The sequence below is a fragment of the Mustela nigripes genome, chromosome 6 (genome assembly GCF_022355385.1).
Source record: "Mustela nigripes isolate SB6536 chromosome 6, MUSNIG.SB6536, whole genome shotgun sequence".
NCBI lineage: Eukaryota > Metazoa > Chordata > Mammalia > Carnivora > Mustelidae > Mustela > Mustela nigripes.
This window is the reverse complement of record NC_081562.1, coordinates 19,078,701-19,341,889: the sequence shown is the minus strand read 5'-3', so window position 1 is coordinate 19,341,889 and position 263,189 is coordinate 19,078,701. Positions and strand designations below refer to the sequence as shown.

Below are 263,189 nucleotides of genomic sequence, written 5' to 3'. Positions count from 1 at the left end.
TCTCTCTCTCTCTCTTCAAATAAATAAATAAAACCTTTAAAAAAAAATCTCAAGAAAATAAACATTTGTTGAATGCAAACAAGAACAGAATATGGTGATTTAAATATTAATATAGAATTCAGAGCAAAGGAGTCTGAAGCCCAGAGAGACTGGGTGACCTGTACAGGTTCACAGAGTGAATATGCAGCTAAGTCCAAATATGAACTTAGTTCTTTCAAGTCCTTGCCTGATGTGCTTTCTATACTTGATGCAGTAGACTGACTGCAAAAGGAACCTATTCTAGCTGCAGACTAATTTTGAAAGCTTCAGAACTGGCATTCCAACCCTAACTGCAATAGAGTTCAGAGATGCCTAGAGAGATTTTAAAGCCAAATACAGCAACTTCTGCTTACTTCTAATTTTCACTACCTCTGTAGCATTTGGCGCTTTTGACTGCACCCCTCCTTGAATTCTCTCCTGCTCTGGCTCCCGTGCCTCAAGCTCATTTCTTTCATCTCTGGTCTATCCGTGGAAGCTCCCTATTCAGAGTTGTTCTTCCTTTTACATTTCATTTCTGAGCACTTTTTCTTTCTGTTTTATACCAGTGGCTCTTAGTCAAGGATATGTATCAGAATTTCTTGTATAACCTATTTAGAACTTGGAAGTAGGGGCACCTGGCTGGCTTAGATGGTAGAACATGTGACTCTTGATCTCAGGGTTATGAATTGGAGCCCATGTTGGGTGTAGAGACTCCTTAAAAATAAAATCACAAAAACCCCCCAAATTTAAAAAAAAAACTTGGAAGCATAGTAGCCATAATTTGAAAAATTCCTTCAGATGACTTTGATGGAGTGTGGGTCCTAGTTAACTATCATCTTTCAGCTGCAGTGTGGTAGTGTCTCCCACACAATCTCCTTGCCCATCATTTTTTTGGTTCATCTTCCACATAAAGATCAGAATGATCTCCCTAAACCATGAGTGGGCACACATTATTTCTGTTCTCCAAAAACAACAGTAAGTCCAGAATGTTTACCAAAAAAACTTCACACTTCTCAGTGTGGTAATCAATACCCTTCACTACTGAGCAACAAAATAAATTCACCTTTTATACACTACTTCCCTAACTCAGCATAACTCTCAGATACCTGATCTACCAGTTGTCTTTCTAGAACTCTGGGCTTTTGGATGGGCTTCTTTTCTCAGTCTGGAACACCTTTCTTTCCTTTCTTCATATGTAGAAATTCTTTGTGTATCTCAAAGCCCAGTTCAATTTTCATGTTCCCCTGGATGAATTTTTGGGTTGCTCTTTACCCTAGGGCTGTCACATAGAGATGTGCAGATTGTATACAATGCAGTTCTAAGAAGAGCCATTCACAATGGCCACAATGTGAATTGCACTTCCTAGAGTTGTGTAGTGCACAACTTATAACAACACATGATTATTTGCACTCCTTCAACATAGTTTTTTATTTTGTTCTCTTAAAAAAACACGTCTAAAATACCTGCTATATGCTAGACACTGAATAAAGACCACAAAGATGTGTTATGAGGTCTTGGTCCTGAGAGGCTTAAAGTTAGGGCAGACAGGCATAAAATCAAATATATACTAAAAACAGTTTCATCTCTATTTAATTCTTAATATAGTCTTCTCAATTTTAGTTGGTTGAGAGCTCAATTTTAGTGCAAAATTCTTAGGGGCAGAAGTCATGTCTTATTTATCACAGCCCACAATTAGCACTTGACTGTGCACTATATAGGTCTCAGATAATGGTTATTAGATTACATCAGATGTACCAATTGTAAAAGAGCAACCATTTATTTGCCCTATACAGGGAACACTGCTAACCCTATAAGACTGGATGGGAAGTGTGCATTTAGGACGGGACAGAAACTACTGTGTGTTTCCCTATAACCTATTTCCTCTTCTTATTAGGCACTCAGCTAGACTGCTTTTCCTAGCCTTCCTTGCAGTTAGGTGTGGCCATAAGGCTGAATTCTGGCCGATGGAATGTGAATAGGAAATGATATATATTGAGACCTGGCCTATAAGAACTTTCTGCTTACTCTTCCACACTCTTTTTTCAGCCTGAAGCTTAGTAGAGGAGATTCTGAAGATCTAGAGCAGGTGGCACTACAAGAAGGAAGGAGCTTGGACCCTTGAGATATTTGGGGGATCACTGGCTGACCATTATTGTATGAATGAGAAATAAGCCTTTATTGTATAAAGCTCAAAGTTTGGGATCGCTTGTTACAGTAAGTTAGGTAAGTTAAACTTACCTAATACAAGAGCGAAGTTTAATGTCACATTCTTAGATTACTCATGACTACTTATTTTTCAAAAGAGTGTCCAGGAATGAAGGTTCCCAAACTGCATTTATCACCCCCATTTAAGTATGAACTCTTTCAACCCCATGATCAGAAATAATGGCTTTGTTCAATCTCTGACTTTTGTAATCTTCAAAACATATGCAAGTACAAATAATATCAAAGAACTTCTCTTAAAATATACTTCCATAAGCCCAGAGAAAACTCATTGGTGTAAGAATTTGAAAGGGTCTAGAGATCCCTACCCCTTGCTAACACAGTGCTTGTGCTCAGTGCTCTGCTGCATGCTGCTATCTACTCAGGCTGCCATGGGATTGGAATCCTCACATTCAGGCCCACTGAGTGCTGGGAAAGAAATAGAGGGGAGTAAGTTTGACTTCCCTGGTCCTTTCAAGCCAGTTTGGCACTTGTCATAACTGCATGATTTGTAATCATGTGATAACCTTAGCACTTCCTATTTTAATCCTAAATAAATAAATAACTCACTCGCTCACTCTGAGAAACGAGGCCACAAAATTGAAGAGGGTCCAATATGCCTTTTTTTTCCCTTTTGTTTACTCGACATACATTTTCTAACACCTATTATGTTCACAATGCTCTGTGTGTGATTGGGGGTGGGGAAATGGTTCAAATACACACAATAAAGAGGTCTGCTCCCAGGGACATTTTTAAGCTGTTGGTATTTGACAAGGCAAGCAGCTATGTGAAAGATAAGATAAAGTGGAAACAGCAATGACTTTGATGAGACAGACCCAGTTTCAAATTCTGGCTCCATCATTGACTGTGATTTGAACTTTGCACCACTTATGCATTTAAATTCAGTTCCTCATCTATAATTTTTGAGTATTGTTTAAAGAACTAGAGAATTCCCTAGCAGGATGCAGGGCAAATAGTAGGTCATATATCTTTTTATATAGGTAGACAAGGCATATATACATGTTTAACCAGTTAAATATTTAAGAAATAGAAAATAATTGGCACAAACAAGAAAAATTGGATGAGTGTGGAAGGAGGAAATCACATTGAGATAAAATGAACAAAATAAGTTATTAGTTTTTTTGTGTGTGTTTTTTTTTAAGATTTTATTTATTTATTTGACAGAGAGAAATCACAAGTAGATGGAGAGGCAGGCAGAGAGAGAGAGGGAAGCAGGCTCCCTGCTGAGCAGAGAGCCTGATGTGGGGCTCGATCCCAGGACCCCGAGATCATGACCTGAGCTGAAGGCAGCGGCTTAACCCACTGAGCCACCCAGGCGCCCCGAGTTATTAGTTTTTCTTAATCAAATCTTTCTTTTAGGACACTTCTCAGTTATAATCTAATGTGGATGATAGATTTAAATGTAAAATTCTCATGCAGGAATTGCCGAAAAAGGTATAAATGGAGAGAAGAATTTTTTTATTTGAGAAGAAAAGTTCCTGTATTGGATAAAAAAATTCATAACATGTACTGTTGACTCATACATACACCTGTGTGTGTGTGCATGCATGTGTGTGTTTATGTGTGTGTGTAATAGGCATGCTACATACATGAGGGATAAGCCATAAAATTTTTTCACACACAAAACAGACAATCATATCAAAAAATGGGCAGAAGATATGGACAGACACTTCTCCAATAAAGACATACAAATGGTTATCAGACACCTGAAAAAATGTTCATCATCACTAGCCATCAGGGAGATTCAAATTAAAACTACATTGAGATATCACTTTACACCAGTTAGAATGGCCAAAATTAGCAAGACAGGAAACAACATGTGTTGGAGAGGACGTGGAGAAAGGGAAACCCTCTTACACTGTTGGTGGGAATGCAAGTTGGTGCAGCCTCTTTGGAGAACAGTGTGGAGATTCCTCAAGAAATTAAAAATAGAACTTCCCTATGACCCTGCCATTGCACTCCTGGGTATTTACCTCAAAGATACAGATAGAATTATAGATGAGTATAGAAGGGCCATCTGTACCCCAATGTTTACAGCAGCAATGGCCACAGTTGCCAAACTGTGGAAAGAACCAAGATGCCCTTCAACGGACGAATGGATAAGGAAGAGGTGGTCCATATAAACTATGGAGTATTATGCCTCCATCAGAAAGGACGAATACCCAGCTTTTGTAGCAACATGGACGGGACTGGAAGAGATTATGCTGAGTGAAAGAAGTCAAGCAGAGAGAGTCAATTATCATATGGTTTCACTTATTTGTGAAGCATAACAAATAGCATGGAGGATATGGGGAGTTAGAGAGGAGAAGGGAGTTGGGGGAAATTGGAAGGGGAGGTGAACCATGAGAGACTATGGACTCTGAAAAACAATCTGAGGGTTTTGAAGGGGCGAGGGGTGGGAGGTCGGGGTACCAGGTGGTGGGTATTATAGAGGGCACGGTTTGCATGGAGCACTGGGTGTGGTGCAAAAACAATGAATACTGTTATGCTGAAAATAAAAAATAAATTAAAACAAAACAAAACAAAAACCTAAAACAAAAACAATTTTTTTTTCATATGTTCAGGAACAAAGAGTTATGACATAATTTGCAAAATTACAGAAAGCCAATGTTACAAGAGGGCTTTTCAATCCTAACAATTCAAATTACAATAGAAGTAATAGACTCAAAGAGATAAAATGACTTATCTAAGATCACACAAGTAGGAAACTATTAAGTTAGGACTTGAATCTTAATCTCCTAGATTTTTGGCACAATGACCTTACCACTAATTCCTTTCTAGTCAAGGCCAAAAAAGTAATTTCATAATGCCACTGGACAGAGCTTCTTGGCGGTCTTAGTTCAGGAAGTGAAGATTGCCCAGTAAAGACTTCCTAGTACTATGCACAGAGGTCAGGCTTGAATGAAACCTCTATTAAGGATTCCACAAAATAGTTAAAAATACTTAAAATAGCCCTCATTTATTGAACACAGTGTGCCAAATGCTTTATATATATATAATTTATTTATTCATTCACTTGAATTTTTGTTCATATCTATTATATGTCCGGCATCTATACCTTGTGCTAGGATACAGTAGTGAAAAGACATTCATGGTTATTGACCTCATAGAACCTCTAGCTTTCCCCATAACAGAAATTCCATCAGATTTGTTTGTTTGTTGCATCCATTTTACAGGTGAGGGAACAGGCCTAGTGAATAACAATGATGGCATCTATATATTGACCACTACCCCACACCACACACATTTCTAAGCACTATCTTGAGTAAATCTGCTCAATAGTTCTATGAAATAAAAAAATGGGGCACAAGCAGCTAAAGTGACTGGTCAAGGCCACATAGTTAGTAAGCAATAGATCAAGGACCGGAATCAAGTCTATCTGATAACAGTGTCCATAATTTCAGCCTCCACATTATACTGACCATTGGATTCCTGCTCTTAATTTTTTTTTTTTCTAAAAGGTAATGCATATGATGTCAAAACTCTGCTAGTGAGGGTAGTATCCAGGAAGCATAAATTATTTTGTCTACAGACAAATTCTGTGTTCCTTGGCAGATGTATACAGATAATAATATTTGCTCAAGCGGTTATCATATGTGAGAGTACTGTGCCTGTACACATGATTCCAGTAAAAGCAATAGCATAAGGCTGGTCCTTAGTAGAGTAGGCAAATGGTAAGCAGTAGAAATAAAAAAGTAAGTCTAGAAAAAACCTAGAAATTATTAAGAAGCAGGAGCTTCTGGTAACAACATTGCTGGATCTACAGTTAGACAAAACTATGTATTTTTCTGAGGCTAGGCTTGCTTGATTTAAATATAGAGACATCAAGTATCTACATAAACTTTCACACTCCTATTAGAAAGAGGGCAATTTCTGCAGAATTAAATGCTAGCCATAAAGTTTATTGTGTAATAATAATTTATCCATCTCTTTAAGCCATCCTGTTGCAACGTATAGACATACACCTTGAGACAAACCGTAGACTAGGACAATTTTCAGTTTCATATAAATTCTATTAAAGAAGAATAAAACAGTGAAATTGCTTTCTCCATTCTCTTCCACCATATGGATCTCTTTGAGGTTTAATAATCTTATAAATAAAGGAGCTTCAAGATGAAATACAAAACAGTGAACAACAATTTAAAAACATTTTGAAGAAGCACGTATTATACCTCAGTGTTGCCAGGCTTTCAACATAAGTTAAGATAGAAAACAGAAAGAGAATTCTCATTTGTTTTATCAAGAAAGTATAAATATTGGCTCTGTAGTAAGCCAACCTTTTGCAGCTGTACACCAGCTCTCAATTATTAAAAAGATTCTTAAATTCCCAGGGAAATAAAAATCAATTTCAGCCATATAAGTCTGTATATAAATCTATTGTGCTTTATTCCAAATATTTTCTCATCAAGGAGTTTGGAACAACATTTTTTTGAAAGAGAAAGTCTCTAGTTCACCCATTACACCATTACAAATATTTGAATGACTTCCAGTAACTTTGCTTAGAAAATCTCAATGTTTGTGAAACGTGCCAATGACAGCTCAGCAGCAATGTCAATACATTTCGTTATTTGGCAAGACTACTATGCATAACAATAGATCAGAATTCTGATCGTCATTTTCATATATTATATTTCACTTTTGTCACAGCACACAGGATGGCTTTTCTTGCCCTCTTGGCAAGATACTCATTTCTGATTATATTAAAAATCTGTTTTATCTGTTAAAGCTTAGAATGAGCTAAGTGATTACTGTTTTAATCCCAAATCAATATGTGTAGTCAGGTCTTGAAAGAATTCCAATCACTGTAGCCCTTGTTCATATTTTAGATGGATAATGCTATTGGGTTTTTTTTTCTTGGGGCTCATTTTATACATTTTATTGGTAGGAATTATAGTCACTGGCATAGTGACTATTGTTCACATAGCTCAAATAATTGATGTGATAATTTTCTGGGTTTTGTAATAATAATCTGCACTAGCACAAATGAAATATACAAATTTGCTAAAGTTTGGAGAAATAGAGTAGAATGGAGCTTCTCAAGCTTTAGCATATTTTAGAATCTCCTGGAGAGCTGGTTAATAACAGATTTCCTAGGTCCTACAATCAGTGAATCTAATTCAGTAAGTCTGGATGGGTTTGAGATTTTGATTTCTAACAACTTCTGATGTGATGCTGATGTTGTCTTTTCAAGACCGTCTTTTGGGGAGCAGTGGAATAGAATGGAATGGCCCATAGTGAAGGTAAAAATCTTGCTTTGTCCTTTACAGATTTGTTGATTTGGAGTAATTTACTTAACGTATTTTTAAGTCTTAGTTTCTTCATCTGCTCAATGGTGGGTTTATAAGGATTAGATAAGTCTATATGGCACTTGACATAGTGTTGGACCTGCTATGTGCTCAATAAATGATAGCCATGGTTATTAGCAATGATCCAGTCTCCTTTTCTGGGATTCATCTGGGTGAATTTGCAGTGTTTCTGCTTCATATCCTAGTGTATTTGGCAAATTATTCATTGAGTATGTGCAGATTAGGAGTTATCTGATCAGTGAGTTAGCAACTGTTCAGAACTTGAATTGCTCAGGTGGCCCCTAAAACACTTAAAAATTTTGCCCCTTGGCCTTCCAACTACCTATCATACTGAAACGTTTCTTCTCAGTCTTTTGGATTATTTTTCATTTATTACTTTATAGTCCACAGATCCACAGTTATGTCTTCTTATGAATGATATTTTTAAGAACAACATCACTTTATTTTCAAAATCAAATTCAAGTCTTTGGAGACTAATATCCTTTCTCTCCATGTTTTGCTATTAAGAGGCTTGGTGTTCTGCCAAGACAACATATTAATAAATTTAAGCTTGAGATTTTCATTGTCATGTGAACGTTGAAATTGGCTTTCAATTACACAAAGCAGCCAATTCAACAGGATACATGTATTGGACTTATAACAAACATGTCTGGGAAAAAATTACTTTAAAATCCCTGATTGTGTGGTTGCTTTTAATTTGTTAAAAAGTCATGATCCGCCAGTCATAAAAGAATCTCAGCCAGTTCAGGCTAAGTTAATTTTGAGAAATACATGACAGCTAATGTTAATAAATGTATTTGTCTTGCATTCAATCATTTACTCAGCTGTTAATTTAGCAGTAAGTCCCATTTCTGTGGTGGGTGATGTTCTAGAAGCTAGGGAACACACTAACCCCAGCAGAGTTGACAGTCTAGTGAGAAAGGTCAAAGCACAGTTATTAGAACCTCATTTATTTTTATTTTTATTTTTTGCTTTTCTTTCTTCTTAAAAAATTAACATGTAATGTATTATTTGTTTCAGGGGTACAGGTCTGTAAATCATCAGTCTTACACAATTCACAGCACCTACCATAGTAGAGCCTCATTTTTTTAAAAAATTTTTTATTTTATATAAACATATTTTTATCCCCAGGGGTACAGGTCTGTGAATCACCAGGTTTACACACTTCACAGCACTCACCAAAGCACATACCCTCCCCAATGTCCATAATCCCACCCCCTTCTCCCAAACCCCCTCCCCCCAGCAACCCTCATTTTGTTTTGTGAGATTAAGAGTCACTTATGGTTTGTCTCCCTCCCAATCCCATCTTGTTTCATTTATTCTTCTCCTACCCACTTAAGCCCCCATGTTGCATCACCACTTCCTCATATCAGGGAGATCATATGATAGTTGTCTTTCTCTGCTTGACTTATTTTGCTAAGCATGATACGCAGTAGAGCCTCATTTTAAGAGGCTGATAAATCTCTGGTCTTGATCAGATAACAAACTGTAGAAAGTAAGCTCATTGTTTGTGTTCATCCTCAATTACTTGTAGAATTTGTTAACCATCACCCAAGGCTTTAGACACATCCACAGCTCTAGATGATGTCTTCTAGAAGTAAGTTTCTCTAGAGCTTCTAACCAAAGCGGAACATACATTTCTGTAATTTCATTTGTAAAATGAACTTAGAGAAAGAAAATCAAGGCTGTTTTATAGTTTGCAAGTAGCTGTTACATAAACTCTCTAGCAAAATGACGCAATTGAATAGAGTACCAATCTATACATCAAACTTTTTTTTTTTTTTTTTTGGCTTTTCAAAGAGGGATTTACATTCATATGACCTATTTCAGACTGAATGTTTATGTCCTCACCTTCAGCTCTCTACTCTCGCTGCATTTATATGTTTAAGGGCTAACCCCCAATGTGATGGTACTTGGAGATGGGGCCTTTGGGAGGTAATTAGGGTTAGAGGATGGCATGACAGTGGGGCCTTCACAAGGGGATTAATGTCACATAAGAAGAGACACCAGAAAGCTTGCTTTTTCCACTCCCCTGTGTGAGGACACAGTAAAAAAGGTGGTTGTCTGCAAGCCAGGAGGAACAAGGTACTCACCAGACACCAAGGTACTCAAGCCATTACCTTGATCTTGGACTTCCCAGCTCTCAGAACTGTGACAATAAATGTCTTTCATTTAAGCCACCCAGTCTATGGTATTTTGTTATGGCAGCCCAAGACAGGACTTTAGAAAGACAGGGATTTATGCAAAACTGTGGAAATACCTCAAATTTATCTCCATTTCCCCAAGCAGGGCCCTCAGTTCATCTGCCAGGCCAACTCTTTACCATTGTCTACACGGAGTTTGCTCTTTCTTGACTAGAATTGTCACTCTTTTTGGCCCATTTTGTTTACCAAAATGCCTTTCCTAAATCTTCGACTTCTGGCTCAGAAGCTCAAAAAATCTTTCCTGATTTGCCCTACTCCTTTATCAGAAATCCTTCATTCCAATGTTTGTTTCACTATACACTTATTTACATCTCACTCTATTGTGTCCTGATGTTGTTCAAGGAGGTAGGTCTTACCTCCTAAACTAGACTCTGAGCACTAAGACAAGACTAGGGTCTAGAATTTTCAAATCTTTTATGTCCTCCATTGGCCCTTTTAGAGTTTGTGCAAATAGAATGGGAATGAAACTTACTGAATGAAAATTGAACTAAATGCTGAGAGCCAACACATGTTCTGAGGCAAAAGAATCAAGAAATGCAAGGAAGTACAATAAAACCCTGGCTCCAGAGCCTGGAAGAGAGTCGTTCTGGATAACTGAATTTAATAGAGGGATGAGGATTCATTATTTTATACACCAGGAGTTTTAATTATCTTGGATGGAAACATTTCCAACATATTAATCTTCCCTGCCTTCTAAAATAGTGCTCTATAAACATAATCCAGCTTGATGACTTGTCATTAAAAGTAGTAGTATGCTATAACACTGAGAAGTCCTCAGGCGCTTCAGAGGTATGTAGAACTGTTTGTCCCTAGTTTAAACGGCTGCAGATTGCTGTTTTTCTTTTTAATTGTTGTTTTGATTTTTAGCTTTTCTGGGTCCTCCCTTGCTGTTGGACTGTCCATTTCACTGAAGCCCATGTGACTGACTGTACCATTTCTCTTTCCTGCTCTTAATTTGCTGCTTCTCATCTGACATGAGTTTGGAAATCATGTGTCCAAGCTCACTGTGGTTGTTGTCATGATTTTTATTGTTGGAGATGTGTGTAACTAAGAGCAAAGGGCTCTGTGTGAGGGCTTGCTGGGATCTCTATAGCTAAAGTGACAAGAGACAGACTTCTAGCTATTGTGAACTCCTAGTTCAGCGGCTCTGAAGCCTCTTAAATTTACTTTTTATTCTTACTTTTCTAGCCTAGAAATATGTTTTTCAGATATGTATTCAAGTAATCACTGAGTGCTTTTTTTTTTTCAAGACACCTGGTAGGTGTCCTAGGATGGCCCCCTAAAATAAAAACTGTGTCTTGATCACTATTTTCTGAATTGCAGTAGCACCTAGTAGGCACTCAACACATATTTGTTGAATCAATGAAGTGAACTTTATAATCTGAGCAGAGATAAGCTATTCATATAAATATACAAAAAAACAAGCTTACAATGTAAACTGCAGTAAGAGTCATAACAGATAAACAAATAGAGTATGTACATGGACCAAAAGATTTCCTGCTGGAAAATCCAGAGGGACTTCATGGAAGAGGTAGTAGTTTTGACTAGGCCTTGAAGGATGGGGTCATATATTGATCAGCAAGAAGTTAGAAAAGTAAGAAGACAAGAGCAGTACAGACAAAGCCAAGATGCTAGAATGGGAAGGCTGTATATGGGATATGATTAGCAAATTTTGGGTGAAGTACATGTAGGGGAGTAGAAGGAAATCACATTATAATGCTATATTGGGGTAAGAGGAAGGCTAAGAGGCTAAGGAATTTGGATTTTGTTTATTAGGTGACAGGGAGAAACTCGGGGGTTTTGAGCTGGGAGATGATATCCTTAGAGCTGGGCTTTAGAAGTCTTTGTAAGAGTTGGAATTTAGGAGTTGAAGGGAAACAGGGCTGGAGGTGATTTCAAGGTTATAGGTGGGAGGAACATGGGTCTGAACTGGGAATAGCAGAAAAGGAATGATTGGCAAGGAGGCTACAGATGCACAATAAGACGACTTGGCAATTTATATTGTCTGGAGTGACAGAGAAGGATATGCTGGGTACAACTCTAAGTGATGTCCTTTCCAGAACTCAACGTGTCCAGAAGAGCAGGTTTAAATAAATGGTGTGGTTTTGACCTGGGACATGCTGAGGCATGACACTGAGTTGTTGTAGAATTGTGAATTGCTATAAAAAAGCATGAATGGAAAAACTGCCCTGAAGAGCACTAAAGGGCTAACAAATACTTAGAAAATGAGTCCTTAGGTGTACTTAGCCCCCCAAAAGGAGTTAAGAGATTCATGTCTTATTTTAAGTCCCTTATTGACAAGACCATATTAAAAATAGTTCACTTCTGGGCGCCTGGGTGGCTCAGTGGGTTAAGCCGCTGCCTTCGGCTCAGGTCATGATCTCAGGGTCCTGGGATCGAGTCCCGCATTGGGCTCTCTGCTCAGCAGGGAGCCTGCTTCCCTCTCTCTCTCTGCCTGCCTCTCCATCTACTTGTGATTTCTCTCTGTCAAATAAATAAATAAAATCTTTAAAAAAAAAATAAAAAAATAAAAAATAAAAAAAAATAGTTCACTTTCACTTTCAAACAGCTTTCAAATGCACCGTAAAACAACAACAACTTCTATTTCTTTTTTCTGAGAGATTACTCTTAAAAAAAAAAAAAGATTTATTTATTTTAGATAGAGAACATGGTATGGGGGGACAAAGGGGGAGAGAGAGTGAATCTCAAGCAGAGTCCCTGCTGAGTGCAGAGCCCAGTGTGGGTTTGAACTAATAACCCTGAGATGCTGACCTGAGCCAAAACCAAGAGTTGGATGCTTAACCGACTGAGCCACCCAGGTGTGCCGAGAGATTACTCTTTTTTTTTTTTTTTTAAGATTTTATTTATTTATTTGACAGACAGATCACAAGAAGGCAGAGAGGCTGGCATAGAGAGAGGGGGAAGCAGGCTCCCCACTGAGCAGAGAGCCCAATGGGGGGTTCGATCCCAGGACTCTGAGATCATGACCCGAGCTGAAGGCAAAGACAACCCACTGAGCCACTCATGTGCCCCGAGAGAGATTATTCTTGATTAGACTAAGACATTAATGCTCTATGATGTTTGAATATTATTGGAGTTGCTCATGGATTAGTAGTAGCTTTTCTCTGAAACAAGACAGGTAGCAAAAAACCAAACTGAGAAAGCTTCCCCCAAACAGAAAATGGATTTTGACTTCTATTAGAAACAAAGATGCTTTCAAATTAGCAGACAGCTCTCCAATGGAGTAAGCAGGGAAGCTAAGACACTAACTTGGGTTTTCTAGAATGAATGAGTAGAATTTTACATATAAGCAAGAGGAAAAAGTGCAGTCCGGGCAAAGGAAACTGTATATAACCTTGGTGAGAAAGAAAGATAAGGCATGGTCAAGGGATGGCAAGAAGTCATTTGGCGGGAGCACATGTGGAGAGAGTATGGGGGAGAGGCCATACAATTAAGGAACTAGATGAAGGTATAGCTTGAGAGATGGATTAGGGCAGGATGGATGGGTGTCATAGGCAACGCTAAAGAGTTTGCAATCTATTAGCAGTGGGAGCCTTCTCAGAGGTCTACTAGGGAAACCAGACAATCAGATATGTTTAAGCAAACTCTCTGGTGGATCTGTGGAGAATGACTTGATAATCGGGGGACAGAGGCAGAGATGAGAATGCCAGTGAGGTGATGCTGAAAGCAGATAAGGACCTGAGCAAATGAGCCTTTAACTAAGCCAGTAGTCGGCCTGTAACAGGCACTGAATGTGTGCTAGTTGGTAGGTAGTTCGAGTAGGCAATAGCCTTTAGTCTATCATAACTGGGTGAGTCTCCTCTTAGATTCAAATCAGCTTCAGCCGTAGATTGCTAGGCCAGAGGCTCTGAAGTGTGAAGGGCTTGAAAAGATTAATACTACAGCTAAAATCCAAGATTCATTTTGGTTTGGCGCACAATTTTAATACAGAAGACACAGAGAAGCAGAATACCACCAGCTTCTGGTGGACTTACTTCTGTAGGATGCAGAGCAACCTGAGGTATAATCATTCTGGACAGGAACATGTCAAGTCTTTAGGGGGTCAATGTAGTTTCTAAAAAGACCAAGGGGAAAAAACTGCAAGAGATCTCCATTGAAGAGACCCTATTTCTTTTTTAAATATAGTGAGTATTTACTATTCTATAGGGTTGCTCTGTCCAACATGGTAAGCAACTAGCCATGTGTGGCTATTGACTATTTGAACTCTAAATGGTCCAGGGGCACCCAGGTGGCTCAGTTGGTTAAATGGCTGACTCTTTTTTTTTTTTAATTTTAGAGAGAGAGAGTGCAGGGGGTAGGGCAAAGGCATGGGGAGAGAGAGAAAGAGAGAAAATCTCAAGCATGTTCCCTGGTAAGTGTAGACCCTGATGCAGGGCCCAATCCCATGAGATCATGACCTGAGCTGAAATCAAAAGTTGGACTTAAAACTTAAAAAAGAAAAAAAAAAGTAAATAGTTCAAATTCAGATTTGCTGTGAGTAGAAAATACACACCAGATTTTGAAAGACTTAGTATGAGAAAAATAATGTAAAATATCTCATTAATAATTTTGTATGGGTTTTATGTTGAAATAATACTTTATTTAGATTTATTGCATTAAATGAAATATATTAGTAAATTCATTTCTTAAATTGTGACTACTAGAAAATTTAAGATAATTTATATAGCTTATGTTATTGTTCTGTTGGACAGAATTACTATAGACAGTTCAATGTTATTTATTGCTGCAAAAATAAAATAGTTCCTCTCTGATTTTTCGGACCTTTTCCCTTGTAGGGAAGTTGTCTAAACATATGCACTAGAAAGAAATTCAAAGTGTAATAAGCAGATTAATGCATCCTAACTTGTAGTCCAGAACTGTTTATCTGCCTTCCAGTGTTTCTATGGAGATTAGTGCAACGGCAAGCTTGTTTTAATGGCTATGGTTTTCTGTATAATTTGCATATTGTAAAAATTATTTAGACAAAAACTTTGAAACAATTTGTTATTTTGGGCCATTAAAAGGCAAGATGAAGGGAAGAGGGGGAAAGGCCTCATAGTAAAAATTTTCCAGCTACGGTAAATTGAACTCTGATGTGTTTAAATAGACTCAACCTTTCTAAAGAAGAGGTTATTGCAAAATACTCTTCTTCCACAAAGAACTTGGAACCAATATCTCTATTAGAACGTCAAATAACAACTGCAAATTCCCCAAACCAGAATATTTGATCACTTTGCTTTCACATTGGTGAATAGCAAGTAACTTCAGAACAGGCATTCTTGGCTTCCAGTGCCCACTGCCCAACTCCCCCAACAGCTCCTGCCTTTTTTTTTCTTGTGGGCTAATAGAAATTGTAATTTTAATCATAATGTTGACCTTTAGCTTCATTTGCTCTAATTTTGCAGATCCTTTCTGCTTCACACGAACAGCCCCTCTGGTTCTACAAATCTGGTGTGTGTTAGCATTTAAGAGAATGTGAAATAAGTCTCAAGGATTCGCCACCAAATAGAATTGATCATACAAGGAAAACAAACCTAACTAAGCATCTGAGACATCATGGAAAATATTTTAAAATATTTTGAAAGGCTTTTTGCATTCAGGAAGTTTTATTTAAAATAAAAGTAGCCTCTTTAAAGAAAACAAAACCTTATTCACTGTTTTTGAAGAGTGAGGAAAAAAAATTCAAAAGTTAAATGCTGACTTTGAAATCTGAAAGAATTACAACCTGAAGTGCGTCTGCCACAGGGAGGGTCTGCTGTGCTTCAAAGAATTTGGGAGCAGTTTAACTATGTATATAGACAGTCTGAGAGTACTTGGTAGACAGGAATTTTTGGACAGAACAGGCAGTTCTTAAATACCTGTCACCAGCGTTATATAGCAGACCAAGATGGAACTGATTCTCACGTCAAGTCTTTAATACAACACAAATGACTTCATCTGTGCAATTAGTGAACAAGCTGTTCCCACTTGCCTAATAGCTCCAGGAGGAGAAACTTATTTTGACTTTGATTTGTCCCATTTTTCCTGTGTACTGAGTGTTGCAACCTTATGTCGACTAAAATCTCTTGGCCTGATAATTACAGCCAACATTGAAAAACTTCAAATTATTAGTACAAGCAAGATGAAGGAAAAAGAAATTAAACTAGCCCTCGCATCCCCAAGTTACATCCCCTTCTGCACCTCAGAAGTTCTATGGTCAAAATGTTCCAGCTCTTCACAAAATGAAACTAAATTTCTAGTTAATAAATTAACTTTACAGAATTTTGCTTTGCTAGTACTATCATTGTTTTATTAGCTTGTTTGGACAGTGTGTTACATAAAGTTTAAAATAGTTAAATTCTTTGTCATAAAGGAAAGAAACTCTTATAAATCCCTTTCTTTCCCATTCAGTTTCAACTGTCTCAAGGGAGAAGATATGAGACCAATGTATATGAGAAATACACTGTGACTTGAATACCTCAGTTGGAAGAAAATTTTCAGATATTAATAATTGTGCCCCAGAAAAATCAGAAAATGGACTTTGCGTCTTAACTTCGACTCACCAGTGAACCTAAATAAGCAGACACATTGTTCTTTCTCATCAAAATCAGAAAGAAATATCCAAAACACTTTACAAACACATCATTCTTCCAGGTCTAATCTACCTTGCTAATGATAAACTCTAGGAGTTTGGGGACTGTCAGCAAAGTGGTGCCAACTTCTTCTGATCCAGAACAAGGGCAGCAAGTTGGGAAATGCCCCCATTAAAAGCAGCAATAAGAAGTCACTTATGTTGTGGCTTGTCAAGTGGCATTCTTACTCTACAATACACTGAATTTTAATTTGGGGAAAATTATTTTCACTTAAAAAGATGCTTCCATTTAATTTCACATTGACTTACAAAAATAAAATGGGAAAAAAATGTTTTTCCTCTTAGTGCTGGAATAATATATGTAGTTCCACTCTTGTCACATCATTCTACTTTTCAAAAGATCAAACGTGCTAATAGGGATGAAAGCAGCCCAGCTATATGGATAATGAAGGAAGCCCAAGTGCCTACTATGTGATAATACAGTTATTACTTTGAACTAAATTTACTTTATTCGTCTAAAAGACGATCTGATTTAGGAGGTGATTTCACTCCAGACATTTTTTTTAGCACTTAGCCTGGTCACTTGAAATGGACAGAATCAACATGCCAATACTAGCCATTTCTGGGCATTTTCTATTCTTCAGGTCATAAACTATAGAGTTAGACCAGGGCTAGGCTAAATTATTTTGGCAGATGAGGCATATGAAGCATGTCCTCTAAGGAAAATTTAGGTCACAGGATTGGATCACCAGTTGATGGTTACACAACTATGAGATTTTCTGCTCAAGAGATTATCAGCAGATTAAGTTAACCAGAGGTAACTACAGCCCTGTAGGCCTTCTCCTAGGGTCCTTTTTTCCTTTTCCTAAACATTTTAGGAACAATATGGACATATGTTAACCACACCAAGGAGGATATAGTAGAGGACAGTCAATATTTTAGAGGAGAGAGTTAATAATGTTCTTGGTATTTTATAGAAATAGTTAAAATTTAAATTTTGGAAAGAAGTTCATTGAGAACAATGTTGGGAGGAAACACGACCTCATTTACTAAAAAAAAAATATTAAGTGTCTACTATGTGCCAGGTTCTATTCTTGCTGAATTTTAAGGAGCTGACATTCTAATTAGATTTAACTGTCTAAAGACAGGCAATGAATTTCCACCTATACTCAGGATGGAATATTGAAGACCACATTTATACTCCCCCCTTAAACAACAACAAAAAAAACCTTGTCAAAATCTATGAAACTTGTTTTGAGACATTGTAAAACAAGTAGTATAGGACATAGATCTCTGAAAAAGGCAGCTTAGAGGGAGCAGTGGGGGTCTAAGATAAGCCTGACAAATGCTTCAGCTGGTGCCTGGTGAGCTTCTAGGCCACTGCACAGAGAAGGTTGGACTCAGCAGAGTTTGCTGATCTCCTTGAGTTTGCTGAACAGAGTTCAGAGTACAGAAGTGCTAGGGCAGGTACACTTTACGGGACAGAGGATACAAGACAGAAGAAAGCTGCAATGACGGAGAGCTCCAGATATCTGTTGAAGATCCCCTTGAATCTTTAGCTGAATATTTGCTGCATGAATTTGAAGAAACTTCCAAGTCTGGAGAAGAAATCACTGGAAAGAAGTTAGTGTAGCAAACTTCAGGGAACACACAAGACTGGTAACAGTTTATGTTCCCACTAGCCAGAGTAGAAAGACTTCCTAACATTTAAGGAACTGAGTAGTCCTCAGAAGAGTATTGCCTCAATGGAAGGGTCAAGTTAGTCCTAGGCTTAGAGGCTATTCTGTACCCACAAAACAGCTTGAGAGAAAGTTTTGGAAATGCCGACATGTTTCCAAGTAAGTTTACTGCATCCTATTGCAAAGTCCAAAAATATTTAAGGATTAAAAACATATTCAGTATCCCCAAAATGTTAAACTTACAATGTCTGACATTACATTAAAGATTACCAGGCATGCAAAGAAACAGGAAGATGAGATCTAAAATAAGGGAAAAAATCAATAGAAAGAGACTCAGAAATGACATAGATGATGGAATTAGATAAAAGCACTAAAATATATATTATAAATACATCCCATATGTTCAAGGAGTTAGAAGAAAGCATGAGAATGACAAGGAGAGAAATGGAAGATTTCCAAAAAGACCCAAGCCAAATTTCCACAGTTTAAAAGTGAACTAGATGAGGCTGAAATTAATGGCAGATTAGACATAGGTAAAAGAAAATATCAGTGAATTTGAAGACTGCAATGGAAACTAACCAAAATGAAACAGAAAGATTGAAAAAAAATGAATAGACCATCAGTGAGCTACATGTAGGACAATATCCAGCAGCCTAACATATGTGTATTTGGAGTTTCAGGAGGTGAGGAGAGGCAAGTGGAGACAGAAAAAATATTTAAAGAAATACACTTGATAAATTTCAAGCATGGCTTGAAAAAGATCCAGGGGCTCATTTTAGCTTATTACTACAAAGCACTGACTCTGTAGTCCCTTCACATAGAATGCCCTCCTGCTGCTTCTCTACCTTTCCACCTAACACACATGTTAAGATCAGATCCCACAGCCTCCAAAAAACATTCCCAGTCTCAACCAAGTAATTTTATCCTTTTCTGAATACCTATCCCTTTTTGACCATCAGTTGTCTGACAATTAATCATGAAATGACTGAGGGGAGTTCTTGTATGGCTGTTTCTTTTCTTGGTTTTTTAGCTTTATTCAACTATTTACATGTTTATGTCTTTCTTCCAACCAACCTCTGGATTCCGTCTCTTCACTCATCAGAGCATATTTTCTCTATCAACTCTCCTCTTTTCCTATTCAGACATTTACCATCTTTAAAAAACCAAAAAGTTTAACAACTAACTACCCTCCCCACAATCGTTCTACCCTACTTGATTCTTAGCTGTTCTTTAATCTTTTCTTACCAGACCTCTGAAAAGATTCTTCTATTTTTCTCACATCCCAATTATAACCTGAACCCATTGATATATGGCTTCACCCTCATCATCCCTGAAATTGTTCTCCTAAAGGTCTACAGTTACCTATTTGCTACAAAATCAAAAGAATTCTTTTAGTTCTGATCTTAATTTTTTCAACAAAATACTTGCTAAGTACATATTGTGTACCCAGAGCTGGGAATTTGATGGTAAGAAGTACAAATGCCCTCCCAAAGCTCAGATATGACAGGAAAGTCAAACAATTAAGTAACAAGGTATAGTGAATGCTACCTGGCATTTGTTGATGATGGTTCCTCCCTCTCACTTGAAACATTCTTTGATATTGGCTTCTGTGGCACCCTCTTTTCTGGATCATCCTATAATTCTGACCATGTCTTTGTAGACTTTGTACTGGACTGCTCTTTCTCTGCCTGTCCCATGTTTTTTCTCTGGTTCCTTCCTTGGCCTTCTTCCCAATCTATATCTTGTTTCCTTCATGATCTCTTCCATGTCCATGATTTCATCTCCCTACTATAGACTGATACTTTTATTTTTTTTTTAATTTTAAAAGATTTTATTTATTTGACAGAAAGAAACAGTGAGGGAGGGAACACAAGCTGAGTGAATAGGGAGAGGAGAAGCAGGCTTCCTGCTGAATGGGGAGCCCCATGTGGGGCTTGATCCCCGGACCCTGAGATCATGACCTGAGCCAAAGGCAGAAACTTAATAACTGAGCCACCCAGGTGCTCCTAGGCTGATACTTTTAAATCTACATTTTCAGCCAAGATTTTTCTCCAAAGTTCCAGACTTTCTCTACCTATTTAATTGCTTCACTTGGATGTCCACAAGTACTCCAAAGTAAATAGTCTAAATGTAATTATTTACCCTAAGCCTGTTCTCTGCACTCCTTAATTTAGTAAGAGGTATACCTAGTCATCATTCATAGATTTAAACCTTGGCATCATCTTTGATTTCTCTCTCCTTTGAACCTCACACCGAACTGGTTGTCAAATCTTATTGATTTGTTTCTAGGCATTTCTCAAAGGGTTTTCTCTCTATCCCCATAGCCAGTGCCTTAATTCAGTGTTACTTCTATTTTGGATCCAGTAGTTATACCTCCTTGCTTCTGGTCTTGGTTTCTTTGAATCAAATCCAGGCAGCAAAAAAGTGAATTTTCTGAAGGAGAATGCAATTATGTCACTTCAATGTTTAATACATTTTGATAGTGCTCCATAGACTTTCAGGTAAAAGTCAAGTTCTACACCCTGGGCCCCAATGCCTCAACTTGCCAGCCTCATCTTTCACCTCATACTGAAATACTCAGTTCTCTGGATGCCCTATAGCATCTCATACATGCTAGTATTACACATGTTGCTCTTTCTGCTGGATCTTGCCAACTTCTACTAATGTCTGTTCATGGCCCCTCTCTAAGATTCAGTTCTGACACTGCTACATTTTTACAGCTTCTCTGACATTATCCTCCTCCAATCTAAGATTAGATGTCCTTTCTCAGTATATCCATAAAATATTTCACATATATTCTTTGTGGAGTATTCATTTGGATTTTTTAAAAGATTTTATTTATTTGAAAGAGATAGAGAAAGCAAGCAAGAGAAAGATCATGAGCATGGGGGAGGTGCAGTGGGGGAGGGAGAAACAGACTCCACTAAGCAAGAAGCCTGATGTGGGACTTGATCCAAGGACTCTGGAATTATGACTTGAGCAGAAGGCAGATGCTTAACTGACTGAGCCATCCAGGCACCCCTTCATCTGGATACTCTTTTAAAAAGTATCTGTTTATGTCTTTCTCATCATTATATTATAAATTCCTCCTTGCCCTCTCTACTATCTATCCTTCTTACTTGCTTAATTTTTTTTTATTAAGCACATTATCTGGTAGACAATATATCTTCTTTGTCCTTCTCCCACAAAGTGAATGTAGGCTACATAAAGGTGGGTACCTTTATCTATTTCATTCACTGTAATATCCTTCATACCTAGAACAATACATAGCACATAGTAACAACTCAGTAGTTATTTGTTATACAAACAAATAAATCTTTGTTCTGAGCATTTAGAGCAGTATCCAGAACATGGTATTGGTTGTTACACTCTACTGCAACCTTATTTGCTCATCTGGCCCAGGTCTCATAAGAACAATATTTCATAGTTAGGTTCATGTGTTCTTGCATGATTTTGAAAGTTTTTAAAATTATTATAAAATATGTATAACAAAATTAAATATTTAATAATTTTTAAAGTGTGTAGTTTAGTGGCATTAGGTACAGTCACACTGTTGTGCAATCATCACCATTATCCATCTCTACAACTTTTTCATCTTCCTCAGTTAAAACTCTGTACATATTAAATAATAACTCCTTATTCTTCCCTACCACTTCCCATAACCAGTGGATATGGGAACTGCCATTCTACTTTCTGACTCTTTAAATTTGACTACTCTAGTTACCTCATACAAGTGGAACCATACCATATTTGTCCTTTCGTATCTGGCTTATTTCATTTATCATAATATCTTTAAGGTTCATCCATATTGTAGTAGTATCCTAATTTGCTTCCTTTTTAAGGTTGAATAACATTCAATTGTATATATATGCTACATTTTGTTTATCCATTCATCCATGGGTGGGCATTTGAGTTGGTTCCACCTTTGGGCTATTGTGAATAATGCTGTTGAATCTCTGCTTTCGCTTCATTTGGGTATATTCCCAGAAGTGGAACTGTTTGTTCATATGGTAAATTCTATGCTTATTTGTTTCCAAACTGCAGCTGTACAATTTTACATTCCCAACAGGGATGTACAAGAATTCCAATTTCTCCATCTCTTCACTACACTTTTATTTTCTCTTGTTCTATTAGGTTTTATAACAGCCATCTTAATGGGTATGAATCATATATTACTATGGTTTTGCTTTCTTTTCCTTAAAGATTAGTGATGTTGGGCATATTTTTATGTGCCTATTGGCCATTTGTGTATCTTCTCTGGAGAAATACCTATTCAAGTCCTATGTCCACTTTTTATTGGGTTGCTGTTTGTTTTGTTGAGTTTTAGGACTAGCAGTTTGACTGTATATCTATATTTGAAGTTCAGTTTGGCAGTATAAAATATTTAGTTCACATTTTCTTTCTTTGGGTATCTTAAATATGTTATTCCATTGTCTTTCACCATAAACTATTACTATCAAAAATTTGTTGACATTCTAATGTTATTTCATTTAGAAGTAATTTGGTCTTTTTTATTTTTTATCTAGAAAGGGATTTTATTATTGTCCATTATGTTTGGTAAAATATATCTTGATGTTAGCCCTGCCCCTACATTCTCCTGTGAACCTACTACCACCAACATGCCCTTGGTGGAGTCCATCCAAAATGGTGCCACATATGTGGCAGTGTACACCACTCCAAAGTGTTTATTGACCTATGGAAGGGGGAAGATAACCACACACACTAGTCTGACTGCAGCTCCAGGGATGGGGGCAGACATCTGGTGTGACTGCAGGCCTCACCCACCAATGAAACCTTCTCAGGAGACAACACATGGACAGGGCTCTACAGTTATGTGCTGCCACAGCTCCGGTAAATGGCTGGTTTGACTCAACTTAAGCTCAAGGTGGCGCCCGACTGGCATACCAGTAACACAGGTACCAAACAGGCAAAGAGAGCCATTGCAGATGACTGGGCTGAAGGCAAACATGGCTAAGCCACAACAGTAGGGTGCACATAACACTCATAAGAGATACCCCTGAAGCACCACGTTCTGGTGAACATGGGTCATTGCACTGCAGGGCACTATGGGGCTTCTTCTTCATAAGGGCACTACTTTTAAGAGCAAGAGACACAGCCACTTTTTCTAATACAGACAAACAGACATAGAGAGTTAGAAAAAAAAAATGAGGAGACAGAGGAATATGTCCCAAATGAAAGAACAGGACAAAATCGTGGCAAAAGAGTTAAATGAAATGGAGGCAAGTATATGTCTGGTAGAGACTTTAAAGTAATAGTAATAAAGATACTCACTTAACTGGAGAAAAAAGTGGAGCACCTCAGTGAGACTCTCAACAAAGAGAGAGAAAACATTAAAAAGAACCAACCAGAAATGAAAAACCTGATAACAACTTAAAAATACACTAGAGGGAATAAACAGTAGACTAAAGGAAGCAGAAGAACAGATCAGTGGCCTGGAGGACAGAATAATGGAAATCAACCAAGCTGAACAGGAGAGAGAAAAATGCACTAAAAAATGAAATGATTAAGGAGCTCAGTGACACCATCAAGCATAGTAACATTTGCATTACAGGGATCCAAGATAGAGAAGAGAGAGAAAAGAGGGGAGAAAATTTATTTGAAGAAATAGTAGCTCGAAACTTCTTGTATCTGAGGAAGGAAACAGAAATCCAAATCTGTGAGGCACAGAGAGCTCCCAAGAAAATCAAACACCAAGTTTGTATTTAAAAGGGCAAAAGGGGGGCACCTGGGTGGCTCAGTGGGTTAAAGCCTCTGCCTTTGGCTCGGGTCATGATCCCAGGGTCCTGGGATCGAGCCCCACGTCGGGCTCTCAACTCAGCAGGGAGCCACTTCCTCCTCTTTCTCTCTGCCTGCCTCTCTGCCTACTTGTGATCTCTGTCTGTCAAATAAATAAATAAAATCTTTAAAAAAAAATAAAAGGGCAAAAGGTAATGATGAAAAGAATTTTATTTTATTTATTTTTTTTTTAAGATTTTATTTATTTATTTGAGAGAGAGAGACAGTGAGAGAGAGCATGAGCGAGGAGAAGGTCAGAGGGAGAAGCAGACTCCCCATGGAGCTGGGAGCCCGATGCGGGACTCGATCCTGAGACTCCAGGATCATGACCTGAGCTGAAGGCAGTCGTCCAACCAACTGAGCCACCCAGGCGTCCCATGAAAAGAATTTTAAAGAGAGCAAGTGAAAAGACAACAGTTACACACAAGGAAAACCCCAAAAGATTATCAGCTGATTTTTCAGCAGAAACTTAGTAGGCCAGAAGAAAGTGGCATGATATAATTAAAATTCTGAAAAAAAAAAAAAAAAAAAACAAAACTCTGCAGCCCAGAATACTCTATCCAGCAGGGATATTATTCAGAATAAGAGATATTAAAGAGTTTCCCACACAAGCAAAATTAAAGGAACTCATGATCACTAAACCAGCCTTAAAAGAAATGTTAAAGGAGACTCTTTGAGTGGAAAAGAAAGATCATAAGCAGGAGTAAGAAAAGTAGGAAGCACAAAAGCAATAAAATTAGTGTATCTATAATAATAAGTCAAGGGATTCACACAATAAAAGGATGTGAAATATGAACCATATATATAAAATGTGAGGGATGGGGAGAGAGGAATAAAACATTAGTGTTTTAAGAATGTGTTCAAACGTCAGTGGCCGTCAACTTAATAAAGATTGCTTGATGTATGTTATATATAAACCACAAATCAAAAACTGGTAATAAATATGCAAAAAGTAAAGAGAAAGGTATCCAAGTCTATTCCTAAAGAAAGCCAGCAAACAATGTGAGAGGAATGAGAAAGAAACAAAGAACTACAGAAACAACAATAAAACAAGTAACATAATGGCAATAAGTACATACCTACTAACAATTACTTTGAATGTAAATGGAACAAATGCTCCAATTAAAGGACATAGGATGGTGAAATATATTAAAAAGCAAGACCGATTTATATGCTGCCCACAAGAGACTCATTTCAGACCAAACATACATGCAGACTGAAAGTAAAGGGGTAGAAAAACATTTATCATACAAATGGAAATGAAAAACATGCCAGGGTAATAATTCTTACATCAGACAAAATAGACTTTAAAACAAAGACTGTAATAAGAGACAAAGAAGGACACTACATAATCATAAAGAGAACAACCCCACAGAAGATATATTTAATAATAGTCGGGGACTTTACCACCCCATTTATATCAATGTATAGATCATCCAAACAGAAAATCAACAAGAAAACAATAGCTTTGAATGACACACTGGACCAGAATGATCTAGCAGATATATTCTGAACATTCTATCCTGAGACAGCCGAATACATTCTTTTCACACGCACATGAATATTCTCCAGAATATCTCACATTTTAGGCCACAAAACAAGACTCAACAAATTAAAAAAGACTGAAGTCATACCATGAACTTTTCCAAATGCAATGGTATGAAACTAGAAATCAACCCCAAGAAAAAATCTGGAAAGAACATGAATACATGGAGGTTAAATAACATGCTAATAAACAACATATGGGTCAACTAAGATATCAAGGAGGAAATAAAAAAAGATATATGGAGATAAATAAAAATGAAAACACGGTAATCCAAAATCATTGGGTTGCAGCAAAAGCTGTTCTAAGAGGGAAGTTTATAGGAATAAGGCCTACTTCACGAAGCAAGAAAAATCTCAAATGAACCACCTAACCTTACACCTAAAGGAACTAGAAAAAGAACAAACAAAATAAAAAACCAGTTGAAGGAAGGAAATAATAAAAATTAGAGTAGGAATAAACAAAACCGGAAAAACAACAACAACAACAACAACAAAACAGATCAAGAAACCAGGAACTGGATCTTTGAAAAGATCAACAAAATTGATAAATCTTTAGCCATACTCATTTGAGAGAACTCAAAATCAGAAATGAAAGAGGAGAAATAACAACTGACACCATAGAAATACAAAGGGTTATAAGAGAATATTATAAAAAATCATATGCCAGCAAATTAAACAAACTAGGTGAAATGGATAAATTCCTAGAAACATGTAACCTCCCAAAACTGAATCAGGAAGAACTAGAAGGTGTCTTCACAGGTGAATTCTACCAAACATTTAAAGAAGAGTTAATACCTTTCTTCTCATACTATTTCAAAAAATAGAGGAGAAAGGAAAGCTTCCAAATTCATTCTAGGAGGTTGGCAGTATTCTGATACCAAAGTACTACAAAAAAGAACTACAGACAAATATCTCTAATGAACACAGATTCAAGAATTCTCAACAAAATATTAGCAAACAGAATCCAACAACAGATTAAAAAAACTACTCACATGATCAAATGCAATTTATTCCTGGTATGCGAGGGTGGGTCACTATTCACAAATCAATCAACATGATACACCACATCAACAAGAAAAAGGACAAAACCCATATGATCATTTCAATAGAAACAGAAAAAGGATCTGACAAGGTACAACAACCATTCATGATAAACCTCAACAATACCTTCAACAAAGTAGGTTTAGAGGAAATATACCTCAATGTAATAAAGGCCATGTATAACAAATCCACAGCTAACATCATAATCAATGGTGAAATTGAGAGCTTTCCCCATAAGGTCAGGAACAGGACAAGGATATCCACTATCAGCACTTTTATTTAATATAATACTGGAATTCCTAGCCACAGGAATCAGACAACAAAAAGAAATATAAGGCATCCAAATTAGTAAGGAAGAAGTAAAACTTTCATTAGTCGCAGATGACATGACACTCTACATAGAAAACCCTAAAAATTCCACCAAAAATTACTAGAACTGATAAATGAATTCAGTAAGGTCACAGGATACAAAATCAATATACAGAAATATGTTTCTTTCTACATACTAATAATGAAGTAGCAGAAAGAGAAATTATGAAAACAGTCTTATTTACAATTACACCAAAAATAATAAAATGCCTAGGAATAAATTAACCAAGGAAGTGAAAGACTGGTACTCTAAAAACTATAAAACACTGATAAAAGAAACTGAAGATGATGCATACAAAAGGAAAGATAGTCCATGCTCATGGATTGGGAGAACAAATACTATTAAAATGTCCATATTACCCAAAGTAATGTAAAGATTTAAAGGGATCCCTATTAAAATATGCACAGCATATTTCACAGAATTGGAACAAATAATCCTGAAATTTGTATGGGAACCATAAAAGAACCTAAATAGTCAAGGCAATCTTGAAAAAGAAGAAAAAAACTAGAGGCTTCACAGTCCCAGATTTCGAGATATACTACAAAGTAATAATGACAAAAACAGTACAGTACTGGCACAAAAGTAGACATAGACATCAATAGAACAGATGAGAGAGTCCAGAAATAAACCCCTGATTATGTGGCCAATTAATCTTTGACAAATGAGGCAAGTATGTGTAATGGGGAAAAAGCTTTTTAACACATAGTGTTGGTAAAATAGGACAGCTACATGCAAAAGAATGTGACTGGACCATTTTCTTATACTATATAGAAAAATAAACTAAAAATGGACTAAAGACCTCTATGTGAGAACTGAAACCATAAAAATTTTTGAAGAAAGAAGGCAGTAATTTCTCTAACAGTGTTGCAGCAACATTTTTCTAGATATGTCTCCCAAGGGAATCAAAGCTAAAATAAACTACTGGGAGTATATGAATATTAAAATTTTCTGCACAGCAAAGGACACAACAAAACTAAAGATGATCTACTGAAGGGAGAAGATATTTGCAAATGGCACATCTGAAAAAGGGTTAGTGTCCAACATATGTAAAGAACTTATATAACTCAACATCAAAAAGCAGATAATCTAATAAAAAATGGGCAGAAGACTTGAATAGACATTTCTCCAAAGAAGATGTACGGATGGCCAACAGATACATGAAAAGATGCTTAACATCACTCAATCATCAGGGAAATGCAAATCAAAATGAGATATCATGTCATACCTGTCAGAATGGCTAGAATAAAAAACACAAGAAACAAGTGTTGGGAAGGATGTGGGAAAAAAGGAACACTCTTGCACTCTTGTTGGGAATGCAAACTGGTGCAGCCACTGTGGAAAACAGTATGAAGGTTGCTCAAAACATAAAAAATAGGATTACCATATTATCAAGTAATTCCATTACTGGGTACTCACCCAAATAATATGAAAACCCTAATTCAAAGAAATATGCACCCCTGTGTTTATCACAGCATTATTTATAATAGCCAAATTATGGAAGCAGTCCAAGTTTTGATTGATAGATAAATGGATAAAGAAAATGGAATATAGGTATTACATTATATATATTTATACACATTATATATATACACATATATGAATATATTTTAAAATATATATTTATATATAAATATATTTATATTGACATATAATATAAAGTATTATATATCTGATATATAAAATTTTAATATACATTTTATATATTTATACATATACATATATATTCCATTATATATATAGATTATATATAATCCATTAAAAATAAAATCTTAAAAAAGAAAAAAAAAACAAGAAGTATCATCATGTGTACAAGGACACTCCAAGACTGAGAAAGATAGCTGTTTTATCTAATATATAGTAATAAGCACAGAGTCAAGCAAAATTAGAAAACAGAGAAATATGCTTCAAATGAAACAACAACACAAAGCTGAAAAAATACCTTAGTAATATGGAGATAAGTGTGGTGCCTGGGTGGCTTGGTTGGTTAAGTGTTTGCCTTTGGCTCAGGTCATGACCCAGGATTCTGGGATTGAGCCCTGCATCAGGCTCCCTGCTCAGAAGACAGTCTGCTTCTCCCTCTCCCTCTGCAGCTCCCTCCTGCTTGTGCTCTGTGTGTCTCTCCCTTTCTGTTTCTCTCTTTATCAAATAAATAAATAAAATTTAAAAAAATAATATGGAAATAAGTAACCTATCTGATAAAGAATTCAAAATGATGGTTGCAATGATGCTCACCAATCTTGGAAGTAGGATGTGTCAACATAGCAAGAACTTCAATAAAGAGACAGAAAATATAAGAAAGTACCAAATATTGGTCACCGAGCTGAATAATGCAATAAACTGAAAAATACACTAGAGGGATTTAACAGCGGATTAGATGAAGTATAACAGATCAGTGAGCTGAAAGGAAAAGCAACAGAACTTACCAACACAGAGCAACAAAAAGAAAAAAGAATTAAAAAATTAAGATAACTTAAAGGACCCGACAATATCAAGCAGAATAACTTTTGCATTATAGGTGTCCCAAGGAAGAAAAGAGAGATAAAAGTGCAAAAAACTTATTTGAAAAAATAATGGCTAAAAGATTATCTAACTTAGGCAACGAAGTTAGTTATCCAGGAGCAGGAAGCCCCAGAGAGTTCAAAAATGAATGAATCTAAAGAAAGCCACACCAATACACATTATAATTAGGATGGAACCAAGTAATAACAAGAAAATACATAAAAGTAAAATTCTCATTGGAAAATTAAATATATAGGAAGAGGAGGATTAATCATTTATAAAGACACTAAGAAAGTTAAAGTACAAAAGTAATTTGTTGAAAACTATAATAATTAGTTAAGGGAATATATAATATAAAACATAAAAATGACATCAGAAATATAAAACATGGGAGTGTATAAAAATGTAGTTTTGGAATGTGTTTAAATGTATGTTGCTATGAACTTAAAATAGACTACTATATGTGGGATGATATATATGAACCTCATTGTAACCACAAAGAAAAAAACTTGTAGTAAATACAGTAAGTACACAAAAAAACATGAGAAAGGAATCTAAATATAGCACTAAAGAAAGTCATTAAATGACACATTAGACTAGATAGACTAATACAGAACACTTCTTCCAAAACAGCAGAATACACGCTCATATACACATGGAATAGTTCCCAAGATAGATCACATGTTCGGCCACAAAACAAGTCTCAGTAAATTCAAGAAGAGTGAAATAATATCAGGTATTTTTTCTAACCACAATGGTATGATACTAGAAATCAATTACAAGAAGAAAGTTAAAAATACATGGAAATTAAATAATACACTACTGAACAACTACTGGATCATGGTAGAAAACAAAGGAGAAATTAAAAATACTTAGACACAAGTGAAAACATAAATGTGACATGTCAAAATCTATGGGATGTAGCAAAAGCAATTCTAAGAGGGAAGTTCATATGAATATAGACCTACCTCAAGAAAGAAAAAACATGCCCATTTAATTTTACACCTAAAGGAACTAGAAAAAGAAGTACAAAGCCCAAAGGGGGGAAATTTAAAAAAGAGAGTGAGAAAAAAAATGAAATAGAAACTAAAAATAAAATAGAAAAGATCCCCCAAACTAAGAGCTGGTTCTTTGAAAAGATAAAACTGATAAACCTTTAGCTAGACTCACCAAGAAAAAAAGAGGATTCAAATAAATTAAAAATGGAAGTTACAATTGATACCAAAGACATGAATCATGAGCATACAATTATCAACCAAGAAACTGAAAAGATATTCTGCACTCATGGAAGAATTAATATTGTTAAATATCTGACCTAAAGCTATCTATAGATTCAATACAATCCCTATGAAAATTCTAGCGAAAATTTTGTATAGCAATGGAACAAGTAATTCTAAAATTTATATGAAACAACAAAGGATCTCTAATAGCCAAAACAATATTGAGAAAGAACAAAGCTGGGGGTATCATACTGCCTGATTTCAAACTATACTACAAAGCCATACTAATAAAAATAGTATAGTATTTGCATAAAAACAGACACATAGATTAATGGAACAGAATAGAGAGCACAGAAATAAACCCCTGCATATATAGTCAATTAGGTTATGACAAAGGATTCAAGGATACACAATGGGAAAAGGATAGACTCTGCAGTAAATGGTTCTGGGAAAACTGGACAGCTACATGCCAAAGAATGAAACTGGACTGCTATATTACACCATACACAAAAATTAACTTAGAATGGATTAAAAATTTGAATGTAAGACCCCAAACCATGAAATACCTAGAAGAGAACATTAGGCAGTAAATTCCTTGATATTGGTCTTAGTGATATTTCTTGGATCTGACTCCAAAGGCAATCAAACAAAAGCAAAAATAAACAAGTGGGACTGCATCAAACTAAAAAGTTCTGCGCAGCAAAGGAAAACATCAACACAGTGAAAAGACAATGTACTGAGTGGCAGAAAATATTTCAAATCATATATCCAATAAGGGGTTAATATACAAAATATATAAAGAATTAGTAACACAATAGCAAAATCAAAACAAACAAACAAACAAACAAAAACAAAACAAAACAAAACAAAAAAAAACCCAAAATCAAAAAACACCTGATTAAAAAATGAGCAGAGGATCTGAATAGGTATTTTTCCAAAGAAGACATACAGATGGCTAACAGGCATGTGAAAAGGTACTCAATATCACTAAGCATTAGGTAAATGCAAATGAAAAATACAACAAGATATCATCTTATACCTGTCAGCATAGCTTTTATCAAGAAGACAAGAAATAACAAACGTTGGCTAGGATGTAGAGAGAAGAGTAAAAAGTGTTTCCTAATTCACTGCTGGGAATATGAATTGGTACAGCCACTATGGAAAACAGTATGGAGGTTCCTTAAAAAATTAAAAAATAGAACTACATATGATCCAGCAATTCCACTACTGGGTATCTATCCAAAGAGAATGAAAACAGTAATTCAAAAAGATATATGTACCCCTATATTCACTGTAGCATTTACAATAATCAAGATATCGAAGCAACCTCTGTCCAGTGACAGATGAGTAGATAAAAAGGTTGTGGTATATTATTCAGCCATAAAAAAATGAAATCTTGGGGCACCTGGGAGGCTCAGTCAGTTAAGCACCTGCCTTCGGCTCAGGTCATGATCCCGAGGTCCTGGGATGGAGCCCTGCATTGGACTACCTGCTCAGGGGGAAGTCTGCTTCTCCCTCTGCCCCTCCCCCTGACAATGCTCACTCTCTCGCTAATAAATAAATGAGATCTTTTTAAAAAAATGTTAAAAAAATGGAATCTTTGCATCTGCAGCAACATGGATGGACCTTTAGGGGATTATGTTAAATGGATTAGTCAGACAAAGACAAATGCTCCATGAATTCCCTCATCTGTGGAATTTAAGACAATAAAAAAAACCCAAACCCAGAATCATTGATACAGAACAGATTGGTGGTTGGCAGAGTGTAGAGGGGGCAAAGTGGGTGAAGGGTATTAAAAATTGCAAACTTTCAATTATAAAATAAATACATCCTGGGGACATAATGTACAGCATATGGAATATAGTCAGTAATACCATATTAACTTTCTAAGGTGATAGGTGATAAATAGACTTTATTATAGTGACAATTTTACAATGTTAACAAATATTAACACTACTTGTACACCTGAAACTAATATAATATGGCATACCAATTTTACCTCAATAAATTTAAAAGTATTTCAGCCATTCTTGGGCACCTGGGTGGTTCAATGGGTTAAGCCTCTGCCTTTGGCTCAGGTCATGATCTCAGGGTCCTGGGATCGAGTCCCGCATCAGGCTCTCTGCTCAGCAGGGAGCCTGCTTTCCCCTCGCTCTCTGCCTACTTGTGATCTCTCTCTCTCTGTCAAATCAATAAATAAAATCTTTTTAAAAAATTTTAAAAAATAAATTTTTTTCAGCCATTCTAATAGGTAGTGTGAGATATAATAAAACAGTGTTTTGCGGTGGGTTTAATTTTCATTTTCCTAAAGACTAATGTTGTGCATCTTTGTTGTTAATAGATTTGTATTTTATTTTTTTTAATTGTTAGCTAACATATAGTACATTATTAATTTTGGGGTAGAATTTAGTGATTCATCAGTTGCATATAATATCCAGCAGTCATTACATCAAGTGCCTTCCTTAATGCCCACCACCCATTACCCTATTCCCTCACCCACCTCCCCTTCAGCAACCCACAGTTTGTTTCCTATAGTTCAGAGTCTCTCAAGGTTTGTCTTCCTGTTTTTAACCTTTTTAAATTTCTCCTTCCCTCCCCCTATTTCACTAGTTTGTTTCTTAAATTCCACATATGAGTGAAATCATATGGTGTGTGTCCTTTTGACTGACTTGTTTCACTTAGCATAATACACTCTAGTTCCATCCATGTTGTTGCAAGTGCCAAGATTTCGTTCTTTTTGATGGCTAATATTTCATTGTGTGTGTATATATATATATATATATATATATAAAATGGAATGTTCCTTATTTTATTTGTTTCTTTGAGAGAGAGCAGGAAACACAGTCAGGGAGAGGGGTAGAGGGAGAAACTGGCTCCCACTGAGCAGGGAACTGATGCAGGGTTCAATTCCAGGACCCCAAGATCATAACCTGAGCTGAAGGCAGGTGCTTAATAGACTGAACCAACCAGTCACTCCACCACTTCTTTATACATTCATCTGTCAATGGACATCTGAGCTTTTTCCGTAGGTTGGCTATTGTGGACATTGCTGCTATAAATAATTGGTGTGCATATGTCCCTTTGAATCACTATTTTTTGTATCCTTTGGATAAATATCCACTAGAGCAATTGCTGTATCATAAGGTAGTTGTATTTCTAACATTTTGAGGAGCCTCCACATTGTTTTCCAGAATGGCTTTACCAGTTTGCATCCCCCCAACAATTTATGTGCATCTTTTCATATGTTTGTTATCTGTTACCTTTCTCAGTCAAGTATATATCAAATCTTTTGTCCATCTTTTTAGTTGGATTTTTTACTAATGAATTTTGGGAGTTCTTTATATATTTTAGAAACAAGTCTTTTTTTTTTTTGTGAAGTGTAGAAACAAGTCTTTTATCAGATGTACAATTTGTATACGTTTTCTCCCAGTTTATAGTGTGATTTTTTAATTCTCTTAAGGATATCTTTCAAAGAGAAGTTTTTAATTTTGCTGTTCCAATTTATTAGTTTGGTTTCTATGAATCATGCTTTTGGTACTTCATCTAAGAACTCTTTGCCTGAAGTCATAAAGATTTTCTCCTATGTTATTTTTCTTTTTCTAGAGAGTTTATAGTCATGGAGCTTGTTTGCTCTTCCTAGTATGAAGAGCCTTTATTATTTGCAGCAGGAAGTGGAAGAGTTCACCACAGCTCTAGCTCCAGAGACTGGACAAAGACCCACTCTGTCATTGCCCTGTTGGGCTTTACATTTAAAGTCTCTTTCTTTCTTACTTTTTTTTTTTTTTTTAGTAGTTTTGGAAGAAGAGTTCAGTAATTCTTCAGTTGCATATAATACCCACTGCTCATTTCATCAAGTGCCCTCCCTAATGCCCATCACACAATTACCCCATCCCTTCATCCATCTTTCCTCCAGTAACCCTGTTTGTTTCCTATGGTTACAAGTCTTTTATGGTTTGTCTCCCTCTCTGATTTCATCTGATTTTTTCCTTTCCTCTCTTCCCTTGTGATCCTTTGTCCTGTTTCTTAACTCCACCTAGAGCTACCCTATGACCCAGCAATTACACTACTAGATATTTACCCAAAGGATACAAATGTAGTGATTTGAAGGGTTACCTGCATCCCAATGTTTATAGCAGCAAAGTCCACAACAGCCAAAATATGGAAAGAGCCCATATGTCCTTCAACATAATAATGGATAAAGAAGATGTGGTATATATACACAGTGGAATATTACTTAGCCATTAAAAAATGAAATCTTACATTTGCAATCACATGGGTAGAACTAGAGGGTATTATGCTAAGTGAAATAAGTCAACCAGAGAAAGAAAATTACCATATTATTTCATTTTATTTTTGTATAAGGTTTTGAATGGATTAAAGTTCTTAAAAAAATATGGATATCCAGGGGCCCTTAGGTGGCTCAGTGGGTTGAAGCCTCTGCCTTCAGCTCAGGTCATGATCCCAAGGTCCTGGGATCGAGCCCCATGTCAGGCTCTCTGCTCACCGGGGAGCTTGCTTCCTCCTCTCTCTCTGCCTGCCTATCTTCCTACTTGTGATCTCTATCAGTCAAATAAATAAATAAAAATCTTTTTAAAAAAATATGGATATCCAGGGGCACCTGGGTGGCTCAGTGAGTTAAGCCTCTGCCTTCAGTTCAGGTCATGATCTCAGGGTCCTGGGATTGAGCCCCGCATCAGGCTCCCTGCTCCCAGACCCGCTGAGCGGAGAGCCCACTTCTCCCTCTCTTTGCCTGTCTCTCTGCCTACTTGTGATCTCTCTATCAAATAAATAAAACCTTTAAAAAATATGGATATCCAGGGGTGCCTGGGTGGCTCAGTCATTAAGCATCTGCCTTCGGCTCATGTCATGATCTCAGGGTCCTGGTCTCGAGCCCTGCATCAGGCCCCCTGCAGGGGGCCTGCTTCTCCCTTTCCCACTTACCCTGCTTGTGTTTCTTCTCTTGCGGTGTCCCTGTCAAATAAATAAATAAAATCTTTTAAAAAATATGGATATCCAATTGTTCCATTCTGCCCTTTCGTCACTAAATTGCCTTTGCATCTTCTTTAGAAATTAGTACCATATATGTGTTGGTCTAATTCTGGACTCTGTTCTGTTCCATTGATATACTTTCTGTCTTTACACCAATACCAGACTTTCTCAATTACTGTGGGTTATAATAACTCTTGAAATCAAGTGGTCTTAGTCTTCCAACTTAGTTCTTTTACTGTTCAGGTATTCTAGGTTCTTTGCATTTCCATGTGAATTTTAAAATCATTTGGTTAATTTCTATTTTAAAAAAGTCTTCGGGGATCTTTATTGGATTGCATTTAATCTATAGCCCAATTTGGTAATTTTTAAATAAGATTTTTAATAAGATAGAGTCTTCCAACACATAGATACAGTAAATCATACTCCATTTATCTAGGCCTTCCTTAGTTTCTCTCAGCACTGTTCTATAGTTTTTGGTTTTGTTAGACTTGGTTTTTGTTAGATTTATCCCCAAGAATTTCATAGTTTTTGATGCTATGTAAATGGCAATTTTAACTGTTCATTGTTAGTATATAAAATACAACTGATTATTATATATTGATTTTGTATCCTTCAACCTTGTAAACTCGTTAGCTCTAGCTTTTTTAATAGATTCCAATTGATTTTTATATAGTTAATAATGCTGTCTTCAGGTAAAGATAGTTTTTCCTTATAATCTGTATGACTTTTATTTCTTTTCTTGCCTTATTTTATTGGCTATAATCTCCAGTAAGATGTTGAATAGAACTGATAATAGTGGACATTGTTTGGTAGGAGAAAAGTATTCAGATTTTTACCATTAGTTATGATTTTAGCTGTAGGTTTTTAGGCTTTTGTTTTTAATGAGATAGAGGAAGTTCATTTCTATTTTTAGTTCATTGAGAATGGATATTGTTTTTTGTCAAATGCATTTTCTGTGCCTACTGAGATGTTCACGTTTTTTCTTTTAGTTAATATGGTAACTTAGATTGATTTTTGAGTTAATCTAACCTTGGATTCCTGGGATAAACTCCACCTGGATATGAATTATTTAAAAATGGATGTTCTAGGGATGTTTCCATAATTTGGCTATTGTAGATAATGCTGTTATAAATTTCAGGATGTATACAGCCCTTCAAATTACTATTTTTGTATTCTTTGGGTAAATACCTAGTAGTGCAATTGCTGGATCGTGGGGTAGTTCTATTTTTTTTTTTTACTATGAATTTGATTTTCTTTATTACCTCCTTATTAATTTCAACATTCCCAGGATTCAAAATACAATTACCCAACTTTAAGGAATAGGTGTACTCTACTAGTGAGGTTGAGGTTCCTAACAGTGTAACTAGATTGAATAGAATTTTTAACAATTTGAGGAAACTACATACTGTTTTTCATACTGGCTGCACCAGTTTGCATTCCCACCAACAGTGCAAGAGGGTTCCCCTTTCTCCACAACCTCATTAACACTTATTTTCTTGTGTTGTTGATTTTAGCCATTCTGATACATATGAGGTGATATCTCATTGTAGTTCTGATTTGCATTTCTTTGATGGTGAGTGATGCTGAGAATCTTTTCATGTGTTTGTTGACCATCTATATGTCTTCTTTGGAAAATTCTATTCATGTCTTCTATTTTTCAACTGATTATTCATTTTTGGGTGTTGATTTTCTAAGTTCTTTATGTATTTTGGATTCTAACCCTTCATTGGATGTATCATTTGCAAATATCCTCTCCCATTTAATAGGTTTCCTTTCAGTTTTGTAGATTTTTTCTTCTGTGGTGTAGAAGCCTTTTATTTTGATGAAGTCTCAGTAGTTTTTTTGCTTTTATTTCCTTTGCTGCAGGAGTCATATCTAGTAAGAAGCTGCTACTGCTGATGTCAAAGAAGTTACTGTGTTTTCCTTTAGGATTTTTATGGTTTCAGCTCTCATATTTATGCTCTTAATCCATTTTGAATTTACTTTTGGGTATGCTGTAAGACAGTGGTCTAGTTTTCCCAGTATCATTTGCTGAAGAGACTGTCTTTCTCACTGGATATTCTTTCCTGTTTTGTTGAAGATTAATTAACCATATGGTTGTGGGCTCATTTCTGAGTTTTCTATTTTGTTCTATTAATCTATGTGTCAAATATTTTTGTTCCAGTATCATACTGTCTTGATCACTACAGCTCTGTAATATGAAGTCCAAAATTGTTTGTTTCAGCTTTGCTTTTCTTTTTCAAGGTTGCTTTGGCCATTTCAGATCCTTTGTTGTTCCACACAAATTTTAAGACCTTTTTTCCTAGCTCTGTGAAAAATGCTGTTGGAATTTTCATAGGGATTGCATTAAATGTGTAGATTGCTTTGGGTACTATAGGCATTTTAATATATTTGTTCTTCCAATCCATGATGAATGGAGAAAGAAGATGTGTGTGTGTGTGTGTGTGTGTGTAGTATATGTATGTATATATGTATTGTGTATAAATATATGTGTCTGTATATACATACACACATAATGGATTACTGCTCAGCCATAAACATGAATAAAATCTGCTATTTGCAATGACATTGATAGAGTTAAGAGAGTAGTATGCTGTGCAAAATAAGTCAGTTGGAGAAAGACAAATACTACAGGATTTCACTTGTGTGTGGAATTTAAGAAACAAAACAAATGGGCAAAGGGGAAAAAAGAGAGTGAGGCAAACCAAGAAACAAGACTTTTAATTACAAAGAACAAACTGATGGGTTCCCAAAATGGAGGTGGGTGGGAGATGGGTTAAATAGGTGATAGGGATTAAGGAGTCCACTTTTTGTGATGAGCACCGGGTGTTTTACAGAAGTACTGAATTACTATATTGTACACCTGAAACTAATATAACAGTATATTATACTGAACTATATGTTCGTTAACTGGAATTTAAAAAAAAAACTTCAAAAAACCATTATTTCATTCTCATCTCTAAGGAAGAAAAATAAGAAGTGTTTTTAGGATAGCTTACATTTACAGAATAATTGAGCAAATAGTACAGAAGTTTGATATATATATTCCACTCCCCTCATTCCAGTTTCCCCCATTATTAACAAATCGCATTAGTGTGATGCATTTGTTATAATTAATGAACTTTTTTTTTTTTTTACAATTAAGGAACTAATACTGATACATTATTATTAACTAGTCCATAGTTCACATTAAGGTTCACTCTGTGTTGTACAGTTCTATGGGTTTTGACAAATGAATAATGGTAAGTATCCATCATATTACACTTTCATATAGAATAGTTTAATTACCTTTAGAATACCCTGTGCTTTTTTTAATTTTTTTTTTTTTTACTCTCTGTGTAGCTTTGGCTTTTCTAAAATGTCATGTATTTGGAATCATACAATATGCAGACTTTTCATTTACCAATATACTTTCAAGTTCCTCTGAATCTTTTCATGACTTGATAACACATTTCCTCTCATTACTGAGTAATATTCCATTGTAAGGATATATTAGAAATTATTTATTCATTCACATACTGAAAGACATCTTGGTTGTTTCTAGTTTAGAGAATTATGAATAATACTAACATTCATGGATAGGTTTTTGTGTGGATATAAGTTTCCAACCCAAATGGATAAATACCTAGGTGTGTGGGTAGTATATGGTAAAATGATATTTAGCTTTAAGAAATTGCCAAACTGTTTTTCGAAGTGGTCCAACAATTTTCATTTCCATAAGCTTTATAGAGGAGTTTTAGTGTTGCTTTGCAGGCTTTCCAGCATCTAGTATTTTGGATTTTAGTCATTCTACTAGGTAAATGGCATAATCTCATTGTTTTAATTTTATTTCCCTAATGATACATGATCAGCTTGTCATATTTCTAGTGAATATGTGTGTATTCATCTGTGTATCTTCTATAGTATTAAATTAAATTTGCTAAGAAAATGTTAAGAACATCTATCTCTGTTTTTGTAATGAATATCAGTCTATAGTTTTATTATAGTGTCTGTTTGATTTTGGCCTCAGATTAATATTGGTCTGATAGAATGACTCAGAAAGTAGTTCCCCCTTGTTAATTTTCTGGAATAGTTTGTGTATAATTGACATTATTTCTTCCTTATGCATGGTAGGATTTTGGTATTATTTCTTCCTTAAATATTAGGTAGGATTCACCAATGAAGTCACGTGGGTGTCCAGTTTTCTTTATGGGAATGTTTTTAGCTGTATATTCAACTTCTTTAGTAGATGTAAGGCTGTTCAGATTATTTTTTTAGGAGTGATTTTTGATGGTTTGTTTCTTTTATGGAATTATGTCATAAGTTTTTTATCCTTGAGGCTTTTTGACTTTGCTATCTATGTATTCTGTGTTTATACTGGCCATTTAAAAACTATACTGCCAGCTTCTTAGAATTTTCTAAGGTTTGACTTGGAAAACTAGAATTACAGTAAAGCAAAGCATAAACCAGGATGGTTAAGATATCCCCATGAAAATGTAGAAGTAATTCTACTTGATTGCCACATGGCCACATATTATAATACAAGTGAAAAAATGGAGATTGATGTTAGAATATACTTAAATATAAAAAAATTTCACAACTCCACTTTGCAGATTACAATGTAAACTTTTAATAAGATTACTAAAAATTTAAGTATTTTGCTTTTATACAGATAACCAAAAGCATTAATATTTAAGATAAGGATATTACTGATACAGTATTTTTATTTATATAACTAAACTTCTTTTCTTTCTTATATTTCCTGGGAGAATCCTTCAACCCCTCTGCATTTCAGTTCATTCATTTGTAAAAATGAGGCAATTAGACTAGACATTTGCTAAGGTTTCTTCTAGATTTAAAAATATTATTCCAATACTTAGAATTTACTAAAAAAAAATTTGTAAAGTTAACTACGAAGTGCTTAATTCTTAAGTATTTTAATCTACTCATATCAATTTGAACATAAGTATACACTGATGACTAATAAATGATTTGTAGATATTATAAAATGATTTTTTCTCAAGTTTATTTACTTGTAAGCTGCCAATCTAAAGTAATACTATCTTGGGAAGAGAGAAAATGGAGTCACAAAATCTTTACACCTCATGTTCCAAAGGAAGATAAGTGTCTCTTGTTTAAGATTTCTATTGAGAATCCAAATCAGAGTGGCACTCACTTTAGTGTCAGTGCTTTTGTTATTCATCTTCCTAAGGAGAAAGGTAAAAGCAAAAGTTTTTGAAAAGATACTTTGGCACCATTGCAAGAGCAATGTTACAAAGTAACAATGTTACAAATTAACATAGTCCTGTACAAAATTGTGAGAATTTAAGTTTTTCATGGATCCTGGAAATTAAGCTTGTTTTTGTGAAGAACTTGATCAGAACAAAACAGTTTCACTGAATGTTATGTTGTCTGGGCACTCTTTAAGAGCACACGGACATAATTTATTCTCTAACAGGAGCCATGCTCTGGTTCAGATATAAAACCTTCACAGAAAAACTCTACAGGGTATGTGTAAAAGGAAACATTTAAAAATTGTATTGTAATTACAACAGACTATAAAAATACAGATTTAGTCATTGTTTATCCTTTGCTCATTCTTGGAAGATTTAAAAAAAACTAAAATTTGTAATGAAAATTTCTGGAAATCTTGTGTGGCTTACCATCCAATTTTCTTTATATCCAAGACAAAAATTATAGATTTTAAATAAAGGTAAGTTCAGGTCAACATGTTCCTTTGAAGCAGCTCTGTCTGTAGTGGAAGCTTCTGGTAGTGCCCTACAATGCACCCCCCTCCCCGTCCCACCTAGGATGTTAGCCACAGCTGTAGTGGATTTCCATATTCAATCTCAGACTCACCTTTTGGTGATAGCAACTCACCTCCAATGAATGTCCCATTTCTCCACTTTCTGACAAAGTGTCCTTTCCAGGGCCATGGAGCCACCAAGGTACATAGGCAATTATATCCCAGAAATGTAGAGGAGTAAAGCCCTCAATCAATGGGTCCAGGGTTAGTGGACAGATGATCTGGCCTCTAGTCAGTCCTTCTGGTGGACAATTCTGGGAAAAACCTGTTCATTTTTGTTTTGTTTGTACTTTATTTTTTATTTGTTTTATAAGATAAAAACTATTTTGTTTAATATAAAAGAATACATGTTGATTGTAGAAAGTGTTTGAGAATAGATTTCCTAAAACATCCTTCTCAGAAAAAAAAAAAAAATTCATCAAAGATATAGAAGATCTGAACTAATTTTTTATGCACCTGTTCATTTCTAAGGAGATGGTAGTCTTGGAATCAATTCCCAAGCACTCACAGTAGAAATCTTTGTAATATATCCTTGTATCATATTTTCTTCCCTGTGTCATTTTTCCTGATCTCTCATTCCTGCCTCCTGGGATTAATTCACAAATAAACTTCTTGTGCCTGAGTGTGTGTCTTGAGATCTGTTTTTAGGAGGAATACAACATAGGACTTTGGTATGATAGTGGAAAGGAGATCCTTAGGATAGGTTTCCAGAACTTGGTCCCCTCTCCTATTGTAAGAATAAACAGGATGATGGAAATCTCTGGTGTACATTACAACTCATAAGAATCTCACCTATGATGGAATGGGACAAGAAGCCATGAGTTATCCACTAGCTCTGTCACTAGAATGGTTTGGGGGCAAAGAATTGTGGAATTGACTAGTATTTGTTAATTGTCTGGGGAACCTAGAAAAAAAGAAGTAAAAGACTCAAATCTACCAACTGTCTTCTAAGGCACACTGAAAGCCAAAAGGCCACTTCTGCAGTCTTTAAAGAGACCTTTTATCTCCTTAGCTGTAGGAGAGCTGTGGTGAAACTCAGGCCCAGAGTTTAAGGATGGCAGACCTGCAAAGGAGAATGATATGTGCAGCCTCTTCAAGTCTGCTTTGTTAAAGTCACAGTCCTGATACTGAAGGAGAGGGACGGACTTGAGATGAAAAAATCTGGGTGGATGTGCTTGAGCAGCTTGAACATCATGCCAGCCAAAGCAGTCTTTTCTCCTTTACTTGAGGAGAGCAGCCTTGCCTTACCTGGAGGCCATTCAGTGTTCACTTGAAATGGATGCCTTCCATGTACAATAACCCCCTACCACCTCGGGATTTAATTAACTTCCCCATTGCCTTGAGAATAATGTCAAGTTTCAGCTGAGAGAGAAAACACAGTCCTTGATCTGGGAAGAAAGAGCCTATTTACTGAAAGAATTTTAGGAACTGGCTAACAAGCACTGGAAGAAATCTGGAGAACATGTGTGGGAAGAGATCCTGAACGTGTCGCACCGGAGTGAGCAGAATATAAGGCTGGATAGAGGAGAGTTTATTGACATGAGAGCACTCTCTCATGACTCCAGAGCAACACCCTGGCAATGGAGCTGGTGCTAATAGGCTGTTGGGATAACTTCATGAAATTTGGTCAGGATGGTCTACAGTAAGTGAAATGGAGATGCTGAAATTGCCCGTAAAGTACTGAGGAACAGCTCAGTGGCTGAGGGGTGGGAATGTTAGAATGGATTTATTTCTTGTGTTGAGAGAGACAACCCACTACTTTCCCAGAAGGAGCTAGAGAATTCTCTTTACTAAGGAAATAAAGAATATCACTAATGAAGCTGGCACCAACATCTCTGAGAAAAGTCAGGGTAGCTACATTCTGTAGACCAGAATTCACAGGAGGGGATATGATGCCACAGAATTGGACACTTTAGTATTAACTGAGATGGTAGGATTCCATAATGGCAGGAAGCAGGTGGTGATATTCAACCATCAGTGGCAAAGTAGCAACAGGCCGAAGCGGCAATCTAGATTCCCTGGTAAGCAGGGATCTGTGTTGGTGACTAATATACCATGGTGTACCTCATGCTCAAGGTAGAAGGTAGTAGACTAGAGTGTAGCTTTAATTGTAAAATCCCAAAAAAAGCATGGACGGGTGAGAAGGCTGATGTCAGCTGCTACAAAGGAGAAGTGTTTTCCTTTAATTATTATCTCATTATGTCCATCCATCGAAAAGGAGGCCAAAGCCCTTTAAAAATGCCACCTTGGGGCACGTGGGCAATTGGTTGGGTAGCTGACTCTTATTTCGGCTCAGGTCACAATCTTGGGGTTGTGGGATCAAGCCCCATGTCAGGCTCTGTACTCTGTGTAGAGTCTTTGCTTCTCCGTCTCCCTCTGCTCCTTGCTGCCTGCCCCCTCCCCAGTCTCTCTCATAAGTAAGTAAATAAAATAAAAAAAAAAAAAAAAGAAAAATGCTGACTTTTCCACTACAAGTACATATAAAAAGAAATTTCCTTACTCTTTCTCTAAAGAACCACAAGTTATTTGTCAAAGTAACTGTACAATGGATAAAGGGGAATACTTAAATCTTTTAAATGTTGGATAGAGGACCAAATTGACTTGATATCAAGTATCTGTCACCATCTTCCCTCAGTTAGAGTGACGTTATGGACACCAGGTAACAAATAAAGTCTGGGCTCCAGTCCATCTTATAGTACTTTCAGTTGGATGAGGTAGGTCCCTGTGGCTATTTCCCTGGTTTCTGAGTACATACTTGGGATATTCTTAACAGCTTCATATCAATTCCCTGACCTATGAAATAAAATCCATTATGGTAGGGAGGATCAAGTAGAAATCCCTAAAACTATACCAGCCACCCAGCCAAGATAGTAAACCAGAAAAAATATTGCATTCTGAGTGGAAGAGCAGAGATTAGTACCATCTTCAAACACTTAAAGGATGCAAGGATGATGCCTTATGCATTCACATGTATCACCCTGCTGAATCACAAGGACCACAGTAGAAGACAAAGGACTATCATAAACTTAACCAAGTGATCATGCTGATCATGACTCCTATGCCACATATGATACCTCTCCTGGAACTTATGAACACAGCCTCTGGCATGGTATATGACTGTTAACCTGGAAAACTTTTTTTCAATCATTAAGAACATTGAAAGTGTTTATATATACGTAGGAAGGATATCAATGTATTCTCACCTACTGCCATAGGGTTATGTAAATTCTCCTACTCTCTCACTAGGTAGTCTGCAGGAATTTTGTTCATCTGATATTCCACAAAACCTCATGCTGGTAACTTGTATTGGTAAATTAGGCTAAAGATTTAGTGAAGAGGAAATGGAAAGGACCCTTGGTGCCCTATAAGATAGAAGATACAAGACACAGGCTAGAAGATAGAAGATTCAGATCCTTGCAGATTTTAGGGGTCCAATGGTCCAAAGGATGCTGGGATATCCCCTCCAGGGTAAAGGACAAATTACTCAGCCATCAGAAAGGATGGATACCTACCATTTGCACTGACATGGATGGGACTGGAGGGTACTATGCTAAGAGAAGTAAGTCAAGCAGAGAAAGACCAATTATCATATGGTTTCACTCATAGGTGGAACATAAGGAATAGCGCAGAGGACCATAAGGGAAGGGAAGGAAAACTGAATTGGAAGAAATCAGAGAGGGAGACAAACCATGAGAGACTCTAGACTCCAGGAAACTGAGGGTTAAAGAAGGGAGGAGGGAGTGGGGACGGGGGTAACTGGATGATAGGTATTAAGGAGGGCATGGGCTGTGATGAGCACTGGGTGTTATACACAACTAATGAATCACTGAACACTACATTAAAAACTAATGATGTACTATATGTTGACTAACTGAACATAGACCAAAAAAAAAAAAAAGGACAAGTTACTGAACTTGCACCCTCTACCATTAATTAATAAAGAGGTATAGCATGTTGGTGGCTTTGGCTTTTGAAAGTCGAATACTGCTCTCACCCATCTGTGGGGAGACTTGGAAGGCTGCTAGTTTCAAATAGAGTCCAGAGCAGAGAGGGCTGTGCTCCAGGTTCAGGCTGTGACATAAGCTGCCCTGCTGCTCAGCTGATTACATGACAGATTATCCATTGATACTACAGATACCTGAGGTAGGACACTGTGTAGCACCTCTGGCAAGTTTTAATAGCACAGATCTTAAGTTCAGAGCAAAGTCATGCCTTCTCATTATTTGAAAAGCAACTCCTGGCATGCCTGTGGTATTCATCAGAAATTAAAAATCTGATGTCAAGTGATTAACTGGAGCTGCCAATCATGCAATCAGTACTATCAGATTCACCAAATCGTAAGGTCAGATAGTAGATAGTCACAGTAGTAATCTATTGTTCGATGGAAATGATGCATTTGGAACCAAGCCTGAGTTAGTCCAGAGGGCATGTGTAAATTGCATGGACAGGTAGCCTAGAGTCCCCCTACCATTTACCTCTCTTGCACAAATGCATCTCCTTTAACCTATTGCTAAGATCTCATGGGAAATTCCCTATGATCAGATGTATCAGTTATTTATTGCTAGAGTAATGCCATAAAATAATAAAAAAATCTTTATGAGAATCAACAATTAACATTTATCATTCATACATCTAAGGGCAGCTGGGAATAGGCTAGACATATGCTCTAGTCTTGGCTGGGATTGCTCACATTTTAAGCTTGGCTGCAGGGTGACTGGAACAACTTAGCTCTGCTCCACATATCTTTCACTTTTCATCAGACTATCCCAGTCATATTCTTATGTCAGTGGCAGAGGTACAAGAGAAAGCAAGACCAAGCATCCAAGTATTTTTCAAGCCTCTGCTTGGATCATATTTGCGGACATTCTATTGGTCCAAAGCAAAACCACATGGCTAAGTTCAGAGTCAAAAGGTGAGGCAGAATGCTCCACCCAGAGTAGGAAGGCAATAAAAAATTATATGGGAAAAGGCATGGAGAGAGGGAGAGGTGAGGAACTGAAGCACTTTTAAAAAATATTAACATGCCAGGTGACAGAGAAGGAAAAAGTAGGCCTTGTTCATGGAGGGACCAGCTTGCTCTGTGGGTGTGAGCCAACAATGGCTGGCTTCTACACTATTGTCTCTCTCAGAGGAAGTGATAGAGATCAGTAGTGAGGGAAAAATCTTCCTGACGGACAGAGCTTCAAACAGTACACTTGGTCATCTGTGCTGACAAAGACGTGGCTTCAGTTAAGAATAAAAAACTGTTTTTGATTATGGAAAAATGTGCAGATTTTTGCATCATGGAATGTCAGTAAGAGAACTTTCACATGAGAAAGTAGAGATCAGGCACACAGGATGATTCCAATAGATTTCAGTCCATCTTTTCCGTAACCACTCCAGGCTTGCACAACAAACCTATGAATAGAGTATTCATGGTGACAGAATTGGAGGCTAGGCATGGGATGGGCCCAACAGCTCGGGTTTTTTCTCATTTAGGATGATCTAGTTACTACTACTATTGAAAAGTGATCTGTCACAAGCAAAGACCAATCATTTGGTACTATCCCTTTTCTGAAATCAACTAGCTACTTGGTAACAAGTTGTGTGCATTAATTTCCTTCCACCCCAGAGGAGGAAGTAATTCAGTCCATAGTAATCAATTTGTACTCTTAATATAGGCTTGCCCTTCTTTCCAGCAGTACCTCTGCCATCATATCTAAGATAGCAATCTTAGAATCTAGAATGCCTATTACCAACACAGTATCCTGCATTACGTTGCATTAGACCAAGGATCTATTTTATAGCAAATGAACATGAACGATTAGATCAATGAACCTACACATAGAGTATTATCCAGAAGCAGTTAATCTAGGATAACTATGGCCAGATTAGGCATCAGCTCAGGTATAACATCCTGTAGGATTAAGGTACTATTTTCCAGGACATGATACATGCAGTATACCAATGAACAGTATATGATGCCATGTCCCCAAAGGCAAGGTGCAGGAACCAAGAGGATAGAAATAGGATTGGCTTTTCTTACCACCATTCCCAGTGAGCTACTTGTAAAATGTGTTTCCCATTCCTACTACCTTAAGCTTTGTTGGATTGGAGGTCCTGTATCCTGACAGGGTAAAGAGAAGCAGCTGGCACACTTCCACCAGGAGGCACTGTAAGGATTCCACAAAACTGAAGCTACAGCTGCCACCTGGTCCTGTTGGGCTGCTCATGTCTATGGGACAACAGGCAAGAAAGGGGAATTAATATGTTGGTTAACAAGAAAAGCTAGGAATGTGACTACAAAATGAAACAGTGAGGCTATGCTGGAACTCGGGTGATTCACTGGGGGCATGTCTTGGTGCTTCCAAGGCTGGTGAGAACAGCAAACAAACAACTATGATAATCATAGACTTAAAAAGGGCAAAGTAATCAAGACCCTAGATCCCTGAAGGGATGAAGATCTGGTTCACTCTAGCAGTCAACCCAACTATACCAGTTGAATTTCTGGCAGAGAGCAAAGAAAACCTCAAATGGGGGGTGGAGGAGGGAGATAATGAATATATTTTGGCCTTGGGTTCAGTAATAACAGGAACTATAGCTTGTCTAATCTTTCTCGGTAGTCTTTTTATAGAATGTGGCTGAGCACCACCTTGAAGACTCGATGATGGAGTGGATTTAACATGGGACTCAAGCAGTTCTGCACAGGCAAGAACTACTGAGCAACACCTCTTTGGCCCAACATCACATCCTCTTACCACTTCTGCTATCAGCCACAACTGCACTTCACAGTTCTGAGCTCAGACTTGTTCCTTTTTTTGCTAGTGAAATTCCACCACAAGTGTGAGCCATACATCTTTCTCTTTTCTGTTCCAAGTCCTTTTTTTTTTTTTTTAAATATTTTATTTGTTTATTTGACAGCTAGAGAGAGAGCACAAGTAAGCAGAGTGACAGGGAGATGGGGAGAGAGAGAAGCAGGCTCTCTGTTGAGAGCCTGATGCGGGGCTCGATCCCAGGACCCTGGAATCATGACCCGAGCCGAAGGAAGCCGCTTAACCAACTGAGCCACCCGGGCGCCCCTCCAAGTCCTTTTTTTAATGTTGGGAAAGCCCACCTTCCCACACAAAAGTACAGCCCTGAAGTGTGGGGTTAGTCAATGCTCCTGGAGGCAGCTTTCAACTAATGGGGGATGGAAACTGGTTAATAATTATCCTATCTATATTAGGTGGGCATTTATGGGAGGCATTTTGAAAGCTCCTCAGGTCTTAGAGCCCAAAATGGCAACTTTAATCATACACTTTTGTAAAGGTATTCTTCCTCTTGCTCTTTCTGTTCTCTTACTTCTGCATCCTGTAATTACTTCACAAATGACATACTTAAACCCAAGGCCCTTTCTTAGGGTCTGCTTTCAGGTGGGCTAAACCATTAATCAAATGCATATGTATCTTTTCATGTAAGTACTTTAGAAATTTTCTGCACTGTGTAGTAGAGGTGAGGTGAGGAGAGCATTTTTAATTTTTTTTTTCCTGTTTAGGCAATAAAAGAGTTGATCACATGATGCTTACTCACTCTGAAACACATTGAAACTACCTTTAATTCAATTTCTACCTGATAATATTCTAAGAATATCTGACACTTTAATAGTATAGGAACTAACGGACAAGTGAAGAAAAGCTCTACATGCTAATAAATATGACCAATAAATTCCAAATTCATACTTTCTATGACATATAAGGTTCAAGTTGTCACAGAAAATTTAAATCTGGTATTAGTCTCTGTCAAAAACTTCCTTAGCCATTCTTACAATACAAACGCACATAATACTTTTCATGTTAAAACAGTCACAGAAGTTGAATAACTTAGTCAAATTCACCTTTTTTGTAGTCAATTTTTAAAATTTTAATGTATTTTATTTTTATTTTATTTTTTTTAATTGCAACTTTTATTTTATTTTATTTTTATTCTACATTTTTTTTAAATTTTTTATTTTTTATAAACACATATTTTTATCCCCAGGGGTACAGGTCTGTGAATCACCAGGTTTACACATTTCACAGCAACACCGAATCTATTTTTGATTGGCAACTCACACTGGGTTCATTTTCAATGCTCACCGCATCCCCGAAATAGCCCATCTTAGCATTCCTAGCACTAATAGGACTTTATTTAAGTTATTCTATTTTTTAGTCACAGCCCTGTGTTTTGGTAACAAGACATAATGCCAGGTTATAAATTCTTTCTTTATTTATTTAAACATAGAGGAAGTTTGGTGGTGGATATATGGTCATTTGATGTTTTTATGACTAAAAGTTCAAGGTCAGGTTCTCTTTCTTATAGAATTTAAATGTATACCTACACATGTATATGTAACTGTTATCAAAATTAAGCTTAGTCACTAAAAGAAGATTCACTGTCTGAACTTTCTTCTGTAATTTTTTCACCTTCACCATCAGGCACTGGAACATCTGGCCTTCTGAAAGAGAAGGGAACAATTTTTGAAGGTTTTACCAGTTGAAAAATGAGTTTGCTACCTGTAAATTTGGTTCATTGCTGCTAGAATATTGCTGCTAATAAATCTGCCAAGTCTGTGTCCTTAACCGAGAGAGTCCCCTGCTCTCCACAGCATGCTTCTCTTTGGCTTCTCCAGCACTGTTTTCTCTTGCCAGTCCTTACAAAACATGCTACTTCAGCACTTTCTGCTTCTCATTTCCAGGGAGACCCAATTACAGATAGAAATGCGATGTGGAGAGGCAGGCATGCCCAGTGCTACATCTCTGTGGCCTCTAAGAGTACAGGAGGTACAGACAAAGGAAAGCTAGAAATGGGAAGAAAAGAAAATCTTCATGTTCCAGGAAAGCTGCAGAAAGGAATTTAAAAATGGAAGAGAGTGAAAAGAATGGCTATTAAGAAACACAAACAATATGGAAATTTTGCAGGGTAGAAGAGAGCCTGGTAAAAGAAGTTTCTTAGTGTTTGTTGAATATTTTCACTTATACTTTATCTTCATCGAATGAATATAAAAAGTATGAGTTGGCAAAAATGTCTCAAAGGTTCCCTAGGCACAACAAGGGGATATGAGAATGATTAAACTCCAACTTTGCAGGGATAGATTATAATAAATCAAATGAAATTTTAATGGTGTTATCAAAATAGTCAACTAGATAGGCTCTATAGTGTTTGTTAGTAAATCATCTAATCAATATGGTAATACTATCATTAAGCAAGTAAAGTATACTTCTGGGGAAATTAAGAGGGAAAGGAAAAATGATATAGCTGTTCTATCTTAATAACTGAAAACTACCAGACTCTGATTTTTACTCAAGAATTAGGAAGGGGAGGTGAACCATGAGAGACTATGGACTCTGAAAAACAATCTGAGGGTTTTAAAGGGGCGGGGGGTGGGAGGTTGGGGGAACCAGGTGGTGGGTATTATAGAGGGCACGGACTGCATGGAGCACTGGGTGTGGTGCAAAAACAATGAATACCGTTACGCTGAAAAGAAATTTTTAAAAAAATGTAATTAAAAAAAAAAAGAATTAGGACACCAACCAATAAAACTCTTCTTTGCCACAAATATAATTACTATTACTCAAAATAAAAAATGTACAATCTACCATATTTATATTAGTTATTAAAAATTATGGCTGATTTTTGGCTTATGTTTTTTAATATTATACCTGTCAAGCTACAAAACAGAAATGCTGGCATTCCTCCCAGCAATGGATCAAACATAAACCCATTCGCTTTGCTGTACAATTTGAGATTATGACTTAGAGGGAGTCACATGTACTCAATACAGTAAACTTTAAAGCTGGAAACAGCATGTCTAAGTTTTGACTGATATTCCATCTGCCTAAAATACTAACACAAGACCACAGTCTTCAATGCTTTCCATAGAAACAAGAAATCTAGGAGTAGTGGGCATGAATACCAGACATATTTTCCAAATAAATTTCTCTTTGCTATACAGGTGATTTCTGTGTTTACTTTGCTAAAAAGGAAAAAAATTACCAGAGGTAACTATTTAAGTACTACATCAAATTATATCTATGGCAGCTCAAACAAATAAAACAATGTATATAATGTCTCCAAAATAAATGATACTTAAGGCCAAAAGCAGCTTAAGCCTAGGAGGAGCTGAAATAATACACTTAATTTATGTGTGTAGCCATTTTTTAATACATGTGATCATCACAGCTAAAGAGTATAGTGGTTAAGAACACAGATTCTGTAGTCAGACTGCTTGGATTCAATCCCAGTCTTGTTACATATTTGCGCAGCTTTGGGGAAGCTAGGTGACCACTCTGGATCCAACTAATTGACTGGATTGTTATAATGATTAAAGTGAATTATTATATATAAAGTGTATCAAATAATATTTGGCACATAGTAATATATTAAATAAATGCTATCTTGTATCATCATCATCATCACCATCATGATTATCATCATCACATACCCACCATTTTGCCAGGAACTGTGTTACATGCTGGAGATACAAAAATGAATGAAAAATCTTCCTGCCCTGAAGAAGCTGATATTTTAGGGGGATATTTCAGAGGGAGACAGAAAAGCAAATTACTATTATATAGTGTGATATACATGAATACAGATGTAGCAACTATGCTTATGTGAAAAGAAAAAAGTAACTCGCTTTATGAGGTTTGGTCAAAAAAGATTCCAGAGAAGTGGAGATATTTGTGAAGGGTATTAGGATATGAGTAGGAGTTCCCCAGAAACAGAAAAGATGGGAATAAGTGGGGATGAGAGGGTTCTGAATAAAGAAAAAAAAAGAGAATTCATGTTGCATTTGGGAACTTTAAGTCATTTGGGAGCCACAATATAAGGTAATTTTTTGTTAAAATTCGGTGACATTAGACCATTTGGCAGGAGCAATAGGTATGAGAATTTCCTTCCTTTTTAAGGATGAATAATATTCCTTTGTATGCACATACTACATTTTGTTTATCCATTCACCTCTGGGTGGGCATTTGGGTTGCTTCCACCTCTGGCCTACTATGAATAATGCTACTTGAACCGGGTATACAAGTACATGCTTGAGTCCCTGCTTTCATTTCTTTTGGGTATATACCCAGAAGTGGAATTGCTCTACCATATAATAATTCTATGCTTAATTTCTTGAGGAACTGCAATACTGTTTTCCATAGTAGCTGTATTATTTTACATTCCCACCAACAGGGCACGAGGGCTCCATTTTCTTTGTATCTTTGCCAATACTTGTTATTGTTTGTCTTCATTCATTTAAAAATAAATTTTAGGCTACTTTGATTTGGAATTGCTAGAAAGACAAAAGAAAAAGCACATACTTGTCCTCTTTGGATATAGAAAAGAGAAAAATTTCAAGATATCAGAATCAAAGAGGTAATGTATATGAAAATATTTTATAAGTTAAAAAGCTTTATAGAAAAGTTCATAATAAAGCTTAAAACAATACCATCATTTCCAGACTGGATAATCATATACAGGGGGACAAAATTTTGGCTTTTTATGTTATGATCAGAATGCTCTTGCTTGATCCTGTATATATGGACCTGTTTTTCATGCAAAGAAGTTTTTTAAAAAGATTTTTTTTTCCATTTATTTGAGAGAGAGAGTGCGAGCAAGAGAGCATGAGAAATGGGTGGGGTCAGAGGGAGAGGTAGAAGCAGACTCCCTGTTGATCAGGGAGCCCCAACATGGGGCTCAATCCCAGGAACCTGCAATCATGACCTGAGATAGAGTTGTTTAAGCAACTGAGCCACCCAGATGACCTCATGCAAAAAAGTTTTAAAGATATGTCTGAAAAAGTTGCTATCTTAAAGTCCTGGGCTAAAGTTTAGTTTCTCAAAATTCAATGGATTCATTATTAAAATGTGAATATGAGGACTTTGTAACAGTTTCTCAGTGTCCTAAATATATGAGTATCACTAAAAAAGAGTTAATCAGCAAAATGTAGAAACACATATAAAGTCAGAGTACAAGGTGCTTGGGTGGCTCAGTCATTAAGGGTTTGCTTTCAGCTCAGGTCATGATCCCAGGGTCCTGGGATGAAGCCCCACATCAGGCTCGCTGCTCAGCAAGAAGCCTACTTCTCCCCAACCCTCTCCCCCTGCTTGTGTCCCTCTCTTGCTGTGTCTCTGTCAAATAAATAAAATCTTTAAAAAATAAATTTAAAAAGTCAGAGTACATTCACAATGTATTATGTACATTTTTTAAAAATCTCAATCTTTAGTGGTTACACAATAAAAACCACTATTTTGGTATCTACATTTTAATAATCATACTTATATAATTTGTGGCACCAAGATTATCCACAAAAGTCTTGTTGAGCAGGGAGCCTGATGCGAGGCTAGATCCCAGAACCCGGGATCATGACCTGAGCCTAAGGCAGCGGCTTAACCAAATGAGCCACACAGGTGCTCCATAGAAAAGTCTTAATAAAAGCAAAATTTTTAAAACCTTAACTTTAAACTCATTTCTTAGTCTAAGTATCTTTTAAAATAAGTATTTCAACTCACTTATTAAAGTTACTAAGGCTGACTTTAACAAAAAATGAGCCAAAATTCAGAAAGGAAAGGAGAAGGAAGAACTAAATATATACCAATCATTACACAGATGCTGTGTGCTTGTTCTTTTTGATACTCACCTTTCTCCCATTTATGTAAATCAAATAAGGATGTCAACCACAATTCCTGCTGCCCCCATTCTTTCCCTGTACCCTTCCTTGTTTCAGTCACATAATCTGGGATTGGCCAGTCAGTAAGCATTTCTTCCCCTGGGAAGAGAGACTGATTCAAGGGAGGGCACATGACCCAATCAGGGCTAATCAGAATGATTCCCTAGAAATGAGCTATGATATTCCACACTTGATGTTATTCAATTAGCAAATCTAACAATATTAAAGCCTTCATAAGTGCTAATTCCTTGGCTTCAAGGAGCAAGATCAATTACATGGGAGAGAGGTGAATTATTATGCCAAGGAGTAAAGTTGGAATGAGGTGCTAGGAAAGTGAGAACACCAACCAGCCAGACAACAAGCACAGATGACAATAAACTCCTAGATCCTGTCCTACTTAGACTTCTTAGCTATGTGAATCAGTAACTTCCCTTTCTGAGCTAGTTTGAGTTGGTTTCTGTGATTCTGAACATGAAAAGAGTCCTAAGCTACAAATATCATTGGTTTGTTTTCATTAAAGAGATATTTGTATTTGTGTTTAAAACCGCAGTCACTTTAGAAAAGGACATAAAAAACATATATAAACATACTTTGGAAAAACATTTATTTATGTAGTTTAAAAGTATTTTTCATTTTCTTTAATTTAATGGTTTTAACATTAAATTTAAGGCACATTAAGTGACAAAAGCATTGTTAGTAAAAATATTGCTGAGTACATTATGGGGAGAGAGTACAGTAGTTATCATCACTTGAAAAGTTACACTTTTCAATATTGACTACAGCGCACATAAATTTATAATGTCACACGATCCTGTTGTCAATTGTCAGAACACTGATCCTGTTCTGTCATAGCTCTAAGCAAGGGCAACACGTGGTCTTACAAGAAAGAGCAAAACACTAAATTCCTGAGCCAAGACTGTACTGACTATAAAAAAAAAAGACTTCTGGGGTGGTTATAAAAATGACAATTTAGACTTTGATACTATAGTAACTAGTAAGACTTATTTCAGCATTACATTTATTCAAACTAACGCACTTTGGTCTTTTCCCTTCTGAATGCCCATCAACACAGGTATATCCTGTCCTTTGTTGTGTTACACAGCAAACAATGTCATACCTAATACTATATATTAGAAGGAAAGAAAGAAAGAAAGAAAGAAAGATTGATTGATCTCTCAGAAAATACTGGTTTTTGCTATTTATCTTGGGGTCCTTTACTTCCCAGCTGCTCCCTTATCTTTTGCTCACTAGTCATTGGAAGACCACAATGCTTTTTAATACCATCTCTTTAATATTTCTATTATTTCTCTCTCTTGTGATCAAAGTCTCCAGCTCTGGACCAATAATTTGATATATATTTTTTCTGTCCTGTGCTTAGCCAGTCTGCCAGCCCGTGGTTGAGAAGTGGCAAGTCCCATTCAATGGGACTCCACCTCAGTAAAAATTTAAAAATGGAAGCAGAAAAACTATCTTTGGAATCGTTCAGTTAGTAAATTGAAGTCTATCTTATCCCCAACCAGCCAAAGCCCAAACTTTAATCCATTATGCTGTTGAATAGCAGGAGGTAGACAAAGATGACTGGCAGATAAGGAATTCCTTTAGAGGGTGGGACATCCCTTCAATATAATTAACAGAAAGTTTTCTTGGTTTCTAGTATCCTTTTGGTTACCACTAATAAACCCCATCTTATGAAAATGATAAGTAGGCTGAGGTGGTTACTTTTATTTCTGGCAACCATAACTGTGATCATTCCATAGTCTGCGAGGAAGGTATGAATGTCTTTTGAATAAATATCCTCAGAACAAATGCCAACTGAGCTGGTTCAGTTCAAAGTCTGCACAATAGCTTGACTCAATTACATGCTTTCATCAGCCAAATCAATATACTACACCCACTTAAATCAATGGATACATCATCCAAACAGAAAATTTATAAGGAACCATTAGCCTTAAATGACACATTAGGCCAGATGGACTTAATTGATATAAAGAACACTCCATCCAAAAGCAGCAGAATATCCATGCTTCTCAAGTGTACATGAATAGTTCACATAGCAGGGCATAAAAATAATCTCAATAAATTCAAGAAGACTGAAATCTTATCAAGCATCATCTCCACTCACAATAGTATGAAAGTAGAATCACTTACAAAAATTACTGGAAAAACTATAAAAATGTAGAGATTAACAACATGCTACTGAACAACCCAGACACAAAAGAAAACAGAAATATGACACACCAAAATCTATAGGATGTAGCAAAAGCAATTCGAAGAGGGATGATCATAGCAATACAGGCCTACCACAAGAAAAAAACGTAACAAAAATCTCAAATAAACCATCTACCTTCTCACCTAAAAGAACTAAAAAAAAAAAAGCAGAAGTGAAACTCAAAGTCAGTAGAAGGAAGGAAATATTAAAGATCAGAATGGAACTAAAACTGGAACTAACTGACAATAGAAAAGATCAATGAAATTAAGAGCTGGTTCTCTGAAAAGATAAGTAATTTACAAGACTTGAGCTAGACTACCAAAGAGACTGGGCTCTAACAGAATCAGAAAGGGAAGACGAAAAGTTTCAACTGACATCACAAAAATAGAAAGGATCATAAGACACTACTATGAAAAATTACCAAAAAATTGGACAACCTAGAAGAAATGAATAAATTCCCAGAAATATGCAATCTTCCAAGACTGAAGAAATAGAAAATCTAAATAAACCAATTACTAGAAAGAAGACTGAATCAGTAATCAAAACTTCCCAACAAATTCCAGGACTAGACAGCTTTACTCATGGTTACTTCTACCAAACATCCAAAGATTTAACACCTATCCTTCTCAAACTCTTTAAAAAAAAAGAAAGAAAGAAAGAAAGAAACTCTTAAAAAAAAAAATCTGAAGAATGCTTCCAAACTTATTTTAGGAGGCTGGCATTACCCTAATATCAAAAGCAAACAAGGACACCACACACACATGCAGACATACATACATTACAGGCTAACATGCCCTGATGAAAACAGATGCAAAGATCGTCAACAAAATATTAATACACTGAATTCAATAATACATCAAAAGGATCATGATCAGGGATCATGATGACCAGGGATGCAAGAATGGTTTAAGATCCACAAATAAATCAACGTGATAGGCCACACTAACAAAATGAAGGACAAAAATCATACAATCATCTCAATAAATGCATAAAAAGCATGTGGCAAAAATTAACAACCACTTATGATAAAAACTATGAACAAAGTAGGTACAGATGGAACACATGTCACCATAATAAGGGCGATATATAACAAATCCACAGCTAACTTCAGTCAATACTGAAAACCTGAAAGCTCTTCCTCTAAAATTAGGAACAAGACAAGGATACCCACTATCCTCACTTTTATTCAACATAGTATTGAAAGTCTAGCCACAACAATTAGGCCAGAAAAAAAAAATAGAAGGTATCAAACTGTAAAGAAACTGATGAGCACTAGGTGTTATATGTCAGGAGCCAGTACAGGAGGCCTACTATAAGAGCTGTAAGGGACTCAATATGATTGGCTGTTCATTTAGGTCCACTCAAGCGGGAGGTGCATGAGCACTGCATTCTGATTGGTTAACACTGCCTGCATAAAAACCCAAGCGCCCGGGGTTAGAGGAGAAGGAAGAAAAAAGTGATTAATAAAAAAGGTTCGCCACTACGTGAGTCTCCGAGTCGTTCTTGCTGGCGAGAGCGACAGTTATACTTAACTAATGAATCACTGAACACTACATCAAAAACTAATTATGTACTATAGAGTGGCTACCTGAACATAGTAATAAAAAAAAGGTCACTATTTGCAGATAATATGATACTATACATAGAAAACTCAAACAATAGCACCAAAAAAACCTGTTAGAACTAATAAATGAATTCAGTAAAGTAGTAGGATACAAAATCAACATATGGCAATTTGTGGTGTTTCTGTAATCTAATAATAAATTATCAGAAAGAGAAACTAGGAAAACAATCCTATTCAAAACTTTATCAAAAAGAATAAAATATCTAGAAATAACTTTAAAGAAGTGAAACTTTTAAGGAGGTGAAAGACCTGTATACTGAAAACTGTAAGATACTGATAAAAAAAAATTGAAGAAGACACAAATAAATGGAAAGATATCCCATGCTCATGGATTGGAAGAACTAATATTATTAAAATGTCCATACTACCCAAAGCATTCTACAGATTCAATCCAATCCCTAACAAAATTCCAATGGCCTTTGAGAAAAAATAATTCTAAAATTTGTATGGAACCAAACCCTAACAGCTAAAGCAATCTTGAGAAAGAACAAAACTAAAGATATCATGCTCCAATTTCAAACCATAGCACAAAGCTATAATAATAAAAACAGTATCACAGAGATTGAAGGGAGAGAACTGACAGCCCAGAACTAAACCCACACACATATATGGACAATCAATTTATGAGAGAGGAATGAAGACTATACAAAGGAGAAAAGATAGTCTCTTCAATAAATATGAAAAAACTGGAAAACCACATGCAAAAGAATGAAACTAGGCCACTAGGTTTTACCACAAAAAATTAACTCAAAGTGGCTTGAAGACTTGAATGTAAAACCTGAAACCATAAAATTCTCTGAAGGAAACATGCAATAAGTTACTTGATATTGGTCTTAGTGATATTTTTATGGATCTGACTCCAAAAATAAGGAAAACAAAAGTAAAAATAAATAAATGGGATTACATCAAACTAAAAATCTCCTGCACAGCAAAAGAAATTATCATCAAAATGAAAAGGCAACCAACTGAATGGGAGAAGATTTTTGCAAATCATATATCCGACAAGGGATTAATACCTAAAATTCATAAAACCCAACAGCAAAATAACAAATAACCTGATTAAAAAATGGGTAAAGGATCTGAATAGACAGTTTCACAAAAAAGACATACCAATTGGTATACCACCAATTGGCCCTATTCATGGACCAATAGGTACATGAAAAGATCTTCAACATCACTAATTATCAGAGAAATGCAAATCAAAACCACAATGAGTTACCACCTCCCACTGGATAGAATGAGTATTACTGAAAGAAAAGAAATAACAAGTGTTAGTTAGGATGTGGAGCAAAGGTAACCCTGATATACTCTTGGTGGGAATACAACTTGGTATAGCCACTGTGGAAAACAGTATGAAGATTCCTTAAAAAAATGGCCACGGTCGCCAAATTGTGGAAAGAACCAAGATGTCCTTCAACAGACAAATGGATAAGGAAGATGTGGTCCATATACACTATGGAGTACTATGCCTCCATCAGAAAGGACGAATACCCAACTTTTGTAGCAACATGGACGGGACTGGAAGAGATTATGCTGAGTGAAATAAGTCATAGGCCAGCTATGGGGAAGAGATTCCTTAGGTACAGAGGAAGGTCTATCAGAACAATGTCAGACCTGTCCACAGAAACCTGGCAAGCCAGAAAGGGCTGGCAAGACATATTCAGGACACTAAATGAGAAGAACATGCAGCCAAGAATACTTTATCCAGCAAGGCTGACATTCAAAATGGATGGTAAGATAAAGAGCTTCCAAGACTGGCAAGGTTTAAAAGAGTATGTGACCACCAAGCCGGCATTACAAGAAATATTAAGGGAGGGTTCTGTTAAAGAAGAAAGAACCCAAGAGTGACACAGAACAGAAATTTACAGAGCCCATCTATAGAAACAAGTACTTTACAGGCAACATGATGTCAAAACGTATCTTTCAATAATTACTCTTAATGTGAACAGCCTAAATGCTCCCATAAAATGGCACAGGGTTGCAGAATGGATAAAACGAAAGGACTCGTCCATATGCCATCTACAAGAGACCCATTTGGAACTCTAAAGATACATCCAGACTGAAAGTGAAAGGATGAGAAGCATCTCTCATGCCAATGGACCTCAAAAGAAAGCTGGGGTAGTGAGTCTCATATCAGATAAATTAGATTTTAAACTAAAGACTGTAGTTAGAGATAAATAAGGACACTACATCATTCGTAAAGGGTCTATCCAACAAGAAGATCTAACAACTGTAAATACTTATGCCCCCAAAACGGGAGCAGTTAACTACATAAGACAACTGTTAATCAAGATAAAGAGTCATATTGATATGAATACATTAATAGTAGGGGATCTTAACATGCCACTCTCAGTATTAGATTACCCAAACAGAAAATCAGAAGCAAGAGCACTGAATGACACATTGGACCAGATGGACCTCATAGATATACATACAGAACATTCCACCCTAAAACGACAGAATACTCATTCTTCTCGAGCACACATGGAACTTTTTCCAGAATAGACTACACACTTGGTCACAAATCGGGGCTCAACCAATACCGAAAGATTGAGATGATTCCCTGCATATTCTCAGACCACAATGTTTTTTTTTTTTAATTAATTAATTTATTTTCAGAAAAACAGTATTCATTATTTTTTCACCACACCCAGTGCTCCATGCAATCGGTGCCCTCTATAATACCCACCACCTGGTACCCCAACCTCCCACCCCCCGCCACTTCAAACCCTCAGATTGTTTTTCAGAGTCCATAGTCTCTCGTGATTCACCTCCCCTTCCAATTTACCCCAACTCCCTTCTCTCTAACACCCCTTGTCCTCCATGGTATTTGTTATGCTCCACAAATAAGTGAAACCATATGATAATTGACTCTCTCTGCTTGACTTTATTTCACTCAGCATAATCTCTTCCAGTCCCGTCCATGTTGCTACAAAAATTGGGTATTCATCCTTTCTGATGGAGGCATAATACTCCATAGTGTATATGGACCACATCTTCCTTATCTATTCATCCACTGAAGGGCATCTTGCTTCTTTCCATAGTTTGGCGACTGTGGCCATTGCTGCTATAAACATTGGGGTACAGAGGGCCCTTCTTTTCACGACATCTGTATCTTTGGGGTAAATACCCAGGAGTGTAATGGCAGGGTCATAGGGAAGTTCTATTTTTAATTTCTTGAGGAATCTCCACACTGTTCTCCAAAGAGGCTGCACCAACTTGCATTCCCACCAACAGTGGAAGAGGGTTCCCCTTTCTCCACATCCTCTCCAACACATGTTGTTTCCTGTTTTGTTAATTTTGGCCATTCTAACTGGTGTAAGGTGATATCTCAATGTGGTTTTAATTTGAATCTCCCTAAGGGCTAATGATGATGAACATTTTTTCATGTGTCTGATAGCCATTTGTATGTCTTGATTGGAGAAGTGTCTGTTCATATCTTCTTCCCATTTTTTGATATGTTTGCCTGTTTCGCGTGTGTTGAGTTTGAGGAGTTCATTATAGATCCTGGATATCAACCTTTTGTCTGTACTGTCATTTGCAAATATCTTCTCCCATTCCGTGGGTTGCCTCTTTGGTTTTTTGACTGTTTCCTTTGCTGTGCAGAAGCTTTTGATCTTGATGAAGTTCCAAAAGTTTATTTTCGCTTTTGTTTCCTTTGCCCCTTGGAGACATATCTTGAAAGAAGTTGCTGTGGCTGATATCGAAGAGATTACTGCCTATGTTCTCCTCTAGGATTCCTGTCTCACGTTGAGGTCTTTTATCCATTTTGAGTTTATCTTTGTGTGCGGTGTAAGAGAATGGTGAAATAAAAGGTATCCAAATTGGTAATGAAGAAGTCAAACTCTCTCTCTTCACAGATGACATGATTCTTTATATGGAAAACCCAAAAGACTCCACCCCCAAACTACTAGAACTCATACAGCAATTCAGCAACGTGGCAGGACACAAAGTCAATGTGTAGAAATCAGTGGCTTTCTTATACACTAACTATGAAAATACAGAAAGGGAAATTAGAGAATAGATTCCATTTACTACAGCACCAAGAACCATAAGATATTGGGAATAAACCTAACCAAAGAGGTAAAGGATCTGTACTTGAGGAACTACAGAACACTCATGAAAGAAATTGAAGAAGCCCCCAAAAGATGGAAGACCATTCCATGCTCTTGGATCGGAAGAATAAACATTGTTAAAATGTCTATACCGCCTAGAGCAATCTATACTTTTAATGCCATTCCGATCAAAATTCCACTGGTATTCTTCAAAGAGCTGGAGCAAATAATCCTAAAATTTGTATGGAATCAGAAGAGACCCCGAATCGCTAAGGAATTGTTGAAAAACAAAAATAAAGCTGGGGGCATCACGTTACCTGATTTCAAGCTTTATTACAAAGCTGTGATCACCAAGACAGCATGGTACTGGCATAAAAACAGACACATAGACCAGTGGAACAGAGTAGAGAGCCCAGATATGGATCCTCAACTCTATGGTCAATTAATCTTTGACAAAACAGGAAAAAATATACAGTGGAAAAAAGACAGTCTCTTCAATAAATGGTGCTGGGAAAACTGGACAGCTATATGTAGAAGACTGAAAGACCACAATGTTTTGAAACTGGAACTCAACCTCAAGAAAAAGTATGCAAGGAATTCAAACACTTGGAAGCTAAAGACCACCCTGCTTAAGAATGTTTGGATCCACCAAGAAATCAAAGAAGAACTTAAACAATTCATGGAAACCAATGAGAGTGAAGACACATCAGTACCAAAACTATGGGATACGCAAAGATGGTCCTAAGGGGAAAATAAATAGCCATCCAAGCCTCCCTCAAAAAAATAGAAAAATCCGGAATACACCAGGTTTCTTTACACACTGGAGAATCAACAACAAATTAAGCCAACCCTACAAACAGGAAGGGAAATAATCAATATTAGAGCAGAGATCTATGAAATAGAAACTAGAGATAGAGTAAAACACATCAATGAAACTAGAAGCTAGTTTTTTGAAAGACTCAATAACATTGACAAACCACTGGCCAAACTAATCCAAAAGAAAAGAGAGAACGCAAATTAATAAAATGAATAAAAAGGGAGAAATCATGACTAACACCAAGGAAATAGAAACAATCAACAGAAATTATTACCAACAGTTATATGCCAATAAGGTAAGCAACCTAGACGAAATGGATGTACTCCTATAAACTTCCAAAACTGAATCAGGAAGAAATTGACAACCTGAGTAGACCAATACCTAGTAACGAGACTGAAGAAATGATCAAAACCTCTTAAAAAACAAAAGCTGACGACCTGACAGATTCCCTGGAGAATTTTACCCAACATTCAAAGAAGAAATAATACCTATTATCCTGAAGCTGTTTCAAAAAGTAGAAACAGAAGGAAAACTGCCAGACTCGTTTTATGAAGCCAGCATTATCCAGATTCCCAAACCAGGCAAAGACCCCACCAAAAAGGAGAACTTCAGATCAATATCCCTGATGAATATGGATGTTAAGATTCTCTACAAGATCCTAGCTAACAGGATCCAACAGTACATTAAAAAGATTGTCCACCATGACCAGGTGGGGTTCATCCGTGGGATGCAAGGGTGGTTCAACATTCGCAAATCAATCAGTGTGATAGAACAAATCAATAAGAGAAGAGAGAAGAGCCACATGGTCCTCTCAATTGATGCAGAAAAAGCATTTGACAAGATACAGCATCCGTTCCTGACTAAAACGCTTCAAAGTATAGGGATAGAGGGAACATTCCTCAACTTCATAAAATTTACCATGAAAAACCCACAGCGATTATCATCCTCAATGGGAAAAAGCTGACAGCCTTCCCTTTGACATCAGGAACACGACAAGGATGTCCACTCTCACCACTGTTGTTCTAGAAGTCCTAGCAACATAATCAGACAACAAAAAGAAATAAAAGGTATTCAAATTGGCAATGAAGAAGTCAAACTTTCTCTTTTGGCAGATGACATGATACTCTATATGGAAAACCCAAAAGACTCCACCCCCAAAGTACTAAAACTCATACAGTACTTCAGTAATGTGGCAGGATATTAAATCAATGTACAGAAATCAGTTGTTTTCTTATACACTAACAATGAAAATACAAAAAGGGAAATTAGAGGATCAATTCCATTTATTATAGCACTAAGAGCCATAAGATACCTGGGAATAAACCTAACCAAAGAGGTAAAGGATCTGTACTTGAGGAACTACAGAACATTCATGAAAGAAACTGAAGAAGACATAAAAGATGCAAGAGCATTCCATGTTCATGGATTGGAAAGATAAACATTGTTAAAATGTCTATACTGCCTAGAGCAATCTATACTTTCAATGCCATCCTGATCAAAATTCCACCAGTATTTTTCAACGAGCTGGAACAAACATTCCTAAAATTTGTGTGGAACCCAAATTGTTAAGGAAATGTTGAAAAAGAAAAACAAAACTGGGGACATCACATTGCCTGATTCCAAGCTTTACTACAAAGCTGTGATCACCAAGACAGCATGATACTGGCACAAAAACAGACACATAGACCAGTGGAACAGAGTAGAGAGCCCAGATATGGATCCTCAACTCTATGGTCAAATAATCTTTGACAAAGCAGGGAAAAATATACAGTGGAAAAAAGACAGTCTCTTTAATAAATGGTGCTGGGGAAATTGGACAGCTATGTATAGAAGAATGAAACTTGATCATTCTCTTACACTATACACAAAGATAAACTCGAAATGTATAAAAGACCTCAACGTGAGGCAGTAATCTATCAAAATCATAGAGGAGAACATAGGCAGTAACCTCTTCGACATTGGCCACAGCAATTTCTTTCAAGACATGTCCCCAAAGGCAAAGAAAACAAAAGGTAAAATGAACTTTTAGGACTTCATCAAGATCAAAAGTTTCTGCACAGCGAAGGAAACAGTCAACAAAACAAAGAGGTAACCCACAGAATGGGAGAAGATATTCGCAAATGACACTAAAGACAAAGGACTGATATCCAAGATCTATAAAAAACTCCTTAAACTGAACACAAAACAGATAATCACGTCAAAAAATGGGCAGAAGACATGAACACTTTTCCAGAAGAAGACATACAAATGGCTAACAGACACAAGAAAAAATGTTTATCATCATTAGCCATCATGGAGAATCAAATCAAAACCACACTGAGATACCACCTTACAGTAGTAAGAATGTCCAAAACCAACAAGACAGCAAACAACACGTGTTGGAGAGGACATGTGCAGAAAGGGGAACCCTCTTACACTGTTGGGGAGAATGCAAGTTGATGCAGCCAATTTGGAACACAGTATGGAGATTTCTTAAGAGTTTTCCTTAAAAATAGAGTTAACCTATCACCCTGCAATTGTACTACTGGGTATTTACCCCAAAGATACAGATGTAGTGAAAAGAAGGGCCATCTGTATCCCAATGTTCATAGCAGCAATGTTGCTGCTTTCCAAACTGTGGAAAGAGCCGATGCCCTTCAACAGACAAATGGATAAAGATGATGTGGTCCATATATACAGTGGAGTATTATGCCTCCATCAGAAAGGATGAATACCCAACTTTTGTGTCAACATGGATAGAACTGGAGGAGATTATGCTGAGTGAAATAAGTCAAGCAGAGAGAGTCAAGTATAATGTGGTTTCACTTACTTGTGGATCATAAGGAATAACACAGAGGATACTGGGAGAGGGAGAGAAGAAGAAGTGAGTTGGGGGAAATCGGAGGGGGAGACAAACTATGAGAGACTGTGGACTCTGAGAAACGAACTGAGGGTTTGGGAGGGTAAAGGGGTGGGGGATTCGTTGAGCCTGGTGGTGGGTATGATGGAGGACATGTACTGCATGGAGCACTGGGTGAGGTGCATAAACAATGAATTTTGGAACACACAAAGAAATTAAATTAAAAAAAAAAAAACTAAGATATTCTAAAGCAGTATGGTGAGCAATTAATAGCTCAGGCTGACTAGAATATAGAATGAATAAAAGAGAATCTACTAGCCTATATATCCTAGAATAGTAAAAGTAGTAATTACTAGGTAATAATAGTAACTATAGTTCTGGGACATAAAAGTATACAACAACAAAAAAACAAAACAGGGTAAGGGAGAAACTTTTTTTCCTGTTAAAAAAATTAGGCATTGATTAAAAGAATTTACCTGTCCTATAGTTCTGGATATAAAACTAGAACAGATTAATCTTAAAGATTTCCATTTTTTTTCCCCTTAAACTCTTTAAAGTATGATGATGACAAAGATACTCTTTCTACATGTCTTTATTTCATTGGCATTGGAAACTAATTTTTACAAGCTAAACAGGAATAATTCTTGGTTATATAAGTACTACTGTTATTTTCAAAAACTTGGGACTTTTAAAAAGAATTAAATAATCATTTAGTAACAAATTTTATTTGGTAACTATCAGGTCTTTTCTTCAGTTTCATAGACTTTCTAAAATTCAATGATAGTCATTTTTCTAGGAAAATAGCCAGGTATAAACTGTATTAGTTTAAAATTTTGTCTCTTAGCTTCCAAGGTTTTAAACACACAAGTCAATCAAAGAATGTATTTGTGACTAGTCTTTATTTTTATATTAATTTTAGTTTTGCTTTTTGCTCCATGCAGACAGATCTAGACTATTTCCGCTAACAGTTGTACAAGTCTGTCTTACTGCCTAAGGCTAATAAAATAAGAGTGTACTTTATACTTTAAAGGAAAAACAAAACAATGCTTACTGAAAGTTCTTGGCTAAAATTCTAAATAAAAGTATACCCTTCCCTCAGATGGCACATCTTCTCTTTCATCATCTCAGCCTTTTCTTCCAAAGTGAGGTTCCTTAGTTTTATGTAAACATGATTCCCCAAATCCACAATTCCTCTTTAAAGAGGCGGCTGATTTCACTTGTCGTATCTAGCTAAATGCTGAAACTGGTTTTCTAGTAGTCGTGGTGATAGATAATAGTGAGTCACCCCCACTCCAACCCTTGTGACCGATGGCATGTACTTATGAGGTAATAGGTCAGAATTCAGGCTCCAGGCTGTGGTTGAGGAGCAGTTTTTCTGTAAGACAACGTTAACTGTTACTGGAATTCTACCCCAAAACTTGGCACCACCTTGCAACTGAATGTTTCTTAACATTTACAGACAATGATGGGTCCTCAAACTTGTTAAATGAAATATATTGAGGAAGTACTGGGGGTACTGGGGGTTCTCCCCCTTGGTAGTCATCCATGGACATCCCCCCATGGTGACCTAAATGAAGTCTTGATGTATATGAAATTAGTCAGGCCAATAAGAGCAGGGGAAGGGAGTTCCAAGGAGAGAAAAAAATTCAAAGACGTAGTCTGCTACAGCTGCAGGAGACAGTAATGTATGGAAGAGTGCAAGAAATGAAAAAGAGTCTGGATCCTGATGATAGACACATCTATATGCAATTCTAAAATGTTAGAATATGTGTCAAAGTAACGGAGAGTCACAGAAAGTTCTGAAACAAGAATGAAGTAGGAATAGATCTACCAAAACTTTAGTGACAGACAGACTGAAAGAGAGTAAGGAAACCAATTAGGAGCTATTATAATAATTTAGGTAAGAAATGATGAGGGCTTGAACTAAATAGCAATGGGCATGGAGTCCTGCGGTCAGCTGTGACATATATGAAAAATGAAAAAAATCATAGTGACTGACAAGTAAGGGACAGGGAAGCAGATACAATCAAGGATGATTTTCAAGTTTGTGGTGTGGGTAGCTGACTTAAGTAAAAGATTATGAAGTAGGTTTAGTCTAGGCAGAGGATGAAATGAAGCCAGTAGGGGGTAAAGAGATTGGATATCCAACATATGCTGATGCTTACTGGACTGTTAGTTTTCCATTACATTTTCTCTAGAGAGAAAAATCATCATTTTAAAGGTCATTTTAGCTCTCTGTGATTATAGAAGGTCTACTGTGTATTTCCAGAAGCAAAAAAGAGGTCATGGTCAGTGTTAAATATATTTATGACATATATTCCAATGAATACCAAAATGGATTGGACCCATATGTTCAATTCACATTAAAATATATGTCACGATCCATCTGTTTTTAAAGTGTGTGTGTCAGAAACAATTTCCAGAACAAACGCCAAATATCCTGGAGATGCTTGAGTTCAAATTACCAATATGTGTCCCTGTACTTAAACTGTTTGCTACCTGGATATATACTAAATGTAGATACATGTTTGAAATCTGTCCTTACAGACTTTTAAAAAATTCTTAAATATTGTTTTTAAAAGATAAAATATAAGAAAAAGATCATTTTATGGTGTTTCACCTCCAAAATGCACACATTTTCTTGAAGGGCTGAGAGCCAAGAAAAATTTCAAAGTATATTGCTAGTATAGTACAAATGTCTGGATAACATAACTAAATATATCAGGATGAACTAAAGCCCCAAACTGGACTCTTTACATGTATCTAGATACTTGAAAAACAGACTAGCTCTGAATAATCCATTAAGATATATTTTATCCAGAATGAGCTATGTATCCAAGTTTGCTTAGATGGAATAAATTATTGTCAAATTTCTGAGCCACGATTTGTCAGCATTTCTCAAAAAATAATTTTTTATAAAATTCACACAAACAGATATCTAGTTTCATAATAATTATTAATGTGGACCTAGAGTGGCTTTATCCTTTTTATTTCTCAATCTGGTTCAACTTAGATTATGGTAGAATAAGTTTCTGTATTACACTAAGGTCTTAAAAAATGAATGAATGAAAGAAAGAAAGAGAATGAAACAAAAGGAATGAAAGAAAGAAAGAGAATGAAACAAAAGGAATGAAAGAAAGAAAGGAAATGAAGAAAAAAAAGAAAGAACAAGAGGAAGGGAGGGAGGGAAAGAGAACAGAAAAGAATAGAATAAAAAAGAAAAGAAAAAGGTGGCATGAAAGAAAACAAAAACTTCTTGTGGAAACTACTGTGTGCAGCTAAACTGTCATCAAATTCCATGTCTTCTAGATGTATAGATTCAGCAACAATCTATTAAAAATGCTTCTACAATGTGCAATGGCTGGTTTTAGGAACATAGGATGGATTTTTCATTTTTGTAATATTAGCAGAGACAATATTTATGAAAGTGCTTTCCTCAACCATAAAACACTGTATGGTAGAAAAAAATAGAGCTTGGAGTATTTTTATTATAACTGATAAATTTAACATCTTGGCATAATATTAGAAGAATTACTTACTCAAGAAGATCTGGGTCTAGTCCTTCTGATATCATTTTGTTTCTTATTGCCATCACTGGAACACCCTAAGCAAAGGACATAAGATAATCAATTATTAAAAATGCCTTCTTCATAAAAATAGATAAATAGAACAATGAAGGAGAATTGAGAGCCCAGTTATAACCCCAAACACAGATAGCAAACTAATGTTTGACAAGGGAGGCAAGGATGGAGAAAATAAAGTCTCTTCAATTAATGATGCTGGGAAATTGGATAGTCACATGTAAAAGGAGGAAACCTGATCCCTAACTTACACTGCTTACAAAAATTAACTCAAAATGGATTAGAGGCATAAATGTAAAACCTGAAACCATGAAACTCCTAGAAGAAAACATAGGAAAAAAGCTCTTTGATATGGGATTTGATAATAATCTTATGAAAATTACACCTAAGGCACAAGTAACAAAATATAAAACAAGTGAGACTATATCAAACTAAAAAGCTTCTGTTCAGCAAAAGAAACCACTGACAAAGTGAAAACAAATACGGAATGGGAAAAAATATTGACAAACTCAGGCAACTCGATAGCAAAAAACTTAAATTATGCAATTTAAAAATGGGCAAAGGACCTATAGATATATGAATGGCCAGTAGTTACATAAAAAGATGCTCAACAGCCCTAGTTAATAGAGAAATGCAAATTACAATGAGATATCACCTCATGCCTATTAAAATGGCCATCATTAAAAAGATAGAGCTAACAGATGCTGGCATGGATGTGAGCAAGGGAACCTTGTGCACTGTTGGTGGGATTGTAAACTGGTAAAGCCACTATGGAAAACAGTATGAGGATTGCTCAAAAAATTAAAACAGAACTACCATATGATCTAGCAATTCCAGTGCTGGTTAATATATTCAAAAGAAATGAATATACTAACTCAAGAAGATATCTGTAGGTCCATTTTTGTAGCAGCATTGTTTGTAATAGTCAAAACACGGAAACAACCTAAGTGTCCATTAATGGATGAATGGAGGAAGAAGTTGTGGTATATATACACACAATGGAATATTATTCAGCCATAAAAAAGAGACAATCTTACTATTTATGACAACATGGACAGACCTTGACGGCATTATGCTAAACACATAAAGACAAATACTTTATGATTTCATTCTACATGGGTTCCAAAAACAAAATAAAACCACCAAACTCATAGAAAAAGAGACCAGATTTGTGGTAAACAGAGGCAGGGATGGGGGTGCATGGGGGTAAGGAGAGAGAACTGTATAGAAGGTGGTCAAAAGGAGAAACTTCCATTTAAAAGATAAACAAGTAATAGGGATGTAATGTACAACATAATGACTACAGCTAACACTGCTATATGATATACAGGAAACTTGTTTAGAGAGTAGATCCTAAGAATTCTCATCACAAGGGGAATTTTTTCTTTTCTTCTCACTATATCTTTATGAGATGATGGATGTTAATGAAACCAATTGTAATCATTTTACGATATAGGTAAATCAAATCATCATGCTGTATGCCTTAAACTTATACAGTGATATATTTCAATTATTTCTCAATAAAACAAAAAAATTAAATGAATAGAAGCTAAAATAAAAAGCCTCCTTAATAGCCTCTCCACATACCTGCTAAAACAAGACCTTTTAGATGGCTCATATTTAAAATAGCTCTTCTGATGTGGTATATATATATACAATGGAATACTATGCAGCCATCAAAAGAAATGAAATCTTGCCATTTGCGATGATGTGGATGGAACTAGAGGGTATTATGCTTAGCGAAATAAGTCAATCGGAGAAAGACAACTATCATATGATTCCCCTGATATGAGGAAGTCGAGAAGCAACATGGAAGGGTCAGGGATAGGAAAAGAATAAATGAAACAAGATGGGATCAGGAGGGAGACAAACCTTAAGAGACTCTTAATCTCACAAAACAAACTGAGGGTTGCTGGAGGGAGTGGGATAGGGAGAGGGAGGATGGGTTATGGACATTGGGGAGGGTATGTGCTATGGTGAGCGCTGTGATGTGGGTAAACCTGGCGATTCACAGACCTGTACCCTTGGGGCTAATAATACATTATATGTTAATTTAAAAAAAAAGTAAAAAAAAATAGCTCTTCTTTTGCTTTTATATTAGTATGTATGGAGTGCTTAAATAATCTAATAAGGTACACGTTTTAACTGACTTAATGGAATCAGTGCTATCTAATATCATACAAGGCCAAATTAAATCATTTAGTCATTTGAGCCTATCCATTACTAATTCTGCTGTAAACAAGTCAGATATCACATTCTCACTTTTCTTATACCTCCAAAAAAAAAAAAGTTGATAACTCAAAACTATTAAAACCTTGGCTGGGATGTACAATAAATACTTAACAAGATGAGTAAATGTCTCTCCAAATAAAGATTTCAGAGCTTTCCATTTTCAAGCATAGCTATGTTAATGTTCTTTTCATAACAAATGGTCCAATTCCATTTGGACACAAAGGTCAAATAAAATTCAAGAATTCTCCTGGGATTGTATTATACATCTTGTCTACCCCAATATAAACACTAAGTAATGACAATGCTAGTAGTTTACAAGTCACAAAAACATTGAGAACATGTGAATCTCAAAATTCAGGATAAGAACATCAAAACAATAAGAAAAGGACATGTCAGAAATAAATACATATTTACTTGAAAAGATGACTGATTTGATGATAACCAGTTACTGAAAGCTCACTTGTAAAGCTCTACGGGAAGAAGATGCAATCAAGTCTGCCAATTCCTGCTCTTCATATCATTCCAAAAGATGAGGAAACCACTAATATGTGTTAAATTTGAAAACCTGCAATACATCACTTTCAAAAGTGGAATTACTGTACTTTAAAAGTCTATATACATGGTTGGGACCATCTCTGTCATATCTCTTCATCCAATGTGGCAGAAGGGATAAGCTGAGCCTGAGCCCACATGGGAAAAAGCTCAATCACTGCTCCACTGGTGCTGCATACTCTTCCCCTCAGGTCTTCAATGTCATTAGCCACTGTGTGATATTCAATTTAGAAAGATGGACACTTACAGGCATCCTAAATGTTAGATGTGCTGTCTCTCTCTCTCCCTCAAAATAAAAAAGACTCAAAGTAATGTACACTTAAATGCATCCTAAATGTTAGATGAAAATAAATAGCACCACTGTAAAATTCTCTTCAAAGCCATACTCTTGAAAACAATACTGTTTCATGGTGTAAACTTCAAGAAACTCTAAAAAGTGAAATATGGTAGGTTTGGAAGACAAAAAAGGTGGAAGATAAAAACTTTTGTCAGCGTATGAAGTTTAAGGATAAAAAAAAAGGTTGCTACTTGCTTAGGGGCATCCAATATGAACAGACACTTATATTTGGAACCAAAAAGCATGAACTTAAAACTTGTACCACTTTAAAATATATTTCCTGGAACTAAGACTTGAGAAAAAGATTTTCCTCTTAAGTACAAAATGTACTTAATGATTACTTCATAATAAAATGCATTTAATTTTAATGGTAGAAGAGAAAGCTGACACTTGAAAGATAAGGTTGGGAATTTTACTTGATAATTAAAACTTAGCCATTACTTAACTATTTAGTATAACAAGGAAAGTTAGGACTGTAGAACATTTCATAAAACACTGAAGTGCAAGAAGAGATGTGAAAAAGAGCAGAGTTTTATGTTCTACATCTTTAAAAAGACCTCTCAGTTTCTGTTAACTATGGTCTAATGGTATAAGGTCTTTCTACAAACTCAACTACGTGATTTATTTATTATACTTTAGCATAATCCACAGGATATCATTGGAAAGGTCATACTAATAAGTTACAAAGCCGAGAAAACAGAAGGGAGGAGAAATGAAGTTGAAAAAAACATTTCCTAAAATATAGCAAAGAAAGTGTGTATGAGGTGGGAGTGAAGGGAAGCAGTGGGTAGGGAATGGGGAAAGGGAATTTGGTAGAATTAAACTCCCTATTTTAACACGAGTTTCATGGCTTGGTTATAAGAATACAAGAAACCTAAATATGCAAGCTCCATATTTTACTCTTAGTTTCTTGAAGCTATTTACAACACAAGAATACAGATATTACCAAAATTTGGTTATTTTTAAGTCATTTCTGTATATAGATACAGATAAAAGAAAATACAAATAACTTATCTTCCCTGAACAGAGACTTTAATATTATCACCACCCTAATACAAATCTCATAAAGCTTGATATAAAAATAATTTGGCCTGTGTTCCAAAGGATAGATTCCAAAGGGATTTGCTGCTATGATTCCAGTGATGTTGCTTAGAAAATTTGTTGTTTTGATATATTCTTCCTTAGGGGTTAAGGAACAGAGTCGGATTTGTTAAACATCAAAAAGAAGTGTCCAGTTTCCGATTTCCAAGAGAAAAAGCTACTGGTGGTCTAAGTTGGACATGAGAGAACTCAAAACTGAAGTCTACTGAACTGTGGGATTATTCTTGGCAAGTGATAATGGTAGTTTGTCCAACATAAGTAATGAAGAAGAAAGAAGGCAGCCATAAGTTTGATGTTCCAAAAAATCACGTCTGTATTTGCGTCACTGGAGAAAGTGTGTAAAGAAGCCACACTAATGAAATTATGATGGCAACACTAACAGTTACTAGTTTCTTGTATCACAAAAACTGAAGGCTGCCAGTATTTACATTTATTATGTTAATGGAGGACAAGCTACTGAATTCTTTTACTGAATTCTTTCCTGAAGTTTTAGATTAGAAAGGGGGGGAAAAAAACCCCATACTCAATCTAATAGAGATAAAGGACTTTTCTAAAGTAACAAAAAACACTCCTCATACTTTAGTTTCTCCTCTCAGTTTATACCTTGAATCACAACAACTGAGTTATGAAAGATGCAAAATATTGTTTTTTTCCTCTTACTTAGGGCAACAATTGAAAAAAAAATATATTGAGTTGACAGGTGAAGAGTACCTTTTTTATTTGCAAAGAGAGGGAATGAATAGGAGGTGAGGAGATGCCATAGGTTGGAAAAAAGGCAACCAGTCCTCTAATCAGGTTGTTTACCTGAATTTTAACTTAGTGAAACGGACTAAACCATTTCTTTGCTTTCTGATTGTCAACAGTGCTATCCTAAAAATATCTATACTGCCTTTTATGAAATATATTAAATAGAGTGCTATGATTAGAATAAAATCTTCAGGGGAAATATTCTATATAATAGATACTGAATGTTTACAGAGCAAATCCTACTACAAGAGCAAACATATGCTTAACGATCTCCTTCTGGAACTTTTCCATGATGGGGTACAAAATTAATTTAAGTAAGTCTCTTAATCACTGTAAAATGAATATGGATATCTAAAAAAAAGGGAAGCTTTATTCCTAATGACTTATATAGATTTAGAAAACGCTAGACTCTGATATTAACTCCAATACTGTTGCCATGAAGGGTCACTGATTTGAAGTTAAATATGCAGGGGAAAAAAAAAGAGGTTCACATATCTTGACTACTGCTATGTGGTACACATGGAGCAAACAGTAAATTCTTCCTTTTTCAATGATTATCTTAAGACATAAGTTTTACAGTCTTTCACTGAGTGCCCATCAGATATCTTTAAAGATGAAGGAACAAATCACTGTAAAATGGACAAAATGACACTGGTCATGACTAGGGACACCTCAGGAAACTGGAAAAGTACATGCATAAAAATAAATACATTAGCCAATACTCCATATTCCTTTTAGGAATGGGAACTAAAGTTAACTTAAATGTCAATCAATAAAAACCTTTAAAGAAATTATTTCAAAAGGTGAAGGATCTATTGTTACGAGTCAGTTCAAACTAGAGCCACATCAATTTCCCCATGTGATTGATCTTTCCCCTGGATATTCTTGCAACATGATAAATCTTAGGTGTAATGGTCATGGTGCATTGTGTGTATTCTCTACATTTTGTAGCTATTCAAGTATTTGTTGATTTAAGAGTAATTTGGTGCTGTGGAGGGTCCATTTATTTCCCTTCATTATAATGTACAAATAATACCTAAAATTTAAAGACTTGCTTTGATAGGCTAATTAATGCTACACCACCATTATGAATACTTCAGCTAAATTACAGCTTTGCTATACCACATTTTCACTCAAAGGATATTTGCTCTTTGAAATATGTATTCATTAAAATTTCCCAAATTTAACTATATTTCTACTTTCCAGGAATAAAAACTTAAAAACAATTTCTATTACAAATTATTTTGGAACTCACTACCAAAATTAAAAGTGTAATAAGTTCAGAGGGCTTTCTGTTGTTTTTGAAAATGTATTACTATATGTATCTATTCAAGGAGAATTAAAGAAGTATCTCCAAATATGGCAATAAAAGCTATAAAGAATAAAATTCTTAGTAATTATAAAGATGATTCTACTGATTGAAACCACAAAAGTTACTTTTGAGCTAATTTTCCAATAGTGATAATGTGTTTGAACTGGTGTCATGAGTCTTATTCAATGCCCTTAGCAATCCATAGGTACCCACTGAAAGATAGATACCTCCCCCCAAAAAAAGATAGATACCAGTATTAGCCATTCCACATGGCTACAGAACTACAAAGAATGGCTCTGAATCTGACAGCCGTGTGTCATCTGCACATGACCTAACCAACTAACTGAATAAAAGTCATTTGTAAACTTGGGCTAGGAAACCAAGAAGAAAAGTTGGGATGGTCTCTTATATTATGAAAAACTATGGTAAGATGTACATAAATCTGGAGATATTTTTTAAAATTGCAGTATTAAGGTGTAAATATATTCAAGTAGGGAAATAATTTTCATTGATATTTCTCAATAAAATTTAGTATTTTGAAATCTACTTCCTTTTAAAACATAGTTAGCTTTTACTTCTAAACTGTAAAACAATTCTTAGCAAAAAATTAACTTATAAATGAAATATTGTGTCTTACATCACTACGATCCATTCAAGAGAAAATATCTTCCACACCAGGACTGTCTACCCCATTGAGAATGTTTATGCTCTCAAATCCTTGTCAAATATGGTGCTAATGTTGATGGTCTCTGAAACTACTAAGATTCTTCTTTCTCTGCCACTTGAGATAAGTCCACTTCCTTACTACAGTTCATTTGCTTCTCTGGTCTTTTACTTTTTTTCCCATAGGTAAACCATAATCTTAGACAAATTTATAGTTAAGGTGAGAATCACAATATTTCTGAAAAGAGTAAATCTGAGTAAATAACTACTTAATTTATTCCACTATTATTTCCTCCTCACAACTTTGGAAAACTTTTTTGTGAGGTCCCTTATTTCTTGCAGAGTGGTTAGTAGCAAAGAAGATAAAAGGGCACTGAGAAATCAGAGTTGGGTGACTAAAAAATTATAGATGGGGGGGTGCCTGGGTGGCTCAGTCATTAAGCATCTGCCTTTGGCTCAGGGGAGGAACCCAGGGTCCTGGGATCGAGCCCGGGCATCAGCTGGAAGTCTGTTTCTCCCTCTCTCACTCACCCTGCTTGTGTTCCCTCTCTTGCTGTGTCTCTGTCTGTCAAATAAATAAAATTTTTGAAACATTTTAAAAAAGAGTAAAAGAAGTATACCACACATTTCAGCAGGTATAAAAATTATCATTGTTAGTATGTATCTCCAAAAGCTTCCTTAAGAAACTTAATAGTAAAGTACTATTCTTTTTGTCACAACTTTTACTAAAGAGTTACAGAGTTGTTTAAATGAATTAGAATGAAAGATATGAAGTCTAAAGTTAAAAATATTATTCTGCTAAATGCTCCTGTTTTTGTTGGTTCCCATTTTATATATCATTTAAGGGAGATTCCTATGAAATTTAAAACTACCTTAAGCTTATCCTCCAAACGTTCCCTCCTCTGTGTTTGCTTAACTCCTTTTCTTTCTTTTGTGGGGAGAGGCATACAGAAGTATGGTATTACAGTGAATTTAAGGCAGATGAAGTAAATTTTATTGGTACTCCAGAAAATAAACTGAAATAAAGAAGTAAATATTTTGGCTTAAAAGGATTGTTTCAGAGAGGCCATCCTATGTAAATTATTTTAGTTATGAAACCAAAGATAAGAAAATATGACATGGCGAGTAAATTTCTAAAGAAATATATTCTTCTCATATATACTTTTATACTTAGGAAAAACTGATTTGAAAAATTTATCATCCAAAATTATTACCTTATCAGTTATTTTTAAAAGGTTATTTGTATTCTCAAGTATCTTATATTCCATTTACTCCTTTTAAATTATTTTTAATTTTTAATTATCTGATATATTACTAAAAAAAAAAAATTCAAGTCTACAGCACCCAGATATCCTTCTATATAACTCTGAGACCGACTTCTGTGTATACCAGCTTGTTGGTATGTGACTATTCTTTAGATATGATTGAGGATTCTAAATGGTACTATAATTCACAGTTCAAAATGTATTTTTCCAGAGACTATAAATACCATAAATAGAAATAGGTATGGTTAAACAACTTGTTTCTGGAAACAAACTATCCAAATCAACATCTTCTTAGCAAATGACTGACACAAAAGAAAACTAGACTGTGGACTCTGAGAAATGAACTCAGGGTTACAGAAGGGAGAGGAGTGGGGGATGGCGTAACCACGTGATGGGTATTAAGGAAGTCATGTGTGGGAATGAACACTGGTGTTATATACAAGTAATGAATCATTGAACACTACCACAAAAATTTATGATATACTCTATGCTGGTTAACTGAACATAATAAAAAAATAAGTAAAATTAAAAAGAACACTACAATGAAAAATATGTGGTATCAGCAATAAAATATTCTAAGCTATATATTTATGGCAAAGTGGCATTAGCAAAGAATATATGGGGAATAGATAAAGTAGGTGCATAGAATATTACCAAATGGATACTGACAACCACCTAACTTAGCAGCACTTGCCTACTACATTTTTTTTCCTTTGGTACTCTAAGGAAAATGAGAAATCAAGAAAACAAATATTTCAGGGAAAGCAAGAAATTTAAAACCTGAACTTAGCAATATTATTGTTTACTGTTCCCTAACAAACATATATAAGTAAAAGAGCAAATAAACAAAAGGGCAAATACATCGTTTAAAATTAATATAGGGTCTCTGAACCCCCTAACTTTCCAGGCAACTTGGGGAAGGTTCAAAAGGGAGCCAAAATATTAAAAAATCCTAAGTGATTTTGAAATCTTTGAAAAAAAAAATTGGGTATTTTAACATAAATCTACAATTTTCTTGGGATAGTGAAACACTTTCCAGTAAAATTGGCATGATAATTTTTCAGACATGGTTTCCTTAGAGGCTAAGTTCACTGACTTTAGCAGAGAATAAGTAATTTTTTCCCCCCTTGGGCGACAAATACAACAAAGTTACCTATTTCTAGGTTTTCCATATACTCAGGCTATGGAAAAGCACAGATAATACAATTGGTGGCTAACTGACATAGTTTTCTGCCTTTGGAGAAATCTCTACCCAATTCTTTTTGCATTTGATGTAAGAATGAATATAGTTGAAGGAGGATAACTATGGTCTCTTGAGTTCCATTTACCTCAATTCAAAGTTATTATTCTGCTAAGCTTTGCTTTTTTCCCTTTTAGTTATAGTTAGTTTAGTCTGGCTGACCATTTAGTTGATGGGAAAGACAGAATATTTGCCTTTTGAACTGGCGAAGTTGGCTAAATAATGCAATTAATTAAATGGGCAAAAGTTCACTTGTATCTTTTCTTTATCCATCTTTATTCACATTCACATGTCTAGGAAATCGATCATTATACATGCAGCTTTTATCTTCAATGCACAATGTGGAGTTAAAACACCACCGAAAGTTTTCCATGGCACCCTGACCATTATGTATTAAAAAAAAATACTGACCTTGATACTGAACAGTAAACTTTAGGTATTATAAAGCAAACAAACCACATGTTAATATTATAATGCGGAGTCAAAAAACAATGAAAAAAGAAATATCATGTAGTTAAAATAAATCTGTACCAGTGTCTTCCATAACTACATATGAACCAGCAGCTCCTGCTTTTGACTACACTGTTGATCAATGATGAGGAACCTACCCTGGAACTCTCCAGACATGGGAAGTCACACTAGGGTCATAGCCCAAACAAGGTTTTAAAGTCCTTAACTACTTTTACAAAAACTATACCTAATCTAAAGAATACTCTACTTGTACTCTTGATTATTTTTCAGGTCTAAGGTGCGTAACTTCCTGAAGAACATCTTTAATAATCAGTCGGAGATTCTTCATCCTTAGGTAATGGAAGTCACATTTCCACAAGCCAACATCCACTGCTGGCAACAGATGCATCAGAACCACCAAATCCAAGGAGATTATTCAATTCACATTTTAAGCCCGCCAAAGAAAATAGAGCTTTAAAAAAGTCCAAGTGTCCAAAGAGACTGTTTTGGCAAATACAGTTTCAAAAAATACAAGTCATTAGCTTAATGTAGAAGTCGACTTTCCCAATGCAGAGTTTATTACTGGCAAAGGATTCACCAAGGTCTGCCAGTAAAAAGGGGAGAACTATTGGAAAAGTGATCTATGTACACAATTCCAGTTAAGTTATAAAAGCAGTATATAATTTAGGAAAGGCTTGTGCTGCACTATTATGACAACAAATGTTAAATCAGAATCAATTGTCTGCCACATTTGGAACACAACACTACTACTGAAAAATCTTGTGTAAAACTTGCTTAAAAAGGAAAAAAGTATCAGAAAATGCCAGCAGGTGTTCCAGGGTTGTTCATTATAATGAGATACAAATTTGGGGATCAATTAATATAGATCATAAACCTAGAAGGAACTTAAGATCTCATTTTATATATGAGGGAACTGAAGCCTTGAGAGGTAACATGACCCGACCATGGTCACACAGGACTATAGGACAAAGTTAAGAAACTATACCATGTTGAGTCCATTTGATGCTTACATTGACCTACTTGAAAAAGGACATGTTGGAGAGGAGAAGGGAGTTGGGGGAAATCGGAGGGTGAGACGAACCATGGGAGACTGTGGACTCTGAGAAACAATCTGAGGGTTTTGGAAGGGATGGGAATGGGAGGTTGGGTGAGCCTGGTGGTGGGTAGTATGGAGGGCACATATTGCATGGAGCACTGGGTGTGGTGCATAAACAATGAATTCTGGAACACTGAAAAAAAATTTAAAATAAATAAATTATTTTTTATTAAAAAAAAAGAAACTATACCATGTTGCATCCTAGAAATAGACTAAAGATCTAGGTGTACTCCTAGGTATTCAAATTATGTCATAGATAATAACTAGTTTTTGGAAATGTAATTTAGTCTTATATCTCAGAGAGCACAGTAATGTAGGAGTGACAGAAAAAGATAATGGAGACCAAAAAGCAAGGTACTGTTTATTTCTCTGTGAACTGGTTACTTGTGACACTTGAAAGATTCTGCTGGCTTCTGTTCAAAGAAGTTTATAATAATTAAGCAGTTTTTTTTTTTTTATAGTTGTTCTTTGAAATATATTTATTTTTTTTTAATTTTTTATTTTTTATAAACATATATTTTTATCCCCAGTTTTAATTGCCTAGTTTTAGTTTTTATTTTGAAAATTTTATTTAAATTTTGTTAGTTAACATACAGTGCAATATTGGTTTCTGGAGTAGAATTCAGTGATCCATCACTTAGTACAACACCCAGTGCTCATCACAACCAGTGCCTTCCTTAAATACCAATCCCCCACCTTGCCCATCCCTTCCCCCCAACCCTTAGTTTATTCTCTATCATTAAAAGTCACTTATGGCTTGTTTCCCTCTCTCCTTTTTTTCTTTTCCCTCCTCCCAAATGCTCATCTGTTTTCTTTCTTTAATTCCACAGGAATTTGAGAAACAAACAGAGGATCATAGGCAAAGGGAGGGGAAAATGAAACAAGATGAAACCAGAGAGAGAAACAAACCATAAGAGACTCTTAATCTCAGGAAACAAACTGAGGGTTGCTTGAGGGGAGGGCTTTCAGAGGGATGAGGTGGCTTGGTGGTAAACACTGGGGAGGGTATGTGCTATGGTAAGTGCTATGAATTGTGTTAAGACTGATGAATCAGACCCGTACCCCTGAAACAAATAATACATTGTATGCTAATAATAAATAAATAAATAAAAATAAATAAATTCCACATATGAGTAAGATCATATGGTATTTGTTTTTCCCTGGCTGATTTATTTTACTTGGCATAATATACTCTAGCTCTATTGACATCATTGCAAATGAATTGCTTAGTTTTTAAAACAGATTTGCAGGTATGTGGCAAGTGAAGCAAGGCAAATACCAAGGCAGCACATTCTAGGAGATAGCTAGGACTCAGGGAAAGGAAGTTTGCATGGCAGCTTAGAAAGAAAGCCAAAAAAAGACTAGCTTATCCTGACTTCTAGGAAGCCTGAAAATTTAAAAAAAATTTTGTAGGGGCACATGGGTCGCTTGGTTGGTTAAGAGTCTGCCTTCACTCAAATCCTGATCTCAGGGTCCTAGAATCCAGCCCTGCATTAAGCCCCATGTAAGGGCTCTCTGCTCAGTTGGCAGTCTGCTTCTCCTCCTCGCTCTCCCTCTGTGCACTCTCTTGCTCTCACTCATCTCAAATAAATAAATAAAATCTTTAAAAAAAAAACAACTGTATTTGTAATTTGTAGGACTTTTTATGTTTCTCTATCTGAAGTGAGTGATCGCTACATGGATAGCCAGCAAGTTTAAGCTTTTACACTAGTGAAGATGGGTTTCAGAAATACTCGTCTACTCCCTTAGACAGAACGAAATGGTTCTAGACAATAATTCAGGAAAGAAGCAAAAGAATGGATTACAAGAGAATTGAGGGCCTATTAAGTATTAAGACAGTGAGTGGAAGACTCTTACACTTTGGAAAAGATAAGAAACAATGTAAGTGGAATTATAGGTATAAGACTCTGCTTATGGAGAAGCAACTCATATCTTTAAATGCCAAAAATATAAAGGCAATTAAAAATGAAAGAAATCCTATTATTGTCCTTAAGAGGAAGGAGAACTTATGGCATTGTTAATTTCCTTTTGAGGGTATAGAAATGGTTATTTGGGGTATTTTAGGAGATTTTTATACTGTTAGAATATAGTGGTTTTTTTCAGGAAGACAGGTATTTTTGAGACCACTCTACCTTTTCTTTTGTTAATACAAATAATTCCCTACATTCCAGATTGTAGGCTTCATCTCTTATAACATGTAGCAATGTGTACGATAGATGACAAACTACTCATGATCATACCCATAAATGAAGGACAACCTTGGTCTTTCTCTACATTAGTAACTAAAACTAATTTTTTTAGATGGGGGAAGGGTAGCAGAAGAGGGAAAGAGAGAATCTTAAAAAGGTTCCACGCCCAGTGAGGAGCCTGACATGGAGCTGATTTCACAATCCTGAGAACAGGACATGAGCCAAAATCAAGAGTGAGATAATTAACTGACTAAATTTTTAGTAGTGGGCAAACAAGAGAAATCTTAGCCATCCTCGAAGGTTGAGAAAAACTGGGCATTTTAATAAAAATCTACAATTTCATTGGGAAAGTGAAGCTCTCTAATATAGATAAGGCAATTTCTAATGAAGCTCTGAAGCTACTCTCTCGAATTAGCTGGGGGTAGGCTCCTTTATATAGTGCATGGTCAAACATGATTCTCTTTCTAATCCCTCTGAATCCTGGAAGTATTCAGTCACACTCAAGGAAGTAAACTACCTCAGCAGAATGAACTGATTAGAAGATTAAACAGAAAATAGGAAGGCAATTTACTATCCTGAAGTGTGAGATACAATGCCATCCAGATTCTTCCTGCATCATTGACAGAAACTGAATGAATCAATGATACAGATTAAATTGGGCCTTGGGGCGCCTGGGTGGCTCAGTGGGTTAAAGCCTCTGCCTTCGGCTCAGGTCATGATTCCAGGGTCCTGGGATGGAGCCCCGCATGGGGCTTTCTTCTCGGCAGGGAGCCTGCTTCCTTCTCTCTCTCTGCCTGCTTCTCTGCCTACTTGTGATCTCTGTCTGTCAAATAAATAAATAAAATCTTCATAAATAAATAAATAAATAAATAAATAAATAAAAATGGGCCTTAAATGACTCTTACTGCTGTGAGGCATTTTCTAGAGCAGGGTGGTATTATCATCTGTTTTTCCAGTTAAAATTATAGTTTCGTAGATATGGATATAGGAAACACAACTAGCTATGCATATGCAGCTGAAGAACCATGTTGGGTAATGACTTATGATACTAAAATGATTATACTCCCAGAAAAACGTTAAATAGTTCAGAAGAACCAAAAGATTATGTTTAACAAGACCCACACAGTTATGATCAAGGGGCTTTAAACTCAAATCGAAGAATAAAAATAATCTTCAGTTAAAACTGCAGGACTATGAGTAACAATGATATTATAGAAAAAAAAAAAGTGGAAGAATGAGCAGGTAATTATTAAGAGGAGAAATACAAACAAATAGAAAACAAATCCAACAACCTAAAACAAGGCGTGTGTTTATAGTGTGCAAACCTGCAATATCAAAATAAGTAAATCTCAGGGACTGTTAATACTTAGTGGAAAGGAATTCATCAGTGGGAGCTGGCATTTGAAAGGAATGTCTTACAATATTTTACAACAGAAGGTGGAAGATACCTATAAATGAATTTATACAAACACACACACACACACACACACACACACACACACACACACGGAGATTCTTGAACATGGAGATTCTTGAACATGAACATAAACAAAGGAACCCCTCCAACTCCCCGGCCAAGTGAGGCTAAAAGAAGTCAACAGTTGTATTTTCAAATGGAGTTTAGTCACCTGACCAGATGGATGATTTAGATCAGGCTTTCATAAAACATGCTGCAAACAAGTAGAAGGATAGTATCAGCCATGATGGGGACATTAGCTATTCACATGTACTGGCGGCTTAATTTTGCTCAAATTAGAGCATCTGATAAATTCTTGTCATGTGGCTAAAAAATTCATCCTCTACAGATAAACGATGTAATGAAGGGAACTGACAACAATTTCACACATAAATTTAAACAAAAACAAAACTAAATGATGTCAAACATGCAACTACATTTGTGGTTGGATATTCTGACAGGGACTCATGATATTCTTAGGAAGCAGAAAAAATAGTGGATATGACTTAATGACCATATCTAAAGAACAATGACTGGCAGATTTATATCAACCTTGAGGGAGACCTCTAGTTGGTCTATTCTTGATCTGGTCCCACAAAACTTAAAATCAGTGACTTGAAGAAACAGTAATATATGTATATGTTTCCAGGTGACACAAAGCTGGGAAGGAAAGTTAATATGCAGGACAAAATAGTACATACATCAAGTATTGACTGAGCACCTTTTATGGGTAAGATGTCAAAGTGAATGCAACGATGAGTCAAGATAAAATACTTCCTCTCAGGGGTGCTTGGGTGGCTCAGTGGGTTAAAGCCTCTGCCTTCACTCGGGTCATGATCCCAGGGTTCTGGGATGGAGCCTCGCATTGGGCTCTCTGCTCAGCAGGGAGCCTGCCTCCCTCCCTCTCTCTCTCTCTGCCTCTGCCTACTTATAATCTCTGTCTGTCAAATAAATAAATAAAATCTTAAAAAAAAATACTTCCTCTCAGGTTCCTTTTCAACAGGGGCAATAAAAATATGTATAATGATCAAAAAACAAGAATATGATAAGTTCCATAAAAAAACCTTAAGTGGTTGCACAAATCACTGAAGGGAGATAATACTCCTAGAGAGGTGGAAAACTATGGAACTAATATTGAGAAGGGTTTGTGGTTTTGTCTGAAGAATGAAATGCAGGATTGGGAGCAGAAGGAAACAAAAGTTGGGTAAGAAGATTCTGGGATTCAGGTTGGCACAATAAACTGAAAACAATAAAATTAAATTAAACTTGGATGAACTTGCAGTTTTAGGATGGCAGTATAAAGATTTGCTCCCCTTTTTCTTCTTGAAAATTACCCTCAAACAATTAGGTAAAAAGAAATAAAACACAAACACTAATTTTAATGAGTAAGAGGAATATATGAAGCATTACACATGGAAATTAAAAGCAGATAAAAGAGTGATTGATGACTTAGCATAGCAAAGAAAGGCCAAGTCCATGTGTCAGAAGAGGGGATACCACAAGTAGCACTTCCAGAACCTTGGAACTATTTAGGAATTAGAAACACACATACCAAGGGCAAAAGAAAGGCAAAGGACTGAAAATTGGGCTAAAAACAGGAAAAGTCTGAGGCAGAAGAAATTGAACTCCTACTAATACTCAGTGACATCAAGCAAAAGGATAGACAGAATCTAAGTGCCAAGCAATGCCATAGAATGACAGTTAAAAACAAAAAACAAGAGCTATTATTTCTTAATATTTTAAAATAAAAAATATTTTAATGTTATATATAGTATAAAATATTTTTAAGAGCAATACATATGCCCAGTTTCCAGTCCTAACTTTAGAGATTCTTATTTAGTATAGTGAGAATCAGAAACATGTTTTGATAATGTTTCTTAGTCTGAAACATTATCTTTATCAAGATAAAATGGCATAGATGAAAATGTAGGTATTTTCATTTATAGGTAAATACTATTTGCCAGGTATTGTTCTAGGAATAGTACAGTACACAAAAATTTCTCTACCCTCACAGAGTCTTTATTTTAGTAACTGAAAAGACACAAAGTATGTAAAATAGATTGTATTTTCTATCTTATTGGCCAGTTACATGAAGAAAAAACAGCAGGGAAGGGGAAAAAGGAATGTGGTCAGAGAGAAGGTAATATTTGAGTAAAAATCTGAAAAAAGTAGGGGAACCAACCATCAAGATAAGATACCTGGGAAAAAGTGTTTCAGGCAGAATAGCTGAGGTAAAGGGCTGAGACAAGAGATTGTCTATATGCTTATTCAAGGAACATCAAACCAGCCAGGAGAGCTGGAGGAGAGTGAATGAAGATAAGAGATCAAGGGTTACGAGGGATCTAAATTATAAAGGATTTGAAGTGGCGGGGGTGTGGGAGGTTGGGGTACCAGGTGGTGGGTATTATAGAGGGCACGGATTGCATGGAGCACTGGGTGTGGTGAAAAAATAATACTGTTTTTCTGAAAATAAATAAATTGAAAAAATTAAAAAAAAACTTAAAAAAATAAAAAATAAAAAATAAAAAAATAAATTGTGTAAGATCTCATAGGCTTGTGAAGAACTTTGGCTTTTATTCCTAGTGAGATGGTAAGCCATAGGATTAGAAAAGTGAGTCATTTACACACACACACACACACACACAAGATATACTTATGAATCTGAAAAACAATGGAATTTGTCTAGGTAATTAATAACAAAAACAAAAATGTTCAGTCATGTCTGGGAACCTTACCTGGCTAAATAAATCTAGACATTTCCTAATACAGTACCTTAAAGTGAGTGTATAATAAATATTTGTGGAATAAATGGACAGTAAATTTATACTAAAAAGGAAAATAAGAGTTTTTGAAGTTCTTAGAAAGTCAGAAGCACTGTATTAAGAATACAGATATCAATTATCCTAAGATGTAGTCTTTTACCAAAGATTCTAGGCATTCTTGTAGATATCATCAAGTAGATATTTCTATTTCCTATTTTACATATGTTCAGCAAGCAAAGACTAAATAAAAAGTCTTCCAGAGTCATTTTGAAACTTTTCCTCTTCTGTTTGAAAGAGTAAGACAGTTTTTAACAGTCCATATTTTAAGCTTAGCAGGGCCTCACTGGGTTCTAGATTTACAAATTTAGTTATCATAGTTCATGCACAAACTAACCCTACTTTATTCTTACAAAAAGAACATTTATATATTTTCATCTCAAAGTCTGGTTTATTTTTTTCCAAAGCCTAGAACCCAGGGTTTTGGCTGTCAATGAAGAATTAAGCAAGTGACAAATTCATTTCTTCTGACAGCTAGGGAAAGTGAATGTACTTTCTTCTTCCCAATGTCACTTCTGTTGCTTCTAAATGAACCAATCCATTCTTTCTGCCAGACACTATTTGTTTTTAAATTATTGGGTGATAAATAATGTCATGGACAGCAAAACAAAACCGCCTCTTCTTTAATATTAGTACTTCTTTTGCTTGACAGAATTCGAAAAATATATAGTTTTTTTAATTAACCAAAAAATGACGAAGGGCTAGCTCCTTCAGCCTCTGCAATAGGACGTTCTACTGAAATGAAATTAACTTTTGCTGTTACAGGCAATTGTAGATATTTTTGGTATCAGAACATGTAACGATATCTCAGGAAAAAAAATGAATTCTGAAGTCATATAATACTAAAAGATCTACCTTAAATGGCTAAGAGACTTAAATTCTCTTCTATGAGTAAACCACTGAAAGATGAAATTCAGAATAAACATACACAAAACCCATTATTTGTACTAGCATATGTGAATTAAGTTAAAGTCATATGATTTAAGAAACAGTCCACTTTCATTCCTCTGATATGTCTAAGATTTGCTGATAATTTTATGTAAAGAAAAAAAATTTACATAAATTTATATTAAATTACGTTAATTTGAAGTGTGAGCTCAATTTTAACTAGAAGGATCTGACCTCTGTTTACTTTTTATCAGGGTATTAATTAAACATAGGAAAGAAGTAAAAGAGTAGAAAACTTGGTCACTCAGTTTAGCAGTTTTCTCAGATAGGAAAAATAACAATGAAACCTCTAGGGTTAAGAATTTCAAATGAGGCTGCTAGACAGAGAAGACAGACCAAATCAGCTTACCACTTGAACCATTTTGAGATATCTGGCATATCTTGGATCCTTGGCTACAGTTAAGATATTTTCTGGTGTTACTTCACTTTCCTGTGGTCCAGAGTCTTGTAAACTGTTCTGCTGTAGAGAGTATTGGGTGTAAATCTTTAGAAAATTCATAGAAGGGGTCCATTATGTTACTTAAAAAGGGGTGTATCTTTTTATAATTCTAAAGCAATCAATATCAGAAAAAAATCTTATTTCTAAATTTAAATACCAATAATTTAATTATGGGATATATGTTTCCAAATATTTACAAATACTTAAATATGATTTCAGAGGAAGTTCCATTTAACTTCAACTAATATTATTCCTTAAAAAATGCAAATATATTCATGGCATTAAAAAATACTAGAATTCTACTTTAGTTGTCCCCAGAGTGCCAATATAAAACATGAACTATAGATGGACATATTATTTTAATAAAACTTTTAATAAAGCTAATGAAACTATTTGATTTGCCAATGGTTCAACTCTAGCAGATAGCAAATTGATTTTCTAGGTAACTCCCATCTATACAATTGAATTCCTCATTTATTATATAATTTTACTCCAAGTGTATATGGCTATTCTATCATCTTAGAAAGCACTGCGTGGAGAATCTGTGGAAGAGAAGCCCATTTTTCCAAACAAATTTATCTAGTTTTGTATCTTTCAGCTACTGATGGAACTATGAATGTTAATCCACTTAAAATAAAGAATACTGGGGAATGGTCTTTTTAGATAAAAATGCTTTTATCATATAGGCAGTTATCACTTTGCATAGTACTGTGTTAAATGAATAAATGTTTCTCCCATTATATAACACTAAGTATACAAAACTGAGCGTGTGTGTGTATGTGTGTGTATATATGTATTTATACACATATATATAAAATTCATCTTAAAAATACATGAATACAAAAAATCCAAAACATTTAATTAAATAAAAAATTCAAACAAGACCCAAGTATGTTTTTTAAAAAAAATTATGGACAATAAACTCATACAATAGTACAATGGAACAAATGAGAATTAATTACACATAGGATCAACGAATTTCAAAACTCAGCCTTAACTTTGCCTAATAACCAAGATCTCAACAAGGTTTAATTATGTCAGCCCTTACACCTTTGCTATTTGAATGACCCGTTAAATCCTCTATCATATCTCTCAACTGTCCTTCATTTTATTCTCAATCTCAATCTGCACAATTGGATGTTCTATTGTGAGTAATGATATGATCTGAACCATGAAATTAAAGTTGCAGAAAAATCAGTATGCAGAAAAATCAGTATGCAGAATCCAAGACTTGGGTCTTTGACTCATATAGATTAGAGATTGAAATGAATGAGTGATTAAAAAAGTCCATGATTATACTTTATCAGATGAGTGAGTTTGTAATGCCCATGGAAATTCTGTGTTAAGTAGTACTTAAGTCCATCTCAAAATATTAAAAATAAAACATAAAAAATAACAATAACAATGGAGAAGAAATAAGAAGTTGATTTGAATATTAATATGCTGAACAGGTATTTTATCAAGCTACTCAACATGCAACTTGACCACAATTTTTTAAACCCAGGAAGCCAACAGATCTTCATAAATTGTCAAAATGAATTAATATATATTTTTAACAAAATATACCAGATTGTTCTGAATTTTAGAAAATTTAGTTGTGATTACTCGTAATTAATTTTTTGAGACAATAAGTAGGACCAACACAATCACATAAGTTTTAAAATACATATTATAGATGGCATTCATAATAACACCTGAAAAAATTAATATTCAAAATTAAGACAGATACCACCACTTAAACATATGATGGCTAATATCCACCAAAGAATAACTGCAAGATAGAGTGAAAACATTTTCTTAATATTTTTATACATGCCTGTTTTAGAAAAAGCATGGTCCATATTTAATTAAAAGGACCTTGTGAGGTTAAACTTCTCTAAAACACCTGGATTTTTTTCTTGTATATTATATATATTTCAGTGGCCATGATAATACAATTTGCTATATTAATTAAATGGACGTTAAATTTTCTAATATCTAATTGTTAAGTAAATGGTCATCTATTTTATTCCCCCAAAACATATAACTAAATTTATGGCTCCTCCCATGGGCCTTGTAACATGTGTGTTCAATATATTTAATGAATTCAACATAGGTGCTGGAGACAGTGTAGCACCGCAGGTGAGAGCAGGACTCTTGGCACTGGATTGCCTGGGTTAAAATTCCAGCTCTTACACTTGTTCTTTTGACCTTCGGTAACCTCTATGTATATCATTTCATACATCAGTGAAGTAGCAGTGATAATATCGTATTTACTTCATAGGGCTGTTGTGATAATTAAATGAGTTAATTTCTGAAAAGCACTTAGAAGAATTGCTTTAGAGGTAAACAGTTAAGCACCCTCTGAATGTTAGTCATTATCATCACAGCCAACATAATCATAACCTAGAAAATATCCTGTGAAAGAATCTCCAGGTACAAACGCAGAATCTCATATAGCTAAGAAGTCAATTTGTTCAGTATAACTAGATAGACCAATATCTTAGTGATTATTTTATTTTGAATTTTAATACTCACTGAGATACACTAGAGACTATCTATTCTGCAACAATAAGAATTTTTATTTGTTGAAATAAAAAGTAATATAATATTTAAATGATTGCTCGGCATAAATGAACATTAAGACACAAGATCCAAATATAAAGTGTGGCCCTTACCAGCATGCTGATTTGAACAAATCAACTCCAAAACCACACTTTTTAGATACTTGGTATTTCTAGATCAGTATCTCTCAGATTTCAAGAGCCTATGAGTCACCCAATGATCTTAGGAGAATATAGATTGTGATTCAGTAGGTCTGGGATGGAGCCTGAGGTTCTTTGTTTCTGACAAGGCCCCCAGGTGATGCCCACGCTACTGGTACGTGGAGTAATCTTTGAGTAACAAGGGGTTAGATGACACTTGGAATTATTGTTAATTGTATTGTGTATGATAAAAGCATTGTGGTTACACAGGAAAATGCCTGAACTTTTCAGAGATGCTCAAGGAATTACAAAGCGGTGAAATGCTATGATGCCTGAGATCCACTTTAGCAGGTGATAAAAAAAAACAGATGAAGCAAATGTAAGAAAATTTTTACCCGAGAATCGGGGTAATGGACATTTAGTTATTAACTGTAATATTCTACTTTTGTGTGTGTTTGAAGGTCTTTATAATAAGACATTTTAAAAGTATCCTTATAAAAATGTAGGAAAAATGTCCATAGTGAACTTGAAGAGCACTGTTATGTTCAAGATTTCTCTTAGTCCTATTTTATAGTTTCTCTTTTACAGGCAAAGAAAATATTAACTTCAGGGAGTTCTTCAAAATAACCATAAAACAGTTAACTTTTTTCAAACTTCCTTTTCTATTTCAAGGTTTTAAAATGTTACTATTCAAAGTTTTACATCTTTATTTAATTTCCTTCAAACCTGCTGCTAGGTTTGTCTGGTTTAACCAAGAAGACCTACTCATGCTTCCTGGAACTTAAATACTTACTTGTGATTTCTCTGAAGCGGTTTCAGAATGTGATTCTTTTGTGACACCAGTGACACTTACAGGTGATACTTCAAATGTCACATCATCTAGGCCTGGGATAGATGACAACTGAGAAAAGAAAATTCATGTTGGCATTAGAAGATAATATTAGCTGCTTAGTTTATATTTATATTATTTTATAATATAAAACATATAAATATTTAGAATATTTATTCTTCTTATGAGTAAATATTTTATTATATTTATATATTTATATCATTTTATATTATATTATTTATATTAGATACTTAGTTAATATTAGTTGTAAGTTTCTAAGTGTGTGAGTTTTTGATAGCTACCTAAAGTTTTTAAGCCTATAGAAATAGGGTATATAAAATCTCATCTTTGGTGTCTGAAATTCCCCATGCCATAAACTACTTAAAAGTGAAAGGTATTCACAAATAAAATATTTTCAAATAATTTCTCATAAATCTGACTTCACTCATAACTATTCTTTCCCTAGGAATTATTTTAAAAAATATAAGGAATCCTAGTGTAAGAAATAAAAGCATGGACTTTGGAGTCAGATTGTCTAAGGTTAAGTCACAAGCTATGTGGCTATCTGTAAATCTCTTTAATATCAATTTTCTCCCCTGGAAAGTGGGGATAAGAAAACTTAACTCACAAAGTTGTAAAAAAAAATTTTATTAAACATATTTTGTAGAAAAAAAGTCCTTTGCAGCACATTTTAAGTTTGAATTATCTGGGAACTGACATAACTTCTGTCATCACATTTTAATGTCTGACATAGCTGATTATTTTTTTCTTTCTTTAAACATTTACCACTAAATGTTACTAAAATATGTTATTTTTTCATAGACAAAAGATGGGCATGCTCTCAAGTGGTTATGTATTTCAGGTTGGATTTGCTGGATCCAAGCAAACACTCTTTTCTGATTTCATTCTGATATCAGTGATAGACATTTGTCAGATGTTTGGCTAACTTTAGGAATTAATTTTATGGCTATGGAAATAATTAAGGCTAATTTGTCCATACAATATCTTAACTTGTGACTATGGACTCTTAACTCAAGAATTCCCCAAACAGTAAAAATAAGGCACATACTCATAATGAAGAATTATGAAGAAAAAAAAAAAACCCAATGGTAATAAGATCTGAAGCAGCAATATTCATTGAGAACTGCTGACTGATGACAGTACTTAGCACAGTGCCCCAGGCCCAAATAGTTTCAAGTAGGTATGGCTGCTAGGAGATTATGTTCAACATGGTCAAGGCCAGGTACCCTAAGTCTCCAAGCTACAGAAATGTTTTGAGAGAAATGTAGTGGCTGAAGTCCACAAGATATAGAAAGCAAAGACTAGACATTCTGATCCTTATGCTAAAGCTTTAGCCCTTTTACTTTCCCATAAATATTCAAAATGTATTTTTAGATTAATTTTTTGTAAAAGGACAAAGTCACAAAAATATACTATTATATAATTATACTAATTATTATCTTATAACCAGGGAAAACACTGAAACGTAAGCTTTAAAATCAAAACTCTTTTTTATTTTTGCTAGTTATATTATGTAATTTCTGACATCAAAATTGGTACTCTTCATTAGCATTCAATATATTTGCAAATAGAAAATAGCTGATATTTTCTCCAAATTTTGCTCTGGAGCAAAATTTGAAGTTTTATGTAATTTTTACTGTGTTATCAAATGATTACTATAATTGTGAATTTTCCATCAAATGAAGTGAACTACAGAACATCCCGATTTGTTAACATGTTACTTACAGGCTTTTGACTAGAATAATGAAAGAAATTTCAATTCATGTGTACATTTAAAAAAACTCAGTTAATGGTTCATAATGAGTATTATTTTCTTTGTAATTATAATGAATTAAAAACAAACAAAAAAATACTACACCACCTCATGGATGCAGAAGCTAAACTGAATTCATTCCCAAATGCAATTAAAGTTTAAGTATGACTGAGAAAGTGGTATATGTGGAGCAAAGTTTATACTCCTATAAGTTATTCAGAAATACAAACCTTTGCATCCAAAATATTGAGAGTTGTTTCAATTTGCTGGATACGAAGAGAAAGGTCTGCCAGTTTCTGGAAAAGAAAGATTTGAATATAAGAATAAAGTCTGAAATGAACTCTTAACAGGATAACAAAGGGCAGATTTGAAAATTTAAAAAAAACAAACTATGGTTTAAGTATTAGTCATTTTCTAATATAGTATTCTCTTATTTACATGAGTAGGAATGGGAGCTCAAGGATTCTGTTACCTTCATTAACATGTTTTATGGCTACTTTATAAAAACTATATTCATAGATAAGCAAAAATTACCTTATCAGCCTTAACAAAGTCATTATGACAGCCATAATCAGTCACCGGGACCAGAATGTAAACTTCTTCCAGAATAGAGATTTTTGTTCACTGTTATATACCCCATGCCCAGAACAGTACCTAAAACTTAGTCTAATCATTGTTTGTTGATGAATGAAGGAACTCTTCATATAAAACAAGAATAAAAATTAGCTCAACACAGCCTGGAACAAGACCCGTCTTTTTAAGTTATTTAAACAAGTTTTGCAATTAGTAAACATAATTAGTCCCAAATTTAAATTTTTTAAGTTTGAAAATTAAAGATGATGAAATTAGAAGATGAGTCAGTTCAGGTTGGAAAGAAATAAAACAAAGAGAAAAAAATCAGAGTACTAAAAAGCAAAAGGAATCAACCTACCATCAAAATCCAAGATAAAACAGAACCAAAAGCTTACCATGCTCTAGTTATTCTGTACAATTAAATTACCCTTACGTGTGTGTACTATTTACAGCCACACAAATAAAAATAACATCATAAAATATGATCCATAAGAGCATTTACTTAAAACTTTCTAATCCTAAACGTTATTATACTCTGTAATACAGTCCAAGGGCAGTTGGCACATTTACCAGTTGGCAGATGTGTGGCACTCTGACTGCTTTCTGGGGTATTATCAAGATCCTGACTAACTCCTAAGCAGAATTTTAACACCCTCAAGAAATGGTCATTTGACGGCGCCTGGGTGGCTCAGTTGGTTAAGCAACTGCCTTGGGCTCAGGTTATGGTCCCAGAGTCCCAGGATTGAGTCCCACATCTGGCTCCCAGCCCCATGGGGAGTCTGCTTCTCCCTCTGACCTTCTCCCCTCTCATGCTCTCTCTCAGCGAAATAAATAAAATCTTAAAAAAAAAAAAAATGGTCATTTGGCCACATGTAGAGGGGAAAAATACTGAAGGCAGCCACAGTGGAATTAGAGCTTTTAAGATGAGCACCCTGGTATCTACAAAGCTATAATTAAGAAATAAAACAGTAGAACCTAGTTTTTAAAAAAAATTATTTATTTATTTATTTTAGAGAGATAGAGAGAGAGAGCACAAGTGGGAGGGGCAGGGAAGAAGGAGAGAGAATCTCAGGCACAATCTGTGCCCAGTGCAGAGCCCAACTTGGGTCTGGATCTCATGACCCTGAGATCACGACCGGAGCCAAAACCAAAAGTCAGAGGTTCAACCGAATGTGCCACCTAGGCCCCCTAACATCTAGGCTTAAATGGCACTTAAGGCTAAGTTTAACTTTGAGCTCTAGCATTTGCTCACATAAGGCTTTAATGTAAACATAAATACAGGTTTATATATCATTATATGAATGAATTCCTCTCCAAATTTTAAGTGTTTTCTTGGAAATCATGGAAATTAAATTTTTGCAAATTTCATCAGTTTTTTAATTCATTAGAAAAGCTTAATAATTGCAGAAATCCTACAATAAGTTAATTTGTAAAGTGAGATAATTTTTAGTTTATCTAAAACTACCTGTATTGGTTGGATTAAAATAAACAGAAAAATATGAGTTAAAATTAATTTTTGTTTAGATATATTTATATAAATGTACTTTTATTTATTTATTTAGAGAGTATGTGTCCTTGAAGGGGGTGAAAGGGGAGTGACAAAGGGAGAGGGAGAGAGAACCTTAAGCAGGCTCCACACACAGCAAGGAGCCCAAAGCACGACCCTGAGATCATGACCCAAGCCAAAATCAAGAATCAGATGCTTAAATGACTGAGCCACACAGGTGATCCTATATAAATAAGTGTACTTTTAAGCAATAATCACCATTATTATAAACATCTGAGCATTTACCTTACTATGCTACACTGCGTATGCCAACATATCATTTGAAATCTCACATCAAATGTCTAAAGAAGGAACTGTTATCATGCCAATTTTAAAGAGAGAAAACTGAGTTGTTATACAAGTAAAATAATCTGAACTCAAACATTCCAACTCCAGATACTATTTTTGAAAGAATTTTAAACTGTTTGAAAGAATTATACCTTGTTAAAACATGATGCCATAGACTCTGGGTGATGACAATGTGTCAATATAGATTGTAACAAATGTACCACATTGGTGGGGGATGTCGATAGGGAAAGCTATGCTCTGTGAACTCAGGGATGCAAGAAGTATATCGGGAACTCAACACTTTCTGCTTAGTTTTGCTGTGAACCTCAAACTATTCTTTTTAATTTTAATTTTTTTTAGCTTTTTATTGTGTTATGTTAATCACCATAAAATACATCATTAGTTTTTGATGCAGTGTTCCAATATTCATTGTTTATGTACAATGTGCAGTGCAAACTTTCCCAAAAAAGTTTATTAACTAAAAACAAACAAACAAACAAACAAAAACCCAAACCCCAAAATCAAAAACAAAACAAAAAAACCTCAAAACATAATTTAAAAAACCAAGATGGAAAATTCCCAGGCAGTGCATAAATAGAATTTTTGTTAATAAAAGCTAAGAAGTCATCAACCCAGTTCTCCCAAAGACTAATATGCTACTGTGTAAAAAAAAAAGGAATCAAATTATTCTGATATAATTTCCTAAAATAGATGCTGTTTACCTGGAAGTATTTAAAAAACTTTTCAGGGTTCTAACCCTGAAAAACTAAATTGTCCTTAAATGGATACTCAAATACTCACACAGGATAGGTTAAGGATTTTAATACAAGACTTAATAAACAAGCAAATAATGATGAAAATATTTATTTGGAAAACTACTTGTTGATAAGGAAGACTAAAGAGGCTTGGAAAAAAAAGGTTATACTTTTTAGAGCAGTAATTCCTAGTTTTTTTGGAAACAGATTTTTTTAGTATATCACCCTTTTGCTTTGACACTCACTTTACCATTCTCACCTATGATTATCAAAACCTAACCAAAATAAAATGACTTCTCTAAATAAAACAAGATTACATGAAAGATTTATTCATGCAAGATATTAACAATGATCTAAAGATCAATATATTTTAATTTGTAATTTATTTCAGTATCTTTGATATCTCATCTAATAATAACTGTAAGTGAAATATAAGGAAGTTACTAATTTAACATAAAAAAATCTATGATTTCTGCTGGCAAGAGTCTCTCCTGTAATTTTTGTTGACTAAATACCTTTAAAAGATTTTAATTAATTAATTAATTAATTAATAGCATGTGAGTGGGGGCAGGGATAGAGGGAACGGGAAAGGGAAAGAGAATCTCAAGCAGACTCCATGCTGTGTGTGTAGCCCAACATGGGGCTGGATCCCACCACTTCGGAGATCATGACCTGAGTGTAAACCAAAAATTTTTTAAAATTTTTAATTAAAAAAAATTTTTTTTTCTTTTCAGCGTAACAGTATTCATTATTTTTGCACCACACCCAGTGCTCCATGCAGTAAGTGCCCTCCCTAATACTTAAAAAATGATTAAAAACTCTATATTCTGGGGTTACAAGTCAGAGTCAAAATAACACATGTGATTGCCCTGTTTACAGAATACCTTTCACTTCAAAATTCATTATAAGGTTAAATTTCTGCTCAGTTTTATCTGCGATATGCATAGAACTTGCATTGCACTCCTCATTCCATTCCGTTTTAAATTTGCATAGCCAACGTAATACCATAAGATTTTTCGGATTAGGGCCAGGATAGAAATGCTAACTGGGGATTTGTGAAGGAAGAACTTTGTAACTTGGGTCTGATTCAACTACTTTCCTTTCTCTGTCTTCCAACCTTTCTTACCGTGGTTCCAGTCATCAGAAGAGTTGCAAAGTACCCTGGTATTTTTTTAAAAAGTTAAATTCTTCACTTTTCTTTTTATTAGAGAACTCTAAAACTAGTATTAGTGCTGAAGAAAGAGCCCTAACCATTTGCTTCAAATTTACTTCCAGGTTGAGTTTAGCTGTGACTGAAGTTGTTATAATTTGGGTTTGGTTCAAACCAGATTATGGGAAAAACAAAAAACAAAACAAAACAAAGAAACCCCAGGTTTTTTCTTTTCCCCCAATTCACTTCCAGTTAAAAAAAAAAAAGCAACTGAGTTTACTTTTTTGTTGAGGGAGACATAGTCATTTTGGCTTCTGTTTAAGGCTTTAACTAAACAAGCACCAATGAGTCTAATAGGTGCTAAACAAACAACAACCCATTTTGAAAAATCACATTAATCTTAATTCAAAGAGAATAAAAACAGCACTTGATGTTTGAATACATATATTATATCCTTGGGATTTATCATATCAAAAAAGACACCAAATGGACATGACATACCAAAGAAGAGAATACAAATCTAAAAAAAATAAATTTTGAAATAGCCCATTACAGTCTCTTATTTGAAAATGATGTAAACATGCCTCTCACCCAGATCAGAAGGTGCAATATAAGAGAAGAGTGAAATCTTTCTGGTTTTTCCTGTTATTAGGTGTGAGTGTGTGAGTGTGGGAAAGTAAGAATAGTGACTACAACTATAAATACTATACACACAAATATATGTTGATTGAATAAGGACTAAGCAAATAATTTAAATGTTTTTACATTTTAACTTCTGTATTTCTAAAACATAGAAAACTGGACCTCTCTCAAAGGGCTGGTCTGTGATGACTGAATACATGTAGAACACTTAGAACAAAGCCTAGCACAGAGTAAGCACACAATAAATACTATTGTCATCACACCAAGCAAAGTCTACAATTGACATAAATATCCAAACTGCTAAAATATGAATTGTAATTAATGAGTTAGGGTCAACCCTAGACTACCATTCATTAAGGATAAAAAGGCAATAAGTTACCTTTAAACTTCATGGTTTTTTTTTTTTTTTTTTTTTTTTTTTTTTTAAAGATTCATTTGTTTATTTGACAGAGAGAGATTACAAGTAGGCAGAGAGGCAGGCAGAGAGAGAGAGAGGAGGAAGCAGGCTCCCTGCTGAGCAGAGAGCCCGATGCGGGACTCGATCCCAGGACCCTGAGATCATGACCTGAGCCGAAGGCAGCGGCTTAACCCACTGAGCCACCCAGGCGCCCATAAACTTCATGGGTTTTTGATCAAGAAACTTCTCTCTAGGATTCAGGAAGAGCTAGGGAATAGTGATACATTCAAAACAGTTGAGGGAAAGTTGAGAGAGAAACAGAAGGGCGGTTAAAGAGTGAATCTTGTGGCTTGGATAATGCATAAGCAGTCATTTAAAAAGAAAGGATTATTGTTATATTTGATCTAGTCTCCAGTAAACAGCACTCACTTCCCAGACAGCGAAAATTATTAAGTACCACAAAGGTGAGGGGCTACCCCTGCCTCAGGACAGCTTACCGGAGTTGCTTTCATAGGTGTGTTTGCTGGTTACTGTTTATTTATTTATTTATTTTTAACCTAGTGATAAGGAGTATGCAGGTGGAGCATTTGCTCTTTTCTGCTAACAGTCCTTGAACTGACTCTCTCCACCCTACCTACCCTGGTATAAAAACTTAAGGACTAAATCCGGTAATCCTTGTTTTACCGCTCTTTAGTCAGTCAATTCTATATCATATTTAGAGAGGCGTTCGTATGAGATAAAACCCATGGAAGCAAGCACCTAACTCTGGGCCTGTTAGATGAAATATAATGAACTGAGTCCCTTACTTTATCAATTATCGTATCACTTTCTTTTCTTTCAGTGAGAAGGCAGAACAGATTTGGACTACAGACAGCGAATTGGACAAAAATAACAGATGTTATACAATAAAAATAGTTTCCCTGTCTCCATACAATTTTTGTTAATAACAATACACCTAACAAAAACTACTTGCTGAAGCTATACCTTTTAATTAAAACAGAATGAATTAAATAGTTTTTATTCATTCACCTGTGAATGATCTTGTTTTATTCCTTTTCCTCCTTTCTTATACCCAATTTCAACTCATGATTCTATTTCTTCCCTATTCTCTTTCTTGTCTTTTTAAGAAAAAACAAAACAAAACAGGGGTTCCTGAATCTGGTACCCAATCCTTAAGTAGTCATTTGCTGAAAGTATTTTTATTATTTTCATAATGATATTTGATACTAAAGTTATTTTTCCAGGCTACTTCCCAAACCACCTTTTGGATCAAGGAATGTTAAATAATTTTTTTTTAAAGATGTTCTTTCTTTCTCTTCCTTCCTTTCTCCCAATTTCCCTTTCTCCCTCCTCTCCCTTTATTTTTCTTCCTTTCTTTCTTAGAGAGGAAGAGAGAGATAGAGCGAGCAGGGGGAGGGGCAAAGGGAGAAGGAGACTCCCCACTGAGCAGGGAGCCCAATGTGGGGGTCGATCCCCAGGATCATGATCTGAGCCAAAGGCAGACACTTAACTGACCGAACCACCTAGGCGCCCCAATAATTTTAATATAAACTGAAAACAATGTGTACTTAGAAATGTAAGACTTTGGGGTAAAAGAAACAAAATTTCAAAGTAAAGAAATGGTTTTGACTGTGAAATCTTGGAATTCCTTTTATTCTCTTCAGTCACATAAGCCTTAGTGAACTGTCTCACAAAGGCCTCGAAAAACTAATTCAGCAGAGGGGGAATGCAAGATTGATGATACAGAATCAGAGAGGATATAAGGTATGTTAACACAATAACTGGGTGACAAGAGGTGACTGTCCATGAATATACAGACTGTAATTTTTGTTTTACTCGTTTGCCACTTTTAAAAGTGCAAGATGATTTCTAGGCTACTCATTAAGCCAGTATCCAGACCTACCTCCTCACAAACTGTAGAAAAGCGGTTGAGGAACTGTACAGTGTGCACCACAAACTGGTTTAGAAATGCCACCGTTCTTTTCTGTTGAATAGCTGGCACCTGTGTTATGTAAAAACAAACACGATTTTCACAGGACAAAGTACACCGTGCAAACCCCTTGACATCAATTTTATATATGTACATCCACCTATCTATTTATCTATGTATCCCTATGTTATAGGAGTTACTGGAAGTACTATTAATAGTCACTAACTTATTTTTCTTAACTGTGGGGGCGGGGTGTCCGATGAGGACAGAAGTTGCGAAGTTTGAGAAAGGGCGTTGGATTCAAAGTGGGAACTTTAGCAGGTAAAGGCAACACACATAAACACACAAAAAAACTTGGGGACTAAATAAGAGTGGGGTTAGAGGTCGCAACCTGCCTTTGCCGCCATCGTGTAAAACGTGCGTAGAGCGACTCTGAACACGGGAAGCAAAGGCTTGTGAAAGGCACACCACCCCCTTAGACGGATCAAGAGGGAACCCTCTTTAAGGCGAACTGTGGGACTCTACCCTCCCGAGAGCGGGACCAGAGAGGCCCGGGGCCAGGGACAGACTTGGATATGGAGAGATGGGGTGTCCCTGGGGACCGCGCGTCCCTTCCTCAACCTCCTCCCAGGTTGCCTAATATCAACTCGGTTTTTTACAAACCTTGGTCAGGTCTATGCCTGACCCCATGAGAGGAAGCCCATCCTCATCCATCTCCTCAGCGGGCGGGGGACCCAAGGCTCACGTACAAACCCCTCCCAGACGGGGCCCGCCCAACCCGGTAATAATGTTCAAACACCTCCCCCTAGTCCCCGCCTCCGACGCCCTTCCCACCGGAAGGAAACGCCTCCGCTCGCCAATCACTCGGGTGCTCCCGTAGAACCCGCCTCTTTACACGGCATTCTGGGATTGGTAGTTCAAATCTGGATTGTGACGTCAGACGCAGAGGCGCGGGGCGGTGCAAGGCTCCGGTTTTAGCAGTAAAGTCGTAAAAAGGGGGCAAAACAACAAAAAAGAAAACACTGAGTCTGGTTGATGTTATCCCTGCTTACCCCACTCTGTTATATAAATAGCTAAGTAATTCGTTAAAAAAAAAGTACACATTTTGAAAACCTAAGTGCTGGATACTCTCCTAGGTCCTGTGGGGAATACAAAGATTGAATTTGCTGCACTGGGAGAGGTTTATGCCCTGAAGGAGGGGACAAAACTTGTTTCCTAAGGACTTAACATGAAGTAAAACATCAGATGCTACAAGTGAGGCAAACGCCGATGGAAATGACACCCACTTAGATCATCAAAAAGTTACAACAGACACCTGACAGAATTTTGCATCAGGGATTTGAAGATCTTGGCTCAGATTTTGATTGTGCAGCCTTACACCTACAGGACCTAGGACAGCCACCAAACCAAAATTTGGAACCCCTTCTATGTACATACTAAGATGCTTAGTACAAGAGATGGAGAATTAGTCTCTGCCTTCAGAAAGCTTACAGTTTAGGGTAGATATATAGGGTCTAGAAGTGCCGCATCTTGGCGGAGGCGTTAATCTGAGAAAGTTGCGCATTTGCACACACGTGGGTGTGTATGCCCACGTACACGCAAATATACCACATATAAAAGGTGCTCCTAAATCCTCTGAGAAATACAGAGAAGGTAGCTTTTTAGCAGGAACTTGAGTGGAGATAATGCACACAGTTTAGCGTGGACTCTTCTACTAAGGCACAGAGGCAGGGGGTGTATGGTATGTAGGGGAAATGGAAAGCAGCTTGATTCTGTTGAAGAAAAAAAAATCCCAGAAATGACGAATGGCAGGAAAGGGGTCAGAAAGACAGAACAGCTCATTAAGGGCTTTTTAATGCCAGATTTGATACTATAGTCCATGTTTCTCTAAAGTGGGATCCATGAACCACTTATGTGGTTACATGTGATACATGTAACCATGTATCAATTATTTGGGAGTAGGCAGTACTTCTTAAAATGCACATTTCAAGGATTAACCTTAAACAAGGACCTCTGAGGGTGAGCCTAGAAATCTGCATTTTACACCCCTCCACCCCCATTTTTCTAAACTGAAAGGTTAGAAAATTTGTTCTGTAGGTGATGGGAACCATTAAAAATCCTGACAAGGAGAGTGATAGGATTCACTCTTTCATGACTTTCCTTTTATCTCTCTGGCCATTCATCTTTCCTTTGTTGGTCCCTTCTCATTCTCCCAAACCTCTGGAGAGTCTCACATTTATATATGTAAGCCAGACTTCATATTGGAAGCCAGTGTAGTTGAAGCAGAGTGAGCAAAGTAGGGGAATTCAAGGGAATGAAAGTTATGTGGGACACAGATCATGGAAAGCTTTGTAGGCTATTGTAAGGACTTTGGCTTTCTGGGTAAGATGGGAAGTCATGGAAAGATTTCAAGTAGAAGCATGATGGGAGCAACTAAAGAGCTTTAACGAGGGAAGTGTCACGATCTGAATTGTAGTTGAGGACAGTCATTCTGTTTGGCGTAAGGTAATATGACATGAGGGTGGCAGGCAAGCCCGGAAAAGTTACATAGCTGTAACAGTCACCTTTTACTCCACTCCCCTTCACATTTAAACATCCCTCTAGTTGTATGTCTTCTAGCTCCCTACAGCTTTTGAGTCTATCTGTAATTTTCCATCTTTGTGGCCACATCTCAAGTTCTAACATTGTCCAATGTTACTGCAATAGCCTCTTCCTGCCTCCATCTTGGGTCTCTCCAGCCTACACATTGTATCCATATAGTGACTATTTACAAAGACAAATCTGATTGTTACCCAGGATATACTTTTGTTTCTCTTTTGCCTCAGTTTAATGTGCTCACAAGGCCCTCTGTATGGCTCTTACTCACCTCTTTAACCTCACCTCTCACTGTTTTCTCCATTTAACACCCCCCAAATGTCTTTACATTCTTGAAACCAGGAATTGCTGTGGGGCTTAAACATATTGTGTCCTTTGCCTGGAACAATCTCCTTTGTTCTCCAACCACTGCTGCCTGCCTAACTCCTACTTATTCTTATGTTCCTTTATCCTTGGTTTTCCAAGTTTGAAGACGGTGTGCTTGGATGTAATTTTCTTTTCAACCTTCTTGAAGTTTGCCAAACTTCTCAGATCTCTGGTTTGATGTTTTCAATAAACTTTTGAAAGATTTCTTGGCCATTAATTTTTTCAAAAAAATGTTTTTTGGATCACTTTTTTTTTCTGGGACTCCAAGATACATGTATGTTAGATCACTTGATACTGTCTACAGTTCACTGATGCTCTGCTCATTTTTTTCTCCCTATGTTTCAGATCAGATAATTCTTATCAACCTATCTTAAACTCACTGATACTTTGTTTTCTAGTGTTCAGTTTATTATGAAACTACTCATCCAATGAATTTTGATTTTAGATTTTTTCAGTTTTAAGATGTCTGTTTTTAGGAGTTTCTGTTTTTCTCCTAAAATTCCCTGCACCCTTCTTTCCCTGTGTGTTTATATGTATGTGTTTACACATTTCCCTGTGTGTGTGTATGTGTATATATAATATTATATAATATATTATATAAAAAATATATATTTCCCTGTATATGTATATATATGCATATACATACATAGTATACAAATATATATACACACACATAGATATACTATGTAAATATATATATTTTTTCTTTTTTTAAGAGAGAGAGAGAGGAGAGAGGGTCAGAGGGAGAATTTTATCTGGTCACTTATTATTACCACATATGTGAGAGGCTTTCTCTCATCTTTCTACATCCTAACTAGTAGCAGAAATCTTATCATCTTATCTATAGAGCAGCTTTCCCTGTTCCACCAACACTGGACCAATTGTCCCTCTGAATAATATACTTCCATAGTATCCTCTGCACTACTTTATCGTAGCACATTTTATACACTTGTCTGAATGCCCTGCTAGACTATTAATTCAGGGCAGAGATTCTGACTGACTTAAAGCCTTAAGTAAGTATCTGTCGAATGACATTTGGGCCCAATGACCCTTGTGCTTCCATATCTTTCTTGATCTTCCATGAATCATTGATTTAGGCAGCACCCATGATTCTGGGTGAACTCAGTCACGCAGCTATGCTTGAGCAGAATCCCCAATTGGCCGCTTAACTTTTCTCTTCAGAGCCAGGAGAGGTTCCCTGTGGGAGGAAAAAATTAAAAAAACCAGACAGTCGCTTCATGGTTATGTATGTTATCTATAAGTACCAGGCATGCATAGATACAGTATAGAATTAAAGAAACATGAACAACTTCTCAGTTGCCCAGTTGACAAATTTTTTTTTCAAAGTGGTTTGGTTTCTTAAAACACACACACACACACACACACACGAAATGATAGCTGTGATTTCTAGTTAACAGAAAGAAGAGTAGCAGTTTCTCTCTGCCTCTGGGATCCTTGATGATTACTGTTCATCAGTCATCCATAGCTCCTGAAAGCAGTGCCACTCATGGTTTAAAAACTGAATTTCCAGGACGACTAAAAACAATTTATAGCTAGAAGTCTTGGCCAACTGCCAGAAATCCTCTGAAGTATGTAGTCCTTCCTCCAGGCTTTGACTGGAAATGATTACCAGATTTCATTTACTGTAGTCAATTTTGAAGGCAAAACAATAGATTGTAATGAATACTGATTTCAAAGGGCAGAGACCGTATATATTACCCACATATATCCACTCAATAAAAAATCTTAAGAATGTTTCAACAGTTAACTTTGTTTTCATAGCAGATAACTAGAAAATAACTTATTTAACTTTATTAGGGATAAGTTCTTAGGTAGGCAAACAATGAGAATTGGGTTCTTCTTTTTCTTTTTTTTTTTTTTTTTGTTTTAAAGATTTTTTTTAAAATTTATTTAAGACAGAGAGTGATAGTGAGAGAGGGAACACAAGCACGGAGGAGTTGGAGAGGGAAAAGCAGGCTCCTGATGAGCTAGGAGCCCGATATGGGGCTGAGGGCTGGATCCCAGGACGCTGCAATCATGAATTGAGCCCAACGCAGATGCCTAATGGCTGAGTCACCCAGAGGCCCCCTCCCATTTTTCTTTGTATTTCTTCCTGCTCTGCTTCAGGATAAACAGAGAGATGTGGTGTTTCTTCATAGGAGTGGGAAAAGAAAATTGAATGTCCCCTATTTACCTCCTCTGCCTTGTTCCTGATGAGTGATACAAATTGTCTATTGGAACTTGGCTAAGTGAAGGAATTCTAGCCTACAGATTTCATTTGTGTTAAGAATTCAATGTCTTGGCTACTTCTAATAATTTGGCCTTTTCAAACTTTCAGACTCAGAAAATTGGGCTGTAGGCTTATATCCGATATGCAGGACCCTGGATTCTTGTCTGGAAAGCTGACTACCTCGAGCTCTAATGATAGTTAGAGGGTTCCCAGTAAAACAGCACATAGCCTAGTGATGATCCTGCTTTCTCTGAGGGGATTTGGGGGGGAGGGAGAAGCTCTCACTGTTGCATTTGTACCTACCAGTTTTAATTTATGGAGGTGACTAAGTGATGACAGAGAGAAATGCTATTGAGAGTTTCTAACATTTCCCAAGAGAAGGGGGGCACACCATGCCACATAGGGTCTCAGGAAAAACACCAGGTTTTGGTAAGGAGGCAGACAGAGGCAGGAGGTGGGGGAAGGTGTAGGCCAGAGTCTTTATTGGGGTGTCTGTGGGTAAAGCAAGGTAGGGCAGGGGAAATAGTTTGAAGACTGGCTAGTGTGAATGATTGTGGTGAGATTTGAGACACAGGAGCTGTCCCTAGCTTTGTGTACCTAGCCCTGAGTTGATATAGGACAGGGGAAATATTGGCTTGGTGTATGACAGTTAGATAAAGAGGTAGTTGGGGTTTCACTATTTTTAGGAATTAGCTAGTCATGGAAAGACAGTTTCTCAGGATCTATAAAGCCACAAATGTTAGAGCTTTAAGAATACAGAAAATAAAAAAATATATAGTTAATACAATTGGCCTTGTGATGAATGGATGCTAAGAAGACAAATACAGAATCTAAGAAAACAGAGTACACACCTTTCAGTATGTGGATTTTAGGTAATAGTTTCAGCAAGGCACCTCGCTCCTGAGTCTAGAGTCTCATTCTATATCTAAAGTGATCAGAGGGGAAGGAGAAGCTGCCTGGCTATGCAAGCTACGGGGAGGGTTTTGGAAGGGATGTGTCTAATTACTACTCATCCACACTATCAACCAAACCTATTGTTTTAGTAACCCCTGAAGCACTGTACCCCCTCTTCAGAGGAATTGAAACCCCCCAAAATTCGAAGTGTCTTAACTTCCCTGCCTTAGAAGATGACACTTCTCTTCTTTCAATTATTCATTACTCATTGATACATACCACATGCTATCATTATCTTATTGAGATCATGTGACATTGCCAACCTCTAATTTCTTTGAGACCTGAGGCTTTTTCCATTTCTTTATGTTGGCTTACTTAATCTAAGAGCCATGCACATGTTAGTTAACATCTGCTTATTTTTAAGTTAAGAATTTATTATATAAGTGAAATATTTATCATGGAAAACTTAAAGAAAAAAGCATAGGAGGGAAAAATGTCACCCACAGTCACTCTTCTTAGAAGTTACAATTTTGTATTACCAAGGTCTTTTATCTTGAATTTACTAAGTCAGATTTTTTCCCTCCTTGGTGGGGGTATAAATGAATAAGCCTCAGTCATGAGTCTTTGCTTAGCTTTGTACACCTTTTATAGCCCTCTGTCCTCTTCATAGAATAACCCTCTCCATTTATTTAAAAAAAAAAAAAAAAAAGCAGCTGATGATGGCACTATCAGCTGCTTCTAATTAACCTCCCCTGGCGGTTTCAGTAAATGACTCAGCACCTGGACTTCTTAAAGCAGTCAGGTTATTTTGAATCACAACCACATAAAATCACTTAACACTACTCTGGAAGTTCAACATCAACATTTCTTCTTGTAGTCTTATTTCTAGAGTCCAAAATGATCATGTTAGAACTTCTGCTATTATCCTTTAAAAATGACTGGGCCAGAGGTATGAGCCAGTCAGTCTAGGAAAGTGGTTCACAATATTTTCCAGTATGAGAAGCCCTTTTTTAATAGAAAAAAATTTTGAGGAACTCCAGACTATTGTGGCTGGTTATTTAATATCCATTGAGTGAATAGATACACACTGTTGAGTATTTAAAATAGAAATATTAATTGGAAATGAGTGAACTATACTGGGAAATCTATCTTAAAATCCCAAATTTTCTTTCAAAATAGCACTTTACTCCCTTTTATTTTCTAGACTATGTTCTCTTAGTTTTTCTACAATACATCCTACCTTAGAAAGTCTTGCCTCTTTTATATCACATACGTAGGAATTGTTATTCTGGCTTTTATTTGAATTCCAGGGCTAAACCTGCGGGGTCACATAATAGACATCAAGATGACAAGCACACCTTGATATATCTGGGACCTTCTTAATCCTCTTCAAGATTCCTAAATGAGATCTTCAAAAGCCACTCTTGCTAAATTGGAGAAGGGTTCACTGGCAGGCTCATTCCTCCCACTACCTGTTAATATTCTGGGGGAGAAAGAGGCTGTTGGCAAAACACCTGAAATGAACATATGCTAAATGTGTGGGCAAGTTTGATTTTGGGGGCTGTTTATATTATCTCAAGAACTCAGGAGGTCATGGCTTCAAAGGTAAAAGAGGATTCTGATAGTGGTAACATGAATATAATATTGAGAAACCCTTGCAATAATTCCATACTCTTCCATTTGCCATCAATACGTTGGGAAGCAACGACCCAGGACTTTGTAAAGATTATATACTCTTATGAACATATCATAGTTATTGTGGCAGGTGCGTGGAATAATGGGGAACATGCTATGTTAAAAACATTGATAGAATCTAGAAATACTCCATGGACTTGGGGTCTAATGTATTTTTGGGTAAGTCCAGGATGGAGTGAGACTTCTAAGCAGCTATACATATGACCAGGTCCTATACTTGCCCAAAATAAAGTGCCAGGGAAACCTTACCAGGGAAACCTTACTTGAGTTCTATACATCTACAGATTTCTCCTAGGTACAGGCAATTGGGAGAGATATGACACATTAGCTGTTCACAATAGATTGTGGCACCATTGTCCAACTCCTATGAGAATCAGCGCTACATAACATTTGGCAAACAAAATATTTTAAATTCCAGAGTCTAAACCTTAATGAAAAAAAAAAACACCCACATTTTTCTGTGGTCTGAAAACCAAATGAGCTATTATACAATAATTACTATAAAGTATACCTGAGTTTTTTTTTAATCTGTAATGAACACCTGGATTTCATTAGTACCAGTGGAAGAAAGAATTAGCAATTAACCAAAGAAACATTAAATAAGAAAAGATGGCAGAGGTTCTTTAAAAGATAGCTTCTATTGGTCTGGTTTAAACAAATGTTCATAACAAAATAATTTCTTACAGTTATAGTTTAAATGAAAATGAACCAAAATGAACTAATTTGTTTAGACAGACTCCACCTTCTTTATCACCATGGTGTAATTTATGACTAGTTGCCTCTGGATTAGTGGTGACTTGTCTGGGGCTTATTTCCTTTATACACTGTCTCAAAAATAGAGATTTCCTAAACCAGCATTAGAAAGCTCTTGAGATGGTTGCAGAGATTAACTGTAATTTTGGCCAGAGTCTAATCTTGTCTGGATTTGGCTCAGTAATAGGACAACAGCTGTGTTTATAAGAAAGATCAAAGTTTTGTGTTTAACCACCATTAGAAGAAAAGATACCAGCAGCATTTATTGTCTTTTACTATAAAGAAAGGAAACAGGCGTTCAACTCAATCTAGCACTAAAAATGCAGTTGGTAGAAATGCTTATTTCATACATCTTTAAATCTATTGGATTACTTGAAGTTTCGCAAAGATTGAGAAACCTGGTGGCCTCTCCTTTTACTCACCATTGTTCATATGGATTTTATAAGCTTACATAAGTGCTACAAGTCCCAAGGTAAGAGTATTCTGTTAAAAATTAGTTGAGAAGGCAAATAGCAATATAACAAACACATAAGTTAAACAGAAACAAGCCGATTCAAAGAAATTTCCAGGCATATGTAACTTGATCCTACATGGAGGCAACAATTGTTTTTACTAAGGTAGTTCAAAGAACAGCTGAAAAGGTCAGAAAGGAGATTCGGTGCTTTTGATTTCCCATGAAGTCTGTATCCATGCATGCAAAAGAAATTGGTTATGTTGAATCTGAATAATGGATATGTCATCAAATGTGTATTTGTTTTTCCTTTTGTGAAATGAGATCTTCAAAGCTGATATCTTAATTATTTTGTTGTTACTGTGCTTAGTTAACAAATGGTTGCTATAAATTAAAGTCATGTTAATAACAACAAAACTTTTACCTATGTTTTAAAAGGCATATTTCTTTAAATGTATAATTAGAAACGAATGTTAGCTGTTTTGAAATTCTTTCCCAATGCCTGTTAAAATAAATGTTTTTGAATCAGCAAGGTGTTAGATTAAAGAAACAGAGTGTTCTCTCCTGTCCCTGTTACTGAGCACACCGACAGCTTGATAAAGATCTATTGGAACAGAATGTTGCTTCTGAGGACTTGACTATGCTCTCATGAGGAATATGTGGAAATGGACCATCATAATGGTGATTTTACTTTGCACATTTTATTTGACTCAAAACTGAGGCTATTACTGGTATCATATAAAGTTGAGTTGAGTTTAACTTTTTGAGCTACAGAAAAACATGGGGAATAATCTGGAGCAAATACTTGTTCGCTCCTCAGAAATCAGTCTTGGGCACAGTACTTTCTCATAACTTTCCCAATCAGCATTTCTGGGATAATGTCAGATTTTGGACAATTACAAAAAAACAGACACAAATGTGCAAACCAGATTTCAATTTCTTCTTCACTGACATGAGATTTAAAACAGCAACAGAAACATTTCTAGGTCAGTGTCAATATGTAGTCACAAATTACCAAAGAAACAAATTGGAGTGCATGGGTGTGTGATTCTGTGTTTTGGCATGGGAGAGACATTGAAATATTCACAGTGTACAAGCCAAATCATAAAAATAAAATGGGACTTATGATCCCATCATTTTGAAAGAGTAGGATTTAGTTCTGACATCTTGCAGATTTGTGATATCCTGACTTTTGCTTCAACAATCCTAAATAATACGAGTTTTAGAACATAACTTTTTTTTCCTTTCCACAATGTTTGTAAGTGAAGCAATCCTCAGATAAACTTATTTTCAACAGAAGAAAAACCCTCTTAGCCATATACAAACACAGAAAAACTAAAACTAACTGGGATACATACATGTACACATACACAAAAACAGAACTCATGTTATTTATCAGGGATTAGAAGTTATGACCAATAAAAACTCCTCATTAAACAGTGCCTCCTGTGTTAGTCTAATTTAGTTTACTAAGAACAAAGTTTTTTTTTGTTTTTTTTTTTTAAAGATTTTATTTATTTATTTGACAGACAGAGATCACAAGTAGGCAGAGAGGCAGGCAGAGAGGAGGAAGCAGGCTCCCCGCTGAGCAGAAAGCCTGATGTGGGGCTTGATCCCAGGACCCTGGGATCATGACCTGAGCCAAAGGCAGAGGCATCAACCCACTGAGCCACCCAGGCGCCCCACTAAGAACAAAGTTTTTTAAGGAAAAAGAGTATCATTACACCATGTAAAGTAATTGAACACAGTAAAGTTTAACAAATGCTTACTCAGGATAACCTGAACACTGCTCCTGAAGCTAAGGGGTAAAAATATTCTTCTCATTTCTGAGACTTTAGTGTCATCATAGTCACCATATTAATTTACAAGTGAAACAACCATTTTGTCTTCTTAAGGATAACACTTCCTGCCTCTCGTTGGCATGAATCCATAAATTTGGTACTTATACAAGCACCATGGGTTATCTTTTCCCAGAACAGTGGTTTTACTGGGTTAATTTCTTCAGATAACTTATATTTGGATAAGTCCTCATTCCAAAGAACCCATTTCCTAAACACCCATACCTTTTCACTCTCCAACCTTAATCACAACCCACCCAATTCCCAAGTCAACTTTCCTAAGTATAAGACAATTTTCAAATACACTGGCTCAATCTGTCATCCCAATATGCATTCCTTATTTTTGGGACACATCCTGAAATGATAGATCTTTACAAATTCTTTTTTCTATCCTGATGCTTTTACAGTTTTCTGTCCCATCACCATCACAGAGATTGTTAAAAGGAAGTATGTCCAAATTACCTGCCCTTTGCCTTTTTGAGTTCCAATCTGCTTATGAAGGGGTAAAGGAAACTATTTCTTGTATTTGGTAATAATATTTTATTGTATCAAATAAACTGACTTGGAAATTGCTTATGCTATTCAATCTTTTCATCTGTACTTTAATCATGTTTAACAGTTTATACCAAATATCTACATGATTACAAAATTTCATTGCACTAAAAAAAATTACCTGCAACATTTCTCTTAAAGCTCATTTTCTTGATTCTATAAGATACATATTATTAGACATCTTATGAATAAAACACTTGATTAAAAAACATTCATTGGCATTCTTAATTAAAAATAACTTAAATTCCTCAAAATTAGGAAATGTACACCCCTGAAATAAATTAATAATACCTACAAATCCCTGAACTGTGAGGCAGATGTTTTAGGTGTTTTTATTCACATTAATTTAAGCCTCAAGATAACTCCATGAGACAGTGATTCCTATGGAAATGCAGTTGCAGAGGGCATTAATCCACAAGGACACAGAGTTTGTAGGAAATCATTTCCCTCTATACTTGACTGACAAACAGAACCATAATCTTTTACTCTTCTGAACACATCATGATGCGTCACCAAAACACTATATGGCTACCCTGCATAATGATAACTTCAATGGTCTTGAGAGGGAATACAGTACTATTGCCACTAGGTGCCATCTCAAAAATATTTCAGTTTCTTGGTAAAAATGGTGAAGATTCATAAAAGGCAGAGGCTGTCGAGATTAAATTATAATTCATTTTCAAGGTAAGCTTTATCCCATACACCATAAAGAACTTCTAAAAATATTGAGATGTCGACTCAAAAGAAATTGGCAGGGGCACCTGGGTGGTTCAGCTGGTTAAGAATCTGCCTTTGGATTGGGTCATGATCCTAGGGTTCTGGGATCGAGCTCTGTGTCAGGCTCTTTGCTCAGCAGGGAGTCTGCTTCTCCCCCTCCCTCTGCTGCTCTGCCTACTTGTGCCCTCTCTGTCAAATAAATACAAAAAATAAAAAGATTTAAAAATAAAGCAAAAACAAAAGAAATTGGCGTCTAGTAAACAGGGTTGAGTAAATCAGTCACATTTCTAAGAAACTGAAAATCAATTTTTTTTTATGTTTTTATTTATTTGTCAGAGAGAGCATGAGCAGGGGGAGTGGCAGGCAGGAGAAGCAGGCTCCCTGCTGAGCATGGAGTCCTGTGTTGGACTCAATCTCAGGACCCTAGAATCATGACCTGAGCAGAAGGCAGATCCTTAACTGACTGAGCCACCCAGGCATCCCTAAAAAATCATTCTTTATATTAAATTGAATAATAATCATTTATAATTACTGAGGAAGTTGTATGACACTTACACATACAGAATGCTAACAAAAATGGATACAACCACACATATACACTGAACCACTTCCAGAATAACACTGAAAGGAAAGACTTTTTCTTACTTTTGTAAATGTTTGTGTCTCTGAGAATTAGGAAAACAGCCTATATTTGAAGTATAGAGGAGGATATACTTTGGATAATCCTGTGATAAAATCACAAATATGTATGTTTCCCTAGTTATCTCTTTTCTACAGCTGCTGAGTTAATTATAGTCTCAAAAGATGATTTACAAAAACGTGTATGTGTTATATATGTATATATATACACACACATAAAGAAAAGAGTAGGCAAATGACTTTTCAAACCATTAATATTTTATTTAACAGAAACAACAATTGGGACACTTCTAGAGTTTACAGTGTATTTGATACAAAAATAAGAAATTCTCCAAAATATGTATTAAAAATACAAAGTTTATGGATCTAAGGTACACAGAAAATTTGTTTTACATTTCAGTCACCCAAAACAACAGCTTGTGGTCTCCTCCAATTGCACACAGTGGGAGAGTTCTATGCCAGGAAAGGCCAGATCCGACAGCTACAGAACCAATGAGGACAGGCTACAAAATATGTGAAGAATTTAAGAAACTTATTAAATCACCAAAGTTGATAAAGTAAAAACTACCCTTCAAAAATAAGAAATGCATTGATAAACTGTCTTTGGTTAACATAAAGGAAATAGAATTAAAAATATGCTCCCTCATATTTGTTTGTAGCTGGCTAGAATGAAAGATACAAATAATCTAAGAATAACTGATTTAGCTTAGACTTAAACATTTTTGCAGCCTAAACCAATTAGGTGAATAAATTATTATATTTAAATGAAGAAAGAAATACGAAAAAATAAAATGCTTCTCACATGAACAATGGGAAGAAGGTCTGTTACCACTGGTGATTTAAACACCAAAAATGCTTTCTCTTTCCAATTTAAGCAGATAAGACATTCACAAATGTCTTCAGTTACACATTACAAATTTGGGGGCTATGAGTAAAAAAAGTAGAAAACATGAATTTAAAAACACATATGCCACAAACCAACTCCAAATTACCTGAGGGTGTCCTAAATGATGAATTTGAAACTGGCTTGCAATTTTGCCAGGATAACCAGTGGTTGCAAACAAGTTCTCATTAATTGTGGACCACCTAAGAAAAGACAAAAACACCCATAGTACCCTAGAGATAACTATGAACTTTTCTAAAACTATTTTTTTTTAAAGATTTTATTTATTTATTTGACAGACAGAGATCACAAGTAAGCAGAGAGGCAGGCAGAGAGAGAGGAAGGGAAGCAGACTCCCTGCTGAGCAGAGAGCCCAATGTGGGGCCTGATCCCAGGATCCTGGGACCATGACCTGAGCTGAAGGCAGAGGCTTTAACCCACTGAGCCCCCAGGCACCCCTCTAAAACCATTTCTTTTTGCACAAAACCAATACTTTTATAAGTCTAAATTGTTAATACAATTTTATAATTCGACTGGAAATTTCTGCGAAGTTGGCTATAAATATTTTCTCATTTTGTGAATATTAAATGTTTACCATGTGCCACTTGGTTAAGTTCCAAAGTTACACAAAGTTAGCAGTTCCTTTCTTAAAACCAAAGGAGACAATGTGGTGGGGATATAAACAAGGCATCAGACAAATATAAAGTATTTCACAGTGCAATACATTAAAAAAATTAATATCCTTATTGACATTTGCTAGAAAAATTAGTTATAAATTCATGTATTTAAACACCTAGAATATTTAAATATCTGATTACTTAAGTTTCAAGATATCCTAGACATTGAAATATAGTAAGTTAATGAATCAAAAAGTGTTAGTATAGCTCCAGCAACATGCCTAGCAGTATAAGTGGAGTGGGGAAGATACATGAAAAAAGAGAGGATTTGTTGACACACACACACATAGGCTAAAGTCTAATTAATATTTTTATTTGGGCAGACATTACTAGTTGCTGTCCAATAGCCTTTCTGCCCTTCTTCCATGCTAAATGAACTCCAAACTACATTCCAACAGTGTGGCTGACCAGAAGGGGATGACATGTACTGATAGCAATCCCTAATAAAAGAGGAGTGCTCCTTCTTTTCCTCTTTGGACAAGCTTATATGCAGCTATGACGCCTGGAACTCTGGTAGTCATCTTGTGACTATGAAGCAACAAGCCGGAAGCTGCCACTGGGGACACAGAGGGAAAGGGCTGAACTCCTGTTGGCACTGATGAGCTACTGAGCCAGTCCTGAGACTGGCTCCTTCAGAAGCATTCATGTCTCTGTGATGTGCTCACATTTTTAAAATAGGAGTGTATCTTACAATCTATGGCACCTTACATTTTGATGAATATATATATTTTTAATGTGTACAAAAAATGATGTTGTGCCCAAGTCCTATAATTTTATTGGGGGTACTTTAGATTTGATGAAATACAGCATATAAGAAATACACTACTTGTTTTAGTCTTGGTTAGTAAGTTTTCATGTTAGTTAAAGTTAAAAGCACCCTAGTCACTACATTATACAATGAAATACTAGGCAAAGGTCAATGAGAAAGAACAAGGTAGACATGTATATTAATTTTAATAGGAAAAAAGTCACAGATACACAATACAGTGTGTTCTCACTAAAAGCACAACAATGACATTTATATGCATAAACGTGGGCCCACCTACATTTTACATCTTTATTAAAACAAAATATAAGGAAGTATATACTCCAGATTGTTGGTGTTTGTTGAATGGTAATGTGTTTTGTATTTTATAAAATTCTTCAAAGAAAATATTGGAAAGCGAATCACTCCCTTACCCAGACCAAAAGACAAAAGCAAAAGACTTAGTTAGGAAAGCAAAACAACCATTTATAAAACAATCAGAAAACAAACGCCAAAATATTCCCAACTCCTCAGTGCAAAGGAGAGAATTGGGAAAGTATGGTGACATAGCATGTGACAAAGTAACCAAATTAAAAAAATTAAATATAACTTGAACACAAATGTTACATTACCTGAATAAGCAGGCTTGATCCATGTGGACAGGTCTCTTATCTTGAGGATAACTGAAGGGTAACATAATGTATTTTATGAATTTATGTTCTGGTCTCAAATAGAGGAATTAAGGTTAAATTAAGGTTTTAATAGCATTTTCTCTTTAAAGGACACAAGGCCCAATTTACTTAAACTGTCACAAAATTCTAAATAAGCCCTGGATGAGCACAGATGAAATATAGAGATAGAGACATAGAGACAGACACGATTTAGAACTGTTACAGAACACCATCATTCAAGTCAATGTTTTTCTTCTTTTTTTTAATGTAAATAAACATTGCTCAACGATTTTTTTCTTTGTGTTGTTCTTCCTGGGCTACTCTCAAAGTAAATCTGCAAATCATGGGCATCTATCTCTCTTACGTAAAAACCCACAGCTCTGGTCCTTTTGCAAGATAGACTTGTTTCTGCTCTATAGTGAGGCTCAGGTATACAAGAATGGCTCCATGGATCAGTCAACAATAGTGACTGACTTTTGGGGTATGCAACAGACAGCTGTTAAAATTAAGGAAGTACCTGGATCGAGTAATATCCCAAATTAACCAATCATTTCCTGCAACAGCTCCAACTTTGAAGGTATTTTTTAAGCACCAATGGGCTGACATTAATGGCATCTGTTCTGATTCAAGAGATAAAATAGCCTGTTGAGTCAAAAGATCATAAAACCGGATTGTTCCATTCTTCTCTGCAACCATCAGCTGTAAGACAGGACAGAAAAAATTCACCTAATTCACTAGCCAAATCTGAGGCAGAAATCCAACATTACATATAATATGTAAACATCTGCATATATTACAAACGGAACATCAAGTGTAAATGAAGTAAGAGAGGCCTATGTAAAAATCTCTGTCAAATATTAAAAAACTCGGAGAAAACTGGTGAAAGAAAGACCCAGGAAAGTTGAGTACAATTTTAAATGATGATGTATGGTTACTAGGAAAAAATAAGTCCAAAGAATCATTCTGGGGAAAGTTATAGCTTTAAGTTATGTTGTCTAGAAAGGACAGCTAAGTGTGTATTTCTCAACAGAGCTATATTATGTGTTACACACCCTTATGTGATGTGAGATTGTTTCCAGAATGGAAGGAAGCATGACGTTAGGAACACAGACGTTAGGGAGCAACGCTGCTTCCTTCATTTAAAAGCTAAATGGTCAAATTACAAGTATTCAATTGGCAGCTTTCTCCTTTCTAAAATGTGTATGTGAGGATAAGAATAGCTACAGCATTGTTGTGGTGATTAAATGAGTATTATAGGGGGATGCCTGGGTGAGCATGTGACTCTTGATCTCGGGGTTGTGAGTTCAAGCCCCACAAGTTAGGTGTAGAGATCATCACTTAAAAAAAATAAAATCTTAAAAAAGTAATACATGTAAAGCACCCAGTACTATGCTTGTCACAAAGTAGCCACTCACTCAATAAACAGTACTCTTCAATATTTCCTTTATTTTAAAATACTAATGATTTAAGATGTTGAATAATGAATTTGTCTGCTTCCTTCCTTCCCTGATCCCTCTCTTCTTCCTTCCCTTCCTATCTAAGAAATATTTTTTTTAAAAAGATTTTATTTATTTACTTGACAGATCACAAGTAGGCAGAGAGGCAGGCAGAGAGAGACAGGAGGAAGGAGGCTCCCTGCTGAGTTTAGAGCCCGATGCAGGGCTCGATCCCAGGACCCTGGGGTCATGACCTGAGCTGAAGGCAGAGGCTTATTAACCCACTGAGCCACCCAGGCGCCCCTCTAAGAAATATTTTATCAATGCAAAAATAATTATAAGATAATTTCCATTTTATAAAATATTAACGTGAAAAAATTTATTTCTTAGACTCAAAGAAGCAAGGCATTAGGATACCTATTTGTGGGAGTTAAGGTAAAGAAATTGCTATGAATAGATATGTAGCTGTTGCGCAAATAAAATGGCTTAAAGACTCCTTACATTTTCTGTAAAGTTCTCACTTTTACAGAATGTTCTTGTAATTCTGATTATATTACAGTGCAAACATTCCTGAAGGTGTGAAGTACCAGTGGTGGCCTGGAAACAATGAGAGACTTACTGTCAATAATCCTGGTTTCTACTAATCTTTTGAGTGACCTAGAGTTTGCTTTTTTCCTATCTGTGAAATGCGGGATAATTATACCAGACTCAAGATTATTCCATACAGCTATAATGTGATATTGTACATTAACAGTATTTTCCTAAACCCATAAAACACCATTAAAGTATTACTACTACTTCTAGTAACACAGATCATGTCTGGCTTGGGACTACAGGCAGTCATTCTATTATTCACCATCTAAGAGACCTTTACTGAGCATCTACCTCCACCTTCCCCACTGCCCACACATAGAGTTGAGTCTTACTATTCATGGTAGGTAGAGCCTATTAAGTTGCTGTGAATGAGGAATTGGTGAATACTGAACACTGATCCTGGGGAAAATAAAGTGTTTGGTTCTTGTGAGCCTCTGAGCATAACATTTTTTGTAACTGTCCAATGCATAATCTGGTCTTATGTATGTTTAAAGATAACATTTCATATATACTGATTCATTAACATAGCGAGAACTCAGAGCCGTGGTGCCCAGGTGGTACAGTCAGTTAAGTGCCTGAACTCTTGGTTTTGGCTCAGGTTTGATCTCAGGTTACTGAGATCAAGCACCGCATCAGGCTCTGCACTCAGTGTGGACTACACTTGAGTTCCTCTTTTTCTGCCTATGACCCTCCCTGCCCTCTCCAAAATACAATGAACAAATCTTAAATAAAACAAAACAAAACCCCAAACCCAAACCTCACAGTCAACAGCACTATAGCTTATGCTTGAATAAAGCATATCTAACACCATATTATTTTCTCCATAAAGCACATCACTACCTTCTGGCACTTAGGAACCCTAGACTGCACTTTAGCACTTATGCTTTATGCTTGGGGGACCATTTTACATGGTGAAATCACTAACAAAAAGCACAAAAACGTGCTCAAAAATAGACCACAAATAGGACACTTCTTTAGAGTATGAGAGCTAAAACAAGAAGGCAGAGTGCTGGCCTCATTCAGCCTTAGCTGAAAATGTGCACATTAGTCGACTCAAATTTCTTATTGCTCTGAGCATGTCTGCAACTGTGAAATGCCATGAGTACTGATTTTGGGGTTATAAATAAATTTCAGTGAGTAGATGAACTTGCAGATACAGAATCTGTGAATAATGAAGATGAATTATATATAATACATAGTATTTATGCAAAATACTATGCTAATTTCAACAGAAATCAAAAGTAAAAGATGATCTTTGATATAAAGAAATTTCCCATCTAGAGAAGAGAATTAGGGAAAAAAAACTGACCATAGAATATAAATAGAATATGGGTAGTTTTTCCATTATGAGATTCTTAATAGAAAAGGTAGAATTTAAAACTATTCTCTAATAGGCAGAATGTTAAAATAATACTAATTCTACTGCCAAGAACATCAGGTCAGTGACATATACAACAAAAACAAATGCAACACTGAGCTTTATATGCCCTGCCTTACTGAATCCTCATAACCACTGTATGAAAAAATTACTGTCATTAATCCTATTTTTCAGAAGAGGAGACTGAGGCACAGAGTGACAAAGGTAACTTGTTGAAGTCTCACTGCTAGCCTGTGGCAGAGCCTGCAACTGCACTCATCAATAAAAGTGGAGCTAGTAACAGTACCTATTTCATAGTTTGGTTATGAGTTAATATATGTAAAGCACTTAGAATAGTCTTAGCACAGAACAGGCTCAAAAAAATTTATTATTATAGGTTGAAATCAGATTGAAAACTCAGTTCTTAGTTATCTTTTTTCAACTGTGCTCAACTGTAATGATAGATTTTTTTTTTTTTTTTTGGTTGAAAGCATAGAGTAAAAAAGTTAAATAAGTTTGAGAACTGCTAGAGCTAAAAAGTTCACAGGGGAACTTTTCCTTTAGGACTTCTCAGAACTATAAACAGAGTATGCACTGAATTTTCAGAGGGAATATTTCTTTTGTAGTACAGAACACTAGTACTTGAATCAGAGTAAGCTCAAATCTTTGTGTGGCCTTGGACAAACGACTTATTAACTTTCTGGTGTTTCAGTTTTCTTATCTATAAAATGGACAGAAAAATGTTACCAACCTCAGAGTGTTTTGAGAGAATTACATTAGAACACATGTAAAATACTCAGCATAGTTCCTGGCACTCAGACAGCATTCAACAAGTGTTGGTTATTATACCCCATTTGATTTAGCAGCAATCCACTCCCTTAGAGTCAGAGACTCAGATCTGATTCCGTAACATCCTCAACTCTTGGTTCTATTATTACTACCTGGTAAAATCCTAGTTCCAACTGTGGTCAATTAGATTTAAGATCTTAATTTCTTGGGATGCCAGTGTTATCAGTTGGTTATGCGGCTGCCATTGGCTGAGGTCATGATCCCAGGGTCCTGGGATTGAGTCCCACATCAGGCTCGCAACTCAGGTGGGAGCCTGCTTCTTCTTCTGCCTGTTCTCCCTGCTCACTCGCTCTATCTTTCTCTCTCTGACAAATAAGTAAATAAAATCCTTAAAAAAAGAAATAAATTCTTGAGATCTTTTGACTTTGTATCTTTTATTAACTATCAAATGCTAGTATTTGCTTTTTGCTTTCCAGATTATGTGTGTAGTTCACACCTCATATGATTTTCATTAGAATTCTATGAGACAGATAGTCATGGACCCATCTCTCTCTTCTCTAGCTACCTTGTTTTTATCCAGGCTAAGCAAAATAGAACAAAATGGGCTTGACTGGATACATCAGATTACAGAGAGCCACCAGATCGGTTAGTAGTAATAAGTGTTAATAATGACAAGAAACTCAAATTGATCAAGTGCTTATTATATGCTAGGTTTTCTGTAAGGACTTTTTAAGAGTTCACTCACTTAGTCTTCATGAGTTTTCATTTTACAAGAAGAAGAGGTAAAGGCAGTGATTGAGAGAGCTTTTGCAACTTGCCTGAAAACACATAGCTTGTAAGTGGTGGAACTGGGATATGACTCCAGGCAATTATCTCAAGAGGCCATACTTTTTTTTTTTTTAAATATGTTTACTTATTTATTTGAGAGAGACACAGCGAGAGAGAGAACACAAGTAGGGGAAGTGGGAGAGGGAAAAGCAGGCTTCCCACTGAGCCTGATGTGGGGCTCGATTCCAGGACCCCAGAATCATGACCTGAGCCGAAGGCAGATGCTTAATGACTGAGCCACCGAGGCACCCCAAGAGACCATACTCTTAATCACTTCTGTGTTGCCTTTCTGTATTTTAGGTTTTTGAGTATAGGGGAGACATGATGAAACCAGTATTTTAATGTTCAAAACTTTTGAAATAGCGGTAAGCCCTGGCAGGAGTTACTTGTGGGAACAGAAAGGTGAAGAATGCACCTTAATGACAAAGAAAGTGGTCTAGTAATATGTTCCTAAGGAAGGAAAAGTTAAAAACCTGGAAAAGTTTGCATACATGGGGTGAAGACATTAAAAGCGATTTCAGGATTTTGAGTGTATGTGACCTACAGCACGGACTTCTAAACATTCTGAAGTCACGGAAACAATAAAAGAAAGGAGGTGGGGTGGGATGGAGTTTTAATGATAGAAGAAAAACAGAAATTAACTTAAAGCATATGGAGGAAAGCAATCTGAATCACAAGCATTAAGATTCAAGTTTCGGTAAAGAAGTTGTAAGAAAAGTTCTGGTTTCTCATTTAGGTCACAGATTTTAAAAAGCAGCCCATTTGGATGTCAAATACATAAAGACAGAAAGCAGGTTAATGGTTGCTGGTGGTGGTGGGCAGAGCTTGGTATAGGTTTTCTTTCAGAGTTCATGAAAATATTCTAAAATTAAATACTAGTACTGTTTGCACTCTGTAAATATACTATAAAATAGTGAACTGTAGACTTTAAAAGGGTGGATTTATAGCATATTGCCTATATCTCAATAAAGTTATTAGAAAAAGAAACAACAAAAAAAGTAGCTTACCTGGGGTATCTGCGTGGTTCAGTCAGTTAAGCATCCAACTCTAGATTTTAGCTCAGGTCATGATTTCAGGGTTGGGAGACAGCCCCATGTCAGGCTCCATGCCCAGCATGGATTTTCTCTCTCTGGGGCACCTGGGTGGCTCAGTCAGTTAAGTGTCTGCCTTTGGCTCAGGTCATGATCCTGGAGTCCCAGGATCAAGCCCCAGATGGGTCTCCCTGCTCAGCAGGGAGTCTGCTTTTCTGTCTGCCCCTCACCCCTGCTTGTGTTCTCTCTTAAATAAAATCTTAAAAAAAAAAAAAAAAAAAGATTCTCTCTCTCCCCGTCTCCCACTGCCCTTCCTGCTCTCTCTAGGGAGAAAAAAAAGGTAGTCTATTGTATTTATATACGGTGATATTAACATTTGGTTAGAATCCTTGTTATAGTTCATGTAGACTCACCACTACAGGAGGGAAATCTTGCCTAAAATAAAATATAGGACCTGGCTTCTAAAACATTACTTATACATGGAACAATCCCTACATATGTAATATGAATAAATTGGAAAATTTTACTCATGCACATATACAGAGTGTCCAGTTCTACTGAAGAAAGATCCAACCTGCCTGAAACAAATTTTCATGGTATCCTAAGGTTCAGAAAACATACTTACATAGTCTGGAACATCTCAGCTCAGGATTACCTCCTCTGTGAAGGCTATCAGCAGATCTGATTAATTCTTTCTTATGTAATTGATCTACTTACTAGATTTTTTTATTCCAACAGTTAAAACACTTAAAATCTGTGTTGCTGTATTTATAGGTTTTTCTTTATTATAAGTCCATCATTGTGCAACATAAGGGCAGGGGCTTTATTCATTCTTTTACCCTCTCTCACACGTAAAGGGCACAGTGTTGGTAAAAACTACATCTTCCAACAATTCACAAATACATGGTAAAAGAAGTGTTGGCAAAGGAGAAAGAAAAAGGGAAGATACCTGCAGAGATGCTCAAGAGGACTAGAATAATGAATCTTTAAAGATCAAGTGAGCAGGGTTTCAAGATAGAAGTGACAGAAATGGGTTTTCTATAAAATGAGGGTGATCATAGCTGCTATCTCATAAGGTTGCCATGAGGATTAAGTGAGCTAATATAAAAAGTTGACAATGGGCCAAGTATATTTAGTATTATACAAGCGTTTCCTATAATTAAATCAAGCTTATCTTTTTGTACAACTATGAGAATGGAAAAGAGTCAATGGAGAAGCACAAAGACATTAGAAAGCTATAAAAGCAAGATGCCTAGGGAACTGGCATGAGATCTATACAGCTAAAGAATTAACTTTAACAAGATGAACATGGTAACTTATTTTAAAAAAATTTTTTTTAAATTTTAATTTATTTCTTAAATTTCTTTTCAGTGTTCCAGAATTCATTGTTTATGCACCACACCTACTGATACATGTAATACGTGCCCTCCACAATACCCACCACCATGGAACACGGTAACTGCTTAGCTTCTAGGGAAAGATCAAATAGAGTGATGCCAGAGCAGATACTGGCAAATGAGAGAACTTTTGTTCAATGAGTCCTATCCTCTCAATGAAGTAAGAATTAAGGTCAATTGATAATAACTTCTAGTGTACTTTTAGAATTTTAGAAAGCTCTACTCTGAATAGGAGTTGAATACCACTGCAGCCAGCTCAAATTTGTCAGTGATGCTTTCTGTTTACATATTATAGCTTCAAGCATGGATTTTAACTTTTTTTTTAATGAATATTGCTACTAGATAGATTGGGCATCTGTTTTTAGATTGCAATCTTCAAAAGGGCAGGAAAAATGTACTCCGAAAAATGTCATTTATGGATGATGGTTGTAAAATAAAAACTTAATTATACAGAGATTTTAAGTTACAGAATTCTACACTAGTCTGATGCATTTATGACAATTAGAGTCTCTGAGGTAGAAAAAGTAATTGATTTTTCTCCTCTATATATGCATGTATTACACCTGTATATGTCTTCTCAGCTTAATAAAAGAAAACCAAGTTATAAATACCAACCTTAAAACTTTCCTCAGGATGCCAGCACACACTCATTCCAGGGGAATGAAGAACAAAATGAGCTGTCTGCATTCCTTCCAAGTTCCAAATCCTAATAAAAGAATAGAATATAATGTTAAATATTTTTGCTATATCACTACTAAAATAAAAATGACACTCCCATCAATTAATTCAAAGCTATTAACTAGAGATTATACTATATAGATATTTATAGCTAAAGTATATGTTTTAAAAAAAACTGAAAGCAGTGTGAAGAAGTTTTAACATATTCAGTCATGGAAAAACAATCACATACATTTTCTAATTTAACACTGTAACACAGTAACCAAATTAAACTATTCATATAATCTTTATTTTGTGGGCAGAATCTTGAAGTTTCCAGTTCACTAAATAGGTTGCCTTCCTACTTCATTAGTCATTTCAGTAACGGTTTCTGCCAGGGGTGCTTAACACATCCTACCCCCAATACTCCCATTTTCCAAAATAATGTATAAAGAAGCTAGTATGAGGTGATGTGACATGGATTTAGGGAGATAATTTCCATACTTGTTTAATTCCTTCTGCTTTTGGCTTTCCATGCCAGGAGCTGCTTCTTATCTTATACCTTCTCTGATCTGGCTTACTTCCCCAATTCTGCTTATTAAAGGTGCCTTGATTGAAAGCCACCAGAGTAAAGGTTGGTTGAAGGAACAGATACCTGGTTCTTCCTACTCCTCCTCACACTTACAAATCCATAGTAACAAGGACCAAGCTACTCGCTGACATGGCTTTCTATCTCAATTTCTTTCCCAACCTCATAGCAGAGATCAAGACTTAGAAATCTCAATAATGGCACTTTACTGTGAAAAGTGCTACTCCCCATCCAGACTGCTAGTTGTCCAGCTCATCCTTCACACTCAGCCAGTTATATCTCACAGATGTAGGTACAGAGTGTGGAAGAGTTAGCATGGCAGGAGGCAGAAGTTCTGAGTGGTTGGCAAAGTACCCACAGAATTCTGGTCTTTAAGAATTTAAATTAAGAATTAAAACAGCTCATCAAAATGCCTTAGACCTTTTCTTCTAGGGTTTATAGTTTATATCCCATTAGGGATCACAAAATAATTTCAACAAACTTAAGGAGTATACATTTGAAGTTTAGGGAAAGATTTACTTCAAAAACAATAGCATATGTATTGAACATTGCTGTTATTCTGTGCCAAAGCATATTATTTGAAATATTTTTTCTCTCTTATAGAAATTATAGGATCTTCAATTATGAAATATTATAGTTACATATAAACAAACACAAATGTTTTTCAAAATGATTATCTATTTGATTAAATAATTTAGAAGCATACTTTTTCTTTTGCCAAATCAACACTTTTCATCTATATTTACTATACAAGGGAAACAATTATAATTTAATTGAAGAGGGAATCACATTTACCAATAGTTTGTGCAATTGTGTTTCACTTCCCACAATGAATAAGATTATTAATTATGGCAACTGAATATTTCTTTCTTCTCTATTGCCTCTTGCATAATAAAGTGCTGGGCTAGCATATATTTTACCACTATTGAAATAGTAGGAATGTCTTGCAAATTCAGTGAGTCTCACGAGGGAATGGTCTAAAGGCTCCATTCTTTCGAACCTTTTCATCATTTTTTTCCTTTCAAATGAAGAAAACCAAAGAGGTAGAAATTATGAATAAGGACATTCTACAAAAATAGGCCAATTAAGTAAGTGTATTTTAATTTGGTCCAATGAACCAAATTTTAGTCTAATTTTTAAATAGTATTTTATCCTAACAGAACCTGATGCTTAAAAACAAAACAAAACAAAAAACCTGACTTAAAAATGAGGGTGATCCAGATTACTTTATAGGACTAGGATAAAGTGATTTATGGTTTATATTTATGTGCTTATTAAATAATTCTCAGTGGTTGCATAATCTAAGTACTAAGTGTGCAAAATACAACAAATTGGGCTGAAATGAGTTATAACTAAATAAGCTACAGATGGTATACTTTAAGTTGTTAAGTCTTATTTCCCTTTTTGATTGATTCCATAATTAAGTTCTTCTCAAATCCCTTTGTAGAGCTCAACTCATTTTTCTGTCATTACTTCATGGCTCATCTAGTTAATATTAGTTCCATCAGATAAAATCACATTCTTTTATTTTTTGATACATTTTTTTTGCAGTTCACCATACATAATAAAAAACACATAAATGTTAAGCACACAGCTCAGAGAATATAGCACTCAATTAAGAAACAGTATTTCCAGAACTCCAGAAAGTCACCCTGGGCTTCCTTCTGATCTTCTTTACTCTCTCACAAAAAGCACCTAATATCCTGACTTCTCACAAAATTGTGTACCTTTGCCTGGTTTGAACATCATAAAATGGAATCATGTAGTACGTATTTTCTTGGTCTGGCACCTATCACTTATCATTAGATTTTGTGAGATTTACTAACATTGTCACATGTTGTTATATTCTGTTCACTTGTTGCTGTAGATAGTATTCCATTAATTAAACACACTGTAATGTATTTACCTACTGTACTGTTGACACTTAGGCTGTTTCCAGTTTTGGTCATTGTTAATAATGCTGCTGTAAATCTTCTTGTATGTTTCTTAGTTAATACACTCACATCCCCCCACCCCCAACACACAAACACACACACCCCTGCTGAGTATATATACCTACGCATGGAATTGATGGATTATAGCTTACAAATATGTTGAACTCCAGCAGGTATTGTCAAATAGCTTTCCAGACTGGCCATACCTTATTTTTAACTCTCATACTTCTTTTAATTACCAACGGAAGAAACCTACACTTTCTCTGACAAATTTACGATAAAAACAATCTTAAAACAATCATTTGGCAAAATGTGCAACTTTTCAGTTGGTCTTACTTGTAAGGTAGATTTTTTAAATCTTCCCCTTTTTCTTGCATATTATGTTATTTTCACTTATCCATGTATAGATTAATTTGCACAAATTTTAAGATGTAGTGAATACAATATGTAGTCAAAGCTCTTAACTCACTTCCTTCTGACAGACTCTTCCTTTTTCCCTCTATAGAATTGACAGGAACAAGGCTATTTTCTAATAGGTTCACATGTACATTTGTTGTAGACTTACAGAGGGAAGATGGTTTTTTTTTTTTTTAACTTAGTAAACCACCGTATGGGGTATAAACCCATGCCTATTTATTAGTACAATTACACAACTAGTATTATGTAAGCTGATAGAATATGAATGCGAAAGCTATTTCAATGAAACTAAGTTGATGGCAACTAACTAAAGGTAAATTTCTAACTTAAAAATGCTCTTAAATTAGGAAGGTATGTCAGTTACAAAAGATTAAGCAATCAAAGTAAAAAGTCTAGATGTTTTCACTATAGTCACTACCATGGGTGTGATTCATGCAAAAAAAATGTCCAGTGCTAATCATCAGACCCATAAATTATGGAAAAATAGATGTCTTAGCTTAAAATTTAAAAATTGGCAATAAGCAATTGATAAATTTTCATCCATATCTTGTGTATTAAAATAAGGTAGGTAGACAATCTCTTAAAATGATTTCCTGAGTTAATTCATATTTTTTGAGACTAGATTAGCTTAATTAAATTTTAATTCCGATGTAGTTAATATACAGTCATATATTAGTTTCAGGTGTACAATATAGTGATTTAACAGTTCCATATATTACTCAGTGCTCAGCAAGATAAGTGTACTCTCAATCCCCTTTACCTATTTCATATATCCCCTGATACATCTCACCTCTAGTAACTATCAATTGGTTTTCTGTAGTTAAGAGTCTGATTCTTGATTTGTCTCTCTCTCATTTTTTACCCCCTTGATTTGTTTCTTAAATTCCATGAGTGACATCATATGGTATTCATCTTTCTGACTTACTTCGCTTAGCACTATATTCTCTAGCTCCAAGTACTATATATATATTATACATATACACATATACAAACACACACCACACCTTCTTTTTCCTTTCATCTATTGATGGACTCTTGGCCTGCTTCCATAGTTTGGCTATTATAAATAATGTTTCAGTAAACAAGGGGGTGCATGTATCTTTTCACATTAGTGTTTTTGCATTCTTTGGGTAAATACCTAGTAGTGGGATTCCTGGGTTGTAGGACAGTTCTATTTCTAATTTTTTGAGGAACCTCCATATTGTCTTCTACAGTGGCTGCAGCAGTTTGCAGTCCACTCACAGTGCCTGAGGGTTCCTTTTCCCCCCCGCATCCTTGCCAACACTTGTTTCTTGAGTTTTTGATTTTAGCCATTCTTAAAGGTGTGAGGTGTTATCTCACTATGGTTTTGATTTACATTTCCCTGATGAGTGATGCTGAGCATCTTATCTTGTGTCTGTGGGCCACCCGTAGGTCTTCTCTCAAGAAATGTCTCTTCATGTCTTCTGCCCATTTTTAATTTTTTTTTTTTTTGGTGTTGAGTTGTATAAGTTCTTTATATATTTTGGATACTAATCCTTTATCAGATGTGTCATTTGCAAATATCTTCTCCCATTCAGTAGGTTGTATTTTAGTTTTGTGATTGAGTGTACTGACTTTTATTATTTAACAAACTGTAGGTCTAGACCATATCAGATGAGAGTTTCTAATGTAACAGAAAACAAATTAATAAATTTGAAAATTCATATCAATATTTTCAAATTTATTGCTAATAAATTTGTTTATAATGAGTAAAGCTACTTAAAGTTAGTTACAACCACAGCAGCATACTTTTCAACGAAGAAGTACGTCACAAAAAAAGAAAAGCTGTTAGGATTCATAACCTTCTTAATAGATGTTACTCAAGCACATGGAAAGGTAATAGACTATAAATGTTTAAAAACACATTATTAAATTAAACTATCTTGACCAAAAATCAGAAGCTATTTGAAATACACTGTATACCTATTTAAAAGTTTACAAGGGAGATTTTAAAGAAAAAGCTTTTAAGGTAAAATTAGTTTATTGACATATTAAGAAGTCAATAATATAGATTAAATCAAAGAGCACTGTAATACAAATAGCATCCCTCTTCAAGTAAAATAATGACAACTCTGACCCAATTTGACTATAATTATAACAAACACCTCCAGCCCTCCCAACTCCATGGTCCTACGTTGAACTCTTATTAGATTTAAGCTGTAAAATTTACAGAGGGAGAATCCAGATCTAACATTGTGAATTAAATATACTTTTGGTAGTTAGTTTATTGTTAAAATTATTGCCTCCTTTCAGGCTGAGTGCTTTTCAGCAGGACATTAAGTATCCCTACCATATGGTATTTAAATGTAATTGTCCAATTTAATCAATAAAAAGGTCCCATAAATTGGGTGTTGGCATATCGGAGATATCCTAGGTATTCTCAAGGGTCTTTTAAATTGACAATTAATAGAGGGAGATATTTCCTCTGAGAATTTGAAAGGAAATTTCTTGGGTAATACTCTGTTCTTTTTATTTGTTCTCCATTTTTTATTGGCATCTCATTGTTAAGAAGTTTACTGTAGAAGGAAATTTCTGCTACCAAATGTTTCTGACAGTACAGACAAAAGGAATGGGTGACATTAAATGACACATCTGTAACCATTTGTCCTTCTCTAACCAGTAAAGCCAAAAAAATACTAACTGTAATCTTTCTAAAAGACTTGACTGGATCACATGAGTTGTTACTGATTAATTAAATATGAGAGCAAGAAAAAAAAAAGGAGGATCTACTTTACAGTGTTTCTGGGAGCAAGGAAGGGACTTCCAATATTCTTAGACAACAAACCCCTTTATCATTGAATTTTGTGATAACAAAATGAAGATTTTTCCTTCCCATTTCCAAGTAATTGACCACTAAGTTATTCATCACCATACGGATAATTCAAAAAAAGGGAAAACAGTATATTTCCTTAGTAAGTGAATGTAGAATTAGGAAGAAGCGAAACCAAATTACAAAGCAATTTAGTGTTAAAATCTCTGGTTTTAGGTGCAAAAGGAATTCAGAGGTAGGAAACCATATTATTGAAGGCACAAATCTAGGGATTAGATGGGCAAATCTGACAGTGGGTATGATAGGTTAGTGTGGTGAATAAATAAACTTTGTCAGCTGGGCAAAAGCCTTTGACAAAATGCCATGATAATATAAAATAAGAATTTTGTACAGGGTACTTTCAGTATGTATCAGTATTTCAAATATATTGAGAAAAAAATATTGAGAAATAAGATAAGACTGATTTTGGTTTTTCTTCTTAAATGCTAGAGACTACTAAGCAAGTTGTAAGAAAAATTATTAAGGATGAAAATGAGAGATAAATGCATTTGCTTATTATTTGATCCTTCAAAAACAAAAAAATGAGTCAAAAATAGAGTTAATAATCAAAGTCTGTGTGTATTTTAGAGGGGAGACAAAGGTGGCCTGTTTCAAATACAACACTAACAAACCAACTATAGCATACATAAAATAATCTACTATTGTAAATCTTCATAAAACCTTAGAGGTGTTAAAAAAAATCTTACAAGCTCACATGTTATTCTTTCATTTCGTTTTCTTGAAATTATAAACAAATTCGGCAGAAACTACAAGTTTATCATCACAGAGGTGAGAAACTAGCTGAGGCTGCCCCAGTGGAGAATTAAATCTTAACTTATATAGACAGATTTTTGAAGGACAGGAATTGTGAGAAATTTTGCCACATTTAAAAATAAACCTCAAATTTAAACTCTCAATGGCAAAGAAATACCATACGGCAGTTTTCAAACAGATCATATACAATTATTTCATTTTCAAGGAATTCAGAGTAAAAGGACCTTTCCTTTAACTAACATAAACATCACTAATACTATCCAGGAAATATTAGCATTTCATTATTTCCAAGAAAGATTTCGATATACTTTAGAACCTAAAATTTGACTATTCTGTTGTAAATGAGGGAAAGTAGTCCTCATTAGTGACATAAATGGACTTTCAAAACAAACCTGAAAAACGTTTATGGATCTGATTCTCATTTATACAATTCACTTACTGCAACCACACGAGGGCCACATAAAACAAGCTTACATTACTGCAATCATTGATACAGTAATACATTTTATGAAATACTGGTTTTGTATTTCATCTATAATGGGACATGAGAGAGAACAAAGAGTTGAATATTAGAGTGGTGTCACCATTACACAATCATATAAAAGATCAGAAAAGTCTTGCATCACTTCATAACTTTATTGTAATCTTGCATTAACATACTGCATTGAATTAAAAAAGGTCTGCAAATGTAAACAACAGATTTTAGTATAACTTTCGGTTAGTTCTTATAAAGACATAGAATCTTTATGTTCCATTCATTAGAGGTAAATTATTACCAAACCCAACACAAACTTTATTTATTCCATTCTTAAAGCTCTTGTGAAAACTGTGCAATAATTGATCTTGATTCAAAATGCTACAAAAATTATAGGGAATTTTAGAAGACAAGCAGAGAACTTTATTTCTGCATTTAATCATAATATTACAATAAAGAATATAAATTCTCCTGATTTCACTTTGTACCTGTAATTATTTAGGCACAATTTATTTGCTCCTGAATAGGGATTAACCTCCCAAGGAATGCTTCATTGAAGGTTCTCAGTTCCCTTCTTTCTGTTTCCTGCAAGGACTATTTCTATTTATTTATTTACAAGTTTTAATTAGTTAATTAATTAATTAAATTTATTGACAGAGAGAGGGAGGGAACACAAGCTGGGAGAGTGGGAGAGGGAGAAGCAGGCTTCCTGCTGAGCAGAGAGACCCATGTGGGGTTCGATCCCAGGACCCTGGGATAATCTGAGCTGAAGGCAGACACTTAATGATTGAGCCACCCAGGTGGCCCGCAAAGACCATTTTTAAATAGATCAAGGACTGTTTTTAAATAGATCATGCGGGCGCCTGGGTGGCTCAGTGGTTAAGCTGCTGCCTTCGGCTCAGGTCATGATCTCAGGGTCCTGGGATCGAGTCCCGCGTCGGGCTCTCTGCTCAGCAGGGAGCCTGCTTCCTCCTCTCTCTCTCTCTGCCTGCCTCTCTGCCTACTTGTGATTTCTCTCTGTCAAATAAATAAATAAATCTTTAAATAGATCATGCATTTAGTGATCCCATTTAGGGTGGGAAATGGGGTAGGAAACCAACTTAGTTATGGATTTTGAGGACTCTCAAATGTACATGAACAATGATAATCTAGGGTACACAGAAGACATGTGATAAACATTCTTTTTCCTCTTGTACAATTTTTCAAAAAACAGTACAATTGGCTTAGTGAATATCTTAGGTAATTTGGTATTCCCTTATCCAGTGATTTGGTTGTATTCCTAAAAAAAAAAAATCTTATTTTTTGTATGCTACCCCTCTTCCATTCTTTTTAAAAATGATGACAGCTAGAACATGACAGCTACTAATATCCCATGTTTTATAGACAAAATGAATAGCACATTACATGTTTCTATTATTTTAGTCTTAAGCTAAGAATTCCTGGTTTCTAGAAGCCAATTTTCCTTCACCATAAATTTTATCTAATATTTAAAAAGACTATTGAGGGGGTGGAGGAGGAAAGGGATTTACTTCTGACATCCTTTGTAGTTACAGTGAGTACTGGGTCTTCTATTTCTTTTGTATCCCCCAAAGTACTAAATGTTGGCTATACTAAACGTGTTTAATAAATGCTTGTTGATCTGACTTGTTCTTACAGAACGGTACTGTTTTTAATATACAAGAACATCTGTTATTTGGCACTGACTGGGAATAAGATGTTCTGTATTAGTGAGTTTTTAAAATAATAAGCTTAACCCATTAAGTACTTAACTATCATTTTTATCTTCTTTTGGAAGTATGGAATAATTAATTTTCTAAATGAATATGTACTTATTTACTTCTCAAATATTATATTAATTTTAGCCTTCTTTTGATAATGCTGGGTCATAATTATGAACACCAATATTGTCATTTCTCTGTGCATGGCATATATACATACATATATATACATACCCATGTATTGGAATATGGTGGACAGGATGAAGGACCACAAAGGAAATGGTATCAAACATGAGGCTGAATGGCTAGCAATGCCATGATTTAGCTGGGTATTTTTCTTAAACACATCTGTCAGATGCTCTGTTTGGTAATGAGAAGATGCTGTGATAGGTACAGAGTGGCATTGATTCCTTCACCCAGTCACTGAGTACCTGCCACAAAGGCATCCTTCTAGATGCTGTGATGACTTTAAGGCAGTAAAACAAGGCTGACACTGAAAAATACCTTATTAGTGCAAAGGCCAGAGCAGTTTCCTCTAGAATAATTTTCCTTATCCTCTATAAAAATCTGTTTGTCTTTACTCTTTGTCTATAAACTGGGCTAACGAAGTATAAAGAAGAATATGACATCTTCATTTCAAGAACTGGTACTAGAATGTTTTAGCAAAGGTATCTTTCAAAAATTATAAATTCTTCACAAGAGATAACAATTCTGCAGGCATGACTCTAACTACAATTCTATCCATTTTATTAAATCCCTACATAATAATTGATTTTGATCAGAACACAGACATAATCTGAACATTTGTCTTTTCAATAATATAAAAAGACTAAAACTTCAAGAGTGTTAAAGTAGAAACAGCATAACGTAGTTAAGCTAGATTGCCTGGAATTCCCCTCTATATAAAAGGGATAACAAGAAAACCTACCACATAAGGTTTCTGAGGATTAAATGGATTGATTCATTAAATGAGAATGAAACTTAGAAATACCTCAAAAAGGTGGGGGTATTTCAAGATAAAAGACAGAGTTTTTGCAAATTTTTTTAGTATCCCATCCCATGGCAAAACAGTTATTCTGATACCATCCATATAAAAACTGACTGATTTGCAAGACAATATCCTTCCTTAGTTTTTCAACTTGACATTCTATAACTTGTCTTGTGTTATTTCTACTTTGAAATATTATTTCCCTCTTTCACTTTTTTTTTTTTTTTTTATTACTAATGACGTGAGTTTTATTCTAATAACTGAAGCTTTACTCAGGGCTATGACACTGCAGCACTCCAGATGGCACTATTTACATTGTACTTTATGCAAACCATATCCCTGGAACTGTGCATTGGCAGCCTTGTCTCTGCCTTATGCTTCCCTGTCATTTTATTTTTCTCATATTCAACTTTATTCATTGTAAAGAGGGACAAAGACTTTCTCAGTTGTCTTCCTACATAGTCCTAATTATATACACACTGCAACAGGTACTCTATAATAATGTTTTCTTTTTATAGAAATGTATAATACAATTAAGGCACTAAATATTTTTGATGATTTTTATACTTTGATAGCTTATATTTTCATGAGTTTCATTTAAGACTGTATAGCTGGCACTGTAAAATATTTATTTTAAAAGAGGGATATTGGGGCTAATAACGAACTGCTAACTTAAATGAGAACTCGATTTTCTTACAAACTTGCATAATCACAGAATACTAAAACTACACGGAAGCTTAGATAAAATTTATCATCTTCTATAATAATATTTCAGAGTATGAGTAGCACCTCAGTTCACAGTTTGAATTAATGAAGTTATAGCAAAGAATATAGAGAAGAAAAAGCTAAAATATTTTTAGATGTGAATACCATCTTCTTAGGATACACCTGAAAATCATCACTCAGGCAGGTGAATGCAGGTACTAGGGCCAGACTGCCTGATATGCCTGTTCCTCAACTTAACAGCAGATATGTCCCTTGCCACAAATTACTTAGCCTCTTAGTATCCCCATTATATAAAATGAGCATAAAATAGTACCTATCTCCAAAAAAAATAGTACCTATCTCAGAGTTGTTGTAAAAATTAATTAAATTTACATAGGTAAGGTAATTAGAGTGGTGGTTAACATACAGTAAAGCACAATAAAATACTTAGTAATACTTGGCTATTAATATTGTAATTCGTTTATACAAAATAAAATAGCTTTGTCAGTCTTGGAGAAGCCTGAAATGGTTCCAAAATGATTATTTACAGGCTTAAAAATGTCAGTGATTTCCCCTCCCTTTCCTCTACTCTTTCCCCTACTGTCCCATAGAAAGAAAGAAAAAAAATAAGTCAGTGAAGACCAAGTACCTAGCACAGTGCCTGGCATACAGTAGATGTTTATTTGCTGACTGAATGAACTAGTCTATAGATTAATTTATTCTCAATACATTTATTTGTTCGTTATAACAAGAAATAAGCGACAACTTTTTATTCCCTAGACTGACATACTAGTATAAGTAAGAACTACCTTTAGTGTCTGATTTAGAATTTGGCAATTTAAATAAACTGTATAATTCTTATGAACCTGTTCAGGAGATAGATTGTTTTGAAATGATGTCCCTAAGACCATAAATCTAGCTAATTATAATACTCCGTCTCTCTGAAACGACAAAGTTAAACATTAGAAAATACATATATTTTAAATGTACATATTTTAAAACACATTTATTTTAAAAATTATTTTAACTTGGCACTGAGTCAGAGAAATATTTCTTCTGCTCTTTATAGTACAAAATGTTAAGAATCTGTATTGTAGTCCTGCTCCTATTATATAATCTCTTTTGTTATATACGTGATAATGTAATATTCCTTTGTACAGACTATAGTGTTTTATATAATAAAACTTAGTATTTAAAAATTTTTGACATTTTATTCACTTATTTTATTTTACTCCCCATTTTAACCATTTTCAGGGCATAATTTAGGGCCACTTAGTACATTCCCAATGTTATGGAACCATCACCACTCTCCAGTTCCAGAACATTTTGATTATCACAAAAGGGAACAAACATTGTACCCATTGAGCAGTTTCTATTCCCTTCCACCCCCACTGTTCCTGGAAACCACTAATCTGTTTTTTGTCTCTATGGATTTCTTTATTCTGTAGATTTTATATAAATGGAATCAGAGAATATTTTATGTCTACTTTCTCTGACCTAGCATAAAGTTTCATCAATGTTGTAGCATGCATCTGTACTTCATTCCCTTTTATAGCTGAATAAAGTTTCAAAATATGGATATACCACATTTTGTTTATCTAGCCATTTGTTCTTGGACATTTGGATTGTTTCTACCTTTTGGCTATCGTGATGAGTGCTGCTAGGAATATTCCTTTGCACATTTGTTTGAAGACCTGTTTTAATTCTTTTGAACATTTACCTTGGAACAGAATTGCTGAGTCATGTTTAACTGTTTGAGGAAATGACTAAAATGTTTCCACAATGTCTATACCATTTTACATTCCCACCAGCAGAGAATGAGGGTTCTAATTTCTTCAGTTTTCCCAACACTTGTTACTTTCTATTTGTGTTTGTTCTTTTCTATCCTTGTGAGTGTGAAGCAATATTTCATTGTGTGTTTTTTTTTTTAAAAGATTTTATTTATTTGAGAGAGAGAGAGAGAGATCAAGAGAGCGCACATGAGAAGTAGACTCTCTGTGGAGCTCGAAGCCTGATGTGGGACTTAATCCCAGGACTCTGGGATCATGACCTGAGCCAAAGGCAAGTTGCTTAACCAACTGAGGCACCCAGGCACCCCTATCTCATTGTGCTTTTGATTTGTATCTCCTTAATGTCTAATGACACTCAGCATCTTTTCATGTGCTTGTTGGTTAGCTTATATCTTTTTTGGAGATTTGTCTATTCAAGACATTTGTCTGTTTTGTCTTTATTTTACTGAAGCATAATTAGCATATAGAGTTGTTTTAATTTTAGGTGTACAATATAATGACCCAACAATTCTATCTGGGTTGTCTTCTGTTTGTCTTTTTAATGTTCAATTGTAAGAGTTCTTCATATATTTTGGATGAGACCCTTATAGTTAGGATTTGCAAATATCTTCTCCCATTCTGTGAGTTGTCTTTTTGCTCTTTAACAGTGTCCTCTGATGCCCAAAGTTTTAAATATTATTTTTTAAAAGATTTTTGATTTATTTATTTGACAGAGAGAGATTACAAAGTAGGCAGAGAGGCAGGCAGAGAGAGAGAGGAGGAAGCAAGCTCCCCACCGAGCAGAGAGCCCGATGCAGGACTCGATCCCAGGACCCCGAGATCATGACCGGAACCGAAGGCAGCGGCTCAACCCACCGAGCCACCCAGGCGCCCCCCAAAGTTTTAAATTTTGATGAAGTCCAATTTATATCTAGTTTGTTGTTGTTATATTCACCTTTGGTGTCATTTCTAAGAAATCACTGCCAGATCCAAGGTCATAAAGATTTGCCCCATGTTATCTTCTAAGAGCTTTCTAATTTTAAATAGATATTGTTGAGGATTTTTTTCACCGATATTTGTAAGGGATGTTGGTTTGCAGATCTCTTGTGATGCCTTTGGTATCAAGATAATGCTGGCATCATAGAATGACTTAGAAAATGTCCCCTATTTTATTATCCAGAAGTATTTGAGAGCCTGGTATTGGTTCTTCTTTAAATGTTTGGTAGAATTCACAAATAAGGCATCTTGTTCTGGGCTTGCTTTGTTGGGAAGTTTTTGATTATTGACTTAATCTCTTTGTTATAGATCTATTCAGATATTCTCACTTTTTCTTGAATTTTGTGTTTCTGGGAATTTGCCATTTCATCTAGGTGAACTTGCTGGTGTGTAACTGTTCATAATACTCTCCTAAAATCTTTTTTATTTCTGTAAGGTTGGTAGTAATGTCCCACTTTTTCTGTTTTTACTAATTGGAGTATTCTGCCTAGCCAAAGGTTTGCTAGTTCTGTTATATCTTTTCCAAGGACCAACTTTTGGTGTCATCAGTTCTCCATTATTCTCTATTTTGTTTATCTCTGCTATAATCTTTATTTCCCTTCTTCTGCTACCTTTGGGTTTCCTTTTTTCTTTTTCTAGCTCCTTTGAGGTGTAAACTAAAGTTACTGATTCAAGTTCTTTCTTCTCTTTTTCCTTCTTTTTCAATGTAGGTATTTACAGACACAATTTCCCTCCTATACATCTTATCAATTTTGCTGTTTATTGACTTTTAGTCATCTCAGAGTACTTTTTTTTTTAAAATATGTCTTTTTTTTTTTTTTTTTTGGTTTTCAAAGACTTTATTTATTTATTTAATAGAAAGAGAAAAATCACAAGTAGGCAGTGAGGCAGGCAGAGAGAGAGGGGGAAGCAGGCTTCCTGCTGAGCAGAGAGCCTGATGTGGGGCTTGATCCCAGGACCCTGAGATCACGATCTGAGTCAAAGGCACAGGCTTACCCCTCTGAGCCACCCCGGTGCCCCCTCAGAGTACTAATTTCCCTTATGATTTCTTCTTCTTTGACTATTTATAGGTTGATATTTAATTTCCACATATTTGTAGATTTTTCAATTTTTCTCTGTTACTGACTTCTAGTTTATTCCACTGCAGTCAAAGAAGGCACTCTGCATGATTTTAATCTGTTAAAATTTATTTAATTTATTTTTAGGCTTAACATACAGTTTATTCTGGAGAATGTTTCATGTGCACTTGAGAAGAATGTACATTCTGCTGATGTTCAAAGTGTTTTGTATACATTTGTTAGGTGTAGTTATTTATAATGTTATTCAAATCCTCTAGTTCCTTATTGACCTTCAGTCTAGTTACTCTACTGAGCATGTATTTTTTTAAGCATGGTATTACCTCCCAAGATGAAACAGGCTCTGCTTATAATTGGACAAGGATTTTATTTATCCAAATGAACAAGTGAAACATGCAGATCCAAACTAATCGGTAGGATTTCTTTAGTATAGTGATAGGAATGATTCCTAGATATAAATAGCTATTTCCATTGCTCAAACTGTAGTTGCCATTTGGATGGTGTCTTTATTAGCAACTTGGCAATTCTATACTTTGATAAATAAAGAGAGTTGTACTGAAATATTTTTCTCTTGTAATCCTATCAGGAGTCCTTCTTTCCTTTGTTACTATGAGAGTGTATGATACCTACTACTCTTCCTTAAACTTCTTGATTTATGCTATTTCTTTTAAAAGTCTTATTTATACTGCTTTTGGCCCAAAAGGTTTGACTTTAATGGCCAATCAGAACTGTCCTTTATTTCTGATTGGTGAACTAAGCTGATGAATTCTAAATTTACCTCCCCAGCTACTGCTAAAATGATGTTATCAACCCCTATATCTCAGTGGCTTACAAAAATAAGCATAAATTTCTTGCTCATGAGTCTGTGGGAAGCTCTGTTTCAAAATGCCAGATAGGTCCATATTCGTTCCATGTGTTTCTCATTGCGGACAATGAGAAACCAGTAGCTATCTAGACATGCTCATCTTATAGAAGACAGAGGACAGTAAGTTAAGACAAACCAGGTAAATCATTTAAATATCTGCTTGCATCACAGCTGCTAACATTGTATCAGCCTAAGCAAGTCACATAGCTAAGCCCAATAGTGTGGGAAAATCTCCTCCATTCTTGTGAAAGGGGGAGGGAGAGTAAGTATTTGCTGAACAATAACATCATCAACCACAGTCTAGCAAAATAAGGCAATTAGGGGCAACACAGTACGTTTTTAAAAAAAGTTATGTTTATTTAAAGGACTTACTTTGAAGTTAAGTCTTTCTCCTTTTTAGAGTAATATTGTTCTTACTTTCATAAAATGATGGCAATAATAGAAAGCAGTAGACCTTTTAAAATTCTTATTACTTGACAAAATAAAAAACTGGCAACCTTCTGTCAGTCCCAAAATTTTAGGACAATTTTACTACGCTACAAAAACCCAAAACTCTACTACAAGAAAAAAAGTAATCATAGACCACTGAATGTAATCCCAGGTCTCTGGCTAATATTCCCTATTCAGAGGCTATCCTTTGGCTTTCAAAGGCACTCATTTTCACCCTTCTCAGGTTTCATTATTCCAAATGCTTGTGATTAGGAAAGTTCAGGAGTTAGAGAATGAAAATGTCATTATTTATATCTAGTGATCTAATCTAACTTTTTACTCTAAAAATGGTCCCATTTACTCTTCAGGTCTCTAAATAAACTTGGTTTTGTAACACTTGAGGCCCTAAAATCTTAATGGCATGTAAATCTTTCATGTCCTTGACATGAAAATTTTAATAGGCAGTACATAAAGAATAATGGCCTATGACTCTATAACTTTAAAAAGATGAGCTATTATGATTAAAATTTAAAAAGTAGCCAGTGGCTTTACTTCCAGTGTGAAAGGACACATATTTAACGGTTTTATATATATATATATATACACACACACACACACACACACACACACACACACACACACAAAGTATTTATGAATACTAATGATTTTGTCATAGTCTTACCAAACATTAAAATTATATAAAATAGCAGAGCTGTGTTTTTTTCTCCCCCCTCATAGTACTGCTAAAGCAAGTGAAGCAATTGGCATGCTTATAGAATTCCATTTCACTCCTAACTCCTCAGCTTATTTCCACCTCCTACTCTTGCTGTCATCTTGTTGTTTTACTTGGGATATTCTCTAGCTTTAAGCAATATTAAAAAATGTCATAGCTATCTCATCCATTCCAAACTAGGGGTGGAGTTGAATAGGATATTGAAATGCATTATATCTGCAGAAAGCCTTATATAGAAACTTCCAAATTAGTCAAAACAGGAAATTTCCTGTGAGTCTTACTTTAGCAAATGAGATTTGCAATTCATTTATAAACATTATCTTATCAGACAGGATCTGTGAAATAACTTCATAATATGGCAGTTGCCTTTTATTATCTTACTGCTCTTACCCAATATTAGAGAATTTGACACAATACATATTTAAATTTCATAAATATACAAATCTACAATAAGAGGCAGAGAGGGAAGTTTTCACTAACTGGAATTCACCAGTTTTGAAACTCATGTTTGTGCCATGCTTACAATTTAAATAAAGTATGCATCTTTTACAACATCTTACAGAGTATATACAGGAGCTAAATTTTCTGTAATTTTTATAATGTAATTCTCATTAAAATAGGATAAAAATTGAAAAGTGTGGTTTAAACCTAAGTAACATACCTGCAGGTATGATCATCACTCACACTTGCAATTTCTTGGCCTTCTTTGGGATCAAACACCAAACCATTAATGAAATCTGAATGGCCCTCTAAAACCTGACATCAGGGGAAAAGGTAGTAAGAATACAGAAAAAAAAAATCTACAAAATTTCTACCTAATATTTTTACTTCACTGCCTTAAAAGCTTTCACTGCATGCTTCCCTTTTCTATAAATATTTCTTAAGCAATCTGCTATTTTTAAGGCATGATTTATACACCCACTTTTTCTGGAAGGTTTATCTTGGAAAGAAGCTGATCATTCAACACACGCTATTAGCTTGATCTTTCTTTTCTAGTATGCATTTCTTATAAAAACACACACACACTTTTTTACTGTACCTGTCCTCATCTTACCTCCTCTCTTACTTGTTACATAAATCTTAAATAAAAATTAAAGCTAGAAGAAATTTCTAGGGGCACTGCACTGAGATAGAATCCCAAGTCATACCTACTGTTCTGCATACTAACAACTTGATAAACATAGTATGGGTTTCACTTTATGGGGTCTTTATTTACTTTCCTCTATGTAACTGCCAGCACTGGAGACAAGTTAGTATTAGAAGCCCATAACCACAACAACCCAGAAATTCATTTTTGTTTTGTGGTGAGAACATTAAAGATCTACTCTCTTAGCAACTTCAAGTATACAACCCATACTATTAACTATACATATTATGCTGCACATTTGGTTTGCAGAATTTATTTACCTTATAACTGGAAGTTTGGTACTCTTTGACCAACATCTCCCCATCTCCCCCAGCAACAACCATTTTACTCTCTGTTCCTATGAGTTTGGCTTTTTAAAAATCCACCTATAAGTGAGATCATACAGTATTTGTCTTTCTCTTATTTTACAGGGTTATTCATTATACTAATAGAAAACACATATATAGAACTTAATATGTACAAAACGTTCTGTTTTGTATGAATTAGCTCAGTCAATCAATGCTCATAACCTTCTGAGACAGATGCTATTATTATGCTCATTTTATAGATAAGGAACTGAGCACAAAGAAATTAGGAACTTGACCAGTCATACTGTTATTTACATGATAGAATTAGGCAATCTGGATCCTGTGTCTGTGCTCTTAAGCGCTTTATAATCCCACCTTACCCTACATGCTGCACTCGAAGTTCTCTCGAAGTTTGACTCTCAACTCTATGTGTGTTCATGTCTATTGTACTCTTACTATACCCAAATGTGAATTTCTAAATCCGCCTCATTTGCTGTGCCTACCTAATATTTTAATAAATATCAGATTTATAATCTGTAGTCCTTACTATAGCCAAAAATAGAGTAAATGAGATCCTGAATTATATACTTTAAAGATGAAAATTAAACATTTTATTATTTTTAAAGATTTTATTTATTTATTTGACAAAAAGAAAGGGAACACAAGCAAGGGGAGAGGGAGAGGGAGAAGCAGGCTTCCCACTGAGCAGAGAGCCCAACGTGGGTCTTGATCCCAGGACCCTGGGATCATGACCTGAGCCGAAGGTAGGCACTTAACGATTGTGCCACCCAGGCAACCCTCAAACATTTCAAACTGAGATAAATCCAAGTAAAAAGGCATAAATAATGTTTTAAGGGGCGCCTGTGTGGCTCAGCGGGTTAAGCCTCTGCCTTTGGCTCAGGTCATGATCTCAGGGTTGTAGGATGGAGCCCTGCATCAGGCTCTCTGCTCAGCAGGGAGCCTGCTTCCCCCTCTCTCCACCTGCCTCTCTGCCTACTTGTGATCTCTGTCTGTCAAATAAATAAAATATTGAAAAAAAAATGTTTTAAAATAAAGAGTTATGAATTATACTTGTCAACATACCTTATACTCATTTTTATCTTGAAGATCTGAAGTAAATAATCTTATTTTCATATCAGCAGCTGAAGTACAAAATCTGGAAGTGAAAAAACAAAAACCAATTCAAATCAATGACTAGAGCTACAAGCAGAAACAACAATGAATCTCACATACATAATGCTAAGTGAACAAAGCAGGATAAAAAAAGGATATTATTATTCCATTTGTATGAATGTTCATAAGTAGGAAAAAATAAACTATATTGTTTTAGGGATGGATACATAGCCGATAAAACTATTTAAAAAAGAAAGAAAATAACTGTCACAATAAACATGAGCTTAATTATCTTTAAGGGTAAGGGAGAAGGATGATTTGGGAGGGGCACAATGGGGACCCTGGGTGCTAGGAATATTCTGTTTCTTGACCTGGGTGATCATTACAGATGTTTGTTTACAACAGTTTGTTTTACAATACAATAGTAAAACAAAACTTTTACAATAAACTGTGTATGTACCTTTTTGCACTTTTGGCATTATGCTCCATTTCATAACACAAATAAAAGGTAAGAATAACTAAAAAGCAAAGCTTATCTACCCAATTCTTCTCCTTTGAATTTCTCCCATTATTATTTTGGATATTCATATTTTCACATCCAGAGGCAACTCTAGAACAGACTTGCTACAACAACATTACTAATGTGAGCTCTCCTAATACTTAGGTCATAAGAAATCATTTTAAAATCTCTCTTCAAAATATCATTTCTAAAATAGAAAAAGATTACTTTAGAAGGTTTCTAAAAGAAATATCCCAAGCAAAAGGTTTATAAAGTATTAGTAGATGATAAGGCCAAGTTCAGTAAAAACATCAGAGAAGAAAGGACTTACAGGGGTCAAAGATTATTTACAAAAAAAAAAAAAAAATTAATGAAAGAATCTTATTAAAAGAAAAAAACAAACAGACACACATACACAACTTTATGGCAAACTTTATGTTGTTCCACTTTTCTCCAAACTTTGCTGCTCGAGTTTAAGTAAGTATATTTACACCATCCTTTAATTAAACCATAAAGCGTCAGCGAATAAAAGTAAGGTGAAGCATTACTTTCCAGCAAGTGTGAAGAAAAGCAAGCAGGGATGAACAGAGAGAGAGAGAGAGCAGAACTGAAGGCAACTAAATGCTAAAGATAAAACACTAGGAATGGGTTCTTTCTAGCTGTAAGTTAAGCTAACAATAAGACAGATCCCAAGTTATACCTCACTCATCTTTTTTTTTTTTAAGATTTTATTTATTTGAGAGAGAGAGAATGAGAGGGAACATGAGAAGTGGTGGGTCAGAGGGAGAAGCAGACTCCCTGCTGAGCAGGGAGCCTGATGCAGACTCGATCCTGGGACTCCAGGATCATGACCTGATCTGAAGGTAGTCGCTTAACCAACGAAGCCACCCAGGCGCCCCATGAGTCATCTTAATACATATTATTAATACATATTAATACATTTTATATGTGTGTGTGTGTATATATGTATATATGTGTGTGTGTGTATGTGTGTGTATAATATATATGTATGTATATATATACACACATTTATATATGTACTAATAGTACATATATAAATGTACAAAAGTACATTTGTATAAATGTATAAAAATGTATATACAAATGTATAAATGTACATTTATACATATATAAATTTATACATATATGTATACATTTATACATATATACATTCATATATAATATCATGGGGCACCTGGGTGGCTCAGTGGGTTAAAGCCTCTGCTTTCAGCTCAGGTCATGATCCCAGGGTCTTGGGATCAAGCCCCACATCGGGCTCTCTGCTTGGCAGGGAGCCTGCTTCCTCCTCTCTCCCTGCCTGCCTCTCTGCCTGCTTGTGGTCTCTATCTGTCAAATAAATAAATAAAATCTTTAAAAAAAATATCATGTATTTCTTATTTTACTTTATTATTTATTTTATTTTATGTATATATGTATGTAAAGTAAAATAAGAAATACATTATAGATATAGAAGTAAAGTAAAACAAGAAATACAAATATAGTTTAATCACAATTGTGTGAAGTTATTTATGAAAAAATAGGATACTGGGTGTAGAAATGGCCTTTAAAAATATTTTGTATATTCCAAATTTGATACAGTAAATGTGTAATGTTTTATAATAAAATATTTGATTTATTTAAAAACAAAACTGTGCAGTTGGCTTGCTCTAAAAATATTGTCTTTAAAATTGATGGCTGGTTAATATTCTGAATTTATCATAAATATTTGCAGAAAAAATCTGAAGCTGCTTATCAGACAACATCAACAAAAAAGATGAAACAATAACAGCATATGTCATTTTATGATGTTACAGGCATCAAGCAGAACCATGGAGGAAGATAGTTTGTCTAGCTTTCAAGATCTGCTAAAAAATGCAGAAGCTAACTGACTCGTTTAACTCCAGATTTTGAGAACACTTTCTTTTAATATAAAAGGAAATGAACAGCAAACTGGCTATTAACAATGATATATGTATATTAACAAGTGCTGTTGTGTGGATTATTTAAAATTCGGTTAGCTAAAATCTGTACAGCTTCTAAAAGAAAACAGAACATCTTCACAATCTTGTTGTAGGCAAATATTCTTTAGATAGGAAATAGAATGTATATGAAAAGGTGCTCAAAATCATGAGTCATCAGGGAAATGAAATTGTGGTTCCAAAAATAATGGCTAAAATAAAGACTGACAACAATAAATGCTGAAGAGCTGGTAGAGCAAGTTGAACCTCTCTAGATTAACTGGTGGGGATATAAAACAGTAGAACCACTATGGAAACTGGTACTTTCTTAAAATGTTAAAAAAACATTCAACCACCCTCTGATTTAGCAGTTCTACTCCCAAGAATAAGGAAACCATGTATCTACTAAGAGCTATATATTCAGGGGTGCTGACAGCAACTTAACAGTTGAAAACTGGAAACTGTCTGGTGTCTACTTAGAGGAGAATGGATAAACAAACAGTGGTATTTATACCATGTAATGGAATACTTTTCAAAAATAAAAAGAATCAAAGAATCACTGGTAGTTGTAACATGAATAAATCTCAAAAACAACAAATGAGGCACAAAAGTATATTCTGCATGATTCCACTTATATGAAGTTCTAGAATAGGCAAAATTCACTTCTGAAAATTAGATTAATGGTTGCTTTGGTAGAAGATGGGGTACAAGGATTGACTGGGAAGGAGTACTAAGAAACTTCTGAAGTGATGGAAATGCTATGTATTATCAGGATATGGGTTATATAAGTGTATGCATGGCAACACTGATTAAATGGTACCCTTAGAAGTTGAGAATTTCACTGTATGTGAATTATCCCTCAATTAAAAAAAATTAGGTTAGTTCAGTAAGAGCTAACTAATGGTTGCTATATTGTTTACTAAAAGAAGGCATATCTTTTAGATTTGGAATCTGTGGAAGCAAGGTTAGTGTTTCGTAACAAACATTAAACAATCTGACACATTGCCTTTGTGAAGAAGGCCTCAGCAGGTACTGTCAAGATTTTTCTCAAAAAGGAATTGTTCTTTTCAATGCTTTCATAAAAACTGAAGCCCAAGGATTAGAATTATAGTTTTATATACTGTTAAACAAGAAAATGTGACACTGGCCTCTGTAGCAGTAAGGTTCATTAATGTCTCAATCAAATCTACTTATTTTAACAGTTATACTTTCAATAAGTGGTAAACTCAGAGAAGAATCTGTGAAGACTTCAAATGATTCAGATGAAACTCAGTAAAGAGCTTTGTAGTCAGGCCCCAACACATATTCAAGGCATCACTACCATGTTGCATATTTAAATCACAAATTCCGATAGTAAGACTAAATTAAGAAATAATGGCCAATGTTAAAAGATCTAATATCTGAAATTGGGAAAAATGGAAATGGAGGAAAAAAAGTCCTAATCATCAAAGGCTTCAGATCACTTAAAACAAAGGACATTAATAAATACTGCACTTAATAGTTTTAAACTTACTTGATTACTGGAGGCAATGAATCAAGTCTAGTTTCTGGGCTCCACGCTATGCCATCGACCCTGACTCCATGCTGAAATGTTCGTAGTGTTTTATATTGAATTCCTTCAACGTCTGCTTCTTCCTCCTAAGCATATACAGTAAATGTTTTAAGTTATGAAAACAAACACTATAACATTCTGATTTTACCATAATGAAGAATTTATCAGGAGGCCTTATATATGCTTTTGAGAAGTTCAAAAACAGATTAGATATAGAGATTTAACTGGTTAGCTGAGCAAGTGACAACAAAAATAGCTCAAACTGTCTAAGTCTTGTGGAAAACACTGTAGGACAACTAAAAACAAACAGTAAATATATTATTTTTTTTACACAGCATTATATAAAGCACTATACATATGTAAGATGTTACAAATTGTTCATCTAATATTGTTATGGACTATGAATAGGGAATATGTTAATACAATCTGGTTAATTTAATCTTTTGGATACAAGATTCTGGTTTAGATATTTAAAGTCAGCTTATTTACCTGCTTTGGTACTACCAAAGTAATTTCAGTTTATTTCATGGGAAGATGAGGAAAAAATGAATTTTGAAGTATTTAGGTCTGGAAATAGGGATAATCACCTGAAAAACCTTCCCATTGTAAAAATAATGTAACGCAGCTATCTTAAGTACTGCTGTCCACATCCAAAAACTAACAGGTTCAGTTTGCAGGAAAAAAAGATAAAGTTTAGTGCCTGCACAAGGAAGGATGATTGGAGACTTCTGCAAAGATCCAGGTCCTTTAAAGGGGAAGTAGGAAAAAAAACTCCAAACCAAAAGTGCCATGCAAAATATCTACCATGGGTGAAGGCTAAAAGAGAAAAGCCACTTATGAGAAATCTCTACCATTAGCTGGCTGTAATATGAGTCTGTAGCTTGAATTCACATTAGTTATGTGCTCCAGAAAATGACAATTGATTTCAAAATGGTCATATGTTGGTAGTGGCCCAGAGCACCTGACAGACAAAGGCAAATTCTCTTTGGATGAACTACCTCTACCCAGGTCTCAAAAAGTTACCACAGATATAGTTCAATCAAATATGATCTTATACAAATGCACTCAAACATGTGAAAACAAAGAACCACAAACACAAGTATGAGTAAGCAACAAGAGATTACCAAGAATGATAAGGCAGCTTTTAAAAAGAAACAAATAAAACATTTAGATGAAAATATCATAAGGAAAAAAAAATGCTTACAGCAACTGGAATACAGACTTGAAAAAATTACTCAGAATGCAGAAAAGAGAAGGCAAAAAAAAAAGTTAAAAGGGATTCAGTGAGAAGTTCCACTATATATCTCATTTGGGTTGTAGAGGAGTAAATAAGGGGAATGAGCGAAGAGGCAATATTTGAAGATGAAGAGATAATAACAAAGGATCCTCCATACTTGATGACAGGCACCAATACATATATATAGATAGAACAATATGTCCCAGACAGCTTAAATAAAATCCGCAGGCAGATACAACATAGTGCAACTTCAGAATGCACACACAAACTCTCATGATATAAATTTGTGTGTATGTGTACACACAGACTGAGGGAGGGAGCGGAGGGGGGAGGGAGGTAAAAGAAAGCAGGACGAGGATGGGGCTTTTAGAACAGCAACCAGAAAGAAAAGACAGGTTTCCCATATAAGAGATTTCCTATAAAAGAATTAGAACCATAGACTTCTTGGCACATAGTTTTTTTAAACAACAAATTCATGAAGATAGTGGAACAAGATCTTCAAAACAATGACAGAAAAAAGTTTAGGGCTATACACACAACCATACTGTTTTTCAAGAATGAAGTTGTATTAAATATATTTTCAGAGAAACGAAAACCAAGGCTTAAGCATCAGCAAACCCTCACTAAAAGATCTCCTAGAGCAGAGGATGGCAAACTATGGCTGGGCCAAATTTGGTCTATGCGTTGGCTTTGTACAGCCCATGAACTGAGAATTTATATATATATATATATTTTTTTTTCTTTTTTTTAAAGATTTATTTGAGAGAGAGAGAGAGAGAGCGCGAGCGTGCACAAGAGAGGATAGAAGCAGGTTCCCTGCTGACCAGGGAGCCCAGTACAGGGCTTGATCCCAGGACTCTGGGAACGTGACCTGAGTTGAAGGCAGGCGCTTAACTGACAGAGCCACCCAGGTACCCCCTCATTTTTGTATTTTTAAGGAGTTGTAGAAAACAAAGAACAATTTGCAACAGGTACTGTTTAGTGGCTGGAAAAACCTAAAATATTCACTATCTGGCCCTTTACACAAAGAACTTAGTAATAAACTTTTTCTTGTAGTAAAGGGTGTACTTTTATTACATCCTTTACTACAAAATGACCCCAGAAGGCCTGAGATTTAAGGAACAGTGAGTAAAAATCAAAGGCAAACAGATGGGTTAATCTAAACAAATATTAGCCCTATAACACATAATTTGTGGCTTAAAATGAAAAGAAATACAACTGAGGACTAAAATATGACAGTAATGTAAGTCTGGAGGAGGAGATAGTTCAAGAGTCAAAGATCCTTATTTTGTTCATGAAGAAGTTAAAGATTAAAAAAAAAAGATTTTATTTATTTGTCAGAGAGAGAGAGAGAGAGACAGCACAGCAGGGAGAGCAACAGGCAGGGAGAGGGGGAAAGCAGGTTTATTGAGCAGGGAGCTGGATGCAGGGCTTGATCCCGGGACACTGGGATCATGATCTGAGCAGAACTTAGATGTTTAAGGACTGAGCCACCCAGGTGCCCAAATATATTAATTCCGACTTTGTCTAATTAAGTATGCATGGTAAAGTGTCTTTGGTAACCATTAAAAGAGGAGAAACAGCATGCAAAACCTCCAAATTATCAGGGAGGAGAACAATGAAAGGAGGAGGTAACAAAACACAAACAGAAGACAACAGAATATGCATTCTGGCAATGTTTTCAAGAGTAAAAAAATTAACAATAAACCACACAGCCAATAGAAGAATAGACAGGTTAATCATGCTATATGTGCTAAATATACCATACAACAATGGAAGCAAATGAATTGTGACATAGAGTATTCTAACAAATACAATGTTAATAGCAACACATGGTAGAAGAAAATAATACAGAATAATTTCATTGATAAAATTTGAAACATGAAAGCCAATATACTCCTTTGTAAGACCTACATATATGGTAACTCTATAAAGTAAAAACAAAGTAAAACAACACAAAATCTCGGGCATGATTACCACTTGAAGGTGAGAAGGAAAGGCAGTAAGGGAAGAACACCTGGAGGGCTTCAGAAGAATTACTAATGTTCTATTTCTTTAGCTGGGTAGTAGGCATCCAGGAATCTATTTTATTGTTCTTTATACCTTATATAGATAACATATATTTTAAAATACTTTTTATAGGCTTGAAAATATTAAGTTTAAAAACTGTTTTGTTATTTAAATCAATACCCCAACTGGATCTAGAGACTGCAGCAAAATTTTTCATGACAAATTTTTCCAAGGACTCCTCTGTATTAAGTGATACAATTATCTTTTCTAAGTTTATAGAATTATAAAATAACACCAGGGGAAAAATCTAGAGCAGGCAAAACTTACTTAAGCGATACATATGTCTACATAGATAGGATATTATCTGAAGGTCTGTTCTAAGAATTTCATTCATCCTGAATCTAAATGCAAGGTTTAAGTGAATCCTATTGAATGTGTTGATTTTTCCAGGATAAAATGTCCTTGGGATCCTAACAAAGCCGTTTGTTTCACAAATACATTCCACATGGTTTTCTCTACATAATTCTAATGCCCCTTGAAAAATAACTTTAAATTTCAGACGAACTTGAGTTTAACAGCATAAGTTTTTCCATAAATGAAAATAGGAAATAGAAATGCACTTATCAAAAAAAGAAAAACACTGTCAAATTTTGTGACTTCATAATCTGTGTGTATAACTGTATGGCTAACAGCCAGATATGCCAAGGCAGCAACCACTAAGCAATTTTAAAATCAGGTTAAGAGCCTAATCATAGCTGACTTCATAGTTTGGGTTACATCTATTTTTCCACACTGGACTAATCAATCTTCTAAAAATGAAGTTTTTACCATCAAAACACAGATTACTGTGCTACTGTAACAACAGTGTTGACAATTAGGTCCTATAATTTGTTACCCAAAGTATATATAGAGTTATTGGATGGCCACGGAGATAAATAAATCCCAGGGATTGTATAGCTTGAGCTTTATGTTATTACCAGTGAAACCTTTTTTCCTGGCAGCAATGTCTGCCGCTGAGCCAACTAAAAGGTCAGGGTGTGTGTGTGGTATAGGCAGAGACAAATGCTATTTTGGGTTTAGTCTGGGGTGTAGGCAGTATTGTATAGGCAGGAAATTAAGATCCTTTGGAAAACTTGCTGCAATACAAATCCTTATAGAAGGCTCTGGTGTGCTTGAGGTTGGGGCAAAGCCAGGTTGATGAAAGGGCTCTTGTAAGGGTTTGTAATTGGCAGGCCCTCCCACCATACCCAGTTAAGGCCAAATACAGACTTTTAGTCAGATGAGACTGTAAAGTTTACCTAGTCCACTTCTTTCACCTCACACTTGAATTTATGTAACATCTGGAGAGTCTGCATAACCTTTCTCTGAACATTCTCAGTGACAGGGAACTAGCTACTTCTTGGGGGAGCTTATTCAACTCAAGTTAGACCTTGAATTAGAATTGAAGTTCTAATTCTAAGAGCTCTCTTTAACATTAAAACCAAATCTGTTTTCCTGTAAATTCTACTAATTGCTCCAAATTCTGCTTCCTGGAACCATATAGATGAAATCTACTTCAGTGAAGACAAGTATTTGGCCACAGCTGATCTTAGGTGAACACATTTAAAGAAGATTCAGTGTCAGTCTTAAAGCACTATAAGCCACAACTTCACCAGACAGAACTGATGAATAACACAAAATATATTTACCATTCTGAGTCTAATCCCTCTTTCACATGGCAGTTTTAAACATTTTAATACCATTCTGAAATGTCTTCAAATACGTGATCTCATTTGCATCATAACATACATTGCTGAGAAATGAAGTAAAGATTAAAGGATATAGAGCTATGCTGTCCAATATGGTAGCCACTAGCCACATGGGGTTATTAAGCACTTGAAATACAGCTAGTTCAAACCGTGCATACTTTATAGAGTACAAAATCCACACCAGATTTAAGACTTAGTTTAAAAAGTATATAAAATATCTCATTAATTTTTTATGTTGGTTACACATGAAATATTTTGGATATGCTGGGTAAAATAATACATTAAAATTAATTTCATCTGACTTTTACTTCTTATAATGTGGTCACTACAACACTTAAATTTATATTTGTGGCTCACACTGTATTTCTACTGGACAGCACCGAATTAACTCCTTTTGGCAGTTTAATCATTGCACTGTTTCATAGTGAACATCCAGATGACTAAAAACTGTTAAGTCACAATTGTCCCTTTTAGCTTCAGCAGTCTATCATTTTAAGACTTTATTAAATTTTAGCTTGTTCAACTTGGCACATTAACCCAATCTATTAAATACTTAAACTCTAAGCACAGTGTCTGGCATACAACAGGTACTCAATAAATACTTGTTAAGTGGAATTTATCATTCAAAGCATTAGGTATTCTTCTCAGCTTCACGTTCTACATAAATTCAATGTGCTTGTTTAAATCAAATGTTCTCGAAATTCAAGTCCCTAATTCATTATTGGTGATCCTTTGAATAGACTTTGAAACTTTCATGTTCCCTCTACCCTTTGCACATAGGACTTCTTATAACAGTTTTCTTACTGCATGGTTTTACACTTAAACATCTTGAGGTCAGGATCCTTGCTTTTTTAACATAGGTATTACCAGTTCTATTTTGCACTTAATATTTGACAAATACATGACACCAATTAATAGTACAACATTCAGCTCAAATTTCCAACATATTCAAAAGAACACCATAAGATTCTGAAAAATGCTTTGTTGAAATTTAAATCTACCGTATTGACAGTGTTTTCCTAGGAGTCTTAGAAAGAGGATTGCCTTTCCAACAGGCATGTGGAAAACTTTCAATTCAATTTACCTTTACTTAGTTTTCTCAGACAAGAAGCATGAAATTGGATGCTATGGAACTTGAAGTTTCTAACATGATAGAATAGAAACAATGCTTAATAGTGTTTAATTAGATAACAAAATAACTTTAAAGGGAAACAATAATATATTATGAATCCTCAAGGGCAAATTATTGGGACTCGAATCTCTTCCAGAACTGTTAGAATTATGGCTTCAATCTATCTGAATAGCAGCATCAAAGGAAAAGGGGTTTATTAAATGGGGTCTACAGCTTGTTTTTTCATTTACTAGTCATATAAATCCCCGAACTTCTTTGACGTACAACGGGAACTCTGGACAGGGACAGTTGCTTAATTTTATTGCCAGTACTTGGCACAGAAACTTGCCAAGTTGATAAAATTCAATTCTTTCTTTAGGTAGTTTGGCTGTAAGACCTAGATTGCCAATCTGACAGGTCTGAGGATCAACAAGGACAATGCGCGAGACAGGACAGAGCAATACAAATGTTTTTTGCTAGTTCTTTCTTCTCCATCGTCTTTTTCTCTCTCTGCCACTCATCACCTTTTTTCCCCCCGATTTTTTTTCTCCCTTCTTGACTTTCTCATTTCTTAGCTGAACATAAATTAGAGATAAAACATATCTTTTCAGTATTTTTTTAAATACAATTCTGTATTCAGTTCTTAATTTTAAAAGTAATGAAAACTTAGTTTCACCCGTAGGGAGCTCCTTTATTCTTTTGTGGGTTAGTAGCCTGCACCAGAAAAATGGTTTTACCATCAGTCTTTTTCAAGAGTGTATTATATTATTTCTCCTAATCATGTGGACTTTTTATGATCCTAACTAAGTAGTCCAGCTAAAGTCAGGCCATGGGTCACTTAGCCTGAAAGCTAGCAATTTCTACCCCAATCCTAAGAGACAATGTGGGAAAATGTAAGAGCTCTTGTATTCTACTCAGACACCAAAAAAATGAAGCCTTTAATTCATACTTTTTCCTTAGCATAAATATGCATGCAGTCTAATTTTATATAACTTTACTTAATGCACTGTAAAGTGCTAAACTGCATTTATGATGTCAAAACAGTATACTGAAATAAAATACTGCCTCCTGAGTAAAAAATAATGTTTACAATAGTACTACTTTAGTGGTAAAGTTACTTCAAATCTTTGAAAACTGATCAATGCCAAATTACCTCACCGATTAATCTTAATTTGAGAAATATTGTTTTAGGAATAATATTCTGGTAAACAAATTATTAGCCAAAATTTCTAAGGGCTGAACTCACATTGTTTAGATTCTTTCACATGTGGAACTGGCTTTTCTGTAAGAAAACATCGTATGTGCTCACCACAATGCAATCTTGCTTTGGTGATTAAATATGGGCTGGTGCTGGGGGGCAACACTGACCAGATTAGTGACAGTTAAATTTTATATATATATATGTTAATTGTGCCAGATGCCTTCTAGGAACGTTACATGACATACTAACTACATTTTCACAAAACCCTATTAAGTATTATTTTCCTCATTTTTATAGAAGAGAGGTTAAGTACCTGCTCAGCATCATATAGTTATTTATTTTTTTTTTTTTAAAGATTTTATTTATTTATTTGACAGAGAGAAATCACAAGTAGATGGAGAGGCAGGCAGAGAGAGGGAGGGAAGCAGGCTCTCCGCTGAGCAGAGAGCCCGATGCGGGACTCGATCCCAGGACTCTGAGATCATGACCTGAGCCGAAGGCAGCGGCTTAACCCACTGAGCCACCCAGGCGCCCTCAGCATCATATAGTTATTAAGAGGTAAAGACAGGCAGAAGTAAAAACCCAAGCATTTTGGCTCCAGAGTTCATTGTCTTAATGACTATGCCAAATTTCCTGTTCAATTAACAGGGTCCCATACTGTGTCTATTCTGGATGTATGCTTTAGATGTACAAAAACCATGAGAGCATACTAATACAGAAGCTGAATATCACAACAGCTGTAAAATCTCCTGGAGGATCATTCTTTAGGCTTGTTTCCTATGTCAAAGTGGAATGTAGAAAAACTGGGTTAAGTAATTACTTAGGTCTCATTTGAGACCTAGTTTTCTCTGTACATACCAAATGTTCAGTTAGCCACAACCTTCAATTACCAGAATATTCCATTTCCAAACACGAGGCAAAAAGAGAAGCCTCATAGTCTTTTTTTTTTTTTTTCCCCACTACCTATTTAATGTATGCACAAATCTCAGGCATATATTACTGGAAATATCTTCCTCTGTAGTTCTTCATGTCATTTTTTCTCTTACAATCAAGTTCAATATGCTTTCCAAGTTTACCCAGTTTGCCAAAGTTTGTTTTTTTAACCAGTGAAATAGCTTCAATGTCATTCACTGAATTTTGTACACTAACCTGAAATGTACATATGCCAACCACCACATAATTACCGCCACCATATGCAATTAGGTTTCCTGGATCCCCACTGTCAAAGGGATTAAATTCTACCACATGCACATAATCTTCACAATCCACAGTGTAGGCAGCATTTCTTGTGGCATCTTGCTTCATCTTGTATGTCAATACTTGAGCAGTTGTAAAAATAAAATAGCCTTCTATTGGATAAGGTCACGAAACTGTGGATTACAGCACAGACATAGTTAGAAACCATCAAAGTGTCAGTCACTTTCAGCAAATGAATCAAAATAAGGACATGGTATTTCAGATGCCACAGACAGCTACAAAAAAAACCAAACCATACCAAACCAGGTACTTCTTTAAATACTTTATGAATAATACCTGCAGAATAAATCATCATATCCTGTTTAGATTAACAAAAAGATAGTGAGTACTTGAAGATGGAATCAGTTTAGTAGTGAATATATTCATAAAAAATTTAATGATAGTTAACATTTACAGAGCACTGCTTGCAGGTGCCATGCTAAGGATTTTACTGACATTATGACACCTAATACTTGCAAACCTAAGAGGAGGGAAATGGTTCCCATTTTACAGAAGAAGAAATCGAGGCTTTAATAGGTTAGCTGCCAAGCTCATAGAGGAGACAGCATTTGAAATACTTTACTAGGTGTTGGACGCAAGTGCTAGAGAAGAAAAGCAGGCCTCCACCGTGAAGATCACAATATCCGGTAAGAGTTACGATTCTGTGTGAAAAGCACAGTAAGACCTGGAGAAAGAGTGCCAAAACGTGTGATATAAAAATGATATTCGTAAAATCAGGCACAAAACTTCCACCAACCTGTTATGGCCTGATGTGCACTCTGGAAGTAGCATTCCCAGAGGAGACTTAGGGATCTAAAGAGGTCTTCCACCACCCTTCCCTCCCCCCCCCCCCTTTAATTGGATGCAGTTGTCCTGAGAATAGTTGGACTCAGTAACGAAATCATCAAGTATTTACGGAGAATCAGAGGAATCCCACCTCAGGGAGCCTATAAACTAGTAACCATACGACTGGGAATCCAGGACCGGACATTTGTTAAGGGTGACCAGCAGGTGGATGCCCATAGAGGCACAGCGATGTGGGAAGTGGGAAAGATTCGAGGTCAGGAAACTCGGTCCCTTGATCGCTTGTTAAGTTGTGCCCAGTCTCACTACATTTTCAGGGTTTCACTGTACGGCGAGCTGGACTTGCCCTCTAAAACTGAAGAGCGGAACAGGGAGGAAACCACTGAAGTACCCGCAAAAAGCTCCAACGTCTCTCCCAGACAGGCAAGTCCCGTGAGCCCCGCTACCACCTCTCGAAGCCCGAGGTCAGAGGGAAGAGAGGTGGGACACGACCCGGGAGAGAAGGAACTCGCAAGAATAGGATGGGAGCACTGGGCGGCCAGTTGTAAACCCGCGCGAACCCTCAGGTTCAGGAGCGATACGCACCAGGTTGTCGAAAACTGGCCAGAGGAAATCTGGTTTCCTCCCCAGCCTGCAGCGGCGCGCGCCGACTCTGCTTCCGGGTCAGAGGGCGGAAGCGGCGATTGGTTCCCGAGCCTTCCCGCGAGATTTAAAATAGAACTCGCGACGGACTCTTAACAGCTTTGAGACTACAGCCCGGCAGGACAATTTTTCAGTCCAGTCTGAGCCTACCAGGTCTATCCCGAGTCAGGTGAGTCTCATGGCTTCCTTGCCCGCCTGTCACACTTTAATTTGTGATTCAGACCGAGAGATTTTTCGGTGACCTCTAAATGGCTGTTAATAGTGGCTTTGCTCTGGAACCCGGTTCGGTTTGGGGATGTTGAAGAATTCACAATATCTAGTGAATAAACCTAGAAGGTCCTGTGGGATCATCTGCAGACTGGACGCCTGGGGGCTCGAAGAGGTCTACTTAGGTTGATTAGGTTGTCAGGAGACCGGGGTTCTAGTTCCAAGACGTGTTCAGACTCCAGTTCCATTACTTCGCCCTCTCTCTTTTATATTCTCCCAAAGAAAATTTAGGATCCGCACTCCGACGGCGATAGCACCAAAGACTGCCCTCGCCTTTTTTAAATTAAATGAATGGCACTAGGTGGATTTTCACTTGTATCTCATAGTTTTATGAGGTAAGATAGCTTAACTGTTTTATATTTGAGGACATTTATGTTCATCAGAGACTTTAAAGGAGATACATCTTATAAATTGGGGAACCAGGACGTGGGCCCTGAATGTCTGACTCAGAAATTCTTTTACCATTTCACATTGTCTCTCCAGTGATCATTTCCTGCCTCACAGTTTTTGCTCCGGTGCAATTTGGAATCCAGTCTGTTTGTTTTTTAAACAAGTGTTTATTATCCCTGCCACCTTCTGCTGTTTTCCTGTAGTGTAGCCTGACATTCAGAGTGCTTGCATATTCCTTATCTCATTGATTTCTCATAACTGGCTGGAAGGTATTATTCCTGTTTTCTGTATGATTATACCTTCATCAAGGCAGCCAGTTATAATGCTTATTGCCTAGGCTTATATAGCCTGCTAGCTGCTGAAAGAGCTGAGACTAGACCAGATTTGGCAAACTAGGGCACTACTTGCTTTTGTACAGCTAGTTCCTGAGGTAAGAATAGATTTTACATTTTGAATAGTTGAAACAAAAACAAAAGAATAATATTTTGTGACATGTGAAAATCATATAAAGTTAATTTCAGTTACTAAAGTTTTGTTGAAGCACAGCTATGCTCCTGTGTTTATGTATTGTCTGTGGCTATTTTCACACAGCAAGGTCAAGTTGAATAGTTTTTTTTTTTTTTTTTTTTTTTAGATCTATTTATTTATTTATTTGACAGAGAGTGATCACAAGTAGGCAGAGAGGCAGGCAGAGAGAGAGAGAGGAGGAAGCAGGCTCCCCGCCGAGCAGAGAGCCCGATGCGGGACTCGATCCCAGGACCCTGAGATCATGACCTGAGCCGAAGGCAGCGGCTTAACCCACTGAGCCACCCAGGCACCCCAAGTTGAATAGTTTTGACAGAGACTGTATGCCTTGCATTTCTTAAATATTTACTATTTGGCCCTTTCCAACAAGTGTGCTGACCCTTGGAAGAGACTGTTGGGCTTTTTTTTTTTTTTTTTTTTTAAGCTTTCATTTATTTTTATGAGAGAGAGAGAATGAGAAGTGGGGAGGGGGAGAGGGAGAGAGAGACAGAGAAGCAGACTTCCTGCTAAGCAGGAAGTCCAGTGATGCAGGGCTTGGTCCCAGAACCCTGAGATTATGACTTTAGCCACCCAGGCACCCTGAGACTTTTGTCTTTTATATGTGTCAGACACTGTGCTAAAAGCTTGTATTTATTTCATTTATTTTTCACAAAATCCTGTGAGATAAGAACAATTGTTATTTTCATTTTCAGTACAAGGAAGCTGAGGCAGGGCAAGTGACATAACTTGGTATAGATCTCACAGCTAGTAAGTGGTACAGCCAGGATTCAGAACAGTGTAATTCTTGACTAGTTTTCATTTTTAGCAATCTGAACTCATATTTTAATTTTTAAAAAGTTTATTTATTTATAGAGAAAAAGAGTGGGTGCTCATGCAAGCATGGAAGAGGGGCAGAGGAGAAGGAGAGAGAGAATATCAAGCCAGATTATTTGCTTTGGAGTGCTGGATGGGGCTGGATCTCAGGCCCCTGAGATCATGACCTGAGCTGAAATCAAGAGTGGGTCGTTTAACTGACCAAGCCACTCATGTTCTCCAGAACTCTTAATACTTGTAAATAGTACACTGAATAATTTAGTACTAAAGATTTATTTCAGGCAAACTGATCATATCACTGAAGTATTACTTCTTCACTTCTTTTGCTTTTAAGAAAGGATGGTGAAATTTGATGAGAAATATAAGCTTTAGCTATTTACTAGTATTTGTATATATGTAGATATTTACAGTTTTTTACTTGCTGATACAACTATGAATTACTGCTTTGTTAAATGTTTTATGCCCATTTTCCTGATTGTATAAACCTGAAATACAGAATAAATATTTGGGATTCTATTTATACCACATGAAAAAGAAAAAAGATAACAGAAGGAGGTAATAAATGGAATGTGTACAGTAAAATATACCCCAAATAAGACAATGGTATATGAATATCTTGGAGACTAGCATACTTAAGAGAAAAAAAAAGGAAAAAAAAACACCAAAAATCTTTTAGCAACCGTGTCTGTAAACTCAGAGAAAAGAATTGTTTTCTTATATAGACTTGAGTATGTAAAACATTAGAACTACATCTTATTATTTTGAAAGACTTTCATCTGTCAGGAGAAATTATGTAATATGGTGATTTAAGAGCTTATGGAGTTAAGCATCTTGGGTTTAAGTCTGTTTTGCCATTTGCTAGCTGAGTGACATGGGGTATCAGATTCTTCAGATGTAAAATGAGGATAATAATGGACCTTCCTCATAAGACTCTGTTCAGAGATTGAATGAGGTATTAAATATTAAACTTTTATTTGGTTATTTATTTATAAAATCACCAAATAAATTATTACTTATTTCAGGGGTATAGGTCTGTGATTCATCAGTCTTACACAATTCACAGCACTCACATTCCATTTATTACCTCCCCAAAGTCCATCATCCAGCCACCCCAACCTTCTTCCTCCTTCCCTTCCAGCAACTCTCAGTTTGATTCCTGCAATGATGAGTCTCTTATGGTTTGTCTCCCTCTCTGGTTTCATCTTGTTTCATTTTTTCCCTTCCCTTTCCCTATGATCCTCTATCATGTTTCTCAAATTCCTCGTATCACTGAGATCATATGATAACTGTCTTTTTTTGATTGACTTATTTTGCTTAGCAAAATACCCTCTAGTCCCATCCACATGACTACAAATGGCAAGATTTCAGTTTTTTGATGGCTGCATAATATTCCATTGTATCTCGATATACTAAATATTCTTTATCCATTCATCTGTTGATGCACAGTTAGGATTTTCCATAGTTTAGCTATTGTGGACATTGTGGCTATAAACATTCGGGTGCTCATGCCCCTTCAGATCACTGCATTTGTATCCTTAGGATAAATACCCAGTAGTGTAATTGCTGAGTCATAGGGTAGCTCTGTTTTCAGCTTTTTGAGGAACCTCCATACTGTTTTCCAGAGTGGCTGCACCAGCTTGCATTCCCACCAACAATGTAGGGGGGTTCCCTTTTCTCTGTGTCCTCACCAACACCTGTTATTTCCTGACTTGTTAATTTTAGCCATTCTGACTGGTGTGAGGTGGTATCTTATTTAGGTTTTGATTTGCATTTCCCTGATGCCAAAGCGATGTTGAAGACGTTTTAATGTTCTAAATATTAAGCTTTAGAGAAATTTCTGGCACCAAAGAAACTCCTAAATATTAGATATCATACTGGTTATCTATTGCTGTGTAACAAACCACCTGAAAACTTAGTGGAGTTATTATTTTGCTTGATCTTTTAAAAATAATTTTTAACTTTTAAATTTTTAAAATAATTTTTAAATTAACATACAATATATTGTTTGTAAAGGGGTACAACTCTGTGATTCAACAGTCTTACACAATCAGTGCTCTCCATAGCACATACCCTCCCCAGTGTCCATCAACCAGCTACCCCTTCCCTCCTACCTCTCTCCACTCCAGCAACTTCTGTTTGTTTGCTGAGATTAAGAGTTTCTTATGGTTTGTCTCCCTCTCTGGTTTCATCCTGCTTCACTTTTTCCTCTCTTCTCTCATGATCCTCTGCCTTGTTTCTCAAATTCCACATATCAGTGAAATCATATGATAATTGTCTTTCTCTGATTGACTTATTTCACTTAGCATAATACCCTCTACTTTCATCCACATCATTGAAAATGGCAAGATTTCATTTTTTGATGGTTGCATAATATTCCACTGTATCTAGATATTCCACATCTTCTTTATCCATTCATTGCAGATGGACATCTGGGCTTTTCCCGTAGTTTGGCTATTGTGGACATTGCTGCTATAAACATTCAAGTGCACATGCCCTTCAGATCACTACATTTGACTCTTTTAGGGAAATACCTAGTAGTGCAATTGCTGGGTCTCAGGGTAGCTTTTCTTTTAACTTCTTGAGGAACCTTCATACTGTTTTCCAGAGTAGCTGCACCAGCTTGCATTCCCACCAACAGTGTAGGAGGGTTCCCCTTTCTCTGCATCCTCGCCAACATCTGTCATTTACTAGCTTGTTAATTTTAGCCATTCTGACTGGTGTGAGGTGGTATCTCACTGAGGTTTTGATTTGTATTTCCCTGCTGCTAAGTAATGTGGAGCACTTTTTCATGTGTCTTTTGGCCATTTGGATGTCTTTGCCAAAACGTCTGTTCATGTCTTCTGCCCATTTTTTTTTCTTTTTGTATTTCCTTCCACTATTTTAACATGAGGATAGTGTTAAAAGCATAATGGTAATAAACTAACACAACGAAAAGAGAATGTGGTGCATAAACAATGAATTTTGGATTACTGAAAAAATAAAAAATAAAAAAAAGACCAAAAATGTGTGTAGGCATTATTCAAGAGAGAGTTAAAATTCTTTTTATTTTATTTTATTTTCAGTGTTCCAAGATTCATTGTTTATGCACTATATCCTGTGCTCCATGCAATGCGTGCCTTCCTTAATACCCAGCACCAGGCTCTCCCCACTCCCCCACCCTCCCTCCCCTCCAAAACCCTCAGTCTGTTTCTCAGGGTCCACACTCTCTCATGGTTCATCTCCCCCTCCGATTTCCCCGAACTCACTTCTCCTCTCCTTCACCCAATGTCCTCCATGTTATTCCTTATGCTCCACAAGTAAGTGAAACTACATGATAATTGGCTCTCTCTGCTTGACATTTTTCACTCAGCATATTCTGCCCATTTCTTGGTTGGATTATTTGTTCTTTGGGTGTTGAGTTTGGTAAGTTCTTTATAGATTTTGGATACTAGTTCTTTATCTGATAAGACATTTGCCAATATCTTCTCCTGTTCTGTTGTTTGTGTTTTGGTTTTGTCGACTATTTCCTTTGCTGTGCAGAAGCTTTTCACTTTGATGAAGTCCCAATAGTTCATTTAAAAATTTTTTTAAATTATTTTTTTAAAATTTCTTTTCAGTGTTCCAGAATTCATTTTTTATGCACCACACCCAGTGCTCCATGCAATATGTGCCCTCCATAATACCCACCACCAGGCTTACCGAACCCTTCATCGCCTCCCCGCCAAAATCCTGTTTGTTTCTTAGAATCTGCAGTCTCTCATGGTTTGTCTCTGGCTCTGATTTCCCCCACTTTCCCCCACTCTGATTTCCCTCACTTCTCCTCTGCATCTCCTAATAGTTCATTTTTGGCCTTGCTTCCTTGGCCTTTGGCGATGTTTCTATGAAGAAATTAGCGTGACTGAGGTCACAGAGGTTGCTGCCTATGTTCTCCTCAATGATTTTGATGGATTCCTGTCTCACATTGAGGTCTTTCATCCATTTGAGTCTATTTTTGTGTGTGATATAGGAAAATGGTACACTTTCATTCTTCTGCATTTGGCTGTCCTATTTTCCCATTACCATTTGTTGAAGAGACTCCTTTTTCCATTGGACATTCTTTCCTGCTTTGTTTAAGATTAGTTGACCACAAAGTTGAGGATCCATTTCTGGGTTCTCCCTTCTGTTCCACTGATCTATGTTTCTGTTTTTGTGCCACTGTCTTGATGACTATAGCTTTGTAATAGAGCTTGAAGTCCAGAATTGTGATGCCACCAGCTTTGCTTTTCTTTTTCAACATTCCCCTGGCTATTTGGGGTCTTTCCTGGTTCCGTACAAATTTTAAGATTATTTGTTTCAGCTCTGTAGATGTCTTCAGTCTATGTTGTAAAATGTGGATGGTATTTTGTTAGGGATTGTATTGGATGTATAGATATCTCTAGGTAGCATAGACATTTTCACAATATTATTCTTCCAGTCCACGAGCATGGAATATTTTTCCTTTTTTTTGTGTCTTCCTCAATTTCTTATGGGAGTGTTCTATATTTTTCTGAGTACAGATCCTTTGCCTCTTTGGTTAGGTTTATTCCTAGGTATCTTATGGCTTTTAGTGCAATTTTTTAAAAGATTTTATTTATTTATCTGACAGAGAGAGACACAGTGAGAGAGGGAACACAAGCAGGGGGGTGGGAGAAGGAGAAGCAGGCTTCCCACTGAGCAAGGAACCCCACATGGAGCTCAATCCTAGGACCCCAGGACCACAACCCAAGCCTTAGGTAGACACCCAATAACAGAGCACCCCAGGTGACTCTTTAAGTTGGTATTGGTTGTCAGCTGGAGTGACTTGGTTCTCTTTTATATGGCCTTTCCAGTAAGTGAAGTTGGACTTTTTCATATGGTAGTCTAGAGTAACAAGAGACTAAGAACTAAAGCTGCAAAGCCATATATCAGGAGGCCTGCCACCAAAACCACCTCCAGGTTGGATGTTAAGAAGACTTAAAGGACTCAGCCTATAGTTGTGCCCAATACCTATAATTTATTACAGCAAAAAGATGCTAAATAAAATCAGGAAAGAGAGAAGCTATATGGGGAGAAGGTGCATGGGGCGAAGTCCTGGGGTGATCAGACATAAGCTTCCTAAAGTCCTCTTTTAGTGAAGTCACACAAGACATGCTTAAATCCTCCAACAACAAATTGTGACAACCCATATAACATGTTGTCTGTCAGGGAAGATCTTTAGAGACTCAATGTCCAGGGTATGGACGTAGATGTCTTCAGTCTATGTTGTAAAATCCAGACTCAGAAGAAAAGCATAAACTGTATTATTTATATAGTTTAGGCACAGTGAGCCACTCATAATGGAAACCCTCCTGAATTCTAAGTTCCCAGGTGCAGCCAAGAGCCAGCCTTGTAAGCAGTTCTTTGAAAAATAGACATTAGGCCTGCTGCATTAACTCTTCTGCATGGGCCTTTTGAGCTCTGGGCTTGGAGCCTCCATGATGTCATTCTTCCATATTCAGTTGGTCAAATCAAGTTACTAGACTGATCCATAATTAAAGGGTGGAAAAATAGACTTATTTCTTTTAGGATAACATAGGGATGGGAGGAAACTGATTTTTTTTTTTTTTTTTTTTTGGGCAATATACCACACATTTTACCATCTAAAAACAAATGTTTTGAAAATACAGCTTTAATTAACTATGTCTGTGTCTATAATTATAAGTTTACAGAATTTGCATATCTGTTTTATATGGATTTTCAGATTGGAGGTTGGGTTTTGTTATTTCAAAAGATTTGGCTTAAGAAAACTATGACTGGGCAGAAATTGTATTGTTCTGTTTTCCTAAATTTAATGAAAGGCAATCTTAGTAAATATGAAAGGACCTCTAGTTCACTACTTATTTTTCTCTAACTCTGCTTTCTTACACACGTTAAATATTAGTTTCCAATTAAAATAAAGCTTTTTAACATTGCATTCTGTCCTGCTTTCAGAGGATGGTTGAGCTTAATCAGAAGTCTGTCTTGGATATGATTAAAGAGTTCAGGAGGAATTGGCACACTCTTTGTACCTCTGAGAGAACTACTGTATGTGGTGCAGACTCCATGCTCCTGGCATTGCAGCTTTCCATAGCAGAGAACAACAAACAGGTTAGTAGACTATATTTAGGTTTACTTTTTTTTTTTTAAGTGAATGTTGGTAGCTGCTTATTTTAATTATATTAATTTCTTTGTAGTATATGCCCTCCTATGAGAATATCAATACACTATTTTCAAAAATGCATCTGCATGTCTGTGTCAAAATATTACAGTTGGATTTGAAATAGCTTGCTTCAAAATTAAGGCTATTCATATGGATAGTATAATGTAGGATGTGTACATTCCATGTTTAATGTGAAGTCTTAAGATAAACATGCAACTGTTATTATGGTTAAAAATATTTTTATTTATGATTTCTCTTCTTTAAAAAGTTCTAGAAGGCACACATAAATAGTGTTCGTTTTAATATAGTCAAAGAATTTTATGACTAATTTCAGAATTTATGGTATAGATTGATTATTCCTAAGCCAGACTAAGAATCAGAATCACTTGGGAGGGTTTTTTTAAACAATACTAGCTTCTGTGATTCAGTCTTGGAAATTCTGATTCTCCTCATCTGCACTGAGGCTCTGGAAATTGTCTCTTTAAAATCTTTTCTTAATCTGATCCTTACATGGTTGGCTTATACAAAACTTGTTTTTGGAATGAGCTGTACATAAAGGCCTTAAGGTGTTCAGATGAGGGAAGGATGAATATAGGCTGAGTGGTAAGAAAATGACTTAAACATACTGGATTTCGGGTAGCTTACTTAAATGAGGAGAAGTCTTTGGATGGGAACGTTTTAAGGAAGGGATGAAGGAAAGGAAAAATCAGTTAAGAAGCATCCAGGAGGTTTGAAGTCTTGACGGTTTGAAGATAATGAGATTCTCTTGACCAGAGAAGGTATTTGAAGTGTGGAATAGTTTCAGTAGGTCTATTGGGCTAGATAGTGAAATGACATTCTGATGAATTATTTTAATCCTATATGTCAGTAGTTCCCATATTTTTAGATTTCATATACCAATAAAATTTTCAGAAAAAATTAGACATTGACAGATTTAAACATTTCTCACATTGGCAAATGAGGCCACTGAGAAAAAAGTAGTTACTAGAACCATAATTTTGAAAAAGAAAGAGAATTTTAATGCCTAAAAATTAGGAATTATATAATCTTAAAATAAGAGATAGTCTTTACTACATATGGCAGTTAGCAATTTTGCATGTTTAAAACAGTATATATTAAAATAAATTTTGAACATAGATCTTGATAAAATTCTATCTTACATAGTCATTCTTTTAACAAATATTTGAATTTTTACTATGTCTAGACATTATTCTAAACATTCTGAGGGAAATCTCTGCTTTTATGGCACTATTCTAGTGAGGAGAGACAGATAATACTCTAATAAATAAGATATTTAGTATTTTAGGTCATAAATATGACAGAAAAATTAAGAGATATAGTGAAGGATTGTATAGAGCTTGGGGTGGAAGTGGACTTTTATCTTAAAATAGGGTGGTCAAAAGCCTCAGCTACAAGTTGCCATTTAAGCAAATTTGAAAGAGGCAAAGAAGGAACTAGTCATGGGAGTTTTTGTGGGAAGGGATTATGAGCAGAGGGTACAGCTGATGCAAGGGCCCTGAGGTGGGAGTATGTCTGGCATGTTTAAGGAACAGCAAAGAGGCCCATATAGCTGTTTATATATATGTTAAATGTTAATTTCTTCCTTTTTTCTCTCCCTTCTGGAGATATTTTTTCTCTTCTTTTCTTTTTCTTTTTCTTCTCTTCTCTTATTCTTTTCTTTTCTTTTTTCTTTTGTTCCAGGCATTTCTCTCCTTTGTTCCAGGCATTGTCATAAGTTTTGGGGTTAAAATGGTAAGCAAAACTGGACATGGCTCCTGCCTGGCTTATTGCTTGGTGAGGGAGGTAGATATTTAGTAGAGAAAAACACAAATGAATGCAAAATTATAGCCGTGAGAAGAGGTATATAATGCCATGGGACCATGGAGTTGACTTGGTTGGAGAAATCAAGCTGAACTGTAAAGGGAGGAGAGGAGTTAAGTAGGCAAAGAGTTGGAGGCAAGATGATGAGGGTGAAAGAACAGCATATGCAGTGGCCCTGGGCAGGAAACTGCCAGGAGATTTGAGAAAATGCCAAAGAACCAGTGTGGCTGAAGGGTGGTGGTGGTGGTTACATGTCCCACTTGTTTGTTTCTTGTTTTTAATCACAGTCATTATTAAAAACCAATTTTATATAGGTATGTTGAAGGAAAAAAAATGTAAATCACACTTTTTGGACTTTGTGTTTAAAAAAAAGTTAAACTTCCAGAAAAGTCACAAGAATAGTACACTGAATTCCTTCATGCCCTTCACTTAATTCACCAATTTATATTTTGCCACCTTTACATTATTTCTTTAATATTTTTATATGTCTACATAATATAAATCCATAAATATACCCAGGTATGTATTGTACACATGCATACATATTATTCATATTACTCTGTATGAACAATTTGATTGTAAGTAGTGGACATCTTGAGTCTATCCTTAGACACTCTTGGTATTGTACGTTCTGTGGGTTTTGACAAAAATATAAGTTATGTATGCACCTTTATAGTATTTACAGAATTGTTTCACTGCCCTCAAAATCCTCTCTGCTCCACCTATTTATTCATCCCTCTCACCAACCTCTGCCAACTACTGATTTTTTAACTGTTTTGCCTTTTTTTCAGAATGTCATGTAGTTGGAATTGTAAAGTATATAGCCTTTTCAGGTTGGCTCCTTTCACTTTCTTCCAGATGCATTTATGGTTCCTCCATGTCTGTCTTTTCAGCAGTGAGTAATAGTCCTCTCTATGGATGTATCAGTTTATCCATTTACCTTTTACATTTCTTCCAAACAATATTCAATAAGATATTCAATATTTAATGCTTACTAGTTTAATAATTATTGGATTTTCTGTTATCATCTTTATTTTAAGATTTTATTTTTGTGTAATTTCTATACCCAATATGTACTTACAACCCAGAGATTGAGAATCACATGCTCTGTTGACTGGGCCAGTCTTGCACCCCTGTTATCATCTATCCTCTTTATTTCCAATAGCTCTTCTTGTTCTCTCTTTTTGAAATACCATAGTCTTCTTGCTTCAAGTGTATATTTCTCTGTTGAGACTATTAATGATATTTTTTGAGGTTTTCTTCTTGCATAATCTTTATCCAAGTTTCTTGTTTTATTAGTCTTATTATTCTTCCAACAGAGACTTTTTTCATGATGATCCTTGACCATGCACTTATATTTAAGTGGATCACTAAAATGCTAATGGAAACTCTGTTTGGAGGGTTAGGGGTTGTTAGTCTGATCCGACTGGGCTATTTGGCTGGGAAATATCTGATGCCCACCTTTAAGATATCCCTTTTAGGGGAACCCTCCTACACTGTTGGTGGGAATGCAAGCTGGTGCAGCCACTCTGGAAAACAGCATGGAGGTTCCTCAAAATGTTGAAAATAGAACTGCCCTATGACCCAGCAATTGCACTACTGGGTATTTACCCTAAAGATACAAACGTAGTGATCCAAAGGGGCATGTGCACCCGAATGTTTATAGCAGCAATGTCCACAATAGCCAAACTATGGAAAGAACCTAGATGTCCATCAACAGATGAATGGATCAAGAAGATGTGGAATATATATACACAATGGAATACTATGCAGCCATCAAAAGAAATGAAATCTTGCCATTTGCGACAACATGGATGGAACTAGAGCGTATCATGCTTAGCGAAATAAGTCAAGCAGAGAAAGACAACTATCATATGATCTCCCTGATATGAGGAAGTGGTGATGCAACATGGGGGCTTAAGTGGGTAGGAGAAGAATAAATGAAACAAGATGGGATTGGGAGGGAGACAAACCATAAGTGACTCTTAATCTCACAAAACAAATTGAGGGTTGCTGGGGGGAGGGGGTTTGGGAGAAGGGGTTGGGATTATGGACATTGGGGAGGATGCTTTGGTGAGTGCTGTGAAGTGTGTAAACCTGGTGATTCACAGACCTGTACCCCTGGGGATAAAAATATATGTTTATAAAAAATAAAAAATTAAAAAAAAAAAAGATATCCCTTTTAGAACAGTTTCTTCAGAAAAGAGTCTTTACACAAATGGTGTAAATTTGAGCTGCCAATGTGTTGGGTGCTTGAAAGAAGTTTCAGTATTTAGAATATAAAAAGTCATATATATATATATATATTTTTTGGGGGTGGGGGTGGGGGGACTCTTGTTTTCACGTGTACTCTTCGGTCCAGAGACTCTGTTTTACCCTCTCCAGGGCATAAATCCCAGTTTTCTTCTAAAGTAGTTGACTGTTTGCCCCTTTCTCAACAGAAATTAATTATTAGGCAACAGTCTAAATGAATATACACTAACAGTGAGCAGAAGAAAGAGAAATTAAGGAGTTTATCCCATTTACAGTTACACCAAAAGCCATAAGAGGCTTTTATGGTCCATAAAAGCCTATAAGCCTAACCATAAAACTAACCAAAGAGGCAAAGGATCTGTATCAGAAAACTATAGAACACTCCCGTAAGAAATTGAGAAAGACACAAAAAAAATGGAAAAATGTTCTATGCTCATGAATTGGAAGGACAAATATTGTGAAAATGCCTATGCTATGTAGAGCAATCTATACATCCAGTACAATCCCTAACAAAATACCATCGACATTTTTCACAGAGCTGAAACAAATAATCCTAAAATTTGTATGGAACAAGGAAAGACCCCAAATAGCCAGAGAAATGTTGAAAAAGAAAAGCAAAGCTGGTGGCATCACAATTCTGGACTTCAGGCTCTATTACAAAGCTATAGTTATCAAGACAGTGGCACAAAAACAGAAACATAGATCAGTGGAACAGAAGGGAGAACCCAGAAATGGATCCTCAACTTTGTGGTCAACTAATCTTAAAGAAAGCAGGAAAGAATGTCCAATGGAAAAAGGAGTCTCTTCAGCAAATGGTAATGGGAAAAGAGGACAGCCAAATGCAGAAGAATGGAAGTGTACCATTTTCCTATATCACACACAAAAATAGACTCAAATGGATGAAAGACCTCAATGTGAGACAGGAATCCATCAAAATCATTGAGGAGAACATAGGCAGCAACCTCTGTGACCTCAGTCACAGTAACTTCTTCATAGACATATCGCCAAAGGCAAGGGAAGCAAGAGCACAGATGAACTATTGGGACTTCATCAAGGTGAAAAGCTGCAGAGCAAAAGAAATAGTTGACAAAACCAAAACACAAGCAACAGAACTGGAGAAAATATTGGCAAATGTCTTATCAGATAAAGGACTAGTATCCAAAATCTATAAAGAACTTACCAAACTCAACACCCAAAGAACAAATAATCCAACCGAGAAATGGGCAGAATATGCTGAGTGAAATAAGTCAAGCAGAGAGAGCCAATTATCATGTACTTTCACTTACTTGTGGCACATATAAGGAATAACATGGAGGGCATTGGGTGAAAGAGAGGAGAAGTGAGTTCAGGGAAATCAGAGAGGGAGATGAACCATGAGAGAGTGTGGACCCTGAGAAACAGACTGAGGGTTTTGGAGGGGAGGGAGGGTGGGGGGTTGGAGAGAGCCTGGTGCTGGGTATTAAAGAGGGCATGAATTGCATGGCGCACTGGGTATAGTGCATAAACAATGAATCTTGGAATGCTGAAAAAAAAAATAAAATGAATTTTAACTCTCTTGAATAATGCCTACACACATTTTTGGTTTTTTATTTTTATTTATTTTTTTCAGTGATCCAAAATTCATTGTTTATGCACCACATTCTCTTTTCGTTGTTTTTGTTGGTTTCTTATCATTATGCTTTTAACACTATCCTCACATTAAAATAGTGGAAGGAAATAGAAAAAGAAAAACAAAAAAGAAATGGGCAGAGGACATGAACAGATGTCTTGGCAAAGAAGATATCCAAATGGCCAACAGACACATGAAAAAGTGCTCCACATCACTTGGCATCAGGGAAATACAAATCAAAACCTCAGTGAGATACCACCTTACACCAGTCAGAATGGCTAAAATTAACAAGCTAGTAAATGACAGATGTTGGTGAGGATGCAGAGAAAGGGGAACCCTCCTACACTGTTGGTGGGAATGCAAGCTGGTGTAGCCACTCTGGAAAACAGTATGAAGGTTCCTCAAGAAGTTAAAAATAGACCTACCCAGCGTGACTGGGTGGCCTAGTGGTTAAGCCTCTGCCTTTGGCTCAGGTCATGATCCCAGGGTCCTGGGATTGAGCCCCGCATTGGGCTCTTTGCTTAGCAGGGGGCCTGTTCTCCCTCCCCCTCTGCCTGCTTCTCTGCCTACATTTGATTTCTCTTTCTTTCTGTCAAATAAATAAAATCTTAAAAAAAAAAAATAGAGCTATTCTGCGACCCAGCAATTGCACTACTGAGTATTTCCTGAAGGATTTAATGTAGTGATCCAAAGGGGCACGTGCTCCTGAATGTTTATAGCAGCAACGTCCACAAAAGCCAAACTATTGCAAAAGCCCAGATGTCTATCTGCAATGAATGGATATAGAAGATTGGTATATCTAGGCACAATGGAATATTATGCAGCCATCAAAAAATGAAATCTTGCCATTTTCAATGACGTGGATGGAAGTAGAGGGTATTATGCTAATGGAAATAAGTCAATCAGAGAAAGACGATTATATGATCTCTCAAGTGCGATTTAAGAAATGAAACATGATTGTAGGGGAAGGGAGGGAAAAATAAAACAGGACAAAATCAGAGAGGGAGACAGACCATAAGAAACTTTTAATCATAGGAAACAAACCTGAGGGTTGCTGGAGGGGAGGGTGACAAAGGGCTGGGATAACTGGTGATGGGCTGTAAGGACAACACGTGATGTAATGAGCACTGAGTGTTACATAAGACTGATGAATCACTGACCTCTTCCTCTGAAACTAATAATCACTATATGGTAATTGAATTTAAATTAAAAAAAAGAATAAAAATAAAACCTAAATGAAGATTATCCAGAGAGGTAATCATAGTACCAGGGCTACTTCAGAAATCTCTTCACTGGCAAATATCTTCATCATCATCTTTTTGCTGGACAGATTTTTTTCTAGTGGACATATCAAGACTGTTGACCTTTGAACCTTTGGTTTTGGCAAGGTAGGCAGGGTGGGGGTTTTGATCCGACTTTCCATCTTTCTTATGCTTAGCTTTGTTTCCTAACCTTTGTGCTCAGGGTTCATAAAAACCAGCTTCTTTAGTGCCGGGGAATAGTAGTTACCTGGAAAATACAGGTCTCACCGTTTGCTTATTGGCACTTGCTCATTGTTTTTGACCTTTTGTAATTTCCTTTTTCTTATGAACAATTCAGTCATGTTTAAAAAAAGTTTTCTATTTTCTCTTGTAGTTTTAGGTATTTCATGCCAGGAGGGATTTCTCTGCATATCCAACCAGGCAGATAGTCTTGTTAATATGTCTGTTTTAAAATTCTAACAGATGGTATACATCCTTTCTGTATCTTGTTTTTATTATCCATCATTGTTTTCAAGACCTCTTTCGGTACTGATAGAAAAGTTGATCTAATTTATTCATTTTAACAATCATCCTTTATATGACTGGTATACTTTACTCATTGATAGACCTTTGGGTCATTTGAATTTTTTTGGTATTATAAACAGTTCTTCATTGAAATGAGATGTCTGTGCATGAACAAGAGTTTCTCTAGGCTCTATACACAAGGGGTTATATGACAGATATATCTTTAATTTGACTTGATGTTACCAAATTTGTCTTCAACTTGGTTATTAGAATTTACATTATATCAACAGTATAGGAGAATATATTCCTGTAGTATACAATTTTCTTATATTTCTCCATATTAGATGTTATCTAAGAACAAGAAAAGAGAAAAGAGGGTATTTCATTTTAATTTTTCTATTAGAGCATTTAAACATCTTTTAAGATGATTATTTGACTCTTTAGGTATCCTCTCTATTGTTTGCTCATTCATATCCTTTACTTACTTTACTGTTGAGTTCTTTTTATCTCTTTTTTACTCTTTAAAAGAATTCTACATGTACTTTGTAACACTCTTTGTCGGTAACTTCTGATGTGTTCCATTTTACTTACCTTCTCTGGATATACTTCCTTTAGATTGTTTTATCAGAATTTATATGCCAATCTTAGTCTCAATCTTATATACCATTGTTCACTCAGTCAGTGAAGCTAGACACCCAAAGGTCATTGTACAGCTTCTTTATTTTGCTCCCCATTGCAATCCATATTCAAGTCTTTCTAATTTTACTGCCTGAGCATTAAAAAGAAAAACAACCAAAAAAAAAAAAACCCAAAAAACTCTCCTTTAGTAACCCGAAGGAATGGTACCCCAAGATAATAGGTTCTGCGGATATTATATCAATGGAATAGACTATCTAAAGGTTAAGCTTTGGCGATCATTCACTTGAAAATGAGAAGAGAGAGAAATTGAGGCAATTATTAAGAATCATTATTATACAGTAATTGAGAGCTATTGTTTTGGAATTAAGCAGACTGTATTCGTATCACCTACTGTTTGTTTATGAATAATTTTTGAAGCATAAATATATCAAAAAGGTAAGTGAAATATACCCTGAAGAAAATTTAGTTTTCATGTAAAAATTTTAATATGTTGAAATACTCAATTCAAGATATTTTTTCTTTTGGGTTTGTCTGTGTAGCACACACTTAGGATCTCTTTTTTTTTTTTTTTTTTTTTTTTTTTTAAAGATTTTTTTTTTTTTTTTGACAGACAGAGATCACAAGTAGACAGAGAAGCAGGCAGAGAGAGAGGAAGGGAAGCAGGCCCCCTGCTGAGCAGAGAGCCCGACGTGGGACTCGATCCCAGGACCTTGAGATCATGACCTGAGCCGAAGGCAGCGGCTTAACCCACTGAGCCACCCAGGCGCCCCCACACTTAGGATCTCTTTCTACTTGTTAATTTTCTACTTGCTAATTCACTGTGAAAGTTCAGACTCTGGGTGGGAGAAAAGAGGAGAGGTGAATTGCAACTGAGCTTATCACAGTTTGTGTATGTGTGTGCACATGTGCAGTAGGGATGCTGGGCTGCAGTTCTGATTGACTCTCAGTCTCCATGTGGAGTTAGCTCAGGCATCCCCAGCTGTGTGCAGACTTCCATGTAAAAATCCATAGATTTTTTGAGGACTACATGGCAAATATATATGACTTTTATTATTAAGCTGCAGATAGCACTTTAGCTTTTCCTTTCCTTAGAATTGACTTTGTAGTTTGACTCTGTCTGGCAATTACATCATAAATGCTATTTTTCATGAACTTAAATAGCCTTAAAACGTTACAAATGTTCCATTGGATGAAACAAAGATATTAATTTTATAACTTCATGGAAAGCCACAGCCTGTGGTTGACTGTCAGATTTGAAAATGACCTAACTTTGACATAATGAATAAGACGAAACAGTTTTTACAATTATATTACATTTATCTAATACCTGCCTAACAAACAGTTATTTTACTTTGAATGAGAAAAGGGAATGAATGACATTTTTTGATCACCTGCCATTCATCAGGTGTTATTTAATCTGTTTAATCTCATTTTATAACCAAGGAAAAGTATTCACAGGATTTTCAGTATTTTACTCATGGTCACATAGCCAATTAATACTCTTAAGCAGACCTCCTATCTTTTCTGTTTTGATAACAATAAAAATTCCAGTTAGTTAAAAATATGAAGTTTATTTAAGTTTTTGAATAATTATAAAAATACCTTCAGCAAAATATACAAAGTACAAGTGCTCTGAAAAAATGTAACTTCATTTTTTTCCTCATTTTATTCTTATGAAATACAATCCTTCTTATGTCCATCAGAGAATTAAAGCATTGACCATCTTGAACTTCCTTCAGATATTAGCCAGCTGGCATGTTTTCCTAGCAAAACATTTTCTGATTTGACCACAAGCTCTCTGAATCAGTTGTTACTGGTTTGAATAATAGAATATGCTGTCATGGTGGGCACCTGATCATGAAAACTGATATCTGGAGTACATTTTTATTTGGATTTAAAATGTTTTTACAATCCCAGTATAAACACTGTTAATCTAGTCAAAACCTTTTCTCACAAGATCAAGAGCTTGCCTGGTTTTACTTTAACTAGTTATAGTCAACCGAATAAGACTGAATTGTACATTTATGTTAGGCAAAATTTTAATTTATTTTTCATAAGAAAGATGTCATATCAAAACAGTTTTAGGAATTTTTTGAGATAAGACAACTTAGTTTTGAAACTCTAAATAGCTGGATTTGTTTAACTTAAATACCATTTGGAAATTTTATTGTGTAATTTTGTGGGATTGGGAAGTAAAGTGTACAGTTTTTGATGCGATGCTGCGAAGTTAAAAATCTGTCTTACATTTGGGTTATGGATTCAAGATTTGAGAGTTACTGGGTTTTTTTTTTGGTTTTTCATTGAATTAATTTCATGAAATATTATTAATTTTTATAATTTTGATATAATAGGTCCCTCCAAGGACAGTAAGGATAATTTTCTTTGTCTCCATGAGGATGAGTAAAAAGTTAATAATTTTTAAGGCAGTTTGGACATAATTGCCTTAAATTTAGATAGTAACTAGAAAATGTAGCTGATTTTTGTAAAAGAAATGTAAATTTAAAAGAGTCAGTTAAGTAGAAAGTTTATTTTTCAGCTCTTTTTTTTTTTTTCAAGATTTTATTTATTTATTTGAGAGAGTGAGATAGCACAAGCAAAGGGAGTGGCAGAGGGAGAAGGAGAAGCAGGCTCCCTGCTGAACAGGGAGCCAGACATGGGGTTCCATCCCAAGACTCTAGGATCTGAGCCAAAGGCAGACGCTTAACTGACTGAGTCACCCAGGCACCCCTACTTGACTCTTTTTGGTTCTTTTTATTATTCTTCATTGGCTAAAGATGATGTTACAATTTTAGTTCCAGTGAATTATAGTTCTATTTAAATATCCACCCATCTTTCAGTGCAAATGATGGAAAGATCTTGGTGTTATCAGAAACTACTAACATATTAAGGGAACTTAATTGTGGAAAAAAGCAACATAATACATTTCACAAAATTACATATGAATACTTAAAGATATTTGTTACTCATGCTGTATTGGAAAGGAGTAGTTAGAATTTTTTACTGAATTAGGGCTGGCTTTTTTTTTTTTTTTTAGGAGGGCACTATTATTAATATCTGGAAGCAGAATGCAATCAATTAAAAAAAACCTTCAGCATGTCTACTGACTAATACATCATGTTGATATTGAAGAAGAGAAAAAAGAACAATTTTACCTCAATAGGAACATCCAGCAGCTTATAGAAAGAAACTGTGGCTTTTTAACACTTGTTTATAGTTTGGTGTGTCCATGAGCAGGGAAGAATCAAAATTCTTCTCCGACCCAAGGTTTTAGCACTGCTATTTTGCTTTTTCTGGAACAGTAATGAAATAAAATGTGATTTTTAAAATTAGTTTTTATGATCATGTCTTAAGACTAACAGTTGGAAGTGTGGTATGTAGTAATTCACTATGGCATTGAAAATTTTGATTAAGAGATTAAAAATGCATTAGAAGAGCTAAAAGGAGCTAAATATTAACAGAATCAAATTTTTCCCCAATTAATAGTACTTAAGAACAGATCACTGCCCACCCATACCCTGAATTTGAGAAGAAATTTAATGAAGAAAGACTAGATATTTGCTAATTTTGTCATGCCCAAACTTGCCATAGTTGTTTGTATTTTACAAAACCAACAAAATCCTTTTCTATGTGGTTTAAAAATTATTCCATAGCTGAACTTGGATGTTATTTTCAAATCCACAAGAATTCAATGTACACTTTTCTATAACAAAACTCAATTTGTATTTCCCGTCTCAATTACAGATTAATGAATATTCTGGTACCTAAATTTATCTTTTCATTTTTGGCATTGTCTCTTTTCAGCATAGTGGAGAATTTACAGTTTCCCTCAGCGATGTCTTATTGACCTGGAAATACTTTCTACATGAGAAGTTGAACCTACCATTTGAAAATACAAAAGTGATTGACCATTATGAGGACATTAGGAGGACTTACGATGATTTCTTAAAGAATAGTAATATGGTAGATCTGATTGATGTTTATAAAAAATGTAGTGCTTTGATTTCTAGTTGTGAAAATAATGCCAACATATCCCCTGTAAGTATTTTTTAAAATAATTCTGTCTTAAATGAAAATTTGGCTAGATTTATTTTTATTTTAAACTATGGTATCAACATTTATAGTAACTTGATAGTGCTTTTGCTTTTCAGATCATGTTAGAAATGGAAAATTTAGCTACCTGAAAGTTAGTTATTACTGGAAAGAAATATTTCAGTGGTAAATTTTGTTGAAATTATGTTATTTGGTTGAAATATAAGAACAGCTTCTTACCAGATCAAAAAATTTTAACAAAGAGATCAGTCCCAAATGTGTGATTTCTTTTTTTTTTTTTTTAAGATTTTATTTATTTATTTGGCAGAGAGAGATCACAAGCAGGCGAGAGGCAGGCAAAGGGAGAGGAAGGGAAGCAGGCTCCCTGTTGAGCAGAGAGCCCGATGTGGGACTCGACCCCATGACCCTGAGATCATGACCTGAGCCGAAGGCAGCGGCTTAACCCACTGAGCCACCCAGGCGCCCTATGATTTCTTTTTGAATTCATGCCAAGGATTGCTTTTATATTTTACTTTCTTGTTTTGATGTATACATGTTCATTTGGCATATGTTGTATAAATGATTGCTATGACTCTTTCTATGGATTAGTAGTACTAATTATTGAGATGGGGTATCATTTTGTGATGATACTATGATACAGTAAACATGGGGTAATATACTGTTCCTGGTTTTTTTTGCATACACACATTCATTGCTTTATTTTTTTATTGAATATAAATTTTAAAACTTATGGTATGCCATCCTTTCTAGTTTGGTTTTATCTACATTAGAATTAATAAACTTTTAGAATATATTTGGATGTATCTATTTTAAAGTGTTGAAGTATATTTATCTTAACATTACTGAGTACCAATAAAGTAGTAATTAAATAGTAGTAATAACTAAATAATTATAGATATAATTAGAAGAAAATGTTTATTATATTTTCTAAGATATTAGAATATTTTATAAATATTTCTGTCTGAAACTTGGGAATCATGTTTTGGCTCCTTGTAATAGAAACCTCTAACAGTGGTTTACGAAAATGGAAGTTTTATTTCATTGTTTTATAAAAGGAGTCTTAAGGTAAGCATATGGGACTGATGTGATGGCTCTGTGGTTATCAGATACCTAGGATTTTTCTGTCATTCTGCTTATTCATCTTAGTTCTTGACCTCTATCCTCAAGATCATTTGTGGTCCAGGTTAGCTGTTGGAACTCCAGATTCCATATCAGCGTTCCTTGCATCAGGAAGTAGTAAGGGAACCCAGCACTCTTCTTTCATTTTAAAGAGGCATAGCTCTTTTGCTTCCATGTCCTTGCACAAAGCTTAGTCACATGGCCACACCAAGATGTTAGGGAAGATGGAGAATATAGTCCTTTTTTTTTCTGGGTAACATGCCAGAATAAAAACAAAATCTCTGTTACTGATGAAGAAGGGGAGAGTGGATATTGGCAGGCAGTTTGCGGTCTTGGCCTACTGGGCTATAATAGAACCCTTTCCCCTGTTGTAACTTCTTCTTCTTTTTTTTTTTTTTTTTTTTTTTTTTTAAGATTTTATTTATTTATTTGAGAGAGAGAGCTAGAGAGAGCATGAGAGCATGAGTTGGGGCAGAGGGACAGAAGGAGAGAGAGAGAAGCAGGCTCCTTGCTGAGCATATAGCCTAACACAGGGCTCAACAAGGGCTTGACTTGGGGTTCAGTCTCAGGACCCCAGGATCATGATCTGAACCAAAGGCAGATGCTTAACTGACTGAGCCACCCAGGTGCCCCCTGTCGTAACTTTCTGAGACCCACACTATGGTAAAGATACTTGTGAGGGAAGATTGTTTTTCTTCATTCCTTCCTACCTTTGTTTTATTTGCTTGTAGAGATGACTTTTGACTATTTTTCATATAGTTAATTTAGAGAGGCTAACCAAACATAAGTATTGGATTGTAGGAACAACAAAGAGAATTTTTTGATAAGCCAGTAAGAGTATAATCTGCCTGATGTTTTTGGGCACATTGTTTTCACCTTATCCTTTGTTGCTGTCTAAGTTTTCTGTAAGATTTTTTTTTTATTTGAAAGATTTTATATGTTTATTTGAGAGAGAGTAAGAGGGCGAGAGAGAGAGAGCATTGGGGGGGGGGGTCAGAGGGAGAAGAAGACTCCCTGCTAAGCAGGGAGCCTAATGCAGGGCTCGATCCTGGGACTCCAGGATCGTGACCTGAGCTGAAAGGCAGTCGCTTTTCAGCTTTTTGAGCCACCCAGGCCCCCCCGTCTAATAAATCTTCTAATAAGCCTCTTCATTTAAGTGTATCAACTGTAGTATGAGATACACAGGTTTACCTTGGAGGGAGTTCTGTGCCTCCAAACATCAGCATGTTCTGCAGAATTTCAGGAGGGGAGTGGAAGCTGCTGAGATGATAGCATGTGAAGTTGAAATTTTTCTGCACTTAAAATGGAAGATTTGATCTCTGACAACTTATTTGCTCTAGGGAAATTTCCAATGAAGAAAAACTGAGCAGAAAAACAGATACTTAGATTGATTTCCTCAAAAATACGTTAAAATAATTCTAATTTATGCTGAAAGTGTCTTTTAAAAAGATTTATTAGAGAGAGAGAGTGGGGAGGGGCAGAGGGAGAGACTCTTCAAGCAGACCCCCTACTGAGCGCTGAGTCCAATGGGGGTTTGATAACAACCCATGAAACCATAACCTGAGCTGATACCAAGAGTGGGATCCTTAGCTGATTAAACCACTCAAGTGCTCCTAAAAGTGTCTTTAAAGATACATATGCTTATGTATCTTTGTTTCTTATTTATAGTAGCTTAAATAAGGCAGAAGTGTATTTCACACATTATAATTCCTCTCCTGGGGAACATGCATGCAGGGCCTGTGGACATCTGGGAGCATATAAGACCTCGATTTCTAAATGGAGTCCAAGTTGAGACAATTGGTACAGAATTTGCTTTCTCATGAACTGAACAATAATCTGAGGGATACTGGAGATCTGGGCTGAGGAGAAGAAATGGTAGATTTCAAGAAGAACTTAGCAGCCCTCAGAAATCTGGGAACCTTCTGGGGAAGGTCAAAAATTCCATCTGAGTGTGCCAGGATTCTTTGACTTAGGAAGCCAAGAAGTAGCTGAATGGATGGGTATACTGTTGGTGATCCTTGAGAGACCACAAAAAGACTTTCTCTTGGTTTAAGGAGGTGACTGGCATCCTGTTTATTTTTCCACTGATGCTTTGTAAACAGTAGAGACATTTTCAACTTTTATTACTTGTAAAATTGTCCTCACTTCAGGTACCTCAACAGTCAGGGCCTTAGCCTATGAAGAAAAGCAACAGCCACTTAATGAGTCCCAGCACTTGCAGAAAGATGAGTTAACTCAGAGCACATGTGACCAACAGAATAGCGCTCTTAATGGTGAATCCATAAAAGTAGTTAAGTACTCAGGAAATTCAAGGATACACCTAAACATTAAGACTTTCTAGATTTAAAAAAGAGGAAAAGAAGTCTTCCCAGTGCAACAGATGGATTCAGGCACAAATCAGAGTTCTGAATGTCAAATACAAAAAATGTTTAAAGCAGAGGGGCAGCTGGGTGGCTCAGTTAGGCGTCTGCCTTCAGCTCAGGTCATGATCCTGGGGTTCTGGGATTGAGTACCACGTTGGGTTCTCTGCTCAGCAGGGAGCTTGCTTTTCCCTCTCCCTGCTGCTCCTGATCTCTCTCACTCTGTCTCTTTCTCTCTCAAATAAAATCTTTTAAAAAAACAATCTTTAAAAATATATATTTAAGGCACAGAGAGAAAAATATGAAGATGAAGTAATTATGAAGGAAAAGTTAAGAAACTTGGAGGTTGGATCTGGAGGATTTAACATAACAAATGATAGGAATTCCAGAGGAGAAAAAGGATGAGATGCAGAAGAGGTCATGATTAAATAAAATATTCTAACCACATTTGTTATAATAAAATTTCCCCGAGTCTGTTAAGTGTTTATGAAGTTCCAGACTGTATTGAAGAGAAAAGACACATACCTAAGCATATCCTGGTAAAGTTTCCAAACTCTTAAGGATAAAGATAAATATTATAAGTTTCCTGGTGGAAAGAACAAGTTATTTAAAAAGAACAACAATGAAATAGCATGTCCTGAAAGAAGAGGACAGTGACCTAAGAATCTCATCCTCAACAAGATATCACTTACCAGCTAAGTTAAAGGAAGGATTTGTGAGGGTTGCAAAAATTTGAAGAATGTCATCTTCATAATTCAAGTGAAGAATTTGCCCATTTGAAGACTGTAATAATTAAACAGATGAATTGGAGAGCAGGTACCTATCCAAGAAAAGATGGTAGTGAGCAATGAAACTTGGGAGTATATGTGTGTCTAGTTAATGATAAGAGTGGACTGGGAACATGTGTACTATGGAAGCCTATACTTAATGGCAGGCTTATACTAAAGGAAATTCTGATATTAGTTTAAAATTAAAATGACTAAATATTGTATTTTTGGGGGGGGGTAAGTAGCCAGCATTATTACTTTTATTTTATTTTTATTTTAGATTTATTTATTTATTTATTTGACAGAGATCACAAGTAGGCAGAGAGGCAGACAGAGAGAGGAGGAGGCAGGCTCCTTGATGAGCAGAGAGCCTGATGAGGGGATCCCAGGACCCTGGGATCATGACCTGAGCTGAAGGCAGAGGCTTTAACCCACTGAGCCACCCAGGCACCCCTATCACTTTTAAATAATGATAGAGAAATGGGTTATTATATATAGCTTGGTGTGAAATATTTTTAATAGTTGTCATAGCACCTTATTAGTAACCTCCTTTGTTTTCTACAGAGTCAGCTACGCGATTTTCTTTCTGGGAGACAGTATGTAGTAACTGATGAAACTGATCTTTATGTACCAACATCACCAATGAGTAAACACAACCAGGATAATGAAAAGGTACTGAAAAATTGTGAGCAGGACTGATCCTCTTCAAATCACCATGAATTTGTACATTACAGTTATTATTTTTTCTCATTTTTAAAAGTTTTTAATTTGTTTAAATAAAACTATATTTGCAAAGAGTAATGCATTAGAGACTGCTGAGATCCTAGCAGTCAGTGCCTTCCAGGTTTTGGGACAACATAACAGGCACTATGCAAAAATAAGTATCACTCATCAGTCTTTGAAAAGTAGTTAGAAGGTCTAAGTTGCCAGAGTTATTTGAATCTTTGTATTTGACAAATTTGCTTATGGTTTTAAATGAATGATTCTTGGGAGGTTATGTACAATTGAAAATTCTGTTCTGTCACCTTTGAAGTAGATAACTGATGCATCACAAATTGTGATAATAAGTTTGTTGTGCAAACAAACCACAGAAAACAAACCACAGGTTTGGTCTAATATAATTTACCTTAAGTAAAATGCTATGCTAGGTACCTAATTAAATATAGTAACCCCTTAAAAACTGTGGGGGTTATGTTTATGGAATTTTCTATGGTAAATAAAATCACTATTGACAAGATAAAAATTTGAGTATTGGAAAACAGTAAAACTGCATTCAACATATCAAAATCTATCTTCTTTATTCAGTTTGACAATCACCTTCATTTTTAAGGAAATATTGCTAAGGCAGATTCTCCCATAAGTCCCATGCCACAAAGATCACATTTTAAGAAATATATTTGTCACTGCCCTCATAAATACCCGTGCACCTACTTCCTAGACTTACTAACATGCTTGAACATCTGCATTTAATATTTTTTGTGCCGTATTTGAAAGTTAAGTTTCTGACATCATGGTATTTAATCCCTAAAGTTCTTTAGCATATCATTTCCCGAAGATAGAAGCAGTAACATAATACCATTATTATATATAAGAAAACTTAATTTTCCCTAATATCACTTACTGTCTTCCCTATTCAGATTTCTCCATTTGTCCTCCAAATGGTTTTATCTCTCTTTAGATTTTTAATCTAGGAGAATTCCCCTCAGTCTTTTTCTCTTCTTATTTATGTATTTAAGTACTCCTGGAATTATTTATCTTGTTCTTCTATTTCCAGTAAACTAGAAGTTTTATGCAATAGCTTGCTTAGATTCAAGTTTAGTACTTCATAACTGAAGGTATCGTATTAAGAGACACAAACTCAAGTTGTCCCAAATTACCAGATCTCTCTAGGATAAAGATGTAGTTTTCCCTTTGCTGTCAACAGAAATCTGTGGGGTGACACTGTATAAATATACTGTTTTGCAGCAACTTTTCACCCAGTGGTTTTACACATATGTTCATGACCCTTGTCTGAATCAGTTATTTCTTTAGTGTTTGCAAAATGGTGAGTTTCTAACTCTGTCATGTCTTTACATTAATTAGCTGCCATTTCTCAGTAAAGCAGAGCTTGATAAGATAAAGCTATGTAGGGAAGTAGTTCCCTAGGAATGGCAGAGTCATGACTTAATACTTTCTCTCTCTCTCTTTTTTAAAAGATTTTATTTATTTAATTGACAGAGATCTCAAGTAAGTGGAGAGGCAGGCAGAGAGAGAGAGAGAGGAGAAAACAGGCTCCCTGCTGAGCAGAGAGCCCGACATGGGGCTGAATCCCAGGACCCTGGGATCATGACCTGAGCAGAAGGCAGAGGCTTTAAGCCACTGAGCCACCCAGGTGCCCCAGTTCTTTCTCTTTCATTACCAGTTTAGGAGCTGGGATAATAGTTATTTATAAGATAGGATGCAAATTACATCTTATTCTGTTTATCTTTGTCCTTATGCATGTATTTATTGCTGTGGACTCATGAATTTTTATTCGGTTTTAAAATTAATTACAGTCCTTAACCTTTGATGCTAAAATGGAGGGATTCTGTTCAAGCTTCTGTGTCTTTTTTACATGCCCTATTAGACTTCTAAGCACTTCCCTTTTTTCTGGTATAATAAAATATCCCAGGTCCATCTTAGAATGTTTTCTGCCCAGATGTGATTCCCTTTAGTCGTTTGTAACTATTTTCTCTTAGTTGAAGTTAATTTTTCACTTCCATTATTTTTTTCTCTGGGGCCAAATATTGATAAAATGTTTACAAAATGCCTGGTCTTTTCTCATTGGTACTTAAGAGATGCATTCATATATCAAGAGAGTATATCACTTACAAATCTCTTCTCTCTGATTTATATTACAGGCTCTATAGGGAGGAAGCATTAATTGTTATTGTGTCCTTACGAGAAATGAATGAATTTGTATGTGTAAAATATCTAGCTGTTTATAATTTTGGCTTACAGTTATAAAATGTTGTCATAAATGGATATCCATGAAAAAAGAGTATAGCATATAGAAACTAATGGGTCTTCATTGCAAGCATATAGTTTTCTCATTTAAAAAAATATTCTCATTGTGTTAATACTCAACTTTTATCTCTTGCCTCTTTGGATTGTTTTCTAAGAGTATTCTACCTACTAGTTAGCTGATAGATTTTATGAGGACTATTAAAGTAGCAGTCATTTTCTCAACTATTTTTTTGTTACTTGCAGACTTCTGATTTTTCTTTTTGCAAAGTATTTTTGGAAGGCAATATATTTCTATTAAAATTCCAAAGTGACTTTTTGGACTGAAGTCTTGCATAGATATATTTTGATCACAAAATGTACCTTACTAATGCCACACCAGAGTCATCAAGTAGATGAATGGCATGAGTTTGAGAAACAATATTTTTGTTTCCTTATTTTATTTTTCCTAAGGTACTAAACTGCTTTAGAAATTCTGAAGTAAAGATGGGAAAAATGGAATAAAAGCCCTAAAAGAAAATCATCAGTTAAATAAAAATTTCTACTGCTATATTAGTTTTAGTTCTACTCTTTTTTTTTTTTTGCTTGTTTGGTCATCTTATGTTAAGAATTTTTGTGTTTGGCAAAGAAAGTAAAAAAATAGCTGTATAAATTATTAATCTCAATCTAAAAAAACTGACATCTTCAAATTGAGATTGAATATCTACGTTTCAGTAATAATTAATGGACAGGAAAAGAAACTTGGAAATGCCAGAAAGTTTAAATAAAATTGTTCAACTTCTAAACAAACATTGCAAATACTTTGTGGTATGGACCGAATTAGTTTATTAAATAAATAAACAGAACATTATCTTTATTTTTGGTATCTTGGTAAAAGCTTCAATCTTGCGGATTTTTTCAATTAGGCCCTTGCTTCTGGATATCATAACTGTATTTATGTGGAATGCTTTTCCAGAGAGCCTCTTTAAAACACACTTGCAAATATAAGAGCAGGGAAACCATAACTGCCATAACTGCCATGTTATATGACCATAATGATGGGGATAGATTTCCAATTGCAGCCATGAGTTAAAAGAAACACTCTTAACTGTGGGGACTCCAAGATGTTTTTCCCTGATGTTTGTCTAGCATCATAGATCAGAAGGGCAGAATTTGCTAGCCTTAAAGAGCAAGTTGTAGATGGGGTTTAAGCCCTCGTTGATACCTAGTAAGGATCAGATATATACATTTTGGTAAATTCTCATTATTTTTGGACAGCAAAAGCACAGTAAAATAGGGATTCAATGAAATTAAATGTAGAAAGAATAAAAAAATTTCTGATTACAATGTGAATGTCGTTTTTTTCCTTCTTTTTGATTTTTCATGAAATGTGTTACTCTTTCGAAACATGAAGGGTTAAGATAAAGGGGAGGTTCATATGTTTTAGGCTATTGTACTGTGAAGTTAAAATGGAAACTTCTGTATTATAGATTCACTTGAAGTATTATGATTTACACTGAAAGTAAAGATAAAAAGATAGTTGAAATCTAAGCGGAAAATTATATAATGCCTTAAGTTATAAAATTTTAGGGTGGATCTTAAAGGTGATTTTGATTTAGCTGTAACTTGAAGTAATTTTCTTTTTAAGGCAGTGTAATACAAATATGTGAGTGCTTAATAGATCCCAAATAGATTTTTATCAATAGTTTTCATTCTGAAATTTCTAAAAGAGCCAAATATGTGTATTAAGTTTTTTACATTTATCATTGAACAAAAATTAATTGAGAACCTATTAACAAAAATGAATTGATTAGATACTATAATGCCAGTCATTCTTTTAGGCCCTAAGGGCACACCATTTGCTTTACTGAAACTCATGAAGTAGTAGAAAGATTAAGAAAATACACAGCATCAGAAACCATTAAGATCTATGCAGGGAATTATAAGTGCCTGATAGGCTTAGGTGTAAGAGGGTAATAAGAAAGGGAGTACATGAATTACTCTCTGCAAATTGCCTCTCTGCAAAGGTAACATTTGTCTCATATTTTTAATATTTAAGAAAAAAACTTTAGAGGGTTAATATTTAAGTTTTTTTTTTTAATCAATTTTGCTTAAAATTTCAAGTCCATATTTAAGGTAACCTTTTCCTGTACAATAAAGTTTTTTTTTAAATAGACCCTGACTGCCTCCTGTGTTTCAAGAATTGTTTTTCTTAAGAAATTTAAATAATCCAAAAGCATGTTACCTTTATTTTTAAAAATTTTTTTTAAAGATTTTATTTATTTATTTGACAGAGGGAAAGAGACAGCCAGAGAAGGAACACAAGCAGAGGGGGAGTGGGAGAGGGAGAAACAGGATCCCTGTGGAGCAAGGAGCCTGATGCTGGGCTGGATTCCCTGAGGATCATGACCTGAGCCGAAGGTGGATGCTAAACTGAGCTACCCACGTGCCCCAACTTGAAACTTTATTAACAATTGTCTCAGAGACTTCCTAATAATTTATAATTTTTATTGCTACCTTTTAAAACTCTCTTTTATGCTTTCTAAGTTAAAATGTAGTTAAGCAATATGAAAATATTTTAATTTTAATTAGGAAAATATTTTCTTAGAATTATAAATGATAAATTATGGGGTCTTTGGCTAAGTTGTCAGTCACTGAAGGACTTACTGAATTTCAAGTTTTGAGAATGAATTGAGTTTAGAATTTGTGGAGTCCATTTTTTTTTCATTAAATTATTTCTAAATTTATTTATTTTTTTACTACTATGTTCAATTAGCCAGCATATAATACATTATTAGTTTTTGATATAGTATTTATTTTTCTAAGGAAATAGGCAAGGAGAGTATTTCAAGTAAATAGCATGGGATCAACACTTAAGAATTAGTTACAACAAGATTTCAGATCAAGAAAATGGGGTGGAAGTAGTTGAGAAGGTGATGAGAATTCCATTAAAATAATGTAATTTTGATGAAATCCAGTTTATCAATTTTATCCTATTATAGATTGTGCTTTTGATTATAGATTGTCACGTGTAATAACTGCCTAATTCCAAGTCATAAGGATTTTTTCTTACGTTTTCTTCTTAAAGTTTTACAGTTTTACATATTGTACATTTAGACCTATAATCTGCTTTGAGTTAAGTTTTATAAAAAGTGTGAGGTTGGGGCACCTGGGTGTCTCAGTCAGTTAAGTGTCTGACTTCAGCTCGGGTCATGATGTCAGGGTTCTGGGATTTATTCCCACACTGGGCTCCCCACTTAGTGGGCTTGTCTCTCTGTCTCTCCCCCTGCTCATGCTTTCTCTCTCTCTCAAATAAGTAAAATCTTAAAAAAAAAAAAAAAAAAACAAAGAAAAGAAAAAAGTGTGAAGTTTCTGTGTTTTTCATTTTTTTTTTAATTTTTAATTTTTTATAAACATATATTTTTATCCCCAGGGGTACAGGTCTGTGAATTACCAGGTTTACACACTTCACAGCACTCACCAAAGCACATACCCTCCCCAATGTCCATAATCCCACCCCGTTCTCCCAAACCCCCTCCCCCCTTCATTTGTTTCACATATGGCTGACCAGTTGTTCCCACACTAACTATTTATTGAAAACAATGTCCTTTCTTCATTGTTGCTTTTGTACCTTTGTCAAAAATCAAATGGCTGTATCTGTTAGATCTATTTGTGGACTCTGTTCTACTTCATTGATAGGAGTGTCCCTTCATAAATGCTGTATTATTTTGACTATACTGTAATATTTAAGATCATTTTCAGCCTATTTAATACGTTGTTGCAGTGTCTTCTGGCTTTTTGATGATTTGTTATTATCATTATTCTTTAGTATGTTATGTGTCATTTTGTTCTCGTTACTCTCAAGTTTTTCCTCTCGTCTTTGGCTGTCAGAGTTTAATTATAGAACAGGACTGATATTCTTTGTATTTTTCCTACTTGAGTAGCTTCTTAGATCTATAAAGTAATGTTTTCCACCAAATTTGGGATATTTTTGGCCATAATTTCATGAAATACTTTTTTCTGCTTATTTCACTCTTCTGCAGTTTTGCTGTCAGCTATGGATTATGGCTCTTTATGCAGGGATTCTAAATACATGTCACACAGAGCTCTTTGGTTTTATTTTTCTTTCCTTTTTTCTTTCCTTCTTTTGTTTTTCTGGTTTGATAATTTCTATTTATATATTTGTAAGTTCACTTATACTTTCTTCCACTTTCTCCAAGTTGTTTTTGAGCCCATTTAGCAAATTTTGTTTTGGTCTTTGTACTTTTCATTTCTGGAATTTACTTTCTTTATAATGTCCACTTTTCTGTTGTCATTTCCCCTGTTAATTTATTGAATATTTTTTGGTTTGAGTTCTTTGTATATATTTATAGCAGCAACCTCAGAGTTTTGTCTGCTAAATCTAGTATCTAGGTCCATTTGGTGTTAATTTTTATTGACTGCTTTTTATCCTGAGTGGGGGTAACACTTTTTTTTTTGAACTGTCTTATAATTTTCAGACAAAAACATTATAGATATTATTTTATAGTGATTCTGGATTTTGTCATGTTCTTCTGAAGACAATTGAGTTTTTATTCCAGTAGGCAGTTTTCTTGCCTGGATTTTAACTTCATATTTTGTCTCCTTGGTTTGAAGCTTTTTGGATATCTATTCTTATTGTTTTCCTTTGCTGGTTTTCTTTTTTTTAAGGTTGACTTTTGTAGGTCTTTCTTCTGCCTGCAAAACGTGGCAGTAAACCAAGGATTTGGGAAAGTATGGAGCTCATTCTTTCCATGGATTCTTTTTTCCTGGGATTTTCCTGTGTTTTCCAGTTGTTCTGACTAATTTTGGCTCTCTACTCTTAACACTTCAAACCTGTCCAGCTTCAGCTTTCTGTGACTTAAGCTACACACAGTTGAGGAATGTACTCAGTTTAGCAAACCTTCCAACTCATAGCTCTAGTTCCTTGTAACTCAGTCTTTCTTGAATGTATTTCTTTCTTATTTCTGCCTGTGTTTTTGATGGACCTGTGGAGTCTCCCCCATGCTTGTGTAGTTTTGCTGTCAGCTATGGATTATGGCTCTTTATGCTCTCAATTATGTCCAAGATTTTCCCCTTTAAATTTATAGCTGCTTTCCAGCCCTGGATTCAGAGGGCACCATTATAGTCACTTATATCTGCCACAGCTATAGTCATGAAATTTGAGTCAGTAAACCACAAACTTAATTCATTTTTTTTTTTTTTTAAAGTAGGCTCCATGCCCAGCATGGAGCCCAGAGTGGGGTTTGAACTCATGACCCTGAGATCATGACCTAAGCTGCGATCAAAAGTTGGATGTCAGTTGACTCAACCACCCAGACACCCCTAATTCATTCCCTTCTTATTGCAGTTCTGCTAAAATTAAATATTCCTCCAGCTCCTATCTACCTTCTAGATACTTCCCATTGTCTTTAAATAGTATTTAAGATTTTTTTTATTTACTATTTTATGTTTGTTTTCTGTGAGGTTCATATGATCACTCACTTCTCCACAGGAAGTTTAGGACCTTGAATACCCACAAACTTGCTATTCTTAACCCTTCTTGTTGCAGTTCTTTTAAAATAAAATTATCCTCTATGTTGGGTCTGCTTTGTGTATGCTTTCCAGTATAGTTATGTTTTTGAAATTTTACTAATATTTAATTGTTACCTGTGGGAGTTCACAGTATCACTTCCTCAATACTAGAATTTGCAAGAACCTATATAGCTATAAGTAGGTAATTTTAAGAATAAGATCATTGAATGCCTTGGTTTGTAAAATGCCCTTGACCATAAAAGACAAGTATAGAATATATGAAAGAACCATGTCAATGACATCAACTACTTGTTATTTTCTTTTTTTTCCTTTGTTGTTGTTGTTATTTTCTTAACACTTGCTTGAATTTCTTCATTGTAATACTTACTTGGTTATTTGGTATTGTCAAAGTCAGCATCTAATAATTACCCCCAAATTTAACCATTTAAATTCAGCCCTTGTGTCCAGCCCTGTGTACGTATAGGACCAAATAGTGCCAGTCAGCCTATTCCCTCAGCTTTAAGAGACTTCATTTCTCTTGTTATTTAGTGACAAATGTGTACAAGGGCATGAGATTCAGCTTTATTGGAAATTCAGACTTTGGACTTTATCCTTTATATAATTTTTAAGAGGTATTTTTCAACAATTATGATCATTGTTATTTGCTCATACTTACTTAGTAGTGGCACATTTGTTTCATGAGCAGGGATATGTTAATTGTCCAACTCAATCTTTTGTTGTATGGTAGTCTTCTCTTTTCCCATAGAGTTGAGTGAGATATTATTATTGAGTAATCATAAGTATTTTTACTGTGTATGAAGAAAAGATTATTGATTTAGAACAACTTCAATAAAGAAAATAATGTTTTTTTGTACAGGTGCAGTTACTAGCAAGAAAAATTATCTACTCATATTTAAGCCTGCTTGTGAATTCAAAGAATGACCTGGCTCTGGCTCATGTTCTCAATATTCCTGATAGAGGACTTGGAAGAGAAGCCTTCACTGATTTGAAACATGCCGCTCAAGAGAAAAAGATGTCTATCTTTTTGGTATGGACATGTTACATTTTCAATATATTTTAAAGACTTATGAACAGTAGATATATGTACCTTAATATAGAATTCTTTTAGCTATGATAAAACAACTTTTAAACTCTGAATATATGCTCTTCTCTTGTATTTGAAAACCTATGGTATTGTTATTTATTACCATATTCTTCAAATTTGATTAGAGAAAATTTTTCTAAAGCAATGTTTTCCGACATGTGTTCTATAGAGTGGTATCTCTGTTAAATTCTCCTTGGATAAATATTTCCAAAGGCAAAAGTCCCTGTTAAGTGCTCTTTGAATAAGATGTTTCCAAGGGCAAACAGTTTGGAAATAGTACCTTTATTGGAAATATTACCTTTATTGTAGATATGTAACGCATATATGTATATCAAAAGCTCTGAGAAGTCTTACCATTAAGAAATCTGCTTAAGTCAACCTTGTTACTTAATGTGTCGTTTCCTACATTATTTAACCTTGGAACTTTCTAACAAATTACTGAAATTTCATAGAATTTAGGATACTCTTTAAAATATTTCATCTTTGTTGGAGATACTCTTTAAGTATAGCATCCTGTATATATTTTTGTCATCGTAAGGCAAGTCCTTTCGAACTACACATGATCAAATGATCCTAAAATGTGAAAGCTAGATAGGGCTTTGTTCTTATTTAGTCTAAATGTTGAGCTTATAAATAAAAAAGATAAAGCTTGGAAGAGTTGAATTAATTGCCTATCCTTGAATAAATCAACACCGTTGACCCTGAAAAACCCTTTGTTTCATATTAAAAATTCCAGTTTAATCTACATGAGAATATAGATTGTAGCATACAATCTAGTATATGTAGTATACTACATAGTAAAATGTTACATAGTAAAATGTAGTATACATACACTAATATTTTATAATTAGTGATACGCTCTTATGAATGTATTCTTTTTTCTTAAAGATTTTATTTGTTTATTTATTTGTCAGAGAGAAAGAGAGAGAGAGAGCACACAAGCAGGCAGAAAGGCAGGCAGAGGCAGAGAGAGAAGCAGGCTCCCTGCGGAGCAGAGATCCTGATGTAGGACTCGATCCCAGGACCCTGGGATCATGACCTGAGCCGAAGGTAGTGGCTTAACCCACTGAGCCACCCAGGTATCCCTATGAATGTATTCTTATGCCCTTAGTTTGTCACCTTACTTGGCTTCTCAGTTTCCACTCACATTGCCATCACCTTTTTTGGCCTGAATTTTGCCTGGCATCTGTTTGTTTAATTATATGCTTCTGAATTAAAGTGACATGAATCATAAAAAGTACTTACTTTACCTGTATACCAAGAAATAATATAAATGTACCCAGTTTCATAAAGTTTTATTTTTAATGTACTAAATCCTTAAACATAACTGAATCATTTATTTTAATTCATAGGTGGCCACATCATTTATTAGAACACTGGAGCTTGGAGGGAAGGGATATGCACCACCACCATCTGATCCTTTAAGGGCACATGTAAAAGGACTGTCTAATTTTATTAACTTCATTGACAATTTAGATGAGATTCTTGGAGAAGTACCAAATCCAAGGTAATGACTTTTCATAAATTGCAAATGTGTGTTATTAATCTGTCTTTAAAATTTTACAGGATCAGATGCAGATTTGACTATATGAGCTATTGAAATGCCTAACATCAACAGTAAGGAAAAGAAACAATATCTAGATGAATAAATTATAATCTCATGACTTTTTTCCCTATTTCTGCCTATCTTTGATTCTAAAATTTTTGCCAAAGTCAAATGGCTTGTTCACGTGAAATTTGACTAGAGAAGAGGGCTATTTGTCTTTATCTGGAAGAAATAGATTTTGGAGGACTGGACGTGACTGAACAGATAATTTCTTTAAAATTTGTAGTTAGTACTAAAGGAAACTTATACCAAGAATGAGGAAATTGACAAAGATATGATAAAATCTATATTCTACTTCTGGCTAATTTTTTTCCCATTTTCTTGAGTGTAAATCTCTGGTTTATCTGAAATTTGTTTTTATATGATATTAGAAGTAAGAGATTCTTTCTTATCTGATAAACTCCCATTTATAATATACACATATTGGATGATGAGTAATTTTGTGATTAGTTTTGGGGGTGCAGAAATGAGCTGTATATGTTAACAATCATGGTAGATCATTGCCATTCGGTGGGTATGCTAAAGCGTACGAATGGGTTGGTATTTATTGAACACTTTTTAATGTGTCAGGCTTTTTATGGGGATTATCATTTGATCATTACAACAACCTTACATTATAGGTACTATATAAATACCCAATTTATAGAGGAAGAAAGTGAAGTTCTGAGACTTAAGTGATTTACCTCAGTCACATTGCTATTTAAGTAGCACAGCTGGGATCTGAACTCAGTTCTCAACCTGGAACCCATTCTCTTAATTACTGTATCTTATTTCTTGAAACTTCTTTTCATTTTAAGATTCAAAGAAGAATTTGTTTCTCAGGATTTTATTCTGAATTGTATCCTCTGTCTTTATGGATGTCTATTACAAGAAAGTGAATTTGGAAGATGGTTTTGAATATACTTTATAGCCAATATCAGTGGCATCTTCTGAACTTTCAAATAATGTATTGGCTGCCTATTTCTTCTAAGATAGTGGATAATTTTTAAAAACATTTTATTTTTAGCAAAGCAAATATAAGTATATTTGGTTAAAGTCAAATAGTAAAAAAGTCCTCCACAGATGGTCTTTAAATTTTTTTTGTGTGTTTGTTTTTATATTTACGTCATTTAAATGAAATTTTAATGCAACTATTTGTTGATTTTTTTTTCCATTTGAGATATTATTAAATTCCTACCCTGGAAGATGGTGATTTGCTACTAACTCACCAACCTCCCAGCCACCCCTGGTCTGTCTTCCCCATCCTGTCATATTCACAGAACTTATCTTCTTTTATCCTTCTAATATAGTTATACCACAATTTCAGTTTAAGTTATATTTTAGAATTTATATTATTATGACTCTGTAAATACTGCCTATACCTAAGCTATGTGATATGCTGTAATTATACTTCCTTTCTTGTACAAATTTTTTGTGTTTTTCCTAGACTTAATAATTATCTATTTTTCTCTTTTGCTTTACTTCCTGTATATTCATCATCGATTCTCTTTTGAGCTTTCCAACAAAACCATATATATTCTTCTTATTAGATCATCTGACAGTTCTGGTTTTTGCCCTTGAAGGCATTCCCTCTAGAGAGCCCTCTATCTTCTTTGCTGAGTGTGCACTTTTGCTTATTCAGCCTGTTTCATAGTGGTAATGGTGAAGCTTCATTACCTGTGAATTTTCTTTGCCTCTGCATTATTTTTTGGATCTTGTCACTTTATTTTTAGCTGATAAATCCCTTATTTTACTCATATAGCTTTCTGAGAATAATAGGAGACAAATACCTTTATTGTATTCTCACATTTGGTTGTATGTGATCTTATGCCATGTTTTATTTATTTAAGATTGTTGTGTTTATTTCTAAGATTATTTTTATCTGCTTCCTGGAGGTTCTTTATCTAAGTTGAATGTTTTTGTTTGTTTTGCTCTCTTTCATGTTGGAGGTATTTCTAAAATGCGTGGTGATTCTGAATAGTCCTTTTATCATATTTAAGAATGAAACCATAGAAAGCTGATTAGTAGCTCTATATAATGGATTTCATTATAGTATGGTAGCCATTGGCTCTTTTGTTGGGGATTCTGCAATGTCAGTAAAAATAGGTCTTTTCTTTGGGACTTACCCCCAAAGTTCCCAGAGTGGCATCCTTCAGTCCCTTTTGGAAAGCTGTAAGTCTAGCTAATAATATGCTGGAATTTGAGGTAGGGTAAGGGGTTCATGTTGAGTCTCCCACTTCAGTATGTAGACTTTTACTTAATCACTCTATTTTTAGTCCCTGCTGCCTCAAGGTCCAGAGCTGATCTGGTAGCTTCTTCAGAGTAGTCTTGCTTTCCATGCTTAGGGGAGAGAAGTGCACTGGCCTGACTGCTCAGAATAGGAGAGGCGATTTTAGGTGTCTAAGTGCTTCTGATGTAAACTGTCAACCAGCTTGCTTGTTTGCAGCTCCTTCTTTATTGTAGCCTTCAGTATTGAATTCGATTTCTGAGAATTTCTGGGGTTGCTTCTTATTGGTGTCTCTTTCAGCAGTTACTTGTGTTTTAGCTTTCTTTGTTCTGAAAGTAGTCAGCTACCACATGTAGCTGCTTTTCATTTTTCCATGCTTTCATTATATGTCTCTGCTGTCATCTGTTATTGTCTCCTCTAACATTCTCTTTCTTTTTTAAAAAGATTTTATTTATTTATTTGCCAGAGAGAGAGAGAGAGAGGGAGAGACATAGAGAGAGGGAATACAACTAGGGGGAGTGGAAGAGGGAGAATCAGGCTTCCCGATGAGCAGAGAGCCTGATGCGGGGCTCAATTCCAGGACCTTGGGATCATGACCTAAGCCAAAGGCAGACACTTAGTGATTGAGCCACCCAGGTGCCCCAACATTCTCTTTCTTTGCGGATTTTAAAACACTTGTCTTTTTGTCATTTTTAGTGCAATTTTAGGAGGGAGAAGATAAAAATGTGTATATTCAATCCAATGTAGTTTGTTATAATTACATTCCTGAGGAATTTCTTTTTTTTTTTTTTTAAGACTTTATTTATTTATTTGACAGAGAGATCACAAGTAGGCAGAGAGGCAGGCAGAGAGAGAGAGAGAGGAAGCAGGCTCCCCACGGAGCAGAGAGCCTGATGCGGGACTCGATCCCAGGACCCTGAGATCATGACCTGAGCCGAAGGCAGTGGCTTAACCCACTGAGCCACCCAGGCGCCCCTCCTGAGGAATTTCTGGTTGGGATAAATTATCTATAGGAAAGAAGTACATTTTAGGGGCATCTAAGATGAGAGAATAGACTTAAATTCTTTAACTTATCAGTGAGTTATTTTGGATATCCTCTCTTGTCACAGTGAGTAATTACTCTATGTTCTAGGGAAAACACTAAAGAAGTAGATGTCTAAATAGTGGGTATGTTCATGTGGATGTCTATTTAAATAGTCCACCTGAGCAATTTTTCTTTCCTTTTTTTCTCCTTATTTCATCTTTATTGTGATTTTTGTATCTTTTAAGTGTATATTTCTCCCCAGGCTGTAAAGTCTATGAGGGTTCTTTTGATTTTCTGCACTAATATTCCCTAGTCCTGGCACAGTTTCTGGCACAGAGTAGACACTCAATTATTTATTTACTTGTCTGTTTTTAACTGACTCACAGTAATTCACTTTTCCACTCTATTGAAGCTATTCTACCAAAGAACACTTGTGATCTAGTTGGTGTAGAATTTTTGGTCTCTGTCGTGCCCTTAAATTTGATCATTTTCTTTCTTAGAACTCGTTTTCCCTGTGCTTCTGAGATTTCAGTCTATTTTCCACCTATGTCTGAGACTGCATATATGCAAATTCGAAACCTATATTTCAGTGAGATTCAAACCTCTTTCCTGAGTATCAAAAATATATCTTCAACTATATGTTGTGATCTCAAAGGCAACAAAAACTTAACATATTCCAAACCAAATCGTCTTCCTGCAAACCTGCTTCTTCTCCTAAAGAGCCCAACTTGATGAAGCCTCTCTTCCTCTAGCTACATAACAGGAAATCTGAAACATATCCTAATCTCCCATTTCTCCTTTAACTGTCCCTTCAGTAACCAAGATCCATGAATTCTATTTTTTTTTTAAGATTTTATTTATTTATTTGAGAGAAAGACAGAGAGAGCATGAGAGAGGAGAAGACCAGAGGGAGAAGCCTACTCCCCGTGGAGCTGGGAGCCCAATGTGGGACTTGATTCAGGTACTCCAGGATCATGACCTGAGCTGAAGGCAGTTGCTTAACCAACTGAGCCACCCAGGCACCCCCATAAATTCTTCTTAACATTTTGATACTCTTTCTTCTCATCTCTAGTCTTATAGCTCCTATCTTGATTCCATTTTTTAATGGAAAGTCTGTTTTCAGACTTTTATCCTTTCTTGCTTAAACTTCTTCACTTCTATCGGAGTTATTCTTTCTGCCTCCAATCTTGAGTTGCCCCATCCTATTGTCCTTACTGCTGCCAGAGGTCTTTCCAAAACAACAAATGTTACTTCTGTGAATGAAATCCTTCAATGACTTCATATTAGGTATAGGCAAAGACCCCAGAAGCCTCAGTATGATATAGAAATCCTATGTGCTCTAATTCCTGCCTGTATCTTGCTCTGGCCTCTATCTCTCAACCTCAAAACTTAGAGATAAAAATGTGTTTAACTCTTATAACTGATTATAATAGGGTGGAGGTGGTAGGGAATCACAATAATCTTCGAATCAAAAAGAAGATGGAGAATAGATAGGGAAGAAATGAAAGAACAGATTCTCACACTTCCCTCCCCATTGCCAAGTTTTCATCAAGCCATTTTAGCAGTAATTTGGTTGTATTTCTACATTCTGCCAGTAGGTGCCACCATAAAATGCATACTATATTTTCCTGAAAAATATCTTAACTTAAGGGTTTCAGGTTACATAAATTAGTTAGTTCTCTCTTGTTCAAATGTTTAAAATTGTGTATTTCAAGTTTATGACAACTTTTTAATATACACTTGAATTGTATTCATTGGACTAAATATTATACCTTTATAGAATGTTAAATCTACTTGAAATTATCCAATCCAAAATCATATTGTTACATTTTTCTCATTTAAAAATATTGTAGGGGAGCCTGGGTGGCTCAGTAGGTTAAGCATCTGCCTTCGGCTTGGGTCATGATCCCAGTGTCCTGGGATCCAAACCTACATCGGACTCCCTATTCAACAGGGAAGTCTACTTCTCCCTCTTCCTCTGTGTGTGCGCTCTCTCTTTCCTTTTCAAATAAATAAATAAATCTTTTAAAAAATATCCTAGAAACATTTTTTATATATCTCATGGAGGACTTAATCATACTTAATTTTTATTTTAATTTTTTAATTTTTTTATAAACATATATAATATTATTAGCCCCAGGGATACAGGTCTGTGAATCGCCAGGTTTACACACTTCACAGCACTCACCATAGCACATACCCTCCCCAATATCCACAACCCCACCACCCTCCCCCGACCCCCCCCTTCCCAGCAACGTTCAGTTTGTTTTGTGAGATTAAGAGTCTCTTATGGTTTGTCTCCCTCCCAATCCCATCTTGTTTCATTTATTCTTTTCCTACTCCCAAACCCCCCATGTTGCATCTCCACTTCCTCATATCAGGGAGATCATATGATCATTGTCTTTCTCTGATTGACTTATTTCGCTAAGCATAATACCCTCTAGTTCCATCCACGTTGTCGCAAATGGCAAGATTTCATTTCTTTTGATGGCTGCATAGTATTCCATTGTATATATATACCACATCTTCTTTATCCATTCATCTGTTGATGGACATATAGGTTCTTTCCACAGTTTGGCTATTGTGGACATTGCTGCTATAAACATTCAGGTGCACGTGCCCCTTCGGATCACTATGTTTGTATCTTTAGGGTAAATACCCAATAGTGCAATTGCTGGGTCATAGGGAGCTGTATTTTCATGGAAGTTTGAGGAACCTCCATGCTGTTTTCCAGAGTGGTTGCACCAGCTTGCATTCCTACCAACAGTGTTGGAGGGTTCCCCTTTCTCCACATCCTCGCCAGCATCTGTCATTTCTTGACTTGTTAATTTGAGCCATTCTGACTGGTGTGAGGTGATAGCTCATTGTGGTTTTGATTGGTTTTTCCCTGATGCCAAGTGATGTGGAGCATTTTTTCATGTGTCTGTTGGCCATCTGGATGTCTTCTTTGCAGAAATGTCTGTACATGTCCTCTGCCCATTTCTTGATTGGATTATTTATTCTTTTGAGTGTTGAGTTTGCTAATCTCTTTATAGATTTTGGATACTAGCCCTTTATCTGTTATCGTTGGTAAATGTCTTCTCCCATTCTGTCAGTTGTCTTTTGGTTTTGTTAACTGTTTCCTTTGCTGTGCAAAAGACTTTGATCTTGATGAAATCCAAATAGTTCATTTTTGCCCTTGCTTCCCTTGCCTTTGGTGATGTTCCTGGGAAGAAGTTGCTGCGGCTGAGGTCAAAGAGGTTGCTGCCTGTGTTCTCAAGGATTTAGATGGATTCATTTCTCACATTGAGGTCCTTCATCCATTTTGAGTCTATTTTTGTGTGTGGTGTAAGGAAATGGTCTATTTTCATTTTTCTGCATGTGGCTGTCCAGTTTTCCCAACACCATTTGTTGAAGAGGCTGTCTTTTTTCCATTGGACATTCTTTCCTGCTTTGTTGAAGATTAGTTGACCATAGAGGTGAGGGTCTATTTCTGGGCTCTTTGTTCTGTTCCATTGATCTATTTGTCTGTTTTTGTGCCAGTATCATACTGTCTTGATGATGACAGCTTTGTAATAGAGCTTGAAGTCCAGAATTGTGATGCCACCAACTTTGGCTTTCTTTTTCAATATTCCTTTGGCTATTCAATGTCTTTTCTGGTTCTATAAATTTTAGGATTATTTGTTCCATTTCTTTGAAAAAAATGGATGGGATTTTGATATGGATTGCATTAAATGTGTAGATTGCTTTACGTAGCATAGACATTTTCATGGTATTTGTTCTTCCAATCCAGGAGCATGGAACATTTTTCCATTTTTTTTGTGTCTTCCTCAATTTCTTTCATGAGTACTTTATAGTTTTCTGAGTATAGATTCTTTGCCTCTTTGGTTAGGTTTATTCCTACGTATCTTATGGTTTTGGAGCAATTATAAATGGGATTGACTCCTTAATTTCTCTTTCTTCTGTCTTCTTTTGGCGTAAAGAAATGCTATTGATTTCTTTGCATTGATTTTATACCCTGACACTTTATTGAATTCCTGTACAAGTTCTAGCAGTGTTCCTGACCTTAGTGGAAAAGCTTTCAGTTTTTCTCCATTGAGAATATTTGTGGTGGGTTTTTCATAGATGGCTTTGATAATATTGAGGTATGTGCACTTACACTTTGAAGAATTTTGATCAGGAAGGGATGCTGTACTTTGTCAAATGCTTTTTCAGCATCTATTGAGACTATCATATGGTTCTTGTTCATACTTAATTTTTCAAGATATGTTTTAGCAAATAGTTATCTAATTCTTGAAGATGGTAGGGGAAAGCCAATCCATATAGTAAAGATACTCAATAATTACACAGAAGTATTACCAATCATTTGTATTATTGCTTATTGCTCTCTTTCAGTCACTACACTTTAATACAAACTTGGAGATTTTTAAAAAATATTTTAATTATTTATCTGACAGAAAGAAAGAGAGAGAGTACAAGCAGGGGGAGCTGCAGAGGGAGAGGGAGAAGCAGACTCCCCACGGAGTGCAAGCCTGATGGCGGGCTTGAACCAAGGACCCTGGGATCATGATCTGAGCCAAGGGCAGATGCTTAACCAACTGAGCCACCCAGGTGCCCCTAGACTTGGGATTTAATTATGTTTTTCCTCAGTAGCTTTATTTCTCTCTTTCTTCCCCAGGGCTCTAATGTGATACATTTGGTAGTCCAGAGCTGCTGCTTACCTCTTTTTCACCTAAAGTCTTCCATTAATGTTGATCCAGAGTACTCATAATTTATCTTCTGAGATGCTTCCTGAATAACCCCCTTTTTCCTTACCCACCCACTCAAAATTCTTCTATACCTTCAGTATCTCACTTACTCATGTGATCAGTTGTAACCTCTTAAAAATATTTTATTTATCTTATCCCAGTGCCTAGCACAAATGTCCTAGTGTCATTTGAGTTAAAACTTAATAGATTCCAGGTTCTAGAAGCAAGAGTCTGGATTATGCCACCATGTTGCTGAGCAGATATTTGAAGAGCTAATATTTGACTTTAGTAGTGAATGTATAGCAATACACTAGTGATAGTACTGGTGTTTGAAGTTTTTTCCCAAGGGTCAAAATGTTGAGTTTGGCAAATATCTGAAACACAAATCTTACATATTTTTTCCTAATATAATTCATTCAGGGAATCATATCATCTTTAATATTTAGTATATTTGTACTTATAGAAGGAAAGAGAAAAGGAGTCAGAGGTGACTTTTACTTAATATCATTGAAAGCATTTTTTTGTTCTTGCAATTGGCATTATAACACTTTCATGTTTTATTATCCTTTTGAGTCTTTTCCAAAACTCTTCCATTAGATTACTTTGCAGATAAAGTTCATAGTATTGTGTTTTCATTTTGGCTTCATTTCATCCAATTACTTTCTGTGCTTTTGATTGAAAATCAAGGGAAAAAAACAGAAAAAGAAAATGCATATATATATATATATATATATATATATATATATATATATATGAATTCCCTTGAAAATTTTTTCCCTTGAAAATTAAGGGAAAAAAACATAGAAAAGGAAAATGTCTGTCTGTATATATGTGTGTATATATAGTGTGTGAACTCTAAAGAATTCATATATATATATACACACATATATATGAATTCTTTAGAGTTAAAGAATTCATATATATATAAACACACACACATATATATGAATTCTTTAGTTTACTCAGACTTCTGATTACCAATATATGGCAGATTAGTTCCCCTGGTTGACCCTTACACTGAAAATAGTTAATAATACTGGATAGCATAGTTTTAAAATACTTCTTAAATGCATTGATGAGTAGGCATATATAATGAAAATATAGGCCAAAAACTAGGAGAGGGAAGAAAGCCAGAGAGGGAAGGCAAGAAGGGAAGTGAGCTTTTATTTTGAGAGTATTTGGTGATTTGGAAGGTCAGTTCTTAAAGAGTCACTAAGTCTGAGAGTGCAAAGAGAAAGCCCAGGGACTAAGTTGAGAAGTCTATTGAATATACCCACTCTATAGGGCTGCCCACTCTATGTCAAATGAGCCAAGAATAAGGGCTTTAGCCTGATAAAGGGTTTCTATATTTGGTGTTAAAGTATTTTATCATTCTATTTAAGATTGAGAATAAGGTAAGAGTTTTTGATCTTATCATTTCTTTTCAGCGTGATATCAGGTGTAATAAGGCAAGAAAAAAACAGGAGATACAACAATTGGAAGAAATAAAGTTCTGTTTGATGATAATATGATTGTATATGTAGAAACTCCCAGAATATAAAGGCAAATTATTAATATTAATAGAAGTGTTTAACAGTGTTGTTGGACACAAGGTCAAAAAACAACAAGCAATCGTATTTCTATGCCATCACCAAATAGAAATTAAAAAAAAAAAAAGAGCTTCAAGAATATAAAATACATATAGGTGCCTGGGTGGCTCAATGGGTTAAGCTGCTGCCTTAGGGTCAGGTCATGATCTCAGGGTCCTGGGATCGAGTTCCGCATTAGGCTCTCTGCTCAGCAGGGAGCCAGGCTTCCTCCTCTCTCTCTCTCTGCCTGACTCTCTGCCTACTTGTGATCTCTCTCTGTCAAATAAATAAATAAAATCTTAAAAAAAAAAGAATATAAAATACATAAAATAAATCTCATAAAAGTCATAGGAATTCCTTCCTCTCAGAAAGTTCAGACTCAAGGTGAAATTCTCTACTTGCTCTCTCCCATCCAGATCAAAGTGCTACCAGAGATTTTTTTCTTCAGGAAAATCCATTCATTCTGCTTGCCTCTCACTTAACAGCTCCCAACTTTCCACTCTAGTTCTTGTTTTTTCCTTTTTTGGGGAGAGATTAGAGATTTCCTCCTATTGCTGCCAAACCTGGTGAGATATTCCCCCAGAGTATTTATTTAGTCTGCCATAGTGTAAGTGGAAAGGGCCTAGGTACTTTTGTATTGCAAATAATAATATAGTAATTGTAAACTATGTATCTTTGTCTTACTGTTAAAAACTTTAGATTGTTGGGTGTGATAGTGGTCATTTATTTAACAAATGTAGCAATCATTTCTTCTGTGTGCTAGGTATAAACTGGTAGTATAAAGATTGGTAAATAGATTGTTACTTTCTTAAGGAGCTTTTTCTTCTCTTTCTTTCTTTTTCTTTCATTTCTTTTTAATCTTTTTAATTTGTTTTAGTGCAAAAAGGTGATTTTATTATAGCATGGGGACAGGAACCCTGGGCAGAAAGAACTGCCCTGGGTTGTGAGGAGTGAATGATTATACATTTGTTAATTAGTGGTGGTTAGGGATAGTGCAAATCTCTAAGGAATTTGAAAGCAAGCCTTTCAGGACTTTAAGGGGACTAACTGCTGGTAAGATAAGGTTACTTTTAGTCTTTAATAAAACATAAATGTTAAGGTACTAAGGTGCCTGTGAGTACCTTGAGGGAAGGTCACACTCTGCATGTTTTAGGTATCAGAGGCCTGCTAACAATAAGGAGATTTAATTTAAGCTACATTTCTCTTGCCTCTGTTTACCTCATCATTCCCCCCTCTCCCCCCGAACAACGTTGACCCTTAAATCTTTAAAGTTGTTGAAGGCTGAAGGTCTCATCTTCTGTAGCTTCTTCCTGCTGAATAGAGGCTTAGAGATGTCCCTACCTATGGTTCAAGGTTGGTCAGCTGAGAATTTAATAGGAGTTAGGAAAGGCTAAGGCAGCTGTTCTTAGACTTGATAACATACGGGAGTCTCCTGAAGTTTCATTTCTTTTTTGTTTTCCCTTCCTTCCCCCCCCCCTTTTTAATTAAATGTTTTTCCAGCTTATGTAGTTGTCAGAATCACCTGCAGTATTTTTAAAACAGTACAACTGTTCAGACCCTTCTCTACAGTTTGTGATTCAGTAGGGTGGAATCAGAGTTGATATTTTAAACAAATGCTGAATATGATTCTGATAATCAGGCAAATTTGGGAAACACTGGTCTAGTCATACATTGGAACAGCTATTTGAATGTGAACAGTCATATTTCCAATGTTTGTTAGAAAACCTGTCTTCTTCCTGAAAACATAGAACCTGGCAATAGGGCAGTGCAGATAGAAACTTTACTTCATAATTTCCTTTGTGTTAGTATATAAGTCACAGAAAAGGTAAATAGCATACTCAACATAAAAGGAGGGAGAGGCGGGGGGAGGGGACTGTTATTTTGTGCTCAGGCAGTCTGACTTTATGGCTAGGCCATACCACCTTCTCATTCAGCACTGCACAGCCTTTCCAGGGATACCTCTAGGGATGGAGATCTCCTGATTTTAAAAAAGAGCCCTCTTCTATTGTTGGACACCTCTAATTTCTTCCTTGCAATAGATCAAACTCCTTCTTCCTATATATTTCTCACATTTTTTTAGGTCAGCCTTCTAGAGCAGGAACTGCAACCTAAATTCATTCAGGTTCAGGTTTAGTATAAAGAAATAATTGATTTCAGGTTTTTTAAAACCTGAGTCTGTTGGACATAGTTGGTCTAGTCTTTGATTTGCTTTAGATCAGTATTAACTACCTTAATTTCCCCTTCCATATAATAACAGTTCTCATATTAGAAGGCAATGTCATGTTTCAGGTCAGTCCTCACCACCTCCTTCCCAGCCTAGAACACTGTGTTCTTGGACAAGCTATTTAACCTTTTTGAGACTCAATTTTCTCATCTGTGATTTAAGGATATTAATACTTATTGAAATGATTTTAAGATTAAAGTAATGTGGGATTCTAGGTATTCGGTGAGAGATAGGGTTTCTGTTTCCTTGTATCTATCTAAAGGTACGTATTTTAAGTATATTATGTGTGTATAACTATACCCGAAACTTACTATATATCATCTATAACTAAAATTCATTTCCCATATTTCAAATCAGGGAAGAAGTAACTTTGTTGAAATGACTTGCTTTAAGAAAAACTTTTTAATTTTGTTGCTCATGGTTCTTATCCTTTTCTTAAATGTGTTAGTTTGATTTGTAAGATCAAAGTCATATTTTTTTGAAGTGTTGATTAACTTTGAGAAGTTTATTTTCAAGCTTATAAGCATATTGTCATTTCTAATATTATTATAAAGGTGATCTTATTTCTATTTTCAGCATTGCAGGGGGTCGGATACTCTCAGTGATAAAGATGCAGCTGATTAAAGGCCAAAACAGCAGGGATCCTTTTTGTAAAGCAGTAGAGGAAGTCACTCAGGATTTGGATTTGAGGATTAAAAATATTATCAATTCTCAACAAGGAGATGTAGTTGTTAGTACCACTGACATTAGTCCTGCACGGGTAATGAGCTTTTTATTTTTCATTATCCTTCTATACAAAACATTATCGCTTCTACTTGTTATAAAAATGTTTTACTATTGCTACTTAAGTCAGAAGAATGTTTTTCCTGTGTTATGAGATATTGAAAATTTAAGTTTCTCAATAGGATTTTATGGGATTATGTTCAACTTGAAATAAATCATAACATCTTTGGGCCAAATTGTCTCTATTTGTTAAAGCAGCATGTTGGATAATCTTCAGTATCCCTTGTAGCACTAGAAGTTTATAATTTTTGATGGATATTAAAATGTCTTATAATATTTTTTAATAATTATTCTTATGAAACCATTATTTTGCCATTTATTCAAATATAAAATAAAAGCCAGGTTTCCCTGGTTCTGGCCCCAGCCCTAGGTACTCTGTAGATTAACAGAAATCGTTTCTAATCAGTTTATTTTTATTTAATAGAATTTTTTCATCTTTATGATCTGCTGTTTTCTACCTCTATTACCAGTCTACAGCAAACATCGGGATTTTTTATTATACTTAGAAATCTTTTAACCATATACTCCCAGAATGTTTACCTCTTGTCGTTTTTTGGTGCAAACTTGTACAGTATAATAACTATAGTATAATAGGAGAAATTGGCTACCATCTTTTCAGCTCTAAAAAGGAATTTGGGTGTATGTGTGACAATCCATTTGTTACAGTTTAATTCAAGGAACAAAAGCCCCTTTTCCTTAGTGTGATTGTGATAATCAGTGTATGGAGAAAGACTTTTGCTTATGTTTTATTATTCATCTATTATTATTATACATCTATTTTATTTATTATTAACTGATTATTTATCTATTTTCATAGTCATGGGGAGCCATTTTTAGTTATTTTTCTGTAACAGTGCATGTTTTCAGATTAATTGGAAGGTAGGACGTAGGGGAGATTCTGGGTTGTTTAACCCACTGAGCCACCCAGGCGCCCCGAGATTCTGGGTTGTTGCCCCATGTGTTTTATGTGTGTTAATGCTTCCTGTGACTAGCTTGGCTCAAATGACAACCAGGTTATTACTATAAGTCTAAATCAGAAACTGTCATAGCTCAGGTAATTAAGAGCACCAGTCTCTGCCGTTTTCTGTCACAAGAAATAAAGATACAAACAACCTGGTTCTTAATTTTACATTTTCAACCAAATCAGAAATCTTTGAAAAATACTATCTAATAATTTTCAGTAAGTTAATATTAAACAATATGGACTGTTTCTTTGGTGCTGATGAAAAAATATATATTAAGCACATAGTCATTACAATTGTGATAAGCACATATAATGTGATAACAATCATTATTGTGATAAGCAGTTTGTTAAAATTCCAGTGTAGCTCTACAGTAGAGTTTGGTCAAGCCCAGTAGAGAAAGGAGGCCAAGACCACATTGATAAAAGCTGAGGAAAATGGTACAGCTACAACAGATGTTCCAGAAAGGGCAACTTTGATACTTAGGCACAATTTCTAACATATTGAATGGGTACACTATCATTCTACCATTACCCCTTTTTTTACTAGTGATTTAACTGAAGCACAGTGAGGTTAAGGAACTTTCTCAGAATTATAAACTATGTAACTACAGGTAAGTTGCTATCAAACCCAGCCAGAAATATTTTCAGTTTGTGCTTACATGTGTCTGCATATAATATTATATTAGCATCTAATTTCCCATATTCTGTCTGTCCATTAAGTTTTTGTAGCTCTGCTCTTTTAACCAGCTTTTTCTTTATCTACACTGCTACTATTTTAGTTCACTGTGACTACCTTCTTCTTTTCCAACCTGGGCTACTACAATCTCTTAATTTGTGGTCTTGTCTCCAGACTTATTAACATTCTTATCCTGGAATATATTTTATGCATTGCCGTCATTTTTTTATAATCTAAATAGGATCATTTATGTCCTTGATTAATAAAGGAAAAGATTTTAACTCCTTTAACAGATTGATTTACAGTTTTTTTGCCAGATTTATAGAGCTTTCCCAGATTCATCTCATATAACTCCCTCTTGGTTACTCTGTTCTTCAGCCATATCATGTTAACCTGGTCCTTAAAAGTGCCATGTTCCCTTCCACCCCTTTGTGTCTCCTCCTCCATGAAGCCATCCTTGATTCCAGAGTCAATTGATCAGTACCTTTGTATGCTCCTATTGTACCATGTATACATTCTGTTAGAAATAGCACTTAGTACTTCGCAATGCAGTTGTTGGTTACTTACTTATTTTATCAAGGAGACTATGGTTTACTTGAGGCAGTGGTTTTTTTTTTTTTTTTTTTTTTTTTTTTGTAGTCTTAGCTTCAACCACTTTGTTTAGGATTTTGTATGTACTTATCAATGGATTACTGAATAAATGAATATCAACTCATTTTTAATTAAGATTTTATTTATTTATTAGAGAGAGAGAGGGAGAGAAGAGAGCATGAGCTGGGAGAGAAGCAGCTGGAGAGGAAGAGGCAGGCTTCCTGCAGAACAGGGAGCCTGATGTGGGGCTCAATCCCAGGACCCTGGGATCATGACCCAAGCCAAAGGCAGAAGCCTAACCAACTGAGCCATCCAGGTGCCCCACATTTGAATAAATCTTTACAACCATCTGTGAGGCTGGTATTCACATCAACAGAACCCCATCTCACTTTGGTATAAGAAAGAAAAAGATAACACAGGGAAGCTAGGTCATGAAGCTAGCTAGGGACGCATAACTAGATAGTTACTAAATTTTCTGACTTAAAGCTATATGTTATTTTAACCAGAACCAATAACCAATATCTTCCTGTGATGATACTATTTTCTCTCTCTCTCTTTTTTTTCTTTTCTTTTTTTTTGTTCTTTGGGAAGGTGATAAGATTGGTTTTAGTATGACTTGAGGAAGAAATATTACATGCCTTAAAGCCATTTCCCATGGCTGATTTTTTATAACTTAACAGAAGGAGAACAGTGGCACAAGAAATAGAAAAGAATAGCTGATTGCCCCAACTTTGGTGATTGTTACATTTACTTAATAGTATTTTTTTGTTCTAGCCAAAATCTTATGCCATAAACCATGGGACTGCATATTGTGGCAGAGACACTGTGAAAACTTTACTAGTTCTTTTGGATGAAGAAGCAGCCAGTATGCCTACCAAAAACAAAGCAGAGCTTTTATATGATGATGAAAACACAATTCATTATAATGGAGTTTCTATTCTTACACTTTTTAGGTAAGTAATGTGGAAGTGATATGTATGTAAATGTTAACTCTAGTCTACAAAGGGAATAAAAAAACACCATCTCATTGATTAAGAAGAAACTTGGAGACTATGGAAAAGTGTGAAGAAAGAAAACAAAAGCTTAAAGGGAGATTGAACATTTGGATATGAGGAAGTTTTTATAAAAACAGTATTTTGTGAGAATATGACAGGTATTTTTGTTTTTATTTTTTTGCATTTGTTTTTACTTGGGAATATTTATTTCACTTATATTACCTCAGCCCTCATGACAGCATCTTTCAGTAATAGCCCCATGTAATAAGTTAAAAATTGGACACTTGAAAGACAGAGACAGAGATTAAGTAATTTGCCTAAGAGAGTACAGTTAGCAAGTAGCAAAAGTTTCTTGCTCCAAAAATTAAGGTCCATCCTCCACGTATTGTGCTTCTCTTCATGAGAACAGGAGAGAGTGTGTACACCAGACTTACACTGAAATTGACATCTCTTAATTCTTCCTCTTACGGAGAAAAATACTTACCAAAGTAGTTTTGGTGTTCTGTGCAAGATACTGATACACTCAAAAAAAAGATATTGATACACTCCAGTTTTTATAAGAGCTAGATCAAACATTGAAAAGGTTTGTGGTATTTATATTCATGAACATTCGTTTATAGAAACATGTAAAATTTTAAAACAAAAACTTAAATTTTATTTAGTACATTGTGGAGAAACTTTACAAAGTCATCCTACTTATTTGCTCTCTTCTATTTTTCTCTTCTGTTTAAATAGAAAACTTGCAATGGTCTGTTATTTAGTGTTGTCCTCCAATTTATTTAAATCTCTTCACTGGGGCGCCTGGGTGGCTCAGTGAGTTAAAGCTTCTGCCTTCGGCTCAGGCTATGATCCCAGGGTCCTGGGATCGAGCCCCGCATTGGGCTGTCTCTCAGCAGGGAGCCTGACTCCCCCTCTCTCTGCCTGCCTCTCTGCCTACTTGTGATCTCTGTCAAATAAATAAATAAAATCTTAATAAATAAATAAATCTCTTCACCAGGTTTTAATGATTATCCTTTTATATTTGGGCATGATATAATTCACTCATTTTGTTCCTCAAAAGTGTTCAAATATTTTCCTAACAATGAAAATGTATTTTATCAATGTTTTATGAAAAGAGTGGAAAGAAAATGAACCTTTGTGTTTTCTTCTTTTACCTTACTTCTGTTCAACAAGTTTTGCTTTTTGGGTAAAAACATAAATGATTAAATTTTCTCTCAGATTCAATTCTACCTTTTTTTTTTTGACAGACAGAGATCACAAGTAGGCAGAGAGGCAGGCAGAGAGAGAGAGAGAGGGAGAAGCAGGCTCCCCGCCGAGCAGAGAGTCTGATGTTGGGCTTGATCTCAGGACCTTGGGATCATGACCTGAGCCGAAGGCAGAGGCTTTAACCCACTGAGCCACCCAGGGGCCCAATTCTACCATTTTTTTTTAAAAGAAAGTTATTTTGTGTTTATAGAACTTTAATAAATAAAATCAATCCCTACATCCATTTTAAAGAAGTATTTTTCTTAACCATATGGCCAAACATATTTCAGTTGTTTACAGTTCCTTAGCATTTACAGTTGTCATTGTGCAGACAAGTGCCAGTTCATGGTAAAGTGAATTTTTTCATGGTCTGCATTGAAATGATAAAATTAAGGACAATGTGGTTTATGAATATAAGTCAATGTAAGGTTATAAACTAGTGTTTCTTAGAATAGACTCTTCTTTATTCTTATATAACAGTCTTTTGAGTTAAAGAGGTTATGACTCTGGCTCTGTTAAGCCAGAAAGGAATTTATTGAGGAATCCAGGGTTGTCTGGCTCCAAAGCTCCGGTGTTTCTTTCTCCATTGTGCCTTCTTTGACCGTCCTATTTCTGAACGGTATTTTTCTCTTGAATTCCCCTGCTACAGCACTTGTCCTTTTTTATTTTAAATTTTAGTTGTATGGGTATCTTATTTCCTTAGGCTTTAGGATGCCTGAATTCAGGGCAGTGAGTGAATCTACTTTCTATCCTTCATAATATCTTACACAGTGCCTTACATATATTAGAAACTCAAATATGTAGTAATGGAATTAATTAACAGCAAATTATTAATATTTAGAACTCTCAGTAATACTGACACTTTTATGCAGTATTATAAACAACTAGATTTAGTTGTCTTTTTATTTTATTACTGCTTTTGGATAAGGGAGGGGCAAAAACGAGTTCAAACCCTACTTTTGTTTATACATTTTTACTTTTTTTGGACTTAGATCTCCCACACAAGTGAATAATTCATCCGTGAAAGCCCTAAGAGAACGCATCCATAAGTCAATGCAAGAGAAAAAAATTAAGGTATAGTTTAATGTACTGTTGTAAAAATGATAAAAATGGTTTTATTTGTAGAAGAAATATAGAAAACTGAGCTGGATATTTAAATATATATTGTATATGGAACAATAGGAATTAAATGGAAAATGAGTTATGACACTGACATATAGAAACCTTCCTTTTATACAAGCTTGGCTAATTAGTCTTTGGCTTATTCCAACTGCTAGACCTAAAGAAGGAAAGGAATAAGCACTTGCTATTGTAAGTGTTCAGTACATATCTATGCAGTGAATGAAGGGGGAAATCAGACATGATTTTCTCATTTACATTTCTCACATATTAAACTAAATCTTGAGAGACTATAAATTCCATTTGGTTCCTGTCTGAAGACATTACAATGTAGACTATCATTAATTGTAGATTAAGACAAGATGAACATTTCACATTGTTTATTGACTAGAGTTATTCTTTGTATTTTTTTATCTTTATTTGATTTGAACTAAGTTTTCCTGTCCTCATTTCAAACACCTGTGCCTGTAAGTAGCCAATAGTATGTTTTTTAAGTGTTTAAAATTTTCTTGGTTTTATTTTTCGAAAAGAAACTTAGTCTTAACTCATTCAGTATACATTTATTGAGCATCTACTATGTGCTAGATATACTCTTCTATGTTTGGAAATTCATTCATTTGTTCAACAAAATTTTCCTGTAAATTTACAATTACCTTTAATTATCAAGCAGTTATTCATCTTCATACAACTTTGAGAACTCTAATTTCTATGCTATTTATATTCCCATTTGGAAAGCTAGTCCAAATAGCAGAAATTTTAGTTATCATCAGTTTCATACCCAAAACCCATTTAGTTTCTGTTAGTAAGTCTTGTCTTTATTTTGGTAATTTTTAGTTGTCAGAACTTAATACCTATGGAATATATCACGGTGTTTTGTATAATTTTCCTATGAGTAAAATTTGTTAATCCTTTGTTATATTGCATAAGTACTTATAGTCAAGGCATAAGATTTTTTTTAAAAAATCCATTTGTTAATACATCCAAATGGCCAACAGACACATGAAAAAGTGCTCTACATCACTTGGCCTCAGGGAAATATAAATCAAAACCTCAATGAGGTACTACCTCACACCAGTCAGAATGTCTAAATTTAACAAGCTAGTAAATGACAGATGTTGACGAGGATATGGAGAAAGGGGAACCCTCCTACACTGTTGGTGGGAATGCAAGCTGATGCACCCACTCTGCAAAACAATATGAAGGTTCCTCAAAAAGTTGAAAATGGAGCTACTCTGTGACCCAGCAATTGCACTACTGGGTATTTACCCTAAAGATACAAATGTAGTGATCCAAAAGGGCACGTACACCCGAATATTTATAGCGACCATGTCCACGATAGCCAAACTATGGAAAGAACCTAGATGTCCATCAACAGATGAATGGATAAAGAAGATGTGGTTTATATATATAATGAAGTACTATGCAGTCATCAAAAAACCACTGAAATCTTGCCATTTGTAATGACATGGATGGAACTAGAGCATATTATGCTAAGCAAAATAAGTCAATCAGAGAAAGCCAATTATCATATCATCTCTCTGAAATGAGGAATTTGAGAGGCAGGGCTGGGGGGATTTGGGGGGAAGGGAGAGAAAAAAATGAAACAAGATGGGACTGGGGAGGGAAACAAACTGTAAGTAAGAGACTCTTAATCTCAGGAAACAAACTGAGGGTTGCTGGGGGGTGGGGGTGGGGGTGGGAGAGATAGGGTGGCTGAGTTATGGACATTGGGGAGGGTATGTGCTATGGTGGGTGCTGTGAATTGTGTAAGACTGATGATTCACAGACCTGTACCCCTGAAGCAAATAATAAACATTATATATTAATAAAAAATATCCTTCTTTGGACTTTATTAGTACCAGAAATGTAATGTATAAATTTTTTCCCAGGCTATGGATACTGATAAACTTTAATATTTTCGTTTAAAGATCATTGGGATAATACCCTCTAGTTCCATCCATGTTGTTGCAAATTGCAAGATTTCATTTTTTTCTTGTGGCTGAGCACTTTTATATATGTGTATATATATTCATATGTATATATGCATACATATATATATACCATATCTTCTTTATCCATTTATCTGTCAATGGACATCTGTGCTCTTTTCATAGTTTGAACTAGAGGGTATTATGCTAAGTGAAATAAATCAATCAGAGAAAGACAAAGACATGATTTCGTCCATGTGTGGTATTTAAGAAACAAAACAGAAGAGCATAGAGGATGGGGTGGGAAAGTAAAACAAGACATAATCAGAGAGGGATACAAACCATAAGAGACTCTTAACCATAGGGTAAAAACAGGTTTGCTGGGGGAGAGGGGAATGAAAAATGGGGTAATAGGGTGATGGGCATTAAGGGGGGCACATGATGTATGAGCACTGGGTGTTATATGCAACTGATGGATCACTGAACTTTACCTCTGAAACTAATAATACACTACATATTAATTCATTGAATTTAAAGTAAGAAAAGATCATTGGGATATTTTGTTAGAATTAAGAAAATCAAAATGAAAATGTCTATATGAAGAATGAGAACGTTTTTATTATTTTTTTTTAAGAAGCTGCTAAGAGTCAGCTAATTACTATAAAATGTACAGACAAATTTATAAAGTTTTGGGAAGTAGAAGAGAGATTATCTAATACAGTCTCAAAAGCCTGAGAAAATACCTTATCTAAGATCTCATAACTACTATGAAATGTTTTATGCCAGTGTACAAAGCCATGGTTAAATACTAATGAGATTAAATTTACATTGCTTCTGTTACTTAATAGGCTTAGTCTACTTGGCTCTGACACTAAATGGCAATAGAGAGAGGAAGGAATTGGTGTTTATGATTGTATTTTGCTGTATAGTGGTCTTTATAAAAGCAAAGTATGAAAATAATTGGTTTAGCCAGGTATACAGCTGAACCATAGCCAGAAAAAGTATTTTGTTGGAATAACAACAACAACAAAAATGTTACTAATATTTACTATGAAGTAACTGTGGAAAAGTAGTTTAATAGCTTTTTGTCTTATTATCTGGTTATTTTTGCTCTTTTTGCATATGGTTTTTTTAGTTAGGGAAAGAATATATGATCTGTAGTTGAAATAGTATCTTGGAAAGAGCACTTCAAAAATAGAAAATATTAAGGAACTCAGAATTTTGATGTTGTAGATGGTAATTGTGAAATATTCATGTAATTATTATATGGGGCAAATTAACTTAACTTAGATTTTAGTTTCCTATTTATTTATTTATTTAAAATATTTTATTTATTTATTTGACAAACAGAGATCACAAGTAGGCAGAGACACAGGCAGAGAAAGAGGAAGGGAAGCAGACTCCCTGCTGAGAAGAGAGCCCAATGCGCGGCTTGATCCCAATACCCTGGGATCATGATCTGAGCCGAAGGCTGAGGCTTTAACCCATAGAGCCACCCAGGTGCCCCTAGTTTCCCATTTATAATTAAAAATATATACCTCTCTGTTCACAAAGTCTTGTGCAACCATATTCATTATAAGTCCTCACGTTTTATTTCCCATTATTGCTTATTGGAAAACTTGTCAATGACAGTCAAGTAAACTCCCTTGTGATAGAAATCAGAAGGTTCTTTCTGAACCTTCATGGTTTTGATAGGAGTCTTTAGAAAATGTTTATATCCCATCCCCTGTCCCACCCCCAATTCCGAACAGTTCATGCAAGTATCCTCATACCTCTTTCTTAAAAGATTTTCAAGAAGATACGTCCTTATATCCCTGTAAATTAATTACTTTTATTCCTTTCAACTTGGTTTAGCAGGTTTTGCACATCAAGCACAATAGACAAGTCACATGACAGGTCTTTTCCTTATTTTGAGTCTATTTTTTTTTCCCATATACCTAAAATAATACATAGAATAATCAGCCTTAACTGATTTAGTAAGTTAGGTGAGCTGATCAGGAAAATACTGGATCTTTAAAACATAGAGTCGTTGGGACAGTGAAAATTAGGACTCAGGTAGTGTGGAAAATAGACTGTCAATAACTGGTACCTTTGTAAGCAGTCAGGCAGTCCAGTGCTCATGGAGTTAGAAAATTCTTAATTAGATATCCCAGTTTAACCTTTAGTCTTAGAAAACTCTGAGTATATCCAAACTAAAATGGTAGATTGAACGTAACTCATAGAATTTCTCTTCCCTTAAAATATCTATAAAGTAATAACTAACAAAAACATTCACCAAGAGAAAACAATAAAAAAATAATGCAGTTAGATATAATAACTTCGAAAACGGTGGCCAAGGAAAGAAACTGAAGATTTTAGAGGGAAGAGGCACAGCATGACTTAGCAACTTAATACAGCCCAGTCCCTGGATACTATACTAGTGAGTTGACAAATCTTGAGAATTACCACTCATGTTTCCCAAACTGAGGCGCCAACTAAGTGTGTGTATTCTTTTTTTCCTCCCTTATCAGAAAAATAATAGAAGTGGCAATTAGATAGTAATGTGGCTTAAATGTGAAAAATGAACCCTGAAACTTACACACACAAATGAAGCCTCTAATGCCACATAATGTACCAGGGAAATTACCCAAATGATCCCCTTCCATTTGAATGAGATATAGTGGCTAAGTAGAGGGAGTAAAACTTCCTATAGCACATATAACATATAATAAACTCTTAGGAAAGAGTGGAAACCAAGAAATGTTTTCAAACTGTTTCCTCTGACAAATGCTACTCCTGCCTCCACCACTCCTCAGGCTACTGAAAAATGAGGAATAACAGAAAGTATGCGGCCTTCAAAATGTAACTGAGGAGAAAATAAAATAAAAAATAAAATGCTGTCAAATAAGGAGGGAACAGAATGAAGAAATCACTCACAGATTTGGAGGCTATTGTTTTGAACTAGGATATAGTAGGTCATGGCAGAATACCATTTCTCCCAACAGTAACAATAAAAAGCAGATAAATAGGGTAGAATATATTTTAAAGTAATATATTTTTAATAGTTTTAAGTAGACTAAAAATCTGAGGAGGGTAAAATCTTTCTGAGGTGAGCAGCATATTATCAACTGCTTTCTTCCCTGGAATTATTTGCCAGTTTCAGGTATGAGTCAAGGGTTGATGTTGGCCGAGGTAAAAGACCTCTATGGAGGGAAAGAGGAACCAACAAAGTTTCTGGGTCTCTTGAGGCACTGGCAATAATTTGGAAAATTTAGGAACCCCGAATGCATGGTTATTTTTACCTATTGTACATATGCTAGATTTTGAAACTGAGTGGTGGGAGGATAAGGAGCTTCGATTTGGTAAACTCAATCACCTATGATCTTGAGATAGCTAGAAGACAAGGCCCTGCTTGAGGAGTGCGATCCCCCTTCAACACACAGCTGTCTCCTTTCACATATTTGTCATATTTGGAAATGAAGTCAGGTGGGAGGCCAAAGAGCATAATGTTAAAAACCTCTGGAAGGCAGAATGAATCCTCCAGACTTTTAGGTCAGAGACGATGGAAAACCATGAAGTTCTTGACTGAAGCCTGGGAGGGACACTGTCAAGGAAGAGATAAGAACCAGAAGTCAAATGTAAGTTATGACAAGTTGCAACCTAACTAGTCAGCTCAGTCCCTGACTGCACTGAGGTTATCAGGCCTTTGCTCTGTCTGCTTAATGGAGACAAGAGAAACCCTTGTAGATAGAAGAAGGTTTTTCATCTGGAGGCTTTACAGTTTCTTTATACACGGTATCCAGCATAAAATAAAATATACTGGACGTGAAAAGCAATAGGAAGATTTGTCTTTTAATTAAGAGAGAAAACTAAAAATACTGTCAGATTTACAAATAATCCAGATATTTGAATTAGCAGGCTAGGGATTAAAAATTTTTCAACATAGGGCTGCTGGGTGGCTCAGTTGTCTTTGGCTCAGGCATGATCCCGGAGTCCTGGAATTGAGTCCTGCATTGGGCTCCCAGCTCCATCGGGAGTCTGTTTCTCCCTCTGACCTCCCCTCACATGCTCTCTCTCTCACTGTCTCTCTTTCAAATAAATAAATAAAATCTTTAAAGTCTTTAAAATTTTTTTCGACATATAAAAGTAATTACAGGAAAAGATGGGCAAAATGGGTGAAAAATTGGGGAATTCCAGCAGAGAATTAAAATCTGTAAGACTGTATTCCTAGAACTACAAAAACATTATCTGAAACAACTCATTACATGAGCTTAATAGTAAACGGACATAGCATAGGTGGTAAACCTGGACTTGAAGATGGGTCATTAGAACAATTAGAAAAAGTCTAACGTGTGCCTAATTAGAGTCCCAGAGGAGAAAATAGGAAGAAATGGTATTTCTAGAAGATATAATGATAGTAATTTTTTCTAAAGCTTAGTTGGTTCTTTCACATCATCAGGTGGTAGTTGTTAGAAAACTTGGGGAAGACATGGGGAACAGATGTAAGGTCTTTTTTACTAATACAAAGTTGCATATGTGTTCCAATAATCCAAACCCAGCAAAAAACAATGTCCTAGAGTCCTTTGAGAATCCATTTGCAGCACATAAAAGTGCTACAGGTTGGAGCAGCTGTTGGTTAAGTGTCTGCATTCAGCTCAGGTCATGATCCTGGGATTCTGGAATTGAGCCCTACATCAGGCTCCCTGCTCAGTAGCAAGTCTGCTTCTCCCTTTCTCTCTCCCTGCCAGCCCCCACTTGTGTGCTCTCTTTCTCTTGCTCTATCTCAAATAAATAAATAAATAAAATCTTAAAAAAAAAAAAAAGTGCTACAGGGTATAGATGATAAGCTTTGATCTAGAATAGTGTTCTCCAGTGGAATTTTCTGTGGAAATGTTCTATAACTATGTCAACACACATGGCTATTAAGCACTTGAAATGTGGTCATTGCAACTGAGGCAGTGGATTTTTAATTTTATTTAAGTTTAATTGATGAAGGACATGATGAATAGCATATTAAAACAGTTGCAATTCTGGTAGTTTAGAGATACCTACAAAAAGAATAACAGGAGACAAGTAAGTACCGGAAATGCTGCTCTGACCATGAGAGATGAGAATAAGGTTTAAATAGGCAGAGAGAATGGAAGAGAGACTGCCAAGCCGAACAAATAATCTGATGAAAATGTTAGATTATATCACTCATATAGAGTATATATTGGGTAGTTGTACAAAATGAGTGAATAAATAGTGTGGGGCAAGGTTAAGGAAAATATGACTTTTGTGGTTTTGGGTAAGAGTTAATTTTTGGAGGGCTTATTGTAAGGATAAGATATTGATAGATAGAAGATAGGATATTGTGTCATGAGAACCTGAGAAATGTGGACTATTAAAATCCTTAAAGGGCCAGTGTACATAATGGGACTTAAGGACTCAGTGGCATGATTCTCAGTACCCAAATGGGATTTAGGTTTTCTCTGTGTGTATGCATCTCTCTTGTTCTTTGCCAAATGGTTTCACCACGTAGAGTTTACTTTGTACATGTTTTTCTATCTCAGTGCTTTTGTCCTCAGGGTGATATAGCTGTTCTTTGCCAGTCTACTTCTCTCATTTCTGTATCATATGGTTTTCTTTCTCTCTATTAAAGAATAGAATCTATTCTGTAAAATTTTTTTCTTCCTCCAAGCCTTTGCTTACTCATGTCTCTGTTCCTTCATACCTTTCTCTTGCATGCATCTGTTATAGTCTTAACATTTTACTTAAATGATTCATTTAGCAAATATCTATCAAATGCCTGCTGGGTACCAGACTCTATCCTAGGCACTGGGGATACATCAGTGAACAAAACAGACAAAAACCACTGCCCTCATGGGCAAATCTTCCCCAGGTATTTGTGGGGCTGGGGTACAAGAATTTAAATAGAAGTCCTTGGCCCATCCCGATACCCTCTTTCAACCCTTGTTCTATTCCACACTCTTAGGACACTCCACAAAGAGGTGGGCACACTCTACTCCTCATTACCCTTGCCATAAAATAGTCAGCGCTTGAGTCTAGAGGAAGAGGCCAGCACAAGTCCATTAAGGAGGGGAGGGCCAAAGGAAGGCCAGAGCAGGTCACCACCAGTTGCCAAACTAAGGATTTTGTTCATGGAGCTTACATTTTAGTTGGGAGAGGCAAATAATGAACAAAATGAAAAAGTGAATTATGTAGAACATTAGAAGGTGCTGTGGAGTAAAATAAAAACTAGGGAAGGGAGTTAGGAGAATATGTTCTTGTGAGTGTGTTTTGGTTTTAGATAGGATGATTAGTAGAGGTCTCTTTGAGAAGGTGACATTAAGCAAAGACTTTAAGAGAGTGAGCAGGGTTTTTATTATTAGAGTGAATATGAGATGTTTGTATTAGATTGAACTAGAGTTGAATTCACTGGGCTGAAATAATGAAGTTGGTATTTATTGAGTACCCACTAGGTGTCAAGTGTTTTACTAGACATTTTATATCCTTCATCACAATTAATCATTGTTCAATTCTAGAAGCATCATTTTCTAGATCGTAAAGTTAGTAAGTAAAAGAGCAAGAATTTGTATTCAGGTATAAGACTTTATGCTATTTCCAAAGAGTAAATAAAGACATAGTAATTATAGTAATTATAATGAAGAGTCATAAAAAAAAGTAGTGCTACTACTTAGGTCAAAAATATTGTCTTTCTGCTAGTTAGCAAAATAAATGAAATTTCACTGATGAAGAAATGGCTTATTTGATGTATTTACAATCCATATACCATTAAGGGTAGCAATTCTGTTTTTTTGAAAAAATAATACTATAAGAATGAAAAGGTAAATTTAGAATATTTATTTACAGTTCCATATTTAATAAGTATGTTGAAAATAATTTCCTTTTTCATACTTGTTGATAAATTTATCAGCATAATGGGGCTTAGCACTTTCATTATCTTTTATTAATGGCTAACTCCAGGAAAGACTGTGAATGACTGTGACTTTTACAGTATTTTGACTCATTTGTTTTAATCTAACTGGAGTCAGGCTTTCTTATGTGAAGTACTATTTTCCTCAAACTGGGAACCTACTAATAATTCCAATTTAAAAAGAGCTTGTGGCAAAAGGACTTTTCCAATTCTTGGCAAGTTTGAAGTTCATTGCAATTTTACTGTGGATAGAAATCTTTCCAAAGGGGGGAAATCACTCTACAAAGGAAAATGTTCAATCCTTTTCTCTCATGTGACTTGAACATAAAATGACTTTAACAGCCATGTATGAATATTTTTAGTTGTTTAGTACTTCAAAAGCTCTTTCAAGAGGGAATTGTTTTGCTTGTTTGTGATTCCAAATAAAATACACAGAGAGATTTGGATGATTTGCCACAGGAAGTAATCTCAATTCTATGTAGCCACTAATCCTGTGCAGAAAAATTCAACTTTTATGAACAAAGGAAAAGCAATCTCTTTAAAATTATAAATACAAGCCAGTGCAGCTTGTATTGTTTTAATAACTAAAATGAAGATGCTGATTATAAGTTCAGTTTTTGAGTTGCATTCCTAGAATAATTTTAGTGTTGGCTTGGTCTTGAGGAATCTAATTAAATAGATTACTACTCTACAGAAAAACTGTCTTCATAGATGTTATTACATTAATTAATTACATGGTACCTAGATGGAGCTCTAGAACTTAAATAGTCCTTTCAAATTTTTAACTATTTAATTCTGACTGTTCTGTGAGATAAATATTATTCTCATTTCTGTGTGGATAAGTGGGAGAAGTTCATAAGTTTACATGAAATCATCTAGATTATAAGTGATAGGGCCAGTATTAGAAAGCAGGTCTTTTAACTACAAATCTGGTGCCTTTCCCATCACATCATTGTCTTTTTGTGCTGATCTTTTTAGCCAGACATCACATTGTTGGCTCCAGTCAGGTTCATGATCAATGAGAATCTCTAGTTCTTTTTCATATGTTGTTTTTAAGTCAAGTTTTCCTCATCCTCATCTGTAATTGATATTTTGAACTTAAATATAGGACTTTGTTTACCCTCACTCATTCTCATCTTATTGTTTTCTACTTATGGTGCTAGCTTTCTGACACTTTTCAATCTTGAGTCTGTTATCCAGTTTATTATTTCTTCCAGCTGTGTGTCAAAAGCAGCTTTTATAAGTGAAATGTCTTTGTAATTATAGGAGCCATTTTAGTAATCTCTTTAGTATTCTGTGTGCCTGTGGTTGGAACTTAATAAGTCATAATTGATAAAAAGAGATTTTTGTACAGGGCAGAGAAAGGGAAACTCATATAAAATCTCTTCCGAAAAGAAAAAACACCTTCAATGTAATTACTCAGTTATTTCCTTTAGACATAAGTATCCAAAGATTACCGTAGAATTGTTGTGGTTCTCATATTTTAATATTTTTATAAATAATATATTTTATGGTAAATAAAGTCGTTAACTATTTCCTTTTACATCTGGATCCATTCTCAGTATTTTAAAAATCATTACCTTGTAATTCTGGTTTTCTGAAATTACCCTACTGTCACTGAGTCTCACAAATTTTTCTATAGGAGGCCTAAAGAGAGGAAATCTAGTGTGATGACTATGACACTTATTTTGTGACTGTATATTACACAGCAAGGAAAGGTTTTTACTTAGGTGTGTGTCAAAAATTTTTAAAAATAACACAGCTTTCTAAAGAAATGTTTATTATTCTAACCATGAGATTGAGAAAACATCAATTTCCTGTACTAAATAATATAATTATTATATTTTAATTTTTAAAAAAGATTTTATTTATTTATTTGACAGAGAGAGCCAAAGAGCAGAAGCAGGGGGAACAGCAGAGGGAGATGCATAGCAGGGAGCCTGACGTGGAACTCGATCCCAGAACCCTGGGATCGTGACCAGAGCTGAAGGCAGACGCTTAACCATCTGAGCCACCCAGGCACCCCTAATTATTGTATTTTTATTTAGAGTATTTTATGGGGGTGCTGATGAAGATTTTGTGGTGGGATGCTAAAGTCCTCCAAGCCACCCACAGTTGCATTCACTATCTGGGTAATACAAAAGCAATCCTAGACAGCCACTTAGCATTCATTTGCCTTCATGGTCTTACCATACTCTTTTATAGCTCATTATGGGCAATAATTTTATTTGCTCAGAATAAGTTTATTATCTCTAAGCAGTAACTCTGGTGAAATGAAAGAAATGTATAATGTCACAGATAATAGTAATGATAATGATAATAATAAAGATAACATCGGGGCACCAGGGTGTCTCGGTGGGTTAAAGCCTCTGCCTTCGTCTCAGGTCATGATCCCAGGGTCCTGGGATCAAGCCCCGCATCGGGCTCTCCGCTCAGCAGGGAGCCTGCTTCCTCCTCTCTCTGTCTGCCTCTCTGCCTACTTGTGATCTCTGTCTTTCAAATAAATAAATAGAATCTTAAAAAAAAAAAAAAAAACGATAACATCAACAGTTAGTACTGGTTTTGCAGAAAGTAATAAAAGGTTTTTGACAATGTTATTATAGTAACAATGTGATATAGTATAAACTTTACAGAATTCATTTTATTAACAAAATTTATTTTAATAGCTTTAATCATTTGTTTTAATTCTTTACTTATGGAATTAATAAAGTCCAGAAAGGGCTAGTTAAAACCTTTGGTTGAATTTTAGGGCATCTCATGATGGAAACTGTAGAATAGTAGTTGTATTCATAGAGATTCAGGAAGATATTGGGTTGTAGTCCATCATCCCTAATCAAGAGCCCACTACTACTCTCTTCTACTTTTTCTTTTTTTTTTAGTTTATCCATTTGACAGGTCACAAGCAGGCAGAGAGGCAGGCTGAGAGAGAGGGGGAAGCAGGGTCCCTGCTGAGCAGAGAGCCTAATGCAGGGCTCGATCCTAGTACCCTGGGATCATGACCTGAGCCGAAGGCAGAGGCTTTAACCCACTGAGCCACCCAGGTTCCCCATACTCTCTTCTACTTTTTAAAATAGTTTTTGATCTTTTACATATTCACATTTTTTTCAATTTTGTGAATTTTTGTGCTTAAAATGAAAGAAAATTAAACATAATTTTTAATGTGGGAATTGGAGCTCTCATAGACACCATTAGTCAGAAGTATATAAAGTCATCCTGGAAACACTTGCTTTTTCTTTTCTTTTCTTTTCTTTTTTTTAAGATCCATTTATTTATTTATTTGAGAGAGAGAGAGAGAGAGAGAAAGAGAACAGGTGAGAACAAAAGCATGGGGGAGGAGCAGAGGTAAAGGGAGAAGGAGAGAAGCAGACTCCCTGCTAAACTTGGAGCCTGACCTGGGCCTCAGTCTCAGGACCCTGAGATCATAACTTGAGCCAAAATCAAGAGTTGGACAGTAAACCAACTGAGTCACCTAGACGCTCCCTGGAAACACTTGCTTTGATGAAGCAACTGGGTTGATCTAATTTCTTTTAAACCTTAGTCTGTGGATTTCACTGCCATTATCTTTGCTAACATCTAAGTTGATTAATGCAATGATCTCTCTGAATGTATAATATAGTATTTACCTACTGAATATGAAGTATAAAATTGTGCTTTTTCAGATGTTATGAACAACATTGTTATCAATCAGTATTTTGTAAGTAATATTCAACATAATATAGTTATGGTTTGAAGTGTTAAATTTTTGAATTGTTGAAGTCTTCCTTATTCATTTATCTGAAATTTAAACATCTATTTCTGAAAAGGATTTGACATCTCAATTTGAAGTTATCTCTCCATGATAACTGAATGTCATTACACATCAGCTGTAATTTACTGAAATTTGCATTATCCATAGAGGTTACTTTGTTCTGAAATTAATTTCTGTCCCTAAAGTGGCCACTGGTCTTATGTTTGCAGAATACATTTCATAAATTACTTTCTTGACATCCTTTTTTGTGGTTAAGAATTAAATTTAGCTTTCTGATTTTCTCCTACTTATGATCTTTGAAGATAAATGCAAGAGTTTATTTTGACCATTAAATCACTTGGTCAGATCTTCCTAGAATGGTATAATTTGAATCATCTTTCTTATTTTCCTAAATATTCAAGTAGTCACATGTTCTGGAGTCTAAAGCTGATTTCTCTAAACTGTTAAAAGGTATAAAAAGCTGGTATTACTGAAAAGAACAAAAATGCCTGTGTAGCAATGGATGAGTAAATTATGAAACATCAAGGGTTAAAAATTCCCAATGAATAATGGAGTTTCTTTTTTTAATTTTTTAATATTTTATAAACATATAATGTATTATTAGCCCCAGGGGTACAGGTCTGTGAATTGCCAGGTTTACACAGTTCACAGCACTCACCATAGCACATACCCTCCCCAATGTCCATAACCCTACCACCCTCTCCCCCCTGGTCCCCGTCAGTTTGTTTTGGGAAATTAAGAGTCTCTTTTTTGGTTTGTCTCCCTCCCGATCCCATCTTGTTTCATATATTCTTTTCCTACACCCCAATAATGGAGTTTTTAAGGGAAATTTTGTATCTTGATTATCATAGAATAGTTTTATGTCTGGACGAAAAAAATAAATTAAAAAACTGTATATGTTCTTCTGTATTCCTTTTACTAGATGAAACAAACCTTAATTAGATCCCAGTTTGCTTGTACTTATAAAGATGACTGCACAATAAACAAGGATAAATGGAATGATGTTAATTCAGCATCCAAGCCTTTGTATGTACTTCCCATGGAAAATGACCTTTCTGGTAATTGAACTTATTTGAGTAATTAAATAACTATTTAATTCTAGTGTATTAATTTTTTTTTAAGATTTTATGTACTTATTTGAGAGAGAGAGAGAGAGAAAGAACACGCTCAAGAGAGAGAGCATAAGCAGGCAGAAGGACAGAGGGAGAAATTGACTCCCCAACTAAGCAGAGTGCCAATATGTTGGGCTTGATCCCAGGGCCCTGGGAACATGACCTGAGCAGAAGGAAGATGTTTAATCAACTGAACCACCCAGGCACCCCAAATTGGTTTTTATCTTAAGTAAAACAAAATTTTGTTTTGAAAAATATGAAATGTGAAATGTAAAGGTTTATATTTTTAAGATGGGTTTATTTAAAAAGTTAAACCTAGGTACAAATCTAGGAGGAATAGGACACAGATTAACTAAATATATTTAAGAAATAACATGTAGCATTTAAAGATTAAGTGCATGCATTCAAGGAAAGCAAATATTTGTTGTTTGGTGGGATAAAAATATGATATGGTAAATGGAAAGTAAGGTGCTAATAATGTAGCTGTATTTGTTAATCATGTGACTTACATGTGATTGCAAATCAAATTTTTGAATATTCTTTAGTGATTTTTAAAGTTTATTGTAATTTTCACATGTAATTCTAAATATTATGTAATTTCTTTCCTTTTTTCATCTTGCATAACAGAAGGTGTAAATTCATCTGTTGGAAGGCCAGCAATTGGAACAAGTTCTGGAAATGTTCGTCTGGATAGAAGTAAAATTGAAAAAGTGGCAAGAAAATCAAGTAGTCAGACAGGAAATAAAAGCTCAAAAAGGAAACAGGTGGATTTAGATGATAAAAATAATCTCTGTGATAGTGGAAATGAACCACCTCAACATAAAAATATTAAGATATGTGAGACATCAAACAATTTCCAGAATAAACCATGTGGCAAAGTAGCCAGAGTAGCAAAAAACAACAAGTGTACAGCCAAGGACAAATTGATTACTGGCCAGACAAAGTTAACTCAATTTTTTAGACTATGAATTTGGTTTTTATGTGCTTTAGATTTCTGTGTATATTTAACTATTTGCCAAAGGCATCTACTTAATTTTTAAGAGAGCAAGGTATAAGTTATGATTCTTTATTATGTTGGTCTGAAATGTATATAAGGTAAGTTAAGCATTTAAAAAATACTAGTAAATCATTATGCAGAATATTCACAAAGTTTAATGCACAGATAAATCATATCATTTAGGCTACAGATATATGTTAGCAGCTGCTTTCTTTTGAAACAAGCATTTAAAGTAACACAAGTCATAGTAATGTTAAGGGCTTTTTCCCCGACAGACAATTAAATGATTTTGTTTTCTTCGGAAAAGATGATGTTGTCCAACAGGTTTCAGACTTGCCAACAAGGTCGGTAAACTCTTCCCAGCATGCATCTGAGCACTGGAGGGAAAAAAAGTTTAAATTGTTTAAAGCACTATTATAATCACACAAAATTTATTAGAAATAAGAAAACGGATCTAATAGCTAATTCTGAATAAATCAGAATTATAATAACCCTTAAATGACTTTTAATCCCACATCTTTGGCAGGGGTCACTTAATTGAACCATGGTCTTACTTGATTTTGTTAAAATCAGATCCAACTCCAGTTAAACACCGAGTTTCTATTTTCATGATATTAAGATATAAGAATTGAATTTTTTAAAAGACTACTCACTGTCAAAATCTCTCCTTCCTATAGGAAATTTAGCTGAGTTTTCTTCATCCCCAATTTCTCTCTTTTCTTGTGTTGATTCAATATTCTGAACTCCATTTTCAGCTGGAAAAGCTACAGATCCTTTTAGTGCAAGATAAGGTTTTATAGCCAGATTCAGTGGCAGACCATGATTTAAGAAATTATGTTTGGAGTCTGTGTTCTGTAAAGAAAAGGTTGATTTGTGTTTTAGCTGTCTTACTGGTAATAGGACTGTAATATATTTGTATAATATTCTCATTGATCAATTCAGAGATGCTCTGTACAGTATTGACTCTTTAAAAATACATTAGATAAAAATTTTGGGGCGAAAACTTTTGGATAAGAGTGTTGTGCAGAGAACAACAACAACCTGGTGTGTATGAAATTTCATCAGTTTTCCTAAAGCTTAGTGTGATGGTTTATATATACTTCTATTTATAAAAGTATCAATTTTACTTTGATTGTAAAAATCATTCAGATTTCCATTGAAGAAAGGATAAGTCACATTGCCACTTACCTTTGAATTTTTGTTTTCCTCATCATTCATGAAACTGCTCTCATCATTTTTATATTGTTCCAGAGAAGGAGCAGCAACTGATTTTTGTGGAGTATCTTCCTTCTGAAAGGCTTTCCCCAGCCTGAATGTATTAAATACCATGTCATCTTCTAAATTTCTTATGGATTTGGATGCTGAAAGTAAAATGCCTTGAGAAAACAGAGAAAAAGTTAGGATTAATAGGTAGGAAGAGAGACTCATTTTTGCCATTCTTAGTGTGATGTTTGCATAGAGTCAAATAAGACTATGGAAAATGAAGAAAAATTTCTCAGTCAACCTACTTTGTAGGTGATTCCTACCTTTATATATTTTCCAGCTTGAATAAAACACTTCAAAGCAAAGACGTAGATGTTCATTATTTTAGAAATGACTCATCGGAGAGAGGCTGACTTCTTGTATAGCTGCTAATACCTACATTGTTTTGGTTTTAGTGGCTTATTATTTTGAGTGTGAATTTTCTTAGAATCTGATTAATATCCTTGGCAGAACGATTTCTGTTGAGTAGATTATAGTCTCTTGAAAATGGATTGTTATTAAGGAAGACCATAGGACACCAGGCTCTCCCTATTCTTATTGTTTTCTTTTGTATATTTTCTGATTAAGTATGATATTAAAACTAAATTTATTTGAAGTTTATAAGGATAAAAGTATTATTTATTTTAATCCTGATTAAATTGAAATAATCTTCAAAAAGGACTTTCTTTTATAAATGCTCAGTTTAGTCTTTAGTGATTAAAGTATATATGCCTATCAGTGCAAACAAAAAGTTATTCATGATATATCAAAAATTGATCTGTCAGGTGTGTTTTATCTCTGCATTTACAAAAGGATATTGTTGACATTTATTAATAAATTTAATAATTAATGAAGTCCATGAAGAGAATATTTATGTGTTCCATAAATATCAATTTTGGATAAGTATGTTGTATGACGCTTAATTAAGTATTTCATAATAATTTCTTATTTTGACCTCACCAAGTAAGATAATACATTCTTGTGTTTATCTTCTGGTACGTATGTGTAAAAATTTTTCTAGAGTATATTCCCAGGTATGGAATTTCTGAGTCATGAAATATACATCTTCAGCTTTACTGATGCTAAAATGCTTACAGAATAATAGTAGCCAATTTAAGCTCCAGTGAGCCAGGTTTGACAGTCCCCATTCCTCCATGTCCTAACCAATACTTGGATATCTTATTGACCTTTTAATTTGTATTTCTCTGATTCCCAAAGAAGTTGAGTGTTTTTTCATGTGCTCATAAGCCATTTATCATTTCTCTTATATAAAATCCTCTTTAAAAAACATCTTTTCTTTAAAAAAAAAAAAAAAAAAAAAAAAAGGTGGGATGCCTGCGTGGCTCAGTTGATTGAACCACTGCCTTCAGCTCCAGTCATGATCCCGGGGTCCTGAGATCAAGTCTCAAATCAGGCTTCTTGCTCAGCGGGGAGCCTCCTTCTCTGCCTCTGCCTGCTTGTGCTCTCTCTCTTTCTCTCTTTCTCTGACAAATAAATAAGTAAATAAGTAAGTAAATAAATAAAATTTTTTTAAAAAATAAAAATAAATAAAAAAATCTTTGTCCATTTTTCTTTTGGATTGTTTTTCATATTGATTTATGGGAGTTCTTTATATATCTTCGATATTGTTCTTTGTTATATGTGTTTTAAATATTTTTTCTCACTTTGTGACTTGTTTTCTCAACCCCTTTATGGTGTGTTTTGGTGGACCAAACTGCTAAATTTTAAATTTTAAATTTTTTTCTCTTTATCTTCAACATGTTATTATTTAGAAATTTTTCCCAACCATGAAATCATCAACATCTATACATCTTGAAGTTTAAATGTTTTGATGTTTACACTTAAATTCTTAATTCATCTGAAATTTCATGTATGATGTAGGATAGAGATACAATTTTATATTTTCCAAATGTCCTTACAACGTTTCTTGGATAATTTGTCCTGATCTCACTAATCTGTTCTGACTTCTCTGCAGTATATCAACTTTCTGTATACATGTGAGTCTCTTTTTAAACTCTTATTTGACTGCAAATCTTCAGTCTTAATTGTTGTAATTTTAGAATAATTTTTGATAACTGGTTGGTCAGGTTTTCCAATCCCCTATTCACCTACCAGTTTTTCTTCTACAGCAGTTTCTTGACCATTCTTTTCCATTTTTTTTTTTAAATAAATCTTAACATCAGCTTTTCAAGTTCTGTAAAAACTTCGGTGGGATTTTGAAGGGAGTAGTATAGATTCTATAGATTAATTTTGGAAGGCAGTTGACACTCTTTTTTTTTGCAATTGACACTTAAGATAATTCATTTTCTCACCCATGAACATGGTACTTTTCCATATTTATATAGATTTTTAAAATCTTTTAATAACATTTACTATTTTCTTCATAAAATTCTTACATATGTTTTGTTTAAACAATTATAGTTATTTATAATTCAATTATTTTAGTTATTATAAATGGTATCTTTTAAAAATTTACTTTTTCTAATGTTATTGCTGGTCATACATGTGCAATTGGCTTTTGTGTAGTGCTCTTATGCATAAAATACTTTCTAAATCTTTTTAATTCCAAATAGTTTATACATGTATTAATCCTTTGGGGTTTTCCATAAAGACAATTGATATAAATAATAAAATAATGGCACTTTATTTCCTTCTTCCAAGTCTTTCTATATTCATGTGTGTGTGTGTGTGTGTCTATGTCTATGTGAGCATACACGCTGATATTGACCAAACCTCCAGTAAATGTTGGAAATGGAGATAACAGATATCTTTGCAAGTATCACTGATTTTATAGAGTGCTTTTAATGTTTTTAAATTAAAATTGAGCATGATGTTTAATCTTGGTTTTTCATAGATATTCTTTATAACTTGCAGGATGTTCTCTTCTATTTCTGACTTACTAATAGTTTTTGATCATTAATTGTTATTGAATTCATCAAATACTTTTTCTACATCTATTGAGATGACCATATCATTTTTCTCCTTCAGTCTTTAGTAAATAAATGAACAGATTTTTCTCATGTTAAATCAGCCATGTATTTGTGAAACATTTTAAAAATATAGTTGGGTTCAATGTGGTAATATTTGACTTAGTACATTTTGTGTTTATTATCTTGACTGAGATTGATATGTACTTTCCCTTCCTTATATTGCCTTTGTTTGGTTTGGCATTAAAGTTGTATTAGCTTCATAAAATGAACTGGGGAGTAAGTTTTTTCCTTTTCTTTTCTCTCCTGTAAAACTATTTGAGTGTGGTGTTTTCTTGGTGGGATTTTTGTTTTGTTTTGTTTTGTTTTAAATGATTAATTCACTTTCTTCAGTAACTGTAGAAACATTCAGTTTCTCTCTTTTTCTGTTTAGTTTGTTTCAGGAATTTAATTTATTATAGAATTTGTCCATTTCACTTAAGCTTTCAAATTTGCTAACAAAAAGTTATTAATAGTATTTTCTTCTAAATTTCTTAAACCTTGCTCCATCTGTAGTTGCATTTCGTTTTAGTTATGTTTATTTATAGTCTTGTGGTCTCTGCTGTCACTCTCTTACCCATCTTTCTTGATCAGGCTTGTTAGAGATTTATCAATTTGGTTAGCCTTTTCAAAAAAATTTTAGTTTTGTTGCTCTTCTCTATTTTTCTATTTCATTAATTTCTGCTATTATTTGGGGAAGGCTTATTTTTTAATTTTATAACTTCTTAAATTAAAAGCAAAAAACATACTTAAAAATAAGCACTTAAGACTATATGCTTTCCATTATGTATCATTTTTGCTAATTCCCACAATTTTGATAAATAGAATGTTCAATGTTTAATTCTAAGTTTTTATTGTTTTTATTATTATTTCTTCTTTATCTCCTCAATTACTTAGATATTTTTAATATTCCAAACACATGGGAATTTAATTTTGGGGGAGAGGGTACCAAGTTCCAACAAAATTGTTGTCAGAAATTTTGGTCTATAAATTATAGAGTATTTGAAATCTTAGATTAAATAATACATAATTATGATTTTTAGCTGTTTTTGACATACAAATACCAATTTCATATAGTTCAACATATAGAAACTTGCCTTAGACTATAATATCTTCATTTTACATTAAAGTTTTATTTATTCTTGAAAAGAATATGTTTACATTATTGTTGTGTCCCTAAAATGAAACATAATAATATGTTGTTCACAGACCTGTACCCCTGGGGATAAAAATATATGTTTATAAAAAATAAAATTAAAAAAAAATAATATGTTGTTTAAATCTTGTATGCTTTGTGTGTTTTTTGTCTACATGGACTGTCAATTACTGAAAGAGATACAAATCTTTCACTGTAATGAACTTACTTAATTCTTATTGTAGCTTGCAATTTTTGGCTTATTTTGAGCTGATGTTATTAGGACACTCAAATTAGATATTGTTTCATCTTCCTCATAAACCAAATCATGTATCATGACCTTCTCCAGCTTTAATAATGTGTCTATTACTATTATTTTTCTTATATCTTTATGTTTTAGATGTGTTTACTGTAAATATCGTGTGGCTGAATTTGGAATGTTTAGTCTGACAGTCTTTGCCTTTTCTTGGAGACTTTAGCCCATTTACATTTATTTTGTTTACCAAATTGTTGAGATTCAGTACTACTATCTTATTTTGTGATGTTTATTTGTTCTAATACATTTTCTTCACCACGCCCTCCCTTTCTTGCCTTCTGGCTAAGTTTAATTTATTTTTTGTTTTTTTAGAGGGTACCCTAGACACTTTATTTATTTTTGTTTATTTATTCTTTTTTTGATATTATTTGAGAGAGAAAGAGCAGAAGTTGGGAAGGGATAAGGGGAGAGGGAGAGGCAGTTGCCCTGCTGAGTGCAGAGCCCAACACTGAGCTTGATCCCAGAGATCATGACAGGAGCTGAAGTAAGATGCGTAGTTGACTGAGCCACCTAGGCACCCCACCTTAAACATTTTAATATCATCTTCAGTTATTTATGTTCAAGTTAGTCAGTATTTTGTCCTCCTCCCAAATAATGTCAACACCTTAGAATCTTTAACTCCAGTTACTGCTATTCTTAACTTACATGCTATTACTCTCTAAGATTTAAGTTCTTTCTTGATTTTTTTAATGAAATAAATTAAAAATTATTATGCTGTTCTACACAGTTAACAATTTGTTTAGATTTGCCTACAAGTTTACTTTTTTTTCCTCACCATTTCTTTTTACATTTGAGATCATCCTTTGACAATTTTCTTCTTTCTGAATTACAAGTTTCTGAAATATACTGAGTTAGATGCCAAGTTGGTGAAGGTCTCTTAGTGCTTTATTTTAATTAAATGCATTTTGCTATTATTCTTGAAAAATAGTGTCATTGACTGTACAGTTATATAGTTGACAGTTATTTTACCTTAGTGTGTTACTATTTCAGTTTCTTCTGATTTTCATTGTTACTGGTAAGATATCAGTTGTTGTTGTTCTTTTTTTTTTTTTTAAGATTTTATTTATTTGACAGATAGATCACAAGAAGGCAGAGAGGCATGCAGAGAGAGAGGAGGAAGCAGGCTCCCTGCTGAGCAGAGATCCCGATGCAGGGCTTGATCCCAGGACCCTGGGATCATGACCTGAGCCAAAGGCAGAGGCTTTAATACACTGAGCCACCCAGGCGCCCCTCAGTTGTTGCTTTTAATCATGATGTCGTTTTAGGTAATTTCTATACTCTATCTGGCTGCTTTTTAAAACTTCTTTGGCTTTGATGTTCTGCAATTGCACATGACGTGTGTGGGTTTGGATTTCTTTTAATTCATCCTGGCTTACATTCTTGAATCTAAGGGTTGAGTGTTTCTTTTGAATTTTGGAAAATTATTAGTGATTATTCTTTTGAATATCGCCTTTCTCCTGTTCTATTTGTCATTTTGGAATTCCCAGTAGATATACATTGGGCCTGCCTGCTTACTCTGTCCTCTAGATCTTATAACTCTCTTCCCTACGTTTTCTTTTCTTTGTGCATTTTTAAATAATTATTCAGTTATATTCAAGCTTACCAGGGCACTTTTATTTGTATCTACTCTGGTGTTTAACTATGTATTGAGCTTTTTTTAAAAAAAGATTTTTATTTATTTATTTCTATTCATTTACTTATTCTTAAGATTTTATTTATTTATTTGACAAAGAGAGAGAAAGCACAAGCCAGGGGTCGGAGGGGTGGCAAGCAGAGGGGGAGGGAGAACAGACTCTCCACTGAGCAGGGAGCCTAATGCAAGGCTCAATCCAGGTGCCCACTGGGAACATGACCTGAGCTGAAAGCAGACGCTTAATGAGCCACCCAGTTGGCCCATGTATTGAGCTTTCAATTTAATTTCTTATATATTTTATTTCTAAAAGTTCTATTTAGTTCCTTTTCAGATCTGCCTGGTCAGTTGTTGGTTTCTCTTTTTCAGCATATTTATTTATATATTTTTTTCTCAGTTTTGTTCTATTTATTTTGAGAAGGAATAAAAGCCCTACCTGGACATTAAAATTTATAAGACATTACTAAGAAGATGATTGTACTAGTTATAAAAGTACACATCTTAAATTCTTTAAGTTATGAATTCTAGTTCTTAATTAAGAGTTTGTTTAAATATCATTAATTATTTCACAGAGGCTAGAGAAATAACTAAATTAAAAATTTCTCTGACGAACCATGCCTAAAGAGTTAAATAAGAAACTTAAAAAAATCTCTGGCGTAGAAGAGACACATAAGTCGGTAGCAATATAATGAAATTTTTTTAAAAGGCCCATATTTTCAGAAAAACTCTATATATCTTATATAGGTAGATTAATATAGTTTTTCTCCCAGGCATCATGTTGGGGTAAAAAAAAAGGTCTCTTTTTATTGCTTTAAATCTATTAAAACATTTATTTTTAAACATTCATATTTATCTAATTATTCTAGTATCTGCTGTCTTCCCCTGTTTGAGTCTGTAGTTTCTTATTTCTGCTGATCCCTAGCTCATGGTATCTTCTTCATGTGTTTAGTGAATTTTCATTTTTTTGCATATATTCATTGAACTGTGTCCAGAGGAGTTCTTGAAATTCCTATGTTTGCTTCTGCCACTCCCCTGGAGCACAGAAGTCCAGGGCCACTTTACTATTTATGCTTGAGCTTTTTCAGGCCACAGAGTCAGTAGAAATACCAAACTAAGTTAGTATACCTTTGTCATTAGGAAGTCTTGGGACAGTATATGCTTTTTCTTCCCACTTCCCCTTCTCAGAGCCTTTGCCAACAAAGGCTTGTTTCCTTCTACCAGCTGGATTTTTTAACAGTTTACTTCCTTATGGGGGTTCCCAGCTTATGTGTGATTTTCTGATCTGAGCTCTCATTTACTTGGGTCCTAAGGTTTGTCTTCTGTCCCAGCATATGTGGGTCATTAAAACCAGGTGCTAGGCCACCAGGAATTCACAGAATCTCTCAGAGTAAATGCTGTCTCTAACCCTTTTTAACTCCTGTGGAATACTGCATTTTTTTTTTCTTTTCTGGCTTCCTATGGTGTCCCTTATTTTACCACCAGTGCAGTCATACTTTATAAAAGATGTTTTTGTTGAGCATTTTAAGATATTTTTTACTGAGAGGTGGTTTCTACACGAGTAGTCTGCCATATTGCTGGAATTGGATGTATCAATTCATTCTTCAGTATAAAATTCTCTCTGAAAGGGAATCTGTTTACTATCTCTCTCTCTCTCTCTCTCTATATATATATATATTGCATATTAAAGTTTCCTTTTTATTTAACTCTTGTGTTCTAGGTATTTATTTTAAGTTCTTGGACAATACTATTTAATATTCTGATTTCTCTAAATTTTGTTAGAGGTGGAAATAATTGCTGATTCTTTTGGGGACTATTTAAATATTATTAGGGATATGTTTTCTGAGAGTGTATTTTTAATAAAAGACTCCAATATGCTCTGACTTTCCTCTTAGGGCTTCTTAATGTTGTTAGCTGTGCCTTGCTTTGTTTCCCAGGGTTTGAACATGCTTTGGAGATGCTGTTTAATCTATAAAAGTCCTTGTTAATGGTAAACTTTTTTTTCCCTTAGCTGCTGTTTTGGAAATGCAGTAAATATTTATAATTACGTATTTTGTTTTAAATTTCCACTAGATGAATTGGTTTGGCTGATACTCATCCAAAATCAGGACCAAATTCAAACCATTTTAACAGTTTAGAAAAATTAGTTGATGTTTCCCTTTATTTTGCTTAAATTGTCATAGCCTCTGAACAGTATGAGGTTTTCTCCTAACCATTTAATTATGGAGATAGTTTCCAATTTTTTTAAATGATAACTTTAAAAAAATTGGTTACTCTGATGTGCAATGGAGCATAGTAGATTTCTTTTCCATTGATGCTGAAAATTAAGTGTCCCCAAGTGGCAGAAAGGAACTTTGAAGAAGGAAACTTATTGCCAGATGGGCTTGGGTGGTTCAGAAAACCTTGGAAAGGCTAAAGGTTTATATCAGATATGATCTTCATTTTATGAAGAACTACTAATACCATATATTTGAAAACTGCTTTATCGAATTTTTTTTCCCTCCAATTGACAGATCTTTGCCCTGTGATGCTACTAACTGCAATACAAATCAAAGGGATTGGTCATTGTTTTTTTTTACTGAGAACCCTGAGTTTCTTAATGGCCAATTTTATGAATCTAAAAGCCAAGATTATTCACTTATATTACCAAAAGATGTAAGAATGCTTAAATTACTTCCCAAATTTATACAGTGAATAATCCATACACCTCAACCTAGATTCTATTTTTAATATTTTACTACACCTGTTTTATTATCTTTCTGTCCCTCCCTTAATCATCTTAATCTTCTAATGCATTTCAAAATATACGTGTCAATATACTTTTCACTAAATACTTCAACATGTTAATAATTAACTAGAATTTAATATTTGCTTACAAATTTTTCTTTTAAGGTAAAAATTTACAAAAAATGTACAGTTCATAAATGTGCATTTAGTGAGTTTTGACAAATCTATACAGCTGCTTAACCCAAACTCCTTTCAAGGTCAAACATTGTCATCACCCCAGAAAGTGATCTTTTACCTCTTCATAGTTAACTGCCTCCACTCCTCACCCCAGACCTCTGCTCTGAGGCAATCTTTTTTCTGATTATTTGTACTGTGAATTATTTTGCCCATTCTGGAGTCTTCCAGTATGCAGTCTTTTGTGTAAGGCTGCTTTTACTCAGCATGTCTGACATCTGTGATGTATGAAGGAGTAGTTCTTTCCATTTTATTACCATTGTTTGAATAAGTCACAGTTGGTTTATCCATTCTCCTTTTGATGGGCTTTTGTGTTGTATCTGCTTTTTTTTTTCCTGTTATAAATAAGGTTTCTATGAACATTTTTGTTTAAGTCGTTTTGTGGACCTTTTTAAAAATTTTAAAATTTTAAAAATTTTTTAAGATTTAAATTGAATGGAATTGCTAGGTCATAGGGTAGATGTATGTTTGATTTTATAAGAAATTATCAGATTGCGGTGCCTGGGTGGCTCGGGTCATGATCTTAGGGTCCTGTGACTGAGCCCCACATCGGGCTCTCTGCTCAGCAGGGAGCCTGCTTCCCCCTCTCTTTCTGCCTGCCTCTCTGCCTACTTGTGATCTCTTTCTGTCAAATAAATAATAAAATTTTAAAAAAAATTAAAAAAAAGAAATTATCAGATTATTTTTTTAAAGATTTTATTAGATAGAGAGCATGAGTGGGGGTAAAGGGGCAGAGGGAGAGGTATAAGCAGACTCCCTGCTGGGCAGGGAGGACTCTGGAATCATAATCTGAGCCGAAGGCAGATGCTTAAATGACTGAGCCATCCAGGTGTCCCAGAAATTATCAGATTTATTCTTTTTTAATGATTCTACTATATTATACTTTAATCAAGAATTTATTAGAGCTTTGGTTGCTCCACATCCTCACCAATATTTAATGTTGTCAGTCTTCTTATTTCTAGTCATTTGGTAGATGAAGAGTGATATTTCATTGTAGTTTTAATTTGCATTTCCATGTTAATGATGTTGAGCATGTTTGATGTATTTATTAGCTATTCACGTATCTTCTTTTGTGAAGTGTCTTTTTAAATCTTTCCTCTTTTGGGGGGAAGGATTTTTTTTTAACTGTTGAGTTGTAAGAAGTTTTTAAATATCCTGAATTCTAATCTTTTCTCTGTGTGTGTGTGTGTATTTATATTTTTTTTCTCCTGACTATTCGTTTTCTTACTTGGGTGTGTAGAGAAACAGAAGTTTTTTAAATTTTGGTAAAGCCTAATTTATGAATTCTTCCTTTTATCATTATTACTTTCTGTGTCCTAATAAATTTTTGCTTACCTTCAAGACTTAAAGATATTCCCCTATACATCTTCCAAAAGTTATATGGTTTTAGTTTTTACACCTAGGTCTATTATAATCCATCACAAGTTAGTTTTTGTGTATGGTGTGAGTATGAGTTAGTGTTTAGTAAGTTCCTGTTTTTATATGGATATACTACTGTTTAGGTACCATTTGTTGAGAAGATTTTCCTTCCCTCATAGTGGTGCTTCGATGCCTTTTTCAAAAACTAAGTGACCAAAAGTACAGACCTATTTTGGGACCCTCTGATTTTTCCTTGACCTAATTATTGACTCTTATTGCAGTACCATATTATCTTTTTTTTTTTTTTAAGATTTTTTATTTATTTGCCAGAGAGAGAGAGAGAACAAGCGAGTACACACAAGCAGGCAGAGAGGCAGGCAGAGGCAGCGAGAGAAGCAGGTTCCCCGCTGAGCAAGGAGCCCAATGCAGGACTTGATCCCAGGACGCTGGGATCATGACCTGAGCCGAAGGCATTGGCTTAACCCACTGAGCCACCCAGGCGTCCCTGCAGTACCATATTATCTTGATTATTGTAGTTTTATAATATTGAAGTCAAGCATATAAGTGGCTCAACTTGGTTCATTTCAAACCTGCTTTGGATACTTGAATTTGTGTCTCAACAAATTTCACATTTGGAATCGTAGTGCATATTCTTTTATCACTCTGGAGTTAAAACAGAAGTCATTAACAGGAAAAAACAGCTAAGACTATCATCATATGTTTAGATATTAACAATGCAATTTTGAATAATGTATGGTTGGAGAGGGTAATCACAACAGAAATTCAGAGGTATTTAGAACTGAAGATAATGAGAATATGGTATAATATGGGGTTTAGTTACTCAGTGTTTATGGAAAAATATATAGCTTTAAAATGCATATTTTCGGGACGCCTGGGTGGCTCAGTTGGTTAAGCAGCTGCCTTCGGCTCAGGTCATGATACCAGCGTCCTGGGATCAAGTCCCACATCAGGCTCCTTGCTCAGCAGGGAGCCTGCTTCTCCCTCTGCCTCTGCCTGCCATTCTGTCTGCCTGTGCTCACTCCCCCACCTCTGATAAATAAATAAAATCTTTAAAAAAAATGCATATTTTCAAAAATAAAAAGGATTGAAAAAATAATGATCTAAGCTTATATCTTAAGGAACTTGTAAAAAAACCAGCAAAGTAAACTCAAAGAAAATACAAGAAAGAGGTTACTATATATAAGAGTAGGAATCAATAAAATAGAATGCAACCATAGAATAGAAAAATTTTATGTTGATAGTTTAGTGACTTGTAGCAGAAAGAAAGAGAGCCAAAAAACAGAAGTTATTAATACCAAGAACATAAAAAGAACATTACTATAGATCTTATAGACATTAACAAAGATAATAATTATATATTATGATCAACTCATTGCCAATAAATGTAGATGAGACAGATCAGGGATTGGCAAACTTTTTCTGTAAAGCGCCAGATAGTAGGTAGTTTAAGCTTTGTGGACTGTACAGTCACATCTATACAGCTCTGTCATTGCAGCATAAAAGCACCTATACATAATATTTAATAACGGCATGGCTGTGTCCCAATAAAACTTTATTTACAAATACAGACAGCCTGAGGGAAATAGTCTCGTGAGATAAACAAATACAGTAGGAAAAAAAGACATAAGGCTGGCACAAAAAAATAGGAAATCTGAACATTTCTCTATTTCTGTATTTATTAAATAAATTGAATCCATAAATTAAAACCCTTTGTTGCAAAGAAAACTCTAGGCCCAAATGCCCTCGCTGATGTATTATTCCAAACAATAATACCAATCTTAACAAAAACACTATCAGGAAACAGAAGAAGAAGAAATAGTTTCTATGGTAGCTTTGTAATGTATCACCTTGCCTGGACTGCATTACATTTTCCAAAATTTCCTTCCCTTTATCTGTATGTCTCTAATTAGAGTTGGCCACAAGAGACATTTTTATATGAGACTTAGAGGACAGAAATGTCAGCATTCATTTTGTAGCTTACACATAATGTTGCTTACCTGTTGGCTTATCTGGTTGGCTTGGGTAACAGTCAGGCCTGCAACAGCTCTACCTTCCCCTGGATCCACTTTCAGTTTTTCTGTCTCCTGGGACATGTGTGTATGTTTGTGTATAGTTCTGTGATAAAGGACACTAGCCCTCCTTACAGGACATGTTTGACGCAAAAAGATCAGATGAGAGTTTCGGTCTGTTTTCACTGGTTTCAGCTCATGCCCTTTGAGTTTCAGCTTGTCCTGTTCTTCCCTACTTTATGTCCATCTTTCCTTCCCAACTGCCTACCTTTTGGACTCCAACACCAGATGCTACAAACTTATGGAGACTACCTAATTAGCTTCCACAAATGCATGAAATAGAATCCTTGTAGCAAATCATGTGTGTGTGCGTGTGTATGTGTGTGTTTAGTTCTGTTTGTCTGAATCCTGCTAATTTCCCAACACTTATTTTGAGTCTAGCATAAACTAGGCACCAAACCTGACAAGGATATTATAAGAAGTGAAAATAACAGGCCAGGCTTTCTTGTAAACATAGATGTAAAAATTCTAAACGAAGTATTTTCAAGTAGAAACCAGTTATATGGAAAGGATCATAATTAATGTCCAGGTGAGGTTTAATTCAGAAATGTAGAGTTAGCTTTAAAAAAAATCAGATTTAACCATATTAATTGAATAAAGGAGTAAGAACATGATCTCAATAAATGCAGAAAAGCACAAATGATACTGGGTAAGATAAGAACTGAGAGTTCATCTTTGATTTGGTCATATGGTAGTCACTGGTGACCTTGATGAAGTTTCAATGATGTTAGTGGAGACTAAACACCTATAGGAGAGGATTTAAGAATGAACAGGAAGAGAACAGTAGAGATGTTAAGTATAAAAAACCTATATGAACAATTTATGCTGAGGAATACAGAAAAATTGCACTGTGGACAGGAGAGGGTGTGACACCAAGGGAATAATTCTCTTGAAAGATGGAAGATATCACAGCATGATGATAACAAAGAAAGAAATAGCATTGCTGAATTTCTGGGACTCACATAACAGAAGATTTTATGTGTTATTGACATTCATCCCCCTTCCCAACTCTTACATATGTGTAATGGTTAAAATATCAGTGAAGTGGGGGACACCTGGGTGGCTCAGTTGGTTAAGCAGCTGCCTTCGGCTCAGGTCATGATCCCAGCGTCCTGGGATCAGGTCCCACTTCGGGCTCCTTGCTCAGCAGGGAGCCTGCTTCTCCCTCTGCCTCTGCCTGCCACTCTGTGCTCTCTAGGTCTCTCTCCCTCTCTCTCTCTCTGACAAATAAATAAAATCTTTAAAAAAATATATCAGTGGAGAAGGTTATAAGGGTGTTTATTACCCAGAAAGCATAGTATAAACAGGAGGGAGAGAGAAGGAAGCACAGAGCTAATTGGAGATGACAGTGTGGGGGAGATGGATGACTGGAGGGCTCACATTCTGATAGTGAACAAGAACAGCAAGGTATTCGGCAAGGTGGATTTGGCTGGCAAAAGAAGCAGTCTCTCCACTTCTTAGAAGGGGGTGGTGTTTCTGTCTGTGTATGGTGTTTATGTGGTACGCAGGGAAGGGTAGATCCTGATAGGCATTTAGGCCACTGAAGATTCAGCAGTGAAATTAGGATGTTACATGACTGAGAGTTTGAATTTCGTTGATGAATTGACTCCAGTCTTTCTGGGAAGAATCAGCTTCAGTCTGTCTTCAATTTGAGGGCATAGTATAGATTCAAGTCTCCCAGCATGCAGGCTCAGGCTCATAGTGTGGGCTTTAGAGATTCTTCATGTATATGGGGCCCAGCTGAGGGTTGTGGAAGCTATAAAACTTTTCAGTTGTGCTCATACAATGGGGATGGGTAGGGAATCTTGTCACCAGACTCAGTTTAGTGGGATTGTGGGATGGTCAAAGATATGCAGAGAGTTGGTGATGTTCTACTGGAATTAGTCCAGTGAATATGAGACCAAGAGAGTAGAAACATTGTTATCCTCAAGCTTTGTTCCATGCTCATTTTTTTTTTTTGCTCCAGTTGCTAATTGATTTAAATATTTATATTGTTGTAATTGATTAAATATTTATATTGTTACAATATGTATTTGAATTAGGGGCCTGCTTTGCATGAGGTTTCCTTTTTTTTACTTAATTGTATAAAGATTTGAATTCTTATATACCTATGAACACTAGTGGACTGGCTGTTCCCTGAGTCTCTTTACTGGATGAGAGGTTGCTATTAGTATCATATAAGCAGAATTAATAATTAAAGAGCCAGATGAAGAGTCCGTTCTAGTGATCCATATATTACTAGTTTTTAAAGCTTAAAAAATTCTTGAGAATTGCCTTAAAACCTTAATGTCATGAATCAAGATATAAGTAACCTCAATATTTACATGAACATGCTTGAGATTATGTTTGTGGCCAAATTTTTTAGTTGCCTTGAAAAGAGATTTCTTGGATATTGTTTTGATTCCTAGCAATTTTGGAGTCATCTGATAGCATGCTTCCAAAATAACAATGTGATGATAGCTTTGTTTATGTGGTACTCAGGGAAGGGTAGATCCTGATAGGCATTTGGTAACATTGGGTTACCAAAAAGGATTGTTGTATTGTATACATTGATTCATAATTTCAGGTTTCTTCACCATTATGGTAAATACTACATTGAGACTTCATTGTTGCACATGTTTGGAATCTTCTGTTTGTACTCTCATGGCTGTTTTCTGTCCTCAGACATTCCTGATTATCACATTGTGAACTCTAGACTCTCAAAATATTTTGAAATGGAGTGGTTTCTATTATGTAGGATGCATATGAGATTTGTTTGTTCTACTTTATTTTTTTCTGTTTGTGATAGAGACTGAATCAGATGGGAACGTCTTGATACTGGTGTACATGCCTGTCTTCATTCTGTGTATACAGTGCTCTTTTCTCCCATAATAACTTTGTTCATGTTATTCTCTGCTCTTAAAATTTCCTCATCTTGTCCCTCCACCCATCTAAAACAAATATCTTTCAAGACCCTTCTCTTTGTAGCTTTCTCTGAGTATTATAGTCAAAACTTTTTTTTTTTTGAACTCCTACAACATTTGTAATACATTATTATCCTATTTAAAAAACAATTGCTTCTTACATTCATTAGTTTATCAAGGCCCTATATGTTGCAGAAGCTTGCCTTGATGGCTTCAGTTGTTCATTGTTCTCTGTATCCCTACCATGTACCTGTGTATTCCCACTGAGGGCAGGGTGACCTGCCCACTCCTTGACTTTGACCTCAGCCAAGTGACTAGCTTTAACTAAAGAAAAGTTATCAGATATTACATAGGCAGTGGCTTGAACCCATCTTGCACACTGGATATTCTCTGTTGAACCTCCGCCATCATCATGAGAACATTCCCCTACAAGCTTGCTGGAGAGAGTGCCACATGGAGCAGAGCCCCATTTGCTACAGCTGAGGCCTTCCTCAATCAGTAGATACCAATTCAAACATTAGACATTAAACCAAGTCCGGTTGAGGTCAGTAGAGCTGCCTAGCAGACTCTCAGCTGATTCTAGAAGCATAAGCTATAGACATGAACTTTTGTGTGTGTTTGTTACACAGCTTTTTTGTAGCAGTAGATAATTGATACAAATGGCCTACCTGTCTTACATTGCAGTTTCTTCCCGTTTTTCATCCACTCCAGCCATATTGGCCTTCTGATATGCCAAATATTTTTGGTTCTAGATCTTTGCCCTACTCTGTTCCCTCTGTCAGGAGCATCTTCCTCCTGTTATTTGTATGGGCGTTTGTCCCTCATCATCATGAAGCTCCGCTCAAACCACATGATTTCTGAGAATGCTTTTTTGACTCCACTGCCTAAAGGAGTCCTCTTCCCAGTCATTCCCTATTCCATCTCATTTTTTTATATTCTTCACTGTGCTTATTATTTTCTAAAATTACCTCATGTTCAGGAGTGTAGGGACTTTGTTTTGTTTACATTTTTATTCCTGGTATTACAAACAGAATGTGGGGATAGCTAGGTGCTCAGTCCTTTGAGCGTCAGACTCTTGGTTTCAGTTCAGGTCACAGTCTCATGGGTTGTGAGACTGAGCCCCACACTGGGCTCTGTGCTCAGCAGGGAGTCTGCTTGAAGATTCTTCCCCTCTGCCCCTCCCCCTACTCGTGCATGTGCTCAATCTCTCTTTCTCTCCCTTCCTCTCAAATAAATACATCTTTTAGAAAACCCCAGAATCTGGCATATGGTATGTCATCATACCATATTACTTTCACTAAATAAAAGATAATGTGTGAATTTGTTAAGATAACAGTACAAAGTATGATAGCTATGTTCTTTGGGCTGCTGTAACAAATTGCCATAAACTTGGTGGCTTGAAACTACAAAAATTTATTTCTCACAGTTCTGGGGGCCAGATGTCTGAAATCAAACTATAGGCAGGGCCACACTCCCTCCAGAAGCTCTACAGGAGATCTTTTATTGCCTCTTCCAGTTTCTGGTGGTTGTTGGCATTGTGGCTGGCTATAGCTCTCTCTGCTCTGTCTTCATAAGGTTTTCTACATTGTATCTTACTCTGTGTATCTGTCTGTAATATCCCTCTGTCCTTACCTGTAAGGATTCATGTGATGGCATTTAGGTCCCACCAGAATAATATAGGAATCTCTCTTTATCTCGAGATCTTTAATTTAGTCCCATCTGTAGAGACCCTTTTTTCCAAATAAGGTATTGTATACACATGACCATGTTACTTAACCTCTCTGTGCTATTTCATCTCCTCCCAAAATTCAGTTATATAAATAACTGAATAAAAAAAAAATTGTTGCTCTTTGAGGAAGACGCGGTCGCAGGTTCGGCGGTGCTTTGGTGGCCCCGCTTCTGCTCCTGACTCACCGCTGTTCGCTCTCACCGAGGAACAAGTCGGTCAGGAAGCCGCGCCGCAGCCATGGCTTTTAAAGACACCGGGAAGACACCCGTGGAACCGGAGGTGGCGATTCACCGAATTAGAATAACTCTCACCAGCCGCAACGTAAAATCTTTGGAAAAGGTATGTGCTGATTTGATCAGGGGCGCCAAGGAAAAGAATCTGAAAGTGAAAGGACCAGTTCGGATGCCTACCAAGACTCTGAGAATCACTACAAGAAAAACTCCTTGTGGTGAAGGCTCTAAGACTTGGGATCGGTTTCAAATGAGGATCCACAAGCGGCTCATTGATTTGCACAGTCCTTCTGAGATTGTTAAGCAGATTACATCCATCAGTATTGAGCCAGGAGTTGAGGTTGAAGTCACCATTGCAGATGCTTAAATCAACCTTTTTAATAAATTGATAATCTGTTAAAAAAAAATTGTTTGTGAAATTGAGAAGTACTTGCTACCTGCTTCTAGTCATTAGAATGTAAGCTAACTGAGGGCAGGGGATTTTATCTGTTTTGTTCCATTTCGCTCCCGGCCCCCACCAACACTCTTCTTTTCAATATAGCATCCGGAGCAGATCTTTGAAAATGCAAGTCAAATCACTTTTCAATTCAAAAACCTCCAAAAATTTCTAATTGTTCTTAGAAGCACATTTCAGGTTGCATAGTGGTGTCCAAACCTCTCCTTGATCTGGGGGCCTCTGTGACTTTCTGATCTCTTCTACACTCCTATACTTCCTCTCTTGGCTCAAAGCACATTGCCCTATTTGAGGTCTCTTGGATTTGCTGTTTCCATGGTTGAAACTCTCTTTGCAGTTATCTGCTGGCGTGTGTCTTTACCTCCAAGTTGTATCTCAGATTTAATCTTTTCTTTTCTTTTTTTTTTTTTTTAAGATTTTATTTATTTATTTGATAGAGATCACAAGTAGGCAGAGAGGCAGGCAGAGAGAGGGAGAAGCAGACTCCCCGCTGAGCAGAGAGCCCGACGCGGGGCTCGATCCCAGGACCCTGGGACCATGACCCGAGTCCAAGGCAGAGGCCTTAACCCACTGAGCCACCCAGGCTCCCCAGATTTAATCTTTTCAATAAGGTCTTCCCTAGCCAGCCCTTTCCTTTTATGCTCTGTCCCTCTTCCCCACTTTTTGTTCCCCTTAGAACTTAGTGCCACCCGATATACGATTTTACTTAATTCTTTGTTGACTGGCTGTCTCTATCCACCCACCAAAATGTAGACTCTACGAGAACAGGGATTTTGTCAGTCTGTTCATTGCTATATTCCCAGAGCTTTAAACAGTGTTTGGCACACAGCAAACACTCAATAAATATATATTGAACAGTTCACTGAATGTTCTGCAATGTGACAGTCCAGTTAGCCATCCAGCATTGTTGAGGGTGGGATACGTTCTGCCCATCTAATACTATATGGAGATGTTATTTTTGTGGATTTATTTGTATTCTTAATTCTTGACTTTGTTCTCTTAACTTTGAGTACTGGGTACTTGAAATGCTGGGTTAATTCTCCATGTAGTTAAAAATGGCTAGGCTCTCTTCTACCCTTTCTTTACAACTTTTTGGAGTGGAATTCCCAGGCAAACAACCTGTTAACCTTTCTTAAATTTCCTTTAGTTGTGTATATTTCGGGGGCACTGGTAGGGGAGAAGGAACACATTAATGAAAAAACATAAGTTAGGATTCCCCATTCTCTACTTAAAACTCCAAATCCTAATTAAAATTTTAATAAAAACCAAATGCAGCTATGTAGCTTAAGATGAGTAAAGAGTAATGTAGTTGGACTAGTACATTTCAGGTGCTCAGTTGCCACGTCTGGTTGGTGGCTACCATATTGGATAGTGCAGTTAAAAATCATTTTCATGGGCGCCTGGGTGGCTCAGTGGGTTAAGCCGCTGCCTTCGGCTCAGGTTATGATCTCAGGGTCCTGGGATAGAGTCCCGCATTGGGCTCTCTGATCAGCAGGGAGGCTGCTTCCCTCTCTCTCTCTCTCTCTCTCTGCCTGCTTCTCTGTCTACTTGTGATCTCTGTCAAGTAAACAAATAAAATCTTAAAAAAAAATCATTTTCATCATTATAGAAATTTCTACTAGACAGCACTGCCCTCAACAGTGGGAATTGTGAAGATTAATCTAGATAATAAGATACAGTTATTTCATGTTTTGTCTCCCCATGGGAAGTATAAGTATTGTGTTTTGTAACTGTGCCTTTATTCATTCAACAGATGGTTACTGTGTATCTAATAATATGAGCCAGACACTGCTAGGCACTGGGAATTCTGTAGGTGATGGGATAGCCTCAGGCCCTTCTATATGAAGCTTATATTCTAATAGGAGAGATACTCATTAAATAGTCAATAGTACAAATAGCTATAATCTGCATAGTGCTGGGTATTTGGTAGCTGTTTAAATGACCTTTAATTAACTAATGTGTACAGTCTCACCAACTTCTTAGATCCTTACAAAGCATAGGCACAAAAAGTTACATTGTAACACGTAGTTCAGGTCTACAGAGTCAAAATTTTCTGTGCAGTCAATAAATTTAGTAATATTCAGACTGCTTTCTGTATTTTTCTTATTTCTGACATAGAGAAAAGATTTTGTCAGTTGCCCTGTGGTTTAAAGCCACAGTTATTCTGGGAGTGCACAGTTGCCATCATTGAATAGTAGCTGATCCAAAAGAATTCTAGCCAAGATCTTGCCAGTGATGGAAAGAAATGATGTGTCCTGGTGGCTGCCAAGAAGTATATTTTTCTTGTTGATGGCAATCATTGTGTCTTTGAAGCTCATCATATGTTGTAACATACATATATGAATGTTCCTTTGGAAGCAGAGATCATGCTGTCAAATTCATCCAAACACTACTTACCTCTGTATAATTCACAGCTATACAGATGCCTAATAAATATTTTCACTACCGCTATAGCTGTTGATGTTGCCAATGACATTCCATAGAAAGTTCTACAAGCAGTATGAATACTGGCACTTTGTCATTGTTTATTATTTCTATTTCATTTTCCCTTCAAATCAGCAAGTCTTGCTCATGCTGTTTAAGTCCTAGCAATCCTTCTTTAAGGAAGGAGGTATGGGGGTGCCTGCGTGGCTCAGTCAGTTAGACAGCTGCCTTTGGCTCAAGTGGTGATCTTGGGGTCCTGGGATCAAATCACATTTTGGGCTTCCTGCTCAGGGGAAGTCTGCTTCTCCCTTTCTTCTGTGTTCTCACTTTCACACTCTCTCTTGCTCTCTCTTGAGTAAATAAAATCTTTAGGGGAAAAAAAGGAAGTGAAATTTATACCTCTGAGAATTATTTTTGCAACTTCCTTCAGATTTCTCTAAGGTCACATATCTGTATTTTTTTTTTTTTAGTAATTTTATTATTTTTTTTCAGTGTTCTAAGGTTATTGTTTATGCACCACTGTTGAAACTCATATTAGTGAAAGGGATTATTGCATTGGTTAATGATTAGCTGAGTAACCAATTTATAATAGAGGCACTTAAATAAATTGGGAGATTTAGTTTCCCCATGCAAAGAGGAGTCTGGGCATAATCAGAGAATCATGATTCCATGATGTCACCAGAAACTAGGTTCTTTCTTTGTTCTTGATCATGCTTAGTATTGAGTTCTATTCCCAAAGTCACTATGGTAGTTGTAGCAACTGTAGTCATTTTATCTGTATTCCTGGATGAAAGCTGTGGAGGGGAGAAGCAAAATCTAGCACACATATAAGTTGAAGCCCCATAAGATATGTCTGTCTACCTCTCAAAAAGTCACTCCTGGGATACCTGGGTGGCTCAGTTGGTTAAGCAGCTGCCTTCAGCTCAGGTCATGATCCCAGCGTCCTGGGATCGAGTCCCACATCGGACTCCTTGCTCGGCGGGGAGCCTGCTTCTCCCTCTGCCTCTGCCTGCCACTCTGTCTGCCTGTGCTCGATCTCTCTCTCTGACAAATAAAATCTTAAAAAAGAAAAAAAAGTCACTCCTTATTGCAAGGGAAGCCAGGAGGCAAAATTTGGCTAGATCTGGTTGACACCCAGAATAGTAGTGAAATTCTATTAAGCAAGGAAAATTAGAGTGTGGATATTATATGATAGCTTACAGTCTTGCTCACTGCCTAGCACCTATTACTGTTGGTAAACTGTGAGCAGGTGGAAAACTGCTGTTTTAAGAGTATGAAATTGTTGATGAGTCAGCCTTATTAATTTGACTTAAATGTAACTTTATGGAAAGCAAGGAAAATATACTTTTAATTTTATAAAGGAAAAACTAGTTAAGGTAATGAAGTACTTTTTGATAAATTTTGTTTAACCATAGCTAGTCAAATATTTCCCATGACCTGAAGCATCATTTATTCATACAGGAAACAAAAATAAAGCATGTATTGGAACCCAAAAGATCTTACCGAAATTAATCACATTGACCTATCTTTCTTTGGTAGAAGTTCATCATGCGTTTTCCTTATTAATACAGGATAATGTTATACTAGTGTGAATAATTAATGCTACTTGATGAAGGATGTCATCATGGAAACTGGAATTATTTCTTTATATAGCATAGTTTTCTCATTTTAAAATATGATAGCAACAAGATACCTAGGAATAAACCTAACCAAAGAGGTAAAAGATCTGTACTCAGAACTAAAAAACACTTATGAAAGAAATTGAAGATGACACAAAGAAATAGGAAAACATTCCATGCTCATGGATTGGAAGAACAAATTTGTTAAAATGTCTATACTACCCAAAGCAATCTTCACATTTAATCCAATCCCTATTAAAATACCCCCAGCATTTTTCACAGAGCTGGAACAAGCAATTCTAATATTCATATAGAGACAGAAAAGATCCCAAATAGCCAGAGGAATCTTGAAAAAGAAAAGCAAAATTAGAGGCACCACAATTCCTGACTTCAAGCTATATTACAATGCTGTAGTCAACAATACAGTATGGTACTGGCACAAAAACAGACACACAGATCAGTGGGACAGAATAGAAAACCCAGAAATGGACCTACAACTAATCTTTGACAAAGCAGGAAAGAATATCCAATGGAAAAAAAGACAGTCTCATGAACAAATGCTGTTGTGAAAACTGGACAGCTACATGCAGAAGAATGTGGACCACTTTCTTACATCACACACAAAAATAAATTCAAAATGGATGAAAGACCTAAGTGTGAGACAGAAAACCATCAAAATCCTAGAGGAGAACACAGGCACTAACCTCTTTAACCTGGTTATGGCAACTTTTTACTAGACACATCTCTGGAGGCAAGGGGAAACAAAAGAAAAATAAATTTTGGGACTTGATATAAAAAGTTTCTGCACAGTGAAGGTAACAGTCAACAAAACTAAAAGGCAACCTATGGAATGGGAGAAGATATTTGCAAATGACACATCTGATAAAGGGTTAGTATCCAGAATCTATGGGAGCTAATCAAACTCAGCACTCAGAAAACCTCCAGATAATCTAGATAAGAAACGGGCAGAAGACATGAATAAACATTTTTCCAAAGAAGAGATGTAGATAGCTAACAGACAAATGCGAAGATGCTCATCAGTCATCATCAGGGAAATACAAATCAAAACCACGATGAGATACCACATTACACCTGTCCCAATGGCTAAAATTAACAACATAGCAAACAACAGATATTGGCCAGGATGTCAAGAAAGGGAAACCCTCTTAACACTGTTGATGGGAATGCAAACTGGTGCAGCCACTCTGGAAAGCAGTGTGCATGTTCCTCAAAAAGTTAAAAATAGAACTACCCTACGATCCGACAATTGCACTACTGGGTATTTACCCAAAGGATACAAAAATACTGATTGGGGATGTGCACCCTGATACAGCATCATTATCAACAATATCCAAACTTTGGAAAGAACCCCAAATGTCCACTGACTGATGAATGGATAAAGAAGATAATGGTGTGTACACACACACACACACACACACACACACACACACACACACACACAGGAATATTACTCAGTCATCAAAAAGAATAAAATCTTGTCTTTTGCAACAACATGGATGGAGCTAGAGTGTATTGTGCTAAGTGAAATATGTCAGAAAGACAAATACCATATGATTTCACTTATATGTGGATTAAAAAAGAAAAACAATGAACATACATATGGGAAGGGGGAAGAAGAGAGAGGCAAACTGTAAGAAACTCTTAACTATAGAGAACAAACAAGGTTGCTGGAGGGGAGGTGGGTGGAGGATGGGCTAATTGGGTGATGGATATTGAGGGTACTTGTGGTTAACACTGGGTGTTATATGTAAGTGATGGATCACTAAATTCTACTCCTAAAACCAATATTACACTATATGTTAACTAACTGGAATTTAAATAAAAACTTAAAAAATAAATAAAATATGACAGCAACATTCACAAAGGTCTTATTTTAATAAGGCTATTCATATTTGACAATTTAACAAATATTTAGTGGAATTTTTAGCCATTTTATTGTAAAATAACACACAACCCCCCCCCCCAAAATGCACAAATATATAGCTTAATTAGTTATTACAAGAGAAAATAATCAGCATTCAAGAGAAGAAATCAAACTTTGCACCCAATAAGCCTCTGTGCCCAATCTCCTCAGTTAACACCCCCCAAAATAACCATTATTATTTTTTTATAGTAATGAATTCTTACAATTTCTCTGTACTTTGAATACTCAAGTGTTGATGCCTAGACACTATAATTTAGTTTTGCTCATTAACAAAACAAAACAAAACTGAGGTGTCATAAGTCTCTTTTAATGTATAGGTTCCCCTCTATCTTTCTCTTTTTTTTTCAGTTTGGTGATTAGCCCAAGATATTTGACTTGTAGGATTTCCCACAGTTAGGATTTTGCTAATTATGTACTCGTGGTGGAGTTCAACATATTTCTTTGTCCTCCTTATTTCATGAAAATTGGTAGTAGGATCCAGAGACTTAATAAAACTCATGTTTGATCCATTCAGTAAGTGTATAAGTGACATTTTTGCTTTGTTTAATCAAGAGGCGCATAAATGTTATTATCAGGTATTGATGCTCAATTGGGGGTTAAAAATGGTGAAATTTTAATTTTATCATTCTTTTCATTTATTATTTGAAATACTTTTATAAGAGATGTTCCCCCTTTATCTAATATTTTGTTTCTTGGTGGTTAAGTGTATATGAGACATGCAAGATAGATGCTTAATTTCCCCCCTATTTACAGTGTTCAGAATAATGAATTTCATCTCTCTCATTCTCCAAAGGTCATCATTTACCTTTTTTCCCATAAGTATCAATATGAACTCATGGAATTGAACATATTTGCTATGTTTCATTCACTTCAGGTTATTACCCAATTTACAGCTCAGTTTGTCACATCTTCGGCCAATGAGAGCCTCTTTACATAGACTAGCTTTCTTGCTATCTAGTATGACCCAGTGTTCCAGGTCCATCTTGTACATTTCTTTTGTTAGACCTGAATTTGTCATTTCTTCACTAAGTCTTGAAATAAGAGTTGGAATTTTAATGCAGAGATTTCCAGGTAGCAGAGATTTCATTGCTACTGGGTTGGTCATTTTTTCTAAGCCTCTTCAGTGGATATAGCAAATAAAAACATTATATTACATAAAATATCTGATAAATTCATACTAATGCTTTAACTTCAAATTCTGCTGTAGCAATTTTAAACTAAATCACTTTTGTGTTATATCTGTATTTAATTTTTCTCTCCCACTGAAAATCCTAATTCTGAAGAACACAGGGGATATTAGAATAGCTCATAATTACTCATTAATTTTCTTAAATTGAATACATAATTTCAAAATATTTATTAATACTTCCACTACCAATATACTGAGGAGTATTTTAAAGGCGTGTTTTTTGCTTTTTCGTATGTCCGCTCCATTTTTTGAAGTTGTACAAGTGTTGACCATTATCTGTTGACCATTATCTGACCACATAACCATCACATACTGTCTTCTGTTTTAAGCACTCATTTATTATTTTTTAAGTATAGTATTTATATATTTAATGCTCATTACTAGACTTATATTGATGTCTCTTTAGTCATTTTGGTGGTATGAAGTTACTTCTCTGGTTGGTTCCTCAGTAAGGACTCATAGAAACAATATTCCCTGAGGTTTTGCATGTTGTTAAATCATTTCTTTCCTTTATCAGTGAAGAGCAGTTTTGCTGGATATAAAATTTTTAGCTCACATTTTATTTTCTTGAGTATCTTAGATATAATTATTTTAATTGATGCCCACAGGCATTTGATTAAATTCCACAGCTGTTCCATGAAAAATTAAAAAAAAAACCTCAATAAATTATAAATAACATGAAAAAGAACCTATTTTAGATACTAGCACTGATAAAATAATAAGCCTTGCAACATTTCCACTACTGTCAAGAATAAGAATTAATGCTCATTAATGCTCATTATTATCACTGTTCATCATTGTTCCAGAAATTCTAGCAAATGCATAAATAATAAAATATTCTGGTATTTACCAGAGTGGAGAAGACAAAATTACTTTTGTTCACAGATGATATGAATGTCTAACTAGAAAGACTACAAATATAAATTTAAAAAAAAGAAATTGGAAACAAATATGTTCAGTATGATAGCTAGAGCCAATGAGGACTGGCCTTTTGTAGGTCCCTGGGAGCTGAGTTCTGTGTGTGTGTGTGTATACATTTCACGCTTGAGGTCTTGAACATGCTGTACCAGTTTATCCAAATAATTTATGCTAACAATGGGATTTAAGATTTGTTTCTGGGATTTGGAGCTTTAGTAACTGATGCATATAATCCAAGTGCTATATATATACACGAATGACCCCCAATTAAAAAATCCAGGGCAAAAAAAAAAAAAAAAAAAAAAAAAATCCAGGGCATTGAAGCTTGGGAGAACTTCACTGGCTGGCAACACTTTGCATATGTTATCACACATTGCTACTGGACAAATTAAGTGTGTCCCATGTGATTCCACTGGGAGGGGACATCTGAAGTCTTGAGACTGGTTTCCTCTGGATGGTTTCCTATATGCTTTTCCTTTTATTCCTTTTTATTCTTACACTGTAATAAACCATAACCATGGGTGTAACAACTCCTAAGTCTTATGTAGGGGTCCTAATGAATCATTGAGCTTGAGGGTGGTCTTGGGGATCCCTGATGCATCTACATACTAGGAATATCTCTATGGAAAATAAGACCCCATTTATCAGAGTGATAAAATAGAATATCTAATAAATATAGTCTACCTATAGAATTTTTTAAGAAGGCTTAAAATGAAATACTGGGTGTGGTGCATAAACAATGAATGCTGGAACACTGAAAAGAAATAAAATAAAATAAAATGAAAAAGAAATAATAAATTTTGAGAAGAAAAAGACAAAAATTAAACTTTGAAATTTAAGAGAAGACTCAAACAAATGGAGAGAGGGCTTATAAAATATCAATTTTCTTGGGTATTGAAAAATTTTAACCTAGTTCTAATTAAAACTATAATAAAAAAAATGATCACCTGAGAAAATAGCTTGTACATTTTGAGGAAAAGAATTCTTAGTAGGGCCTTATCTTCAGATAATAAAATTTATTTTTTAAATTAATAAAAATTAAAATAGTGTAGTATATAGTGCAGTATATACAGAACCAGAAATAGGTAAATGAACTTAATGGAAACAAATATACTCAAATATTTATTAGAATTCGTATAAGCTAAAGACTGCCTTCAAATCAATGAGGAAAAGTTGTTTATTCAAAGACTGGTGTTGAGAAAATGGGCTAAACATTTGGGGAAAAGAAAAGTTGGAACTCTATTAGTTCTTAATGAAAAATGCAGTTCAGGTTTAAGTAAATATTTAAATTGTATAAAACCAAACCATTAAAAAGGTCAGAAGAAAACATGAGAAAATGGCCAAATAATCTTATGGTAGGAAGAGTCTTATGTGTAATCCCAAAGGCATACTATTAGAATATATCTACACCTTATAAATAATTAAATGTGATTTCTGTATGGTAAAACAGCAAAACTGCAAAAACCAAACCAAACCAAACCAACAAACAAACAAAAAAACCCCAAATCATTCCACTAATAAAAAATGCAAGTAAAACTCCAGTAAGTTCCTATATTTTCCTATTAGATTGGCAATGATTTAGAATGATGATAAAAGCTAGAATTTGTGAAGAGGTAGGTAAATGAGGACTCATATGCTCTAGTGGAGTTCTATATTGATAAAACATTTCTGGGAAGTAATTTGGAATTTGTGCCAAAATATGTATCTTTTACTAATTAATTCCATATCTAGAAATCCTTTATTTTCTTAAAAAAATAATTAATTTATTTATTTTCAGCATAAGAGTATTCATTGTTTTTGCACCACACCCAGTGCTCCATGCAATCCGTGCCCTCTCTAATACCCACAACCTGGTTAGAAATCCTTTCTAAGGGAATTATCAGGAAATATGCCAAGAGGTAGGTGCAGAAATGCTTTCTGAAGAATTAGAAACTTTAAATTACCATAAATAGGGAGTTCGCTAAACAAATTATGGTACAACTACACCTTGTGGTCATTTAAGGTTGATGATGTAGGTATATATTTGTGTACATGCAAAGATGTTATTAATATTCATTTAATGAAAAAGTTTACAAAGCCATTTTAAGGTATCTTTAAAAAACACTCTGTGTGTGTGTGTGTGTGTGTGGTGAAAGATTATATACTGAAATATTAATAATAATATTCCAAGGTAGGAAGATTGTAGGTAGCTAAAATACATCTGAATTTTCTATATTAAAGCTTCCTAAGAAAAAATAATAAACTAAAAACAAAACAACTCACCTTATCTGCTTTTATTATATCAGGGTTCATATGGGCAATATGCTTTGATGGAGGAATGGCTTTAAAAAAACCAGTTTGTAAGTCACATAGTTAATTTTTTTTCTGTCCACCCCGTTACTGATTCTTAACTGATTTCACAGCTCCAGGTTGAGACTGCCCTCCCCCCCTGCACCAATGCATAATTTGATCTACTTCCTTGATTTTTTAACATTCCTGTTTTTGTCTGTGACTAGCAAGCAGTTTCCCTTTTGTCATGACCCTAGCTAGAACTCCCCACCCCTGATAACTGCCCTATGGCCAGTTTTGTTTGAACATGATTTCCTTCAGAGAGTAGTTATGGATAATTGTGATTGCTCAGAATAATATTTATAAGGATTTGAATAAAAGTATTTTTTTTTATCTCTAGATTTTGATAGTAAGAGACAGATTAAGAATCTGAATTGGATCTATCAGCCTTGCCTTCATTAATCTCTTTAAAGAGATGTCCAGATAGGTTTGGTTATGGGGTTCCTTTAAAAAAAGGGTGGGGGGAGAGACAGGGAGAGCACAGAAGCAGCAGTAGCAGCATGCAGAGGGAGAAGCAGGTTTCCTGCTAAGTGAGGAGCCTGATGTGGGACTCGATCCCAGGACCCTAAGATCATGACCCAAGTTGAAGGCAGATACTTAACTGACTGAGCCCTCCACGGCATCCTTGGTTATGGGGTTCTGTCAGGAGAAATGAGGAGGCCTAGGTCCCAGTACTTCTGAGATAAGGGTCTTCAGCAGGGCTGGTAGAGATTCCCATTCAGAATTTGGCTTGCTTACAAATGATTCCTCTAAGTTTCCTAAGAGAGAGGCTCTGGCTGGGTCAATATGGTGGCTGGGTCAATATGATGTTTGTTTATTAAGAAAAAGTTCATGCCAAGTAATTCAGATACATTTGACTTCATATATAGCCACTGGCTTTCCGTATGAGGGAATTCTCCATCATGGTAATGAAACAATGAGACAGTGCTCATGATGCTGTGGTTACAGTTGTCCTTTTCATCCTTGTTGGTGGATCAGTGTTCCTTGAAACTCCCTTTTGACGTGGACCATCAATATTTAACTCTGAAGCTCTCATTGATGAGCTGTTTTCTGAGCTGGCATCCACCTAAGGTAGTAGACTGCAGTACACTTATTGAAAATGACATAGTTCTTGATTTTTACATCTGATCCATGGCTTACACTGTGTTTACCACACCAAGTAGTTCTGCTATGAATTTTTATGTCCCTTATTTCCTTTACTTCTTGAACTTCTTTTCTTCCTACAATTCTACTCTGTCCCTATGGATCTGTAGAATTCAATGAATTTTCCAAGCCCATCAAAAACTAAGGATGTACTATATGTTGGCTAACTGAACTTAATAAAGAATGTTGTATCCTAAATAAAAAAAAAATAATATCCAGAGAGTCACAAATAAGCAAAAGATTTTTAAATTTAAAAAAAGATAAAGAGAGAGACTTAGATCTGGACATTCCTCTTTCTTCTAGCCAGTACCTTTCCTAAGATGGCAATGAAGATGTTGTCATGCTTGTTTAATACTTAGTTATTATTGTTATAATAGGTAGTAGCTATTTTATTTCAATTCTAAACTAAAATTGCTGGCTTGCTTTTATCATTGTGCTATGGTTTTTAGGACTATTGCACTCCAGTTTTCTACTTAATGTTTTAATTAAGTGATAGGTATTAGGAGAACAGAATTTAAGATAAATTTTCAGGGAAAAATGAAAAATAAAACTCCAGAGTTTACCTTCTTACAATATTTCTATCTAGGCCTATCTTTTCTCCATGCAGATAGTTACAACACTTGGAGGGCTGCTTCTAACACTGGCACAAAACAGTTCAGTTTTTCCACTCTCTCTCCCAGAAAAGATCAGGAAGTGCAATAAGGTTCATGAAAACTTAAGCTTGAAGTTTAGAAAACTCAAAACAACCCAAACCCTCAAACATTCAGTTTGGTTTGAATCTTGGACAAAGGTTTGCTATGCAGCTAGTGGAGTCATTCCAGCTTAAGGACTGTAGTAACTTCATTTCAGGGCTAGTGATGGGGAAATTATGAAACCATAACTTGGATCTTATTTGAACAAAACCAAGAAACAAAAACACTTACTGGGGAATCTGCATGGGAAAGGGGGCCTACCTAACCCCAATTGCTGCTATTTTACTGTGGCAACTCCTCTTACTATAGGAATTATAAAACCATTCTTTCCAATTCCTTCAGAGAGAGCTGACTTTTGAAAGTGATGGAGTTGTCTGCATCCAACAGGGAAAAATCTTTCATAGGTGATTAAATCCAACAGGGTTAAGTCCTGTCATAGTGATCTCCCTCATGGTCAGCTTTCATTTCAAAAGTCATCCCAGGAGAACAACTGTGTTCTTTACCTAGTTGACTTCTGAAATAAATTTTCCACTTCACAGAGAGCCCAATAATTTTGACCCTATCCTCCTTGGATACCATCTATTTGTTCCAGGGATAAGAATTCAGTTTAATGACTATTTCTTGAGTGGCTTCATGGGCTTCATTATATCTGGCACAGGAGAATATATTCTGGGTAGGGATATACAACATAGAAAAAACATTATCCTCAAAGATCTTATGGACCAGTCTATAATCAACAATGAAAACATATTAGAACCAAACAAATATAAAAGGATTCATTCTGAAATAATTAAGAAAACTTGAGTTGATTTCTAAACATACTCAATAGATTATTTCATCTCACTTAAAATTGTTCAGTTATCAATTATTGCTGAACAAAATGAGGTCAAGCCTCAGGCTATGCAGTTGTGGTAGAGAACCTGAAGGGGCAAAGAATCCCAGAGGCTTGCTGAAGTTCTGAAACACATGATTTCAAAGGATTTTAGAAAGATTTGGGGTCTCAGAGTACTCATGGTTACTGAGAAATTAATAAAGTACACATTTTCTTATTTGGGTAGAGACATGATAGAAGTGACTAATTGATAGGTTTCTGGTTAGCAAATAACATAAATATTCCCCTCAAATGTCCATATTTTTGTCAAACTGGATGGTTTTCTTAATAATGTATGTAGTTAGTTACTTAATTTGTATTATATTAAGGAATCATCATCCTTTTAAGTGACCTTTTTTTCTGCTATTACGAGGAATCATGTTGCTGTGAAATCTAAACTAATTCACATGAAATCTGGACTGAATCACAAGCCAATGAACTGTGGTTAAGGACATTTGTTGCAACTTGAAATTTTTCTTTTTTGCATTTTTGTTAAAATATTCTTTCAAATATTGTGCTTTAGAGACATCAATATCTAACTCCTTTTCTTCTTTATCTTTGTACTTTAGAACTATAGGAAGTAAGTCTGTTTCTTAGAGTGTAAATACATCTACTTAACTTTCCAAATTTTGGAGATTTCTTAGAACAATTTTATGAAATAATAATGATGCCATAATGTTAACAGTGGAAATATAGGAGTATAACATTATTCAATAATTTGAATTTAAAATTTGATTCTTGGAATATTTATTGAAGCTATAAATGGGCAACCAATAAATACTCTGTATAGAGTACTATACTTAAGGAGTGAACCAGTGGTTGAGGAAATGAAATAAACTTGACTGTTAAATGTCTACTAAGTGGCAGGGGCAGTCAGTTTCAAATAAGGGAATTATCATTTCCAGATGGAGATGGTCAGAGGATTTCAAGGAGGATATGAAATTTGTGTTCACCACTGAAGGAGAAGAATAAGCAAGTTGTTTGAGATGTGGGGGAACAAAACATCAGACTGGAAAATGGACAAATTGTATGGGGGACAGATAGTTAATCTAGGAGTGTAGTGAGGATTAGAGCTTGAAATATAAAATCAAATCATTTTGGGAAACTAAGCTAAGGAGTCTAGACTTTATTCTATAGTTACAAGTAGCTATCTAAGTTTCTGAGATGGGGAATGAAATGCTCAAGTAGTGGTTTAGGGTGATAACACTGGTATGGAAAGGCAATGGTTGAAGACAGAAAAATTGATTAGAAAACTTTTTCACTTACATGAAAAATAGAGTCTAGTGTACAGTAGTAGCTACAGTAATGGAAAGAAATGAGGACTCAGTATAACTTTGGGATTATTAGATGTGGGGAGTGAGGAACAACTTAAGAGCTATATTTCTGTTTAATGTATGATTTGTGACCTGGGTGTATAGGGAGAATGATTTCAGAGCATTATCATAAATGAAAAATATGTATAGTCAATTAGCTTAGAATTACAGGGAGAAAATATTTTTTGTTTTAGGTGAAATGCTCTTGATGTGATGACATGTAGTTGGAAATGCAGAACTCAATTTTATTAGAGAGAGAGAGAAAGTGAAACGCCAAAACTAGTAATAATGACTTGGGGATCATCCATATGTAAGTAATATTTGAAGAGTTTAACTTGAGTCAGTTAAGATCACCAAATGACTTAGGAATGGAAGAACAAATATCTGAGATATGCATTGTAGATGATGAAAGGTGCGGAGAAGACTGTAAAGGAGACAGACAGCAGAGAAGGGTATCAGAGTAAGGTAGAATGACAGAAGCAAAAAAAAAAAAAAAAAAAAAAAAAAAAAGAAAGTAAAGAATTTTAAGTTATTACCCTGATACCAAAATCAGATAAAGACACTACAAAAAAAGAACTACAGACTGATATCTCTGATGACCATAGATGCTCAACAAAACATTAGGAAAATGAATCCACCAATATATTAAAAAAAAAAAGTCATCTGCCACAATCAAGTGGGATTTATTCTAAAGTGCAAGGGCAGTACAATATTTGCAAATCAATCAATGTGATACATCAACAATAGAAAGGACAAAACCATATGATCTTTTCAATAGGTGCAGAAAAAGCATTTGACAAAGTATAGCAGTCATTCATGACAAAAACCCTCAAAACAGTAAGTTTAGAGGGAATATACCACAATGGTTTTCAATGGTGGAAAACTGAGAGATTTTCCTTTAATGTCAGGAAGAAGACAAGAATGTTCACTCTCACCATTTTATTCAACATAGCACTGGCAGTCCTAGCCAAAGCAATCAAACAAGAAAAAGAAAAGACATCCAAATTGATAAAGAAGAAGTAAAACTTTCACTATTTGCAGATGACATGGTACTCTACAAAAAGCCCTAAAGACTGCACTACTACTAGTGCACTACTACTAGTAGTACTAGCAGTTCTACTACTACTAGAACTGATAAATGAATTTCATAAAGTCACAGGATACAAAATCAATTTACAGAAATCGTTTATACTTCTATACACTAATAAGTAGGAGAAAAGGAAATGAAGAAAACAGTCCTATTTACAATGGCACCAGAAAAAACAAACAAACAAACAAACCTACAAATAAACTTAACAAAGTAGGTGAAAGACCTGTCTTGTAAAAACTATAAAACACTTATAATTTTTTATTTTTTATAAACATATATTTATAATTAAAAAAAAACTATAAAACACTGATGAAAGAAATTGAAGATGGCACAGACATATGGAAGTATATTCCATGTTCATGGATTGGAAGAACAAATTTGTTAAAATGTCCATTTGCAATGCTGTGGATGGAATTAGAGGATATTATGCTAAGTGAAATAAGTCAGTCAGTGAAAGACAAATATCAAATGTGAAATTTAAGAAACAAAACAGATGAAAACAGGGGAAGGGATGGAAAAATAAAAGAAGATGAAATCAGAGAAGGAGACAAACCATAAAAGACTCTCAACCATATTAAAGAAACTGAGGGTTGCTGGAAAGGAGATGGATGGGAGGATGGGGTAACTGGGTTGATGGGTATTAAGGAGAGCGCTTGGTGTAATGACCACTGGGTATTATATGCAATTGATGAATCACTAAACCCTACCTCTGAAACATAATATACATTAATGAATTGATTTTAAATGAAAAAAATTGAATTTAAATAAAAAATTAAAAAAAGAAGTATACCAAACATAAATATTTTTAGGTTCTGTGTAACACACTATTTTTGTTTAAATTATTTGCATGTATGCATTATTTTTATAATCTGTAATAAATTTTTAAATAGTTTTTTCAAGATTGAAAAATCAATGTCCACACTAGCCAAAGCAATCTACAGATTCAATGCAATCACTATCAAAGTAACAACAACATTTTTCACAGAACTAGAACAAATAATCTTAAAATTTGTATGGAATCAAAAAAGCTGTCTTGGAAAGGAAAAATAAAACTGGAAGGATTACAATCCCAGATATCAAGACATACTAAAAAGCTATAGTAATCAAAACAGCATGGTACTGGCACAAAAGTAGACAAACAGAGACCTGGAAGAGAATAGGTAATAAAAGAGAGTAGGAAATAAAACCATGTTTATATAGTCAATTAGCCATTTCCAAAAGAGTCAAGAATATGCAATGGGAAATAGATAGTCTCCTCACAAATGATCTTGGGAAAATTGGACAGCTACATGTAAAAGAATGAAACTGGACCACTTTCTCACACCATACACAAAAATAAAATGGATTAAAGACCTAAATGTGAGACCCAAAGCCATAAAAATCCTAGAAGAGAGCACAAGCAGTAATTTCTCTACATCAGCCATGGCAACATTTTTCTAGATAGGTCTCCTGAGGCAAGGGAAACAAAAGAAAGATAAACAGTTGGGACTACATCAAAATAAAAAGCTCTGCACAGCAAAGGAAACAATGAACAAAGCTGAAAAAAAAAACAGGGAAAAGGGACTGAAAGGGACAAGATACTTGCAAATGACATCTGATAAAGTGTTAGTATCCAAAATATTTAAAGAACTTACATAATCTAAAACAAAAAAGCCCCAATAATCCAATTAAAAATGGGCAGAAGACATGAAAAGACATTTCTTTAAAGAAGATGCTCAGCATCACTCATTGTCAGGGAAATGTAAATCAAAACCATGATAAGATATCACTTCACACCTGTCAGAATGGCTAAAATAAAAAACATGAAATAACAAGTGTTGATAAGGATGTAGAGACAAAGAGACCCTTGTCACTGTTGTAGGAATAGAAACTGGAGCAGCCACTGTGAAAAACAGTATAAAGTTTCTTCAAAAAAATTAAAAATAGAATTACCATACTATATAGTAATTCCACTACTAGATACTAACTCAAAGAATACAAAAACACTAAGTTGAAGATACATGCACTGTTTTGTTAACTGCAGCATTATTTACAATAGTCAAATTATGGAAACAGCCCGTGTGCCCATTGATGGATGAATAAAGAAGAAATATGGTATGTAACTACAATGCAATATTAGTCAGCCATAAAAAGAATGAAATCTTGCCATTTGGAATGACAAAGATGGATCCAGATGGTACATAATACTACCTGAAATAAGTCAGAGAAGGCAAATATCATACAATTTAACTTATATGTAGAATTTAAGAAATAAAATAATAAAAAAGAGAGACAAACCAAAAGCCAGATTCTTAACTATAGAGAATAAACTTATGTTTATCAGAGGAGAGGTGGGTGGAGGGATGGGTGAAATAGGTGATAGGGATTTGAGAGTACACTTACCATAGTGAGCACTGAGTAATGTATAGAATTGCTGAATCACCATATTATACATTTGAAACTAATTTAACACTGTATTTTAATGATACTGGAGTTTAAACAATCATATTTAGAAGGTTAAAAAAAGAATGGTAGTGATTGGCTGTATCTCATGCTTCAGAGAGGTTCTAGAGAACAAGGAATGGCAAGAGCCATTGATTTTGATAACTAGGAGACTTTGGGACCAATTAAGAATAATTTGCAAATGACAGTACAGACAAAAGGTTGATATCCAGGATCTATAATGAACTCCTCAAACTCAACACAAACAAAACAGACAATGATATGAAAAAATGGGCAGAAGATATGGACAGACACTTCTCCAATGAAGACATACAAATGGCTATCAGACACATGAAAAAATGTTCATCATCACTAGCCATCTGGGAGATTCAAATTAAAACCACATTGAGATATCACCTTACATCAGTTATAATGGCCAAAATTAGCAAGACAGGAAACAACGTGTGTTGGAGGGGATGTGGAGAAAGGGGAACCCTCTTCCACTGTTGGTGGGAATGCAAGTTGGTGCAGCCTCTTTGGAGAACAGTGTGGAGATTCCTCAAGAAATTAAAAATAGAACTTCCAT

The 263,189-nt window shown here is 35.4% G+C and overlaps 5 protein-coding genes across 8 annotated transcripts; 2 read left to right on the top strand and 3 right to left on the bottom strand.

The window, feature by feature from the left end:
- Window positions 1-49,446: 49,446 nt before the first annotated feature.
- On the bottom strand, window positions 49,447-101,264 carry WASHC3 (WASH complex subunit 3). 2 transcript variants are annotated; one of them, XM_059402241.1, is made up of 7 exons: window positions 101,125-101,264; window positions 100,435-100,533; window positions 93,411-93,476; window positions 91,371-91,478; window positions 87,804-87,911; window positions 68,985-69,049; window positions 49,447-49,698 (listed from the first exon to the last, which is right to left on the bottom strand). In XM_059402241.1, the coding sequence occupies exons 1-7, from the start codon at window positions 101,173-101,175 to the stop codon at window positions 49,614-49,616; spliced, it is 582 nt and encodes a 193-aa protein (XP_059258224.1). In that variant the 5' UTR covers window positions 101,176-101,264; the 3' UTR covers window positions 49,447-49,613. The 2 variants fall into 2 exon arrangements, with proteins under 2 accessions (XP_059258224.1, XP_059258223.1); XM_059402240.1 differs by having other exon boundaries at window positions 87,804-87,914; window positions 101,125-101,262.
- Window positions 101,265-113,427: 12,163 nt separating this feature from the next.
- On the bottom strand, window positions 113,428-157,118 carry NUP37 (nucleoporin 37). Its single transcript, XM_059402238.1, has 10 exons — window positions 157,043-157,118; window positions 155,567-155,787; window positions 147,072-147,196; window positions 143,072-143,144; window positions 141,216-141,310; window positions 124,215-124,305; window positions 116,685-116,866; window positions 116,129-116,179; window positions 114,184-114,277; window positions 113,428-113,694 (listed from the first exon to the last, which is right to left on the bottom strand). Exons 2-10 carry the CDS (start codon window positions 155,720-155,722, stop codon window positions 113,581-113,583), a joined length of 981 nt encoding a protein of 326 aa, XP_059258221.1. The 5' UTR covers window positions 155,723-155,787; window positions 157,043-157,118; the 3' UTR covers window positions 113,428-113,580.
- A 62-nt stretch (window positions 157,119-157,180) lies between these two features.
- On the top strand, window positions 157,181-225,617 carry PARPBP (PARP1 binding protein). 3 transcript variants are annotated; one of them, XM_059402233.1, is made up of 11 exons: window positions 157,181-157,268; window positions 165,041-165,196; window positions 177,138-177,371; window positions 182,197-182,304; window positions 191,003-191,173; window positions 192,583-192,737; window positions 205,162-205,345; window positions 208,374-208,552; window positions 210,832-210,913; window positions 224,452-224,587; window positions 225,269-225,617. In XM_059402233.1, the coding sequence occupies exons 2-11, from the start codon at window positions 165,044-165,046 to the stop codon at window positions 225,607-225,609; spliced, it is 1,743 nt and encodes a 580-aa protein (XP_059258216.1). In that variant the 5' UTR covers window positions 157,181-157,268; window positions 165,041-165,043; the 3' UTR covers window positions 225,610-225,617. The 3 variants fall into 3 exon arrangements, with proteins under 3 accessions (XP_059258216.1, XP_059258217.1, XP_059258218.1); XM_059402234.1 differs by lacking the exon at window positions 182,197-182,304; XM_059402235.1 differs by lacking the exons at window positions 157,181-157,268; window positions 165,041-165,196 and adding an exon at window positions 166,964-167,000.
- Window positions 225,618-226,279: 662 nt separating this feature from the next.
- Window positions 226,280-230,073, bottom strand: PMCH (pro-melanin concentrating hormone). Its single transcript, XM_059402236.1, has 2 exons — window positions 226,827-230,073; window positions 226,280-226,490 (listed from the first exon to the last, which is right to left on the bottom strand). Exons 1-2 carry the CDS (start codon window positions 227,073-227,075, stop codon window positions 226,284-226,286), a joined length of 456 nt encoding a protein of 151 aa, XP_059258219.1. The 5' UTR covers window positions 227,076-230,073; the 3' UTR covers window positions 226,280-226,283.
- A 14,033-nt stretch (window positions 230,074-244,106) lies between these two features.
- Window positions 244,107-244,603, top strand: LOC132020497 (small ribosomal subunit protein uS10). Its single transcript, XM_059404641.1, has one exon. The coding sequence runs from the start codon at window positions 244,204-244,206 to the stop codon at window positions 244,561-244,563; it is 360 nt and encodes a 119-aa protein (XP_059260624.1). The 5' UTR covers window positions 244,107-244,203; the 3' UTR covers window positions 244,564-244,603.
- The last annotated feature ends 18,586 nt before the right edge of the window (window positions 244,604-263,189 follow it).

Coding starts and splice junctions, on each gene's coding strand:
- PARPBP (XM_059402233.1), top strand. CDS start 165,044: ATGGTTGAGCTTAATCAGAAGTCTGTCTTGGATATGATTAAAGAGTTC. Junction 192,738..205,161: donor GGAGAAGTACCAAATCCAAG/GTAATGACTTTT, acceptor TTCTATTTTCAG/CATTGCAGGGGGTCGGATAC. Junction 208,553..210,831: donor TCTATTCTTACACTTTTTAG/GTAAGTAATGTG, acceptor TTTTGGACTTAG/ATCTCCCACACAAGTGAATA.
- LOC132020497 (XM_059404641.1), top strand. CDS start 244,204: ATGGCTTTTAAAGACACCGGGAAGACACCCGTGGAACCGGAGGTGGCG.
- NUP37 (XM_059402238.1), bottom strand. CDS start 155,722: ATGAAGCAAGATGCCACAAGAAATGCTGCCTACACTGTGGATTGTGAA. Junction 143,145..147,071: donor TCATTGCCTCCAGTAATCAA/GTAAGTTTAAAA, acceptor TTTCACTTCCAG/ATTTTGTACTTCAGCTGCTG. Junction 113,695..114,183: donor ATCATTTAGGACACCCTCAG/GTAATTTGGAGT, acceptor CATATTTTGTAG/CCTGTCCTCATTGGTTCTGT.
- PMCH (XM_059402236.1), bottom strand. CDS start 227,075: ATGGCAAAAATGAGTCTCTCTTCCTACCTATTAATCCTAACTTTTTCT. Junction 226,491..226,826: donor AGGAAAACAAAAATTCAAAG/GTAAGTGGCAAT, acceptor TTTTCTTTACAG/AACACAGACTCCAAACATAA.
- WASHC3 (XM_059402240.1), bottom strand. CDS start 101,175: ATGGATGAGGATGGGCTTCCTCTCATGGGGTCAGGCATAGACCTGACC. Junction 93,477..100,434: donor TTTCTACAGTTTGTGAGGAG/GTAGGTCTGGAT, acceptor TTTCTTTTCCAG/AAACTGGCAGACCTTTCTCT. Junction 49,699..68,984: donor CTAGACCCAGATCTTCTTGA/GTAAGTAATTCT, acceptor CTTCTCTTTCAG/AAGGCCAGATGTTCCAGTGC.